The 288,358-nt window shown below is 42.0% G+C and overlaps 10 protein-coding genes and 2 long non-coding RNA genes across 24 annotated transcripts in view; 5 read left to right on the top strand and 7 right to left on the bottom strand.

Moving 5' to 3' along the window:
- Window positions 1-55,449: 55,449 nt before the first annotated feature.
- grin2cb (glutamate receptor, ionotropic, N-methyl D-aspartate 2Cb) lies at window positions 55,450-119,916 on the bottom strand. The gene is made up of 13 exons (XM_049015521.1): window positions 119,662-119,916; window positions 104,089-104,518; window positions 91,274-91,869; window positions 88,391-88,505; window positions 77,766-77,977; window positions 71,050-71,218; window positions 67,625-67,778; window positions 66,414-66,539; window positions 63,624-63,853; window positions 61,820-61,980; window positions 61,383-61,570; window positions 59,943-60,175; window positions 55,450-59,048 (listed from the first exon to the last, which is right to left on the bottom strand). Exons 2-13 carry the CDS (start codon window positions 104,500-104,502, stop codon window positions 57,471-57,473), a joined length of 4,176 nt encoding a protein of 1,391 aa, XP_048871478.1. The 5' UTR covers window positions 104,503-104,518; window positions 119,662-119,916; the 3' UTR covers window positions 55,450-57,470.
- Window positions 78,287-86,440, top strand: LOC125742988 (uncharacterized). The gene is made up of 4 exons (XR_007398253.1): window positions 78,287-78,780; window positions 81,510-81,554; window positions 84,095-84,159; window positions 84,510-86,440. It is a non-coding gene; the product is annotated as an uncharacterized LOC125742988 (long non-coding RNA).
- A 20,767-nt stretch (window positions 119,917-140,683) lies between the features above and the next one.
- Window positions 140,684-156,762, bottom strand: LOC125743094 (regulator of G-protein signaling 9-like). Of its 2 annotated transcripts, XM_049015759.1 has the most exons (19): window positions 156,533-156,762; window positions 154,778-154,874; window positions 153,331-153,381; window positions 153,009-153,115; window positions 152,805-152,856; window positions 152,280-152,338; window positions 152,110-152,186; window positions 151,809-151,890; window positions 149,333-149,404; window positions 147,269-147,298; window positions 146,902-146,963; window positions 146,600-146,713; window positions 146,152-146,267; window positions 145,940-146,027; window positions 144,969-145,107; window positions 144,803-144,885; window positions 144,325-144,448; window positions 141,932-142,395; window positions 140,684-141,487 (listed from the first exon to the last, which is right to left on the bottom strand). In XM_049015759.1, the coding sequence occupies exons 1-19, from the start codon at window positions 156,596-156,598 to the stop codon at window positions 141,331-141,333; spliced, it is 2,040 nt and encodes a 679-aa protein (XP_048871716.1). In that variant the 5' UTR covers window positions 156,599-156,762; the 3' UTR covers window positions 140,684-141,330. The 2 variants fall into 2 exon arrangements, with proteins under 2 accessions (XP_048871716.1, XP_048871717.1); XM_049015760.1 differs by lacking the exons at window positions 140,684-141,487; window positions 141,932-142,395 and having other exon boundaries at window positions 142,408-144,448.
- Window positions 156,763-158,939: 2,177 nt separating this feature from the next.
- Window positions 158,940-191,039, top strand: gna13a (guanine nucleotide binding protein (G protein), alpha 13a). The gene is made up of 4 exons (XM_049013793.1): window positions 158,940-159,268; window positions 173,301-173,527; window positions 184,064-184,114; window positions 187,225-191,039. Exons 1-4 carry the CDS (start codon window positions 158,986-158,988, stop codon window positions 187,795-187,797), a joined length of 1,134 nt encoding a protein of 377 aa, XP_048869750.1. The 5' UTR covers window positions 158,940-158,985; the 3' UTR covers window positions 187,798-191,039.
- A 1,637-nt stretch (window positions 191,040-192,676) lies between these two features.
- On the top strand, window positions 192,677-198,048 carry LOC125742228 (archaemetzincin-2). 5 transcript variants are annotated; one of them, XM_049014047.1, is made up of 7 exons: window positions 192,677-192,860; window positions 193,442-193,728; window positions 194,458-194,631; window positions 195,116-195,244; window positions 195,603-195,766; window positions 196,800-196,976; window positions 197,665-198,048. In XM_049014047.1, exons 2-7 carry the CDS (start codon window positions 193,446-193,448, stop codon window positions 197,818-197,820), a joined length of 1,083 nt encoding a protein of 360 aa, XP_048870004.1. In that variant the 5' UTR covers window positions 192,677-192,860; window positions 193,442-193,445; the 3' UTR covers window positions 197,821-198,048. The 5 variants fall into 5 exon arrangements, with proteins under 5 accessions (XP_048870004.1, XP_048870006.1, XP_048870007.1 ...); XM_049014049.1 differs by lacking the exon at window positions 197,665-198,048 and adding an exon at window positions 197,063-197,174; XM_049014050.1 differs by lacking the exon at window positions 194,458-194,631.
- A 90-nt stretch (window positions 198,049-198,138) lies between these two features.
- LOC125742227 (monocarboxylate transporter 7-like) lies at window positions 198,139-213,661 on the bottom strand. Of its 3 annotated transcripts, none has more exons than XM_049014043.1 (6): window positions 213,388-213,661; window positions 206,869-207,138; window positions 205,598-205,741; window positions 204,704-204,832; window positions 202,208-203,050; window positions 198,139-201,259 (listed from the first exon to the last, which is right to left on the bottom strand). In XM_049014043.1, exons 2-6 carry the CDS (start codon window positions 207,104-207,106, stop codon window positions 201,081-201,083), a joined length of 1,533 nt encoding a protein of 510 aa, XP_048870000.1. In that variant the 5' UTR covers window positions 207,107-207,138; window positions 213,388-213,661; the 3' UTR covers window positions 198,139-201,080. The 3 variants fall into 3 exon arrangements, with proteins under 3 accessions (XP_048870000.1, XP_048870002.1, XP_048870001.1); XM_049014045.1 differs by lacking the exon at window positions 213,388-213,661 and adding an exon at window positions 212,086-212,333; XM_049014044.1 differs by lacking the exon at window positions 213,388-213,661 and adding an exon at window positions 211,136-211,773.
- arsg (arylsulfatase G) lies at window positions 211,916-221,360 on the top strand. The gene is given in 13 exon segments (XM_049014041.1): window positions 211,916-212,017; window positions 213,980-214,237; window positions 214,314-214,501; window positions 214,961-215,008; window positions 215,101-215,212; window positions 215,728-215,862; window positions 216,393-216,586; window positions 217,528-217,608; window positions 217,952-218,060; window positions 218,241-218,361; window positions 219,048-219,138; window positions 220,893-220,942; window positions 220,944-221,360. Coding segments are annotated over 12 exon segments (1,584 nt in total). The 5' UTR covers window positions 211,916-212,017; window positions 213,980-214,004; the 3' UTR covers window positions 221,166-221,360.
- A 231-nt stretch (window positions 221,361-221,591) lies between these two features.
- wipi1 (WD repeat domain, phosphoinositide interacting 1) lies at window positions 221,592-242,318 on the bottom strand. 3 transcript variants are annotated; one of them, XM_049014909.1, is made up of 14 exons: window positions 242,216-242,318; window positions 238,537-238,689; window positions 236,131-236,213; window positions 233,449-233,618; window positions 231,763-231,859; window positions 231,569-231,666; window positions 231,387-231,479; window positions 230,505-230,575; window positions 227,901-228,008; window positions 227,342-227,506; window positions 225,454-225,561; window positions 224,975-225,108; window positions 224,570-224,670; window positions 221,592-222,169 (listed from the first exon to the last, which is right to left on the bottom strand). In XM_049014909.1, exons 2-14 carry the CDS (start codon window positions 238,611-238,613, stop codon window positions 222,119-222,121), a joined length of 1,356 nt encoding a protein of 451 aa, XP_048870866.1. In that variant the 5' UTR covers window positions 238,614-238,689; window positions 242,216-242,318; the 3' UTR covers window positions 221,592-222,118. The 3 variants fall into 3 exon arrangements, with proteins under 3 accessions (XP_048870866.1, XP_048870865.1, XP_048870867.1); XM_049014908.1 differs by lacking the exon at window positions 242,216-242,318 and adding an exon at window positions 238,781-238,927; XM_049014910.1 differs by lacking the exon at window positions 242,216-242,318 and adding an exon at window positions 238,781-238,927 and having other exon boundaries at window positions 233,449-233,615.
- A 948-nt stretch (window positions 242,319-243,266) lies between these two features.
- Window positions 243,267-254,309, top strand: prkar1ab (protein kinase, cAMP-dependent, regulatory, type I, alpha (tissue specific extinguisher 1) b). The gene is made up of 11 exons (XM_049013796.1): window positions 243,267-243,395; window positions 247,725-247,917; window positions 248,018-248,182; window positions 248,894-248,985; window positions 249,089-249,150; window positions 249,256-249,302; window positions 249,501-249,659; window positions 249,841-249,901; window positions 250,414-250,535; window positions 250,737-250,818; window positions 251,018-254,309. Exons 2-11 carry the CDS (start codon window positions 247,744-247,746, stop codon window positions 251,188-251,190), a joined length of 1,137 nt encoding a protein of 378 aa, XP_048869753.1. The 5' UTR covers window positions 243,267-243,395; window positions 247,725-247,743; the 3' UTR covers window positions 251,191-254,309.
- Window positions 254,310-254,545: 236 nt separating this feature from the next.
- fam20a (FAM20A golgi associated secretory pathway pseudokinase) lies at window positions 254,546-270,216 on the bottom strand. 2 transcript variants are annotated; one of them, XM_049013794.1, is made up of 11 exons: window positions 269,706-270,216; window positions 267,136-267,329; window positions 266,346-266,396; window positions 264,657-264,735; window positions 264,438-264,530; window positions 260,623-260,738; window positions 260,076-260,256; window positions 258,320-258,429; window positions 258,095-258,176; window positions 257,939-257,998; window positions 254,546-257,626 (listed from the first exon to the last, which is right to left on the bottom strand). In XM_049013794.1, the coding sequence occupies exons 1-11, from the start codon at window positions 270,107-270,109 to the stop codon at window positions 257,377-257,379; spliced, it is 1,620 nt and encodes a 539-aa protein (XP_048869751.1). In that variant the 5' UTR covers window positions 270,110-270,216; the 3' UTR covers window positions 254,546-257,376. The 2 variants fall into 2 exon arrangements, with proteins under 2 accessions (XP_048869751.1, XP_048869752.1); XM_049013795.1 differs by having other exon boundaries at window positions 257,489-257,626; window positions 258,087-258,176.
- A 9,000-nt stretch (window positions 270,217-279,216) lies between these two features.
- On the bottom strand, window positions 279,217-283,477 carry LOC125742340 (WD repeat-containing protein 49). The gene is given in 5 exon segments (XM_049014257.1): window positions 279,217-279,385; window positions 281,300-281,400; window positions 282,155-282,361; window positions 282,892-283,081; window positions 283,446-283,477. Coding segments are annotated over 5 exon segments (699 nt in total).
- A 4,482-nt stretch (window positions 283,478-287,959) lies between these two features.
- Window positions 287,960-288,358, bottom strand: part of LOC125742362 (uncharacterized) — a 4,280-nt gene continuing 3,881 nt past the window's right edge. For 2 of the 3 annotated variants that reach the window (XR_007398085.1, XR_007398087.1), the window contains one exon: window positions 287,960-288,358. This exon is cut by the window's right edge. This is a non-coding gene — a long non-coding RNA (uncharacterized LOC125742362). The other variant, XR_007398086.1, reaches the window with a different exon arrangement.

The following is a 288,358-nucleotide window of genomic DNA, read 5'->3' as shown; positions in this document are numbered from 1 at the left end:
CTACCTGGGGGAGCTTGAGGAGGAGGACCCCAAAGAGGCTTTGTGGGGCAACAGTGGGTTGCCCCAGCTGTGTGGAGGTCATACTGGGCTTACCTCCACAACGAAGAAGATGAAATGCTTGCGTTGATTCCTCCAGAGCCCCTTGTCTCTGGAGTGGGCTGGTTCGCCGCTTCCCCACAGCATGAAGCTGCTTTGCTTGCTTCTCTGCTGTGTGAAGCCCTGAAGCTTGCCGCAGATTCGTCCACTGACTTCCCAAAGCTTGCCGTGCATGGCCCAGTTCGGCTAGAGCCCAGCCTGGGAGAGGCCACTGCCAGTCCTCCAGCAGTCGGCCCTGGTAAGGCCTCTGGCCCTCCTCCAGCGCCCAGCCCAAGAGGGGCCACCACTCATCTTGAGCTGCTATAGTCCAGCCCATGGGGGGCTGTTCTGCCTGTCTTTGCTCCTGTTGTGTCCCCAGAGCCCATCCATGCCTCTGCTGTGTCCCTGAGCCTGCCCCTATTTCTGCTGCGTCCCCAGAGGCCGTCCGCACCTCTGCTGTGACCCTAGAGCCCATCCTTGCCTCTGTAGCACCTCCAGATCCTATTCTTGCTGCTGTAGCACCTGCCTGCCCAGTGAGGACAACTTCACTCATGCGCTAGGCTACTGGCTCAAGAAGGGCTGCCTGCACCTGACCCCGCAGCAGCCGTGCCGCCCTGTTAGCCTCTATGAGTCCTGGCTTCACCCTCTTCACCCCCACGTGTCCTGGGTTTGCCCTGCTCCCCTCCAGGTATCCCAGCTTTGCCTTGTTCACCTGCAGGTGTCTCCTCTTCTTCCTGCTCACCTTCAGGTGCCCTGGATTTGCTGCACTCACCTCCAGGTGTCTTCGCCTTGCCCTGTTTACCTCTAGGTGTTTTCATCTGGCCCAGTCTCTTGATCTCCTGCTGAATGCATCCTCGTCTTCAGATGTCCCGTCAGATCCAGCCTCATCTCCTGATGTCCCACTGGTGCCTGCTTCATCTGTGGATGTCCCACCTGCTCTGGCTCAGGCTCCTGATGTCCCGTTGGATCCAACCTTGTCTCCTAATGTCTCTCTGGTGCCTGCCTCATCTCCTGTTGTAGTCCAGGCAGCCTTCTCGTCTCCTAATGGCCACCACCATTCCGGCCGATTCCCGACTCCCCAGCCGCTGCTGACACGATGCCTAACTCCCTGGTTGCGACCAGGCTGGGTTACGTTGATCCTGGTAATGCCCAACCAGAGGACTTGGACTGGAATCCTCTGGGCCTTGCCCTGAGTCTCACTCCGTTGGCCTCTGCCTCACCCCAACATCCGCTCCAACCTGGTCCAAAGTTTTAGTGTGGTCAGTGGTGTTGGCTGGGGCTCAGAAGCAGGGCTTTCTATGTCTCCATCTCCTGGAGAGGGAGACAGGAACACACTATTTGGGCCAGTCACCTAGACCCTTGTCTGCCCGATATTGTCAACCTGGACTCCTCTCCTGCTGTGGCCCTGAGGAGAGGAACCACAGGCCCTCTGGCTCTTTCCCTGCAGTTCCCTTGATGCCCTCCAGTTCCTGTCCTGCAGTCCTCTTGGCACTCTTCTGTCATGCAGTCCCATTGATGTCATCCTGTTCCTGTCCTGCAGTCCCCTTGGTGCCCTCCTGTTCCTGTCCTGCAGTCCTCTTGGCACTCTTCTGTCATGCAGTCCCATTGATGTCATCCTGTTCCTGCCCTGCAGTCCCCTTGGTGCCCTCCAGTTCCTGTCCTGCAGTCCTCTTGGCACTCTTCTGTCATGCAGTCCCCTTGATGTCATCTTGTTCCTGCCCTGCAGTCCCCTTGGTGCCCTCCAGTTCCTGTCCTGCAGTCCTCTTGGCACTCTTCTGTCATGCAGTCCCCTTGATGTCATCTTGTTCCTGTCCTGCAGTCCCCTTGGTGCCTTTCTGTCATGCAGTTACCCCAGTGCCCTCCAGACCCCGCTAGCCTTTCCACGCCCTCTAGCCTAGCTGGCCCCTCAACACCCTCTGGTTATTAATGTTGCTTCTCCTGTCCACCCGTATCTGTCTATGTTCTACCCCTCTTGTTTTGATCCCTTGTGATCCGGTTTATTTCCAGTCGTCATGCGTTTAAGTTGAATAAAATCCCCTTTGTTTCACCAAACACGTGCCTCATGAGTCATTCGTCCGACTTGGCATGACAGTATCAGTTTTTTCAGTCTTTCAGTGATGGTGTTGAAGTCATGAAAATGTTTGTCAATAAAATGTTGCGATGTGACCTGTTAAGAAAAGACGTAACCTCTACTTATATGTATCATTCCATTTTATCCATACATAAAATGTGGAGTAAGGGATGTCCTGTTACTGTGTTAAATTTAAAATAATCAAGAGTATGAGAAAAATAACAAAATATTTCAAATTCAGGCCTTACTCTGTTGTTCTTTATATATGCCCAGAAAAGACTATAACATGCTTTGGAATAGGTTGACAGATTAATTGCAGATATTAAATAAGAGCGTACCACTGTAGAATTCACATTTTTATCTGTGCACTAACTCAAAGGAACAGAAACTACCTTTCAGCTAAAGACCCTTTGTGCTTTTACAAGTTAACTGAATTTTAGGTTTTCTGATTGCATGAAACAAGGTTTTCTGGCATATGATGGAAAATGCAGAGGTTTAAAAATATCACACAAAGTTTCATTCTCCTAAGTTAAGTCACATGCTTTGCCCCTGACCTCTTCTGGGTTAAGAAATGACTTCTTCTTTTGCAATAAATTCTACTTTGTTTCCTGTCACATTTAGAATGGTGATGAAACGTAATCCATCTATCTTTTTACCACTATCAGGGCTGGAGTCTCTCCCAAGCCACAAAGGGCACATGGCTGGGGTACAGCCTAGACAAGGCACTAGCTCATCACCAAGGCCATGCATGGACAGAGAACCCAGGGAGAACCATCACAAAATGGGGAGAACATGCAAACTCCATACAGGTTTGAACTCACAACCTTCTGAGGCAGCAGTACTAACCACAGAGCGACCAGGATACAATTTTTTGTTCTAGGGTTGTTTACGAAAAGTTTCAATTAAGGCATCGAAATGTTCACAGTGATGTTCCCAGAACTACAACTATTACTGCAACCAAGACTAACAAAACAGAACCAAGGGAAGGTCATGGTAGAGCAGCAGGTAGCACCGTCGCTTCGCACCTCAATGGTCATCGGTTTAAGGATGGATGGTGTTGGCAGTATACTTATTTATAACTCTTCTAAACTAATACTTTATTATAAAACAGTATCTTTCAACATTAATTGTATTAAAAGGATGTTCAAATAATAATGTTGTTATCTTGCTGACTTCAGAAGCTTCAGTAGAATGTAAAACATGAAAATAACGTTCCATTAATGTTTCAGTAAGAAGATTATCTGCCAGCTTTTAGAGGACCATCACATAACATTGGGTAAAGTTCCCAGAACGTTTCCCGAAGCTGTGAACCTTAATACAAAATTCCACATACAAAATTCCTCTGCTCTCAGAGATGTTCTTCCATTATAAGTAATACAGAGAACTTCTGTTCAATTCCTCCAGTTTGTCCTCCACCCACAGCCTAGGGCCATTTTTCTTAGAGCCACAAAGGTCATCTTTTGCTGGCATCAATGCCCAACTGCACAAGGCAGAGAGAGACTTGCAGCACCGTGACTAATTAGATGTGACAATGTTACTGTACAATTAATTTTCAAACGCAACAGGTAAAAAATGAAGGATCGACCTAGCACAAGGTGAAGGTAGTGAAAAGGGTGATGGAAGGGGTGGGGGGGGGGGGGTGGTACAGCCAACAGCTGGTGTGATGTCCAACGTCTTCCTCCACGAGGTAATTCACAGTTCAGTTTAAGAAAAACTGGGCACAGAGGGAATGCAAGGTGAAATCATTACAAGTACACTGATATTACTAATGTAATCAGTTAAATGTCATCTGTTTAATGTATTATAAAGTGTACAGTATATGCTATGTGCCCCTTTTGCCTGCAAGAACGAAAGTGCCCCCCCCTTTGAGGTGCTGAGCGTAGATCATTGATAACCAACGATCATACAAAGTATTCCAAGGGGAACCCTGCTGCTCCCAATCGTGAAAATTCACCACACCGACAAGCAAAAAGTAACGATCGGACCACTCCCCCTGTTCGACCACCTGCTGATATCAGATGCATTTGTTTAATAATTTATTTGTGAAATATCAAATATAAAGATTCTCCACCACCACCCCCCCCCCCTTTGCAGAGTTTCATGAAGCCTGGAGGCATTGCCCTGAAAATAAAATAAACAAGGAGAAGGCAGGGACCCCCCCTGTATGAGATGTCACATTTCTTTGAGCTGCGGGAGCACAAATGTAGAGGCAACCCAAGAACCAGATCTACCTGGAAGTGTGAGTGATACCAACAAAACTCAATTTCAGTAACAATAAGCAAAACACAGGCTTCATCAGATGTGCTACAAGAGCAAAGAGTATGGCTGCCCAAACCTTTTAAACATAAAATCTATTATAAAAATTCAAATAGTAAGATAATGCAATGCATATTTTCTCTAATAAAGATACTGACATTGGGTACGGAAGACATGTGATCCTTAATCAATGTTTGTGAAATTTTTGTTAGTAATCCTTTGTATTATTGTTATTTTAGATGGAAAATAGAAAATTAAAATAGAAACTGAAAATGGAAGACTGGTAGTTTTAATTATCATTTATATATTTACTTTTATTTAATCATCATATCAAAAAATGCCCTGCGACTTGCATGAGGGGTTTTCTGATCATTAAGTTTCAAATTTAATTCCAATTTTGTTGCGATATTCTTCTGAGAAGAAAGTATGTTGTTTTTTTTAAACAGGAGTGATCATTTAAAATACGCTATTTTTCATGATCATGCTTATTATTAATTGCATTTCACTTGTCAAATATAAAATGGCAAGTATAAAAGGCACTTTGAATCTTACTTACTTTGGATCTTAGCTGCTTGTGTTTACTTGCATCTTTTGAAGCTAGACATTCATTTATTTCACATCTATTTATTTATTTTTATTGCGCTCTCTTAGCTGTGCTCTAAAAAGTTCTGGCATTTTCTATTTTCATGGAATTGCATCTCATTCATGCTGAGTATTTTGCAGCATAGCCTATGGTGGCATAAAATGCAGTGGTAATTGAGGAAAGGTGAGAATTCCTCAACTTTCTGACAGTGAGTTATGAACGTGTTTGGGGAATTCATTAATGGTGTAAGATATGTGGTCATATACACCGGTTTGTAAGGGAAACTTGTTTTTGAATTCATGCTGAGCTTCTTTTAAGTTACCATACTTTTAAACACCATTTGAATAAAGCTGTAAAAATTCTGCTGTGCGTTGCTTCTATGGATATATTGAATTGCAGTAAAAAATAAAAAAGTCCTAGTTTCTTTGAGTGTTCAAACTGGCCATCTGCATTTCAAAATGTCTTGTGACTCATCATTGACATTTCCTATATTGCTGTGGTAATTGGATATCTGTATTTTAAATTATAGTTTGCTGCAGATGTAAGCTTCCCTAACTATCTCAGCATTCTCAAAGGGTTTTCAATAAACTGTAGCTCATCATGGAACGTGTTGGAATCATGCTGTTAGAGTATGTGAGAGGGATCGTGTACAGAACTGTTGTCCTCTTTGGTCCAAAGTTCTCTCTGCATTGGCATTCTTTTCATTTTACTCTGGGGGGGGGGGGGGGGGGGGCGGAAGTCTTACTTTTTGAGAATTGTTTTGAAATGTCTCTTAGCATTCCCTTTTCTGGCAGTGGACATGCTTGTCAGACAAATTAAATAGACAGAATTTGACTTGACAGAGGTGGGGAAAAATGTTAATTCACCTTGCTTTGAATTGTATGTGTTTGATCTTTTATTGTGGTGCTCTCATGCCCACTAAATAGAAACAAAAACTCCAGGACAGCATTGTTTACTGCCCAGTTGGCTAACAGTTTTCTATCCACTGTCTCTCAAAAGATAAGTGCGTCACTTAATTGCGAAGTTCATGACTATGTTGTGATTTTCTGTTCAAATTAACTGTAGACATTGGTGCTGAATGGTGTGTAAATGTATATACTCTAGTGGAAACGCCAAATTTTAGAGATTGCAGAACTTTCTTCAGCTGTTGTTCCAGTTAAACATTACTTGCCAATATTTGTGTAGCAATTTTTATAGCATAATTCCAAAAATGCTAGATGTTTCCATAATGTTGTCCACTAATATATAAATGCACATATTTTAACTTATTTACTTTAAAATGTAAGTGACTTGTCTACTGGTTGACCAGCAACCAGCAATCAAGACCAACATGAAGTAAGACACGTGAGAAAGGTTCGGTCCAAGAGCAGAATGAAGTCAGATATTTTGTACCTGGGAGAAGTATTGGATGGTGAAGTCCTGGAGGGAGCATTAATCCCAAGTGAAGCTGCCTGGAGGACGGGTTCATAAACAGGGACCAGGAGTAATGAGAATCCTAGAGTCAAGAATAAACACTGATACGAAAAGTGCAAAGACTAGAAATGAAATCAAGAACCATGCAACAAGCCGGAAACAGAAAGACAAAATGGATGCAGGGCTCAGAGGCTTCGGGATTGAAGTCAAGCAGTGACAATCCTCGACAAAGAGCCTGATTGCTTAAAAAGTCAATAAGGCAGGAGCAGTTCTGGGTATGTTCAGTAACAGAGGACATCCATGTTGACTGCAGCTCCCAGCATCCTCAAGTGGTATGAAATTTTAAAACTTTTGAAATTATGGTGTTGTTGGTTCAAGCCCCACAAAAAACAGACTCAATATGGCATAACTACAATTTGAGGGTGACCTCCACATCAACAGCAATTAACACCCATCTCCCAATTTGTCTTGTTTTCCACCCTCTAAACCGTAACCCGACCCCCTCAGTGGGTTATCACAATTAGGCAAGCTGACAGCTCCACACACTAGGCCTTTGCTTATTATAAACACTCTTTAGCATCCACACATTTTTTTTTTTTTTAGACAAAACAAAATATTTTTCATCTGCTGGACAAAATGGGGTCATGAGTGACTGGAAGACACCAACACTCCCAGCCTCACTGATAGGACTGCAAAATTTAAAGATGGAGAGTGGTAGGATGCAAATGATGCAATGACCTTGAAGAACTCTTCCATTTCTTCTGACAAGGTTACTAAGGACCCTGTTATAATGATCTGAAGCACATGGTCTGAAATGCATGGTCCAAGTTCATTTAGGGCGTCGCCAACTCACTTTTGCCAGTTTAATTAAGGAAAAATAGTCTCTGTGGCAGAAGCATGGTCCAAAAGGGTTTTACTGTAATAGTTATGGGTCAGTATGAGGCATAACAGTCTATAAACTAATCAGAGAAAAATGGACAAATGCACCCTATTCCCCTAATTTCCTGTTTATGATCTAGCATCATTTGACCTTACGGTGGTGCAATGAATGGGTGATATTTGGTACAGTGATAGCTAAAATCTGGCAGTTGTATTGTCTTATACTGTCACATCAGCGACACTAAAATATCTACCCAGGCAGCACACATGCATAAGCACGATGACTCTGTGATGCTTTAAAATGCAATGGTAATGTACCTCAAGGGGGTGGAATAGTGGTGCAGTGGTTAGCACCGTTGCCTCACACCTCTGGATCCCAGGTTCGAGTCTCTGCCTGGGTCACATGCGTGTCGTCGTTGGGTTTCCTCCGGGTACTCCGGTTCCCCCCCACAGTCCAAAAACATGCTGAGGCTGATTGGACTTGCTAAATTGCCCGTAGGAGTGCATGTGTGTGTGTGAATGGTGTGTGAGTGTGCCCTGCGATAGGCTGGCTCCCCATCCTGGGTTGTTCCCTGCCTCGTGCCCATTGCTTTCGGAATAGGCTCCGGACCCCCCACGACCCAGCAGGATAAGGATAAGCGGTTTGGAAAATGGATGGATGGATATACAGATGCAGTCACCTCAATTTTCATAATTCTGGCTGAATATTTGACCACTTTTCTTTGCAGAATTTCTAGTTCATTTAAACTAGTTGGGTTCCTGGCATGGACCTGGCTTTTCAGCATAACCCACAACTGCTTTGAAGCTTGGCATCCTGATCAGGAGTGACAATTTACATAAAAACATAAGAACATAAGAAATTTATAAACGAGAGGAGGCCATTCGGCCCATCAAGCTCGTTTGAGGAGAACTTAACTAATAGCTCAGCAACTAATAGCTAACTAATTTGTTGTTCTAATATTCATTTATTGTTTTGTATTATTCCTGTAATATAATGTGATTGCACATTTTAAACATCAACGTTTAATCTGTTGCATGTTATAAACTGCAAAAAGGCTAGTATTGTGTCTTTTCTTACAGTTTTTTTCAATTGCTAAGACAGAGTAGAATCTGTGGTACTATCTCTTCACATACATGATCCATCCTTGGCATTGCTCTGGAGAAATATCTTGGCATACAGCATTCATTGTTTGATCTTGTGTCAATTAACATAATTTGTTTATTTTATGTGGTTTTTACAATCTATTTTAGAAAGGGTCTTGATAGTAATTTAGCAAAATGACATATTTCAGTTTTGACTGTATTATTAGCAGTTTTACGGTCAGTTTGTACTGTGCAAAATGGCCTCTGAAAATTTTATGTTGTGAGTGAGACAGGAATCCATGATTTTTGAAGCATTTGGTTATTGATTGCATTTTGTATGAAAGCAAAGCAAAATGCTTAACAGTTTAGCCCACATAAGCTAATGTTGTGGTGACTGTATGAAGAGTTTTGAGAAAGCAACTTCAGTATTGCAGTGTCTGTCTTAGCAATTGAAAAAAACTGTAAAATTCACACAAACTGATTAGTGTGAGGAGCAGTGACAGACATTCCAGACTGATGGGCCATTGACAGTATGCAAAGGAATGTGATTTTTTTGCAGAATGTGATTTTTTACAATTTTTCAGCACCACTGAAAATAGATTTCGAAAAGTGTATGTCTGAAGTAGATTTTAACAAAAATATATAATAATCACATTTAAAATGATCTCAGATTATTGGTGCTGAGTTTGTGCTGAATAAAAGCATTTGTAGCACTTTGGGATAAATGTTGTTTAGATACAGTAAGTGAAATATTTTACAGTTTTTCTAAATTGCTGAAATATTAGAAATCATTTTGGGAACAAAACTGCATGCCAATTGCCAAAAGTCATTTATTGAATCAATCACTTGGCAAAACTTTAAACCATGCTCACCTAGTTAGACACAATTTGCAGATCTCAGTCACCCTTTTTGCAAAACTCGAAACACATTCTCATTCATCAAAACACATTTTGAGTTATGGTGTATCTCTATGACGCGCAGAGACATTGCTACCAAATATTGATTTGACATTCCCCCGATGTCTTGATGTATTTCAACAGCAACACAATGTTAATGAGATCACTATGCAACAATTAGCCTACTGTTTTTCCCGATTAGGCTACATAACCCATAAATGTGTTATATATTTATATACTATAGTGTAGGTTTGTTCTCTTTATGCTGCATGTAGGCATACTGTTTAAAACCATATACAAAACAAACAATTTGCCTGATTAAAAGTCATACGTTCTGTCATAGTCGGTGCCCGTCCAACCCTGTCCTATGTGTCTTGTCCCTTTTTGGCAGTCATCCTGCTCCCCCCCCCTCTGTCTTGTAGCCCTTCAGCCCCTAGTGTGTTTCCCTGCTCCCTGGGTCACCACATCTCAATAGGCTGAGCACGCTCAGAGGTTGTACCCATCCAGTCATGAGTTTGAGTTGTGTCATTTATAATTGGTTTTTCTTTAGTGTCTGTTATGGTTTATCTTTGTGTCCCTGTTTTGGTTTACCCTGCTTGTGCCTCGTTTTATTTTGCTCTGCTTGTACTTTTGTTCTTAGTTTTTTCCTAGTCTTTTAAGCCTCTGCGTCTGGTAATTTTTCCTAGTTCCTGTTACGTCCTGATTGTGCCGCTCCTCCTGTGTGCCACGCCCCCTCGTTAACCACACGTGGAATCCTCATGTTACCAGCTGTGTCTAGTTAATTAAGTCTGGTTTATTTAAGTGCTTCCCTGTTCATCTTTCCCTAATCCTGTCTTTGACGTTACGTTGAATAGCTATCTCCCGATCGCATCCTTCCTGATTAAACCCGTTATTACCCAAATTTTCCCATTCCTTTTCCCCCAGTTTTTGCTTCCCCGGAGTGTAACAGTTCCTTTGCTTGTTAATTGTGATGTATCCCACCTTTTTCTTGTCTTGTGTCTATGCTGATTGTTGATTTTCTTACACCTGCACCTTATCAGCCTTGTTATCCATGTTGATTTAACTGCCTGCCCTCACTCCGCTCGTCAGTCAGTCATTGTTGTTGCTACTCTGTTATCTCCCAGTCTAGATTCCAGTTTTATTCCTTGAACTAGTGTGTTGCTTTGTGGTTACTTTTTAGTTAATTTCGCAAGTACATTTGCTGTTTAAGTGATGTAGCTGCTGGATGGGAAAATGGAACCTATGCTAGCAAAGATACTTGCATTGCACCTGGAGCTGCTTTGTGTCAGGTGTGGGATAGGGCCATATGTGTTGAGCTAAAAGCCCATACGTTGAGCTAAAAGACCTCTCCTGAAGATAGTACTGTGCCAACCAGACATGTGCAGTCTTAGAACTGATCAGCACACTTGTAGGCAGCTCCTCTCTCATCAGGGTGTTCTTCCTAAAACAGCCGCTTTGAGCTGGATCCAGAAAATGGTGAATGGCCCAACACAGGGATAGCTGAGTACATGGGAATGTGCTGGTGGGGGGATATTGGTCTCAAAAAAATGCATGTCACAGAGCTCTTTATCTGGATTATTAGTACCATTGGTATTGCTAAATTCTTTTAACAGAATAATCCTAGTAGGAGTTCAGACCATTGGAGTCCAGTGTTTAAGGATTCAGGAATTTGAAATATCGTGTCAAAATTTGCAACATTACGATTTGTCTGCGATTCCATAAGGATGCACTCCAAGCTATGTTTTGAGATGCTGACATCAAATACAATGCTGATGGAAGTATGTTACCTAGTTAGTAGTACATTGTATACGTAATGTAGCATGTGCTATTTAACCCTCTACATGGCGACATATGTGACGCGGGCAGGGAGGCACTGCAGACCCTGCCGAAGGGGTCCACTTGGAGGCTTGGGGAGCATTTAGTCCCAGGTGTACCATAAGCTTGTAGTCTCCAAAGCTTTGAAGACCTAAATAAGGACAGTGCTGCAGGGAAGCAAGGACACGTAGATGACCTGGAAAGAGTCGTTTTGTGAGGCAGTCTTCCAAAGACGTGCCTTCATGTCCTAGTGGAACTGAATGTGGAAAATGACAATGACTGTTGTTTTTTCTCATAATGCTTTTGGTTTGTTTAGCTAATCTGAACATCAATTTTTTTTTTTTTTAATAATTCATGTTAAACAGCGTTTGAAGTGTTTGGAACCACAAACACAATCATGGAATCTAACAGGGCAGCAGAAGGCGTTGAATGCCATTTACCATAAAGTTCAGGAACAGCGTTATTTCAAATTAAACCAAATTAAATCTGACTTCATATCAACATTGTAGAGCACCTTAATTATGATATCTAGTTAATCAAGGGCTTGATCTCTATTCAAGGACTGCAGGGCACCTACAAATTGGTACATTGTCAGCATTTTCAGGCAGTTCAGCTCTAGGATTAGCACAATTTCAGTTTCTCTGATTGATTCAATTCAGATGCTGCAAGGCAGTTGTCAGCATGTTTGATCACTTCAGTTCAGATACTGATGCAGTTTCAGTATGTCTGATTGATTCAGCTCAGAGGTTGTAAGCCAGTAATGTGTTTGAACAGTTCACCTCAGGGACTGACACAATTGCAGTATGTCGCAAGGCAGTTTAATACAGTATACTGTAAGATCATGTAGCTGCTCACCTCCAGTTAACCAGAATAAGTAGCCATTAATCTAGAGTTATTACACTGCATTTCCCAATGTTCTTATAAGAATGCTTTAGTGTGTACTAATCCTGGACAGGGATTGTGGTAGTGCCGTTACCTTGGAATTCACTAGAGATAGCAATTTCAGACAGTCTGCAATTAATCAGCAAATATATATCTTCTGCTGTGTAGGAGTAATGCACATCACTTGCAATTCAAATTGAAGTACAGACAATTAACTTCACAACTTAACAGTCATAGTACACAAACAACAACAAACAGGAGCTCGGGCTACACAGTGACTCCTCCAGCAAAAGATACACATAGTAAGTGTGTTAATCACTGAGTCACTGTGTAGCCCGAGCTCCTGCTTGGTATCACAGTATGTGATTAACACACTTACTATGACCTGTATCGGGAACAAATGGGCAATAGCAAGGCTATATGAGCACCTGCTTTTGGGCTACTTCTCATTCAGTGTGAGTTGAGATGGATCCAGCAGATATGCCAGAGTGAGTGTGTGAACACAGTCCCCTCAGAGCTGAATTGACAGTTCCCCCCTGGGGTGAAAAACAGCAGAGACCCAAATAGGCTAAGATCACAAATTCATGTGGAACCAGTAACCTTTCATATGTTATACGCCCCATACGTTTATGTTTCTTGCAAAACCTGGTATACTTGTAACAGCACTGAAGGATTTTTATATCACGGACCAGCATCACTTACGAGCCCCGGAAATACTATCCAGAGATGAAGGCCACGTCTAGTAGGATTTCTGTGTCCTTGTCAGGCATGTGATTGAGATCCTCAGAATCAATACTTTAGATGTCAGGACAGGGAGGGATTTGGGACCAATGGGAGCCTACTGGAGATTATATCAACATGGATCCGTCAACATGACTGACAGTGGTCCCTGGGAAAATCACACCAATCCCAAATCCACAAGTTTCAAAACTATTGATTTCGATGTCATAATTGAGATGTTAAGTTAATCATGTAACCGTGGCCTACTTTTCTTGATGCTACAATGTGAAATGTCAACGAAATGAAGACGATGAAATGCAACTTGGATACTCAGACATCCTGATAGGGCAGAGAAATTCTTACATACTTATTTCTGTTTCATGATTTGGATTAAATTAAAAAAGTTTGCTATGGTGTTTAAATTTTATAATTAATTTATTTTAGATTAATTTTACATGGTAATGTCGTGTATATATTCTGACTCAGAGTGAGTAAATTTAAACTAGAAAATTCACAAAAAATGAATTTGTGATAAACTTAGACAAACTATGAAAATATTTACTATAGAAATATAAGGTGCGTCTACATGGGTAATTAGCTATATATATTTAGCCACAGGAGTCAGTGAGTCCTCTGGGGCTGTTTATTGTGTGCTTGTATTACAAGGCGTGGGAAAGTGCTGGGTCAGGCAGTGAGGAGGGAGTGTTTCTGGCCAAGAGAGACTTCCAAGGGGAACAGGCGGAGGTTTACTGCGCCAGATCCTTATGGCAGCCAGTTTACGGTCGGCAGGGCGAGGTCCGGGGTCAGGTCCAGGGCCTCATTTCCCCGAGTCTGGGAAACCAAGCTCATCAGCCTGAGTCCATCTCCTGAGACGCCCTTTATCCTGAACCAGGCTAGTCTTTACATGCGGCCTCTCTGTCTCCCTGGGAGCTGCTGGGAGAGATGGATGAGCTTCTAGCCGGCTCTCTTTGAGGTTTTTCCACATGTTTAATTGCTCTCGCTGATTGAGTATGAGCGGTCGCTGCCCAGCGGTGTTTTTCTGAACCTTTCTGGAGCGTTGACTCCCTACTACGCGCCCATCAGTCCTCCACATTTATGCCTTATTGACAGTATGCTAAACGGCACCTTACAAATATCAAAAACACTATTAACAATACTTTTATAGTGGTCAGAGGTCACTACAAGTAGAGCTCAGTGGATGGTATGAAGCAAGTGGTGCTGAGTGAGGACATGAGCAGTAGTTTAAGTATTTTAGTTAAAAGGAAACAGACTGTAGAATACTGTAGGATTATCATGCCAATGTTGTAATATTTATTTAAATAAACTTTTTCAGGTTCTCTGTTTCCTTGAAAAATAAATCATAGAAGCCTGATAGTATTTTGTCAGCTGTTGATCCATTATAGGTATTTTTAATACTAGTATTCAAACACTGGAAAACAATTAAACCAGAACAAAACATAATGACTGTTGGGGTTTAAAATACATTCAGTTTCTTTGTATTCATCCAAGTCTTCCTTTGCAATGCTTCTCATGTCTGGCCAGTTTAAAATGTCTGCCCCTGCTTTTCAGGTAATGAAGTGCTCGACTCGCTGGATACACTGAGGTATGTATTACCACGAAAGTCTGACACCGGCACAAGAAAACCAACTCTGGCAGTATGCATTTCACTGACGGACAGGTTTTGCTACTCATGCTGCAGGAAATCTTCTCTTGAAAGCCGATGTGATAAAAAGAGGAAGCGAAATACCTACTGAATTTAAGCTACATGTTTAAATTAGGTGTATCTGGCCTGGTGTGCCGAGTGGGAGGAGGTGGGAAGTTTGCCAAAGGAATAAAAATCTCAGGATCCTGTTTCAGGGCAAGACTTGGCTTATTTCAGAAACGTATTCCACAGAAGACAGGAGGATCACACAGCCTTTCGTAGTAAATTTTAGTAAGATCATGGCCTAAAATCGAGCTGTGTGGTTGTGGTTTACTCCAGGAAGACTTTGCTCATTGCTGGTGCAGCCTTTTCGGAATTTAGTCTATGATGCCGATGGCAACTTTCTAAGCTTCTTCACGGAGCATGAGCAAACTTTAGCAATGCCACAGACAAACACTGTAATTAATTTGCCAGCTTCAGAGAAATGTAATATCGACTATTTCTCAGTCATGTGCACAGCGACCCACAGACAATACATATTTTTGCTCACACCCAGCTCTCCAACACACATGTACTAGGTATTCAGTTGTTCAGTTCAGGTGTGCTGGGAGGGAACAAAAGTTCAGGGTGTCTGGGGGGGGGGGGGGGTCCCCCGAGCACAGGGTTTAGAAACACTGCTGTATAGTTAAAACAACCAATTTATGTCTAAAAGACGTGCATTGCAACTAACGAACACCATATTGACTTGACAGCGAGATAAGTGTGGAAGCCACAAGTTTAATTCCAGATTTGCAGTCCAAGAACAAGCACAGAGTCAAAGACCAGGTAGCAGTGAAGACAGGCAAAGAAATCCAAACCATAATGTAAATCCAGAGTCCAAAACAGGCAGTGGTTGATACGCAAGTGCAGGCAGAGTCAGGTCAGAATCAGAGAGTAGGGGGAGCCCTGTCAGCTACACAGTGGGGGGAGCACTGTTCATAAATTCAAATAACTAATTAACTAATGTGCAATCTTAAAGATGTTAATTTATGGGCATGTGTTGAAAGCAACATAAAATAAATTCAAAAAGTTATTTGATATGGGTATTGTACATATTGTGTGGAAAATAGTACTTGAATTTTTTGAAACATAACATGTACTGTAAAAGAAATTTTAAAATGCATCAAAATGGCTTATCACTACAAGTAATATGCTTGCTTATTCATTTGTAGTGTCCCTGTAAAAATGCATTAAAATTTCAGGGTATTTGTGGATTGCTTCTTACACACGTCTTACCTGTTACAGAGCCTTGCTAGTAAGAGAACTTTTGGCAACAGTAAGGTAAAAAAAAAAATCAAAATACAAAATCATGGGACAGAAATGAGTGTCTGTCATGCCCCGCATGCCTTTTCCCCCTTGTGTTCCCTGTGGTGTGGCACTAACAAGCCACACCTGTTCCTCGTTTAACTCTGCCTCTTGTTTCAGCCCTCGTGTGGATGATCCCAGGTGCCTCTCGTTTGCGCGCACGCTCCTGCTATCTGCTTTTGCTACCCCGAGCCCTCTGTTCCTCCCCTGTTCTCTCAGCCTAGTTTGTCCCCTCACGGTCTGTTTCCTTTTCTGCTTTGTATTGTGTTTTGTTTGGAATAAAGCCCCCCTCTTTCCCTGACGCCTGCCTTCGCCTCCTTCATCGAACATCGTGTAGCCAATATCAAGTCCACCCAAGAAATGAATGTCTGGTCTGAGCTACTAATGAAAATTAACATCAAAAATGAAGAAACAAATAAGACAAAATTGACATTTTATTAAACCGTTCACTTTGAATGTTTTGCAAATCTGGAACCTTAAGAAAACAAGATTAACATTAAAGAAGGCGGAGCTACACACCAACAAGGTGGACATGAGGAGGTGGAGCTGGGCTCTGTGGGGCACTTTATATTTAAACAGAGGCAAAAACCAGATCCAAAAAGCAAGAAATCAAAAGGGGTACACAGATCTCAGATCAGGAACCTAACACTCAGTAAAGTGGAACACTCAATATTCCACTAGGCTTAACTGAGAACCCAAATTGATTAGATTGGTTGGTTGCAGCTGGGTCTATTATCCAGAGGAGGCAGAGTGGCAACAGACTGGGTGCGGCTGTGAAGCTTAGTGCAGACGTGACATATGCAAATATACGTTTTCAGCCTAGTTACTGGGTCAGAATGCTCAATCGAGTGTCCAATCGAGGCACGTGCAGGGGATTGAGGCTGGGGGCGCCTGAGTGATTGCCCCTTTTGCCCAAACTACTGAAAGTACCCACCTTTTGAAGCTCGAAGTGCCCTTTTTGCCAACCAAATATCACCCAAAATATTGTGACAGGACTCCACCCCATCGGCCAGCCTGTTGGAGCACCTGCCCCTCGGTATGTCTGTGCATATCACTACTTCAATCCCATGAGTGACAGATTTGAGATCACCGTTAAGTGTTTATGGCAGTGTGTGTGTTTGGCATAAGCGCCAAAGCCTCTGTGACAGTTAAGTGTCAGATACAATCCTCATATCCCCACTGAGTATTTACAGGATACCGTGTGTCTCTGGGAAGACACACTGGCAGCAGCAGTGGGCCAGAGAAATGCAGAGTCTGCCATTAAGTGTAACCCAGACATCAGGGTATCTGAACAGTACATCCGTGAGGTGGGAAGACGCTGAGACCTTTCATACCATATCACATCGATTCCAATATTTTGTCTCTATGTCTATAAAACTAACCTGGGCATCAGGAGGAAGAGAAGAGGAATCTGTCAGTCAGATCTTAGCCGTTTTATCATCCACTGCGGCTCTGGCTATTTGTAGGCCGTTCAGCAGTTTTGTCATCTAAACCTCAGTCAACCCAAAGCCTCTGGGAACCATGTCCTATATCTATCTGGCAGCCCATTTACCAGCTGAAAGCAAACCGCTCTTTTCCAGCCTGGTTTGCAGAAGCACTATAAGGCGCCTAATGAAACCTAGACTTGACATTTTTACCATACAGCTTAAAGGCTCGATCTCCTGTCTTTCTCTCGATCTCCATGAATCTAATGCAAAAAGAGCCACATGCCATAAAACTTGACTGTTAGCATGCAAAAGCTACTCTGTAGAAAAAGTAAACACTGCAGTACATTCATCCACATGGCCTGTTTGTGCAGTAATTTTAAATCAAATTTGTTACCTGAGATTGTTTGAGCGGCGCCCCAATAGTACCGTTGCCTTGATCATGGAAATTAGTCAGAAGTCTGAACAAATGCAATTAATCTGGATCAGCTTAAAACAATTGCAGGTTATAAGCCTGAAGTCTTAATGGCCGGGCAGGCTTTTGTTTTAGAATTCATTGGCTGACACAAGGTGAAGCAAATTACCACCTTGTTAATGGTCTTAATTAAGCTATTCCTAAAAGAAACAACATGCGGTGTGGGTTGCGGAGGACTAAACTGGCTCCGTCCCTTATTTAGGATCAGATCCAAATTACCCATCAGCCTTTTCGTTCACCCATCCCCTTTGCTGACTGATGCATCGCTTCCCCACAAGCATCTTACTCCACCGCCTATTAGAAAGGTCGTTAGCCTTCTGGCCCAGCAGCCCTAAGACAATCACATCTGTCTCCAAACTGAAAGTGACACTAACACTGCCGTTAATTTCATTTCGCTGCCCCCTTAAACGTGGATTGTGGAGTGACTGCTCCCGTTTTAGCGTAGAGCCAGTTCTCCGTCCCATAAGGGCCTGACCCCATTTAATGAAGTGGGATTATTTAATTTACCAAAAAAATGTTCCAGCTGTCACTTTATGATTGTCTGCATCGCATTTCATGCCGCCAGATGCTTTGTGTCATGCTCCCTATTTCCTGAGTGCTGAATTTACATCAAGGAATCATACCCCGGAGACATGGACAGCACTGCATGTCGAGCGAAATTCTCCCCCCAAGAAAGATGCAATAAAACCATAGCTATTTTCTTAACACATAAATACTACAGTATGTAGCCGCACGAGGGACAGAAAGTGTTCTTTCACCTCTCCTTTCCACTCCTCTCCCTCCCTTATCGCTAGGTCTGGACTTCTGCTGTCAGGATGTCTGCAAACAGAACCCAGCAGCCAGAGGCTTTTAAATTCTAACTCCGACATAATTAAGATTAATTACAGCAACCCTGACCTTAAATGCTGCTGGAGAGCAAACCTGGGAGAGTGGAGATGGAGAGAGAGTGAGGGAGGCTTCGCTGCAAAGTTAAACGGGTGGAAAAAAATGCATAAGGAGCACCTTTTGATGGGTGTTTAGCGCAGAGGACGAAGCTCGTGGGGGTGCAGAGTGTCTTCATACCACGGTGAATTACACAGTGACACTTAACTCAGAGTGTAGGTCAGGCAAGGGGAGCACCTGGGCGACTGGAGTCTGCAATCCACAGAAAATAGGACAAAGAAGTATAAATCTTCAGGAGAAGAGCAAGAAGTATTTCAGGTAAGAATTTGGAGTTGTGATCGGACTCCCAAAAAATGTGCAATGGAGGAGTGTCTCAAGGTGCTTAATATGAATTTCTTAAGAAGGGAGTGTAACTCCAATAATGGCAAAACAATTCTGCCAATAAATAGTAATGAATCATTAATAATATGAATTTAATCAGTGACAGACATTGGATGTGGTGTGAAGTGTCTGTGAAATGCAATCCAGTAGCTGACAAATCAATTATCATATGGCAGCAAGCTAAAAATAAAAGCTAAAGGTATTTCCTCAGCTCCAGACAACATGCATAGTTTGTTTCAATAAGTATATATGCCTCTGCTTACCTGGAATAATCTTTGGCGTGATTTTCGATTGCCTTTATGTTGAAGGGTACCTCACTTTGACATGTCAGGTGTACACATCAAGGTTGTTCATGTAAAGCCGAGTGACATACAGAATATGAAAACTCATATATCTACGTTCCATAGCCATTGAGCCAATACAGTCTAAAAGGGAACCCAGCTAACACAGGTCATGAGACATGGGTCATCCTGGACAAGACTGCGAACTACCTATTTCTAAATCTGTTTTTAAATGGCACATGGAATTACTTAGACCAAATGAATGAAGAGAAAGAAAAATCCATTTACCTCTCAACAGCACTTTCCCTCCAGTTGACCTAACCACACACATACCTGTCAGACGGTCATTTTTTCATACTGCATCGCTTGCTGGGAACGCTGCATGGGGAGGCCCAGGATCACCAGACGCCACCCTCACTGCCACGGCAGTCTCAGACACTCAAACACAAAATTACCTGTGTGGACATGGGGGGGAGATCATGCAAGCACACAGAGGAGAGGCAGGAATCAAGCCCTCGGCCCTGGAGCTACAGTGCTAACTCCCAAACCGCCATGCCATCATGTGAACATCCATATACCAAATAACTGTCATATTAAATATAAGGTTAAAACATTTAAATAATGCAATGCACGCTTGCAAAACACCACAGGTGGGCCAAATCAGCCTCTGTATTATTCAGGGCTCCTGAGTTTTGTGTTGAAATCTAGCATCTGTCTGTTCTAAATTTCTGCATTTGTGAGTCCTCCTCATGTTTGTGCCAGTTTCCACTGATTGCAGAGTCTCTGAATTGCCTGCAGAGTGTGAACTGATGAGCACGCCGGCTGCACCCCACACTTCAGTCGGTACGATTTTAGCTTTGTTGGGCCCGTTCCTCATATTCGTGCCTCCTTGACTTCAGTGTGTAATACACAGCACGGCTTTTGTCAATGTTTTCCTCTGGTCTGAAAAACGCGGGCCTGTAGAAATGGCGGCGAGGTGTTTTCGGGAGACCCAGTGTCATACTATGTTGGGCTGACGCAGACTTCACTCTGACAAACACACATGTGGTGGATGCAAGTGGGCCTGAAGCGGAACAGTCCATTATAGAGTGTCTAAGGCTTGTCAGAGGTCCGGGACCGTGCAAAGCTACACACTCTATCACAGTAATGGAAAATGGGGGGAGGCTGGGATTGTTCCATGCTCTGACTGTTACATTGTTAATTTTAGGGGCACCCTGTTTGTTTTTATAACCGGAGGGTGACACTGTGGCGTAAATGCCATGGTGATAATGAATGGTTTTTGTAAAAACTCATTTTTTATTAATTACTTAATTTTTTTAAATGAAATGAGGAAAATTGTCTTTGGTACCTTCGTAATTGAAGTTTGGACTGAATGCAATATTATATTCATAATATATTAAAATTTTATTTATGTTCCCTAGATACCTTTTACGTGAATAAATAATATAATGTAAAACAGGAGCCTTAGGAGAGAATTACTGTATTAGGGAACAGAGAATTAAAAACAAAAAAAGTTTCTCATATTATGTTCTATTCTACTGAAAGTATATTGCATGAAATGTGGTTGTCTGCACAGTATATAGCATGTAATGCCTAGAAAGCAGAGAATTGGCAGTAGGTGTGTACTGTAGGTGTGTAGATATTTATCCTGTGTTTATTTAATTGCTGCACGTTCTAAAAATGAAGCCTAGATTTAGTCGAAAATATACGGCTCCTCTGGGGCCTGAGTGTTACAATCATATTAAATTTAACGACAGTAGGAATGAATCTGATTTCTTCTTAACATTATAGCCCGAAGGAAAAGACATTTGCATCTGTCAGGGGGAAGTCTATAAAGAGGAATACCTACCAAATTACTATCAAATAAATGGTAATAATTTCGAAGTACATAATATTGTGCACTGTAAATACATATAAACAGTTGAGAAATGCATTTCTGTGTCTATCTTCTAACCACACGTCCAGTATTTGGTCTTGCAAAGCATAGAACATATCGAAAGAACAGTGGGTTCAGAGCAAAGGACCTCCTGTGTGGGATGTCTGTTCATCACGGGTCACATTCATACATTTACCTGATGTTTTCAGTCATTGGGAGGAAATATATGCAACACAGGGAACATGCAAACTCATGCTAATTTGTACTTGCCTTATTTACAGTGTTTTTTTTTTACCTTTGCAGTGTTTTTTTTTTCAGAATTCTTGGCAAGCTGAAGCACCTTGAAATGCTAATTTAGTGCAGTCAATTAAAGAAGCCAGAAAAATGCAGGAATAAAACTTTTTAGACAGTTTAATGTTTCGCTAAAGTCACACTTTACAGTGCACAGACCTTCTTCCTTCTGGGGGGCAAATTCTCATTTACTCTGGGGGTTTTCAAATGGTTTTTTGTTGTGGTTCTTTTTTCACAATTCAGTGGAGCTGGACTTTGAGGACAGACAGGGGACAAAGGAGCACAGACAGAAATATTGTTGTTATGTGGCTAAAGGGTTTCTTTTTATTCAAATTTTGACAGCAGGATGCATCCCGAAAACTCAAGCAGATTGTAAATATCATCAAAGAACCAACATAAATATGCATTTCAGTCACAGGTAACGTTTAAACAGAATCATGAAATAGGAGCTTGGTGTTCCTTTGTAATGGAATGTATAAATTACTATCAAAATAAATGAAACAACACAAAGTGCCATAATTGGCCTATGAGTCACAAGCAAACTGAACAGCTTCGGTGACCAATGGCATAGATAATTCAATCGCTCATTCGGAGAGTTTGACATACAGGAAATCGTTATTATTTGGTTTGTTGATGGTGGTGAAAAACACTGTCTTAGCTGATGAAGCAGATTCTTTTATAAGCATTCAGTTTAGATAAACTGATGAGTGCGACTGTGGTGAAAGGTATCAGCCACAAGACGCAGTTCAAATACAGGTATATATTAATAACGTGCTAGGATTTAAATATACTGCAATTTCAGAAGTATATTCACCCAGAAAGGATTAATTGTTTTAAAAAGAATTAATTCTGAAAGAATTAAAAAATTTTTAGATTGTGTGGGTTATTTTACTGGGAGGGTAAAAATGAAGCTATTCCTGAATACAGAAGGACTGAGCGTCACTTAAATGAGGAGTTTTCCAAAGACTTTCAATGTCACTGAGAAAGAATGTACTTTCAGGGTGGACAAACCCAGAGGGTCTTTGGGCCTCTTACTTCCCCCTCCCTAGATAAAATGTCAATTGCTTCTTTAGATAAAACTGTCCATTTTACTGTCATGATTTCAAATGGGGGGATGGGATTCTTTCAGAATCTGAGTGAAGGCAGTGACACGATTCATCTGCGGTCAAGTAGAGCATCATATATTCTCCAGGCTGAAGCGAAGTAAGACTCTCTCTTTCTCTCCCTATGTCTCTCAGTAGATATTTAGTAATACATCCTGCATGGTCACCCTGGTCATCCCTAAAATTACACAGAAAAAGAGAGATTAAATGTGTCCAAAGATGCCTCAAATCGTTCACATAACCCCGTACCCTTATATTTCCTTTGATGTCCTTGCAGGTCGTTTATGTAGGTCGTATACATAGGAGCTCCTATGCACTTGTCAGGGTATAAAGGAATAAATGACTCAGGTATTTATCGCCAAGCCCCCAAGAGTAAAGCTAAAGCCATTTGATTTATGTCCTCTGGGATTTATGCAAAGAACATATTTGTTCCACCGGCTTTGCTGTGAAACACCTTAAAGGCATTAATATACATGTACTTATTCACGTTTTAAATATCAAAGCAATTAATATATAGTGCATTATGAGCACCATTAATCATTCCATTCTTTATTGCTTGTCTTATGCATAATACAATTCCATAAGGATGCAATACTCCTCTATATAAAGGTACATTAAAATGTTCATGATTCAATTAAGAGGAAATAAACAGCAAAAATGTTTTTCCGTCTCTCACAGTCATTCCTCTGTCATCGTGTTGGAAGAAATGGTAATTGATTAACACATACAATGTACAATCCCCTATTTTTTACATTTGAACTTAAAAGGCACCCAGTGAGAACACTCCTTTGATCTAAAAGATTCGATAGTAGGGAAGACTGAAAATCTTTTAATGTTCGTGCAGTAGTAGTGTTGGCTTCAGTCGCTCATTATTCCATTTTCTCACCTTCTGCACAGTTAACTCTCACTGCCACGAAACCACAGGACTTTATAAAATGCTTCCACTTTAATTGGATTTTCATGCGACCAGCTGAGTGGGGCCACTTTAATTTCTCCTCCTACCGCTTCCACCATTGTCCTAACTGCGGAGGAGGTTCGGATACGGCAAACTACAGCCTAGTCACACAAAAACCTGTGTTAATAAAGCACAAAACCCCATTTCCACACATCTTTAATCTAACATATATTCCCTATTCGCTGTGATGGCCTGCAATTTTTTTTTTCCATCATAATTGGGTTCGCCAAGTTTAGGTCAAGGCCTTGAATGCTGTTACAACCAGTAATGATTAGGAAAATGGTTTGGATTATAAAAGTTGCTTCTGAACAAATAGGCACAACATAAACAAGAGAAACATTTAATAAAATATATGATTTCTAAATGCTGAATGGTCCTTTTCATTTGGGCATTATGTTCTTAGTTTTGCTTCACTGTCCTTTTGTCTTTTGGTAATAGTTTATGGTGCGCTTGGTCTTCTGTTTGGTTCTATTATTGTTGCGTTTTGTGTGTCAGATGTTGTCATGGTGATGATGTGGCATATTGACTACTACTGTGTCTGTACTATGCACTGTGGGTGGGAGTGTAGAACAATAAAAAAACTTGATTGTTTCATCATAATCTCAATGTGGAACACTAGCTCACCACGGGATATATCTACGGAATATAGTATGAGAGGAGGCAGGGAACATTTTGGGGGTTGTCGTGTGGCCACGTTGTGAGGTGGGATTATTGTGTTGATTTAGTCCACCTGTTCCTTTTTTTTTGCTGATTTGTTTAATTTATATATTTCTTACCCCCCAGTAAACCACCACAAATCTTATGATATGTCTTATTCTTCATAACCACAATTCTTAATTACACCCATGTCAGTGCTAGACTTGTTTTTATTTAATCTTTTTTTGCTCTCAAAGAAATGGCCGTCTTAGTCTTTGTGTTTCCCCACTGCTCATAAAACCCCGATCCTCTGCCATCCCTGATAGAGGAGACCTATCCTCAATGAAATCAATGGAGTAGCCAAAAATGAAATTGCATGTGGGCCAGAATAAAAGGAGCCACACAGTCCAATATAGCTCAAAAGCATTTATTGTAATCAATCAATCAATCAATCAATCTTTATTTATACAGCACGGTTTTAACCACAGGGGTTACAAAGTATATTGTAATAATAATAATAATAGTAATAATAATAATAATAATAATAAAATGCGGGACTTTAACCACACACGTTCTCCATAGGGAACCTACGTCACAGTGGACTCATGCCCCAACGTCACAGGGGACTCTATCTCCTACATCACAGGGGACTCTAGCCCCTACCTCATAGGAGACTCTAGATCCTACTTCACAGAGGATTATAGCCCCTACATCACAGGGGACTCTAGCCCCTACCTCACCGTAGTAATAGTAGGCAACAAAGCCAAGCCACATTATATAATGAATCTACAATACACGGCTATGGTCCAGGGACATTGTAAAGATCTAAAAATCAAGTTTCAGTTGACACAGCACAGTGTTATTTAAATTCTTTAATGATCTTATTGAACTTTGGTGGTAGTCTGTTTGTTTCTTGGCTACTGCAGCCATCTCTGCGCTCTGATAGTCTTGAGTAGCCTCACGGTTTTTCCAAGCGTACTACAACAATGAATTCAATCAAGAGCAACTCCTCCTACATAAAATAAAACACTATCAAATTACAACACAGGAAGCATCATGTGTATTATAAGCAACATGACAGACACAACTTCAACAACATTCACAACCAACTTTGCTAACATATTATCCTTATTATGATGCAGAAACACTTAACAGGTTACACAACAGCCTGACAAAAAGACTACTGCAAAAAAAGAAATCTAATTTAATTTTAGGCCTACCTTTGATTGCCTTGCCAAAGGCCTGTTTGACAGCACTAATTTGGTGCCACCCACCTCCCCCAGTTCAGTAACATTAGTAGTGGCACCAGGCACTCTCTGAGCCAATCAGAATCATTTTCATCATTGTTGTTTAAATCAGGCATAGACGGGTTTATGGGAAATCTATTTATTTTGAGCTTCGTTTCTGCTTTATAAATATCGCAGTATTTCTTTGGGCTGGATATTGGCCCAGATACCCCAATTTGATTCGATGCCAATTCAATACCAATTTGACTAGAATGAGATATGAAATAGCAGCTTTCCATATTTGGAGAGATGTGTGCAAAAGCTCTTCATGGAACACAAAGTTACACATGCAGAGTTACTGGAGGCAAATTTTGAAAATCATGAAGGCCAAAGGCTTGTATACTAAAATCAAAATGTCTCTTTCAATGCATAAAAAAAAGACTCAAAGTCTAAAACTCACATGCCATGTTTCAGAAAGACTTTAAAGATATCTAAAAAATAAATTTGATTTTTGCATGTGTGATGCCCGGCTCGTCCGCTCCTCGTGTGTGCCACGCCCCCTGATTACCCACGTGTACTACCCTGATCGTTTCCACCTGTGTCTGATTACTTTAATCAGTCTTGTCTTATTTAAGTCCTAGTCTTGCTTGTCTCCCTTGTCCATCATTGTGGTTAGCTGTGGTCCCATGTTTCCCGCTCCCTGTTTGACTAATAAATCCTCAGTATTTCCCCGTATTTTGCCTGTCTGCCTGCTCCTTGACCGCCTGCCCGCACGATCGCCTGTCTGCTCAACCCTGATCGTGACAGCATGAAGACCAGGTCCACATGCATGCTCTGGTAGAAATGTTGGCACCAACATGTCTACGTAATGTCTTGTTAAATGGTTACGTAGGTGTGTCACGTTAAGCATATAACTTAACACCTTAAAACTAGTGTACATGGGACTTTCAGTCAAATACCCTTATTCTTTTTTTTTCCTATCACAAAGCTCTAAAGTATATTTAGTTTGGTCCCATAATTGTTAAAGGTTTCTGGGGGTAATTTTTTACAAAAAACTCGTGGAATTTTTTGATGGTTTGGCAAGATTTACGTTTGTTCCGTGGGCGGGATGGCCTACCCCTGAGGGTTCATTCAAAAAAACCAAAAACAAAATACGCTGGGCAAACATTGCAAAAACTATGTCTAGCTAGAGGGGCGGCATGGTGGTGCAGTGGTTAGCACTGTCGCCTCACACCTCTGGGACCCGGGTTCGAGTCTCCGCCTGGGTCACATATGTGCGGAGTTTGCATGTTCTCCCCGTGTCGTCGTGGGGTTTCCTCCGGGTACTCCGGTTTCCCCCCACAGTCCAAAAACATGCTGAGGCTAATTGGAGTTGCTGAATTGCCCGTAGGTGTGCATGTGTGAGTGAATGGTGTGTGAGTGTGCCCTGCGATGGGCTGGCCCCCCATCCTGGGTTGTTCCTTGCCTCGTGCCCATTGATTCCGGGATAGGCTCCGGACCCCCCGCGACCCAATAGGATAAGCGGTTTGGAAAATGGATGGATGGATGTATGTCTAGATAGATTGATGTCCCATTTACACACTGCTGTTTAGGAACAAAAAGTGGCAGTTGGTGTAATAAGAGTAAAAAAGAGGTTAATTTGAGCACACTTCTGATGTTTTTACTGGATTTCATTGAAATTCCAGGACCTTCTTTCTGGGAGACAGCAGCGCTAACCACTGCGCCACCATGCCACCCGATTTTAAGCTATTTTGCCATAAATTTGGTAGTAAATTGTCTTGAATGAAAGCAAGTGACAGGCGCTGGGAACAGCCTCTACACTGAATCATATGACCCCAGGAGAGCTGCAAACATGATGTTTGGCTTGCTAGCGAGTTGAGGTATGTACAAGAAATTTACATGATGTTCCGGAATAATTCCGAGTGAAATACAAACACAATTCAAACTGTTTTTATCGTGTTTTATGTCCCCTCATTAACCGCTGCCCCGATTGTGATCACCTGCTTCCTGTTATTTCGGCTTGTCTGTGTATTTCAGCCCGCGTTCAAGTCTGTCTCCCCAAGTCTGTCACTGATGTAGTTTTTCATGTGTCAGTGTATTCGTTAATAAACCCTGTGGTTTTCTATCTCCGTCTGCCTGATCCTGATTTCCCCGCTCCATCATCTCCCTGCTCGCTCGCCCGACACGCGATCGTTACATCTGCTGACATCAGGGCAAGTGTAACGTTATGTTTAACCATTACAGAAATGAACCTAGAAAACCAGAAATTAGCAGATTAGCCTGAAAGTTCAATCCATATTTCTTTTACACAGATCTATATAGAATCGGAGAAAATTTTAAAAACAATTAATAGAAAAAGGAGATTTTTGCACATCCCGAGTATTTATAGCAAAAAAAAGTCACATCGATAGTGATATTCGGAAATTTCCAATTTATTACAAGAATATCAGCTATTTGATCGGGTGGGCTGGCTCCCTCATAGCTATGCCCCTGAACAAAATGCTTGCGCACGTCTCCCATCTTAGTCTCTTGTTTTTCTGTATTCGATTTACCATCCAGACTGGGGTGATTCTTACTGGATATAATATTCAAGTGGCAGCTGCTACTGATACAGAAACTCTTTTCATTAAAACTAGTGAACAGCATAATGTATACTAAATGGGTGAACGTGATGAGATTCTTATCCTGCCGAGACCAAACAAAATAAATCAAACATAAATATTCAGATGATGCTTGTTAGTGTGGTGTCTGTCAGTCCTGCAATAACCCAGGGCACTGCTGATACCAGAGAATACTTATAAGCAGTTGTATAACTGAATAATATAATAATAACATAATTCCATACCATTTAAACGGATGTATCATAGCATCAATAAATTGTAAAGCTTTGCAAAAATAGGAGAATTACATTTGAGAAATGATGAGTAGCCAGTGACCCTGACCAGAGTATGCGGTTAGAAGATGGATGGATGGGAATAATGAATAGCACTTTTAAGGAATGGGGAAAAAAGACTAAAAGACAGAAATGAGGGGAAAAAAGGACTGAAAGAGCAAACCAAGATAACTGGCTGTTGGAATTCTTAAACCTGACACTTGTACCCTTCAAGCCCTTGTCAGCCACCAGGCATTGTAGTCCTCACATCAATCTGTTATTCTCTCAGTCCAGCATGCCAAGACCCTTTTCAGCCACCTATCATAAATTAAATACCTGATCTAGTTTGCTCCTTAATTAAGGCGACAGATGTGATTTGTCTGACAGGACGTAGCGCTGCCCATGGCACTGCCCTGGTTAATCAGTTCGCAGCGGCAGTAGCTTGCGGGGATAGAAATTCACAAGCTTCACGAAAGCTGCTGCGGGATAAATATGAAGAGGCATATTTTCAGACTTATTCTGTCTCATCAATCTGTGATTCTTCCACTCTTTTCTGGGTTCCTCTTGCTTTCTGTCATAGGACAAAAAGCACATTTCCGTACCCCCTCGCATGCCCCGTGTTACATCCTTCCTTTGTTTCCATCCACCCATCTCCCCACTGCACAGAAATCAGAAGCAGGGAATCAGTGGCTTGTGCTAGTCACCAACATGGAGCAACTGGGAACGAACTGGTCCCTGGCTTGGCAGTGGCACAGAAAAAAGGTTATTGTAAAAATAGACTTAACTGGATCTTTGTTAACACATGGAGATAAACCATTAACATCGTCATCATCATCTTCATACGACTTCTGCTGGTGAGGGACGTTGAGGCAACATTCCAAGCTGTACTTCCAAGGCCAAAGACTATAGCTCAGTATGGTGGACATTGTCAGGCGGCCTGGCAGACACAATCCCTGCCGCGTGTCTTGGTTTCGCCCCAAGACCTAACAAATGCTTAAAACAACCCCCTCGACCAACCAGGTGTCATCGTTATGAGATTCCCAAAACCACCACAATGGACTCCTCTCTATGCCCAGGAAGAGTGATTCTGTTTTAAGGCTCCTTCAGATCCAGACTCCATATTCCTCATCCAGTCATGGAAAGTGAGTCCAGCATCCCCACAGGGAACTCTCATTTCAGCCTCTCACTCATGACCTTGTTCTTTCAGTCATCACCCATTGCTCATGATGGTTGGTGAGATGAAGGACATGGATTGACTAGTAAACCGCAAGCCTAATATTAAGACTAACAATTTATTGTACCTTTTCACTACCCGCAAAACTGCATTCGCCAATCCAGTACACCCATCACCCAAGAACAAGGTCTCCAGGTTCTTAAACTCCTTCACTAGGGGCAGACTCCCCCCCCCCCCCACCAAATAGAAATTATCCACTATTTCCGGAGAGAGCACCATGACCTCAGATTTAGAGATGCTGTTTCTTATTCCCGCTGTTTTATGCTCAGCATCAAATCACTCGAGTGGAAGCTAGAGGGAGGTGCTGGTTAGATGAAGTCTGCAGATATCAGGGATGTCATTGATATCCTGTCAATTAAATCACAAAAAGGAGGCGACTTTGTGCCAAGGATATGGTAACAACCCATAATATGTGCCAGGGCATGCAGACATATGCCTTCTCCAAGTCTACAATCCACATGTAGACTGTTAGAATTTTCCACAAATATCACACAAGTGTGCAAGGGTTTACCCTATAGCTGAAATGCATTCTCTTGTCCATTTTTTAAAAACATTGAACTGCCAGTACACAAGTACTTTATCTGCCTTCCATGCAACAATGAAAAGTAGCGTCAAGCCTTTCACATCCAGTCCTTTCAGCATCTCTAGAAAGTTTTAATCTACCTCTACATCCTCCACTCTGGTGACCTCTGACCTCCATAACCTCCCCGAATTCCTCCAATGCATGAGCTTACAACTACTTAACCGGTCCTTCTGGTCTGCCAATACTTTACACCTGTCTCAGGAGACCACCAGCAAGTTTTCCCCTATAGGCTTGACAGCTTCCCTCACCAATGGTATCCCATGGGTTCTAGGGTTACGATCATGAAAGTGAACTACTGCCATCCAGTCTGCTCTTCGTTGTTTTCAGCATTGACCATTAAGAAGCGATATACCCAGTCTCATACTGGAGAAGTGTTTCTGGGGGTGTGAGATTCATCTGACACAGAAGTTTCAGCCAGATGTTCCCAGTAAATGCTGACTACTTGTTTGGGATGTTCTAGTCCATCTGGGCTTCTGCCCGTGCACCAAATCCAACTCACCGGTGGTTATCAATTGATGGCTCTGTCCTCTATCCGAGCATCCAAACCATCATCCCATGGCCTTACACCTAGAAGTTTGTCTGTTTGCAATCCTAAATGTGTCCTTTAGGCCTAATCAATGGTGTGTGCCTAAACCAGACGTATCGTCATTTCTGAAAGTGAACGCTCTACGCTCCCAATTTGATGTTTATATCTCGTGCTTCGCAAATGGGTAATATTTCTCATTAGTGCTGCCCATTATTTAATTAGAATGCCCATGGTGATTATTATGCCTAAGTGGTACTGGGCACACGTCCAGCATTCAGAAGACGATACCGGGGGACAAGTCTTAATATCCAAGTTTTTTTTCTTAATGTAATTTTTCTTCTATATTCAAAACACTCTACAAAAAATATGCAGACGCTCCACTCAATTTAATTTGCTTTGGCTACATCCAGAACCATAGAAATCATCAGAAAACAATCTCAAAGGTAACTGTTAGATTTTTAAGCCTATGAAGGTGACAGCACATTTTTTACAAAGGTTTGTCAAAGAACATCATAGGCTATATCAGTTTATGGACATTTTTAGATAGATAAACAATAAAAGCAGAAAATGTGGCTATAGTACAATGCGATGTTACTTGCATATACAGTGCAATGCAATTTCACCAGCATTTGGCTGTAGTGTAACCAGTACATAAGTTAGAGTTTAAGGCATATAAACTACGTTATTCATTCATTCATTCATTTATGCATTTATTTATTTATTTATTTATTTTCAGCTCACCACCACCACCACCACCACCCCCCCCCCCCCCCTTTGGAGTACGACTTTATTTTAAATTGAAGAAGTGTAGAAAATAGTACAAATAAATCTTTTTATGGGTGGGTGTGTCCAAACTTTTTACTGGTACAGCATCTCTATTATCAGGAAAATGGCAGGCATGATGTTGTTGACTCGATCTAGTTGTGAATGTTTGGTTATTATAGAGACATGAATTATTACATTTGCCTTATCACATGATTGAAGAGTTTGAACAACGATGGTGATCAATTACAGGTCACCTCATTTGTGGTTATTAATTGTACTTCTGAAACATCCAGCCAGGAGAATTCTACAGAGAATGTAAGATCTTCCATAGGAACACAAGAAGAAGAAGTCAACTGGCTGCAGGATAGGGGTTCCTAGTATACAGCCAGCAGCCAAGTAATTATATTATTTCAAATACATTCCTTTGAAAGCATGAACATACCTGTGTATCTCAGAATGGTCCGGAAAAAGACTGTCTTTTTGAAATTGCATTAAAATATATCAACTTTTCCATATAACTCAAGCCTTACAAAGGACTGTATAGACCAAAGAATAGAAATTGTGAAGAAAAAAAAATATTCAAGGAACACTCTGCCAGTTTGTTTAATGACACATGGAGCTTTGCAATGTAATTATACTGACAGATACTGGCAGGCTGACAAGGGACAAATTTGTTTACAAACAGAGGCAGGGTAATGAGTCTTCATGGCCAAAAACTCGTGGAAGAGCTCTTCATTGTTTCATGGGACGGAAATGGATTCCTGGGTTTGCTACAGATGACAGCGCTGTTCTCATTAGTGTCACCACACACACAGATAGAGATGGAGAGACAAAGACTTCTCTTTACTTTTTCTTTTTGTTTTGCACTTATAATAGCTGACTTAAATCTGCGTTTACTCACACACATTCCAAAGGGTAATATTACCTGCCCATCTCTCTAGAGATGTTCCTCTCCTCAGCTCCACAGATCTGACACACAACAGCCATGTGTCTGTATGAATGGAAAGGAAGGAAAAGACATTCGCTGATTGGGCTGTCTGAGTCACTCTGTCTTATCTCACTCTAAAACTCACTTTTGGAAAATTGGAATTGTTTCTTCGGTTTTACTTCTCCTTAGCTATCAGGTTAGAGGCAAAACCCTCCATTTTGGGGGTCAGCTGATACTGACTGGTTGAATAACTCTTTTTTTTTTCCTCACAGCTGAAGCCTGACCTTTTGTCCACTGACAAGGGTAGATGATGTTGTTATTTTTTTTTATCATTTCATAGACTCCATATCTTTAATCAGCGCAACCTTTGAAGTTAGGTACTGCGTCCGGGATGGTTGTTGTGATCGTCCTTGCACAGTGGTTGTTTGTTGGCTGTTTCACTGATGCTTTTGTTTTTTTTTTCTTCCAGATATATGACATCAATATATTTACATTACATAACATTTATTTAGCTGGCACTTTTTCCCCCAAAGTGACATAAAGTTAACGATCGGACGGAGTTCTAACATGCAGAGCCAAAGCAGCTAACAGCGAATGTTCCCAGAACTTTTAGTTCATGCGAAGGTCTTCTCAAAGAGGGCAGAAAACATTATTTACACGTTTTACATTTTAACAAAAGTTCCGTCAATGTCAGCACGATAAGATTATTAGCTGGACATCCTTTTAATGCAATTAATGTTGAAAAAACGTTATTTTATGATAAAAAATTATTTCATAGAAGTGACATCTGTGAGCACGCCATCCAGCAGTGAACCCAAAACCTTAATGGTGTAAAGCAGCAGAACTTTCTGCTGCTCTACCATGCTCGTCCTCTCTTTTTGTTTTATTAGTCATGGCTGTAGTGCAATAAGGTTCTGAGAAACATCAGAAAAACTGGACACGTCTCCATACTTTAATCGCAAAGTTCGGTAAATGTTACTAGAATGAAAAAATGTTAAGCATAAACATATCCTAATAATTCAATGATTGGAGAAAATGTGTGTTTTTCGTATATTAAGATTAGTTTATATCCCCGGAATAGGTTTAGTACCTTAATTAGTTTAATTGGGTACTTTTGCTTTAAGAGTGTGTCTTAGCGTATTTAGTGAGGTCATACAACTATTTTCTTCTAGAAAAAGTTCACTTTCGTGATGCAAGCGTGGGAGTATGTCGTCTTCTTACTGTGCAGATTTACTTTTTCTGAAACTGGTGGAATTACTGGATACTAAACGCGGTTTTAACTTGGAATTAACAAAACCATGGGACGCAAGTGAACCGTAGCTAAGGCAGAGTCACCTTGTTTCGCGTTTACTTCGGGCTACCTGGGTACATTTGCTGGAGTGATTCACCTCTTGCTGGACTTCATCTCTCCTGCTGCGTTGTCTCACCCTTGTTTCTTTCTTAATTTCCTTTTCCTCTTTTACTTAATCCTGTCTCCCTTCGGAGTTGCGGTCTGTTCAGCATTAATCCCCTCTGGTTCGTCCTTTCTTCCCATGGCTCCTCGGGGTTCTCCTACTCCTCGACCTCCTGTCTTTGCATATTCCTGCTTAATAAAACTGACAGCAAATACCCTCAGTGAACCATGATTTTGGCGACTTACTTATGAGATAATTGCGAATGCCTGGCAGTTATTATATCGTCACGTCTCAGGATTTGCGGTCTGAAAGTGAGATATTTGCTGGCACTAGATCTGGCTGATGTCCATGACTGAATGAGGTTCCTGCAATAGTTCAAATGTAGTTATTCATATTCATAATTATAAATCTCGTGCAAGTTTATCTTACACAATTGTAAACTGTTTATATTGCAAGTATAGCTCTGTTTACAGAAGAATATTTTAGTGAGAACTATCTTTTTTTCAATCAAGTATAAACATTTCTATCTTTGTGATGTGCGATATTGTGCTATGATGTACATGGAAGGGGAGTTTATCTTTACTGGTAGATTTTATCTTAACATTTATTTTTGCCAGGAAAACTATCACCGTAGTTGCGGTGTACATAAAAGATGACCTCAGTCTTGTCATTACATTCCAGTTTCTTCGCTTCTAATTGATTTAGACCTTTATGTTTAAAAAGGGACTTTAAATTAACCTGACGTTAATATCAAAAAATGGAAATGCTGTGAAATAACCCAATAAATTACTGCCCTCCAAAATTGTGTACTATCCTGAAAAGGGTATATGAATTATTTATTTTTATATGGTAAAGCACATTTTATAAATTCATTTTACACTCTTAACAATATAAAGTACAAAGTGGTATCATAGTGTATTTTGTAGGTATGTTATATTAACATTTGGTGAGCACTGTATTAAGACACACCTACATGTTAATGCAAACATTTACAATACATTAATTTTTATTTGGCATACACTTTTGTCCAAAGTGACTTGAAAGTGAGCCAAATGGCACATTACAAACGTACAGCTGCCAAGGATTCGTCTAGACATAAGCGCAGTTATGCTGAGCTTCTAATGACTGTCCGGTTACAAGCAAACAGCGCAAACAGTTAACATACCGTTCAACTAAGTACCACTATGGAGAAGAGACCATTTATAAACAATTTTGAATGTGCTGTCATTGTCGGTAAGCATCCTTGAAATGGCATTTCTGTGGCTGAAAACGCAGTTAAATAAAGAGATTGTAGGAGAATGACGCACTTGGTAAAGCTGACAGGAAGGCCGCAAGTTCAAAAATACAGTAACATGTTGGTATGAATGGGGTGCGTAAAGGCAGAACACACAAGTTATCCATCCCTGAAATGGTTCTAGAAGCAGTAATGCATATACTTAATGCATGTAAATGGGAGAGGCCTGTTTGTCTGTAAAGAAAATAGAAAATTAAATATTGGTCCAACCAGGGCAGCTTAGGGATTAAGAACCGGCACACAGCAGGTACTGAACACAGTGCTGGTTTGATTAGTGCTGTGCTGTAACTTTATATATTGTTTGACACTGTGGATTTGCAGTGTTTTTTTTTTCCCCCAAAGGATACAATTTGGAGACAAGATCCGTCCCGACAGACAGATTTTGCTCCATAGAAATTATCCAGCACAATTTCTTATACCTTTGAATCAGGCACATTCTGTCCTTAACTAGCTGGGTTATAGGAACTGAAGACACTCCAGAAGGAGTTTAGTCCCAGGACATTTGTTACTTAGTAGGGCTGAGACAGGATTTTGAATCTGATCCAAGACAATTATGTCGTGCCCATGAGTGTTAAAAAACATTACAAGAAAATGAAAAAGTAGGACTTCCAGGAAGCTGTTTTTGAAAATATGTGCTGCCAAACTCTGAAAATAAATATAAAGTTTTTTTTTTTTGCCTTTGTTTAAATTATATTTATGCACACTCTACAAATTATGCTGGAAAAAAAAGCTTGAATACATTGATTATGCAATGACAATTGTAGTTTACGCTCTGGCACACAAATGTACAATGTAAAACTGCAACATCATCTGAACTTGCGGGAAGTTTCAACAATGTGTGTGACTGCAGCAACATCATTCTCCGTGTCTCATCCATAACTAATGAGGGAACCTTTTTTTTGTTATACTTTATTTCACTGATCTGATGAATTTCAAAGAATTTCATCAGCTTCCTTACACCCTGCAAGGGTTCCTAATGCTATGATGTGATGTGATCACACATCCTTCCACCAAGCCATCTCATTCTGAGCATCTGCGAGCCGTAAACATCAGCTTCATTTATGGCCTTCCGACAGCTAATTAGTGAATTAATTTTTATCCACCAGATTGTCACATATTTCTGGACAAACTAGAAACAGGAGTAAGGAAGAAGAGCTCGAGGATGAGGTGAGGAAAACCCCTGAAATACAGGATAACGGATCATGAGAAGTGGGAAAACAGAAATAAAAGCTATTTGACTAAGCAACAAGAGACCGTCTTCGTGGAATGGTGTAAGCAAGTGGAATGGTGTAAGCTAGTGGAATGGTGTAAGCTAGTGGAATGGTGTAAGCAAAGGACTCACAGTGTTTTCAGTATTGGGGTGGCAGCAAGAGATCTATTAAGTGACCGAGTCAAATCTTTTCACATTATCCTTTATGACGTCCTATCTATACCCACGTATGGGCTACCTGTCCATTTCGATATTGACTACATACATTCATTTATGCGCATGAGGGTAAAATCGTTGCTAAAAGTTCTTGCCCCTCAGTCAGTAGGTTAGGTGAGAATCAAATTCTCCCAACAAATTTATTCATATTTTTATATTTTTAAAATATTGGGTCAGAAAACACCAATGTTTTGAATATTGTGTGGCTTGTGTCCCATCTGCCCCCGCATAAGTAACACATACAGGTGTAGGAGACGCTGATCTTGGCTGCAAAGGAGAAGTCACATTTTCAAGACAATTGGTGGAGCAGTTACTGATTAGACAACACGTGGGACAGAGAGAAAAGTAGAAATATGGAAGGTGCTGATCATTACAAATTGACATGATTAGCTGTCACAGCAATATGTGCAATCACATTTTATGCCCATTGTAGAAATACAGGGTAGATGACAGTTTTATCAACACCATTATCAATGCATCCATTGTTTCACTGCTTATGGGTGGCCTGGGTGACCTGAAGTAAATGCCAGGCAGCAGAGCTACAGGGTGCAATGGGACACTAGTCTGTCACTGTTTTAAGGCTGCAGGAAACATAAAACAATAAAAAAAAAAAAACATGTGAAATCCACGCACCAGACTCAAACCCTGCAGATGTGAGGAAACAGTGAATAACCACTGAACCTTCTGCTAGCAAACTAGCAAAAGTAGCTTTAGCCTGCGCCTCTGATTTGAAAATAGCACAAGTAATCGGAGCTTCTCAAAATAAAATGGTTGAGACACCCAAACAATTTGCACAAATATGCCCTACATGTTCCTGACAGTCACGAGATGCTAACCAAGCACAAACTGGTTTCTACGCTTTACTTACTTAGGGATAAACAAACTCAAATTGTAAACAAGCTCATGGTCACAGACATACAAACATGGGATTCCCTCAGCATGATAAGTGTTTTGGAGACTTCTGCCCTAATCAAATACATTGTATTGAAAGTTCTAGCCCTGGGAAAAATTGATCGAAATCTTGTCTTAATCAGTTCAGCGACCACTCCGTTTGATCAGCCTTTTCCTTGCCACCTCCAGTTTACCCAGTCTTGAAAACAGCAAATAAAAGTATAAAAAATGGCCTTGCCTGTGTAATTGAAGCTTTTTCTGCTTAATTCCATTACACCCCCCCCCCCCCCCCCCCCCCATATGAATGCCGCGATCAGCATATTTTGTGCAGCTAGTGTTATGTTGTTCACGTAAACAAACAGGAAGTGCACACAGTCCAACTAGCGGCCCTATTGGATTATAATTGCTAACAAATTTTATTATTATTTTTATTTTAGTGGTTTTATGTCAGGATAATCTTTTTTAATCATTAGAAACTTGTTTACTACTGTAATTAAGTTGTTTTCTGTGGGAATTTTTGTTTTTATGTTATGGATATCATGGACATTTTTTAAGTCTGGAAACTAGTAGCCATTCAGCAGACGGGTCGATCAGGGCAAGGCAGAGTAACAGGTTGGAGGGAGCAAAAACGTGGACCGTCTGGTAGGAAGCTGAGAGGGAGCAAAAACGTGAACTGTCTGGTAGGAAGCTGAGAGGGAGCAAAAACGTGGACCGTCTGGCAGGAAGCTGAGAGGGAGCAAAAACGTGAACTGTCTGGCAGGAAGCTGAGAGGGAGCAAAAATGTGGACCGTCTGGCAGGAAGCTGAGAGGGAGCAAAAACGTGCACCATCTGGCAGGAAGCTGAGAGGGAGCAAAAACGTGGACCATCTGGCAGGAAGCTGAGAGGGAGCAAAAACGTGGACCGTTTGTGGATCCCTGAGGACTGGGTTGGGAAACATTGATTGACAGCCATTTATCTTCTCAGCAGGTGTATAACTGGATGGATTTGTTTTTATTTTTTACAGAAGATGAATGATTGGTAACTGCTGATATGCACTTTTTTGTGCATTTCTTCTTATACTGCCATATACAGCAAATGTAGTTAATTAGCTCATGGCAATGGCATAAATTTGCATATGGATTGTAGGGACATGTGGCTACCAATACTGTGGAAGTACCACGTGTGTAGGGGGGGCAGGGAGTGCAGAGCTGATTCGCTCCCTGCAAATGCTGAAACCAAACCTATGCTCTTGGCTCATGGGCATAAAAAACTAGAAAAAATCTTGGAAACTTATCAGTCAGGCTTCAGACATGGACTCAGCACTGAGACAGTATTTGTTAACATTGTTAATAGCATTTCACTATCTCCTGACAGCAGTTCTCTCTCTGCTCTAGTGCTTCTTGACTTGAATGCTTCCTCTGATACAAAAGATTAACAGATCCTTCTACAAAGGGTAGACGACACGTTTGGAAATGGAAGTGCCTCCCCCTAGTTTAAATCATACTTATCACTGACAAATATCCGTCTATCCGTTTTCCAAAACCGACTATCCAGTTCTGGGCTCTGAGGAGCCTGGAGTCTATCCCAGAATGCAGAGGGCATGAAGCAGGGGCTACAAAAAAAAATAATATATAATATATATTGATATGTATATATATATATATATATATATATATATATATTATTTATTTATTTTTTTCCCAAATGAAGAATGCCTTTAAGTATTCTGCCTGACGATGTTGTAGTGCACTTTCAAGCAGGGGTCATTCTTTAACGCCTATGTTCCACTTCCATGTGGATATAAGCTGATGGTGAGAGCCACATAAAATCATATTACTCTTCCCACTATTTCTCTAGCTCTGATTTGTCAGTTGCCTGACATATTACCTCGCCTGTATTTGTTACTCCTTCAAAATCCACCAAATAGCTTCTTCGACAACATGCTGAACCCGAGTTCAGTAAAACGTACAAATTCTGGTAACTCACTAGCTACTCGGAATAGTTTGCCTGCACAGCATTAGCAAATTAATCAGCAAATTTAGATTAAATGCACAGTGCTTCATCATACTAATGAAGATGTTACCTGTCTTTAATGTGGAGGCATTGCTTGAAGGACCACAAGGAACATCAATGTTTGTCTCAGTGTGTGTACATTAGGTACAGTATACTGCATGTTGAAATAAACTGAGATGAGCACTGATACTGCAGAACTGCTTACCAGGTCTTGAGGTACAACTGCGCTCATGTGTTATACCCTTAACTTTATGGCAGCAGACATTGATATGTAAGTCTTCAACTGTAAGACAGCTCTTGTGTATGATGTTTTTTCTACTTCGCCAATCAGCCACATATATGGGCTGTATTCTCTACAGGAAAAGATCATTCTGTGGTGCCAAGAAACCATCCATCCATTTTCTGAAACTGCTGTTCCTGTTAGGCTCTGGACCCCCATCCCTTATCCCAGAGGCTACAGGTGCAAGGCAAGGAATTATCATGGAAGACAGAGGTAGGATGAATTTGTTGATGTGTTCCAGATATGGGTCTTCAGATGATTCTTGAAGGCTGTGAGGTACTCTGGTAATCAGAAACATTGCTGCAAGAATGGAACATTAACGTCGTATTGAACGTATGGGTCAGATATGACATTTATTTTACAGATAGCTTTGTTAATTTGCCTGTTTCAATTTAAAAAGGTAAACATTAATTGTTTGGTGCAGTTTTTATTGTAATACTATGACTACTACAGAACAAGTGGCAACAGCTCAGAAAAAGTTTACAAGGAATCAGTTTATCACACAGTCTCTGATAGATCTTATATTTCTGTCCACTTTGATCTTGTCAATTTGCAACTCAGCTTCATATCTGATACCTGATATTGGGTCCCCAGTACAAAATTAATATCACAAATCTAATAAACAATATGTGTAATTATAGGGAACAAATCAAATCACTCACATCCACTCATCCAAAACTGATATAATTTTATGTGTCATATACAAAATATATAGCATAAATGTTATAAATCATTAAAACATCATATGAGAATGAGGTCAGGTCAAACATTATTTGCAGGGGAAGGCATAGAATGATCTATAATTTTGTTATAAAAATAACTCTCAAATTTGTTTATTATTAAGGATGTGGTAATCAGGTTTTTCATGTTTATTAAGTCCATCTGCTATTCACTAAAGATTCACTTAAGGTGTATTAAAATTCACTTAGGGTGTTTTAGCCCCTGTAATTATTGTTTTTAAGCCAGTTTGCTACAGTATGTGTGCCTGTCATTTTACCCGCAACACTCATGCCTTTTTTATCATCTTGTCGCATCTTTAATTTCTACGTGATGCTTCACCTACCCCATCTCTATCCACATAACACCTGAAAATGAAAACCCCGCAACCTGGCATATCCATACCCAATCTCCATGTTGTGTGGGTATGTTTTATCAGTTTATTTGGGGGGGGGGGGGGGGGTTGTATTGGGGGATGTGGGCTGATTTATGATAGCATCTTCCCAGACAATGCTGTAATCATAATGTGCATTCAGTTAATTCTCATTTGTGCAGACTTTTGCTTTATATTTTAGATTCCCTAACAGAGATTTGTTATACACACATTTGCAGCACTAGCCTTGTTATCTACAATCTTACACGCACTGTTACTAAAAACATGGCAGTGGTTTTTGTGTGCTTGAATTGAAAAGAATTTTGTATGAATTGCACTTTTACACTTAATGTGAGTTTCAGTTAATTGAAATGTAACAATAAGATCAACAATGATGCCGATAAAATGTATGGCTGGGTAATAGCTTCAGTATTTTTATCAGCTTTTGACATTGTCTGAAATCGTGGATGCTGAATAGATTTTACCTGCCTGTGCATTTGTCATGTTATAATTTCCATAACTTCTTCAAATATATTGCTTATACATGCAAAGTTAGTCACAGTACTTAAAATTGCTTAAATCTGCATGCTACTTTTACAGAAAAATACTTAAGACAATTACTTTTTTCTTTCATTCAATTCAGTTTAATTGACTTTTATGAAGCGCCCTTCCCGACATAGTTATCCGAGAGAACTTTGCATAAAAATGCATAAACACTCACAGAACACAAATGAAGCCAGAAGACAACAGAGGAGAAGAACAAAACCCATTAAAAAATGACCCTCCGGGGAACAAAACAACATCAATTAATGTCCAACGTGTCATAAGTAGACGAAGTTCAGCTGGTCCTATTCTTGTCCAATGTAGAGTGGAAGTCTTTAGGATCCTACAAAGGAACAGTTCACCTGATCTGGGTTTGATCGGGGCATGTTACACTTTATACCGTGCTGGTGATTCACCCAATGTATGCATAGAGACTACCATAGTTGTATCTCATTGAATGCCCCAGTGTAGATGTATAGTAACTAGGAGGTAGTGTTGAAATGCCCTTAGTTCCATGTTCGTCCTTGCTAATTGTCTAGAGAGAATCAGACTCAGACTCAATCCTAATCGGGATGAGCAGCCTCTTATGATAAATGAATGAAGAAAAATGAGTGGCGCCAATCCTTCTCCCTAATGGTGGTGAATTAGCAGTGCACTGTCCCCTTCAAACACTACCAGTGAAATTATTACCGGATGATTACAGAATGTGATCAAAGCAAGAATACAGGCAGTCCCCAGGTTATGAAGGAGATCCGTTTGCTAAATCCGTGTTTAAAACAAATTTGTAGGTAAGTCGGAAAAATAATACAGCGCATAATAATAATTATGCAGTAATAATAAAAGTGACTACATATGTTACTGTACCGCATCTCGAGCTGAGGAACCACTGATGCCGTGCAATGTTGTCATGAGCATCATGAAGTAGTGTGTGCGTTTATGGATACAAACCATATTTTACCCAAATTCTTAATAAAATAGGCTTTATGGGAGTCCGTTTGTAAGTACATAAATTAGATGTACGTGAATCAGATGTACGTAAATCAGATGAAACGTGAATCAGATGTACGTAAATCAGATGTACGTAAATCAGATGTACATAAATCAGATGTACGTGAATCAGATGTACGTAAATCAGATGTTCTTGATCTGGGGACTGCCTGTATTTTGCAACTTCATTTCAGCTGGTCAAATGCATTATAATCCACACCTCATTAGTAGGTTAAGTTAGCGCTGGAGTAACTTTAAAATTGGTCGTATGTTGGATTAAGGTGAGTCAGATCATCACACTGTAACTTCAGCGTAGCCAGCCTTGGGGTATTGCAAGTTTGACATTTTTGTCGGAACATCATAGAGAGGTTTGTTGCTCCAGGGGGAAAGGCCTTCAGCAGAAGCTGAGAGATGATGGATTGAGCACTGAACGTAGTCAGAGCAAAGCTGCCATGCAATAGAGGATCTGGTCATGGGTTCTATGGAAATTAGCCATTAGCGACATAAAGGGGGAAGAGCCTTCATCTGACAGAATAGTCAAAGTTTTCAGTCTGCATTGAAATGCAGTGAAAAAGTCCTCCAAACAATCCTGTAGATTATTTCATAGAGAAGGCAGAAGATTATCATTTAGCAATTTAAGATATTAAAAGTTAACCTTCCCAAACTGAGTAGAGTAATCATAATGAAGAGATAACAAAAAACACAGATAAATACGTGGATAAAGCAACTGATTTGTCACCATAAGAGCTGCCAGAGAAGAAGGAATCGCCGAAGATTGTTTGCTTGTCATGTATTTTCACAGCGGCGTATTATTCAAGATTAAAAATATATACTTAATCTTTACAACCTCTATGAAGAAAAAATAGTTTCTTGTACTGTCTACTGGTGGATGAAATATTTGATCTTCCCCAAATTTCACTGTATTTGATTTATGTATTTTTTTCAGCGTGCAAAGCTCCTTCGGCTGTCTAAGTCAAAGACACTGCCACAGAGATGTTTTTGCACGTGCACGGGTCTGCATTCCTTTGTACGAGGAACTTCACTATGTTTTGGTCACGCCAACTTCCCCATTCTGTTTATTACTACTGTATGCAATTTTCTGTCACACTCATTTGAATGGCTCTTTCTGCAGAATGTAAAATACAGCCCTGTGGCTAAATCCGCACAACATCAAGGTCTAACCGCTACGATTTCCAATTATGGCCCTTACAGCTGTGATATGTAATCTTTACCTTGGATTCCTCAGATCAGCTTTTGAAAAGAAATAATGAAACAGAAGATGAGAAGCATAGGTGTAGCCAAGTTAATTAGTATGATCTTTTAGCATATAAAGTAGTTTGATTTGATTTAGAGTAGACAAGCCTACATTATATTAAATTCTTAGTGCAGCTTAGTCAAAAAACGTTCCATGACAGTGGGTACATTGCGTCGTACAGATTGTGGATTTTTCACTTATTTTTAATAGCACGAAAGAGCCAATATTATAATTATGCGTCAGAAATGCACAATATAAACATTTGTACATTTTATTTTCATAGAATCTATTTCAAAAAGCAGTATGGTGACACAGTAGCCCATATTGCTGCATCACCCCCAAGGAACTAGAGTTTTGAATCCAAAATTAGCACTATGAAGTTTAATTCTTATATCTTATACTTCACATGATAAACTCCTTATCGCCATAACCTTACCTAATTAAGCAGTTAGCAAAAACCTACTGATACATGTAATACATAATAGTGCTGCATGTAATATTAACTTTCCTACTGACAAAACATTCAAAGATATCAGAACTGCAGTAAATGTCTTCTTGCAGAAGACTAAAGGATTCTTGTCTGGCTTTACAAGCTACCCGAATGTTGTTGCACATGCTAGTGCGCCAGCATTTTTCTTCTAATTTAGCCCTTAATTAAGCCCTACTGGACTCTGTGGAGCTACTCTCTCTCTCTCTCTTCTTCCAAAATCCACTCCTCACCTTTCCTGACAGTCTTCCAAGCCCTTGTGTCAAGGTGACTCAAAGCATCTGGAAAAATTTATGAGGTGTGAAGTAATTTATTCGGTGAGTGGATGTGCAGCGAATGCTCACCATGCCTATGTACTACTATGTTGTGTTTATCATTATTATCATTATTTTTATTGCTATTATTATTATCATTATTATTATTATTCTTGTTGTTATTATTCTTGTTATTATTATTGTCATTATTATGATTGTTATTATTATCGTGATTATTATTGTTATTAACATTATCATTGTTATTATTATTATTGCTATTAATATTATTGTTGTCATTATTACATCGCTGAACTGTCACTAAACAATCCTATGCTTATGTGCTAAGAGGAAAAGTGAAACTTTTTTTTACTTCCGATATTCATGCCAATTATGGAACATATCACATGTAAATAGCACGTGTCTGTGATATTCATTAAAACCATCTTTGTGTTGATGCATGACTCTTTAGTTCAGGGGTGGGGGACCAGATCCATGGAGGGCCGGTGCGGGTTTTTGGGATGACCTTTCAAACAGCCAATAACAGGACTGGAGTTGAGAACCACTGCTTTATAATTGGATGATTGAGAGGTCATCCCAAAAACCTGCACCGGCCCTCCATGGATCAGGTTCCCTACCCCTGATTTAGTTCATTGTCTTCTCCCAGTATCAAATCACACTGTTTAGATATGTGTTATTAACATATAAAACTCATCATTTGGTTACATTACATTTTAGGGTTTAAGAGCTTCCTCCTCTTGAGCCAGAGATTTTGCACCATTATATAGGCCCAAAGCATTCCTACAGCTCTTCTACAACTCTAAAAATACTTCACGATGAGAGACATTCTACCTCTCTTCGTTTTGAAGGCTTATTTAATTCTACGCAGATCATTACTCCTTTTACAGTCACCTTGCAGACTTGCCTGAGTATCCCCCATAATAGCTGCATTCAGCAAACAATGCTGTCAGAAATGGAGATGTGTGCGGCAAAGTAATACCATACAGGCATTCATTCAGAAGTGGATGGATGGGGGGGCTGCCAACTAAAAGAGCACCCTCTGTCTGATATGTGCTACTTTTAAGCAGAGGTGGAAATTTCAGGTCCAGAAAGTATAAATCCATGATTTAGCTTCAACCAATCAGTTGAGCACAAAGAGTCACAGTTACAGAGTGCTCCACTGGTTGGTTGAAACAAAATCCTGGTCTGGATTTGTACTCTCTGGACCTGAAATTTCCACCTCTGCTTTTAAGGCATATTAGAACAAAACAGAAATAATCCTATATACATTTACACACTACAAGTCATCAAAGACTGCTTAACAAAGTTAATATTTTATTGAGGTTTTGTAATGTAAATACTGTTGGAATTCAAGGCAAACTTTAGCATTTCCCAAACAGCAGCTGTAAGTTTTGTGAATGTTATTTTATATATATATATATATATATATATATATATATATATATAATATCCTGTATTCCCAAATGTCACAGACTGCACATATGTACTCACAAATGTACAAAGTACAAACATAAATGTCAACAAAGCAACATACTGTACTGTATGATAAAATGATTTAGTCTGTTTACTACTATCAGAATAATTATTCCGACGTTGAATTTTTATGTGCTTGTATGAAAACACCTAAAATATCTCTCTTGAAAAGTATAATTTTCTGTCATATCCGACCTTTTTAGCCTCCATTATCACAGTGGACAGCTTTCCAGGTGTTCTAAGGCTTTATCATACTTTCTTCTTACATAACCAAGCATTTCCTACACTGTTGCACAAGTGGTAAAGATGTTGTAGCCTCCAGGGTTTTGTATTAGCTTCATATTGCTGCTGTTGACAGGAAAAGCTTTTAGCCTATCTTAGCTTATGACCATGTTTGGTAACTCTTTACAGTACCTTAACTGCACCTTCATAATGCATTCATAACATTCATAAGTAGCATGTAAATATACCTTAATATCCTAACATTCCTTTACAACCTTAATACACACTAATAACAAACATTATACATTTATACAATAATAATTATTGTCATTATCATGTCCTGTTTGTCATTAATGTATATTACAGTTGTTAAGGCATGTTAGGATGATAATGTACATTTATATGTTCCATGAATGCGTTATAAAGGCATTTTGAAGGTGCAGTTAATGTAAAGCGTTACTGCATATTTCGTCCACACACCAGCCCTTAACAAACGTGAAGGTGAGGAGTGAATTGGAAGTGATGTCAAAATTTCAGAGAATAAGTGAATACGTTTTCTCCTTGAGATCCCCCCAATAACAGAATAGCCCTTTTTATTCAGGAATGAGCCACTTAGTCTCCAAGAATAATTTAAACTTAATTTACGTAATTATTTAGCTAGGCCAGTCATTCATATCGCTAAGTGGGAGATATGTGGCAGTGTTAAAACATGCCCATGGAATCACCTTGGTCAGAGGATGAATATATCTGTGCTGATTGGTTCCCACTTCCATGCAGTTATGTCATTGTTTGCCGCTCAACTATAAAAACATGGGTTTTCTGAGGTCACGATATTTCCGTCAATAACCAGTTAGGTCAGTAATCTAGTACTAGAACGTGCTATTTATTCTCTGAATGGTCCTTGGAGCAGCATGTTTCTTGGGACTTACTTGGGGTTTCTGCTGGGAAACTTCTGACCCCTTATGGACCTCTTAACGACACCTACTGTACACAGCCATCTATTACTCAACACTGCTTTCCATGGATATGTCAGTCATGCTATCAGTTCTTTCAGTATATCAGTAGAACATCAAAGCAGGTCCATTGATGACTTGCTGTTCTAAATGACCTCCTTAATGAACCTTTGGGTATTTTGCAGTTCATATTACTGTGTATGACTTCTTTTAATTTATAAATAGCTTTTATATGATTGAATTTCTATATAACCATCCAGTGTAGATCCATTTCTATGCAGTTGCCTTCAAAATATAGTTTAATCGAACCACAGTAACCCAGTCTTGTAACATTTCATATCTGGATCATGATGGAAATTAATGATAGAAATAGATAGCATTTCAGTTATATTCATTTAAAAAAAAAATTCTAGTGGCATATCAGTGAGAGCCGTATGTATCAAACCATTTATAAATGTCTTTTAAATCTATAAATGTCTTGCAGTTCATTACCCATCCTCTAGGTGTAACTGTCACTTCTGCCATGGACACACAGAATATTAATGACCCGAATTTCCTGTAAAGAGCCTGGTTTGATAATGCAATAAAACCAGACTGACAGAACCGGCATTGGCAGGATTTCCTGGGCTTCGCAACATTTCCTTCTGTCATCAGAATTGATAAGACCTAAAACACTAGAGACCATGACTGCGTAAAAAAAAAATCTGAAGAGGTGTCTTGACTTTTTCAGAGAAATGGACTTTTTTTTTGCAAATGATAAACCCACACTTCTGATGATTACACAAGTAGCTGTGCCAAATCAGTACACCAATGACTGACCATGGAAGATACCACGTAAATATGGGACATGTTGGGTGCATTCGACTTCATGCAGCCGCTTAAAGCGCTGGCTTAAAGCAATGCATTCTGGACCTGACGCAATGCATCATGGTTAGATTATTTTTGTCCAGCTTCAGCCGCCACTGCAAAACATCACCACGCGTCACCATGTCACATGGTACAAAGACCTCGCGAGAGCAAGACGACTTAAGACAGATCGTGTGGCACCTCTCAGCCGGCTGCAGACACCGGAGCCGCCTCTGTGACGACACAACTTTGCCCTTATTGGCTGAAGACTTTAGTCACACGCGTGACGTTTGTATCCCAGGCAGTTCCGATCATCTATGGTTCTGATGCGCTATCTGCTATTTTTCTCGAAAAGCACGTAAAGCAGTGAGAACCAGTTTTCAGTTAATATACCGGGTAAAATACAGCTTAAATGAATTAAATAAATTCTAATAGTACACGTAAGTTAGTTGTTTATTTATTGTTAGTTACTGTAATATCGCGCTGCTTTATTTGTTTAATCATCTAGTCTGTGAAGAAGCCATTCAAGTAAGAATTACATTGTACTCTGTATATGACAATAAAAACTTTGAATCCTTGTAATAAATGTACTTGATCTTTCTCCTGGCAGCCATATTTTTACACAGGGCCACTATACACAATAGTTTTTTTTCCCAATGCTAACAGTTTGGATCGGGAGTTGGTTATTGTAAAAGAAGTAATGTGCATGCAGGTGATATTTCTATAGATTTATGTACACCTTTCTGGCAGTGCTGCCATTGCAGTCAGGTCTCGCACACTATGAGGAGCAGAAGTTGTCCGACTTGGCTGCAGTCAGATTATACTCCACCCCTGCAGCCGCTGGTAGATCTCGCTCCACGTCACGTCAGCTGCAGACAGACCTAAGTCCCAGTCGAATGCACCCAATATGTGGTATGGGAGATACCATGTAAGTATGGGACATATTATGAGGTATGGGAGATACCATGTAAGTACGGGGGAGTCATAGGTATATTCTGCAAAAATAAAACAAGTAATTTAAAACAGTAGCTGATATTGACAATTTTGCATATTATGTATCCTTAACATATATTTATGCTACATAAATGACCCTTGACTAGCATAAGTAGTTGAAAGATGGATGGGTGAATGCATAGATGAATGAAATGGATGTTTCTTTATTAAATCTATATAAAAATAACTTCATTCATTTTATATGAATTTGAATATTTTCATGCAAAAATCAAGAGCTTTTACAATGAAAAATGATTTTTTTTTCCCACAGTGTGGTCTTCTACTACATAACACTATGTGAAGCTGATGTTTGTGAATCCATCCAAAATCTCTTCTTGGATATGTGGCACCTAAACCCAGGGAAAACTGGTTCCTTGGAGTACAGCTAAAAATGAACAGGAAGCAGCTGCCGAAAGCACTCGTACATTAAACGGTTACTTTGGAGGTGGAGAATGAGAACCATTTGCAGACACATCTCTTTGACATTCAGCCTCCTGTATTTTGCACGTCGATTATTCTTAGGGAAGAACTACATTTGTAGTCATGTATACCCAAGTGTAGCACTCTCCACTCCTGGCGATCTGTTCGCTTAACTAACAGTAAGACAGTCCTTTGCTAAGTAAACACAAGTAACAGTATATAAGCTGTGATAGAAATGGCCATTTTGAAGGATGTATCATATACTCAGTGACTATATAGGATGGGGTATCCTGAGAAAGGGATTGGGAAGGTCCCAGTATCTCAGATATGGAACAATCCCTTTTATCCTTACTTGGGGGTGTCGGAGGGGCATGGATATCCGGCCAGATTCGAGGCCCCCAGCACTTGACAGAGCCCCTTGAATACATAAAATTATACGTAAAATTGAATGGGAGGGTATGTCTAGGTATGCCCTGGTTCTCACTGCTTGGATTCAGGAGATCAGGGCTGGCATTTGTCCCAAAAAGATGTGACCTTCTTGTAGCAATTATGAATGAGACATCAAATGGTAGTTAAAGAGAAAAGATGAGCTGCTGCAGTAATCGGAGCTATACTATGGCTTTACTCCATATTTGTTCTTCCAGTTCACCTCCAGATCCACCGGATTCTGAGTGGACTTTGTGTGTAGAAAGTGACAAAGCAGTGTATATTGCTTATACTTGCACCTGGACATTGACTGGAAGCACAGCCTAGCTGCACATATGCTTAGTCAAGTCCTTGACAGGAGCATGTTTGTAATATGCTATTAATCTCACATGTATGTTGTTTGGGATAAAAGTGTCTGCTGTACAGTGTAAATGTGAATAAAGCAGCCATCTTTAACTTAAGGATACCATGCAGTTTTTGAGGACCTCAAGTTTAGCCTTGAAAATCATAAAACAGCTGGCCGACGGCATCCTGGTCTGCACCATCTGGTGGCTTTACAATGGCACTTGTGAGTCAGGATATAATAAAGCCGCTTTAACCTGAACGTACCCCATATAGTGTGACTCGTGTACATGTGGTTAAAAGAAAGGTCCCTACTGCCTAAACAGCCCTCTCAGTCCCCCTAATCCTGAATGAGGTCATCGCAGATGTAGTGAATTAAACAGACTTCTCATCCCGCTGGGACAAGATTGCCCCCAAAGGAGATGCAAGAAGCCTCTGTAACCAAGGCACGAGGAGCTCCAATCCTGTAAATATCCTTCCAGCTGCGTCCGCAGGCCACCTTACGCTCAAACCAGTGGGACTTTCTGGTGCAAATGAACCACAGTTTCCAGGTGAGTGTCTGTTTCCTACCTACCGTATTACTCATATCCATATAAAGGCAGGTGTCCCAATACTTCTGGCAATTTAGCACATAGGTACATGTTGGATAGCAGATTTTGGGGTAGTTTGATATTAGCACTGTATAATTCCATCCATCTATTTTTCAAACCGCTTATCCTATTGGGTCGCGGGGGGTCTGGAGCCTATCCTGGAAGCAATGGGCACGAGGCAGAGAACCACGCAGGATGGGGGGCCAGCCCATCGCAGGGCACACTCACACACCATTCACTCACACATGCACACCTATGGGCAATTTAGCAACTCAAATTAGCCTCAGCATGTTTTTGGACTGTGGGGGGAAACCGGAGTACCCGGAGGAAACCCCACGACGACATGGGGAGAACATGCAAACTCTACACACGTGACCCAGGTGGAGACTCAAACCTGGGTACCAGAGGTGTGAGGCAACAGTGCTAAACACTGCACCACCATGCCGCCCCCCACTGTATAATTAAATGTTTATTTTGAATAATCATTTACAGAGCCACACATGATTGAAAAAGTTCAAAAGCTTTGAAATAAACCTAGTAGAATTGAAATCCACTGGTTATCTGTTCTATCCATTAAGCCAATGATTTAAAGAACATATTGCAAGAACTTATTCCATCCATCCATTGGCTTTTAATAATCACTTCAAATCCAGTGCAGAGCTGCTGTAAACCAGGAGCCCATTATAGGTAGCCCAGGGACAAGGCAGGGGATACTATGAATAGGATTCCAGTCTGTCTAAAGGCACACACTCATACAATGTGGGCTATTTAGGCTCCAATTCACCAAACCAATAGTGCTAGTTTTTACACTGTGGAAGGAAACTGAATTGAGCAGATGATTTTGCACAAAACACACACATAACAGCCCTTGAGGTATGAGGCCACAATGCTGCCCACTGACCCATCATGTTGCCTTTGTATGACATGAGAATTGCTTTTTCTGCTCATTTTTGTCACACACCCTGCTTGGTTTACACTGACATCTCACACACATGTGTATCATCCACACCGATGCCAAGAGCTTCTTAAGAGCACCTAGATGCATGCTATGCAATATATTGACAACATCATCATCTACAGTCAGTACTGGAACAGTTACACACAGAAGAGCAACTATTAGTGAATCGAATCTGTATTACATGAGACCAGAATGACAATGAAAAAAAGAGAAGTGAAAGCTTAGCATGAAGAAGCCTGGTGTGTCAGCTGACCGCTACAGACAGTGAGTAAGAAAACGTGCTGAAATACAAGACAGGAGTAAAGACAGCTCATACAGAAGTAACAGGAGGAATGAAAAACAAAGGACAGCCATTTCTGAATCAGAGCATGGGGAACATTCATGTGCACACAGAAGTAAAACAGGCAGTGGGTGAGAGGAGGACTACAGCTGGGTGTGAATTTTAGCATCACAGTCTTGGTGCATTTATAGAGAATGAGGCAAGACAAAACTCAGCCTTATACAGCGACTGAAAATAAGGAATAGATTAAATGAATGAGTGTGCTCATCGCCTGGCGTCAACTCGCCCCAGGACGTTCGCTATTTCATGTAATTTAGCTGCATCTGATCTCTTATACCAACCTCAGCCCTCTGTGACTTCAAAGAACTTTTTCTTCTGCGAACCGATGCAGCTGATGAGGGTTTAAGTACCGAGAGAAGGAGGATTTCGAAATAAATGAAGGAGCAGGAAACTTATTTTGTATGTTAGCTGCAAATTTCTCCCTTGACAGGGAAATTTATGTTGCGGTGAAGAAAAGTAAGCTTTAGCTGTTAAACAGGCTTTGAACTTGTTACAGTAATACCTTTAGGATAGTGTTTGACTCTCATTATAGATCATGTTGCTACTGAAGAAACAAACGACCCATATTATATACCAGGGTTTTTAGCCTTGCAGCCTTTTTCTAACATAGTGCAGTAGACTCTCAGGGGTTGTAAATGCCCCAATGGGAACGTGAGTTAGCATGTGAATCTTCGCGAGACAGAGCCAAGTACAAATGAGCCTATAAGATAGTGGCCCCAATAAAAAGCAGTTTAATCAAAGTAGTTACAAGTGAGACTTTAATTGACAGAGCACAGGGGAGCTGTCTGCAGCAGGGAGAGTGATTTGTTTAATCCAGTATCTTCCATTCACAGATAACAAAATACCCCCACTCAGCTTCCAGGCACTTATCATTGTCAGGGTCACATGGGCAGCGAAAAAAGCGCAGAGCTCTGCTGTATCAGGGCCAGAAAGCGAATCTCCCTGTAGATTTCACTCTGATTTTGTGATCGGTCCATATTTGGTTGCTTACTATTGTTTTTGCTCATTCTCTTTTATTACGTGCTGCCAGGTTAATGCTAACTCCTAGTGACTGCATCGACTGTGTTCATGTCCATAAGTGAGACAAGAACACGGGTTAAGCAGTAAATGATGAACCTTAACTTCTGCGTTACCATGACACTGCAGTTAATCCAATCTACCTGTCAGTATCATGTTCCCCATATTTTGCCAAAAAATCCCAAGGTAGCTCGAATAGGGAGAAACTCTCCTCCTTCATGCAAAAGGAGCTTCCTGAGAGAGCACCACGGTCTCACATTTGGAGGTGCTGTTCCTCATTCCTGCCACTTTACACTCAGAATTGAATCTCTGAAGTGTGCCCTTCACTTGCTGGTCGGATGAGAAGCAGCCAGAAGCAGAGCAGTATCTGCAAATTGCAGGCGTGTCACCTTGAGCCTCCCTTAACGTTCACCCTCTCTCTGTGAGCTACAGTATGTCAGCAAATTCCCATGAACCATCACACAGCTGCTATTTAAAAATAGGGACCACTAATCAGGTTTGCCAGTCCAGAGGTACTTTTCATCCAGTTTCCATACAATATTGACGAGGTGCATCAATCATATGACCCCAACAACATCCAGTACTTTCAACATCTTTGGATGGATTTCATCCCTGCGGCTTCTCACACCAAAAAGGCCTCTAACCACCACAGCTGCAGGGATCCACTACAGTAGATGATATATCCACCAGGCTTGAGTGCTTCAAAATCTTCTTTCCACAACATCAACTGTATATCCAGAGTTGATCAGCACTTCCTCACGCTGGACGAACACAGCCTGAGCCTGGTTCCTCCTACAAGTTTTCTGGTAGGTGGGAGTTCAGTTTTTCAGCTAGATCCTGCCAGCGAGCCCTGACTGTTTGTCTTAGTAATCCTGGCCCATCTAGCCTCCTCATATACTGAATCCAACTATCCTCCAAGTGGTGATAAATTGATAGCTCTGCCCCTCTCTTCACCAGAGTGTTCCAAACACAAGGTCTCAAGTCAGGTGAAACAACTACAAAGTCAATTATTGACCTTTGACTTACAGTGTTTTGGTACCATATACATTCATGAACATCCATATGTTCAAACATGTTTTTTGTCTTGGAAAATCCATGGGTCGCACAGGAATAGAATAACAGCTCAGCTTTGGTTTTGACCTGCAAGGCCATCCTTCCTAATCATGTCCCTCCAGGTGTCTCCATCATTCCCCATATGACGACAGAGTTGGTAAGCTACCTTTTCAGACTCTCCTCTAAATTTTATAAGACTGGCTACTCCAAATGCTTATCTGGTGCATGCACACAGACAGCGGTCAGTTATCCTCTATGCGATTTCCAGTTGCATGCTTGGAAGATCTCCAGCTGCACAACCCTGGCACTGAGAATTCCTACACCTGCCTGATGTCTTTCACCATGAGGAACTTCAAACTAGGAGTGAGTTCCCCCCTCGATCAAGAAGTCTGGTTCTAGAACCCATCCCATATAAGGAGGTAGCGCCAACTCTGTCTAGCTGATAAGAGCAATAACTCAGACTCCTTCCATGCCGGAGGAAAGTTCCACATTCCCCAAAGCAATATCCATTGCCAAGGTATAATCTGACTGGATCTTCCCAACATAACATAACAATTGCTGCCCAAGTTTCACTGCACAGAGATGTTTCATGAAAGCAAAGTCGAATGAAAGGGGACCAGTTCTTATCGTGCCTTTATGGGACTTAAATGCAAGGTAGTCTGCAGTCAGGTTCCCATAAATCCATAGGCACATAACAGGAAAAAAAAACCAAAATGAAAATTAAATTATTGCTATTGCATTTTCACCAGTAATGCTGCAGTGACAAAGCAAGACTGGTGAAGGGAAGAGGGTGTTTTCAAATGCTACTCATTCCATCGTTTGTAAAGAGGACTGTTATCTTCAGATAAGAACATGACATCAGTTCACCTTCCGTATACTATAAGCTAGTGATGAGGAGGAAGACCACTGATATTCCAATAAGAGACTTTCTGTTGGATGGATGTAAACAGCACAGGACACAATGAAAATTGCAATTTTTTCAGCAATAATTTGCTGAAGAAGCAATTGTTCTGAGGCATTATCACTGTTTCTGGCTCTGGAAATTGCTGTGTAAAGAACTTCTTGAGAAGCACTGAATCAGGTGCAGACTGGCCATCGGGAAGTTTTCCCAGTTTTGTGGGGAACTGGTTATTCTTCCCCAACCATAAAATTAAATAGCCTATATATCAGGGGTGCCCAACCTGTCTATCAATCTTGGCAGGTTTCTAGGTCGATAGCATGAGATGAATAATGGATAATCTTTTATTTTATCAAAGGTGCCCAACTGGTTGATCACGAATGGAAAAATATACCAGAATATACCCCCAAATTCTTGGGCTGATTTTTCCAGTCCACCCATGCACTGAACCAATCCCTTCAACGATTTCGGAGCTCCAGATACACCCATCTTCCCATTCCCTCTTCGGCACCTTCCCTTCCCTTCTACAGAACAGCCATATAGTAAAATAGCATATTTTGAGACATGCACCAGGTTGACACAGAAGGGGTTTTGGGGATAGAGGGCCTTTGTATGGAGGTCAGGCAGGCTCAAGTGCACCACAGTTGTCCTTGCAGACTCTTCCTCATTTTGCAACTTTCTCTGCCAATTAAAGAAAAAGGAATTGGCAGCATGACCTATTTGTTGGCTTCAGAAAGACACCCTCACGACGGAGGTTACAGATGGCATGGTTGGCTTCCAGTGAGTGTCGTACTGCTCTGTCTTTCAGTCACTGAGAAATAAAGAAGGCACATTAAATAACTTGAACGATACACAGGATAGGAGAAAAAAAGGAATTAAAAACTGCATTGATGCAATTTGTAAGTTGAGTTCTTCCCTATTTAATTGCTTAGCATACACATTTATGTGAGGTGGTTTACATAGCCAGAAATGTTCACTGCATCAAACAAATGTGAATGGTTTGCTGAAACACAGAACAGCAGAGGCCCTCCTGGGACATGAACCAACAACCAGCTGGTGGCAAGTCCAGTGTCATTACAGTACTTAACTTTTCAAAACATCTGATCTCGAGTGATGAATAGGTAAGAAGGTATATTTACACCACTGCAATATGCTTCCACTGTGGAAATGAGGGGGACTATTCACTGCTAATGAGATAATTTCATTCCTTAATATAGAGAATCTATCCATCCTTTGTCCAATCACTTACCCAGCACAGGGTCTTACTGCAGAATCCACACGCAGGGTAGGATTTAAACCCCCAACCCTGAGTGTCAATATAAACCTTTATAGGCACTGTGCTGCTGGTGTCACAGCTGAAAACCGGCAGTTTAAGCAAGGCTTGTTGTCTTTGCCTCCCAAGTATGTATGTGTGCAATGGTTATGGGATATGAAACTTGGGTGTACTAATGAGGGTATATGATCCGCAGCTGGAGCTTGCGTGTACTACTGAGGGTATATAATCCGCAGTTGGAGCTTGCGTGTACTACTGAGAGTATATGATCCGCAGCTGGAGCTTGCGTGTACTATTGAGGGTATATGATCCGCAGTTGGAGCTTGCGTGTACTACTGAGGGTATATGATCCGCAGTTGGTGATGGACGTGTGTATTACTCAGCAATCTAACTAGCCTCTGTTTTCTCAACAAGCATCTTAACTCATGACTAGCTCACGTAAGAAAATTGGAAAAAGAACTCAGTGACAATAACACAAGAGACGATATGAAGTGGACTTGTAAACATTTTCCTTAGCCCTGTGCCAAATTTCAACATTATACCTTAATCTGGATAGTTTTGAGAGTTTATTTTCATAAATGTAACAAACGCAGCAGTGATTCAAAGCCCTTATATCGTTACTCTTACTAAACTATTATTACTAATACTTCATATTTATAATACTGCTACTACAAGAATACAAGATGGAATAGCATAAAACTTTGAAATATATGTTGCAGGAGACAATAATTTTAGATAAGCAGTATCAAATTTCAAATCAGTCGCTTATTTGTATGTTTAAATAATATTTTGTTGTATATGTGTGATTCACAACATTAATTTGTATGCCTCCTCAAAAAAAAAGAAATATACACCCCCTCCCCCCCCCCTTCATGGCAAATTGTGCTTTACTAACTCACATAAGGGGGAGAAAAATGTTTGGAGTCTCTCCTGAGCCTTTTCTCAGTCACCCAAGAAAAAGACGAAACTGCAGGAGCAGTGAGGGACCTCCGGAATACCTTAGTAATTTATTAGTGAATGGAAGAGCCTCTGTAATACAGGTGTGATACTAATCATTTTAAAACCCTGTCACAAGGAGCTGCTGTTGAAGCAAAAGCTGCAGTTAACAATGTCTCCTTGCCCTGTGCTTACAAAGTTCATGGCAGATATTTCAGGAATGTGATTTTTTTAATTATTATTATTATTTTTGCCAGTTCATGTCTGAATAAGTGAAAAAAAATACTAATTATGTTTTTTTTCCAAATAAAACCAAACTTTTCTTTCTTACATTTTGACTAGGAGCCCTCCATGAAGCCATGGTGCTTTATAGATAATCGCTGCAATATACCTCATGTAATGGATCCACTCAACAGAAAGACACCATTACTGGATAAATAACAATCAATCGATCGAATACGCTGAGAACTGTTCAACATGATTTTTTTCTCTTAAAGTCAAGTTGACATGATCCAGCTTTGACTACATGACAGTGTCTTCTTCTTCCCTGCAGCCGAGACATTATTGCAGAAAGTAAACAATTTGAAGTCCTCTGTAGCTTGTACTTTTTTTTTTTTTGCTTGGACCAGTGGCTGAATGTCGATCAGAGTCACTTATTTCTTAAAGCAGCCAAATGAAAACAGTGTTATCACCTTTTCCTGGCAAGGAAAAGGAGGAATGCTCAAACCTCTGATTCCAGGCTAGACACCCTGCTCCAAGGCTTTGGCACACGAGGATTGGCACCTCTGCCCGTGACTACAACGTGCCTCCTGTCTCTGCTGTGAGGTGCTATCAGTGTGGAGTCCTCCTGACCCCTCCCGGCGTCCCTGTACACTCTGTACACATTGTCCTGGTACCCTATCTGCCCAGGTACCAGGGAGGCATCTTCCGGGCAGTGACCCATGCAAGGGAAGAGGTTGCACATCTCCATGGAGTGTTCACAGGTCGGGGTTGTTCCCTGTGCAAGGGGCCCCATATAGACTGGCATGTCTCCATATGCGTCCAGGTAGGTAGAATAGTGTCTGTGCAATACGGTGGAAGATCTCCGCAGAGCAGCTGCATTTTGGAGAATGGCCTCCCGATAAGACGGCAAGCGAGTGGACTGAGAGTGTTTCAGCCTTTGCCTCTTAAATGGGTGACTGTGGGCTGGATGGAGGTAGGCATGCTCAATTGGCACTGGGTAGCACAAGCCTTTCCCCATAGAGTTATAGTACCTTGCAGATTTGGCCGCCACCCTTCGGGGAAAGAGGTCTGGCACGTCTATGCAAGTAGACATGGGGGTGGAGGGCATCTCATCCAGCTGGTGAGCTCGGTCACTTCCCCAGGTGGCCTTGAGAAAAGACGGCCTGCGATTCACGCTCCGCCGCCCCAGTAGAGGTACATCATCCTGTTCGGGCTCCACATACGATTTAACGCAGGATTTGCAGCCGGTGCTGGTTCTTGGAAATTGACTGTTCACACAGGCTAAGGCAGCAGGAACATGGGGGTCCATGAGGTGGTTCGCTCTCAGCTCTACCAGGCTCGCAGATCGCTCTTCGTAATCCTGCTTCCTCCTCGGCCTCGAAGACTCATCCAGGTAGCTGTGGGACCTCTTCTTGCGTCTTAGGCCATTGGCGGGAGCCTTATGGATCATGGGCTCCCGGTGCTCCGCATACACATCTGGCACCGGAAACTCTCTGTATGGGACAAATGAGGATCCGCGATGTTGGGGATCCACAACCAGCCCACTGCTTTGGTGATGATTCAGCACAGGAGGGAGGGCATCCTTCATGATAACCCCAGGACTACTCAGGCTGGATACGGGCAGCATCCTGTCATAGAGGCGGCTACCCTGAATAGGAAAAGTATAGTGCACCGGATGTGCCTGCGCCAGCACCCTCGGTCTCTCTATCAATGTCTGGCTGGAGTTTTCACCATAATGCATGGGGAATGTGGGAGTCAAAGGGCATTGTGGGAAAGAGGCGTGGTTTTCCGTAATGCTGGAGACATATGGAAAGCGATTGGTCAGCATTTCTGTATGGGCCACCTGTGGAAGTCTGCCCTGGAGGCCACCCTTGATGTCACCGTGTCGGCTCCAGTTCTCTATGGTCTTAGTGGCGTTTTCTAGGGAATTCTCCACTTTAGTCGAGGAGACTATATCCTTAGCAGTCTGAAGCATCTTTAACATGTTGGCCTGGGCATAGTTGGTGGTGATGTCAGGGTTTGGGATGCTGGCAGACCGATCTGGATCCTCGACTCCACTGAAGCAACTGTAAATGCCCTGAAAACAAACAAGGAGAAAGAGTCAACCAACAAGCTTGCAGCCATTTTCCACTTTTATTCTACATGATGATATATTAGTCTGAATGTTAGGTTATGATCTATGTAACTATGTACCATCATTATTTTCCCCTGTTGATTATCAGACAGTTCTCACATGCTTAACTGCACTGTGCTGATTAATTAGGAGAAGACTACCAGTATAACAATATTCACAATTATACAGTAAACTGTTAAAATGGCATTAAATTTGGCCTTCTGTCTTCCTCAGTTGTTAATCACCCATTCTTTTGCTACTAATCTAATGAACCCGGAGGTGATTTAATCACTAATCATAGTGGATGGTAATTTGCCTAAAATTTCATGCTTTCCATTCAATAGTAAGTGCTACAGGCGGACTGACCGGCCCATTATCAAGCCATCATTCTACAGTAGCTGCCCTGTTTGAACTGTAACTTGTGTTGTCTGATTTGTAACGATGTCATCACATTCTTCCATTGTTGTCTGTACTTTATCAGATAGCTTTTATCAATACAGTGTCTTTCTAGAAAGCATACTGAAAGTAAACAGTGCATTATACCTGCATTTATGTGCACCGCACACTGTAAACTCAAAAACCTCAATGCACGCCATCACACAATGCCAACTCAAATAAAGAAAATAATTTACAAAATGTTACAAACAGACTTTATAAAAGAAACATTTTCAAACATTTACAGGTCATTGTAGAATGATTTATAATGCATGCATGCAGCTAATTATGTAAGAAATGTAAGAATTATCAGCACAAACGCGTTACCCCATATCAAGTGAGAAGTGATGCACAGAGATGTTCATGAACCTGCTGCTCCATCTGTGCTTAGAGAGGGAGAGATGCGAGGCACTGGCAACATACCCTGCTGATGGCGAGCAGGAAGTCCAGCCGGTCTGACTTGCACACGGAGTGGCGCAACTTCCAGTATAGCAGGTGTTCCCAGGCAAACACCAGCAGGCTGAGGCCCATGGCCACCAGCAGCATGTAGAAGACCCCCGCCATGTTGTCGATGTCCAGCTTGGAGCTCATCACCTCGTTTTTCTCGTTCTGACAGATCCCCGACAGCCACACCGTCTGCAGCCTCTCGGTGTCACCTGCAGAAGACAAACTACAGGTGAGAAACAGGAGGTTCATTGTGTGGCAACTGGTCGTTAAACGTGCCACTTGTTGTCGGCACTGATCAGTAACTGGTTGGACGAACTGCCCACTGCCATTTGTTTGCACTGATTTGCACCTGTCCGCTATAGAGAGGGCTGGACCGTTTTCTTTAAGTGAGATTATAATGTTACATCACTGTGTTATTTTATACTGAATTGAACTTCATCCAGCTTCCAGTCACTTACCCTAGACAGGCTTTCCAGGGACCTTTTTGGATTTAGTCTGTGCTTGCAGGTTTGTTACTGCTGCACTCTTCTCACCATTTTGAAAAAAGAAGCGTTTTTTTTTCTATTAATTAGGAACAAAACGGCATTCAGTGGAATAATTACTAGTAATAAAATAATATATTAATTCTGTGCGCAGCTCACTGAGCATACATGACTGTATATGATGAGTTCTCTTTTGTTATGGCAATAATTTCATTGGTCCCTTGAACCATACAGGCACTTCTTCATTTTATCAGGCTAAACCTCTTGCCCTCTAAGTTTCACTGGTTTTTGCTAATAAGGCTTCATTTTAGTGCTATACTGTATAATTTTTTTCTTTTTATTGTAACCCCTTAGGGTTCCATGACTTTTTTTTGTTAGTTTTTGTCTAATTTTGTGCATACTCCCACCCTTATTCACCTTCAGCAAATCATGGGGCGTGACTTGACCGTATCTAAATCATCTGAAGGGACCGATGGAGAAGGGGGGTGCAGTTAAAATATTGGGAGGAAAACAGAGATCAAGAAGGGAGTGTACTCTGGGAGAAAATGCGGAAGCTAGGTGGTGGTTTATAATACTTTCATAGGTAAGATTGACCCTGTTTTGTTTTTATCTAATAAATATTGCTTTGTCTTTACAAGACGTCCAATGAAAAATGCCTTTCGGTTATGATGTCTGCTCTTCCCCTACTGATTCAATCAATGGCTGTGAAAAAAGCTAGAACATGTTATTTTCCCTGACATATTGCGAAGGCCGTTTCAGCAGAAGTGGAGGGTAAGCAAGACGCTGGAACTGGAACACAACTGCTTTGAGGTCTATGAGACTGTCCGAGTCAAGTCACCTCAAGAGTTTGCTGGGTGTGTATTGAGAAGATCTCAGCATGTGGAGAACGAGGAATTAATTGTCAGATAACTATGGTACCCTGGTGCTGATTTACCGTCTCCTAGGAACTGGAGTAAGGCCAGGTCAATGGGGCGCTTCCAGCGGGAGTCCTTCTGCAGGGCGATGCCATAGCCTGTCGTCGCAAACACCTTTCCACTGCCAATGGTCACCAGCTTGCAGCCCTCATCTTTGCCAGCCATGTAGTTTAACACTGCTGCGTCATAGATGAAGGCATCCAGCTTGCTGCCAGAAAATGGAATACGACAGGCAATCAGTGAAAGACAGAGTAGCTAACATTTTTGCACATTTTTAGTACACTGTTATTGACGGTATGTCCTTTCTTGTCATTCTGACAATTAAAGCAAAAAGTATGGTACACAAGCTGAAGGCTCTGAGATAAAAGCCCATGTTCAGCATCCGTGTTTTCATAACATGGTACTGTTTGTAAATTTAGGCCATTAGATGGATGTCTGTGTGTTGCTGAGCCCTTACCCTGATTTCAGACTGTTAAGTGCATCCTCCACTCCTCGCTGATTGTACTTGATCATGTGAGTGTGCATGTCTGGATAGTTACTACGGATGTTCCTCTCCGTGCTACCATTGGGCACCGTGCCAAAGCGAAATGGCGGGTAATGTTCCTGGGGCTTCTGGAACTGCAGAAAAAAAAGGTCAGGGGCTCAGCTGGCTTTGAATTTATATGAATGTCAGTCAAGGGAATCTGGGAATGTCAAGTGGGGAGTTTTCTGTGTTAGGTGAGATAACAGCACAAAACATTCAAATCTGAGTTTCTCAAATCTCACCCAAGGTTTTGATCTTTATTTACCGTGAAGGATAATTCATTGGCCATATTCCTTTAACACCTTACAATTAATCAGGTATGCACACCAGAGCTGGAATTTCTATACAAATGTATAAAGAATTACCAGTTAATCTCGAATTCCCAGGGGTTAGGTTATGATATCCGTTTTAAGCTTTCAACAAATGGCAAAACTTCATCTGTCGGTTTTCGTCTGTCAGGAGGTTTGGACAGCTCTGATTTTTGGAAAGAAGTTCTTACTAGAAAGCTTTTCTTATTGGGAAAACTGTTCTTTTTCAACATTAAGACAATTTCATTTTCTACTCTCTTTGTTTCATTGTAATATATTATTCCCTGCAAAGGCTTTATTAAGGTTTGAACAACAAACCAATTCTATAATGAAGTAGGCAATAATCTCCTCTGCATTAAATACTGAATTCGATTCGCACAGATCTAGTTGTCCAAAGTGGATATTATTCTTTGAAACACAGATGGAAGTCGTCTTCTCTCTTGACAGTTAGATTCTATTAACTGGAAGTTGAAAGTGACGTTTTCAATCATTTTAATGTTTCTCAAACCCTCAATGAATCTGTGAAGAATAGGTACTACTAATTACTTTTAACCACTTTCAAATGACTTTTGTATCTCTCTGAATTACTGACTTTCATCGTATTTTTTTTTATGGATTTCCAAAAATATGACAAAAGCACTGAATATAATATTTGCACTGAGACTTATATATATAGAACTCTTTCTTGAATTTCTGCTTAAGAAGTAAAATAGAAAATGCATTAAATTCGAGCAGCATTTTCATTCAGAGAACATTACAGTACATATTGCTGATAGGTAAGAGTTTAATAAAAGGTAAATTTAAGGACCATTGAAAGTTACAGAGTAAAAAATAAATATTTCATCACAAAGAAGCCCATTTTCATTCACTAGCTGTTCCCAAACAACATAAACGATCGGTTTTGCGTCATACAAAAGTTTCACAGACTGGGGCGGGGTGTCAGTGTATCGAACCCCTAACTTAGACTTTGACTTAGCTGACCTTGAGGAAGAAGTCCTCAGTACAAATATTATATTCAGTGCTGGCACAGTACTAAACATGCTACTATCGTATGACAACACACATACTGTAAATGATAGGCAAAATATACATAACATTGATATTCATAGCATTAATTTATATCGATGTATTTGATAATTTAGGATCCCAAACACCCACAAGACTGATCAAGGGAAGTTGTTAGAAGATGGATAGATGTCAGATAATTTATCATTTTGGTCATATATGAAATATGTTACAATTACTTGTTAATCGCATTCAAATCCACTTAGTTTGATTCATGACAAAGCAAAGCCGAAATGAACAGCACAGATGAAAATACTACACTGATAAAACGACAGGAGAGACAACATTCTGCCAAAACAATACATTTCGTAAGATCTGTATGTGGCTACTTGTCAGGCAAATCTGCAGACGCGTACTATCCTTACCTTTTTGTCACTGAGCCCAGAGACTGTGTCAATGTACTGCTCCTGGATCATAAAAGCAGCCAGATTGGCTGTGTAGCTGGCCAAGAAAATGACAGCAAAGAAGGCCCAGACCAACACCATGATCTTGCTGGTGGTGCCTTTGGGATTCTCGATGGGCACAGAGTTGTTGAAGACAATGCCCCACAGCAGCCATACTGATTTCCCAATCGTGAAAGTGGGACCCCCTGGAGCTGACGCAGGAGAAATAGAACAGAGAGGTTCTTTTGGGCTCCATTGTACCACCAAGGATCTTCACCTGCATTACTTCAGCAAATGAACCATTGCAAGGTATTGGTACATCCTGGATGGGATTCCAGTTTATCTCAGAGCACATAGACACATTCACACACTAGAACCACTTTATGGACAACAATCAGCCAAACTGCATGTCTGTGGACTGCTGTAGGAACCCAGAGAACCTGGAAGAAACCTATGTGACAGGAGGAGAACAAGCCAAAAAAACGTAAATAAATAACACTAAGGCATCTTGATGGCATTAGGAGACCGTCCAAGCTGAGCTAAATTTATTAACAAAGAAAACCTATAAGGCTGCCTTTGTCATTATCAGTTATTTTCACAGCCATTATAAAATGTGGCTCTAGGTTAACTGTTAAACCCCCACTTTCTGAGACACAGGGCTTTACGCTCCCATACGACTGCATTCCGGAAAGTCCCATGAGCTGTATGTAGCTGATCCCGTTCCTTTACTCAGGGGCAGACCTACCATAAGGCAGGTATAAGCAGCTGCCCGGGACCCCTACGAACTAGGGATCCCACCAAGACAGAATGTCCAGAAGATACGTTCATGAATATAACATAGATTGATGATTTAAATGATAGCGACATGTCTATTATTTGCATTTTTAGTGACAGGGTTAAGAGTAGAGAAATTTGCCCCATCGCAGCTGCGGACTTTTCCTACTCTGAGACTTTACGCTGCCCAGATTTCCTTTGACACAGGAGTCTAGTGGTTATGGTGAACCGGCGCGAACAGAAGAAGCCTAAAAGAAGAAGAAAATGTTGCAAAGATACAAGACAAAAGTTACATCTCCTGTGTTTCTGCTATTGTCCCACTAGAGTGGTAGACAGGCATAGGCTGTCCTAGGCACTACAAGGCATCCCTCACTTTGATTAGCATATTATTGATGTTCTATCATTTTTAATTCCATCTCGTTTCTCTTAAGACTCCAAAAAGTAGCTCCAGTGGCCCACTTAGGGGGCCCCTTCCCATGTCTGCCTAGGGACCCGGAGAAGTTAGTCCACTCCTGCCTTAAGTCTGTGGATTTTAAGTTTAAGGTTGAACACTCACTGTAATTGTAGTGCGTAGTATAATTCTAAGAAATGTATTTAAATGTACTGAAATGTAAACACTCAATGCATAACAAAATGCTGGGCAGCATGGTGGCTCACTGAGTAGCACAGAAGCCTCACACCTCTTGGGTTTAAGGTTCAAATGACACCCTCACTGTATGTGTGGAGTTTTCTTGTACAGTGCTTCCCACCTTGTGAGGGCTTCCTCACACAGTGGTTTTGTGTTTGCATGCCCCCCATGACGGTTTGGCATCCCTTTCAAACTTGCCTTATGCCCTGTGCGTTCTTGGATAAGTTCCAGGATATTTAAAGCTGGATGGGTGACTAAATGAAAGCAGAATGAGGCTTGTATGGATAAGCCAATCAATTAAAATTGCTCTGAACAATTAGTGTAGCACCCAGTATTAAGATATGCCTGTGGGGTGTTCTTCAAAGCAGGATCTCTCAATTAGCTGGATAACTTAAGCCAAATGTGAAAACTGTCCAATAGGAAGAGAGGTAAGAGACTGAAAAATCTTGCTTTGTGGAATATCCCCTGCTCTCTACATAAGTGGATCATCAGTTTTTACCCCTTGTACCTGGATGTTTTATAGGTTCCGGTACCCTGCTCAAGGGCTCAACAACAGTGGTTCAGTACTGTATGCTACTGTATCTTATCAAAGTATTATCTGTGTATTGTCTTAAACTTTCTGCAAAGTCTCCTCTATATGGAAGGTCAGTTCAGTTCAGCAGTTACAAGCAGTAGCTGTAAAGTTTAACTGGTGCAGTTTAATATGCTTGTGTTAATTAAAAGAAAAGAAAAAAGGCAGGATAATAGATGTACCTTGACAATCTGAGTCAAGGTGAAAATGAGGAAAGAAAATATTTATGAAACATAAACTGAAAACTGAACCAGAAAATATTTATAGCCATGCAGAATTAAGTACATCCAAGCCAACCACACCCTCTCATGAAATATTACATTGATATTAAATGGATAAATTTATCGATTTTGCTGCTTTAATCAGTCAGAGCGAAAAAGGGAAGACCATCATCCATCCTTCCATCCATAGTTATCGATAGATATTTTTTGGGGGAAACATATGTTTATGGCCATACATTAGTGAAAGTAAAATATATATATATGTAATAATAAATACTTAGGCCGGTTTGTCTGTTAGTATATAAAAATAAATACATAAAATTAAATACAAAACAGGTCTTCGCAGTGCCAGCATTTTTACTTCTTAGCCTTTTATGGGTGGGAACAAAAAAGCAAAGTGATCAATCAAAGTCAAACTGGTGAAATGACAAGTGCTAATTAAAACCTGGGAAATGACCTTTTATTTCCGAGCAGCTCCATTTATAACGCGGCTGCTTAGCCTTGCTGATTTACAGTACTTACTCTTTTTCTTCTCTTAAAAAACCCAAATTCAGACAAACGGACGAACCGGAACTCACCTTTGGCTCTGACTAAGCTGCGGTTGTATCCGACGGGACTGAAATATTCAAAGACGAACACAGTGACGGCCACGACGGTCAGGCACATGACGAACATCATGACCCACACCGCTGGGCTGTACGGCTCTGAGGGAGTCAGAGAAACACAACCACAAGAGAGAGCAGGGGCTGCCTTATTACCGTGATTATTCGACAGTACCAGTCAGAATTTTGGACATACCTACCCACAAAAAGGTTTATTTGTACTATTTTCTACATTTTGGAATAATTATAAAGATGTCAAACCTATAAAATAACAATATCCGTTATAGTGGACTCACTTATAACGGAATATTGTCTATAACGGACGATGTGCGCTGTGCGCCTTTAAGATCATGCAGAACCCTAACCCTAACCCTAGCGGACTCGCATATAACAGAATTCCGCTTATAATGGACAAACAATTTGGTCCCCAGGGCTGCTTTTAGCTGTAGTTTTGTAGGCTCCGCCTACAAAGTGCATGGCGTGCCCGTGATATCCAGCGCAGATACATAGTCGGGATTATTAATAGTCACGCATCTGGTCAGGTAAAGTTGTATTACTACATGTACAATATAATAGTCTATACCACTAGTGTGTCTGCTGGGGTGTGGCATGAGTAAATGGTGTCCTGTGGTTGTGTTCTGGGCATACAGCAACTCTGGATATAACGGAATTTGGATATAATGGACTGCTTTGCCAGGTCCCCAGTTATAACTGGATTTTACTGTATGTAATCATGCACTGACCAAAAAAGTATTAAATAGAAAAATAATTCATTTATTGGGGGTGGCAGGCAGCTCTGTGGATTGGGACTCAGAAAGTTGCCAATTCAAATTCCTGGGTCAGAGGAGTGATGCCACCATTGGCCCCTTGAGCAAGGCCCCTAAGCCCAATCTCTCCAGGGATTGGCTGACCCTGCTGTCTCCTCTATGCCAGTGTCATCAGGTGGCCTCCTGGGATGCAGATGTCCTGAAGGAGGTTCCACATGCATGCTGAACACTCATTGGTGGCTTTTCCTTCACTCTCTTTAGGTCAGGTGATCGGGTCATGTAATGTGACACTATCACTGTCTTTTGTAGGCGGTTTGCCGTGTCCAAACTTTTGACTGGTACTGTATTTATTTCTGGATGTGCAGTAGACTTATTCAGAAGCAGCTAAGCTGACGTCTCAGAACCACTGGAATTACTCACCAAGAAAGGCCGAAGGGGAAACAGTCCCGTTGCTCCTAGCCACCATTACGCTGATCCCTGTTTCCACGAACGGCACAGAGAAGTCAATAATTTCTGACCGCTCCTCATTAATGGTGAGGGACCCAATGGCCATGTCTGCACGCTTATAAAACACCTGCAGGGGGAGCAAGAGGGCCTGAACAGAAGTGGCACATATAGCTGCTATTTAACCTGCCCAGTCCTTCTCATTCTGTCAATAAATTGACAGAACATCTGGCCACCAGATCAGAGGTGCAGCCCCCCCTGACAGAAACTGCCATCATTTCTTTATTTCAACCACTACAATGAGACACAATTTATGAAGTGCTGAAATCTGACAACCCCATCACCTGCAAAAAATAACTTTGCAGTTGCTGAGCAGATAAAAGAGAATCACACTTGTACTGCTGTTCCTTTATTAAAATCCTGTATTACTATATAAGGTCATTTACAGTATCAATGGCTGAGCATCATTTAGATACAGGGAGATTTCTTGTTCATGTTATTCTACATCTCCTTAAGGACTTGTGCATCTTAATACCTTCTTAAGCTGTATTCAAAAATGCTTAAAAACCATACAAAATAGACAAATAAATGCTTGCTTCCTCTTGTAGTGTACAGTGTGGGCTTCCAGGTTTTCTACTGCTTGATTCTTTACCAGAACCAGGTTAACTGGATGTGGAGTCTAATTCTATTTTGAACAATGTTTTCTTCCTACATGTTATAATAGGTAAAAAAATTTTGCATACAAGATTCCAGCCCCAAGTACAACTCAAATTGGAATTACATTCATATTTTTATGCAAATGATTTCTTATTTATCAAGCTCTGTGTTCTAATAATATAATGAAGACATCAGAGCTGGACTAAATCGCTAGTGACCTGGATACAAAGTTGGACTCAACACTAGTGACCTGGATACAGAAATGAACCTGAGCACTGTGGTCTAGGATTCAGACCTGAACATGAACAATGAACCTGAGCACTGGGGGTTAGGATTCAGGCATGAACATGAACAATGAACCTGAGCACTGGGGTCTAGGATTCAGGCCTGAACATGAACAATAAACCTGAGCACTGTGGGCTAGGATTCAGGCCTGAACATTAACAATGAACCTGAGCACTGGTAGTTAGGATTCAGGCCTGAACATGAACAGTGAACCTGAGCACTGGGGGTTATAATTCAGGCCTGGACATGAACAAGGAACCTGAGCACTGTGGACTAGGATTCAGGCCTGAACATGAACAATGAACCTGAGCACTGGGGGTTAGGATTCAGGTCTGAACACAAACAAGGAACCTGAGCACTGGGGGTTAGGATTCAGGACTGAACATGAACAATGAACCTGAGCACTGGGGGTAAGGATTCAGGCCTGAACATGTACAGTGAACCTGAGCACTGGAGGTAAGGATTCAGGCCTGAACATGTACAGTGAACCTGAGCATTGGGGGTTAGGATTCAGGCCTAAACATGAACAATGAACCTGAGCACTGTGGGCTAGGATTCAGGCCTGAACATGAACAAAGAACCTGAGCACTGGGGGTTAGGATTCAGGCCTAAACATAAACAATGAACCTGTGCACTGGGGCCTAGAATTCAGGCCTGAACATGAACAATGAACCTGAGCACTGTGGGCTAGGATTCAGGCCTGAACATAAACAATGTAACTGAGCACTGGGGCCTAGAATTCAGGCCTGAACATGAACAATGAACCTGAGCACTGTGGGCTAGGATTCAGGCCTGAACATGAACAATGAAACTGAGAACTGGGGGTTAGGATTCAGGCCTGAACATAAACAATGAAGCTGAGCACGGTGGTAAGCGACCTTTTGGATGCTAAACACGCAAATGAATCTCGCTATAACTGCTAGGAACGAAAAAGTACATGGCATCTTTTTTTGCTAGCATACTGTACATAAATAATATACTGTACATATATTCGTTTATGCTCTTTCAGTAGTCTGAAAATATTTCATTATTTTAGTTAAATGAACTGAGAGATAGGATCAAATTTTCTGTAGCTATTGGTTCAGTGCATTTTCATTTTTGTTTATATAATGACAATCCTGGAAAACCGAGTGAAAACATGAGATAATTAATTTGCGTGTAGATATTCATTGGAGGTAGATAAATAATTCCAGGCCTTGTATACTAGAAGCATGACCTATGAAATGGACTTACATATTTGTTTTCCAGAATGAACCCATATTAGTCTATGTTTTAAACCTATATTTCCATTTCATCCTAATTTTGAAATTGTATTTTATTGATTCATCCAGCTTTTGCTCAATATTAATTTCCCACTGTGAAAACAAAGGTATTTTTAGAGAATGGTTCACTGCATGAGCGCAATCTCGTGGTGGAATGATGAACAGGTGATGATTTAAACTGATTAAGCTGCTGGGAGCTAAAAGACGAGATGTAACGAGAAGATTAAGGGAACTGATACGCAGCGGGAGACAAACGAGATAAACTCTCTCAATCTGTGTTTTAAACGATTTCCCTTTGTGATTATTAATTAATTATGCATTAGTAATTAAGCATCATCTACAAGCCTGTCTTTCAGCTAGCTGCTAACAGTCTTCTTGGTAATTTGCAGGTAGGCTGTGAGTGGAGTACCAGCGGGAGCTTTAGGTCACTATACCTGCTCTAGCACTTTATCAAGCAAACCCAACGCTTTATTTGCTGTAACTGATCCCCTGCATTTGCGGAGGATCATGGGAAATGATGCTCCACCCTTAGCACTCCAGGAAGACGAATGTGCCTACAGTGAAGCCTGTGTAGTTATCATCAAATATTATTTAGCGGGACTTGTGCTTTTTACGACATTCTACAGGCTTGTTCAGAATACTTTCCAGGTCAATAAATTATTATTTGTAATGTTTTTTATTTTGCATTGTTTATGGACAGTGAATGTACAGCTTGTTGCCCTTAAATATTGTTTTGCACCTCTATAACAATCTGTTTTCCTTCAGCATACCTGCGTAACCAGCCCTTGGAAAACTGACCAAAAAAATAAAGAGAGACTCAGAACATTGTGAAACTTCGGCAGGGTTAACAGGTGCTTTCAATCACCAGCTGCTTCTTTTCAGCGTATTTAATTGGTTCCCATTCAGTTAAATCAGGCAGTGATTGACAGAGCACAGTAATTCCCCTCACCAGCTCATTTCTCGCAGCATGACTAGGTTGTATTCATTCTATAAAAAGACTGCATGTCTAGACAAAACTCAATGACTTATCCAGTGGTAACTCCACCAAGATATAAATGTTATCCCTGGTAAAATCTGAACAGTAAAATCTACATTTAGGTCATGCCCTGAGTAACTGGTTTTTAAAGTTGTTACGCGAGTTGCATACAGTGAATAGTATTAAGAGGGCTTGGGAAAAGTGCAGAGAGCATTTCTTACCTCTCCAATCATTCCGTTCCAAATCCCACGGACCAGCTTTCCATGCTTTCCATTGGTGACCAGGTACAGGTCATAGGAGAACTTAATGGTACGGGAGAGTTTCTTCAGGATGTCTATACAGAAGCCTTTACAGCAGAGTTTAGTGTATGGTTCTGTGTGGCCTGCAATCCTGTGACAAAAAAAAATCAGAAAGATCAAATAAAACAGTGACTCTTTGAACACATATCTCTTAAAATATCCCCATCGTACATATTTTCTACACTTTTCCATACTTATTTTATTTTGACCATGCCTATTTTTCTGTAGTGTACATTTCCTTCCATACATTCTGGCAGATGGATGTACAGGATAGTTTGAATTCTGGACAGGAGGTGCTGAGGTACGGCCATTTTGCAGGCATCATTCCTCCTGACCTTCAGACATTCAGATCGTGGGAAGAATCCCTGAGCCACAAGAATGCCCACAATGTACGGATTTCTATATGCAAATATTTGTATCACGAAGATACATCTTCCAGCCACTAATCCCAAACAGGGTTGCATGGGGGCCAGCAGCTTATCCCTGGGAGCACAAAGCACAAGGCAGGGGTACCCTGGATAGGGGGTCAACCATTGGGCACCCATACACATACGCATACATACATTGTGCAACGAAGAGACTCCTGTAGCCTAAATGTAGGTGTTTGATCTGCAGGAGGAAACCCGCACAAAAGGAGGAGACATTCAGGCTAAACACACAGGGAAAAATACCCTGGAGGGGTGAGGCGACTGAGTGAAACACTGAACCACATTGTTGTTCTATGGAAATATGTACTTCCATCCATCCATCCATCCATCCATCCATCTTCTTATCACTTAACCAGATCAGGGTCACAAGGGGTCCTGGAGCCTATCCCAAGTTGCATAGTGCACAGGGCTGTGGTACACTCTGGATGGGACACCATTCCATCACAGGGTACACACACTGCAGTATGTAAGTACATACTGGAAACACACGTAGACTAAAGTGTAGAAGTGCAAATAGCAATTCAGACACTTACAGTGGTGAGGTGTAGTTCTGGTAGGAGATCTGTTGTGTTATTGGCAACATGATTACATGAATGTTTTAATGTTCTACCACAACGACATTGTGACACAGCATGCTGGCTGATGTCATTTCTCATGCTATCAATGTCTTCCCATGATGTTTAACTTGGCTCCAACCACCAGACAATCACGTAGAACAGTCTTTACATCAACAACAGAAACCTGCTGTAAAAGATGTTTTCTAGCTGCACAAAGACGTGAAATTAAATCAAAGCCACGTTGGACGCGAATAGTATTATCATGGCATTTCTTATGCATTGTTTTTAATACCTTCCATTATTGATGGTAAAAATTCAGAATATTATTATTTTTGGTGCATTCTGTAATACTTTAATAATATTATGAATTCATGTCACTGTGCAACCTTGAACATAATCATAATGACACATTAATCTTATCCTTACCTTGGGGTTATAAAATAAAGAATCATTATATTACATTTTTTTTCACGGACATATTGCATAAATGCACATGGGATAATAATGGCATTTCATTCCAGCCATTATCATATACACCTATTTAACATTTTTCCACCACGCAGTCATTTTTATCTTCAGTTTTAAGCAAGAAATTAGAATGTAATTATACAGTACACTGTACAATGTGCATTATTAAATTGAAATTGACTGTCTGCTCCACTATGACTTATTACCCACTAGTGGTATAATTAAATTCAGTATCTGATGTATTGTGGATTCTGGAGGTATTTGTGTATTAGAGCTGAAGTTGGACAGAGCTGTTATTGTGTAGGCATTTGATCTTTCACCTCTTTGCTGTCAATGATGCTCCAGGGTACAGTATACTAGATGAAAATAGTTCATGCCTCGAATAAGCAGCAACATTAATCTCTCCTGAGATGATGCAACCCCAAGTTATTTCTTTTATATTCCATGTGAGCAAAGAACAACCAGAGCAGAAGGTCAAGTACGCGACACAATGCTGGATGTATTCACGGGGCACTGTTCTAAATAATAAATAAGGGAATATGCAGAGTTCGCTTTAAGTTAGATTCAGAAATGTGCCACTTTTGTGTCGTTGGTTTAGCTTTCATTTAGCCGATAGCAAAGTCAGGCAAGTAACACATGCTGTTTGCGAACCTGCTGTTCCTGTTCTACCCGTAACCCTAAGTGCAGCTCGCTTAATGACCTTGAACAGTATGCAACACCATCTACTTAGCTAAGTAACAGGTGCCTGAGTACTTGATTGCATTTACATAAAAGTTAAGTAACTCCCTACTTCCTTAATTAGATTCTCTAAGCAGATTTCGATGACATTAAGTGTGCTGCAGTCATTTGGAGGAAGCGGTGATACACGCTGCATTTACGCACATCCCGACTTTCTCGGTCCGGCCTAGGCAGCACGGTGTCCTTGTGGCACTGATGCTTTAACGGTGAGATGGCCGAGCAGCCCGGACAAAAAGACAGGGGCCCGTTAAGCGCCTGCGTACGAGCCGGGGTGCGCTGGAGCGAAACGCAAAGGATAATAATAATGCATCACCCCGGCAGACCTTCTGTCTAATGAAGTGTGCTGTCAGCGTGAGGCGGGGTGAGCTAACGTGCAGCAGAGGCAGCGCGCAGCGGCAGTGACGGTGCAGTGGCGGTGCAGTGGGGCCGCAACAAAGGGAAACAAATTAACTGTTTGGAGAGATGAGTGTTTCCTGGTGAAACCAGTGGAGACTTAAAGTAAACAAGAGGGTCCCCCGTCGCCTCGGCTTACCAGCTGCTGAGTCCCAGCGCAGTGGGAGGCAGGGGGGCGGAGTCTATGAATCGCAGCTAACTTATTTAATCAGTCAGCTAGCTTCTGTGCGCGACAGTGTGTATGTCAGTGTGTGAATGTGACCCAGGGTAAAACATGGTCTCGCCGGTTTTGGCCACTATTTTTGGAAAGGAAGAAAACTGCCATCCTGTCATCTGTCCATCGATTCGTCCATCCTTCCGTGTATCCATCCATGCTGGGGCAGGTTGTTATGTAACATGTTAATTTTAATCACCCCTTACAGTTAATAGGTGATTATACCAGTTTAGCTGCACAGACCTCAGTCACTCACTTCCTGACATTGCTGATCAGTTTCTCACACCATTATGAAGGGATTTAGATATTACCCTCTACACCAGGGGTAGGGGACCTGATCCATGGAGAGCCGGTGCGGGTTTTTGGGATGGCCTCTCAATCAGCCAATAACAGTGGATTTCAAGGACTGGAGTTGAGAATCGCTGCTTTATTATTGGCTGACTGAGAGGTCATCCCAAAAACCCGCACTCACACCGGCTCTCCATGGATCAGGTTCCCTACCCCTGCTCTACACAGAATAGCTTCAACTTGCCACAATTTGACATTATCATTGTGAATTTTCCAGAGGTGGAAAGTTCAGGCTCAGAAGGTACAAATCAATTCCACAGTTTTATAGCAACCAACCAGTTGAGTACTTTGTGACTGTGATTCTTTAAACTCAACTGGTTGATTGAAACAAAACCTTGGTCTGGATCTAAACATTACACCTCTGGAATTTTCAGCGTAGATTCCCCTTTTTTCAGTTTAACTCTTCAGATCTATTCTTTCAAGTAGGGTCCATATTATTGTCATACTGGCCAACTCAGTTGCATGCAGGGCAGAATTCATGACAATAAAGATGGAACCTCATCTATGTCCCAAAACCATGATTTTACCACCACCATTATTTACTATTTATATGAGGTTTTTAGTGTGGACTATAGTATTTTGTCATCAAAGTAGGGTCCCTTTGCAGCTGAAAAATATGTAATCATTATCTGTAGCATATTGTTACGAATTCTTAGACATCAAATTGGAAAACTAAAGATTCAAATTCTCTAGAGCGAGCATTTTGCCTTTAAATCTGACATTCAGTCCATTTTTGTCAACAGTTTCTCTAATGCTGGTATCATGGACAGGTACTTCAGCAGAGATAAGAGAATCCTAGACATCCCTGGGCATTTTTTGAAGGTTTTCAGGACTTCCTACTCGTGGAGAGATTCAGACTGGACCAACACTCTTGTGAACATTCCATTCGGTTTTTTGATGGCCAGTCTATGATTCCAAAAAGGCCATCCATGACTGTAGCTAATTAATACGCTTTACCAAGCCCCAATTTCACTTCCTAAAGGCTGGAGTATGTGAGCCATGGGATTAATTAAATATTTCTGTTCTTGCCGAAACCTATTAGCAGTGGGACACAGCTGCCTGAAGACAGCTGTCATTGTTGTGCGGTTGACGCATAACGGTTATCGATCAAGGTGTCTCCATGAGCCATGACTCCTACGGTTGGGTAATTTTCTCCCATTATTTCAGTTATTCACGAGGGCTTCCCGCCCCCCCATCCATATTTTAAATGTGCCGAGCTGTATGCAGTTTTGTTCCTGGTTTTATGGTAGCTGCTTTTGCTCGATGTTCCCGGAAGACCAGAGAGCAGATGTGGTGACACTTCGGATTCCCACGGGAGGAAAAAAATAGCTGCTCCTCTGCTGTAATAAACTTCCATGGTCAAAGTGCGTCATCTCGATTAGGCACAACAGGGATTTAAAGAGAAGACAGAATGTGTGCAGCGGTCAAGGACTTGCAGAAGCATCCTGTATATCGACTGTTGCTCATTTGCAACATGAAATTTGCACTTTTCAAATGAATGCGTTGCGGCATTCATTATAACACCGGAAAGCAAATTATTTCCCACCATAAAGACTTATAAGTCATAGTATGAAAAAGAAATATTAAAAACGATGCTGGTATGACAATAAGGTAATTATGTTTCTTTACACATGCACTGGATTAAAAATTGTGGCTTGGTTTAGAACATGACACAAAGGCCTACAGCATCATGTCCATCCATCCATCCATTTTCCAAACCGCTTATCCTACTGGGTCGCGGGGGGGTCCGGAGCCTATCCCGGAAGCAATGGGCACAAGGCAGGGAACAACCCAGGATGGGGGGTCAGCCCATCGCAGGGCACACTCACACACCATTCACTCACACATGCACACCAACAGGCAATTTAGTAACTCCAATTAGCCTCAGCATGTTTTTGGACTGTGGGGGGAAACCGGAGTACCTGGAGGAAACCCCATGACAACATGGGGAGAACATGCAAACTCCACACACATGTGACCCAGGCGGAGACTCGAACCCGGGTCCCAGAGGTGTGAGGCAACAGTGCTAACCACTGCACCACCACATCATGTCTTATGCATTATTATACATAATATATATTTTAAATATAGAATTTTCCTTTCAAACAATGTTGCCTCTACATCGACAGGTATATAACCTATGAACTGGGATGAACTGCCATAGTAACATTTGTTAAAATAACTATGGCCAAGCATTTAGCTACACCAAAAATGATACATTCTAATTAATTCAAAAGTAAAACCCTCTAATTGGATACATTTATCTGTATGTACCATTTCCGTCGGTTTAGCTTTGCACAAAACAACATGCAATCAGATAAATTTACTTGTATCTGCTACTTTTTCTGGTTTATTTGAGTGCATTTATTGGTTTAGTTGAGTGCACATTTAGTTTTAAATCAACAGTTAAGCAATGCATCTGTACTAAAATGTCCCCTGCCTGATGTCCAGTGCTTCCTGGGACAGGCTCTAGGCTCAGCACGACCTTGTACTGAATAAGCAGTAATGGAAGACAAATGGAAGGAAGCGAGGAGAGAAGGAATTCACTTCAGTACCTATGAAAAATCTCCTGTAAATGCCTAGAGATATAGTGTTAATTCTGTACAGGTTCAGAACTTATGCGCTATATGGTCAAGCTCCCTTCATTTTCTTCACTAATGAATCTCATTATTAGTCAAACAATTTTATGTACTGGAACAGCCTGGCTCTCCCCATGTGGGGATAATAGATATCTTATCAGGCTAGACATAAATCTTCTTAAATGGCAATCAATGTGCGATTGGACTTAACAATGCACTATACGTGTCTTGTGTAATTGATATGCCAGCATGAGAAATGTATAGGCGTTACTGCTGGTAGACATCATGGTTTCAAATTAATTTCTAATTATTCGGTTTGTTTTATTGCAGCGGATGTGATGTACTAGCCATGTGCAATGAGCAGAAAGAGGATCATGTGACACACATTGATTCCCTATAAGAATTTAATACAGCTTGTGAAGAAGACAAGAAGGCAGCCTCTAGAGCCCTCTTGTCTGTTTGGATAACTGATGTTATATTTCCATCACCACTATCAGGCAGAGTAACACATCTTACGAGACATTCAGCCGTCTTCCCTATTCTTTGTAGTGTCAAACCAATACAGCTTCTTACATAAACACAGAATATAAAGGCCTTGTATAAAGCAGCTTAACAAGGCAGGTATTTTCTCAACTGCATTAAGTTCTTGTATTGAAGGTCTAACACGGATGTACAGAGCAGCCTTACTGACGTGAATTTAATGAGATTAAATAACCATTGTGAAACCCCTGTGAACGTTGAGTAGTTGCTATAATGACAATCTTTCACCTTGCTTGTCATTGGTCCCTTTTCCACATAGTGTCTCACAACATAACTATTCAGAAAAAAAAAGAGAAAATTAGACCAACCTTCCTGTCTTCCAGTAAACAAGAGATACATGCAAAAAGGCCACAGTCGGAGATGGCAGACTCACACTTCGGTCTTGTTGGCCTGACGGCGGCACGGCACTGTGTTGCGCACGCAGGTGCCGGTGTCCGGGTCCACGTTCTCGACGATGACGAAGGGCCGCTCTTCCAAGGTGGCCACTGTCAGGTGCCGGTTGTCAGACAAGGGTTCTTGGAAGTTGCCATAGCGTGGCCAGACCGGATACCTCATCTGGAGAATGCCCCTTTCGAGGCTCCCTACCTAAAAATTATGAAAGGCAGAACAAAGGGCCTGTCATAAAACATGCATGAAGGAGAAAATAGCTAAAATTAAGCAACAAGATCCACGAAAAAAGAAGTGAGAGGTTTAGAAGTAGCAGTAGCAACTCAGATAACAGGCCATTTTCTAATGAGGCAAGGCTACAAACTTAATAATCTATTTCTACACTGTTTCACCTGTGGAGAGGCCGACACGAAGTGAAGCAGACTTTAAACCTGACCCCCTGTTGGACTTTGTAAAAGGAATGAGCAAGTAAATATGCTGTTAATGACAATGTGCCAAAGAGAAGGATTTGCTCCCGGCTGCTGAAAGACAAAACTTATATCTACTGCTGTCAACTCTGCAGCGCGTCGAGCTGAGTCACATCGCCCTGTAATCCGGAGAGCGTTCAGCTTCCTGTGCAGAAAAGCGCAAAGGCCCTTGCGGGACTGTGTTCAGGGCTTTTGCAAAAGAGAACCTAGACAGATGCTGCCCGTCAGGCCAGCGCCGCTGCCGACGAACTGTGCTTTCGGCTGCCTTAAATGGATTCCTCTTTCATGTGGGTGAAAACTGCCTCGCAAGAGGTGAGATTGAGTCGGCGAGACCACATGCAGATAGATATTCCTGGAGATTCCTCTCTTGTAAATAGTGACAGATGGTAAACAAGACAGATAAAGCACTGCAATGTATATTTCTCAGTAGCATCGTGCCATCTTACTTGAGTTCATTTAATATCCCCTGAACTGGATCATTTTCAACTTGTTTTCTTGCATTTGCCTGTAAACAGCCAAAGAGCCAACATGAAGGTAAGAACCAAGTTTTGAGCTCCTGCATCACCTCCCTCTCATCTACTGACCTCCTCATCCCAGAACAACCTTCTAGATATAGTAATATCATGCACTCTTTTGCCTGTCAAACCATATTTCAAGTTATAAAGTTGACTAGTCATGACCTTTCAAGTACCTTTCAGCTGCTGTAGGCTTATATTTTGTGTTTCTGGTTGCCATTAAACTACTATTTGATATTCAAATTTCATTTGGTTAGGTAATAGTACGTTTATTATTTGTTAATCTGCCAGTTAAAATTTATTTACTGCCTAGCGGTTTCTTCATCTGGAACTAGCCGTGTCTATTTAAAGTGTATTTGGCCAGAAAATGCATTTCATCACAGTTTGCTGTTAGAGATCTCGCCCTATTCCATACGTACTTGAGGTAAGATCAGGGCTCTCCCCAGTGACAATGAGGATAGTTGCTAAACTATGGTCAGAAACCTATAACAAACCTACACTTGGCAACCTGACCACTTGAGAGCGAGCATGAGAAGCTTTGCAGTATATGAACTTCAGCTGATGTCATAGAAATTGAGGTCAAAGCGAGGGAAAGAAATAGCTCAGCATAAGAAAGAGCACCGTAGCAATGCTAATGGTCACACTAAGCAAGCTTGACCTATTGATTTGACTGCTAATGTTTCCCTCATGCAGTTCATGATAAATTGTTTTGTTGTACTTCTGTCCACAAGTCATCCCCAGTACAGATTCCACTGTTATTTTCTCAAATTTCAATCTGATAAATGGCAAAAGCATTCCATTATCGCATTCAGCAATTATAAACGTTTCCTGTACCATGCATTATTTATGGAAAAACAATGTTTAGTTTGATTTTATTACTCATTTTACACAGAACAGGAACAAATTTCCTCATTGTACTGATAACTAAGCATTCAAGCTACTAAAATTAAGATATGCACATTTAAAAACATACCAAGCAACCTGCGAGCACAGTTTCTCAACTGAATAGTCACAGTGCTGTCAGAAGTTCTAATATTTTGATAATATGGCAGTACTGCATTACAAAAATGGTTCTGAGCTCACTTTTGATTATTCTGTTGGGCAGAAAATACAGCTCTCAACAATTGCTCTTTGCATTTGCCTCACAAATACACTTCCCATTACATCCATCCATCTTCTAACCAATGTTCCAGTACAAGGTCAGAGAATGAGGGCCTGGACTCTGTCCCAGGTAGCGCAGAGCACAAAGTGGGTGCACGCCCCAGACAGGATGACCATTCATCACAGAGTACACACCATAAGCAATTCAGAGATGCCAATTCACCAGATTGCAAGTGTTTCTCAATCTTGTCCTTTGGAAACCACAGTAGGCCACATTTTTGCTCCCTGGAGCTGGAAAGGAGCAAAAATGTGTACTGTCTGGCAGGAAGCTTGGAGGAAACAAAAACATGGACCGACTGTGGGTCCCAGAGGACTGGATTGGAAACACTGCTTTGGACTGTAGGTGGAAAAGGCAGCATCCACAGACAACCTGCACAACTCAGGGAGAACATGCACAGTCACACACGCACACAGGTGCAATTTGAACACCTACTGCTGGAGGTGTAATGCGATAGTGCTACACACTGAGAAATCTCTTCCTATTATGATTGTCCGTACATGCTAATTCACGGAACCACATTTTCAAGCCTATTCTTTACCTTCACAATACACATTTTTCTAAATGAATGGGGTAACACTTTACTTGAGGAGGTACAAATAATGTAATATTTTCTATCCATCCAAACCGGGGAAACCGGAGGAAACCCCACGATGACATGGGGAGAACATGCAAACTCCACACACATGTAACCCAGGCGGAGACTCGAACCCGGGTCCCAGAGGTGTGAGGCAACAGTGGTAACCACTGCACCACCATGCCGCGCCCCAACATTTTCTATTACTTGTGTAATAATTTACCACAAACTAAGTCTTATATAGTTACATACTGATCTCATGTTCATTCATCATCGTCTGTAAGTACAGAGTTATCCTTAAGTCAAACATCCTTCACCTAGGGACTGCCTGTACTTGTTTTCTTAATCCTTGTTACTTAAGCATTTCCTCAAACACTCTTGGATGCTGAGCTATGTACTTGGTAGCTGTCCATGCTGAACTACTGCTTTTATTATTTTTGTTTGTGAACTTTCCAGTAGTACTGCTACTTGGCTGAGATGCCGTTACGTGTTGAACGTAATCCTACCGCCTACCCTCTCTTTTTGTTGTTTGTTGTTCTTAAATATTCACAAATTTCCACACTGCGGTTTTCACACTTAAGATTTGCATCCCTCATCACTGCACGGCATGAAGCTTCATGTTTCGTACTTTTCGCTCATGTAACCTACAAAAACCTGCTGCCAAACTACTTTTACCATAAATATTAAATTTTAGTTATTTAACTGAGTTGTTTCTTATAATAGCAGCGTTCTCCTATTTTGTCAAAGAGGATAAAGTGAAACATAGACTCCAGAAGGTCAACTGATTCTCGAGACCTTGTTTTAAAAATGCAGGGGTTTAATCAGCTACAAAAAAAAAAAAAAATAATACAAAAATAAAGATATACACTTTCTTTTTAACAGGCTATATTGACATGTACGCCTTGAACAAATGATATATTTCATGACGTGACAAGAAGTATAACAAATCAGTAGGTCCAATACCATCTATCCATCCATCCATCCATTTTCTGAAACCGCTTGTCCTTTTCAGGGTCCTGGGGGGTCTGGAGCCTGTCCCAGAGGCTACAGGCACGAGGTAGGTCCAGTACCATTAGATGTCAAATCCTACTCAAGAACTGAGTGTTTGGTCCTCAAGGAACTGGTATCTCACGTAAGATGCTTTATGCACATAAAACGAAACACATAAAACTCAAGGAGGGTCATTCAAGTATGAGGCTCCTGCTTATAAAAGCCCTTTGCTGTAAGACAGAGCCACTCTGTGAATGTGTTAAAAAAAAGGAAACTTACAAAATGTAAATATACTAGTTGCACTAGTATAATACATATAAACAATCATTACATTCTGAATAAGATGATAGTATATTTCTATAAGATTAAATATATTACTGATCCTTTATGAAAGAGCTTCAAGTGTGTCTATGAAAAATCCTTTTTAATTGACATCGTTGCCTCACAAGAGAAAACAAAGGGGACTATTTGTGTTTTCAGGTGGCCGTCACGTTAAATGGAATCTGACCAAAGATCAATGCGTCTTTTCTTTCCTCCTTCTTACTAGGCTTTGTGATTGACAGCGAACACAAGCCATGGTAGAAAATCTCCAGATACTAGAAGGGTCATCAGACAGTCTGGACGATTCAGACAGTTCTGCTCTATTAACACTACATTTGCCCAGTGGACATGCCAATGCCGTCCTCTCATTTGATAAACTTTTGAGGAATGACTCCAACACATCTGAGGTGTTGAGGGAAATGTTTCCGTCAGATCGCTGCCGTTCCGTTCTGGCATTATTATAGAGAGAAATTGCAGCGTCGGAGAAGGTTGTTTCACTATGGGGAACACGGAGGCATTCGTGTGAAATGGATCAGCCTAGCTATCGCCGTACGGCATATGGCTTCTACCTATTGGATATGCGTTACAATTATAAGATTATTCTGGCAAAGCAGGGAGGCACTTTCAAGTGAGATATTTATGCTCGAAAAATGACAAGAATGATTTTTTTTAAAGGATGACTAACTCCTAGACATTTCACATTGCAGTGGGGATCTGTTTAAATAACCCTTAACATACGAGAAGTGAGAAAACACTGATATACTTAATCATGTAAAAATGCACGTTGTTATTATTTTGTGGTTTGACAGCGTAGGGCTGTCTGCCGTGGCTTATTAAAGGCTGTTAGCTTGGCCGTTTGCAGAGCTGCTGTTTACGTCCCCAGACTAGTGGACTTTGTTTCCTTATGGATTAGCTAATTATAGCACAAATAATCAGGTCAGGAAACTGAATGGGTGCCATCAGCAGATGAGTCTCACAGACATTAACTCAAATTGGCCCCTATCTCTCCGTAAGACTTTGCATTTTTATGCTGATTTGTATATGGGGGTAAAAGGTAGAGTATACATTTGAACAAAACAGCATTCAGGAAATGTCTTTGCATGCAAGCAGGGTATGTCATTTTATCACTTTCTTATTTGCACGTTAATCTCGTGCTGTCCTCTAAGGACAAAAAAAGCTTGAGGTACCTCCTTACTGGCTGGGGATCACTCCACAGGCACCGTGAAAAACAGCGTTCATCAGCTGTCAGGGGATTCATGTTTGAAAAGAGCAGGACGATGATTTATCCCACTAATAAATTAGTGACACAACATAAACGGGGGGTGGGGTGGGGTGGGGGGGGAGTGGTGACAGCTCCAGATAGCCCTTTGATTGAATGATGGCCCAGACTCAAGAATCATGTGGGTGAAAGAGAAGGATGCGCAGATGCGGTGACAGATGAGAAGAATCAGTAGAGTAGCAGTTTATAAACATATGAATATATCTTTCAAGCTTGACGTTTTATGATTATGTCTGTGACAAAATTTGAAACATATATCCATCCATAAATATATAATCTGATTCTTGTGTATTTATAATAAGTATTTGCATGGAGTCAATCAAACCAAACCAGTTTCTACAGAGGGAATTGCTGTCAGTAAATTGCCCATAGTCTGTGTACCTGTGAGTGTCGTTGCATGTGTGTGTACTGACTGGCATCCTTTCTGGTATATCACCTGGCATGTGCCCTTTGCTTCCTAGAATGGATTCTAGGCTTAGTGCAGTCCTGTTCTGTATCAAAGATGAAGGATTCATGGATGGATGGATGGACGGACGGATGATTGATGGATGAATGGATGGATGGACAGATGATTGATGGATGGATGGACAGATGATGGATGGATGGATGGATGGATGGATGGACAGATGATTGATGGATGGATGGATGGATGGATAGATGATGGATGGATGATGGACAGATGATTGATGGATGGATGGATGGATGGACATATGATGGATGGATGGATGGATGGATGGACAGATGATTGATGGATGGATGGATGGATGGATAGATGATGGATGGATGGACAGATGATTGATGGATGGATGGATGGATGATGGATGGACAGATGATGGATGGATGGACAGATGATTGATGGATGGATGGATGGATGGATGGATGATGGATGGACAGATGATGGATGGATGTGCATTAGTTAGCTACAACATTACTCTCATGTTTCTGTACTTCGTTTCCATCAGTCCATCTCTCCATTTGTGTCATGTCAGTCCCATCCCTGTCCCCAGGTGGCCCTGACAAAGAGAACATTTTAATAAACTCACCTCATCATACACACATCTATGTTCCAAGGGTAAGTAGCACAGGAACAAGAGTGTCTGTCCCAAATTATCATAAGCAATCAAAAATAATGCTTTAAACTACTTACTGCTCTTACTTTAAACTTACTGCTCTTTAACCAAAACGTGTTTTGTGTTCAGTTGTTGAAAACAGAAATAAATCAGAAGTATGTGCCCGGGTTTAAATGTCTTTTATAAGGCAGCATTTCACATAAACAGACTGTCTTCCACTCTACTCTCTTTGGATGATTAGCTAGATGTGTGATTCAGCCCTCAACAAAGGTTAATCTGTGTTTGTACAATTCCCTTCAATTTATACACCAATCAGTCATAACATTAAAATCATCTGCCTAATACTGTGTAGGTCACCCTCGCGACACCAAAACAGGCCTGACCCTTCAAGGAATGGACCCCACAAGATCTTTGAAGGAGTCCTGTGGTATCTGGCACCAAGACATTAGCAGCAGATCCTTTACGTCCAGTACGTTGTGAGGTGGGGCCTCCATGGATTGGACTCATTTGTCCAGCACATTCCACAGATGTTCGATCGGATTGTGATCTGGGGAGTTTGAAGGCCAATGCAACACCTTCAACTCCTTCTCATGTTCTTCAAACTATTCCTGAACAGTTTTTGTAATGTGGCAGGGTGCATTATCCTATTGAAAGAGACCACTGCGATCGTGGAATACCCTTGTCATGATGGGGTGCATTTGGTCAGCAACAATGTGTAGGTAGGTGGTACATGTCAAAATATCATTCACATGAATGCCAGGACCCATGACTTCCCAGCAGAACATTTCCCAGAGCATCACACTGCCCAGTGTCAGCTTGCCTTCTTCCCATCGTGCATCCTGGTACCACCTCTTCCCCAGGTAAACAATGCAGGTGCACCCAGCCGTCCACATGATGTACCAGAAAATGTAGCTCATCAGATCAGACCACCTTCTTCCACTGGTCCGAATCTTGCTTCCAAAACATCAACTTCAAGAGCTGACTGTTAACTTCCCTAATATAAAATGGCATCCTTGACATGTGCTATTGTAATGAGATAATCAATGTTATTCACTTCATCAGTCAGTGGTTTTAATGTCATGGCTGATCTGTGACAGTGAATATAAAAATTAGTTCTGGTATTTCTGAAAAGTTTTGATGATTCTGCTAGTTAAAAGTATTTGTCTGTGCTGTCCGCACATACCAAAATTCTTTGTTTTACGGCTCTCCTTTAATCTCATGATCAAAGGTCCCATTCTTTACGTGCGAGTGCATCAACAGGTGTTCTTTGACAATAAAGCCTCTGCATTTGTGCTTTGTCTACTGCTGTTCCAGCTTCAAAGCAACACAGTCTCTCTCACAGATTCTTGGCAGCACAGGCTGTGCCTGGGTTATATTTACAAAATATCTGCCAGCTATTTGCTATTCACAAACCCGGCACAGCGTGCGAGTAATCTGCTCCATTTATGGAGCAGACAAAATTGGATTTGCCATTATTAATTAATCATTTGGGGGGGGGGGGACTGTTTCTTTGTTTGTTCTTCTTGATCGAAATGCACTTTTGTACTTGTTTAGGCTTTTGAATGTGATCTTGTGAGGAAAAAAAAATTGTCATAAATGAATTTGCTAAGTCGCATAAGAGCTATGCACTGAATGTACTGTACTGTGTTTAAATGAAAGACAGCCATTCATTTTGCTATAATTTTGGATTCATATCGGAACCAGTGGCATATAATAAAAGTGTCAATCTCACCAGTAGGTGGAGTTAGAAGGTGAATAAAGTAGGCAGTTACTCAGACTTCACATATGTTTTGAATCAATCATTTATGAATTATTATTAAGATGTCAGCGAAAGCTTAAGGACTGGAAATAAGGGCAAGGGTAAATTCATGTAACATATCCATGTTTTATGAGTAAATATGGCCTCCCATTAATTCAACCTGAACATTAAAATATTAAACACAAATTTGACACTTAATCATACAGGGAGAAACATTTGTTTTCCATGCAGATCACTCGTGTTATTGAGCATAACAATAACTTGCAGGGAAAAATGAAACTGACCTATTTTCTCACATTACATCTAGAAAGGCCATTTGTTTTCTATGGCTAAGCAGGGCTGGTTGTCAAGGAAATCCCATTAGGTAAAGAAGTCAAATTGCCTTAAATGAAACTGCCACGTAATTAAGACAAATGTAAGCAGTTATTCCAAAAGGTTGAAAATGTGTGGCCATTACACTGAAATGTGTGCAATGTCACACTGTCCCCCTCCCCAAATAAAGGATACAGCAGATTGAAATTAAATGCCTATTTATGTGGGTACCAGCATAATGACAACATGTGCAATGGTTTGTCACTGAGGATGCGAAGCAATGCTTTAAAGAATGTACTGAAGATACTGTATGAATTAGGCATTTCATAGATTTCACAATGGCATGTTTGTTATTGTTCCTTCGAACCTGAAGCAGTGTCACTGACAAGACATATATGAAGGAGAGAGTGACAATTGTAGTATTTAATTTAATTGAATTAAATTTCAGAAATGACCAACTTTCTAAATTGTCACATGAGCACAAACGATAAGCAATTCTTGTTTCCCGAAACCTTCATTTCAGGTTTAACCGCTAGATACACACAGCTATATTACAGTAGTGACTTTTTAATAATTATACCAAACAATGTCCACAGAATCACCCACTTTTACAGCTTGAAATATCAGCTGTTGATTATTTTTAGATGTGTATATGAACTGCGAAAGAACATGCAGTATCAACAAACCTATCGATGCTTTTATTTCGGTAGAGGCTCACACTGGTCTAACATGTCGCACGGAGTAAATACAGAGTTGGGAAGAATTTACTGCATCACATATAAAGCTGTAACCTTGGTTGGCTCCTAAATAGATGGAGAAAATGTGCTGCCAGCAGAAGCAGAGCACAGATATTTTATAACGTTTGACAATAATATACATGTATGTTCTAATGCTGGTTTTATGTTTGGATTTGCAAGTAGAATCTAAATAGCAATGAATTCCTCCAACAAATGGGGGGCTGGGGTGGTTTAATATCATCTCTATTTGGGGGGGGGATTTGGTTTAATATTGTATCTGTTTGGGGGGTGGCATGGTGGTGCAGTGGTTAGCACTGTTGCCTCACATCTCTGGGACTCAGGTTCGAGTCTCCGCCTGGGTCACATGTGTGTAGAGTTTGCATGTTCTCCCCATGTCGTCTTGGGGTTTCCTCCGGGTTCTCCGGTTTCCCCCCACAGTCCAAAAACATGCTGAGGCTAATTGGAGTTGCTAAATTGCCCGTAGGTGTGCATGTGTGAGTGAAGGGTGTGTGAGTGTGCCCTGCGATGGGCTGGCCCCCCATCCTGGGTTGTTCCCTGCCTCGTGCCCATTGCTTCTGGGATAGGCTCCGGACCCCCCGCGACCCAGTAGGAAAAGCGGTTTGGAAAATGGATGTCTCTGTTTCGGGGGAGGGGGGGGAATAGGAGTTGGTTTAACATTGTATCTGTTTGCAAGTGTATTAAGCTCTATCACAAAGCAGAATTCTACAACATGCAACTGATTCAGTGCTAACATTGATTGATTTGAGTGGAACAGGCACAAACTTACTGTTCATTTAGTTGGTTATTCATTTGTCCATATTTTCATTTATTTTTAATGACGTCTAAAATTGTTGACTATTATGACAGAAGGGCTGTGGCACATCTATTAACTTCAGCCGGAACTACAGTTTCTACCGAGTGACAGCTAGTTTTGGAGAGGAGGTGGAACCTGAAAGCTATAAATAATTCTGCATTCATAATTTATTAAGGAATCAAATTGAAATGCAAAATATCCAAAATCCAATTTAATCAATTACCTAAACAATAATTTCGACATCCTCCCCTGATAGCTGTAATAGCATTTAGTTCAATTCAAATAAAATAAAGAGCGATATCTTTCACAATAACTCTAGCATACTATCAATTTCCGCTTGTACAATGAGATTTTCAAAAACTTATTGACCAGAAAATGAACAGCAAATAGATCTTGCCTTTATAGTTTTTAATGAACAGGCCGTTCCTTTATACTTCCGAATGTCGTCACATTTCATCTATTAACATTAAAATTTCTATGAATAAACTTACATTATAAGCTTATTATGAGCAAAATCCTGTAAGATGCTAATGTTATTCCGCCCATATTCATCAGGCCACTTAATATAACGAGGTATTACTTTAAGAAGCCATACATTTGGGCGTCCTTACCTTGTCCCACTGTCGCTCTCGGTCCAAAGTAATGATCACCATGGATGGGTTGGTGAGGTGGCCGTCCGGGTTGAAGGACAAATCGCGGTGTTCCCATGTGACATTCAACATGTGCCTGTTAGAGAGCAACAGCATTTGGCATATTTTAATTTCAGCAAAAAAAAATAAAACCAAAATTCTTCATTTCTAAGTCTTGGATTTTCTGCAAATATTACCATTATTATCATATGTAAAATGCACGGAGCCCTGCTCATGACATAAAGATAGAAATTATGTATGTATCATGGCCACGTTTTACTCATTTATTCCCTTGTTTTAGTTAAATCGTGGGCACATTTTATTCATTTGTTCCCACGATATATTAAAACGCGAGCACATGTTACTACATAGCCTGCTTATTGCTAAATGCATGCCTTTCATTTAGGCCATTAGACATAGGCTGGTATGGGCAGAGATATTTTAATTTTAAGCTGGGAATAAAGTGGTCACCCGTTCCGTATTGCACGGAATCATCCAGTATTGAAAAATAAAATGTTGTGGACCATTTTGAACCAATATGGAGCGTGATTTGCCCCTTATTTGCGGTTTGACCACTCTCACCCAAATTTTATTGTGCCCCCCCACTCGTGAGGGGAGTTCCATATTTCTTCAGACCGGAAGTGGCAAACCTGGGTTGGAAGGACCTACAATCACATTGCAGAGGCACTTACGCACTTGAGAGCCAGGGCGCTTTACCGAACTCGTTTTAGATAAATTGTGGGCATTTTTATTAATTCGCTCCCTCATTTTCGTGAAGACGTAGCCATGTTTAATGAATTCGTTCCCACGATATATTATAACGTGGCCACGTTATGTCGTTATGTCATGAGCAGGTCTCCGCAAAATCCACTTCAGTTAATTCATTTGAATTATTTAAGGATCAGCTATGCCGCACTTGCTATGTGTTGTGTGAATGGAGGACGCGCTGACACTTAAAGCATTACGCTACATGTGAAACATCACGCCACAGTGGCATGATGTACTCACTTCTCATGCTTAGACTGCAGATGGCGAAGCCTTTCATTTCCTGCCCATGAGTCTCTCGAAAGCATAATCACCCCAAAGCTTAAGGATGTGATTAAAACATTGTCTGTAATGATGGTAGAAGCCCCTTGTGAAAAGTCTATTTAACCTGTTAATCTGTGTAATCTTATTAGCAGATGGAATGGCTGGCAGAATCCAAGCCTTGTATTTAAAAAAAAAAGTGTTTTATCAACATCGTCAGTATACAGAAAGCTTCAAAGGAATTTCACTTGGATGAACAATACTCAACTTCGTAATTATCAATAGGAGGGAAAATTCTGATGTTTGTGAGAATGTGTTCTAAGTCAAGAAAGTAATATTTAATAAGTGTAACAAGGCAATTGTTTCCTAAAATGGACACCTCATTCCCAATCATAATAGCAGCAGTTCTGTTCTGGTCACTCTCAAATAAAATTACCAAGTAACTTGACATGATATACAGAGCTGGACATACTGGCCATTAGTGTGACAGTGGGCTTTTTACAGGGCATAAATGAGGAGCATCCATGACTCACCAGGTCACCTGACCTGTACCTCTTTAGGCTATAGGTAGAAAGCAAAGTACCAATGGAAACGCATATTAGCACAGGGGAACTTCGTCCTCTGAGGCGTCAGGTGACGACTGAACCACTTCACCACCCATAGCCCAGTACTTATGACTTCTTTATTCAATATCTCAGTTTATCTTCAGTCATGATAGCCTTTAACTGGATACCACCGTAAACAATCAGCGGCTCTGAAAGTAAACATAGCTGTAGTGTCGTTATCAAAATTAGGTAACAACTAACTACATTAATACTAAGGATATATTCTATTCTACACAACCCTATGATAGTTCAATAAACAAAAGGCTTATATATTACATATATTAATAAATTATTTGGTAGTGAAAATGCCTGAAAGACATAAAGGTTAATGTAATATGCTGTTTTTTCCAGACCAAATATGGTTTGAAGACAGATATCCAGCAAAAAAAAATGCTCTAAATAGTTTTTAAAAACAACATAATCCAACTATTCAGTTCCTGGAGTCCATGATCAATTATCTGACCTTCAACCAAATAATAATCAGCGACTGTTACAACCTCAAGCCCTCAGATGCAATTGAGCTTGACTAGTATTTACTGTTTCCTGGCACAGAGATAACTTTGAAATTAGGTCTCACATGAGAAGGTACCACTTTTTCCTTTTCTTGTGTATTGACAAAGGGAGGTTGAAGTGTTTCCAAGGACACCGGAACGTTGCCTTACTGACCATCAACACATGCATTGCTTTGGCTACTAAAACAGTAATTTTTTGTCAGCTATTTGTATAAACAGATTAAAATCCTTTGCAGTGACTTATCACAGTAATAGCACTGCAGTATGAGTAGACAATACTTAGGCAATACTCATAAAATAAAAATATATCATCTAAGATATCCTACTCATACAATTGTGACATAATGAAATTTTACATTTCTTTATACTGTTAGGGCACAACGTTTTTATCCTCAATTTTTACCTTTGAGGGTACAGTTACTTGGGCTGTACCCTCAAGGGTCTGACTATTGTACCCTAGCTGTAGGTAATTGTACATTTTGTCTAACTGAAGGTACAGAAATGGACCCTGAGGAACATTTTTGTACCATTGGAGGTACATTCATTTACTTTGGGGAACAAAGCTGTAGCCCTGTGAAGATTAGACTAGATAAACTTTATTGATTCCAGGGGAAAATCCTTATAATTACAGAGAAAAACTCAGAATGTACATCATTAAAGGTAAGACCGCGCTCAACACTTTTTCTTGGAAAGATGCTGTTCTCCAGCCTCCATGGTCCTACCTGAACAGGGTATTGTTGCTTGAAGGATGCATAGGACTGTGACAGTCATTGTAGCCCTCGGGGACAAACCCCTGGTGTCTGCGGAAGCTCTGTACACCGTTCACCACAATAGCCACCCCATCCCGCACGCGTTGCCGCAGACTCTTCTTCCAGCCATCCGTGGTGATGCTTATGAGTCCGACGGGAAAGCTTTCCGGGGGGACGAGGTCAGGGTTTCCCACAGCCAGGCTGGGAACAATCCATATATATCCGGGCCCCACTAGCCCCGCCTCAGTTGCCATGGCGAAGAGGTAGACCGCTTCCTCGTGGGAGCAGTAGACCAACAAGACCTGGGCGTCGACCTGCTGCAGCATCCGGCGCGTGCGGATGTCGTTGGCGGCCTCCGACATCTCGAAGCTCAGCACATCCTGCAGTTCCCACAGGAAGTAGCTGGTGTCCGTGAAGGAGCGGATGTAGTCTACGAAGGTCTCGTGCCCGGGATAGAGACTGGTGATCACTACAAAGTTGCGCCAGTCGTATTCCTCCATCACCTTGAACATCCCATTGATCTGTTGCTCTATGGATGACCCAAGCTGCAGAAACGCCGAGCCCTCACCCTGCAGGAGACAGGAGCATAACAAAACAGCATGATATCAGAGGTCAAGTGTTAGGAACCACAGGGTGAAGACAAGCACTACGCAGGACTGACAGTGGGAACATTTTCAGACTTCAAATGATGTTTGAGGAGTTACGTGCAAAACATCTAAAAATGAAATGTAATGACAACTTGGATGCAGATCAGATTTGTCTACAATAACTGAATCAGCTTAAACATCCCTAGTCCATCATCATTTAGAAATGCATACATTATAAATATATAATATAATCAGAAAAAACAGGACTAGAACTACCTGTATTTAAATGCACTAATTTGCATATTATGGCAATGCCATTAATGATTCTCACTGATTTCATCACGTTTTAGCCAATTACCACACTCCTGCTACTGCTGTCCTGTGAGCCCCACCAGCTCTAATGTGCTACTTCATTCAGAAAAGCAGTTTTAGCGGCACACTGATGTAAAGGCATCTTCCACAGTTTTGTGGTCTTCCCTTTTGCTGAAAGAAAAAAAAAGCACCTAAAAATATATGACTTAATAAAAACCTGTATATGCTGTATAATTCATGGTGCTGCATTTGTCAGCTTGGCTAAGTCTGAATGGATTCAGCTGCAACCTTGTTAAATTATGTGGGGACCATCGGCTGCCGCATGAGAAGAGAAGAGAAACCCTTCTGGCTTCCAGTTTGCTCCAAAGTACTGTAGGAGCTCCTAGGACATATATATGCATACCGTGTATCTACATCTTACACGGTCAACTGGTTCCACAAACCACTGCGATACTCCAAAGCCGCGTACGTTCAAGCCCCCATACATAAAGCTGCCTATTTACTTTGCATATACACCTACTCCCAACCGGTCATATACTTTAAATCATGCACAGATTACAGAACTGTATCTATACAATGTAAATTCTATGTAAAATCAGTACAGTAGTTGTTACAATGTATTGTACAGTATACTGCAATTCTTCAAAACCGTGTAAGAGGCGGGCTGACTGTATATACTCATATATCTTCTAACCACTTATCAGGCTGGGTCACAAGGGCAACTGCAACCTATCACAGGCAGCAGATGTGGAAAGTTCAGATCCAGACCAAGATTTTTATATTTTTAGATTCAGAAATAACTCCTAGGATGGTACGGTGGCATAGTGATTAGCACTGTTGCCTCACACCTCTGGGACCAGCGTTCAAGTGTTTGCCAGGGTTCCATGTGTGAGGACTTTGCATGTTCTCCCCGTGTCGTCGTTGGGGTTCCCCAGGGAACTCTGGTTTCCCCCTACAGTCCAAAAACGGACCCCCTGAAAATGGATGGCAGTAGCTTTTAACTACACGCAGAGTATTCAACTTCTTGGTTGAAACAAAATCTTGGCCTAGATTTTAACTTTCTGGACCTGAACTATCCAACTTTGACAGGCTGCACATCCAGGGCTCCACCTTGGATGTGATCTCTTCACTAGACACACACTTATAATGATTTACTATGGGCAATTTAAAAAATGCTAATTAGCCTAATTGCATGTCTCTGGAATCCTTGATGCAATTGGTGTACCCTGAGGAAACCTGCTACACACGGGAAGAACACGCCACACTCCACACAGAGGAGGTGGGATTCTGTTGGCCATGCTGGAGGTGTGAGGTGTCAGCTCCTACTCACTGAGCCAAGGCGCTGCATATAAATCATGGCAAACTTCATTTTCGGCATCAAATTTATGCAATATATTACAGCTACACTATTTTTGGAGTCTGCATGGCGAATGACTAATATCCTGCATTTCTCGTTGCAGAATTTCACACGCTGATGTGGCTTCGTTTGCAAATCAAGCATATAATGCGGCCCAACTCGGTCTTCCGAGGCTTTGACACACGCAGAAGCCGAGCTTCACATAAACCTCTATGTGTCATCGATCAAGCTGGATGGAAACAAGACAAATAAACTGAAAATGTTTCATCGAGTGTTAAAATATCAAACAGAAAAACCACAGCAGTGCCGACAGTAACCTTAATTAAACTATGGACCCCAAACAAATGAGCCAGATGGTCAAAAGAAATTTCGAATTGAAAACATCTATAATCACAGTCCCCTTCGCCTGCAGTATTTAACATATTTGGAAGACTTTCCAATTTGTTACTCAAAAAGTGTACACAGCTCCTGAATCTCCTTATATGTCACTCATGGCTACAGAAAAAAAAAATAATTACAATGCAACAGCTTTAAAAATGTCGAGTAATGAAGGTTAAATCTTTGCAAAAAATATTCACACTGCTTCTTTCTTTTAACCTTGATGTTTGTGAAACAGAGAGATCCGGCTCCAGTGCACAGCGACAAACCGCAGCTGATTCTATCTGTTTTATTACTTATCATCGAAGTTGTAGTTCGGATTGATCACTAAGCTCTTCCCCATTTTTCTTTGTCGTAATTCCACTGAATAGACATGAATTATATGGGGGGAAAAAATTTATAAAAACTGTTAATAATAATTCACATTTTGACAGGAAGTTGTACTACAGAGCAGTGAAAGGGAAATAATGTTTTTTTATGACTAATTTGAATATAGTTTCACTCCACATTCTATTTTTGTGATTTAAATTAGTCATCTTACATTTAGAGATGCTAAAAGAACTGGGATGCCAAGCATCTGGAGAAAAAGGCATCTGCTTTTCCACAAAGGAGACATCTGCTTTTCGCAAAACAAGTCATTCCCGTGGGCTTTGACTTTGGGCTACGGTGACCCAAAGAGAGAGGGGATGGACTGTAAGGTCCTCCTAGCCTATCTGCTAAGCTGCATGCGTCATGCCTGCTCTGGCCCCATGCTATACATCAGCTGCAATAACACCGGCACATTTAATACTGCCTCCAACAATGGAATAATTAATCATCTTTACTCCCATCCTATCACTTGCACCACTACAAATGGACTGCAGAAATGCTTTGTCCTTTCGCAAATAACAGGTGAGGCATTACCAAGTGGCCTGTGTTTTAATCAATTCTTATTTTTTTGTTTTGTCAAGTGCTTGATCTCCTCCTGACCTTGGGAGGCAGAAAGCAATGTAAACACAGAATGTCTACACCCCCTCCTTCGGAACTCAAACCTCGACTACAGTTATAACAACAGATTTTGTTTAGCGGGAGACATTCGGTGTACAGTTTTAATGTCATAATTATTCTAATTTTAAAGGACTATCAATTCTTCCAATTATCAATTTAGATCTAGGTATTTTAAAGTTAATGACTTTTTGGGCTGCATGTTTCATCATTAGCTTCTATATATCTGTGTCTCAGACATCCTCTGTTGAAGTCAGGTCATCAGAGTGATGGCATTAGTCAAAAACACACACGCACATGTATATTCATATTTTTGAAGCACAAGCAAACGAGCACTGTATCCTAGCATTTTCTTAGTTTTCCATGATCTCATAAGGGAGATTTACTAGTATATTGGTTAAAGATAGAAATGGTCATTTTAAATCCGCTAGTTCCAGGAAGAATGTGCATTTTAAGATGGTCAACTGCATACATATTAATAATCTTTTGCTCTGATTAAAATATGAGACAGCAGGACATCCAGTCCCAGACCCTGGCCAAGACACAGTAAAAAATGTTCCTTCCTGAACATCCTGAATTTAATGCAGTAAATGAAATTCAACAACGAAGTACATTTTGTCATTAGTTGCCTACCAACAACCACCTGTCATTGGGTCGTGAATCCAACAGTCATCATTAAGTCAGTGAGACTGCATATAGTATGATGGGATACTGACTGTAAACCAAGCTTAGTCATTTTCATTGTCTCGTCGTTCACATAACATTAAAGGTTCCAGCTGATTTTGGACTGTATTGTGTGTTTCAAAGTTATCTATACAAGCAAATACATAGATTCCCCCCAGCTCTGTAGGTTCAGGGTTACGCTTATTATCCATTCATCCATTTTCCAAACTGCTTATCCTACTGGGTCGCGGGGGGTCCGGAGCCTATCATGGAAGCAATAGGCACGAGGCAGGGAACAACCCAGGATGGGGGGCCAGCCCATCGCAGGGCACACTCACACACCAGTCACTCACACACGCACACCTACGGGCAATTTAGCAAGTCCAATTAGCCTCAGCATGTTTTTGGATTGTGGGGGGAAACCGGAGTACCTGGAGGAAACCCCACGCTGACATGGGGAGAACATGCAAACGCCGCACACATGTGACCCAGGCGGAGACGCGAACCCGGGTCCCAGAGGTGTGAGGCAACAGTGCTAACCACTGCACCACCATGCCGCCCCATATGCTTATTATATGAATACTTTTTCATCTGTTTTTTAAATATTATATCATTACATGATGTGTATCTAAATTTTTTAAATGACATTTTGATCTTAAAGTAAGTAGAACTAAGTGAAATGGTACAATAGCTTAACAAAGAATCTGAGGAGAGCAATTTAAATATAAACTACTGCAACAGCAGAAAGGAGATATAATGCAAATGGGGGTTTTAACTCCCATAAAATCAGGCAGAAAAGCAGACAAGGAACACAAACAGACTTAAACACAAAACAGAAATTCCTCTTTAAGGCTAACTCTGCCTCATGCAGCTCTCCTCTCTCCCAGAATCTTGCCTGACTGCTCCTATTGAAAAGCATGACCAGGCAATTGGTCCAAGCAGGGCCAGCGGAGTTTCATTAACTGGGCTTCCGAAAGGCACAGGCTGATCAATTGCGATGGCATTGTAGGTGCTTAGCAAAGCCCTTTCCACCTCATACTTCTTAGGACATAAACCTTGGCCAGAAAGTACAGGCTTAGGCAGGCCCCGGATTGTTCAGAATTTCTGAATACAAACGCACAAACGTTCCATTGCCTTTAGAATAAATAATCAGTATATCAGTATATACTCAGTATAAGGAATCGGTTGATGTATACACTGGTTGTATTATACACAAGCAGTTATTTCTCTAATTAAGTCAGTTTAGTCACTCAGATAACAGATGCCCTATATGACACCTGAATTTAGCTAAATACACAAAGAATAGCTGCATATATTAGCCTTGAAACTCATTTACATGACTGCCCAAAATGAAGCTGTAAATGCTTACTATTCTACTACCATAACTACGCAGCATACTAATCCAATGTTCTTCAGGCTGCATAAGGCGCCTCCCCTGGTTATTGAAAGTCAACGCGCTGCACGTACATTTTGTATGCGCTGCAGGTTGCAGGTACCACGTTAGCTGTTAAATGGTCCTGAAATGTCATTATTCCAAGTGCGATTAGAAGCAAGAGCCTGTTCTGTAACTGCACTGAAATGTCAATATGCATGTACTGCAGCATTTATTTCTTAAGGTTTTTTGGTCGAGAGGCCAGATCGATATTTCTCTTGAAAATTAAATAAAGGAACCCCATTCCTGGTACCCTCGTACTCAGTCATACGGAACTTCATTCTGGGCAAAAATCACAAGAGTCTCAGAAAATGTATTTTTGGATCCCCTGGTAGTTTTTTTTAATCTCTAGGTCTCGGTCTGCAATGGTGGGGGTGGGGGGGTGTTATGCAATGAAGGTTATGCAACTGGGGTGCTTGGACCAGGACAGCTGAGGTATGGCTGGAGTTTGGGTCACAAAAGACTCAAAGTCCAATAAAACTGACAAAAGCGTACTGGTTGGCAGGACACCCAGGGAATAAGGTGAGGTGGTATATATTTCTGGAAGAAGGTGATTGTTGCCTTCAGTGTGAGAGCCCTAAGTCTGGTGCCAGTGGCTTGACTGTGGCACCTTGGTGTCGAATATGTTGCCCAAGTGCTCGACAATCAGAGGTGACCTAGTGAGAGTTGTGTGGACGACCATATAGTCAAACTTCTTATTCGTCTGCATTCAGTTTGAGGTACATGTCGCTATGCTGATATGAGGTGTGAAGTGAAACAGAAAACAATCCAAATGGCCTCTGGTTCTAGCTATATGCCCTGCCTCTCTCAGAACGGATGACTGGTTTCAGATGTTTAACGAAGTTTCATGGACAAATGCTCTGTAGCTTCTTTTTCAGGGGTTTTGCTGTGCCTTAAAATAAGCCCGGTAATTGGGTGATTTGGAAGGAGAATGGAAAGGGTAAGAAACTCTATCTCTGATTAGCCCTCATCATACTCTCACAAATAGCCTGGCTTGGGGGAACCGAGTAGCTTCTGTTGCTGCTGTCTTCATCTCATTGCAATTAATTTAATCCTGTGGTCCTTCATCACTTTGCCTGTGCATGGCAAGCATTTGAAAGGATCCAAAGATCTTCAGCTAGGAAAACAGCTGTGTTCTTTAGTTCTGGATAAAAAAATATATATATATTCATTACTTCAGTTGAAAGCAAGCGGCATTGTATCCTTTCATCTCAGAGCATGTTTTTATTCTCACCTGCCCCTTTGTGTCATGTGGTTCTGACTTACGTTTGATATGAGTCGGGACAAAAGAGGACAGGAGGTGAATATGACAGATGAATGAGATCCTAGTGATGCCTGGATTTGGACCCGGATTTTAATTGCTACTTTAAGTAATTTGCTTTGCATTATGGGAATTGAGCTACATCATCACCAATCTGCTTCTCACCCCGTAATGGCTTTGCCTTACTTGCCTCTGACTACTTATCGGAAGCGAATCAGAAAAAGACAGGGTAGTACGAAAAACATGGCTCCAGGTAGAGAATAACGACAGGTGCTACCCCGTCTTTAGGCCATGCAAAGAGTGCATGGTGTTTCCTGCGCATATCCCATGGAGCAAGGCTGTCTTCTGATATTAGGCTAAACCCCATGAACCAGAATCCTAGACCCGATCCTCAATCCACTGCGTTTCCTAAACAGGCACTTTCCAAGCCAAGAAATTGAATTTCCATAATTGCCTATCCAGTGCACGGTCACTGTGGGACTGGAACTGATCCCATGATGGATGGCACACTAGTTAATCGCAAGGCACACCGTTATACCCTGGGCATGTTTGAATGTCTTTGGACTGTGTGAAGATTGCTGTCCCCAGAGGAAGCTCACAGGAGTACAGTTCATGCAAACCCAACACGCACAGACCCGAGGATGGTCATCAAACCCACGAGCTTAAAACTACAAGGCTGCATTGTTGCTAATCGAGTCACCAAACCACCATGCAGACCAGTCACAAATAATGCTGTAAGAATATGGCAATATTAATGTAGCATACAGTAGTGCAGGGTATGGCAAACAACATTCACCCAGCAGTAATTAAATCAAGTATCAGATGTAGCAGGGAATGACACTGTTATATATAAAACAACAAAAAATATACAGGCCCACTGTTGTTACATAATTTGCTACTTATGCCACATTTAGGCTAATAAGATTTATTAATGAAATTTGTTAATTACTGTGTCACATATGTGGGATACGGCAGCCAACCGCGGTGCTTCTACTCAGCGCATGTTGTTACTTGTCAGCTTTAATTAATTTTTTTATTTTTTATTTTTTTTATATGAAACATGATTTCTTCCTAGCACCTCCTGCCAGCAGAGCCTGCTTGCCCAAATGCAAAGAGAAGTGAGTGAATCGTCGGTAGCATGGTGGAAAGGCATTGAGTAATCGGTGTGAAAACGAATTAGGGTGGCTGTTTACTGCCTGACCAGAACTCCCCCAGTGGACTACGACTGTAATTTACATCCACTGACCCAGTCTACCTTTGAAGTATAATTTTCTAAGGCATGTTTGTCAGCCATTATAATTATTGATTTACGTGCTGTCTTCTCAGAAAACATTTTTCTGTGATGGGCAGCTGACAGTAAATGAACTTCGATTTTCATAGAAAGGAACATGCGATGGATATATTCCGCGCAAATACCACATATTGGGAACCGCTGTTGGATTTTTTTTAACTTTCTATTTGATTTCAGCTCAGTAAATCTATTTCTTAAACTCCCTGACAAGTCCTAGAAATCTTGAAACTTCTTTCCTCAAAGCCAAAATTTTAAATGAATCTTCACCTCCATATTAAAAGATAATGAGTTAGCAAGTTTAATTTTTGTCACCCACTTAAGGACATTGTCACACATGGACTGGCATTCTCAGGAGAGGCCCCTGAATTCGTCCCCACTAAAACACTTGCTCATCATCAGCGGGGCACCCTGACTGTGCGTCTCCACGTGCAAACTCACTGATCATTACACTCATTTCTTCTTCTGCTTCAGAGTCCGTTAACATGCTCGGAACCCATTCCTCGTTTAAGACACCTGCCATGAGTTATCACAGTGTGCTTCTCAGACATGAGGAAAGGCGAGAAGCCAGTTGTCACCCCGGCATATAGAGACCATAAATATAATTTTTGCACCGGCCGCGGGCAGATGTGTTGAAGGGATCATGATGCGTTATCCTTCCAGCTCTTTTCGGCAAGGCATGTGTCAGAGCCTGCAGAAGGAGAGTGTGGTAGCCTTAATCAGGCAGAGCGCGAGATGGGCTGTCACCCAACTCCATGGCGGTCCTCTGCCAGCCCCTAATAAGAGCCTTGAGCTGCCTGTGTCTCCATCAGCGTAAAGACCCTCCCCCACCCTGCGCCGCTCCTACCGTCTCCATGCGTGGCTGATAGACTTTGTCATACCGTGACAACAGGCTCATGCTCGCTCCTGCGTGTCCCTCTGCATGACTTTCATTTACCTTTGGGCTGAAAGAACCTGCGGGATTGCCCCGCATTCAAATCCTGAAACTCTGTTTACATAAAACTACATATTTTTCATTAGCTGTGCTTCCTAGAGATCCTGCACTTTGTATGCGTATGAGAATGTTTAAGCAGCACAACAGACAAAAAAATTCACAGCCAGGAACAAGTACGTTTTTTTTAGAATAAAGATCTGATGATATTTGCAACTTCTCCTGTGGTTGTTTGCTGAAGCGAGTTTGAACAATATTTTTTCCTTCTCTCCAGAAATCAGAAGAGCAACATGATTTTAAATCAATGTGTTCAGCTGATCACCCGGTTAAACACAAAAGACAGAAACACATTATAAACTGACAGGGCCAGATCTAACTTTTCTGTGGCCCCAGGCAAAGCCTTGCTTGGAAGATCCCCTACCAGGAAAACTGATGATCATTTCACTTCCTCTGCGACGCAGGTAATTCAAGGGCCCTAAGCAACTTCCTGTTTTGCCTATAGCTAGAGGCGGCCATGGTTCTGCCTGCACATAAACAATTTATTTTCCAGCATATTATTTGTCTAATTATTCTAATTCATAAATTATATCAATATAATTTCGTGACTTTTTTTTCATGCCCTAGGCAGCTTCCTAGTTTGCCAATAGCTGGTTCCGGCGGTGCACACTGCCCTGGTTGGTTTTTTGGATTCATTGACATTTTGATGGAGTACTCGACAATTTTCTGTCAGGACCATTAAGAAGCTTGTTTTGTAATGGAGGGCACCGTACCAAGTCAAAGAGCACTTAGCCTGTCTTCTGTAATTAGTATTTAGGCCGTCTTCACACAAGGCATAATTCTATCCAAATGCATTTCAAGACCGACGGAAATCAGGAGTAGCAGAGAGCTGCGCGTTCCGGCAGATTTCCATTTTGGCGGGAGTGAATGGCTGCGCTTATTAAACTCCGCCACTGCTAAATCGTCTCACATTAACAGTGGAGATCATCAATCTGTTTTATCACTTTTCATTATCAGGTCTTAAAATGTTCTGCTTATTGATGCAGACTGGAAAGTCAGTCCCTGTGGGTTTGCGGCTCAACTTGTAGAGAGTGATCATGATTAATATGTAACTATTAAATCTCTAAGGCACACACACCAACCTTGCTCAGTTCCTACCAGCTATAAAGTTCTACGCTAAGCTGCTCCCTGCTGTGTCTGAGCACTTAAAAGTCTTTATATGTGTACTTGCTTCATCTTGGTTTATACCCACTGCTATTCCTTTCTAATTATGGATGCTCTTCACTGCTGCCCTACAGCCCAGCTCAAGGATGCCGTGCCTGTCAGGAATTATTGTTCAGCACTGCTTTCGCTCCTCAGTGACCCTTTCAAAGATACAGCCCCGCGTATCCGAAACCTCAATTGCTCACTTCTCTTGACAGAAGGCTTTCTGGGCCCTGGACACGTTTTGGGTAAAAGGAGGGTAAACTTTGCAAAGATGGCAAGAACGTAACCGAGGCATGAATTTCCATTCATGGTGAGGCGGTTTTTACTTTGATATGAAGTTGCAGGGCTCCCTTCCCTGCCTGGAGCTTACAGGGGCTGCGTGAAAGATATCAGAAGCACTAAAATACTAGAATTCACACAGCAGAAAAATCCTCGCATTTCTAAAAATGACAGAGAACCACAGGCGCCGACAGAATTAAATAGCTGTTGAAGGGATACCTATGACACGTTGCTGGTTTAGAGTCTTGGCTTTTCTCAGTATTACCAGACAACAAAGTTTATATCCCTGGTTTAATTTGAATTTTTTTTTTTGTCCCGGAATTACAAACGTTAGAAGCTATAGTAGGAAGAACAGTAATAAAATTGACCTGTTTGCATTGTTGTATCTGGGAGAACAGTCGTAGGCAACTGGATATCAGCCATATTTTTCATTTTATGTGTTTAGAAACATGACTCAGAGAGATGACTCAGAGAGATGACTCATCTGCATACCCACATTCTATTGGATGGAAACTGAACAGGACGGGACCTATTACAGGGATACCCAGACCGAACCAACCAAATGCATTAATGGTTAAACTCAATCAAAAAAATTCAATCCAAAGTAGGTTTTAAATGAAATTAAGGTAACCATCTATATCTAATAACAATGAAGTTCAAGTTGAGGGAAGCTGAGGTGTTCTAACATTTACCCGGGCTCTCAAGTTTCATCAAAAGTTTGGGGTGAGATTATATCTGTTAGGGGCGGAGAACGTGTCTCACGGTCAATGCGTGACACTTGAGAGTCTTGCCTACTGCTTTCATCGGATCTTGCTCTGCCACTCCCACCTTGCCTGCACTCTGTATGTGCGCATCCCTGTACTAATGGGCTTGCAGCGGGATCACATGTAACAAATGCTGTTTTCTGATTGACTGATAGGTGGCTATTAACTCTGTCTAACTCCACTGGGACGACTATGAACTCGGTGGAAAACGCCATTAATTCTTTATAACGGGACACCATGGTGGGCGGTATCCCTTACTTCTCGGCGTGAGAAACCGAAGGTGTGGCAAGTGAACGTGTGAAGTGGCTGAAATGCGTGAGACTTAAGAGCCCCGCACTTTTCCTTTGGAGTTTGAACAACTGAGAATGTGATTCTCTTGTGCCTGGACATGACTAGCTGTTATGCAGCTCTGACCAATCACTAATATGAAAACACCATATATGTAAATTGTCATTTGCTGATAATCTGCTGCTGAAAACCGTTTGTGCACACATAAATAAAGCTGTGGGGCGAGGAGATTCCTTGAGTGATTGTAGCTAACCATTGTCATGCGTTCATTGTGGCACTAATGATGAGAGACTTGTAATTTCATGCTTTGGTAATTACCAGCATTTAATAAGATGAAGTCAATTCAGGGAATGTGTTCTTATTTAAAAAAAGCAGGGAATCCTATTGTTGGGCTGAACAGAATTATTGACAACCCCCTATGTCATTTTCCTGAGCATGGTTACGGGTGTCTAACTCTCTCTAAACATCAAAAGACTGAAAGTTATATATTAAATGCACATAAAACAACTCCATAAAAACTATGCTGCATTAACACATGACAGGGGATTTCAAACAGTAACTGCGTTATGGACTGGATACCTAAATTCAGTATGTGTCAAATGCATATTCTTATCAGTCTTATCAGTCATATTTATCCAGACGTAATTTTACATATAACATTTTTCCTTCATGATGATAAATTAGATGTCTTTTTGCCTGTGGTTGTAAAATGTATGCTAGAAACTACAGGAAGGTTGTATTCACAACATAATATTCCAAAGCACATTCCAAAACAAACAGGCTGCAGCAGAAACGCAGCCAAACATGTTCACAGGCGATAAAAATACTCGCGGGGGCACAGTTTTAGCTAAAACTGTTTCCAGTTGCTTCCAGCTAGGCAGTCACTTGAATGTGTATTTGACAAGCTTTATTCACCAGATAAGATCAGCCAATGACAGCAGGGCCTGACAGAAGCTTTTGACTCCCCTTAGCTCTCAGTTGTTTTCAGTACATTGTGGCTATGCAAGCCATCATGTCGCCTTTGTCTCTCCATTCCATGTCAGACGGTCCCACCTACTAACCTTGTGTGGGAGAACAACTGCTGATCCCCCGCTGATGCCCACAATGGGGACGGCTGTCTGTGTCGAGATGAAATCCAAGATCTGGGCCACAGCCTCGGTGCCGATGTTGTCCTCGAACACCACGCCATGCACGCGGTGCGCGGCCAGCGTGTCACAGATGCGGGTGAGCAGCGCACGTGGGTTTGAGTCGTTCACCAGCACCGTGATGGGGTTCACCTCCAGGGGCAGGTCCAGGAAGTTGTCCCGGCTCAGCCGCCCCTTGATCTCCGCTTGGTAGGCGGAGCCACTGAACACCACTGCCACATTGACAGTAGGCTGCTCGAAAGGGCGAGCCTGGCAGCAGGGGGCGGTATAGAGTAGAAAGAACAACAGACGCGGCAGGGAGGCTCTCAGCTGTCCTAGAGAGAGGCCCATCTCAGCCACCTATGCCCTGCAACAGAAGAAAGACTTTAATGGCACCATTATTTACTGACTTTCTTTTAATTACCCTATTGCCTGGAGGCTTTGCCTGAAAATGTATCTTTAGTTGTCATATATTGAATGGTCCCTCTGTGTTTCATATAGCGTTCTGTACTGCCATTTAATAGATTAATATTTCATTATCTGGCATAGTGCTTCCTGATCATGTGCTTCTGTTCATGTCGCTTTATTTCACTTATTACACCCAGTGACCCGAAAGCCCATAGCTGCAAATTCACACAGTGCCTCACAGTTTCTGGTGTGACGCGAGGTGCAGTGAGCAGCCATTAGCACGCTGATGAGGAATACGCGCTGACTTTGACAGCGTTTAGCTGTGACATGAGAGCGTCAACAGCATGGTCCAGCCAACAAGCCAACACAGCGAGACTGTGAAACTGGTCCCTGACTCACTGGAGCTGATGGAAATTAACGATGTAGCTGTAAATGAATGCTGCATATGTTGGCAGACCACACTACGCCACATAGTCATATGGATGTGTGTCATCTGTTTATTTTTGGCTTTGTTTGTTTTTCACACTTGTTACTGATCTGGTTTCGGTTTCTAGGTGTTCAGCTAACACTGATAAGTGTTATTCACCTAGTTTGTTTTACTCATCTACTCTGCTTGTTGAGAGGTTGGGTCAGAGACCTAGTCTTGTTCTATATATAATCTACTTTCTATATGTGGTGAATCAGTTTGTTTTGCAGTCTCTTCGTGTCTTCTTCTCCTCGTATTCAGCCGCATGTGATTGCATGTGTTGGTGTCAGATGGAGGATGCATTACGATCCATTATTATCCCTCCTACTGTACGTGGCATGAATGTCATCCTCGTTATGGACTCTGTGCGGGAATAAAACGTGCGATTTTCCATTTCTGCATCTTAGTAAATGCACCCAGGGAGTAACACTGATGTAGATGTAGATATACTTACACCTGCATGCTTTATTTTGTGTTTAAACACCTTTATGAGCTGTACAAATTGGATGCATGAAGGACAAGTGGGTGTAGATAATGGATGGATAATGGAGGACCTTCAAAAAGATGTGAGGAACTATATTAACGGAAACTGCATGGGGGTATATTTAAACTTACATTTTGGAAGAGCAGCCAGGTGATAAACATGCTTTGTAAATCTCAGCTCGGAGGTGTGAAACCTGCCACACTTGGCACAGAACCCGCATGTGCCACAGGATAAATAGGTTTACCAGGCGGGCTTGCAGGACCACCTCGGCTGTGATATTTCACAGATCATTCTCGTGCCTTGTGAACTGAAGCTGCAGTATCTGTATTGTTTCTGTCTAAACCCACTACACACAGGAATCTTAGAAAGAAAAAAAAAAACGATAGAAATTCACAGTGACCTACATTTCCACAGCCCTCTACTGGTAGGCAAGGGCGAACCGGCAAGAAGAATAAGTAATTAAACTGTTTTGTTACTATGTGAAAAAAGAATGTGAATGATATGATGTATGAATGCAGCAGCAAAACATCCTGGTGAGAAGTGAAATTTTTAGAGCAGATTTAAAGAGTGTGATCCTGACCCTCACTCACATTTATTTAATCTGAAACAAGAATGGAGGAATCCGTTTGTAGTTCGTCTGGCAGAGATGACCAGCTAGCGTAACTGTCAAAGATGGTGAGATAACCGAGTCCAAATGTCCTCTCAGTACGTCTGGTACTTTTGCATTGGTAGTTCTGCATTTCCACAGCCGCCTGACGTGCAAAAAACAAGTGTGTACAAGACAATGAGAATCTGCATCTTTACCCAGCAGAGTGAACCTTTTGGGATCCTCTCTGTCCGTGTTTATTGATGCACCCTCACATTTCTCCTTGTTGCTGTCTGGTGGCACTACATGCTTTCTAAGGTTGCATCATGGGACACCTTTCTCTCTCTCTCTCTCTTTCTCTCTCTCTATCTATTTCTCTTTCCCAGTAGATGGTTGCAAGCCGGCTGGACCGTTTCATCCCAGCTCTTGGGAATGAGCTCTGTTCTAGCAGCGCGCGACTGCTAATTGCCGGTAGCAAGACTTTGTAGTCTGTTTAAACTCAACCACAGTTTGCTGTACAGCAGCTGGCAAAGTTAAAACACGGTGAAAAGTGAGCAGCTTGTGTCCTTCATGATTGTTTAGAATAGGGCCAGGCAGGCCTGCCGCTTGTGAGCATGAACAGCAGAGCCTCAGAGAGCATTGTGACGCCCTCTAGTGGGAGCAAACCCTGCGACAGGCTGTGTGCTCAGACGCGGCTCCCCACAAGACCATCCGAGCATGTCTGCCTTGCCGCCGACACCCAACTCCGCGTACCCCCCACTGGCCGTCAGCCGCCCGCCACACTTCACGGCGCACCCGCCCCCGCTCTCCCTTTGAAGAGCAAATAGTGCCTCGCCGCGCTGGCCCGCGCCACTCTGATTTATTCGCCCGCGTTCTCGCCGGTCCCAGCATCAGCTAGTGGACGTGCTCCAGGCAAGGCGAAAAACCACGAGGAGAACATTTGCGATTGGGCCACCAGCCGAGAAAAAGAAAGGAATGGATATCCACACAAGGGATAGAAAAGCATCACCTGAGACTTCGCAAACTGTGCCGAGTGTGTGTCCATCGCCAAAATGCGCCGACAGTAGACCTACACCATCACAATACCGCACCATGACTGGACTAGGTGAAGCCCTCTTCTCATCAGAGACCTTGATACTTATGGAGGGTATGGACAACACTGGAGTATCTAAAATGTCTATGCAGTCCAGCTCTCAAGTCATCAGTGACAAGACACAAAGGACATGACAGAAGATCAAATTTCAGAAGTTAATTTAGGTGCAAAGTTGACCTGGTTTCACACAGGCCTGCTCTACACTGGCTACAGGACTTGGTTAATACTGTCAAAATATTTAGACAGTAGTTAGTGGTATATATATATATATATATATATATATATATATATATATATGCATACACACACATGCACACACACAGTGCTGTACATCATCAAAGAAAAGGCTGTTTATCTGGGCATTAAGAAACAAAAAACACAATACAACATTAGAACATATGTACATGAATAGTATCACAATAAAAAGCATCAAGAATTTCTTCTCTGCTCCAAAAGGTTACTGATATCTTGTTGGACGGCTAGATGAACACCGTTTCAGTTCCCAAACCTCTCCCCTGGGGCACCCCAGTCATTCCAGTTCACTTAATTAATTAACTTAATTAGTTAGCCTGATGAGCTATCGATTAGCCAAACAGGGTATGCTAATGGTCAAGTCCACTGACACGTGGGTGTATCGGACGGCTGCTGTAAATACTGGGGTGACTTTCAGAGAGGTTTCCAATTGGCTAAGCTGACACACTTTGACAGACATAGAATCGCAATCCCTCTACTGCTCCCAACACACATGAGTCATCTCCGCTTCGGCTCTGCCCCTCTATCTTCCAACTGCATATCCAGTACAGGGCTGGGAGGGGAGGGGAGGGGAGGGGAGGGGAGGAGAGGGGGGTTTGGGACCCTACCCCAGCAGCATTGGGTTCGCCCTAAACGGGATGCCAGCCCAACAACACATACGCTCACACACTATAGATGCCAGTTCAACAAAATGTGTTATTGTAATACATATTTTTTCACTTAGTACAGTCAATATAGTACAGTAATGTTAGTCACATTTATTGAATCACTACAGTCCTATCACTACTGTTTGTCAGTACCTATGCAGGACATCACTCATTTCTTGTTACAACATATCCAAAGTGATATGTGTATCTATTTATTTATATTTTTGTTTGTTTATTATTTAAAGGGTTCAACTGCAAAGCCCCCCCCCCCCCCCCAGACACGAACCTACTCTCCCAGTCATAAAATGGAGTAAATGAAAAAATCAGCAGATGGCCAAGTGATTGATATTTCAACAAACTTTGATTTTCTTCTTGCTAATGTACTTTCTCATTTATTTTCTCACTCATGTATGCACTTCATCCTATGAGCAGCTTGCTTCCACTTCATTGGTTATTTTTCACTAAATAACTGCTCCCTGGTTTCCTACTGATCTCGACCATCAGAAATTCTCCAGACGCCCTTATTTTCTGTATTACTCCTCATCTCTCTGCTTTACATTGTAGTGTCTCCAGACGAGGAGCTCGTTATGCACCTGTCGCACCCCTGTCACCCTCCAAGAGGCCCCCCACAAATCCCAACAGAACTATGAAGTTTGCAGGCAGGGCGAGACTTCAGGCGGTTTTATAAATCCAGCATCTGACTGCCTTTCTGAGCTCCCAAATGAAGCACGTCTTCTCTTCCCTCTCCTTCATTCTTTGGTTGTCTCCTACCTGCTGTCTGATACTACCTACCCTTATAGTCTTCCAAGCATCTCGCGCTTCAGTCCCTGAACTCCACTCTCCATTCCCCTCTGTCTACTCCAGTCTTCATTATCCTAACCCTCTTGTCTTTGCAACATGTGGTATTGCTTCTGGATTCCATTATGTATCTGAGAGCGTCTCTGCCATGCCCTGTGGTACATTCCAGCTAACCTTCTTCTGACAATTTGGAAGACTCCATTCTGGGATCGGCTCCTTTTAAAGTTGTCTTAGAATGGCATCCATAGGCAGAGTTGGCCTGACTTTTTTCATCTTGGGATATACAGCTTCTCTAAAAACCAATTAACATTATAAATTAATGTTACATAAAGGAAACCCCCTCCACCGGATACATTTTAATTATTAAAAAGTTCTGAACCTTAAACCCCCCCCCTCCTCTTTTTGCTATTTATATTGCGGTAAGGTAGGTCAGCTCACAAGTCGTCATAGAAATTCCTACCATGTACTCTAACTGATGTTTTGAATAATAAGGATTCCTTGATGTTGTGATGCATTATGGTTATTCTGCTCATTCGTAACATATCCATACCTAAACAGTTGTTCACAGGACCGTTTGCAGGTGCAGTAAAGAGAGAAAAGTGATTATTGGAGAGTGATTATCCTTTGAAAAACCAAAGCCTTATTTGTCAGGCTTATAGTACAGGGGTATTACTACATTGGGGGGGGTGTATGACATGGTGGACTAAGTCTCTGTGCTTGTGATCAGAAGGTCACCAGTTCAAGCCCGGTCTTGTCAGAAAATTCACTCGTCCAGGGATGTTGATTAAGGCCCTTAACCCCGAGCTTCCCAGGTGCCAAAAGTGACTACCCTTGACTGTGACCCCAAAGCTTATTCTCGTCTGAGTGGGTCTCTTGGAGAGCAGGATGGGGGAGGCAAAAAGAGAATTTCCCCACAGGGATCAATGAGGTATCATTCTATTCTATTCTTAAAATTTCACTGGATGAGTTACCAAATATTATTGCTATAAGCTCAGCAGTGTACCCATTCTAAATGCCGATGAGCTGGTGTGCAGCTCCCATGGCCAGCAGCAGAGCAGTGATACCGCTGTAGAGCCCTTTAGCGCGATGTGCAGCTCTCCTGGCCAGCAGCAGAGGAGTGATACCGCTGTAGAGTCCTTTAACGTGATGTGCAGCTCCCATGGCCAGCAGCAAAGCAGTGATACCGCTGTAGAGCCCTTTAGCGCGATGTGCAGCTCCCGTGGCCAGCAGCAGAGGAGTGATACCACTGAGAGCCCGTTAGCACGGCGTGCAGCTCCCGTGGCCAGCAGCAGAGTTGTGATACCGCTGTAGAGCCCTTTAGCGTGATGTGCAGCTCCCCTGGCCAGCAGTAGAGCAGTAATACTGCTGTAAGGCCCTTTAGAGCGATGTGCAGCTCCCCTGGCCAGCAGCAGAGCAGTGATACTGCTGTAGAGCCCTTTAGTGCGATGTGCAGCTCCCCTGGCCAGCAGCAGAGCAGTGATACAGCTCTAGAGCCCTTTAGTGCGATGTGCAGCTCCCGCGGCCAACAGCAGAGGAGTGATACCGCTGTAGAGCCCTTTAGCGCAGTGTGCAGGTCTCGTGGCCAGCAGCAGAGCAGTGATACCACTGTAGAGTGCTTTAGCGCGATGTGCAGCTTCCCTGGCCAGCAGCAGAGCAGTGATACCGCTGTAGAGCCCTTTAGCGCAATGTGCAGCTACCGTGGCCAGCAGCAGAGCAGTGATACCACTGTAGAGCCCTTTAGCGAGATGTGCAGCTCCCGTGGCCAGCAGCAGAGCAGTCATACCGCTGTAGACCCCTTTAGCGCAGTGCGCAGCTCCCATGGCCAGCAGCAGAGCAGTGATACCGCTGTAGGGTCCTTAGCGCGATGTGCAGCTCCCATGGCCAGCAGCAGAGCAGTGATACCGCTGTAGAGCCCTTTAGCGCAATGTGCAGCTCCCGTGGCCAGCAGCAGAGCAGTGATACCGCTGCAAAGCCCTTTAGCGCAGTGTGCAGCTCTCCTGGCCAGCAGCAGAGCTGTGATACCCCTGTAGAGCCCTTTAGCGTGGCCCCTAACCCCAACTCCCATGGATGCAGGATGCTGACTGACCTACTCTCTGACCCCTTGCTTGTATGTCACTTTGAAAAGCATCTGCTAATTTGATATCAATTAATGATCTGTCAAGGAATCTTTTCAAGGGAAACAAAGCAGTTTTGTGTGGACTCCTCAGGTGTGTCCACGTCCATAATCAACTCTGCTTGATTATGCCAAATTATGCATATCAGCTTGTCGTTATTTGTCTATCTTCCCTTAATGTCAGCAGAATTATGTAGCACATAATTAGATAGAGGGGCGACATGGTGACGCAGTGCTTAGCACTGTTGCCTCACACCTCTGGGACCCGGGTTCAAGTCTCCGCCTGGGTCACATGTGTTCGGAGTTTGCATGTTCTCCCCATGTCGTCGTGGGGTTTCCTCCGGGTACTCCGGTTTCCCCCCACAGTCCAAAAACAAGCTGAGGCTAATTGGACTAATTGCCTGTATGAATGCATGTGTGAGTGAATGGTGTGTGAGTGTGCCCTGCGATGGGCTGACCCCCCATCCTGGGTTGTTCCCTGCTTCGTGCCCGTTGCATCCGGGATAGGCTCCAGACCCCCCGTGACCCAGTAGGATAAGCGGTTTGGAAAAAGGATGGATGGATCAATTAGATAGAAGCCTTGATGTCTGTTATGATTTCCAGCTACCAGGAGTTTGGTTTACAGTGGGTCACACCACTATGAACAGGACAGCAGCCTGTTACAGTACAGTGCCACAGTCAGGGGGCAGCTTGTGCCTCATCTGTCCTCAGATAGCATGGAAAGCAAATCACCTGGAAGAAACTCATACAAACAGAACAGGGGGTGCAATGCTAAACCCACAGTCCTGCAGCTGTGAGCTTACAAAGCTATGCTTTGAATGGCTGCGCTGAAAACACAGCTGGGAAAAAAAAACAGTTTAAAGTTCACAGTGATGTTTTGACTTTGAATAACATTTCTTCTGGGAAGCAATAAAGTTTTTTAGAGATGAAGACCACCTGGGTAGTCACACAGGCTGCCTTTAAACATTTTGAGAGTGAAATTTGTATTGCATTATTGGACTCACCTCAGGCAACATGAGCTCTGCCATTGAATAATTATGCCCCAAACCCGAAGTATCTGAAATCCCAGGTATCAGCAGCAGATGTGCAGTTATGTGGTAGAACAAGGCTGTGCTGATATTTTTTGTGGGGGGGACAACATATACAGGGCCCCGAAAAGCAGGCTCCCACCCACCCCGCATATCAGTATGGTAGAAGAATTTAAACTCAAATATAAAACCTAAAATAATGCAGGAGCCCAGCCCAGCAGTAGCCCAGTCTTTACTCACACATACTTACTCACACAATGTTATATAGGTTAGCAGTGTGACCAATATAAACGGCATGAGAATTTTACATGAGAGATGGTGGTGAGTTTCTCTGTAAAAGTACAATCCCAATGAGAAATGCATTTGACCGCCATGGTGTGTAATAAAGGTAACAAACCGCCGAGCAGAGTGCTCTGATTGCTAAGAGAATGTATAAATTTTGCTTGAAGCAGAGCATCGATTTTTAAGCACCAGATACACGAGTCATTTTCACCCCACTGGTCAAATTTACCCCTCCAGATAAATGTATTAAAGGGCACCAAAACATCAGAAAAAATCTATTAAATCTGAATCTGCTGTGTTAAACACCCCAGTGTTATCTCTCCGCCATAAACTGGAGCAAATTCCCCAGGCCGCTTTGTCGTACTGCGATTCTGCATCGTCTGGCATCAAGCTGTGCTGCCTGCTTTTGCGATTAAAACGATTAAGTAAGGTCAAAATGAAAGCCTTGCAGAAGAGATGGTTCACAATCCTCTTGTACTGGAACATTTGATCTTTTACCGATCGGTACATTTTACTCAAAAGAACCACATTTTTGTGTAATTAAATTGACACCGAAATACAGATGAAAAGGAGAAGGTAACACAGTGGGCAATTTAACGTTCCCTTAGCTCGTAAGGTATAATTTTGAAGTCCCTGGGTTTTCTCTGTTCAGTAGCCCATTGCCCTGAGTGAGAGGAATGTGAATCGATGTGAAGAAGACATTGGAACAAAAAAAAAAAAGCGTCTCCCTTTTTTAAATGATTTGAGCTGAATTATGTGAACGTATCCATTCTTCGGTGACTGTGCCTGATTTGAACCCGCCACTCCCACTTGCCACACATCCGCCTGACCAAGAGGGCATCCTGAAATCTCGCTGTAAGTAAAAGCTGCAAGAAAAAGAACATTACAAATTGCAAAAAAAATTAAAAACAAAATTATGGATTCACTGCACAAGTCCGGAATATGATCTGGAGACTGGATTTCATTATGTCACTCTGAATTCAAATATGACTTATATACGCTAAAGTTTAAATCCACAATCAGAAATGTGTCCTAGTTCTCCATGGGTAACATGGATGGTTCCAGCACTTGCAAAGGTTTAACTGTCCTTTTGTGGGTAACGGCTAGCAGCGTGAACATTGTGTGGCCCATTTATATGTACATAATAAAGTAATGTTCCCATACATATAGATTCTCTTCATCCTTCAGTCTGTCACAATGCTTCCACTTTCCTGATCTTGCCGGTTGTTAAGAGAATGACTGTGTTACGTACAGCTGGCTTTGGGATTTGAACTTATGAACTGCCTCCCTTCCCCTCCATTGGTAGCATATAGTACAGGCATTTTCTATTTGCTTCTGTTAGCCTGGTCCTTACAGAGTGCAGAGCTAGCAACTATACTGCTTGTTACATGTACATTGCAACCATTTGTTTGGTCTCAGCTGGGTTCCATAAGATTTTCTCGTGGAGGCTGACCCCCGGCTGGATGATTGGCAGGGGTTGTCTGGGGTTGTTTTCACCACGCTGGGAAAGATGGGATCAGATTAAGACCCTCGGCGAGATTGACCCGCTGCGGATGTACGCCAGTGTCCTTCATCGGGGTGTCAGGGTCCTGTTTACTCAGCAGGCCGGGGCGCAGTCTCGCCGACAATCAGGAACAACCGAACAAAAGGCGACTCGCCTGTGAGGAAGTGCTGAATTTAACTGAGCAAACCTCACCTAAAAGTAACAGCGATTCTGCCATATTAAATAAGAACATAAGAACTATACAAATGAGAGGAGGCCATTCGGCCCATCAAGCTCGCTTGGGGAGAACTTAACTAATAGCTCGGAGTTGTTAAAATCTTATCTAGCTCTGATTTAAAGGAACCCAAGGATTCAGCTTTAAATAGAGCATTTAAACCATACTTTAAAATGTTGATACAATTTTTCTTTAGAATGTAGCATAAATATAAGAATTACCCACATACTAAAATATTATTCTTCATCAAAATTGTAGCATAAGCTTGGAGAATGTGGTACAGAAATACCATGTTATACTAAATGCAGGTGAAAGGACACAATCAAAGCCAAAATAGCAATGATAATTAATCAAACGATACTCTGCCCACATGAAGAGAAGTGAAGGAAAATTCATTCTAAATGCCTAACAAATTTTTTCGTTTTATATTTTACTAAATAAAAAATACATGACCAAAACTGCAAAAATGTCAGATACACGAATGCACAAGTTACACCTTCTCCATTGTACACCTTGCATCTCCTTCCACTTCACCTTTTAAAAATGGCATTTTCAGTCATGTGAATTTAGTGATCTTGTGACCCAGGAATTTTTGAAATATGGTGATATTCGGAAAAACACCCCTTTCCACTACAAAACAAAAGCTGCATTTCTACGATTCTGTATTTACAAGCTGCACATGCTTTTCAAGACGTGTCACTACACATCATCCACCACATTCCTAGACAGACAGCCAGAAACTCATGACATGCGCCGATTCTGTTATCTCTGCATTTTAAACATTTGTGTACATCTTGCATGCTTTTCCATAGTAATTCTGTGATGGTCTGGTCTCAGACGTCCTGCTTTTCCCCCAAGCAGAGCATCTGTACATGTTATCTGAAGGGTATCTGAAGGACGGCTGTGGGATCTAAATAAGCCACACCTACGCAAGACTTAGCCATTTAGCCTTTGGAACCAGAGAACAAGGCAATCTCAGGCTCTGTAAGAGGGGACGCTCTCGGCGAGCTGTGATCATGTGACTTCCATCTGCTGGGTACCGGCTGGCACTGGACAGTGCTATGATGGAACGAAGGTACGATTTATTCCTGCCTGTGCATTCACACCGACGTGGCTGTTGTAAGTCTAATCAAATGTTGACATTTGCAGGACTTCTGCGAGTCTTAGTCACATTATGAACGTAGACATTTCCATTGACACGGAAATGATATCGCCGGCAATTAATTGGGACTGAAGTGACGGCAACCTATTGGTAATGCTCCGGAGCACCAGCGTAGGTCCGTGTTTCCCAACCCAGTTCTCAGGGACCCACAGATTTTGCTCCCTTCCAGCTCCCAACATAGACTGTCTGTGGCTCTCAGAGGAAACACTGGCATCCGTTGCAGTGCCGTCGTAACATTCTGAGTGCCGCAAGACCAAGTGCAATTGGGCAGCCATTGACCAGCTTGTGAATTTACAACTTGCCCCTGATATCCTTTCATTGCTCTTTGGAAGAGCATGAAGGTTTATGCATAGGCCATAGGGGACGGGGAAAGGTGAGTGCAAAGGGATGTTGATCCCGGATCAGGCGTTGGCCATCTAGAGGACTGAGCGATGGCCTGTGAGGTGCACCCACTGCATACAGATCAGGGCCGAGCACGACACAGCACAGCAGCACAGAAACGCTCTGACAGACGGTGGGGAAACATCAGAGCTCTAGCCTCATGGTTCAGAAGTGAGCCTCGAGGCCACTCAACAGCTGCTAATTATAGGATGAAAGGGCACTGCGAATTAAACCGCTGATCATCCGCACGCTCTCTTCATCGGCACCGATCTCTTTCGCCATTTGTGTTTGCGATATTTTGTCTTATTTATCGTTCATCAGTGCTATTTACTTACTGTTCTCGCGGTCGTCATTGCTCGGAGCCGCTACTTACTGTTATTTCTTAGAGACTCCTCATTAATATTACTCTCAACTGGCAGCGTGCAGGAGGTACGCGAGTGCGTGTCGGCATGCGCTAAGTACACGTGACAAGTGCAGAAACGTGAACACCGGTTTGAATTCGTAGTTTCACCTGGGAGGAGAGCGCACCCCTGAACAAAAGCGCGCCAGCCAGCCCGTCGCGTTTCCGCCATTATTTATGAACTGCATAAATTCGCCAGGGGAGATTATGTGAATTTATACGGCCCTCCCCGGCGTGGGCGGATTTACGGACCGACGCCCGTGACCTTGCTCCGTTTACTCTGGTTGCGAGCCGTCACTCTCTAGAGCCGGTTTCCATCTCAGCGTGTGTGCGCGCGCACGTCTGTCCCGTCACAGTTTGCTCTCTTTCTCTCCCCCCCCCCCCACTCCTCCCCGTCTCTTCCGGCTGGATGCAAATGAAAGCTTGGCTCCCCAGATGCCCCGGCTCTTCATCAGGCTGACCAGGACTGATTGGCAGCGAACAGACGGAGGAGCTGACAAGGTTCACCCTGAGCTGCGGCTCTGGAGGTCATTGCACATCTTTTTTTGTTTAATATTTTTACAAAAAAAAAAAAAAAAGTCACCCAACACTATTTTTGTTGCACAAATGCTTGGGACTTAGCCGAAGACTCGCGCGCGTCCGTGTTACTGGGATGGTGAAGCGTATCTTTCTCGCCGCATACCGCGCGCCTTGAGAATAATTGGCTCGTTTTTTGCCCTGGATGTTTGTCCTCTTCTGAACACCCTCATCAGAGCTTCGTATGACTGCTCTAAGCACAGCGCCCCTCTGATCCCTTTCATCTCTGTGTATAGCATCCCTGTCAAATTTGGAGAAAATATATATTTAATCTATGTCAGTCTGATCTAGTGAAACATGCACTTAAAATAAGCTCCTACTTACACCAGAAGGGAATCGTTCAATTGTCGATTCATGACCACACATTCGGTGTCCTATTAGTTTCATTCTTCTAATTATTATTATTTAATTTTTTTTGATCGGTCCCACAGCGGTACATCAGAGCACAGTGCTGCAACCCTTTTCATTTTCAAAACCGCTGGGCACTGGGCTGCTTTTCTATCCGATTTGATGGTCGGTCGGGCCTTTGTATCTGTCAAGTGTTTATCGTGAGCCGGGCAGGAAGTGATAAAAAGGCTACAGGTTCTGTGGACCATTTTGGATGGTTTCTGTGCCGCCCCCAACCCCCGCTCCCTCTTTGTATCCCAGTGCTGTGGAAAACCTGGCAACTTTTTATGGGAATTATAGCTGTGTCCGTTTAAAAACGTCGTCGTAATTGCCAGCTTGTCTTATTTCCCCTAGCAACCCCTGCTCAGCACGCTACTGATTCATGCAACCCTACAATGTAGCTTCTGCCATGCTGCTGGTCATGGAGGCTTTCCGTCAGACAGAAACAGATGGAGAGCCGTGTGGCCGCGGCTAACAGCCACACCTGTAGTCCAGGCATAATCTAATTGGTAAAATAGCCAGAACCAAAGCAGGTTTATTTTGAGATTGGGTGGGCTTCATGTGCCCCTGCTGTGTGATGGACCAGTTCTAGGAGAGTGGAGCCAGCATACTGGGATCAGTGCATCAGCCTCTACGTCACAGAGAGCCATGGAAGCGGTGAACTGCCCCCCCCCCCCACATACACACATATACACACACACACACGCGCATGTTTATGTGTTCTGGACTGTTCATTTCTATGGGGAAAATCCTAAACATTTACCCAGCAAAATACCAAAACCGAAAATCTTGGTCCTCATAATGTCAAAATAACAGGTTTTTGTCATGTTGTGGGAAGATTTGGTCCCCACTATGTAATATATACAATACATAAAACGTACACACATTTTCATTTAACACTTTGTGGCCGTTGACTACATAGGGCTCCCAGTGTTCCCATATATCCTCATTAATTGGTTTATTAGATATACCGGCTTGCTAATGCAAACAGCAAACACAAATCATCTGGTTACAACTGAATGCATGCAGCATGCAAACAGAGTCAAGAGGTTCATTTACTGTGCAACTAAGCATTAGAACGGCTACACCACCTGGTCTAAGCTATTCTGAACGTGGTGCGATTGTTGTTATCACACATGGCGGTTACAGCTTGATCACAGCCCAGAAACAGCCACGCTCCTTGGAGTTATACACACTAGAGTTTATGGAGACTGGTGCAATAAACAAACAAAATTTAGTCAATGACATTTCTGTTAATGAGAGGTCAGAGGATAATGGCCAGACTCGTTCAGCCTAACAGGAATGCCACAAGTATTAAAGTGCAACAGTGGTGCTGAGGAAGGCTTCTCTGAATGCATAATATGCGGACCCTTGAAATGGTTCAGGAGGCTAAAGTAGGTGCAGCCCGGAACTAGCTAATGAATTGTCCACCGACTGTAGCTGTCGCCTTCGCATCTCCTGCCTATTTTAAACCGAACACAGTTTCCAGAGAAAGGAAATTTGGCAAAGTCATACCATGATATTTTTTCTTGCCTTAAAGTTTCACATAGAACAAGTGGGTATGGAAAATGGATAGATGGATGGATGGATGGATGGATGGATGGATGGATGGATGGATGGATGGATGGATGGATGGATGGATTTTTTCAAAGTTATGCAACAGACTTGTGCCATTTAAATATGAATATATTTCTGTTTCCAGTTCCTTAACCCCCATCTAAGAGAAATAGGGTAATTATAGGAAGCACATTTCAGACCACAGTTTACACATCACAATGCTGCCCCTGAATGTGAAAAAAATAGGTGCAGCTCCAAAGATTTGGATGCAGTTGAAAAAGAGGATTGAGGAGCTGTGGCGCACAGAGAGGGTCCCGGGGGGACGGCGGCTCTCCTTTCCGCCTCCCCATTGTTCGCCCGTCAGGTCGGACTGTCTGCCGTGGCTCCTGTCACACTTCAGGCAGCTGCATCACATCCTCTAAGAGCGACTCTCAGCCTCCTGCCCTTCTTTTCTGCCCCAAAACTAAACTCTTTCCTCAAAACCAAAAGGACTGTTCTCTCCAGAAAGGAAGCATCTCAGCAAATGTCACCGATTCACTTTTGATTGATCTTTTTAAACACTCTCTCAATACAACAGTAAAATAGTTTATGATTAAAAAAAAACTTCATAATAGTGACCTTACTTGTGATGAATAATTAAATTGCCATATATATTGTGCAATGAAATACTTCCTTCAGAAACTTGTTAGAATTTACCAGAATCCCCTGATCATTTCATGTCACACATCTCTGAACACTCATATTTTTTTTTTAATAAGACCATGTTGAATGTTTTTTTTCCTTAATTCTCACCAAGCAGTGGACCTGCTTACTCTACACGTGTCCTAACCCTGGCCAGTGGCCCTCGCCCTCTAAAATGCCGTTATCTCCTTCTTTCCCCCCGTTTGGCCCAGACTCACGCTGAGCGGCACACCTGCTACACAACTGTTGTCTGGAATTACAGCAGCGGCTTTGGGTCCCGAAATGCCGGCTCGGGGAGCACTCCGCGGCAAACACATGCAACAGGACTTTCTGGAGGGCGACCCGAACAAATTAGCAAAAGTGGCGATCTCCCCCCGGGGCCCGGTAAATGCAAAAAATACACAGTGACGGCCAGCGTTCTCTTAGAGGGCGCACCTGTTTGACCGCGGGGGACGGCATCAGATACAGAAAGAGTGAAGGTAATTCATTACCTGCTCTGGCAATCCGCATCCAGCCCCGGCAGCCGACAGCTCATTCTCTGCTTGTCGCTTCCACAGTGGCTTTCCTTTTTACCCTCTCTCTCTCCCCCCCTCCTCTTTCTCTTCTCTCGGCACTTGTTTGAGTCTATTTCAGTATCGACAGAGGAGCCCCCGGTGCCCGTGGCGTGCTTTCTGGCACTTTGGCAGAAGGTCACATTATCTCTTGCGGGGCGCGCTGGAGTGGGTTAAAGCACTGGTGAAAGTGTGCAGGAGACATGAAAAAATGGGGGGAGAGGAAAAAGAACCGGTGCCAGAAAACACAGGGTGGGGGGGGGAGTGAGAGAGAAGTAAAAAAAAAAAAAAAAAACAAGCGCAAAGAAGACGTCCATAAATTTCCTGTGCTTCTCGAATCTTCAGAGGCAGCTGGAGAACTGAAGTAGCGACATCCTTGGAGAGGTGCGAACACAAGTGGAAGAGTGGAGCAGAGATGTGACAAGCAGCTAGCCTGTGTGTGTTTAACAGAAAAGAGAGAGGGAGAGACGAAGAGAGAGAGAGAGAGAGAGAGAGAGAGAGAGAGAGTGAATGTATGTCGGAATGCCGCTCCACCCCAAGTCTAGACCAGCCCTTCACCTCCAATCAGCTGCTTCATCCGTAACGTTCCTCTCATGTCTATTGTTCAAACCAAGAGGAAACAGACATGAAAAAAGTCACTGGAAGTAACCAAAGTTGGATCAACTAGTTTGAAAAAAATTATACCAAGCAGACGTACAAACTCGGTTAGCTCATAGTGTTGTCCGTCTCTGGGTCTGAAAGCCATAAGGGAAAAGCAAACTCTGTTACACTTGCATTTATTCTGAGTCAGTTGTGAGCTTCTTGCCAGTGGTTTTTTTTTTGCTTCTTCTTAAGAACCACACTGTTTTTGCTCATTCAAAAAAAAGTCCGAAATCACGCCGGGTGGCCGGTTCTACAGGTCTCTCTGCTTGCAGTTGGCGTGACTGACCCAGACAGCCTCCCGTTTAATAAGGTTCGCTCCGCCAGATGCCAGATCTGCGGCTGGCAGTGCAGGCAAACAGATGGTGCGGGAGGCGGCGGACGGCAGTGGGGCGGCTCATGGCGTTGCTGGAGGCCTTGTCGCAGGGTCTACGGTGGAGCTCTGGGCTTTCTGTTGCTGCAGACCCCCCAGTCTGGATGGCACCCACCTCCTTATTTTCATTCCTCAGAATCCCCCCCCCAGCCCCTGTCACAGGAAGGGATAGTGAGCCCTAATCATTATGTTGTAAGGATTGGATTCTCTCTCTTTTTCTCCACCTACTGTGCCTCTCGCCCACCCCGCTCCTTGCTTACTCCACCCTCTAACGCTCATTCTTTTTCCCTTCCCTCGTTTCCCTCTCTGTTTAACTGCTCCAGCACAGGCCTGCGTTTCCCGCTAAAAAAGAAGCGGGACAATGCTCCCATCTCTGCGCTTTGGGTTCACTGCGCCTCCATCCGTGACTGAGCTCCTACAACAGGTTCCATCCCCTTCAACAGGTCTGCCTGGGACATCTCTGCTTGGAGCGGCATCGCCTCCCTGGCCAGGATCCCGTTCTCCTTTTCCGCGCCCCCCCATACCCCCTCCCACCTCTCATCTCTCCCTTTCCTCCTCTGTCTCTCCCTTTGCTTCACGCTGTCACTCTCCTCCTCTATCCTCTGTCTGCCTGTCAGTCGCTGTCCAAAAGACCCAAAGCAGCTTTTTACATGTTTTTCCAGCAGTATTAACAAGATGAGTGTATGTTTCTAAAAATAAAATAGTAGTGCTACATTGAAATTACACACGTTTCATTTTTCAATATGCTCCCCATCAATTACCTTTCCATCACCGATGCTGGCTGAGGCTAACCACGCAGGATAATCGCTGTTATTCACTTTCACACTCTGTTCCTGTTTTGTTCTTTGTAGTGGGGAGTTCTGACTCAGAATCGCTGGAAAACAGTATTGAGGTAAGAGCCTCATTCATATTTCAGGCCTTCGCTGATATTAGATCCTTTCTGCTTTGCTGTTTCGCTCTTCAATCACATTCTGTTTAGTGCACATTGTGCAACGAAAATGCATTTACAATGTCATTCAGCTGTATCACTGTCTTTCCAGAGTTACTTAAACAGTTCACTTAATCGAATGTCTCTTCAAAAGAACATCGATCACAGGCTGAGCCACGTTGTTCTCCATTCGTACAAGAAACCTTATCAGAAATAAAACATTTTCAAACAGATCAGTTAATGAAATGGCCTTGTGGACACACTGTGAAGTGTAGACAGGTGTTTGAGGGCTAATATTTAGATCTGACTCACCAGAAATGATTAAGCTGATTAACAAATAATGTTGGAGGAGAGCCCAGGTTGCACTGATGAACAGTAACACAGCCGACTATGGTGTAAATCCTGGCCTTTCTCCATGTTTGAAGCATCAACAGTTCAGCCCTCTGACTCACTCTTTTGCAAACTGTTTAAAGTAACTAAAATTCATTGTAACCCTTTACTAAAGGCCATGTTTCTACTAACATATATACGCACTCATAATGCATGATAATTCATTCATAAAGCAATATAAACATGGCTATAAATATTTGTAAAAAGGAAAAACACATTATAGTCATGTTAATTATGCTTTATGAATGCTTTATGAAGCTCTCAAATCTATAATGCACTACAGATACCTTTATAATGCAGTACAAAGCATCCTTAATGCTTATACTGACCAATATAATACATTGGGTGTCTATAGTGCATTATGTATCTGATCTTTATATAGGATTCATTATTCATAATAAACATGGCTATAATGTTATGCCTTTTTAAAAATATTTATAGATATGTTTATAATGCTTTATGAATGCATTATAATGTGTTATGGATGTGTTTATAAATTACTAAAAACATGGACTTAAGTGTCACCAAATTCACTGTCAGTTATATTTTAGCTATACTTCATTGAATAGCACAATTCACATATATCAGGAAAATTGTGACACTGAATATTAATTTGGTTGTATTTAGGCATGGTTCATCATGTTGGCTTCATGCAACATCAGTCATTGGTGACAAAAATCTATAGAACACCCAGGAGAAGTACATCCATGTAAATATCCCAGACAACAGCCTGACAGCTTATAAACAGAGTGCTCATGGAGACCATGCTCCATTGCTTTTACCCATTTAAGCAGAAAGCTAATTGAGAACATATGTAATGAGCTTGCTGATCTTGTTTCCTCATTATTTCTATGGCTCGATTCTGTAGATCTACTTGCCCTTTGTGCATCATGTTTTCAAATATCTGCACTGCAAATATTTACACCCCCCCCCCCTTCCATTCTCTCAAATGGTCCCACAATCAGCTATCATCACAATCACAACATCTCTCCCTCTCCCTGTACATTCCTGTCAACACTGAGGGCAGTCGTCACATGACCCTCCAATACACAGTCCCGCCGGCCAGTGCATATTTGTCAAACTGTAAAAGTCACCCTCAGGTGCAATCCATGTACAATAAATAGACACGGTCCTTTCCAGTATGTTTACTTGACGATGGGTTTCTGAAGACAAACGTTTCATAAATAACCTGTCACATTTACAGCACAGGTCTGGGATAAACGTTTGTTTCACAGTCAGGAGATTCACTGTAGATGCTACAGCTGATCTGATGAGCAGCTACAATCGCTCTGTCTCCCGTTACATATCGCCCCCAAGGCATGGAGACACACGCAGAGAGGGACCCGGCTGCATTGCGTACAAATAGCTATTGCTCTCAGTTTTGATCTATCTGCTCTGTGGCTGATGTGTTGGACCAATAAGCCCTCGTTAATGAGGAACACCAATGTTGGCTACAGCAGCCCATGAGATCATCAGCAAAAGCTCTAACTGATGGATAGGCATGTCAGATGTCTGCTACAGCTTTGCAAATATCATTCCTTATCATTCCTTAATTTGGTTGATTGATGTCTCAGATCAGACTGGGGATTTCAGGTTTGAATTGTTAGCCCACAAACAAGCTGCCTTTAAGGAAACATGTCAACAACCCATGTATTTAAGCCTGAACAAACCCGGCAAGTTCTAAATAACGCCACAAACACAAAGTGCTAATTCAACACAATCATAAAATACAGCATACTACATAGCACACTTGATAGCACACTATATAGCACACTTGATAGGTCACTAGAATCAAATCTTTGTGTTACACTAGGATTTCATAGAAGATGTTTCATAATGTGCTGCCTTCCCCAACATGATATGTCCTTTTGCCATCTTTGAAAAAATAAGACCCTCTTTGTCATATGAACTTTGACCGGTTTGGTGAATATTCCTATTAAATAACTTAAGTTTCTGGCAGGCCAAACACCTTTGTAAGCAAGGACTTGCTCAATACTCCTCTCAGTCGTTGCTATTGATTATTTCCACACCTCCTGCTAAGGATAGATGACCTGAATATGTACCTGATAGGGCAAACGATCAATGCTGAGGAGGACAAGAGGAAATAAACATCCGTTGGACCTGAATCTCACGTCGAGCACAGAGCGAAAAACCTGCAGGCGTTCTGTAATTCTTTCAAGGCAGGCTGTACTCACTCTATAAAATGTCTCAAAAGGCAATCCCTGTGAGACTGAATTGTCTGTCAGGTTACATGATTTAAAAATAGTCCTACTGTATTATTTATTTATTTATTTATTTATTTTCTCTGAATAAGATTTCTTAATAGTTTGGTGCACTACAGACTGATAAATATGTCTGTACTGGGACTAACCAGGCATTTTCAATTTTAAATTTAAAATACCTGTTAAGCCCCAGTGCAGACATACACATTGGTCTGTCGTGCAGCCTGTGAGGCAGAAGCTTAGATGAGGGCGTGGGAGCTGACTAGCAGTACCCTATGTGGTCCATGTAATAGAAAAATGTAAATACGTGTACAGCAGTTGTTAGGACACTAGAGGCAATGGTTACTGAGTTCCGAACAGCACACAGCCAAGTTAATTAGAGATGCTGTATTAGAAGCAGGGCGTGGACATACCTGCTGCTATAACTTGCAAAAGAGAATTTGGGAATGTTGGAATAAATATGTGAAAGGCCATAGAACAGAAGGGGGGGTAGGGGGTAAATACTATATGAAGAGAAGAGAAGAGAAGAGAAGAGAAGAGAAGAGAAGAGAAGAGAAGAGAAGAGGAGAGGAAATCCCTGAGATGTTACAGCAGGTGGATCCACAGATAATTATGTTTTCCATATTCCTTTATGTTTTTCCCTACCATTGGCAAGGGAGGTGACAGCTAAAGACAGCAACCAGCAGAATATGCACATGGAACTGAGTCATCGAAACCATCAGCATCTGATCACTGACTTACTGGCAGGTTTCTTTCGAAATGTCTCAACAAAACAATGGTTGCTGTATTGGATGTGATGTGATAACGTTGCACAGTGGGTGTGGGGCGACGTCATTAAAGGGGTGCAGGGAGGCATGTGTGGGTCTGCCATTCGGTGTCATGGGAAGACATTATTATTCGGGTTTCAGACCTCGCCGTGACCCAGACCAGGATCCATAGGTGCAAGACAGATGGTTCATTACCTTTTTATTTTTGGATTTTTAGGTATTTTTTTGTGTACTTTGTATTTTTTTGTAATAATACATAAACTCATATAGTAGAAGTGTCCATACATCCACCTTACACCTGGGGGTGGGGGGGTTACAGCCTATTCCAGGGAGGATAAAACACAAGGCGCTTAAATAATCACACACTATAGGCAATTCAGAGAAAGCCACCTAACTGCATGGGTACATACTTTAAGAGCAAACTGGGGAATGCTAAATAAATAAGTGTTCTAACAGTGCATACTGGATGCTTATGAAATTTTGAATCAACTTCACCTGAGTTATAATTTTAATATTCATTTTGTATTAAATAGCCATGTTTTTAGGTATTTAATGAAAATATGAAGCTTTCCTAAGATTATGTTTGCTGGCCCTAAATGTACCTTCTTCTGATTCTAAGTAGCTTCAAAGCAGAATGCAGAATTGCTTTTTGCATCTGATTACAAGGCCAGAGACCATCCCTGTCAGAACTAATTACACTGCCCTACTTTTCAGACCATAACGCAGGAAACGTGAACCTGTATTGGTCCTGATGTAAATGGCTAAACATATGGCTTCAACCTTAATGGAATTATCGATGGGGACAATTTAAGGGTCTCTACAAATCAGTAAGGGTGTACATCCCCACCTACATCCACCGACTTTTGGGCAGGACGACTTGTGTCAAAGGAGCAGTTTATTTAATTCGGCCATCATCGAGCGCTGTCCATTAGAAATTTCTTGAAATCCCAGTTTGAAGAATTACCCGTATCTATGTCATTCCTTGTGTTCCTTCATTGACTTTGCCTCTTTTTAATATTTGCTCTTCAATAATAGGAATGAAACGGTGCTGCCCATTCATAATGCAAGAACTGAACATACGTTCACAGAATGAGGGGCTTTCAAATGAGAAAAGCGAATTTTTTTTTTTTTCATACGTTGTCATAAATCTAAACAGCATGTTGCATTTGGAAAGCTTCTGCTGAAACGAATCCATTTCCAACCCTGTCGTCCTGCCGTCATTCTAACGGGATCATCACTTGAAGGCGATTCTCAAGCACAGCTGGAGCGGCACGTTATACACCTGCTAAAGTAATAGGTTCAGAAGCCATACAAAGCATAATAATCTGTGCCTACTGCGGGAGTCACATGCTCTTAAAATAGAGCAGGCTGGTTTTTCGGGCTACGTTAAATATACTCCCGAGTGCCACTGCGCCTGCCAATGACAGCCCTCCTCCCCCGGCCGTCGTCACCCGTCAGCCTGATGCGATCACAGCTGGGACTCTGCATGCTGTCACTCTACACATGACTGCCACGGGGTGGCAGGGATATTGATAGTAATTGCATCTCTCATTACAAGAGCATGTGGGCCTGGGGAGTACCCATGCCCCCCCCCCCCCCCCCAGCTCACAGGACTTAATGGCACAGGCTTTGTCCCGATGCAGACAGCTCTGCTAACAGGTGCCCAGCTAGGTTGTCTTGTCTTGCGTGGTGCGTCACTTGCACTGCCATAGCCAGGCATTCTGTGGATCTAATCCTGCAGCCTGGCTCACATTATTGCCCTCCGGGGCAAGTGCTGTTTGCTAACTGCCACCATGTCTTTTTTATTGCATCATAAAGGAGCATCATGGTCGTTTGATCCTTATTACAGAGTAAGGACTGCATCTTGCCACAGCTGATGTGACCCAGACTGTGTTTTGTACCAGCCAGTGCAGATCTATGTGTAACTTGGGACAGAATTCAACAACAATGTCTCACTGCCCCCTAGAGGCCAATACTGATATATTGCAATATACTGTATGTGGATGGTTTATAGCAGAGGCACAAGAATATATGGACAGAGGTCAACATTTGAGTTGTCAGAGGGCCCCCAATTATTTTCTACGATGGCATGGATATGAACTTGGGGGGCAGGGATGGCGACGATAAGATTTTGAAAATTGATAGGGGCGGGGGACGGTCACTTGGTCTAGATTAAATTGTATTGTGGAACCTTGGTTCCTGAACTTAATACGTTTCAGAAAGCTGTTCGAGAACTGATTTGGTCAAAAAACAAATAATTTTTTCCCATAAGAAATAATGTAAATTGAGTTAATCCATTCCAGACCCCCCCAAATGATCGCCTATTTAAACTTAACTTATAAATACATACCTAATGCTAAAGCCATAAATAAAAACTTTAAAACCCATAAATACATGAAATAAATGAAACTTTAACTGCACTTTACCTGTACTGTGGAGAGCTAATGACATACAATTATTTCCTTTTTATGTTCTATCGTGGTTCTCATAACTTACCTGTCTGGTTTGCTGCCATCACCAGGGAACCTTCTTTGGTTCCCTGGTGGCTGGTCCAGAACCGAAAAATACATTCGATAACTGAGACATTTTTTTACTAAATAAAATGGTCAAGAACTGAATTGTATGAACTGAGGTTCCACTGTATTTCAGTCCAGATGCAAAAATCCAGGAAAAATTGAGAACAGTTTTAGGTAAAAGCAAGACACAGCATTTAATTTTTCAGTACAGATTCTAACTATGTTAGCTGAGACCGTGGGCGTCATTAGGTCCGATCACTCAAGGCTGCAGCCCCAAGAATTTAAAGCCAAGCCCAAAGTATTTTTACCGTGATGCCAGTCTTCCCAGGGAAACTTGACTTGATCTTTTCAACAGCTAGAAACTCCGGAGGCTTAATCAACCAAGGTGCACAGACGCACAAATGTATCAAATAACATTAAAGAAGCAAAGTTTATCTTTACAATACTTTATTAAAACAACTAACAGTTATTTTGTTGTGAAAATGAGGGCCATGCCCAGACGATATATTGTGCAAAAATGTTTGGATTTTTTGCTGACTCCCAAAGCCCTGCAATGTACTCAACAATCTTTATACTTCACATTTCTAGTACTTCCATTCCTGCCCTCCTTAGATTAATATCACTCTTCTCACTGTAAAAGTGTTTGTCCTTAATCTACCGTGTGAAATCAGATCTTCCATGTTTTAACAAGAGCCCTTGTCTGCAGCCCCCTGGGCCATAAACTTTGACTTTTCCAATATTGTATTTCAGAAACTCAACAGATGTTCCTCTCCAAAACTTCACACTGCGCCGAGTCATTTTCAATATTTATTCTGAAGTGGTTCTGAGCGAGAACCGTTCAAGGAGTTGAACCAGCAGCCATTTAGGCAGAAGTCTAGCTCTTTGATGGCTGGACTCCCTGCTGAACACTGTGACAGGGTAAAATATATCACCCCCGACAAGGCTCTGTGTTCAGCACTCTATACACCCTTGATCTCAGACACTACAACTCTATCTTCCTCACAGCCCCACTCCTGTTCCCACCCCCTGCCCCGACTGAGGTGTTTCTCCCGCTGCTTCCTGCAGGGTCGGCTCCTTTGTCTGCCGTGTGAACCACAGCCCCTCGGGGTTAGTCTTCCTTTCAGACCTCTTTGCCGAACGCATCTATGCCTGCCCTTTCGTTCAGCTTTGGTTCTCGCTCTCCTTTTCTTACACCAAACTTCTAGCTCAAGTGCTCTTTGCACCGTGAGCCCATAGAGCAAAGCTGCCTTTGGTGCTACACCTTCTCCAAACATCTCCCACACACACAGGTAACCCCACCTCCCTCACTTCATCTGTGGAATATTTTGCTTCCCTTTTCTCCTACACATTTGCAGACCTATTATTTTTTCCCTTTTTGGTTTTTCAGCATCTGGAACAAACTGTTTAGAGACATTAGAAAGAAATACTAATTTTTTCCCTTTTCACGACTTTTACCTCCTATCTGTCTCAGTCCTCTATCCAGCCATTTATCACATGCCTGACCATTTCCATTCTATTGGACCTCTCTGTAGGGGTGGCATGGTGGTGCAGTGGTTAGCACTGTAAGGGGTGGCATGGTGGTGCAGTGGTTAGCACTGTAAGGGGCGGCATGGTGGTGCAGTGGTTAGCACTGTAAGGGGCGGCATGGTGGTGCAGTGGTTAGCTCTGTTACCTCACACCTCTGGGACCCAGGTTTGATTCTCCACCTGGGTCACATGTGTGTGGAGTTTGCATGTTCTCCCCATGTCGTCGTGGGGTTTCCTCCGGGTACTCCGGCTTCCCCCCACAGTCCAAAGACATGCTGAGGCTAATTGGAGTTACTAAATTGCCCGTAGGTGTGCATGTGTGAGTGAATGGTGTGTGAGTGTGTCCTGTGATGGGCTGGCCCCCCATCCTGGGTTGTTCCCTGCCTCGTGCCCTTTGCTTCTGGGATAGACTCCGGACCCCCCGGTGACTCTGTAAAAAATAGAAGATGATGGGAGCTTCTAAAACAAGCAAACTCACATTCCAGTGACTTAATTTACAGGAAAATCTCATAGAACCTGACAGAACCAGAGAAGAGCAAATTCAGTTTTTATGGCAAAGAAACACTTGGGGGAAAAAATGATTCCATAATGTTGCCAATATTACATTCCATTCTGGTTTCAGATAGCATGGAGATTCATGGTTAGGAGTTTGCATACAACTAGATGTGAAACAGGATGACATTTTAACATCACAAATATAGTGACCAAAATTAGTTATCAGTATTATCACAATATTGTTAAAATGTGCTGAAAAAGTACTGATACACAAACTGAAATTATTTAGCCATGTTTTATATTGAAAACCACCAATAAAATTAGTAGCACTATGTGCTTTTTTGTTTCATCGTAACTTTTTCATCTCTAAATACAACTAAGTACATTAACCTCTGAACTTCTCTGCAGGGTGTGGTCTGTGAAGGACTAGCATCCTATGCAGGTGTGGTCTGTGAAGGACTAGCATCCCATGCATGTGTGGTCTGTGAAGGACTAGCATACTAATCAGGGTGTGGTCTGTGAAGGACTAGCATCCTATGCAGGTGTGATCTGTGAAGGACTAGCATCCTATGCATGTGTGGTCTGTGAAGGACTAGCATCCTATGCAGGTGTGATCTGTGAAGGACTAGCATTCTATGCATGTGTGGTCTGTGAAGGACTAGCATACTAATCAGGGTGTGGTCTGTGAAGGACTAGCATACTAATCAGGGTGTGGTCTGTGAAGGACTAGCATCCTATGCAGGTGTGATCTGTGAAGGACTAGCATCCTATGCATGTGTGGTCTGTGAAGGACTAGCATCCTATGCAGGTGTGATCTGTGAAGGACTAGCATTCTATGCATGTGTGGTCTGTGAAGGACTAGCATACTAATCAGGGTGTGGTCTGTGAAGGACTAGCATACTAATCAGGGTGTGGTCTGTGAAGGACTAGCATCCTATGCAGGTGTGATCTGTGAAGGACTAGCATCCTATGCAGGTGTGATCTGTGAAGGACTAGCATCCTATGCATGTGTGGTCTGTGAAGGACTAGCATCCTATGCAGGTGTGATCTGTGAAGGACTAGCATCCTATGCAGGTGTGGTCTGTGAAGGACTAGCATCCTATGCAGGTGTGGTCTGTGAAGGACTAGCATCCTATGCAGGGTGTGGTCTGTGAAGGACTAGCATACTAATCAGGGTATGGTCTGTGTTTACTGGGATAGGCTCTGATATACTAATGATACACTGAATCAGTAGTTATGGAGTTGTGGAAAATGGAGATATTATTGTTTTTTTGTTATCTTAGCCAAAGATTTTATCAGTCATTTAGATCTAGCAGTTTCTCTGATACGTCTGAAGATTAGGTATGATCACGTGGCCATGCCAGCTCTGCCAGGCCTGAAGTGACACAATCGAGGATGTAAGCTCTTGTCACTCTCTTACCATCCTGCTATCCACTCCTTTGCTCAAGAAACTGAGTTTATAGAACTAAGCGTCCAGCCCATGAATGGACGGTGTGACACATTTTTCTTTCAATATAATAAACTGGATGCCTGGCCCATGTGAGCCTTTACTTGGTGACCTTGGCGTGGGTTATCTTTCTTTTCCATCAGCGAGCCTTTCTTCATTTTTTCCCCCTGAAAATTGATGAAAGACCATTTTCATGCTAAGCCTGGAAGTTCCAGTGCATGAAACTAGGAACACCTAATTACCCATCTCACCCGCTGGTGCTACTCGAAACTCGCAGTAGGATGATGACTCCGAGGGCCCTTGAATGACAGGGGTCCTAAAAAAATTGTTCTGTGCTGGGGGCCCAATATGATATGCTGTGAAGGGGCCCGAAATCTCTAGGTTCATCCCTGACGGCGACATGCTGTGGGCTGTGGTCAGGACAGCAAAGAATGAGAACATTCATTTCCAGCTTTAATTACACTGCATGAAATATCAAATGCATTTACTTGCCCAGGGAATGTATCCTAGATTTACAGTTAACATGACATGTAATCTAGAAGTTTTTAAGAAATCACGACTGTTAGACTGTTATTGTTAGTATTATGCCACTGGATTTCATTAAATGTATTAATTAAATGTCAGTTTTGCTTTTTTTCATGAAAAAGCACTGCTAAGTTAACACAGGTAAGCTTAATAACTGGCAGGGTTTACATTTTAAAAACGACATATTATATTGACTCAACAGCAGAATCTTCCGCAAAATGAGGCAGCAACTCTGTGCTGTTTCCATCACCAGGTTAATACGTGTATTACTAAGCATATCATCGCTTATATTAATCGTTTTCTGATATTATTCTTTCAGTTCACATTTACTTGCTCACATCCTATCGTGGTACGCTGACACTATAAAGCAAGACCAGTAATGAGAATTTTATAAAGTGATATTTCAGAAGCTATTCCGTGAAAATGTGTAATGTTATGTTGTGTAGTGAGTTACATGTCACTTTTTCACTGGTTTTGAGAGGATAGTATATATTGTACTCTACAAGCCTGAGAAGATGGAAAGGTTTGGTGGAAACTCAGTGCCAGCCAGTAAAATCAATACATTCAATGTTCTTTAGTGTAGCACATCATTAGCAGTGTTGCCAGAGACCTTTTGTCTTAGGTGAAATAAAAAAAATAAGCCAAAACAAGAACAAATACTAGGAGGATACTTGTAAATATTAGAAAAAAAATATTATTTAATTATTACAACAACAGAAATGCAAAATGCAAAAGTGTAACAAGAAGTTTTGTTGGGATATATTCAACAAGAATGTACATTTCTTTAAGCCTCTTGTCCAGATATACATTATGGCCATAATTTCTGTTATACATAAGAAAGTTTAATTATTTGCATTTATTGATATTATATGTCCCTGCCTCATGCCCATTGCTTCCGGGATAGGCTCCAGACCCCCCGCGACCCAGTAGGATAAGCGGTTTGGAAAATGGATGGATAGATAATATATGTCCCTGCCTCATGCCCATTGCTTCTGGGATAGGCTCCAGACCCCCCGCGACCCAGTAGGACAAGCGGTTTGGAAAATGGATGGATGGATAATATATGTCATGCCCGGCTCGTCCGATCCTTGTGTGTGCCACGCCCCCTGATTATCCTCGTGTGTGCCACGCCCCCTGATTATCCTCGTGTGTGCCACGCCCCCTGATTATCCTCGTGTGTGCCACGCCCCCTGATTATCCTCTTGTGTGCCACGCCCCCTGGTTATCCATGTGTGCTTCCCTGATCTGGCCCAGCTGTACCTTGTTGTTTCGCCATGTCTTCTGTCTATATGAATCCACGTCTTCCCCTGCCGTTTGTCCGTCATTGATGTTAGTTGATGTCCCGTTCTGCCTGTAACCGTCTTCCCCTTAATAAATCCCCAGTTTTCCCTGCTTTCTGCCTCCCTGCTTCGTCCTTCCCTGCCTCCTTCCTGCCTGCCTGCCTGTCTACACCCGACAATATATGCATCAGGTTTTTAATTATTGCAAAACTATGTATATAGAGTACAGGGAAACTTTTTTCATTTGGCAGTTTCATTTTAATTTCCTGTGATATCAAGATGCTTTAATAAACACACGAACATCTGCAACTACATTCGGAATTATAGGGCGACATGAAATATTCAGTGCTCATAATTGTAATGAGAGTAAACATTACCACTAATTTTCTGCAGCAATAAAACCACGGTAATATTACTTGTCGGTCTTAAAAATAAAAAAAAAATACAATTCTAAGATGATTCATGCTGGTCATTCAAGAGAGGAAATGAAACCTAAAGGTAGTACTGTCTGGACGGCATGGTGGTGCAGTGGGTAGCACTGTTGCCTCACACCTCTGGGACCCGGCTTCGAGTCTCCGCCTGGGTCACATGTGTGTGGAGTTTACATGTTCTCCCCATGTCGTCGTGGGGTTTCCTCCGGGTACTCTGGTTTTCCCCCCACAGTCCAAAAACGTGCTGAGGCTAATTGGAGTTGCTAAATTGCCCGTAGGTGGGCATGTGTGAGTGACTGGTGCGAGAGTGAATGGTGTGTGAGTGTGTCCTGCGATGGGCTGGCCCCCCATCCTGGGTTGTTCCCTGCCTCATGCCCATTGCATCCAGGATAGGCTCCGAACCCCCCACGACCCAGTAGGATAAGCGGTTTGGAAAATGGATGGATGGATGGTACTTGCAGAGGCATGTCTTCAGACTACTTTGAAGACAGCAAGGGACTGGGTCGTTCTTCTGGCAAGAGGAAGTTCTTTCCACCACTGAGGACCCAACATGCATGTCGCCCTCTTTTATTTGTTGGTGGTTCAAGACGAGCAGGACTTGATGCTCTTAGAGGTGTTAAGTGCCAGTCTAGGGATAGGACACCTTAAGAAAGAAAGAGCAATGGCGAAAAATCTCCAACATACGACGAACAAAATAACCAGTAAAACAAAAGGTTTATTACAAATAATACAAATAATAGCTCGTATTACAACAGATGGAAAAATAAGACCAAATAACAAGGCACAACGCCAAAGCCATTCTGTCTCTCATAGAAGCAGCAAACGGTCATGAAGACAGAACGTGGCTGGGTGGAGCATCATTAATGGAAGAGCACAGCCATCTTCAAGGGGACAGCATCCTTTTATACAGCCGCGTACCCAATCGCCGATGGGAGAAACGAGAACAATTATCCATCGCTGTCACTGGAATGTCCTGCAACACAACACAGTCACAGAACAAAACACCACAAATACACTGAGACGTAACAGAGGATGAGAAGGATTCTTGATCAGTGTTGCCAAGTAAGGAGGAGCTGTTCCAGTCTTGGCATTCAGGGATTTGAACCTGAAGCGGGCAGCCACAGGGAGCCAGTGCAGGTTCCGTAGAAGAGGTGTGATGTGCGAAAATATAAAAACATTAAAGTTGAGTCTCGCAACTGCATTCTGGATCAGCTAAGGTGACCTTGTTGCCTTCAGTGACAGACCAGCCATAACGTAACTGCAGTAGTCCAACTTGGAGATGACTAAAGATTGGATGAGTAACTGAGTAGCATCTGTCATGAGAAAGGGCAAATTCTTCTAATGTTGCAGAGAAGGTATCTGCAGGACCTGCACAGGTTGCTAATGTGTGACAAGAATGACAATTTGTCATCCAGAATGACACCGAGATTTCTTACTGTTGTTGAGGGGACAATAAGAGAGTTTTCAAAGGAAATGGCAAGGTCAAGAGTTGGTGATGTACAGCAGTGTACAGGTGATGGACCTTTGATGTACAGCAGTTCATTCTTACTGGGGTTTAACTTGAGGTGGTGGGATGTCATCCAAGAGGAGATATCAGTCAGGCAGTCTGAGATTCAAGTTGAGGACTGATGGTCATCGGGTGGAAAGGAAAGAAAGAGTTGAGTGTCATCTGCATAACAGTGGTAGGGGAGCCCATGTGCAGGTATGACTTTTCCAAAAGAACCTGTGTATAAGGAGAAGAGAAGGGTTCCTAGGACTGAGCCCTGAGGATTGGAGTATTTCCCCATTTAGATAGGTACACTGTACTATTGTAAGTCAGTTTGGTTAAGGTAAGAGCTGGTTAGGGGTTAAGGGTGTCGTAAATAGGATTAGAGTATTTCCCCATTTAGATAAGTCAGTTTGGATAAATGCAGATATCTCACTTTAAAATGAAAATTTAAAAAAATGGTATAACACAGTATAAAAAATACACATTCTCTATTGCATACGCCTGCACCTCCCCTCAGCCCCAGTCTCACTCATTAACTAAAGTCTGTGGAGGAAAGCAAGTCCCTGACATCCCTAAATAACATTTTATCAGCCAGATGGAAATTGGTAGAGTCATACTCGTGTCCCACGTAATCCTACAGGCCTCAGCTCAGTGTACAGGCTGCCTCAATAGTTAAGGCTATTTTAAACACACTCCCAATAGTACAGCCATTCATTTAGACTGACTACTTGCCAGTATGAATTGCTGGCTGGATTATCGTTTGCTTTTCATCTCGCCGAAACCTGAGGGATTAAGAGAGGAGGACGGACTTTCGTCTTTAGCTGCCGAAGAAAAACCCAAACAAAACAAGGTCATTTATAAAAACAATTACAATCGTTTGTCACTGTTTTTCTCTCAAGCAAAATATGGTCAAAATTATTCTAGTATTAAAAACAGCTCAATTATGCAAACTATACAGTTGGCTTAGAAATAGCTTAGATCTTTACAGTAAACTTCGAGAAACATTTTTCTATTTTGTTTTTGCAGTCTGGAAAGCGTATAGCAATTGATGTCCTTGCCTTGTCAAAGTGGGGGCTTTGCAGTGATCAGTTCCTAAAGCCAGGTAGCAAGGTGGCAAAATGTGATCATGATTTACTATGACAAGTGGCCCAGCAGCAGAGAGGCTGACCAATGAACAGCAAGCAGGTGGCTCATGTGTCTTTCCTTCTCGCCCATTATGGACCCATAGTCCTCTGCCTGCTAATGCTCATAGTTCAGCCTGACAGCTTTGGATAACGCTGACCTTTGAGGTGGAATTCCAGTGCTAGTGAAACTGACTAATTGCAGGTGGAGGTGGTGAGAATCGGTCTCAGTAATTGTGTTATAAATTAACTGGGCAGTCTTTCATCTCTCTTCCCAGTCATTCTAAGATACTGGTGCTACGGTGACCTTCCTCAACAGCTTTCTCAGGCTTGGTCTTTTCCGTCAAACATGCGGACACCTTGTCTTCAGGCTGCATCATGTCACTACAACCAAAGTCGCCTGTCACACTGTTAGGAAAAGGTTAAAAAATAGGCATTGTCCATAGGCACATTGACCTGCTGTACATTTCAAAGCTGGTTCCTTAACCTGGAACCCTCATGAGAGGCTCAGATAATCTCTTCAAACCTGAATGCCAACTAGCATTTGAGACACTAATCATGTTACCATCTATACTTACAGTCTCTCCACATTCTGAGATCAATGCGTGCGTGGTCTTATCTCTGAGTCAGTTTGTTGTACCTGAAAATTCTACCTTGGCACACCATGTTGTTATGTTGTTATTTTTACATTTCACATCGGTAGCAGCCCGGAAAAAGACATTTTACATTTACTGATTCTCTGCTTCGCCTTGATTGTTGCTTAATAATTGTTGCTCTTGCCCCACTGGCACCCCTCCTTCAAATAAATAAATGCAAGAGTAAATATAAGTACAGGAAGTAAGTATTCTGTAGTATGTCATGCAATAATTTAGGCTAAATCAGCACTGGGCACAGATACTTTGTAAATGTACTTATTTTGCCAAGCCAGATTTGTTTGGGAATGATTGCAGAAGCAGCTTAGAGTTTTGAAAATGATTCATATCAATTCTGTTACTTTCCCCGTCACTCACCCCATGGGATTACCAGCTTGTTCTCATCTGAATAATGATGCATATTAAGTATGAAAACCTTCTTTCCTGGTTTCACTTTGGTGTTGGGCAGCTGATAGCCCTTCTGAATGAGACAGGCCACGCTCCGCAGCAAAAATCAGAAGAATCAATGAAGATGTTTCTTTCCATCTTCTCACATTGCCAAAATGTGTTTGCCGTCCTTGTTTCATTCATGAAAATGTGCTGCCACACTCGTGCACCTTGGGTTTCATGCTAAATTATGTTCTTTGACCCGTGACCCTGAACTGAATAAACGGCTCAGAGATGGATCATGTCGAGGACTAAAATGTCATATGTTGTGACCAAATTATATTTAATCAGTGTTGTGTATAAACTATCCAATCAATTACAAGATTCTTAGCATCTTCTCATTCCATATTTGCTTTTATTTCTTTTTTCATATGTGGTCCATCAATTGCTATATGTAAAATGTAAAGCTAATAAATAATTGTAATTTACATTTCACACTCTCCTGTACTACTATTGAGAGCGGCAGAGGGGCACACAGATTTCTTCCAGTCCAAGGACATGCAGTCAGGCTGAAGGAATCTCTAAATTGCTTATAGTGTATAATTGTGTCATGGTGTGTGTGTGTGTGTGTGTGTGTGTGTGTGTGTGCGTGGATTAGGTTTATATTACATTGTGGGGAACAAATGTTCCCCACAATGTAATAAAAACCTGTGTTTTAGACATTGTAGGGACCGTTTTTCAGGTCCCCACAAAGTTCCGTGAAAGCAATCAAAATAGTAAAAATGCTAAAAGTCTCGTATTTAGTTTGGTTACTTATTTTTAAGGTTAGGGCTGGGTGGGGATTAAGGTTAGGGCTGGGTGGGGGTTAAGGTTAGGACTGGATGGGGGTTAAGGTCGTCGTGTCGTGTTTTCCCCCTAGAAATGAATGGAGATAGATATAGAAAACATATCATTACAAACGTGTGTGCCTTATGATGGACTGACATCCTGTCCAGGGAGCACCTCGGGTATTCTGCCCTATCCCACCTGGGATGACCCTGACTAGGATGAACAGTTAGAAGTTGGATGGATGGATGGATGGATATAACGCTATCGACAATAGCCACACTACTATTGTTCACGTTATATAAGCTTACACCGCATCCAGGGTCTGCTAAGCCGCAGCGATGATCAGCACCACACAGCAACCACAACATCCCCACGGGGAGCTGCCCAAGGGGACATGGCGGGCAGCCACTAATCACTCCGTAGAGGGGGAGGGAGAGCTTCCCCCGGCACGACTCAGAACCCACGTCATGGTAGGATGAGGCAGAGGGTGATCTGGGAGCAGCCTGCCTGTGGTTCTCTCTCTCTATCAAAAGACAATTCAGAGGCCAATAGCCAAGAGGGGTCAGGCACTTCCTGTCTGTACTGCTGGTGACAAAGCAGCCATTGAGAGAGGCACTAATGTCCCCACCTCAGCTGATCTCAACCTCCATGTCACCTGCCCCTTCTTAGTCTGTCATGCGATTGATTGTACAAATCAATTTAACAAGAAATAGGAGTTATATTGTTACAGACTGCAGAAAACTAAATAAGTAAGTATCAGGTGTGGATCGCTCACATATGGCCAATACACAATCCGTCTGTTAGGTCTGGATCGGTGCCTGTGTCAAATATCAGATCAGTGCATCTTTACTAAATACCTACTGTGTCTTATGGTCTGTATGAGTAGTACCCAATGGCCTCAGTTACCCATAAACTGGACGTCACTATTCTCCTATGTCAAATGTTTCAGCAAAGTTGCATGAATGAAAATCTATAGGACTTTTTTAGGATGCAGAGTAAACCCTAATCCCAACTCTAACCCTAAACTTAACAGCCACCCTAACCCAGCTGAAACAGCAACCTTACACACAGAGGAGTCGGCCAGTGGACAGGCTAATATTTCATGGAAGTTGCCCAATACTAAAACACCTTGAGTATTACATTGAGATGGCATTGCTTTGTTAGACTGTAATGAGTTCAAACTAAAGGCCTGAAGTCATTATGGAAAGTATATTAACTCTATCAATAAATTACACAGGGGGTGGACAAAATGACACAAAAAGACCTAAGTGCCTATTGATACCAGGGGCCTGACAAGGAGTAGGGCACCCTTTGCCAAGAAATTTGCCTTCACAGAATACTGTCATGCAAGCCCTGAACTGTGTATAGTAATATTGGGCCATTCTTAAAGAAGACAAGCCTTCACTTCTTTGTGAAATGAGAGAGATGGAAATCTACTTTCATACCCTGCAAAACGTTTCAAAGATGTTTAGGTCTGGTGTTTGGATAGGCCAGGCCTGTTCAAATCATGGTCCTCAAGGTCCAAGCACTGTTGGTTTTCAATCCTTCCTTTACCTGTGAACCAGGTGTGAAGCCTCTGGCCAATCAGAATAAGTAATTATTAAACTAACTACTTGGGAGAACTGAAAACAAGGCCTGGATTTGGAATCGAGATCCAGATTTGAAGAGCCCTGGCATACAGTGCATCATAAACCTATTCGATGTTCATGTCTTGGAATATGGGAATATCCTGACGGAATAGTGTTTACTTCAGGGTGCACCTGATCACACTCCCTGGCCATGCAAAGTAATCATCACACATTATGTCTACCATAAACATAGGATCACTTCACATACCAACAGAGGAATGAGAGCAACTCTCCAAATGTAAAAACATCCATATGTAGAAAATAAGAATGAATCATGACTCCTCAGATCATACTTGTTCCACCACTGATGCATCTTTGCACATTGGCCTTGGATGCAAGCAGTTTCCGAATGTCAGCCCTGCCATAAATTCTGACTTTGTGAAGCTCATGATGAATTGTTTTGTTGAGACGGGGTCCTAGTTCAGTTTTCAGCTCTGTAGTCATTTTTGAGGCCATAATTTTGTGGTACTTAACAACTGTTCTGTTAAATGATCATCCATCACTGTCAACTGGGTAAACGTCGACCTACAGCCTTTGTTTCTCCTTTCCAATGCAGTCTCTCCATGTTTCATATATGATGACATGATTTCATACTGTTCTCCTTCACATGGGAGATCATATTGCAATTTTTTATAACCCATGCACCTACAAATGGGTCACTGGCTGCTTTGAAACTAGAAACCTTCAAGAAGTGCAAATTGTCAGACATCCTTTACAGCTGACACATACTGGTGCTCCGGGACCCAGTAGGATAAGCGGTTTGGAAGATGGATGGATGGATGGATGGATGGATGGATGGATGGATGGATGGACATGATGCTACTTTGCACCCAGCCTAATATGAATCACCACTGCCACTGTGTAATAATGATTTAGTTACTGCAAACTCCATTTTCATGCAGCGTTTCATTGTCTTCTTGCCCATTCTCATAATACCGCATTCCATGTTTGCAGGTAATTTTCAGGTCACCGAAGGCCATATTTGAGTAATTTATTAATGGGAGGATAATCGAGTTTAACGACTGAAATGTTGCAGCCTGAAGCGGTTACCATAGTAGCACTAATTTCTGAAGGGAATTAAAGGACCACGTGCTGTCGGCTCCTTTGTGTAGCTGCAAACTTCCTTCCAGTGGCTAACAAAGTTATTTGCACTGTCCTCTGAATCTTTACCTACTTTTTCCTGAGCTTATTTTAAGTTGTTGAAGGCTGCTGCCCGAAGCAGAATTTCAATATAAAGTTTGATTCTAGTGGCATTGAAGGAAAGGGATTCTGATTAATAAGCTTTCCATCCTTGCAAATGTGTAGGCCAAAAGAGCAAGAGTACATCATCACACAGAATCATTTTCAATATTTATTGAGGCACTTGCACAAACCGAAGATGAAGAATGCACAATTGTTTACACAAAATTATATTCAGTTCACATTCTTCAGTCGGTTAACACTGAAACATAGTACATTTTGACAGGATCTGCTGTTTATCTCGTGGTAATGACCGTCACAGTACAATTATTAAAAATATCACTTTCGTTATCTAGTCAGACAGGGATCTACATCATTTCATCATATAAAACAGTTGGATACAAAATTCTCAGTTGCAATATATACTAGCAAGAATAACCATGTGAATTTGGGGTATTAAGTTACTCTACTGTTTGTAACATGTGATATTTAATAATACATCCAGGATAGAAACATTGAACAAACTTCAACCATATTTCTTAAATGAGTCGTTCCTTCCCCTGGTTGTGTATAACATTTCATTTGATAGGCACTACTTTGATCTATAAAGATTATAGTGTAATCATAAAGACATGATGTATCCATTATTAATAATAAAAATAATGTGGAAAGTTTGAAAAACACTTGAACAGTTTTTGTCACAATTTTATATATCATTGAAGAGGGGGAGTATTGTACTCATCACGAGGGTCTAACGCAAAGCATTTCCTTACCCTATACTGCCCTCTCCTGGCTGTTTTTGGAGCTCATCCCGCCTGGTCTTGCTTGGTGATGGACTCCCATGGACAGATGATCTCTTTCACGGTGCCTCTTACCCCGCTAGTACATTCATTTTCTTCATCCTCTGAGTCGATGGGGTAGATCCGGCACTCAGGCGGGATATCCACTTTTATCTGGAAAAAGCTGGGAAGAGCGCAGTTATCTGCGATACTTACGTGTGTAATATTTGGTTATTATTTTGCAAGGCAATCTTATATGTAGTTTTTTGTTTCTTCTATTTTTGCTTCTGTAAAGATCTGCAAATTCTTACCATCAACTGAATCGTGCTGAACAGGAGCTGTAGCTGAAAAGTTTCAGCAACAAATAAAAGCTCTGTGTGTGTGAAAAATCTCTTTTGCTCAGCTGGGTCATCTCATTGTAAACATCCAGTGTAAAACTTTTCAATTTAAATCTCTAGTTGATCATTTATATAAAAGTACTACGTAGTAAAGGAAATAGTAAATTGCCACACCACGTAATTTTAGGGCTAAAACTGAATCTATTACATTGATTTACTGATTAATTCTATTCACAGAGAGTTAAATTCTAATTGCAAATTGTAGAGTTAGGCGCAGAGCGGGCGCTCACTTGGCAATCCTCTTGGGCTGCGGCTGAGAGATCGGCTCCCGGCTCAGCGGCTGGACCCGCCCGCCCATTGCTGAGTGACACTTGGGCGAAAGGCTTGCCAACACAGAGGCATTGCCGCAGCCGCGTCTCAGGAACCGGCCGAGGGATAGCGCCACACGGGACTTCTGGCTGGCTGGCTGGGGATCATCGGGGGCCCTCGCAGACGCGCTGACTCTGGGCTCCAACGGGACCTCGGCGATGGATGGGAACTGGGCGGCGGCGGAGCCTCCCTGGCCCTCAAACTTCCTTTCGGACGCGGGCGTGCTGTCGATGGCGACGCTGATGGGCGAGGGGCAGGCGGCGCTGTTGGGAAGGGCTGGGAAGCTCGGAGACGGAGGCAGTCGCTCCCGGCCGTGAGACAGCTGAGCCTCGCAGATGCCCGTGTAGACCGCTAGGTGGGGCACCGGCGCAGTGAACTTACACAGCTGCATGGGAAGCGGAGGCACAGCACGCAAGTCAGCAGTGGGCGCTTACAGCCTTGTAATAGGGTTCTCTGAAAGGAAATTGCTTAACTTGGATTTTATGTGTATTCACATTACAGTTTCGTGCATTTGGCAATAGAATGTATTTATTATTAGTGAAGTGTGAGAAAAAGTAGTTTTGTTATTTTGGGACATTAAGCCACGTTAAGCTTGTTTCCACGTTTAAAGTTATATAGCATCCCGGTCTAACCTCTCTAACCTCTCCCGGAAGGACGTTAATCTGCGCTGAAATACACACATACTGTACTTAAGAAGCACTATTAGCCTATCTAATGTTCTGGGGCCTGAATTCATGAAGCTGGATTTAGGGTTAGCAGGATAATTTGTCGGATTTAAGGTAGTTTAGGCTAAATGGAGAAGTGGACGAAGATAACGTTTTCCCTATAGATATGAATGGAGAGTCCCTACATATAGTATATATAGATATAATTACAAAACCGTGTGTGTAGGTGTGTGTGTAAATATGTACGATTCAGACTACAAACAGGAAATACACATGGAGACACACAGGAAATGATAATGATTAATGCGTGGACTTTATTTAATTAAACGTTATGTAAACATCCGTGGGCAAAAATAATCCAGCAAGAAAGGACAATGAAGCAGTGATGACAATGAGGTGATCTCAGTTTTTCATATACAGCACACAGTTCAGCAAAAGGACAAGGATGGCTGAAATCCGGTGAAAATAACATGATATGATCAGCCGAAAATTACACAGATGTATTCCATGCCAACGAGGAATCACTATGAGACACGGAGAAAGACACAGGGAAGCTGAAATGGATGACAAATAAAAACTACCGATTACGTGGAATGAGTCAGTTATGAGGATGACTACGTTCATTGGGTTGAGCTTGATTGTAAGAGGTTGATACTTTTGTGCAAAACAATAATGTGTGGGCGTTGTAAATATATGTGAGGTGAATGTATTAAATGTTGCTCTTCTGAAGTTATGATCTTATTTACGCCTCAAATAACTCCATCACATGCCAACCAAGAATTCATTCAGCAGAGTAAACCTATCAGGCAGCACAGGGACGGTCAGCATTCGGAAAAAAACGCTAATTGGCCCTTTCCCACCGCACAACAGGAACTGTGAACTTAGCATGAAATTAGCTTGGAGACGCGAAAAGCTTGTAGCTTCAATTTAACACCAGCGATATTAGACAGAAGTATGTCAGTTACAGATCGAATTTTCCGATACAGAGATATGACAGTCACACAAGAGGAAAGTATTTTTTTAGATACAGGAAATAATTCCAATGCTCGAGTTTTGCTCTATTACTTTCCCCGCACTTCCACGTAATTTAACCAATCAGCAAAGTTTATATAAACCACACCCACTAGTTCTTGGTGAAGCGGTAACTACCTACTCCGGAGTAGGGACTGAGATTCAGGAACCACCTCCGAAGAACTACAATCGGCCGAGTTCCTGTGGTGGGAACGCGACAGATGTTCCTGTTTCCTGAAAAGGTTCCTGCGGTGGTGAAGCGCCTAATGTAATCAACAATGATTTTACGGTACTGTATAAGCAAAACACTCAAACAGCCTAGTTATTTCACAGTTAACATAAAACAACGTGATAGAGGTATAGCAAGTTTAGGCTTAGAAAATATTCCGATAAAATGCAGTGTTATAGTTTAAATAATGAATATCAAAAATATATTATAATTTTACTTTCAAAATTGATATAATAAACAAGTTTCACAGTTTATTTTATATATGCCCATAAGAGCAGGTGAAATAAATGCTGAGAAAGTAAACGGTGTTTTTCACAGCCTTCCACTTGCTATCCCCTCTCTGCTGTCATGGTTCTGCCTTTTTCTGCCCCTCCTTCAGCATGTTGCGTTTGTCCAGCTTGCTCATGACCTGCGTGATGTCCATGGGCCCGCTGGCGGCCAGCCGCGCCTTCTCCTCTTCCTCCCACTGCCGCAGCACGATGGGGCTGAGGTTGGGCTTGCGCTTTTTGGCGTTCTGCTCCAGCTGTGCATCACTGCAGCACAGAGTGCAGGACGGGAGGAGGAGGACCACACATTAATACACACTGTGGCAGGGTGGGCCAGCAGCATATAGCACTCTGCAGGACAGTGAATGCTCTGTGCACTGCACAGTGGCTGAGGACAGCACTGCACAGTGGCTGAGGACAGCACTGCATTGTAACACAGGATACCACACACAGGATAAAACACATTTTACGACAATATTATACAGTAACTCACATGACAGGACTAGTACTGTATAGTAACAAAGCAAAGCACAGCAACAAAGGACAGCATTGCACATTAACACAGGATGGTACAGGAGGGCACTGCACACCTCATGTTTTGCCACTTGCGATATTCCTCACCTGAATCTGTGTTCCTCAGGAGATATCGCCTTTTTCTGTGTCTCCTTGAAAACAGTAGACTTCATGTAGCGTCCGAAAGAGTCCTGTCATGGAAACACGACTGTAAAAACACAGCTATCACCAGTAATGATGGTGAGGTAGACAAGTGTGGCCCCCGAGGCCGGACCTTCTTCATGAGCATGTAGATGTGGGTCTGGGCGGCGTCCAGCACGTAGCGATGCGGGTGGACCAGTCCCTTCACAGTGATATCCATGGTCTTGCCATCGATGTTGATCCAGCGCGGTGCTCCGGGGGCCAGAAAAGTTCTGCATTCATACACAGCACAGATGCACGGGGTGTCACCACAGCGCATACAACAGTACTTCTGAATGAACCAGAGCCTGCTCACTGACACCACAATCTAACATGAATGTTATAAATAAAGCTTATAAATACACTGCAATGATGTGATATTCCTTTAACTTTTTATCTATCTATCTATCTATCTATCTATCTATCTATCTATCTATCTATCTATCTATCTATCTATCTATCTATCTATCTTCTGTCTGTTAGTAAACTTCATTTTTATCCTTTACACTTTACACTGTCAGGCCAAAGGCAAATTCCCAGCCTTCGATGGACAATAAAAATATATTCTATTGTATTCCATTCCATTTTATTCCTTCTAAGTAACACTGCCTGCATAAATTATTCTCGTCTGCCTGCAGCTTTATCAAAAAAAACAGCCATTTTATCTTTTTATCCTAAGCTAGCCGCAGAAAAAATTAAGAGACCACAGCACAATTGTTTGTTTCACTCATTTCTCAATGTATGGGTGTTCATCTGAATAACATAAGAACATAAGATATTTACAGACGAGAGGAGGCCATTCGCCACCAAGCTCATTTGGGAAAACTTCAAATCTTATCTAGCTCTGATTTAAAGCTTGCACTACACTAGCAAGAAGACTATTCCATACTCTAACTACACGCTGTGTAAAGATAATATATAAAATATAGAGTGGTCTCATTTTTTTCCACAGCTGTATAATTTATTGAAACAAAGCACCCTGTCTAAGGGTACAAGAGCAAGACCACCTGCAGGTTGAGTCTATATCCTCATCCATCTGGCTGCATGTAATAGACAGATGCTCACTTGTATATCTGCTGGGCTTTCTCCTTCATTGTCGCTGCGGCTCCCCACTTCAGGTCCTCACACGTTTCCCAGAATGCCAGGTTTTCACCTTGATTTCACCAAAAAAAAAGAAACACTGGCCTTAAAACTTCATTCTACAGGCTGCACCGAACGGCGGTGCCACAACACGCCACACAGGCACACGTGGGCCGCTTTCCGAATCGACGACCCACCGCTGAACTCCTTCTTCAGAAAGAGGCGGAAATCAGCCCGGCCCCGAGGGTCACTCAGCAGCTCCCGGAAGCCAAACGTCCAGCGCTCTACTCTCATCTTCGTGGGAATCTCCACGCTGCCGAGTGACAAATAAACCAATCAGAAAGTGGGGAAACAGAGCCCGTACGAACAGGTGAATGGGCAGCATCAACAAAGAAAAAAAAACAATTAGCGATGGTAGACACCTGCAAAGAATTTAAGCGATTTTTGTTTGATGCGATGTTTTTTTCTTGCCATTGAGGAAAAAAAAATGAGAGCACCTGCAAATTCCCGTAGTATAAAAATCAGCAAAAAACTTAACGCAACAAATAGCAGCTGTCATCAGTGTAGATAAGGGGTATATTGCAAATGTACTACTACGGTATTACTGCTTCTGAAGCTTGCAGCCTTTAGTAAACCAAGTCTTACTTGGGCATGTTGAGTTCCCAGTAGGTGGTGTCATCAGTTAACCACGGGTTGCTGGGGAGGCACGTCGCCAGGAAGGGGTCATGGTTTTTACATGTGGTTATGTACTTTACGATCCTGCAGGGGCACATGGACAGACACATGAGCTGAACTGCCACCCAAGGGATGGGCTTTCAAGTATATTTACAACCAGCGGTATTCTAGCATAAATAAATTCAGACAGACTGAGTATTCCTGGTTAACAATGATCACACAGTGACATTGAATGGAAAACTGAATCCCATTAGTGTTTTAAGTGGTCATACGCTCCGAGAGACACTGATGACTTGACCCTTGACCGCATGATGCATTGTTGAGTGAAGATGACCTGCAGAAAAGGAGAGAACGGTGAACTCCTTGTGTTAAAATGGACCTTAAAATGAGGGTCATTAGTATGCTAATATTTGGAGTAATGGATTTCAGGAGTCTAGCTCAACGTGAAGGAGGCTAACACTGCGTAACCTAAAACATTCACGATGCCCTGAATCTCTCTCCCAGCCCATAACAAATAGTTGTCAGTAATCTGAGCCCCCAGTTACGGACCAAACAAACAGTTTCTGTTGTCCTGAATTCCACAGCAATCCTGCCAATGTGAAAATAAAAAAAACATATTTCAAATAAAGATTTACTTACAATTCTTCTGTAGTAGTCCATTGTCTTTTTCTGTGAACCAATACAAAAAAACATTATGAACAATCCCCAAGCAAATGTCATCCTACAACAAAATAAAGGTGCTAATTATACTAAATGCAACACAACGTCTTGTATGCTCACACTAATAGTGCTGTACTAAGGAGAGTCTGGAGACTAGTTTATTTTATTAAAGAAAAACTGCTGCTATAGAAGGCTGAAGACACACACCTAATGAGTTATACAATGCAGCGTTTCAGTATAATGTAGGTAGACCCTTGTCATGAAGGCCTTTTGTTTCTTTGAGCAGGAGGCCGAATAAAACCACACAGCCCTTCTATCTGGCACCTCACATTTCTATGTCTTTCCCATCCATGGACTAATACATGCTACACAGACCGCCAAAGAAGCTCTTCTGTCTATTAATGTGTGTATTCATATTGTGTGCCTCCACAATTACTGATGAAGCACTGAAGTGCACAGAGAAAAGGAAAGAAATCTGCATGGAAAGAAAAGGAAAGAGAAAATGGCATGTGAACGAGGTGCAGATGTCCACATATGCATCTCGCGTAACAATACGAACACATCTGCCATCCTAATTCAGCAATGCTGCCTATATTCTCAGTACAGCAGCAATGCTGCCTGTATTCCCAGTACAGCAGCAGTGCTGCCTGTATTCCCAGTACAGCAGCAATGCTGCCTGTATTCCCAGTACAGCAGCAATGCTGCCTATATTCTCAGTACAGCAGCAATGCTGCCTATATTCCCAGTACAGCAGCAATGCTGCCTATATAGCAATGCAGAGGAATCACTACTTAAGTAATTTATGAGCTTTTTAATCCCTCCATCCACTCTGAGCCTTGGGAATTATAAGCAGGGTTTACCGTGCATAGGACATTAGTTCCTTGTTGGGCATTTTCTCATAGATTTACTTGTAATAAAGGCAGGACAATGGCTTGCGTGTTGAATGTTTTGCATGACAATGTCAATGATGTCTGTGTTGACACTTTGAGTCCACAAGAGCAGGCAAAATTGTATGATCGCAAGTTTATGAAAAAAAATCATGTGATATGGGACTGCAGGCAAGCATTTTTCTTCATAGATTTCTGGATGGCCAATATTTGACCATGAAAAGATATTTGCCTTTATCCAATATCCATATGCCCACTTAACCTAAAAAGTTTAATTTTAGGGTGTCTTGCTTAAGGGTGTTGAGGTCCATGAAACTCAAGGGCAATTTTCCCAATGCATTATTGGTGTTACATTGTTACACGATATAAACTTCACACTAAGCTCCCTGGAGCGGAACAGCTGGCTACCTGACTGATACTGGTAACTGTATCTATTCGTCATAGCAAAGCAGCTATTTATACTCCCCAGCATAGTACCGGGGCTGTAATTCAAGGCAGCCTATCAGGTATGAAATCCTCTTAATATGCTTAAGCAGATTGGCAGAACCAGTGCCCTGGAAAGAAAGGGTACATTCATGACCTCCAGGCAGTAATAACATGCTGACAGGCCAGTAAAACTCCCACATCTGGGTGTACAGAAAAACATGCCAAAACAGAAATGTACCCCCCACTTTCAACAGTGCTATTAAATTTAACTACAAAAACTATGATTTGGGAGTATGTCCTGTAATGTTTAATTCTTTGTTTGATTGTACTAGCACAAAAATCTCCACCCCCCACCCCCCCACACACACACATACACACACCGACAGTTAAGCTGGTAGACCAACTGAAATTTCATGTGTAAAAAAAATCCTTTAGAACTTTCTGTCACAATCAACTGATTCAGCCTACAGCCTGAGCCTGTACTGTCAATCAGAAAGATTCCGTAAGATGAACTTGTACACGTATGGTATATTTCGACTATTCATAATTGCAAAAGCAAGAATCCACTGTGTGTATTAATACTGCTAAGTGAGCTGCCATGCCAGCCAGGTACACAAGACAGCACTGGCAAGGCTCACTTCCAGTTCCTGAACCTCCTGATTGCATAATGGACGATGTCTCCTGCTCACACCTGTAAGGAGTGAGGCCAAAGTGCCTCAGAGGGACTCACCTTCTTTACCTCATCAGCACTGGGGTCAGTGAGACGATCTAGGCCATAGTCTATCGCGCTGATGGTGCCAGGCTGCAAATAAGCATGAGTCAGCATTAGCCTGACAGGGATTTTCATGCCTGGGCCTGTGCCGTTTGTCAGGGAAGTTTACCTCATTCTCACTTCTGGTGTCATATTATAAATTATAAAATAAACATTCTCCAGTACTCATCCAGTGGTCTGAATCTCCAAAGTATATCAGGTCCTGACATTCAAAATCAGACAGGGTTGTAACAGGGTTACACTTTTTCTTCATCCGAACAAATTGCCCGAGTCAAACTAAAATGGCCGTCAGAGCCTGGTTTCTCTGTCTGCTGGCTGACATTTAGAAACTAAACAAACCGGCTCCCTAGAGATCAATAGCACAAAAGGATACAGGAAAAATAACATTTTGAGGTACAATTATAAACATAACAAAAAGGATTATTGTGAGAAGCAGAGCAAACGCACCGAGTTGTTCAATAAAAACTGTAAATAGTGAACTGGTTTTTGAATTATTGTATTTCACACTGAAAATTGTATACATTTTTACCTGATTCATTAATCAATTCTACCCCGCCAAGCCACGGCAACTACTGAAATATTTAAAAGGTTAAATCCATACTTTCTTTCAGAAGTGACAGTAATTAGGCTCTGTGGAAATTCACTTGGGGATTTCACATCAGACAACTATAAATTTACACATACCGTCTGAAAATTAAGATATCAAATTACTTATTGTAAACAGCACTTTCCAAGCCAATTAATCATATGCAACAGTTATGCACCCCCATTTTAATCTAAAATTCAAACTAATTTAGTCAGTCTGATTTATTTAAAGGATAATTGTACACAATAAACCACCATTAACTGAAATCATATTTTAAAAATTAAAAAATCAAACACTGTATTTATCCTAGGTTCCGAGATGAGCATTGATCTGTCTTTCTGTATTTGAATTCCCTGTTTCCAGGTCAATGTTTAATTTAATGAAAATGGTATTTTTGGCACCGCAGACTCAAAGAGTGTATGAGACACACTTCCTGCTTGTCAGGTTCAAAAAACTTGGAAAAAAAACACAATAACTTGTTTTTACTGGAATGACACTATTCATTTGTCATGTGTCCATATAACTTCAGTAAAGAGCCTCTTTCACTTACACAGTCAGCTCACCGTTCATGAAGGCAAAACTGTCATTTAAATGCCGTATTAATAATAGTTTGCACTCTAAGAAACATTTCAGAATGTTTTCAGCTTAAGCAATATCACTGAATTTATCCCAATTGGATGGTGTCGATCAAGATTCCCCAGTTGAGCAGGAACATCTGAAAACTGTGCTGCAGACTGGCCATCCAGGACCGGAATTGGGGGACCCTGGTGTAGAAGCTTTGGGAGAGGAGTGAAGCTGAAGGACCCATGGATATATAGAGAGTTTACTGTAGGCATGTTTGGAAGGGTCCAGAAGCAATGACCCGGTTGACATAGATTGGTTAAGTGTAAGATAATCCATGCAGGGAACAGAAATATAAAGCACAAGTGTTTTATGGGTTCCATTGAAGTAAAGGTATCTGATTATGAGAAGGACCTCGGTGTGTATGTTGATGCTTCCATGTCCCACTCTCACCAGTTTGGGGAAGCAATAAAAAAGGCCAATAGGATGTTGGGTTACATCTCTAGGTGTGTGGAGTTTAAGTCAAGGGAGGTGATGCTACGATTATATAATTCTTTGGTAAGACACCACCTAGAATATTGTATGCAGGTTTGGTCACCATACATTAACAAGGATATTACTGCCTTGGAAAGGGTGCAACGTAGGGCGACGAGAATGATTCCTGGTCTTAGAGGAATGTCTTATAAAGAGAGGTTAGCTCAACTGAATCTGTTCTATAAGACTAAGACTAAGGGGGTATATAAGGTATATAAGATTCTAACAGGTCTGTATGCTGTTCAACCAAATAGTTACTTCAGTATTAGCTTAAGGACAAGAACTCTTGGCCACAGGTGAATCAACCCAGCACTCCGACCACAAGCTTCCCTCATGCGTACATCACCGTGGACACGCCAAAAGATCACCTCATCCATCCTCCTTGGCTTGTGCCTCCCTGTTAAGGTTTATACTATGGTTGCATTTCTTCCATGAACTATGTTTAACCCAATCAATTCCCCAACAGATTTCCTTACCACATTAAATAAATAAAACAATAAACCAAACCAAACCAACCACCCCACCCCAGTGTTATCATGGCGTCTACGAGCACTAAACAGCTAAACAGCCGGTGTCCATAGACCCTCAGAAAATAGGACCATGTCTTTTGACTGAACCCTTCAAGCCTGTCATGTTCCTGTCATGTTCCGGCAGAGACCTTTTACATGCTGATAAGTCTGCCATAGATACATCGACTCCTGTACAGAGTTCGCTTACGGACCACAGCGATCAACCAATCAGATAACGACTTACTGGTGGTCGGTGCACCACCCAGTAGGCCCTCTCCTGACAGTCGAACACCACACGGTCTGGCTTCTTCCTTTCCTTCCCTGCCCTGTCCATGCAAGGAAGAGTTAATAAAAACACACACATTGTTATTTATGTAAATACACCCACCCACCAAAGCACAAAATTTTGCATACTGAGCCTCAGGGAGATAAGACCCCCCCCCCCCCACCTTAGTCCATTCCTAGGTGCCAGGCCCACCTGTGCATGCACTTCACCTTGGGCAGAGACAGCAAGGCAAAATAACATAAACAATAAAACACCTGACCTGTACTGCTCCTTTGCCTGCATCACAATGAAATCCCACTTGTGGTTCATCCATTTGTGAAGGTTGTTATAGTGTTCCTGACGGAAAACGGACAGCTTTAGCTCGAAAAACAGCCAAGGAGAAGACAATGCCTTTCGGAGCCAGCTGGCAGCTAAAAATCATACCCTTACCTGCTCATGTAATTCCAGTACGCCTTTCTTGCGAATGTTTCTCTTTGCTAAGTAGATTGCTTCAGGAAGGTTATTAAAAAAAAAATAAAAAAAAAAAACGTGTTTCAGATGGTTAGGTGGCAATATGTCTTGAAGAACAGGACAAAAAAAATCACACAGTGCTAAAGGTGCGCTCTAAGCCATAAAAAATAACAATTATCTAAGAGTCTTTGCGTAGGTGTGAGCGATAATTTAAGGTAATCAAATGAGCTGCATGCTGTGGCTTTTGATTCGAAAAAACATTATCTTCAGTTACAGGACATTGCTTAGTTTCAGAAATATGATTAATGTATGATGAGTGTATTTTTAAAATAGCCATTTACAATTTACATAGAGAGGAAGGACAGTAAAACAAAAAAATCCAAATTCAGGTGTCCAACTGCATCAAAAATATATAATGAGCATATAGGGATGTCGCTCGTCATGTCATGCGGATGTGTTCTCAGCCTGAGATACACAAGGACCACGAGAGCAAAGCAAACCCACCATAGTCTGTGTCTTCTGCTGGCCACTGCTGGGCAGGCCAAAAATACGGCGTCTACAGTGGGAGCATGAGTTAGTGTCACCAGACTCCCAAAATATCATTACATTCAATGATAATTCCATGTTAACAATGAAAGAGAAAAAGGTATACGGAGTATCTGCTACGTGCTATCGGCTATAGCGATAGGACGATGCTCCGGCAGTTACCTGAAAGCGATAAAGCGAGGTGTCAGCTTTAATGATGAGTCTCTTGTGATCCTGCAGGGGGTATACGTAGCCAAATGCCACCATCAGTGTTCCTATAGACTGAGCCTCTGGGAAAGGAAATAGGCAAAAAACAGAGATGTGCTTTTCACATTACTGAGCGAGCGGCCTCATTTACCAAAACTGTAATCATTATATCGACCCCCTGTGCTGCTATAAATATTATTTGTGATAGTAACAGAGTAATATCATCAATGGACATACTTTACTTGTAATGAAGATTAGTGTAGCAACAGTATCTTGTAAAAACGAAGAGATTTCATACCTCGCGCATCGATGTTAAACCGGTTGGCTACCCATGCCACAATGTCTTCCCCTGATCAATAAAAACAAGGTCCAGTTAAACGAGGACAATAAAGCAGCACTTGCCAGGCAGGACAAAGTTGGCAAGAACATGGCTGAGAAGGAGAGTCTATTGAGAGCTGTGCTCCCAGGACAAGGGCCCCGGCTGAGCTCAACAAAAATCAGCGACATCTCTGAGAAGAAATTTCCGAGACAGAAATTGTTAAGGCCTCCATTACTTAAGAAAGGTCAGGATAAAGCAATGGTTAGGATGAAACACATTGCAGGATCATTACCAAGCCTTGAGAGGATGCTGGTGACAGCTTCTGAAATGTACCCATTTACGTGTGTCTTTACGCTGATGATAGCAGTCTTCTTGTAAATTATGACTAACATACAATAAAACACAAATGACCCACTTTCTTAATTGTATGTCAAAAAAAATCGCTTCGCCAACTAGTCTAACCACACATACTGTGTGTGTGTGTGTGTGTTTATGAGTGTACATATGTGAATATATGTACACACACACAGATTTGCATTCTTGTCATTATGAATAATAAAATGTTGAATGAACCTTATTGGGCATGAAATTTTGATGACAACATAGTCACTAATTGGAAGAGGGAACCTTTAAAATATCTTTTTTAAGATATCTGAATAACAAATATATGGATATTAGCAATCACTTCTAGCTTTTCATTTCTATTTTCTGGTTGTGACTGACAGATTGTTTACTTCCAAAGAAAATGCCGCAGAAGAGAAGCCAGGGCATCATTTCTTCTGGCCATGAAACGTGAAAAGACACGTAGATCCATGTCAGAGTCTTAACTGCGCGTCTCCCTCTTTGTGCGACAGCTGGCATGCATCACAGATCGAGTGACATATCTAGAAAGAAATCTGTAATGCAACAATTCATTGAGAAACCAAACTCCTTTTATAGCTCTATGTTGTTATATATGTGTCCATATTCATATTCTGTTTCACTATCTGCTGATGCTAACGCTCCCGAGCTTTTCTCAGTGACCACTCCAGGCGAGAGGAGCCAGTTGCTGCGGCCAGCTGCATGGGGGTTGTCATGGCGATGAATTCTTGCACACATCAACACATGTATAAGACAAACCACTGCACACTGGCATGTACTCTAAGCTGTGCCTGGATTCCCATCAATCAAATCTAAATCTCCAATTACCGGGAATATGTCTGCTGGCCTGGGGCTTCTTCGACATAATCTACCACAAGCAGAAATTAAAAATTAACTAACAGAAGGGAATACAATGCATTATCCTCAGATCTAAAAAAAAAAAACAAACAGATTAATCATTTAATTTTCTTCCTAAACTATTTTGTCTTTCCTCTTGATTTCTTGAGTAACGTTACATCATTACATACAGCACATACATAGGGAATATATGCTGTCAGAGGCTCACCAGTGATGGCATGTGGGATGGTAGTAATGACCAGCCTCTGAGTCTGGGACTTAACCCCACTTTTGGGATCCTGCATCTCCACCACCAGAGCCTCCATCTGCAAGAAGAAATGAGAATATGGACCGGCTGGTGGCACACGGAACTGAAATCAACAAGTCAGAGGCTGGCATTCAGGTGTTCAATTTTTCTGCAGAATAAATAGTGCCTGGCAATTTTCAGATTAATCTGAGTGTTTGATGTACAATGGAAACAGCTATTGAGTCTATATGATACATGACTGAGTCTATATTCCTACAGAATCCCAGATTCAATACTCCAGCCAGAAATACACCCCAATCTCATGATAAGACATAAACAAAGTTCACATTTAATCTTGTTTACAGACAGATATGTTGTATGACAAATAGCACTACATGTGGATTGGGAATAATGCGTTAGATGCCTGTCATCTTTAGAATGGAGGAAGGGAGAAACTTCATAACTATTGTACGTGTCTATGATCTCGGTGTCTTGGCTATATAATTACAGATGGGACATTAAAGCAGCCTCCTAGGTACTTACAGTGGCGATAAGGTTAACCTGTCTTCAATTCACTGCTAAGACTTATTTAGGGACTTGTAATCGAACTGTGGCTCTATTGTTCTGTGGTCACTTGTATAAAGCCAAATTCTGCATTCCAAAATGAATATTAGCTCTCACCTTTTTGGCCAGACTTCACCTTTCATTTCACGGAAGGTAAATACGGCATCCGTGTACATCACTGACGCATGGCACCATGCCCCACAGTTACAGAAGTGGGCACTCAACCAAATCAAATAGGAACATCAGAGTTTTATTTTTGCCTGTTACTATATAGTCTGCAACGTGAATTCTATCCTCTTTGAAATGTGCAAACGATTGATTTACAATTCCCCCAGAGTCTCTCTGAAGTGGGGCTCATGCCAAGCCACTGCAATGTGGCTTTGAAGACAGATTGCAGAATTACTGATAAGCACAACTTACATCTGAAAAAAGCTCAGAGTTTCCTCTGTGTTGGCTTTAATTAATAACTGCTCAATCGCCATAAGAAAATTTGACCAACGAAAGCAAAAATGTGTTTCCATACCATGAAATCTCCTCATACTAATGACAATCTGTGGTGTTGTTGTTTTTTCAGGAAATTATGATTTATTATTATTAAAAAGTGCCGTTTTAATGTAATTTATATTGATATTTCTTCAATGGCAAAAGAGATCATTTTTCCCATTCCAAGTTTTTTTCCACAAATTTTTTTCTCAGTAAGTGACACCAGATAAGAAACTGGTCAGATTATTAATTAAAGCATTTTAATATATTTCATTACACATGGTCTACATAACATTGCAATGGTTAAATATCATTTGCTGGCTCTTTCTCGATATCCTAATTTGTATTGCACCGTATGGCAAATCATATTTCCCTGATGCTGTAACCACCTGCACAAGTGAAATAGAATTTTAGTTATCTTCATATTTAAATGTAAATAATAACTTAAAGTGATCGATTCTGGTCTACGGGAGACTATATAAAACAATTAACAATAAACGTTTACTCGGGCATGGAATATTTCAGTTTTGCAGTAATTTTATGTGACATATTACTGAAATAACATAGAGATTAATAAAAAATTACGCCGAAAAACAAGCGACATAAGAAAGAGCATGGAGCAGGATGCTTACAATTCACGTTATATGTGGGATATTGTACATAAATATGAGCATCTTTTTAGTAACCTACCTTTTTTAGACAAGCCATCCGTGGTCGATAACGTTGACCGTGATCTCGTACGTTTCTGATTGTCATGCTTGCCGCCTGTTATGCAGGTGTCCCTTTAATAAAAAGCTGGTTAAAAACGCTGAAAATGATTTCGCAGGAGGTTTTGACAACGATGCCCGCTTATGGTGCACGCGCCTTATCCTAACGCGCCACCTGAAATTATCGGGAGAAGCTTGAGATATGAAGACAACACGGACATCTCCGCCAATCACGACTCAGCGATATTCAGCCAATGCAAACGCTCACATTCTGAAAAAACCGCAGCGTAAAACAGCACCGCACTTTGCTCGGCAGGAGGCGATGTAGAACCGGGAATACGAACAAGACGTTACGGCTGTGCTTTAAAAGGGCCAGATTGCATCCTGAATTCCTAATCAGGCCTGTGATTCATTCTGACTTTCATTAATGGCATGAAACTCCAACAACCCAGTCTTCTTTGTAATGTATATCAACTAAAAACTAAACGAAAAAAATCTTACAAGACTCACCCGTGATCGCCTCAACACATGATGCATGAAAATATCAATCTTTCAGTTGTATTATAACTATAACCCGGGCAAAAAAAAAAAAAAAAAAAAACACTGACGTAGTAATTCTTCTTTTGTCTTGAGAAAAAAAAATTCTACAAGCAAAATTAAAATAATTAAATCGATGGGTGTTTTCATTTTTTATTATATGAACAGAATATTTTATACTAAGCAATTTGAATACGATTTAATATGAAGGGATTTTCTCCACTGATATGGGCAAAACACCGTCCTGATTAGTCATTTACTCTTTATTAATTAATTCATTAGTTTGTTTGTTTGTTTACTTGGTTATCTGCTTGTTTATTTGTATACTAAGGAACTGTGGTGCTGAAAGTGTTTTATGTGGAAGAATACTCCATGTTTTTAAAGTGTTGTGCGTACGAATGTGAAGCAAGCCGCTTTGACATCCACACAGATAAGTTCTTCATTTTGCAAAGGAGCCACATTGTATCAATTACAAACAGGCACAGACTTAGCTTAGTAGCTAATTGTTCTCTGTGAATAGATCTCTATGTAACTTTCAAAAAGACCATTGTGAGATGGCACTAGAACTTTGCTGGGACAAATATCCTGTTTCGGCTTAAATACTGTTTCAGCATCAGTTTCAATGTGTTCAAACTAATGTAACATGAAATGCTACCGGCTAATCGTCTTCATCAGAGATGCAAGAAAAATGAACACACGTGCAACGGATGTAATCGTGTTTATTTATTTGTATAGCACATTGGTTGTCTGTACACAAAGGAAAATGTATGCAATGAAACAGACATTTGACAACGTTCATTAAACTCTACAAGAAATTTGATCATAGACAGTCGAAACTTGAATAGAGTGGGTTAAACCATTTGAAATAAAGAATAAAACTCTGTAAACTGATGGTTCAATATGTTTTATCCTGGATTATTTTTCTGCCAATTATCCAAAATTACTGCAGGTTCACAGAAGTGAACGAGCAGTGCTTAAAGACTGAATCTCTTAATGATTCCTTAAGATATCAGTCTCACAGCTTATGCATTAGCGGACAAATCATACACGATCTCTTACTGGCAGTTTACTTATTGGGTAAATGGAGACATCTCAAGCCTGGTCTTTAACACATGATAGGGAATACATTTTAGCTGCGAAATATTTTAATTCAAGCCTGACTAGTAGCTGAAAAGGGTGCTGTTGCTTATTATTCAAAATATTAAAATACTATATAAACAAAACAACTTAGAACTAATTAGGTAAAGACCGTTCTGTTAGCCTTTATAGATTGCATGTACTGTTGCTCCCTAAAGTTTTTTAACCATTAAAAACAAGTAAGCAGGGTATATCTTGAGTTTAGTGTTTTCATCCAGCTTAGTCTCTTTGAACATATATGAATAGTGTACTTTTGGGAGATAATTCTGTGTCAAATTATCTTTATTTACTAATGAGTCGGGAAACACGATCCATGCGTCCGTTTTCCACATATAGCAGTGATTCCATAGCAAACCAAGGGGAAAAAAATCTACGAACGCGTCCAAATTCCAACAGACATTATATTTATACCATTAAAATTGAAGACAACAGACTAATAGAATGTATTAATGTGTTGTTACACACACAATTATGCATTTCGAATTTAGATTATAGATGTTTACCAAATCTGCTCGAGTACCTCAGGCCTGTTATACTTCTTAATATCATTTTAATGGTTCTGTTACATTCGTTTTGATTCTGTCTGATTGTATGTACTAGGGATCGTATACTCCGACTAGAGCAGAAAAATACGGCGCGTTGCACGTCCCCGACGTCGTGCTCGCGCCTGGCAGCCCCACCCCTAGTGCACTCCCCGCCCTTCACTTGGTTGCGGGAGCGCGCTGAATCGCTCCCTTCTGTATCGATGAAGTTGCTACAAAGATGGCGGATTTCCTGCCGTCCCAGTCCTTTCTACATGTATGTTTCCCGAACTGCCTGCTCAGCAGCAACGAGGCAGAACAACTGAGGAAATCTAAGGAGATCGACAAGTGCCTAAATCGGGATAAAACGTACGTGAAGCGGCTCGTTAAGATCTTGCTGCTGGGCGCCGGGGAGAGCGGCAAGTCCACTTTCCTCAAACAAATGCGCATTATACACGGGGAGGACTTCGATCAGCGGGCCAAAGAGGAGTTCCGGGCTACGATATACAGCAATGTAATCAAAGGTAGGTGAGCAGGAACAACAGAAACTAGCCGCTTCGGCCCCCTGCTTGAAAGTGGCTCCTTATTTTGAGCTAATAAAGCATTTCAAACGCAAAGGGATAGAAAGTTGCGTGGCTGCCTTCGGCAGCATCCCCCACTTATCCCGAGTAAGAAACGCCCATGTTATCTGGTAGCGCTGCGTGGTTCGCCACATAGAGTAAGGTTTAAATCTCTAAGTAAAGTGATGTTTACCCTCAGAAAAGCCATGTCAGTCTATTGTATATCCGCGAACTCAAAACGTTACGTAAAACCGAATTAATTCTTCAGTTAACTTCTCTAGATAGCATGCTGGCTGATGTTTAGCTAGTGCTGGCATTGGGGAAATAATCGCCCCGTTAAGTCAACTTCATTAACTAGGTAGGTGACCCGACAATGTAATAGTTTAGTACTTGTTAAATGGTCGAAGGTGTGGGTGGACGTACTGTAGCGGCGACTACCGCGTTACTGTAGCTAGCCGCGAAGCTAGCAGGAGCCCTCAGTGTATAAACGTATTACGGCCGACGAAGGCGATGTGGCTTATCCCAATTCGCGATAAAAGCGATCAATTTTATCTCTGGCTGTGGCATGTATACTTAAATATTTCATGGATATGACTGGAGTTTATGTATCGTTGTTAAATGCTCGCAGGCGGTCAGCAGTAAATGCTTTCTAACGAGGTGTGTACAGTTGAATTTGTGAAGCAGTTAACACGCCCACTAAAATATGTCTGGGGAAAATGCGAATAAATTTTGCGGAGACTTTGTAGACGTTTCAAAAATGAAAAATATAAGTAAAGTGTTTTGTACAGTCATGCAAAATTTTATAGGGAAAAACTGGTTCCACAAGTGGAAAATGATTACTAATTGTTAACGGTCTGGTTTGAACTGCTTGCTTGGTACTTTTAGCCTGGATCGGATCACCTTTTCTTTTTAATCTTCTGCTGTCATAATGCTGACGGATCATTGTCACAAAGTTGCATATATTTCATCTTATTACATTTACTAGATGCCCTGGTTCGTTTTCTGCTAGATAGACTAGCATGATTTCCTGATGTAAAACTTAAGTCTCAAACCTGCAAACATGCAAAAAAAGGCTTCAAAGATGCAATCAGTCACAATCCGTTACATTTTATTAGGAAGTCTTACGCCATAATTTCTGCTTCGCGCAAAAATTTCAGATCAGCAAAAAAAGTAAATCGCCCCAAAAAAGGACATGCGTACTGGCAGAGGTACAGTACGGTGACTGCAGGTTTTTTGGGTCCCCATCATTGTCTTTATGCTAATGATTATAATTTAATGTAATGTACACTGCCTACAGCTGCAAGATTCAGGTGATGATACAGTCCCGTCATTGGATTTCAGTGGCTAATTAGCGGGGTCTAATTGCAAAGGCAAATAAAGATGAACACACTTGAAACAGCCCTGTTTTTAGGCAAAGCAATTCCTTCTGCAAGTGAAAATGTCAGTGAACAGCACACACACACACACACATACACATACACATATATATATATATAGCGCTGTGATACACAAACACTGAAAGTAGTGCATCATTCTTTTGATTTTTAACAAGACCACAGTGTTATCGCTTTCTGTCTTGCCTATGAACACTGAGCACCTGTTTGCTTTTGACAGATGTAACTGTGTATTGAAATTTTCATGCGAGTATTTATCTTGTAGCATTACTTGTAATACTACAGTTAGGTAGCTGTTACTAGGAATAGTATTCAGAGTACGCCATGTAGAATTTTTGGGTGTTAAAAAATAAAACAGGTAGGCTTATGGGTATCACCATCCACATCCAATTAAGACCCTTTTAATCTATTTAGTCCATTGTAGATTTTAGGATGCTCTTGCACGTTAGTTTCCTCAAACACTAAAATCTTATGAATAACACAAACTTGCGTACTCAATGAGTTTAAATTGTTCCATGTGACACCTTGTGAATATATGCTTTCTGGGTGAGACTGTAACTCCCTGAGCATGTTTGAAAGGTATTTACAGCCTACAGCAAGATGTCTATTTTTTTTCCTCCAAAATTCTGCTGAGACAGTAGGTTATTGACATGGTTTATTCACATTGCAGCCAGTTTTACTCTTGGCATTCAAGAGTCTGTACAATGCAAACTTGTCACAGGATGGTGAAGGGGAGCTTTAAGGCAAAATAAACCCTAATGATAGTGAACAAACAATGCTGTGAGGCTTCAGTAGGCTTATGAATTGTGACCTTTTACACTCTGAGGGACAGACCCGTCTTGTGCTTGGCTAGATGATCCAGTGTAATTAAAAACATGCATTCTCTCTCTAAGTACTGATCAGCGTATTCTCAAGTTTCCTGTATTTACTTACCACTTTTCTCACTTTTGCAGTGGTGTTAGCATTGAGTAATGTTTTGCTCTCCTTTAAGAATAAATAGTCATTACTTTATGACTGGCTGGAAGTGCTTTTAATGTCATAAGACTTTAAGGAAAGTGCCTTTTAACATAGCCTTTGTTTTCCCTGATCATTCAGTCTTTTGAATGTTTGTGTATTAATGCACTAGCATGGCTGCCTGCTGCCCGGATATCTGCATAGGGAAGCCCTTGTAAAGCAGCGTGGACAGATATTGTTCATATAAACCAGTCGTGATTTTAGAACAGAAGATAGAATAGTTTACAATAGAGTTGTGTTCTTCCTAACTATATCGGTGAATGATATTTGAAGTATTTTTCTTTGCTCGCCATTGAACAGTGAAGTGGAGGCAGATGTATTCTTAGGGTACATGCGCAAGAATCCCCAGGACTTTAGATGTTGGACATAACCATTTGTCTGGATGCTGGCTCGGTCCTAAACAGACGTCTACTCACACCCACAATTTGCAGATGAGTAGTGCTCCTAAAATATTAATGACAGGCGTATTGTGATGCCCAGAAGTTAGTAATCTGTATGAATTTGGTTGTATAATTATGTTCAATAATTATAATAATAAACTGCAAATAAGTACCAGGACACCACTGACATCTTTTTACCTTAAACATGTATGGGCTGAATTTATACAGATTAATAACTTTTTGTGATTACAATATGCATTTCATTAATATTGTAGGCTCACTACTATTCTGCTCACCAAATTGTGGGTGTGAGAAAATGTCCATATAGTACCAAAAAGCCTGCATCTGGACAAGTGTTTACACCCGTCATCTAAACTCCTGGTGATTATTGCACATGCTTCATATAATCGTGATTACATTGCGATGTGATATCATGCAGACTTTCCCTGAGCCATTGGTGGTAAATACAAGCTTGTGTACGTGCAGCAGCTGTTTAAAAATTGCAGATTCTCTTTTGCTTTTGGTATATCAGCATGCAGACATACCGCATCTCTAGTTGATGCACAGTCAGCCCGAGCAGTTCACAGCAGTGTCATGTGCAGAGAGTTTTGCTTTGGTTTTTTAAGTAACCTAAGAGACTGGCCTACAAAGAAAAAAAGGGCCCTGTGATATGATCTGTCACAGCCTGTGCAGTGACATGCATTCTTGATTTTATTTAGTGGAGTGTGTCCCTTGGGGTGATTGCTTTTTTCTGGGTCCCTCCGAACAATGACTAATGAAGTATAAACAGTGGCAGCCGAAGTGTGGCGTGAAAAGTGAGTTGCATGGTAGCGCTCTAAATATGCAAACGTGTGTTAATTGAAGTGGAGGAGAGTTTGACGCAATTCATGAATCAAGTGAAAACTGACACTTGAAGATATTTTACTGCAGTGAACATAGCAATTCCCAATAGCTTTTCAACATGATTCATGGCCTCATCTAATTACGGAAATATTATCTAGAATTTAATATAACGATGGCAGTTGCTAATGTTACATACAGTTTGTCTCCTGGATTGTTCTAGTGAAGAACTGCCTGATTTCCCAGGACAAGGCCTGCCTAGAATAAATGTTGCTGCCTTTGTTTGCATGGTTTTCTTGTAGTATTAAGTATTGTTGTTTTTATGCGATGCGTTTTGGTTTTAACTATATCACGTTAGGTCTGGGTGATATGCCTTAAAAATTATGTCGTGATATTTTCAGAGATTTTGATATCACAGTAGTTATTCTGCTTATGATGACCAAATTGTCATGCTAATAGTTATGCGAGAGCTGTGACTGGTGCTCTGTATGGACAAAAGTATTGGGACACCCATGGGAACTCATTTGACACCCTATTTAAAATCCATAGGCATTAATATGGCGTTGGTCCATACCTAAAATGTGCACCTGATCAGAACCAAAACTAACAACAGAGAGCAGCAAAACCGGAACTAATAGAGGGCACCCAAGAGCGAAAATGGAGCTTGCTGCCTCCATCTTGTAAACACACATTTTCTGTGACTCGTTTAAGCAGATATTGTGTGGACCTTTGTAGCGGTAAGTAATTTTAAAACTGTGCCGTGTGCTAAGATTTTATGAATTTTGTGTAATAAAGGTAATTGATTGTTCGTTAGCGCCTTCTGGCTCAGAAAATTTTATCCATGGCTGTGATGGGTGGGCTTATGCATGTATTACATTTTGGGGAACAAATGTCCCTACAGTGTGATAAAGACCTGTTTTTTGTTTACATTGTGGGGACCCTTTTTTCAGTTCCCTGAAAAGGAAACTCAATTATAAAAAATCTGGCTGCAATCAAAAAACTAAAAATATCAAAAGTCTACTACAAGTTGTCCCCAACTTAGGACCATGACAGGTTCCGATTGAGTGGTTGTAAGTTGATTTGGTCGTAAGTCAGCCCTTTATTTTATATGCAAAAATAATTATGTGTATAGTATACTGTAACCGTGAAACATAATACAACCACTGCCTTGAAAACAGTTTGCAATCGCAGAAAATGATAAGCAAGGCAAAAATAATAAAAACAATAATTATAAATAATTATAAACTCAGCAAAAAAAGAAACGTCCTCTGACTTTCAACTGTTTTTACTTTCAGTAAACTTAATGTGTAAATACATTTATTTGTATGAACACTAAGAGTCAACACCATAAGACATAAACTAAAAATGTTTCACAATGTGTCCCTGAATGAAGGGAGGCTCAAAATCTAAAGTACCAGTCAGTATCTGGTGTGGCCACCAGCTGCTTGAAGTACTGCAGTGCATGGACCAGATTTGTCAGTTCTTGCTGTGAGATGTTACCCCACTCTTCCACCAAGGCACCTGCAAGTTCCTGGACATTTCTGGGGGGAATGGCCCTAGCCCTCACCCTGCGATCCAACAGGTCCCAGACGTGCTCAATGGGATTGAGATCCGGGCTCTTCGCTGGCCATGGCAGAACACTGACATTGCTGTCATGCAGAAACTCACGCACAGAACGAGCAGTATGGCTGGTGGCATTGTCCTGCTGGAGGATCATGTCCGGATGAGCATGCATAAAGGGTGCCACATGAGGGAGGAGGATGTCTTCTCTGTACCGCAAGGCATTGAGATTGCCTGCAATGACAACAAGCTCAGTCCGATGGCGATGTGATATACCGCCCCGACCATGACGGACCCCCCACCTCCAAATCGATCCCGCTCCAGGGTACAGGCCTCGGTGTAACGCTCATTCCTTCGACGATAAACACGAATCCGTCCATCACTCCTGGTGAGACAAAACCGTGACTCATCAGTGAAGAGCACTTTTTGCCACTCCTGTCTGGTCCAGCGAAGGTGGGTTTGTGCCCATAGGCGGCGTTGTTGCTGGTGATGTCTGGTAAGGACCTGCCTTACAACAGGCCTACAAGCCCTCAGTCCAGCCTCTCTCAGCCTATTGCGGACAGTCTGAGCACTGATGGAGGGATTGTATGTTCCTGGTGTGACTCGGGCAGTTGTTGTGGCTATCCTGTACCTGTCACGCAGGTGTGATATTCGGATGTACCGATCCTGTGCAGGTGTTGTTACACGTGGTCTTCCACTGCGAGGATGATCAGCTGTCCTTCCTGTCTCCCTGTAGCGCTGTCTTAGGCGTCTCACAGTGCGGACATGGCCCTTATTGCCCTAGCCACATCAGCAGTCCTCATGCCTCCCTGCAGCATGCCTAATGCACGTTCACGCAGATGAGCAGGGACCCTGGGCATCTTTCTTTGGGTGTTTTTCACAGTCGGTAGACAAGTCTCTTTAGTGTCCTGCGTTTTTAGAACTGTGACCTTAAATGCCTACTTTCTGTAAGCTGTTAAGGTCTTAACGATCATTCCACAGGTGCATGTTAATTAATTGATTATGGTTAATTGAACATGCATGGAAAACATTGTTTAAACCCTTTACAATGAAGATCTGTAAAGTTATTTGGATTTTTACAACATTATTGTTGAAATACACAGTCCTGAAAAAGGGACGTTTCTTTTTTTGCTGAGTATATAAAATAAATGTATAAAAATAATAAGGGATGCATGGACAAATTAAGTGACCCAAGTTTTAGCGTGGTATTTATAAAACAAAAAAGCTTCAACATAAATTTTTCAGAAACCCATCTAGGAATGATTTAAACAAGGATGAAAATGATTGTCTCGGGAAACTTGTGCACTGTTCATGCAAAAGCAACAGAGGTAAATTTAGTACTAAATTTAGTATTTAAATAGTACTGAAGTAGGAATAATTAAAATAGCAAAACCTGATCACTTTTTTCCTATGACAGAGTAAAAATATTTTAGCAAAACTTTAACTCCCTGTACTAATGCCTGTATACAGAATTAAAAGTAAAAAAAGCCTGATCTTAATCTAGCTGACTGTCGAAGTAAGAATTCCACATGCACAACATGCAATGTCGGCATTAATATCTGTTCTAATAGTTCTGTATGTAGTCAGAATTAATGTGATAATTGATTAAAAAACGATCCCTGTCAGGTTGCTTGGAGATAAGTATGCTTGTTTTAATGTAATCTGACAATATTCATTTTAAGGCAGCTTGTGAAATAATGTACCAGCTCGCAATTGGCTGCACTGTAATGTGAAGTTACCTGTTTCACAGAGGTGGTTTTGCTTAACTTTTGGCTCAGTATGTTATGAATGTTCAAAATTTAGACCATGGTTACTTAACATGGTTACGCTGGGGGCAGCGTGTGGCTCTGTGGGCTAAGCCTGTGTGCCTGTAATAAGAAGGTCGCAGGTTCAAACCCAGCCTCAGCCGGTGGGTCCTTGAGCAAGGCCCTTAACCCCCAGCTCCCTGGGCGCCGCTACGGGTGGCAGCCCTTCGCAGACAACTTCCTCTATGAAAAAAGAGCAAGTTGTGGTAGGCGTAAAGACAATTTCAGTCAAGTATCTATTATTATTATTATTATTATTATTAAGACAGTCTCCTTTGGTTTTGGCATGCAGAAACACCTGTCAAGATATAGAGCTAATGTGAGGTTGAGGTTTTTTGGTTTGTGTTGTGGAGTAGGGTTGTGTGATTTGACACACAATGTTATCGATAACTGAAATTTACCGGAACTGTCATGATTACTTGATTTAAAGAAATTTATCGAATTTTTAAATTTGTCTTCTCAGATACTTTATAGTATGGCAGAAGGTGGATGAGGGCCTAAATAAAGAGTGAGTTGTGTGCAATCATTTCTCAATAAAAGTCAAAAGACAAATTGTGATATTTATAAATCAGAAAAAGATTAACCAAAATTTACCAAAAATAACTTCTTTTTGGCTATAATCAACTAACAGAGTCTGTCAAATAAATTGACGCTGTTGGCGCAAGTTGTGCCAACAGACACAAAGCAGTGCTGACGCATCACTTGCTGTTGCTGAATATCATCTCTATAGAATCTAAAATACAGTAAAACCTCGGATTGCAAGCATAATTCAATAAGCAAATAAGAGAGGAGAGGAGGAGGGTTATTTTGTTATACGACTATAACTAATCACTGCTATCTGGCTCACTGAAATCTTTCTTTTTGTGCAACTTTAACAAGGAACCTATCCAATGACAGCTGCTTTTGCCTTTTTGATTTCGCGGAAATTTGGACATTGCATTGTCGTTAAACAGATTCATCACTCGAGCTGCTACGCCCTTATTCGAGTAGTGCTTTTCTACTAAAATTTGAGTATACGAGTGAGGCACGCCGACTGAGACTGAGCATGGGAAACGATTACCCACAATCCCGCAGCGAGACAGAGAGAGAACCATTGGCTCAGTTGTGATTGCGTGACACTAGGCAGACAAAGTGTATACATAATATTCATATTGCAATACCTTGCTCGTTTATCAAGTTGAAATTTAATTTCAAATTTTTTCTCATCTTGCAAAACACTCGCAAACCAAGTTACTCGTAATCCAAAGTTTTACTGTACTTCCTTACAGCTTACCTTCCTTACCTCCTTACCAGGAACATGGGTACGTATGCAGGAATATATATTAGTGAATATGGTTCGAAAACGGATATAAACATAGATTAAACTGTAATATTAAGAGTGTTATAAAATTCACACATAAATGGAATGCAATATGTCTCAATACAAATTAATAATCTTATACACTATTATGGACTCATTTCGCCGACATACATCGGCACCAATAACACAATGGAGACAGCTTGCATCCGGTTAAACAATGCACTTGCGAGTTGTATTTATACATGCTGATATAAATGGAAATAACTTACAGTGTTATCATAAACTAAATCTAGGTAATAAAATTAAATGACACTATCACAACGTGGTTATTGGTAAGTGCAGGTGACTAATATGAGAGAAATAATGCTGCACATGTGCTTATGCTCACACTCTCAAACGGAACAAAACGGGAAGTTTCAGCTATTAATAACTGTAACTTATTTAGCTAAACTACATGCTGTGTACAACGTAGTGGCTGCCTGCATCCTCGCTGTGCAATCGCCTGTACGTCTTTTGAACACACGCATATTTTAATTACTTTTGAAAAATTCTGGTATTCCACACACTGTCGTATAACAGTCAGCAGTGGTGTGTGGATGGTCAACAGGAAAATGTTGGTGCTGGATTTTAGCATTTTTCTTTTTGGGAAGCGTTCATCCCTAATAATAGACGAGTAACGCTGTGTTAGCATCTGACAGTGACTGACCGGTGATTATCATCTTGTTGGGGAAGTAGGCTTAAGTTACGCACAAAGAAAGATAACAAAGATTTACGATGTGGTTTTCTATTCAGCCTCGTAACCATTTCTGACAGTTAAATTTTTTTTGACTCTTTGTAGACTTCTAACAGAATCTTGATAATTTAGTTTAATTTTGATCAGTGGTTCTTAAAATATGGTATGCATCTCTAATGGTACACAGTTATCAGTGTAGGTAAACTTTGATCATAATGGTGGTACACAGCAACGACCAGTAAAAAAAAAAAAAAAGATGCTTAGCACTGCCAGCACCTCCCCCGAGGTCAGCAAGTTTTAAGAGCAACTGTTTAGCGGATCATCCATGCATCGTGTTTTCACACTTTTACGTCTTTCTTTTGGCTAAAAATAATTTGAGCACCTGTTTTTATATTGAAATATCGCACATTTTTTGGACATCACCCAGCCCTATTTTTGATGCATGTGTATCATGTAATTACAAACCTTTGCATAGAAACATGCATAAATATCTGCTTCACTTCGTAGGTAATTAATAAGCTGTATGTATGTAGTGTGCTGACTATATGTGTACACTTTTGTAGAGTCTGACAGTTTGTTGTAGTACTTTGGTTATTGGAGACTTTTTAAAAGCCAATTCAAACATTTTATTTATTCAGACATTTTGAAGAAACTGTTCAAATTCTTAACCAGCAGTGGAGAAATACCCTTAAGCTCACAATCTCAAGTGCAGGAACTTGTTTTCCATGGGTGTGTTTGGCTTTGGGGGAAACAAATATGTATGAACAGTACACCTTTTTGGCTGTTCATTATAACACTATTTGTGGTCACAGAAACAATTTAATATTTGTGTAATTTGGTATTTTTACTGCGGAAACTCCCCAGATTTAAGTTTCATATGTTGTTTCTCACTTGCTGTTGAATGAATCTAATAATATTTGTTAGGGATGGTAAAATTCACCGATTGGCATTGGTTCACCGGAGTAAAAGTTTACCACGCGATTGTGTCAAATTGGGAGGGGGGTGGGGGGGCGGGGAGAGAGAATCAGAAGCCTGCACCGGATACAATTTGGGATGGACTTTGAGATGCATCGTTTTTTTTACATGTTTATGCCATGTGCATGTGACCAATCTGGACAAATCTGACCAATACTTTTTGACCAGTAATTTTATGTTTAGGCCTAGATTGATTCTCCCCCTCTAAACTGTTCCTGTTTTTGTACCATATTGAATTGCGTACCATCATATTCTTTTGCATTGCATTGTATCGCATTATGGTGAATCAAATCGTATTGTGTTTTTAGTTGCGTATGTGTTTTAAATGTATTGGATCATTGGCCATGCATTGAGGAGTATCGCATCGACCTCACATTGATGCAGATGCGCATGCATGATATTTATGCAAATTAAACTCAATGTATTGTTGCATTTATATGGTAGTTTGATACCGAAGGCTAGGAATTCTATTCATGTGTAATTATTGCTGAATAGATTGTGTTCTGACAGTTATTACAATGTGCAGTAGCTATTAATGGCCTAAGTAGTCTTTAAATTAAATGAAAGGAATGGTTTTCTTTTTAATTTAATTTTTATTGCATTTGATGTCTGATTGGTTGCATGGAATTCCCTGTTTTTATGAAGTGTTGCATAATTGCCAAGTAATCGTTATGCTCCCTCTGATCTCAGGAGATATTTGATTTGATCGACAATGGAGTCGCCTCATTGACCTTTTTTTCTTTGAAACTCAAATTAGTCTAAATCACCTGGGGAAGACTGTAAACAGGTTTGACAAGTTCCTTTAAACACTGAGATGGTAAAACAAGTGCTCCTGTGTGTTATACACCATTGACATGTGGATTAACAAACGATCATAGTGTTATCTATGAGATTTATCTTTAACAAGTTAAAACACTAACTTAAAGAATTACTCCTACAATGATCTTAAGTTCATCTTAAACATGTATTTGTGTAGTAATTAAAGTAGTAATTCGGTTTGCCTTGATTTGATGTTTCAAACACATTTACATTGATATATCAGCCTGAAATATTCTGATGTCATCTTGTTAGTTTTTATCTACACTGACACAATAGGCAGCTTTTAAAATGCTGTGTAGGATGATGTCACTCTAGGAATGAGACTTGAGGAGACAAAGGCTGCACTCACACTAGCTGATCCGTATTGTGCCCGAGCATGTTTGATCCCCAAAGTCCAGTTTATTAGACTAGTGAGATTGCTCTTTATTGTGCCCAGGTACTGTATGCTTACCTGTGCCGTGGTCTGCTTGAAGAGGTGGGCCAGAGCATGATTAGTCAATTTTAGAATTTACACTACAGCACAGAACAACGAATTGTGCTCTCTGCATTTAACCCATATGTGACAATGTGACATAGCAGGGGGCAGCCAGTTCAGCGCCCGGGGAGCAGTGCTTGGGGGCGGTACCTTGCTTAGGGTACCTCAGTGGTGCCTTGCTTCAAACCTGCAATCTTTCAATTACAAGTGCACTTCTCTAACCATTAAGCCACCACTGCCCCCATCCAGTACAAAATTCAGGTATGATGTCAATGATGCGACTGACACACGCATGCATACATGTACACTATAAATGACGCAAACCCGAAAGAAATGGATTGGTAGGCTGTGCAATCCTTTTCTTTCTTTCTTTCTTTTTTTTTTTAGATGACTTCCCACACAGCGCATTATGCTTATCTAACTGCTTTTAAACACAGTGTAGCGTTATAACCTGTAGGTACAGAAGCTAGTTTTGATGTCAACGTAAACGTATTTCCTGCCAAAAAGGAGATGAAAATAATGATAAAAATACAATCTCCACTTTGCCATTTAGTTTAGGCAGTCTATGCTGAACAGTCCTGCCAAAATTAAAAATAAAATGAAATAACACCATTTGTATTTTTATTTTCCACTCATGCTTAAGTCATTTGTGAAAAATTTTGATAAAATTAAAAACTTTTGTCTTTTCGTATTCCAGTTGAACTTTTAATTTCCTACTTTGCGCTGTCATTTTGTTCACAAGTTCACAACATGCAAAAATATGTTAATTGGAACAGGTCAGTGGGCAGGGTTATGGATATGGAAGAGTTTCTACCAAACTTTTTACATCATCATATGATGATTATCATCATCATATAGTTTGGCGCAGACACTGTTCCTAGATGATGTCTCACACTCTTCATCTGCATAAAATGTACTACAAATTTAAGGCAAAATAGCTTAAGTGTTTTATGGTCATTTATTTGCCAAGAAAGCGCTGGGTCACTAGCGACTGGAACATGGTAAAGTGATTGTATGACATACGCATCTCCAAACAGCACTCAACTGTTTTTATCCTTAGAAATGTTTCCTGAAAGACCCATGTGCACACAAATTTAATCAGCGGAGAACAATCAAACATAAAACACTTAACATGGTTGCAGCTTATGTGGTAAGTTGAATAAAGTGATAATAAAAACAAAACAATTCCAGTAAGGAAAAACAATAGGGATCCTGCAGCTGCACGGACTCAAGTCTCAGATTTGCAGCTTCACATTTCACATGTTCAGAAGCCAGGTTACAAGTACGATTGAGATTACAGGTTGCACAAACTCTATATATGTGCACTCAGAATGCTGGAATTTCTGGCAGCTTTGGGTCCATGACAACTATGGGTCCATGACAACTATGGGTCCATGACAACTATGGGTCCATGACAACTATGGGTCCATGAAATATTGCCAGACACCAAGCAATAAATGGGCGAGATCTGTGTGCCTCAAATGATGACAGCCAGTCATTTCTTTTGGGTATTATTGGCTAGACTTGTTTGACTATCAAAATGCTGTGCCAATCACATGCGTTCAGGACATGACAAAATCTAAATATAGGGTTTTCTTCCCTATTTGTGCAATTGTAATGCTGATGTGACACGGCTTGCAAATGTGAAGTTTGCAAGTGTGCAAAATTTTTTGTAAACCCTTAGCTGCAAGGATTTTCAAAACTAAAATACGAGTGTGGAAATCTCTGCACATATGTACAAAGCTAGAATATTAGTACGCAAATGCAAGGTTGCCAACTCTCATGCATCTGGCTCATCAGCTCATGCTCGCGCAAGAAATCTGCCAAATCTGTATTCCATTATTAACCTAAAATTTGCTACATCAAAAGCACTGGGGCAGTTTGCAAACTCTACAGACTATTTACAAGGTAATAAAACACTTGTAATGCGTGTAAATGTGTGTATACATGTAAATGTGTGTGCAGACTTGTATCAAATGGAAAATCTCATGCCAGCCAGAAGAAAAAAGTTGTCAACCCCACAAATCTGTTTCACACAGCCATGGAATTGGACAATGTATAGACCTGTTTTATAGGAAAGGTACCTTAAATGACTTCTGTTGTGATCTCGCGCTATTTAGAAAATAAAATTAAATAAAATCAACTTGACCTTCAAGGGGGCGGGGCAGCCCCTAATATAATGGTAGGGGAAACACTGATTTAAGTTTATTACTTTATGGGCACTGCTATGAAAAATATAGCCCACAAGAGCTGACTGATACAGGCACTGTGCCAGTCAAATATTCCTTAGATGAATCAGAGGTGATGGTCTATTCTTGTCATGTCTTTAAAATGACATCTTCATAGGTAGTGATTCTACAGTACATGGCTTCCCCCCCCAGTGCTGTTTTAGGCTTAGTTACAGGTGACAAGAGAAACTGAAATACAGCTGAGTTAATGTGCAATCCATGCATGCATGTGGTTATTTAAAATCTATGGTATGGCCATTTCCACAGGAAGGGGTGAGTATTCAGACAGCTCTCAGAAGATATCCAGCATTTTGGAGATGCTCACAAAATTTAGCCACTAAATTTACAGTACAAAAGTTGTAGTGCAGAAGTGTGAAACATGCTGCTAATATCCAGTATACTGTTTGCGCAAGGGGTGTAAGAATATGACATCTGACAGTATTTGACATTAGTGACTTTTTGGTTTTTTGCAGGAATCCGGGTTCTGGTTGATGCCAGAGAGAAACTGCACATCCCTTGGGGAGATCCCGCCAACCAGCTTCACGGGGAGTCCATGATGTCCTTCGATACACGCTCCGTCCAGATGGCCCAGGGCATGGTGGAGACGAAAGTCTTCTTGCAGTTCCTGCCCTCCATACGCTCGCTGTGGAGCGACAGCGGCATCCAGAATGCCTATGACAGACGACGAGAGTTTCAGCTGGTGAGTTGCAGGCCATTGCACCTGACCTATAGTAAATCATCAGTAGCAAATTGCCGTGGAACATTTAGCATTATCAGAAAGATCAGCTGAAAACTAGCTTAAGATCACTTACACACATGATGATGACATTCTGATTGTTTTATACCTTCAGTCGTCTAGTTTCAGCATAGATTGATAAACATTAATATTCTGCCATTTCCTTGTCATTTCAGGGATTCTGCCCCAGGTTGTACATAGCTAAATTGGTCTCTTTCTTAATTATGCTGATTTTAATAACAGATCTGTTATTTTATTTTGTTTTTTAATTTAATCAAGTGTAATTTTAAGGGTGGTATTTTCTCTTGGATATCTGGCACACAATCATTGTTACAATTTGTGACAGATACACAACAAATACAGTTAGAATTACAACTGAACTTTTAAGAAATGTACCCATGTACACATTTCTGAATATTACTTGAGTTTCACATATAAATAGTTCAGTGACATGGGTTTAATTGCTAAGTAAGTAAGGCCTTCCCATAACCTCTGCTTTTCTTGGCATTAAAAAAGTGTATAACTGCATAATTTTTAATTTTGGCTGGCAATCTGATGAGAAATCGGGATCATGTGCAATAAATTGACTTCCCTAAATGCTTTCAGTTCCATTATGCAGAATGTGCATGAAGGATGTCTGCTCCTTCCTTGAAATAGAATGACTGGCTGATTTTTCTCATTATTTTCTCCTGTTAAACTGACTTCATTCACCATCGTTGAGGAGACCATTTAAAGTAGGCAGCCAGGGATTAGTGTATAAAAGTATATACAATGACATGGTAAAATAGTTTGCCTCTGAATGCAGTATGATAGTAGGTACCAAATGTGCGTTTTGAATGTGGTTTGAACTGCAGCACTGGGTGTTGTCATTTTTAGCGATTTTGTGTGTATATGAAACAGTTTCCCACCCACATGGAAAGCTTTTGAGTCAGCATGGGCCAGCATCCTTGGGGAATGCCTTCAATGCCTTATTGAGATTCAGTAAGCAAATTGAAACTATTAATGTTCTGTATACTCTGCATATTTAAGCAGTAATATACGAGGATTGAGGTTACATTTCAATATATCACGGTTGTGATTCGCAGGCTAAGGTAACAGTAATAAGACATGGCATATTTTGTTTGTTTGTTTATTTAAACATTTACAGGCCTCCGCAGAAAAAGTTTCCGTGACATCAGCAAAAGTAGGATGGGCTATCACTCCAAACCTTTCGCATACCCGAAAACTTCCATCTATAATCGGTATATTTTTGTCTAATATCCCCAGTGTCAGCAGTTGAACTAACTAGCCAGCTTATGAGTGGAATAAGATCAGCAAAGAGATCATGAGGCGGACAGCAAAGTTCAGTTATTTGCAGACTGTTTTATTGTGCGACCCTTAGAAGCACAACAGTAAAACAATGAGCGAGAATGAAGAATACTCACTTACATACACAGATGGGGAGCCTTTACAGAAACAAAAGTGGATACAGGCAGTAGATGGAGTGCAACGAGTCATACGCTGAACTTTTTTTTCCATTTCGCAGCTTATAAAAACTTAAAATCTGAACACGTGAACGTTTACTTTGCGCTCACTTCCATCTATGTTCATTTTTTAAAGCTGTGGAAATTCAAAAGGAGGTTCTCTAAAGGCACCGTGCAAGAACCAGCCCAGCACTGGCTCAGTGTTGATGGTAATGAGGTATACGTGACGGTTTTTAGATGCTTCCGTAAAGTGGAGTGATTCAGCTGATGTGAATCGTCTGATTGTGGTTATACTCTGATAAAGATACTCATAGAACACCTCTTGTCCAATCAGATTTCTTGCTCGGAACTAATTGTTGTATTATCGGGTATAATGTAGTAAAAGCTGTTTGATAATTCACTCTAGCCCAGCTGTGTACCTCCTTTAGATTTTGTTATTCTTTTATACATGCTAATGAATTACAGACCTGTATGGTCTGTAGTGGTTTGTGATGTGATATGTAGATGGACAGCTTGGTAATCGAGCAAAACAAGTGTTCTATGGGTCAGTCCGTGCCAAATCAACCAATGTCCAGAAAAGTTCCATGGGCATCATTCCTGATTTTGATGAAAACTTGGTATTTTGATCCTTATAGAGATATTACTGAAAATTCTTCTGATTAAGTTTTATTGAAAAATTCCAGTGCAGACCAAAGTTATGGCCCTTTCAAATTTTGGTGCCACGCCCTTTTTTACACTCGCAAATCTCGCATATATTTTGTAAGGGTTTTCAGGAGACCATATCTTCATTTCTAAGCATGCTAGAGAGCTGAAAATTGCTCTCCTGGCCTACTTTTCCCTTTCAGAATCTGGCATTAAAATTAAGCTCAGGGGAAGCACTTCAAAGTTATGGACCTGCAAAAAAAGTTTTTGGTTCAACCCCAGACACTTTTTTCGGATTCTGACCCCAAGCTGTGAGGTCACCACCACACCTACATCTTCTATATTTTTGTTATGGGAGGAAGATAGTGTAAGCAGATGCAAATTCATTCTAAATAACCATTTATTCTTTGATATATTGCCATCTGAAAATGGTCACAGGTGAGAAACCCCCCCATCGGACCCCCTACTTCGGGGGCATGGTTGACTGTGTAGATAGTTAGTGATGGGAATGAATCTTATACAGTTGAAAGAAGCATATCTGAACTATAAATGCTGAAAATATAACTATCTCAACTCAACTCCTTCAATATAAACTCCCAGTTAAAATATGACATTTTCAAGTCTTTCCGTTCAGTTGCCAAGAGGTCATTTTTGAGAGTACACCTCTTGAAATGTGAATCTAATGAGGAGCACTGTGAGACAGAGATACTTAAATCAGATTTTAAATTTGATGCCAGATTCTGAATGAGAAGGGAAAAGTAGGCGAGGAGAGCAATTTTCAGCTCTCTAGCATGCTTAGAAATGAAGATATGGTCTCCTGAAAACCTTACAAATTATATGTGCGATTTGCAAGTGCAAAAAAAATGCGTGGCACCCAAATTTGAAAGTACCATAACTTTGGTCTGCATCAGAATTTTTCAATAAAACTTGGGGAATTTTCAGTGTTCTCTATAAGGATCAAAATACCAAGTTTTCATCAAAATCAGGAATGATGCCCATGGAGCCCCTGGTTGATTTGGCATGGACTGATTTGGCCCCTATGCTTTGTTGTGCTCTGAGTCTACACCAAACAATGTTCACCTCCGTTCCCTCAGTCTCCCTTAATTTGCAGTTCAGACTGATAAGGTCTGATGGTGTTCTAAAAATCGTAGTTACAATTCTTAGTGTTATACAAATTCAAACGCCGCACCTGATAATGGTGCCGTTAATCAGTTCAGTGTAAGATATTAACATGTATGCAATTTAAACATTTTAACATGACAGAAGGAAATATAAATGGAAAAACAGTGCAATTCCACCCACTCCTGTCATTGCTGTCCTTGGTTACCCACCCCAATATGAACACATGCAAGAGCAGTCTTAGCATTTCACAACCATTCAAAGGTGCGATATGGCTGTATGTAAATTATAGTTCCTGACCCTGCAACCGAGGACTAGCGTGTACAGTTTTGTTTGCCTCCATACAGAGGCCTTATTGTTCAGGTTTATTAAAACGGGCTGTACGCTGCCTGTGTTTCGGTCCCCAGGACTGTGAGCATGTGACGTAAACCCTCTACTTTTTATAATCCTTCTTAAGAAATACTTGTCCCGAGTCCATGCTTCCTTTGCGTCATCATAGCAGCACCCTGCAGGCCCTGCAGAACTGCGCTGTGATTCAGCGAGGCTGCAGCGAGCCCAAGCAGAGCGCAGTGTGGTGTCCCTGAAGCAGGCGCATTAAATGTCAGGAGTGCCACGGTCAGGGTGCCTTCAGCACGGGTGGCGCTGCCCCCGCATTTTCTCACGTTCACCTCCGCAAATCGTCCGTCGGTGAAAAGTTTGCTGCTAGCTTCCTGTTTCTGCGGAACCCCATCCGTTCAAGTTCCTGTCTTGTGCTCGTGTGTACAGCTGGCACCAAGAGACATGCCGACCCCCCACCCCCGCCCCATACCGTTTGAGTGTCGCTAAGACCAAACAAGGTATGATCCTGACAGGAATGTTGAGCCACTGCTGAACCTTTTTCCTGAGTCACCTTCCTCCCGCATGGTTCGACAGTCACTTTATTGGGCTTGTTGCATTGCGCTCCATCATGAGCACCTGAATCCCACAATAGATCAATGAAAACTGTGCTCATTTAGGAAAGTACATGCCATGTTTTTTTGTTTATTTCTGTTGTTTTTGATACTGTTGCATGTGCGATACGCCAGTTGCACTGTTACTTTGCAAACATGTCAGCCGAAAAAGCAAACTTGACAGGCTGTGCGATATGACTGAAATGTCATATTCCAATACAAGTCATCTGTTATCCTAATAATGAGATGTATCACGGCTGTACCTCGTATTTATAGATTTTTTTCTGCAGATCAGCTGTGGTAGGAATTGAACAAAAATCTGCGAATAGAGGAGCGAGGTCATAAATGTTATGTAATCCACAAATAGATGGGAAGTGATTCAGAAATATGATAAACCTTTTAATGTGTACAAATAACTAAATTTTTGTGGATATGATTTTACACAACACAAAAATACATATTTTTGGACAGTGATACGTTTGTGATTTTTTTTTTCTCTACTGATCAGCTCCGTAGCGGTACAAACTGGTCAAAAATCCTCAAATCAATAGGAGGGAAGTCACAAGTGTAATGAGATCTAAAAATAGACAGGAGTGGATCCACAAATGTTCAAAAACTTGTTTCGCGTGTACAAATCGCTCTGTTTTTGTGGATATGATTTTACACAATACAAATAAAAAATGCATATCTGTTGTTGGTTACATATTTGTGGATCTTGGTACATATTTCTGGATTTGGTTCTGTGGGTTACAAATAATACCAAGTCCAATAAGAACTTCCATACAAGTGGCACATCCCATGTGATGGCGTGTAACGTAACAAAACTGTCATCCAAATGATGGAAAATGTTGCTGTAAACGGTGTATTATGCGACACCTCGACATAAACAGTAGGGTATAATATGAAACGATAATTGTTTTTATATCGCCATATTGTACAGCCCTACTGACCAGTTAACTGGTTCATCTGGTATACCCCTTTTAAGTTCCCATATGGCATGGATTTTTCATATACCACCTTACTGTAGCATAGCTGAGACGGAAACCCTTATGCTTCAGTAGGTAGCGAATTAAATAGTTTGTTTGCTCCTAGAACTGCTAAGGATCGCTGTGCAGAGTGTATCGAGAGGGAACCACTATTAACTGTGTATACCCTCCTTAGTAACAGTTATAACTTAATGCAGCAAATTTCCATATAGTTGTTCAGCATTATGGTTTGTATAACCGCTACTTCATTCTTTCTCTGAATATTTATGTTATAATGTAATATAATTAGGTCGGCAATTAAAAATGCATGTCAGTAAAGTTAAATCCCTGATATGGATTTATCGATATTGATGATAATTAAGATCATTCCAGTTACAGGGGCAGTTCACCCCAACAATGAAAATCCAACATATGTTGTATGCTGGATTTTGTGTAGTTTTGGAGAAATCAGTCATAGAAATGTCAGTTTTCTCTGTAATATAATGGGAGTGAATGCCATTCTTTCTGTGGTGTTTAAATCGCCAAAAAAATACATTTGAAAAATTCAACAGCAACATCTCTTACCAGAAATCATGACCTGGTGACTTTGTCGTGAGCTGTTTTAATGGACTATTTTTTTCCTACCAAGCTCCATACACCGGTCGTTTCACTGCTCAGAAGATACAAGCACCAATCAATAAAACATGTTGCCATGGAGCTAACCATATGGTTATCATCAATAAAACATTACTATCTAGCTAAATGTACATCATTAATTTAATAAAGCATGTCAAGTTAAATATATGTCTTATAAATAAACACTTTAATAAATAAATATAATAAATATGTATATTTAAATAAATGGTCTTAATATTTAACAAAAACACACTTTAAAAAAAACATTCAAACATATTTTATTAATGTATACATTTGCTGCTGCAGTAAGGGCAAACTAGGAAAATAATACTGTGATACCGCCAGAATCTTAAATACCTTGATGCAAATTTTTCGTCATGCCGTCCAATACTACCCCAAACTTTACCACACGGCCCGCCTACCTCTCCATTGGCATGGCAGTAAACTTGTACAGTAAAGTTTAGTCTGTGGCTACCTGAGGCTACCCTGGTGTGCACAGGACAAAGAAATGGTACACAGGAAATGTTATATTATGCAGAGTGGGACTTTCAGGGGAAGTGAAAGTACAGTGCCATGACTCATTATGACACGGACAGCTATGGTGGGAATTGATTCTGTTTCCATTTAAAGAGAAGCTTTAGTTCAGTTTCGTTAAGTTACATGGTTTATCGTTGGTCCTCCTCTATTTGGCAGACGCTTTTGTCCAGAGTGGTGTACAAGTGAGACAAATAGCGTATTACAGACACAGCTGTGGAAGAGTTGACTAGGTATAAGTGTGCCTAGGCTGAGCTTGTAATGTATGTCCAGTTACAAGTGTAAGTGCTATAGGATCAAGAGCAACATAACAATTTTCAACAAAGCACGAACCTAATAGGACAATTCAATGACTTGCATATTGAACTCAGAACGGTGTTTTAAGATTCTTTCCAGTTTAGGGCAACCCCTGCACAGCATTCACTTTAAGCTGGCACTGAAACTTTTCAATGGCACCAGATTCTGAGTTTGATTTCTCAGCTTCCCCATGGAACTCGAGGCACCTTGGAGGAGCATGCCCAGTGTGCCTTAGCACGCTTGCTGTCACAGCACCTTTCTGAGTGAGCGTTGTGGATTCCTGCGCCTGTAATGGCATGCCCGTGACCTCGTGGCCTAAACGTCTGCATCATGCTTACAGCTGCTTGCTAAACAGGAAATCACCCATGAGAAACTGAGCGACAAGGTGCAAATCTGTTCATTTAATGGCTGAAGCTCCGTTGACATTTGCTGCTGTGACAATCAGTGCGTGTAGGTGGTGGCACACAGATTATTCTCTGTGTGGGTTTTTAGAAGAATTTCCTTTTGAAATATGGCACCTCTCGTGTTTTCTGTAACTTTTTTTCACTATTACAACCACTTGACTTGGCTGTAGCTCATTGGAAACTAAATGTGTTTCTTTTTTCAAGGTCAAAGTTTTTCTTGTGAACTGTGTTTTTAATACTTTGAGCTATTAAATAGTTACGGGCACCAGTAACATGTCAGCTTTTCCTTTTATAATGAAATATGTATGTAGACTACTTGTCTTTTGTCTTAATCATTTTCTGAGAAGAGCACAAGAAAAATATTAGAAATAAAAGATAAGAAAAAACACAGTTCATAAGAAATCAATTAATATGCACACAGTTTGTTTGCTTGTCTGTTTATTGCTGCCCATGGTGTAGGGGCAGAAATGTTTTGGGTTGTTTTCTAAACAGAAAAGGATGCCTGATGGGAAAATGAGCATGTGCATGCTGCTAATTGAACACATCATGATCTTTGTGCATTAAGGGAGTGAAGGTACACAATTCACATTCGAGACAAACTTCATGGTTCATGGTTCAAGGAAGTTATTAAAGCTACAAACACGTTTAGGTTGTGAGCTAAAGGGAATGAAAATCGTAATGCGGCTCAGTACCAAAATCAAAGAGAGACTTATTTGCACATTGTAAAAATAAATATTTAAGGCTGTCGAAAGTATAACATCACACCAATCAAAATTAACTAGATGGTGTCTAAATCTCAAGTTCTGTACTACCAAGTATGGTCGCAGATCGGTAACGATAAATACCCCTGTAGCTGTAATGTGTTCTTTTATTTAAAAAAAAAAATTAAAATCTGCATTTCCTTGCAAAAAGCACCTTAAATGCCATAGGGAGACTAGCATGTAGTGGCTGTTTTTGCCTTGCTCCTTGTCTCAAATGACTTAGCATGTTGGGCGTGTTTCCAGCAACATATCTGAGTTCAGTATAATGAAGCCGTCAGACAGTCGTGATCTTATCTATTGCCTTCTCTCCAGTGCTGATGTCATTTACTGAGAAACCAAAATATTCTCAAACCGCTGCTCGACAGACTGTAAGCAGAATTAGCTGTAACCATCTCACAGCCACAATTAGTATAAGGTTCTCCATGTTCACCATATACTGGTGAATTTATTGTCCACCCATGTCGAGAATTGTTCTCATTGGTTTCCTTATGCATACTGAACCGAAACTGATGTACTGATCTGTACATGATGAATAAGAATTAAGATGTGTTTTCAAACACTTTCCATGTGGAAAGAGATGCAATATTTGCTGCAAGTTAAGGTTCCAGAGTCCTTGTGCTTCTCTGTGATTTATCTTATTACAAGGAAATTGCCTTTTCTTTTGTTACATTACTGCAGCATTATGTAAATGTTTGCTTATTTATATAATAAGCATGTATGCTGTAAGCATAATGCTGTATGGATCTTTTCCATCCATCCGTCCATTTTCCCAACCGTCCTATCCTACTGGGTCGCGGGGGGTCCGGAGCATCACGGAAGCAATGGACACGAGGCAGGGAACAACCCAAGATGGAGAGCCAGCCCATCGCAGGGCACACTCATACACCAGTCACTCAGAGGCACTCCTACGGGCAACTTAGCAAGTCCAATTAGCCTCAGCATGTTTTTGGACTGTGGGGGGAAACCGGAGTACCCGGAGGAAACCCCACGGCGACATGGGGAGGAAACTCCACACACATGTGACTCAGGCGGAGACTCAAACCCGGGTCCCGGGGGTGTGAGGCAACAATGCTAACCACTGCACCACCATGCCACCCCTATGGATCTTATGTGGAAGACATATCAAGACATATTTTCAAAAAAAAAAAAAAAAAAAAAAAGAGAACCAGCAGTGGACCAGTGTTATTCAATTATGTTTGATTATGGTAGCAGCCTTTATCAGAAACCTCATCTTTACAGGATGTGCTCGGTTTTACGTCTGGTGCATGAAAAATATTTCAGGGTGACAAAGGGATCTACTTATTTGCATTTGGCATTGTGCAATTCAACATTGTAATCCTGCATAATCTGGAGCTTAACTGGAACTTAATCCCGAATGGTCCTTGAGACAAACACTGGAGTTGCTGACCTGTCACATATTGCAGCCAGCACTTTGAATGGATTAATCATTAACAGAGGTTTTAGTGTTTAGAATCTGAAAGGTTGCAGGACACGTTAAAATGTATTTGCTTCTTTATGTTTTTGTTTCGGAACTCAAAATCGGGCTCCTTGTGTATGGTGGCTTGGTGAACAGCAGTCACCTTACACCTTCAGGGTTTGGGCTTCAAATCCCACTTCAGCTCTGCTTGTGGAATTTGCATGTTTTCCTTAGGGCTCCTCCAGGAACTCCTCTTTCCTTCCGCAGTCCTAAGACTTGCAGTTTAGGCTAATTGGAATCTTTAAACTCTTCTTTGTGTTTGTTTAGTTGGTTGTGCTTGTGTTACGCCCTGCAATAGCATCCAAACACCCTGTGACCCAGACCACGATAAGTGGTTAGAAGATGGATGGATGGACTCTTGGTATTTAAAAAAAAAAAAAATTGCAGTTTATTATAATTTCCATTTTTTCACATTCAGTCCATAGTTCATAGCCCCTAGTTTTCTTTTATTTAGTAGACACTATTGTTTGGAGTGATTTGGTGAGAATCAGAGAGCAGGATCAGACAGACGGAATCCCTGGAGCAATTGTGGATAATGGCCTTACTCAAAGACCCAACAGTGAGCTTCCGATCACAGACATAGAGTCCTCTCCAAACCTTCTGAGGTAGCTGTCTGCCTTAGTGCTGGATGCGTGGCCAGCTCTGCCGCCGTGTGCATTCTGGCTGTCAGCCAGTTCTTCCCAATTTCTGCAATTCAGATTGACAGCATCAGATGACATATTTCGCTTGTGTAGTCATTCTGCAGAGGTAACAACGTCACAAGCTCCTGTGAGTCCTGCTGCTCGGCTGTGTGAATTGAAACCTGCTTTGAAACCATTTAGCTCTCAGAATAATTGTCTCTAAAAACCTCCAAGATATGTCGACTTTTCACTGGAACAAGATATAAAGGCCAGTTTTAAGGGAGCTAGTGTTAAAACTGGACACACCAGCAGGATGGAGTGGTTTTTTGGGAGGTGTGCACGAAGAATTCATTTTGGAAAACATAAAATGCCATTGCATTAGATATAAGGGCAGAGTAAAGCATTCATAGTAATTTGGAGGTTTGTTTTGAGATGACAGCACTGTTTCTCAATTGTAATATAAAGGTTTTCCATAATTCATTCCAGGGCATTTACTGCGGTGTATGAGATTCTATTCACTTTGAATGAATTATCATTGCAACACAGTAAAACTTTCACTGTACTTTCGAGTGAATTTGCATAATATACATTTTGCCTTGTTTTCAGTAAAACATTTTTATGTGGTGACGTTACTTTTTTGTTTTAATTTGCAGGGTGAATCTGTGAAATACTTCTTGGACAATGTTGGCAAACTAGGACAGACGGTAAGTCTCACTCTCCTCTCAGCTCGTACAGAGACCCAAGGAATGGACACTGTTTCTCTGATTTGGCTTAATGCAGAATACATTATCTACATCACCCTTTAATATCTGACTCCACCCTCCTGCAGCCTAATACTGTACCACGATTGGTTATATGGTGCTTTGAGGTAGCTGGAGACAACAGGTGCAAGTTCTGCTGACAGATATGGAAGGTATTATTTATTACCCGCCCATCCAAATTCTTTTATTTAGAGAGGTTCCAGGATGTAACTATGCCCTGGATGCGTGTAGCTTGGAAAATGTGCCCTTTTCCAGGGAGGAAATCATTCTAACTTTCAGTGATTAAATGCAAACAAAATCAGTGCCGGAGTATTTGGTGGATCTCCGATGTGTTTCCGCCAGAGTGACTGCTGTGTTTGTCTGACAGGCCTCAAGTTCTTGTAGAACAATAACCACCTTGTTGTACTACAAAATGCAGCTCTCAAGCTCTTTTATGTTTTGTTCATTTTGAATCATACTTGCGGTACTATGGTCACTTTTTACAGGCCTTTTCTAGGTGTTACACCGGGACATTTTTAAACAGCTGGCCTAACAGATAAAAATTCCAAAACAGTTAGTTTAATGGAAAGAAATTGCTTTACAAATTTTCACTTATTTTCTTCAGATTTTCATGTTTGCTTTTGAAAGAGCTAAAATAGTCACTGTGTTTTGAAGTCCAGAAGACCTTTGGAGCAACTTTATTTTGTCTGTTAGCCAGCGAATTACAACTCTCATGGATTTTCCTTCTTTGTGACTGGGTGGATATGGAACCATATGAGATGGATAACGGACTAATGTCGACCTGGCCACTGTTAGGATGACGATTCGCAGTCAGACAGTGGGAGCACAAGAATAGGGTGAGGGAGGAAACTACACCCTCACTCATCCAGCTTCTCCGTGGCTCTGCAAGGCCCAGAAGAATCATGCAATCTGATGAGGCTTGTGTTGAGAAAGAGGAAGTGGGTTGCGTGCCTGCCAGGAGACTCTCTAGGGAGGCTCCTGGAGGAAGCTAGACCTCCTGCTGGCTGCAGTTCCTCCAGGCCATACAGTGGGCGCCCTCCAGTGAACCCCTTTACAGTCCCAAGTGTTTTGTAACTTTGCTGTCGATAAACAGGAAGAGGAAGTGCCACAAACCTAGAGTGAAGGCAGAAGTGTCCACTCTTTCATACTGGTAAATCCCTGTGAGGTTTTCTGTTATACTTGCATAAAAATTGAATGATGGGCACAAATAAAGAAATGGCTTTAAGACACTGAGAGAAGGAAAGTTGTAGAGGTCTCATTGTGAGAAGCATTTTTCAGGCATTCATGTTTCTTGAACTGATATGTCTTCCACATAAGACATTGAAAATGCAGACATTTCAGGATTCTTTCATACTTACACAACTGCTTTATTGGACTTTATTGGTTAAATGACAAGATTTCACAGTTTACTGTGGATCTGTAGTAGCCAGTCGCTACTACTAATTCCTCCCCCCTCAGCTTCTGGTGGGCTTGCAATATGTATTATTATTATAGTAGGAGCGCTTGTTTTGAGCCAGCTGATGTAATACAATGCAGAAGAACTGTTGTCATTTAGGAATGAGATCACATAGAGGTGTGAATCATTTTACGATTAATTGTGCAGCCCTACTTCTGACCAGTATTGTACTTCACTTGAAAGAGGTAGTACAGATACTCTTCACTTAACGATCTACCTGTTTAACGACCACCTGGACTTAAGACCAGTGCTCCAACCAGTTGGTATTGTACGCTGTACAAGAACTTTGACCGTGGAAATGGTAGCGCAACGTCTCAGCATAGATAATATGATTTCTTCTATTCTTTTGTTTATCACAATATGCAGTACTGTATAAACATTTATAAACGGATATACATAAGTGGTACACAACTACACATTCACCTTTAAAAGCGATATGTGTGGCAATACTGTAGATTGTTGTAACAGCACATACTTTACGTTCATTTGCACTGCAATGACAAGAAAAATGACATTTCATTTAAATGTCATTTAAACCTTTATACCGCAAATTAAGTATGAATAGCATTTAAAGGTTAAAAGTACAAGTAGCCTGCAGTATGCTTGAAATATCAATAAGAGGTGGCTCCTTGTCGTAGGAACGGAACTTGGTCATTAAGTGAAGTGTGTCTGTACAACATTTCACACTAATCTCTGCATTGTATGCTGAATTCCTCCATTGTTTCTATATAGGGATCAGTCTCTGTCTTTCTGCACTGTCCCCTCACATTTCATATTCTTATTAATAGTACTTGTGTTATTATTATTGCTAATATTTTATTATTAGTAATAGTAGCAGTAGTAGTGGGAGTGGTGGTGGCGGCAGCCTGCAGGTTTCTAAAACTTTTCTTGGAAGTCCTGCTATTGTTGCTAAACTTTGCAGCACCGATATGTGCCGTCCTCCGAATTGTGTTGAAATGTAGCTGGACTGCGTGTTCAGTCATGTCTTCTGAAGTCAGGCAATTTTCCTTGTTCATGGGACGCTTTGCAAAATGGATTCTGTGGAGGCTTCTGTTTGCCAGCATATTTTTAAAAAACACCCAGTGATATGTGCTTGTTTGCTTTTCCCAGATGAAGGTGTCTCATAGTCCGATGCACTGATGCAGTTAGCCATGATTAAAGTCCAGAGTAGGGTCGATGAGCTGCATCTGGGTATTTAGCACAGGTCATTTGTCAAGAGAATATGCATTTAATTCTTAAGAGATTTCCAGACATAACATGATTTTATAAGAAAGCTTGAAGCTTTGTGTTTCTGGCATATGTTAGCATTTTTTTAATTAAGAAAAAATTGCGCAATTAACATTTTGTCAGAAAACAGTGTTAGAGCTGGGATCAGTTCATATATTTCTGGAGGGCAGGTATGTGATTTCTGAACATCAAGGAAAGCATACATTCCTCCTTACAGATGGAAACAAACATGGCTTCTTTTGGCTTGTACACGAGCTTCTATTGAATCTGTCTCATTAAAATATTACGTAAATGACTCTACTTCCTTTGTGTAGTGGTGCGATTTGCTATGCAATGGGTTAATTTCATTGTCAATCTCCTCTTGCCTCAGGACTATTTGCCTTCACAACAAGACATCCTCTTAGCTCGCAAGCCTACCAAGGGTATCCACGAGTACGACTTTGAAATCAAGAATGTGCCTTTCAAGATCGTTGATGTGGGAGGGCAGCGGTCGGAACGTCGACGATGGTTTGAGTGCTTTGACAGCGTCACATCCATCCTCTTCCTTGTCTCGTCCAGTGAGTTTGACCAGGTGCTGATGGAGGACCGGCAAACCAACCGGCTCAAGGAATCCCTCAATATCTTTGAGACTATAGTCAACAATCGCGTCTTCAGCAATGTCTCCATCATCTTGTTCCTCAACAAGACGGACCTCTTAGAAGAGAAAGTCAAAATTGTAGCCATCAAAGACTATTTCCCTGAGTATACTGGGGAGCCCCATAGTCTGCCTGATGTGCAGAAGTTCCTGGTGGAGTGCTTTCGCAGCAAGCGCCGAGACCAGCAGCAGAAGCCCCTCTACTACCACTTCACCACAGCCATTAACACAGAGAACATTCGACTGGTTTTCCGTGATGTCAAGGACACCATCTTGCACGACAACCTAAAGCAGCTTATGTTACAGTGATGCTTATTATCAGAGACTTTTGTTTTTACTCCATTTAATTAACTATAGGGAGGGAATGTCTGGGGTGAGTGAATTGAGGAAAGCAGATGGTCGTCAGCAGTAGTGTTCGAAAATTTATAGCGGTGACCAAGATCATGAACATAAGATGCTATTTAAAGTTGCCTTCAATACTGTAATTCTTTAGGATACTGTTGAGCTTCCCTCCTCTCTCTAACACCACTGATGCCATTTTAAAGTCTGTTTAACTAATGGAACAGAAAGAGTATAATGATATCAGAACAGTCCTTGTTTGTCTTACTGAGCCTCTGTTACGGTTTAACTTGAGCTGAACCAGTGCTTTAAGATCTATGTTCTGAGCCACTCTGTCCATACCTGGTTTTATTTTAGTTTTCTAATTGCTTGTCCTTGAATATTTTTATTGATTTCATTATACATACATGCCTAAATTATATTTCATTGGTTTACAGTTCATTGCCTCCAGGATTTAGTACTTCTGGTGGGTACGCATCCCACTGAATGGAGCTCCTGATGACATGGGTACCCACTTACAAGCAGACGTGCATGGAGACCACTTGATTTCTCATACTGTAGTTGACTTTACAAGAACTACAGTATTTGTTTTAATCTCAGGGCTGAATGTAGACCACTTTATTTTTGCTAAAATGTACATTTGTGTTTAACAAAAGGTATTTCCAAAGTGACAAATTAAGTGTATTTGTTGATCAGTGGCCATTTTAATAAATCCTAAGTTTGTGTGGTGCCAACAGAGGCAATTGGCATTTTCAAGTTTTGCTATATTTGTCTGGAAGGAGTGAATATGTCTTTCCCCTTAGCTAAATCGTTCTTTTAAATCCCAGAACAACACGTTTGTGTACTTGGTTAAAAAGACCTGCCCAAAGTGACACTTTTTTTGTGCCATTTACTAATCATTTACGCTTCTCTGTGTCAGATGTGTTCAAAAGGGATAGAAATTGTAAAGACTGATTTTTTTTTTTATAGTTGTATAAAGTGTCTTATGTAAATGTGCCTACTCAACTCGATCTTTTTTTTTTTTAACTAAAAGTTGCATAACCCATGCTGATTATGTAACCTGTTAATATATTCCTTTTTTCCCCAAAAATTGATGTTGTCTTATTGCTGTATTTAGTCATTAATTAGTTTATCTCAGTGTCATTCAGAGTCTGATGTGACCTGATATATATCGCAGTCCTTTAAAAAGTTGCATTACATTTTGCAGACTTGAGATGCATACGGTTTTTTTCCCACTTCGGAAATGTGTGTTATCATTGGACTTGCCTGCATGCTTTGAAGAGTTGCAGCTTAGGTATTGACTCTGCATTGATGTTTTTCCCCGTCCCTTTCAATGTGAGAGCTGTGAAGAGGGATGAGTGATCCTCTTGATTTTACAGCAATGCATATACACATATATTGAGGGCTGAAATGTATGTGCTCATTGGCTTGGTATTTGAGTCAATGACGTGAATGTTGATATGGTTTTTGAAACCTTGATTTACCTTGTGAAGTTCACCTGACATTACAAACAAACAAAAATTTCTGACAGCACCTCTAAAATATATAATGCTTATGTGTGTGTACTGACAAGCCTGTTCAGCCTTCCACTACTGGGATTTATAGGCGTTTATAAACACACACAACTAATATGAGGCCTGTATTTTCTTTAATTTTTTGTGTTAGGGGGATATCATTTGAAGCTTGCATGTTTATTATGAATACTTTCTCTATATGTAGAGGCAAGCATTCTTTTTGTTTATTAAAAAAAAACAAGCAGGAAAGTTTGTTTAGGAGCTGTCAGAGAACCTGTGTTAGGGGAAATGTGGAACTGAAATTTTGATCCATCTTTTTGCTAAAATGGTTGCTTTTGAACTCCTGATCACGGAGTGATACAGAGATCTGTCCCCTTTTCACTGTTACGGTTGCATCGTAGCCTTACGGAGTCTGCACAGACGATTCGATGAGTACACCTTCATTTGCTCTCAGCTACAGACAGTTCCTACTCTAACAACCCCTCCCCCGGATCTGTACTGTGTAAGATATTGCCTGTGATGATTCGAGTTGCCTTTTTTCCCCCCTTTTTAAAATGCTGTAGACCCCAAACAGCTGTGTCTGCCATAAGAGTGACCTGACCTTTTCTGTACAGCAACACTTTTGATAAAGTGTAGATTGGGATGCATTAGACTATGGAACCAGGGTAAAAACCAAAATCAGCTGTACTTCAGATGGACGCTTCCAATACACCCTGTGCCTCTGGAATGACTTTTTGTATTTACTCAAGATTCACTTTCTATGACTCTTAACACTGTAATAAGCAAACAAAAACCTTTTGTTGTGAAGTGTGTGATTACTAATTACTGATGTCAGTCTGATGGGGGAACTAGGATGAAACTTAAGTTAACCTGCAGATATTTTCGATATGTCTCTCTCTCATGGACTAAAATATTGTCATAAAAGGATACTGGATTTCAGTGTAATGGATTCCAGTTAATCTTATCCAGTTAAAATGACTCACTGTATCAAAGGGCTTCTGCTTTACCATGCTCACTCTCTCTCCACTCCACCTTCCAGCCTTTCAGAGCCGCTACCTGCAGGCCATTTCTGTGAGCAGCCTATGCAGTTAGTGCATGAATTGAAGTATTTTTTACAAATGTTTCTAAAGTTAAATTTTTTAACCATTGTCATTAAGTGCAAAACAGTGACTTTTCTGAGCTGTAATTTTGCCACGTCTCCTGCTCCAGCTGTAGTAAAACATCTGTCCAGTTTGTAGTTTCATATCTGGTCCTTCGCCTTATATGATTATTTTTTATGGTCTTTGGTAAAGGTTTATTTTTAAATCTTAGTGTGCCAATACGTTCTTGGAAGTCTTAACCTTTTTATGTCAGATTCAAGGTTGAATCGAATGTGTTCAATTAATATATTCACCTGTACAAAATACAAGTATTTTCACCTTTATAGGGGTTAGTGTTTTTTGCCGTATACTGTGCCCTGACAAGGCAAGGTGTAATATTGCATATACAGGGGATATTGTAAACATTTCATTGATTCAGCCTTGAATGTGGACTTTTGGGGGGAGAGAAGCTGCTCACAATGTACAAGTTACCTTGCTTGAAGAGCCAATGTTTGAAATCCTGAAGCCCTCTGTAATAATACTTCCTGTACAGTTGCTGAACTACTCTGCTGTTATGCTCCTTTCATTCTTTCAATAAAAATAAAACACTCTGAAGTTGGATGCGTGAAGAGCTTGTCATTTGTTGATTCTGGGTCCTGGGATGGTTTGCTGTTTTGTGGCCTAGCAGCTGTGGGGAACCTGTTGGTGGAGCCCTGACTTTGCAGCGCGATGTGTGACTGGCAGCCTCTCCTGCTGGGCTCCCAGCCTACTTGTTACACATAAACTAAAGCCATTCGATATAAATCCAACTCTTGCCTTTGCCACTTATGGGAAATCTGTGTGTTATGGTTGTGAGAATAATGGATTTCACTCCCAGGACTGTTAAAAAAAATAAATAAAAATAATGTTACTAAGCGTGAGTTGCTGATTAGTCTTAAATCAGTATAGTAGAACTCAGTATATAAAGTGATATGTTCACCATTAACTACATTTATAAATATTCATATGCCCCCACTGGGGTGACGTGGGGGTGCACACTTCTGGAACCAGAGTTTGAATCTCTGCCATGACTCCATGTGCGTGGAGTATGCATGCTCCCCTCTTGTCGTCATGGGGTTTCCTCTGGGTACTCCAGTGTCCCCCCCCTCCCCCATTCAGTCCCAAAGCATGTTGAGGTTAATTGGAATTTCCAAATTGCTTGTATGTGTAAATGTGTGCGTGTGTGTGCGTGTGCATGCATGCCTTGTGATGGTTTGGTACCCCATCCTGGATTGTCTCCTGCCTTGTGCTTGCCAGCTCTGGACATCCTGTGATACTGAGTAGGACGCGTGGTTACAGAAGATAGATGGATGGGCATACCACCACTGCTCCTCCAAAGGACGTTTGCGTTGTCTTTTGCTAAGATGCCGTAAGTATTTTTTTGAGTTGAATATCTATGCGTTCGTCTACCTGATATAAATTATTCGTTTTAAATTGGAAAAAGTTGAAAAGTAAAATGTTGGGCACAAAAGAATTTTGACAGTGCACCAATGAACTTGGCAGCAGTTTAATTTGTATCTGAAATAAAACCAAGACAATACACTTAATCATTAGAGTTATTTTTAAAATTAGCACGTTTCCGTTGATTAAAAGTTTCGCGAAATCTTCCAGTGAGACACAAATTTTTTTCTTTCAAATTCATGCCTTTTTTTATTATATATGGTTATCATTCCGCCCTAATAATCCAAACAAAAAAATCATTACCCCAATCTGAGTTTACTCATATGAATTATATTTACTCTTTCGTGCCTCAAGTACAGCTACTTGTACAGCTACTGGACTCTCATTTAGTAATATGGGATATTACCATTGGCGCTGTTACCGTCATTCACTTTCGTATTGCGGCCGACACCGACTGAGATTAAATCTGGGTTAAAGAGAATGAAACTACAGTCGCATCACGCCATGTTACGTAGATTTTAAACAGATAAATTACTTCCTATTAACCAGGCTTCACATTACTCAGGGTACATTTTCAATCGCCAAACAGTGGTGAAAAGCGATGACTGAAATCGTGAAATCCGTGGTTTGTCTATATTTGGTATGTAGCCTGGGTAAAGTGACACGTAATAATTTAAGTATTCGTCAGTTCAAACATCAGCAATAGGAAAGTACCACTGACAAATTTTCTTCTTATAGTTCGGCTACAATCAGTAATTTAGAGATGAACCCTACGTAATTTTCGTTACGTCTTGTTTACGACGTGTGGATATCCTGAATTTCCGACTTCATTACGGTTCGTTTTGGTTTTCGGCGATGACGCACGGGCCAAGAAGATCCTGAAATCTCTCGAAAATGTCTTGTGTGTGACGATCACGTTTTTGATATGTATGAATATTGCCAGGTGCCCGTATCGGACTTGCGTGGGCTGCTTGTGTGCTACGACTAAGTAATATTACTGGTATGTTGTAAGCAGTATGCTTTATATTATTGTGCACGGTATTATTAATATTAAATGGGAAAAAATATACAGCTTCAACATTGTTGCACAGTTCTTGTCAGATGCACTTAATAATTCATATGACATTCGAGCAGCTTTATCAGCGTATTCCTTAAATGAAATCATCAGGTAATCCAAAGATATACTGTAGAGGAAATAAATCCTGTGTATTTTCTAATTTTGTATAATCTGGGCATGGACTGTAATCTATTTTGCATTACTCTCCAGCGTAGTCAGGTACCGCTAGTTCTCTTAACCCAAATCACCGCACAATGTAACTTAGTCATTTTCATGTCATACCTGGTCACACTGAACATTCTTTTAACAATTTGTATTTTCATTACCATTCATTCAGAGCCAAAACAAAATATTCTTGTTAGTCAGAATTTCAGCTGTTCGAATTCTATTTGGAAATTCCCATTAATACTGGACTTCAAGCTAATGTATGACTTATAGACAAAGTTCTTCATATGCAGTGTCTAATATATTCTAGGCTGATGTAGAGTGACTGCAGGACCACATGTGACTCTTTGTCTGTCCAGTAAGATGCAGGTGATTCAGCACCCAGCGGAGAAACTGCGAAATGCTCTGGTGTCCAGTCGCAGAGACCTGATGGAATGCTTCCAGAAATACAGCCATGACGAAAGACGGCTGATGGAAGACGGTCTGCATCCTGACAGTCCTCTCTTCGGTCCCATCACCATACACTCTGACTCCGACTGGATCTCCTCCCACCCGGAGACACCCCAGGACTTCCAGAGCTTCTACAGTGACCCTTATCGCAGCACTCCCATCAAAAGCCGAAACACCATTTATATACAGACCATCGGTAGGTCCTTTCATTATAATGACATCGTTCTGCTGGTCTCAGTAAGATAGTAAGTAAGACAATAAGACAATCATAAAATCACTGCCTGTAAGCTTAACATATTGTGTTGTGTTAATGCAGAAAGTGTAGGCAGACATACAGCTCTGGAAAAAAATGAAGAGACCACCATTAAAAAAAAAAAAAAAACAGCATTTTAAATTCTTGGTTTAATCCTGTTTCTGCTGCCAGGTGCTTACAGTGCCAGGCAGGCTGCTTCTAAGCCAAGTTTCTAAGACAGCAGGGAGCCAGAGCTAGGTGAAGCAGGAGACACTGGGAATAACTAAAAACCAGCCAGGCAGAGGGCAGAAGCGACTTTCTAAGCTGTCGGTCATCTCTGGCATTAGAAAGTAGCTTCTGCCCTCTAACTGGCTCCTAGAAGCAGGACTGAAGTCCCATAAAACAAGGAAGAAGCCATTCATTAGTGAGAGGCTGTGAAGAACCAGGCTGGAGTTTGTAAAAAAAATTGTATTTTACCCAGATGCATACCGATAAATTAAGAAATGAGCGAAACTGAAAATTTTGCTGTGGTCCCAATTATTTTTCCAGAGCTGTATATGATACACTATAAAATGAAATGTTATAATGTTAAAATCATCAAGTAGAAACTAGGTTAAATCCTTCAGAAATAATTAGAACATTGTATAAGCTGGAAGATCCTTAGTGACACGGGGCACATACTTTTATCGATAGGCTCGTTTGGGGAGTCTGAGGGCCTCACAGTGCAGTATGTGCAGTGGCTGTGTGAATACTGCCAGGCTTTCTACCTCGGCCTGACAGTGAAGCTCCTGGACCCTGTGAGCGTGTCTGACACAGACTGCGCCTTCAGGATCAACAGCAGCACACACAATCTGCAAATACATGCCGGTGAGAAGCACCGCCACCCCTGTGATAGGATTTAGCTCTGCGCTCTTCCTGGATCGTATCTTCGTCTGAATCCCGCAGGTTTTAGAGTGTGTCTTCAGAAAGACTCAGAATTTATGAAGGTGACTTTCACAGAAACCGAGTAGTACTGGTGTGTCTAATACAAAAACACTGGACCCCTCAACGTAAGTGAGATTAATTGTTACATGTGAGTATGCAGATAAAACCATAAATATTCCTGCTCGCATAGAGGTTGCTATGGGTCGTTCAGTCATGGAGTTTCATAGTTTTGACTAATTCAGATTTTCCTGGAAAATTTTGACTCGCAGCGTATCGCACAAAGACTATAAAAGTACAGGCTGTGAATGCAACAGTCAGAAAATGGAGGATCAAGTAGAATGGGATCCTTAAGTCTTTCAGCTAATGTATCACGGATTTCCACTTTGAAGCTACATCTCATTCTACCATACCCCTGTTTTTGTCTCAGGTGATTTGTTGAATTTTCTGAAAAAGAAAAAGCCTAAGGACGCCTTTTGCATTGTGGGGATCACGATGATTGACCTGTATCCCAAAGACTCATGGAACTTCGTGTTTGGCCAGGCGTCTCTCACTGGAGGTAATATAGGATAGCGTGACAGGGGAAAGAAAGTGGGTCGCTCGTCTGTCAGGCTCAAGATCTCCAAGATGTGGAGCAACTGCAATTTTACATTGATTAACACTGGATGATGTTTGTGGTGCGGTTTACTAAACCACAGTTAGCATGTGGCTTAAGGAAGCCTAACTGTCAAGGCAATCTTGAACTTCATTCAGTGATTTACCATATACTGTAACGTTTCTTCCACAAGGGGGAGTAAATAATAGAGCCGCATGAGTATGGGTACTTGACAATTTGACAGAATCACTAAGTAAACAGCAGATGGTCTTAGCTCAAACGTGCCAGTTTGGTTTCTCGTTTCTTGCTCTCGTATTTGTAGGCATGGGAGTTTTCAGTTTCGCTCGGTATGACGATAACTTCTACAGCATCGGCTACAAAGGCCGGCTGCAAAAAGGAAAGAGGCTGCGGCAAGGAGATTATACCGTGTTTGCAGGATATTACACCCCTCCTATCACCAGCACATTGCTACTCAGGTCCTGCAAGGTCAGCCTCCTCGTCATAAATCAGTGAAGTAAGAAACTCATGCAGAACCAATGTGTGGAATAACTGGTAGGATATATTTATTAAAATATTTTGTAACACTTTACTTGTGGGGGCACAAGTAACTTAGTAACTCAGTTACTACTCAAGTACAAATAATGAACAAATGTAGTTGTGGGAGCCGTTCGTTATTTTGTTGTGTGGTGGTGGTGGTTGACAGTAGGTGGCAGTGTGGACTGAGTAAGCTACGGGTAGCAGTGGCACTGGGGCGGTAGCAAAACCTTATAAAGCCATGGGGGCTGGAGGAGAGATGGCGGGGAGATCATACGGTTTTTTACTGCTAACATGCCATAGCTATATTAACCCTCACATTGTTAAATGTTGTAACCTTTCATAGTATCGCTATTAAAGGGGAACATCACTGAAACACTGATTCATTGTGGACCTCAGGTTACTATGTATAGTGGATTGGCATAGTGAGTAACAGGATCTAGCCGCCCTTCAGTGAAGTGGCTGATGTTGGACAGTCACTACAGTAGTAACTGCATGAAATACATGAACCATTATGACTGATGAATAAACATGGGATCAGTATGTAACTAGCACTTAGTTTATGGTTAATACATTAAGCAAGAGTGTACAACTATGTTATTTGTGTCCCTTCAAGTTGTTACCATATATTTATATCTTGGTTTTTTTTCTCTTAGACGAAGTACCTAGCCACTGTACCGCTTGTAATTATAATATTTAGAATTCATAATTGTGTAAATTGCAATAATGTCAGTAGTGTTCATTTAAGTCAATTTTATACATGAGGCAACAGAAATGTTCCATATTAAAGTTCAAGATTTATGACCTTGATGTTGCCAGCTTAAAAGACAAGTTTTTGCAATCGACACCATTTAGGTAGCAGGTCTTTATGAAGAGCTAAGGACAGTGCTGAGTAAGCCAAAACTCTTCTAGTGGGTGACTGGTGACTGAGCTGTATGATGTTTGAAATGAGCCCCATTCATTTGCTTTTCTGTTTCCCTGGCAGACTCTAACGCATGAGATCGGCCACATCTTTAGCATTACGCACTGCCAGTGGCTGCAGTGTGTGATGCAGGGCTCCAACCACCTGGAGGAGTCCGACCGCAGGCCTCCAGAACTCTGCCCAATATGTCTGCGGAAGCTGCAGTCCGTTCTCGGCTTCAAAATCGCCGACAGGTACAAGGTGAGCCAACCTGTCTGTCCTCTTCTGAGCTACATGAGAAAGATGATCTGCATCAAGGAACCATTATTCCTTCACTGTATTTGCAGTGATTTCCAGGTAGTGTGGGAATATCACTGCACTGGCAGCAGAGAGACGAATGACAGGGTTGCATCAAAGATTGTGTGCTGCATAGTTCCTGCTTATAGTCCACAGACTGTTTGTAATTCTGACCTGTATGTTTTGCAGAACAGCTGTTGAAATTAGCTCAGGGGGCATTTTGTATGTCAATGATGTCATTTTAGATTAGCTAAATGGCCAAAAGCTGTCCAGATAAGTGGAATTTGTTCTTCTGATATGCGCAAACTAAAAGCAGACATGACAAAATCTAATCTTGCCTGGAGTATGATAGATGTTGCGTTTATAATTAAATGTTTTTCAAATGTATTGCTCCATATCTGTCAATCTGGTACAAGCAATTACCTGGACAGATATTCAAAATGTCCCAGAATATACGCAGGTCACCCCTTTTCCTCATCTCAGTGCATTGGTACCCAGCCAGATTATGCATAACTGATGTCACTGACTGATCTACACAAGCAAAGAGCACATTTACTCTAACATTAAACTACAGAAAAATGGAGGCGATGTGGCGATTGAGGCGCAATCAGACGTTCTTCAGGGCTGAACTGACACATGCCAATTTCCATAGGCTTTGCTGCAGTGGATAGAGCAGGACTTAGCCAGCGGTGAACAGCACACAGCACCCAGCCCCTCGGGGAATATGGCCAGACCAATGCAGGCTTTCGAGGACCACAGACTGTGGCTGCAGAGGTGCCTGAGTGTGCTGCAGGATGAAATATTTTAGCTCTGTGTCCAAAATCACTTAGGATCAACAGTTATTTTTGTCTTGAAAGAATGATTGTTTGTTTATGAACAGGAGACCGTTGAAAGCATGACGTAAGAAAGTATGACGTAAGAAAGTATGACGTGCATATACATCAATCCAGAGTCATGCTGACAGCTTAACATAAAGTCTTAGACAGATTTATAAAAGAGCCTCCTCATTATCAATAAAGACTAAATGGCCCACTTACCTTCCTTTTGATGTAAGCAAAATAACATAGAAACACGTGCAAACACTTTTTTCAACCCCGCAGCCCAATACAGCATATGCACTTGAAGATCAATGGATATTTTTTTTAATATTAAATTTGTGATACTGCAGCATTTTCCAGGTGTAATGAGCAGCATAATAATAATTAAAAAAAACAATACAACTGTCCATTGACATAGGAAAAATAGGAATACATTTTTAAAAAATCATTCTTATGACACACACCAAAAAATTGAACCACGGAAAAATTTTCAAGTAATTAATGTTTCAGTTACATTTCTGATAGACAGCATGAGTGATTCTAATGCTTAGAGATTAAGGAAGTAAAAGGGCAGGCCTGGTGTGGGGAAGTTCTCACTGTACAATGCAGGGTTGTGCTTAAGCCGGTTTGCTGTCCGTTTTTGCCAGCCGTGCGAGAGTAAAAGCTAGAGCCGAACGACTGCCAAGCGAAAGTGTGAGCCAGAGAGGCGGAGTTAGCAAGACAATGGGGCGACCCGCTCAGCACTATGAGTTCCTATGCATACAGCAAGCTTTACAATATTAATCAGTTGAAACACATCTACATGTATAAACCTGAACTAAAAAATGTTATTTTCTGTTGATTGTAGTGTATCTAGTGTATCCTAGGCTGCAACACATTGGGCTCAATTTTGCCAATCTAACGCAAAGCATAAAGCGCAAGAGGCAACTAACATTCATGGGCCTGTTCAAACACATTTTGCTATTTTAACAGCGGAAAAAAACAGACTTTGCGCCAGCGCAAGGCGGACAACGGTCGTTCTAACTTTTAATTATTCGGAGGCGTGTTTTGGGCGCAATGAACCAATTGTAAAGGCGCGTCACCTCACCTTTTAATGGCAGCGGCGCATAATCTATGGAGGATTACTATTAAAATGGCGTGTGTACCCGTTAAACCAGATCAGTTTTCACTCGAGGAAATGGACGTATTTGTGTGCAAGGCGAAAAGACGGGAGTTACGTCTACATCTACGTGAGCAGCACTGTTCCACCTAAGGCTTTCGAGGTGAAGCAAGCATGGGATGATACAGCAGCGAGCATGTCCTCCTTTTCAGGCATCAGCAGATCATCTGCTCAGTGCCAAAAGCAGTATAATGATGTCAGAAGACAGGGAAAACAGAAGATCACTGCTAAGTCTAAATACCCATTTGTGTGGATTGGTCACATAGCCTGTCAATACATAATTCTGCTAATAAATTTGAATGATTTTTGAATGATACAGTTTATTCTATATACATATACGTGTATAAAAATTTCTTTGGTGTTTCATTGATCAGTATGACTACGTGAAAGAACCAGATGTACTCTATAATAAAACGTATATAAATAAAATGAAATACCAAAATACCACTAGTGCACTAGCATGTAGCCGTGTCCATAATGAGCGTCGTGCACCCGTACGTTTCTGAAAACGGCACTTAAATTTAATTATGCGCCACTGACTATAGATGCGGTTTCCGTTGGTCAAAAGCGCCATGTTGTTTCGCTTCCTTAGAATAGCAACGTGCCGGCCATGCGCCCAGCTACAACTCTCCTGTGAGCAGGAAACAAGCGCTAAATTATTTGCTATTTTGATGATGTGCGTGCTTGGCCTGAAAATGCGTACTGCGTTTGTTTGAATCTAGCAAAATCACTTTGCATCGCATTTTCCGTCGCTGCAAAATAGGGCCCATAGACTGCTAATAGGTAACTCATAAAAAAATAAAGTATGTATTTGGTTTCAGATATGCTCACATTCTGATTCGTAGCATTGCATTGTAGGCTCAGGTGTGAGAGTCTCTTGAGACTTTGGCAAGATTGAGATTGCCGTGCATAGCTGTCACCTGTAAAATTAAAAGCAGTGCTGCTGTTTGACTACCACAAAATGCCACATGTCATTGATCAGTCCACATCCGGGATACCTTAAACTGAATGATGTCGGTTTTAAAGTGGCACTTCAGTACCCTTCAGAAGCCTGGACAATTAGTGCAGACCTCAGGCCGGGCCTTCACATAAAAGGACGGGCTGCTTGTGGTTATGGACACAGACGGGGAAGACACCATATTAAAGGTAAGTGCCCACAAGCCTTACAACAAATCTGACACTGTCCTGTAATATGGTACTAGTGTGGCACATCAGTAGCTCAAGTAGTAGTAAAAAATATAATGAGTCCAGAAAGGCAAAGATGAGGGAAAAACATTCAAGCTCTCACAGGATCGCAACCCTGTTCTGTCTGTCTTAAAAAATACCCGTTAGGTACCTGTCTGCTTCTTCGTGAAAAATGTTGGCTTTAATTCCAGCTTGTCTTTGGCCTCAAATGTTCTTTCTTTCCATTTCAATATGATGACTTTAAAAAGAAAATTAATACCAGCTTCGTCCTGCATTTACAGAATTAAAGTAAGAATCATGTAACATTTTTACAAAACCTATTTTCTCCCCTTTCCCAATTTTGGTACACGCCTTTTGCTTTGGACCGCACTTCAAAGGCGCAGTCAACATGTCAGTAAAGTAAACAGGGCAGAAGAAAATCATGTGACTCACAGCTACACCAATCTGCTTAGACTTCAAGGCACGAGACTCTGCCTAGGACAAGGAGTAGTGACCATCGGTGACCAGCTGGGGGCACTCTCACCAACATAAATCCCCCTGCTGGAATAGCGCTCATTCCATTCTGCTTTTGAATTCCTAGCTAGAAACATGTAATGGCACAAAACAGAATGATTAGCTCTCATGCGTATGGGGTAAAGTTTGCAGAATGACCACTTTTTCGTTGCAAATCACATATGAGGCAAATAGCTGGAATTTAGCTGTGCATCTGAGACAGGGTTTACTGATAATTTAAAATCCCATGTATACACTTTGTGCAAAGAGTTTCTTTAACTGATTTGCTTACTTCAAGTCTTGTTTTTGTCCTTTATGCCACGTTGTGGCAGTACTGCCCTCTGGTTGCTGTTTGAGAGAACTGATCTCCAAAGTAAAATCAACTTCCAGGAGCTCTTCGAGAATTTCTTTATCCTAAAAAGTGTTTTCAGGGTATCTCTCTGCTGGACCGTCTTCCAGGCTTCTTGCCTTTCTGCACCATTGACCTTTCTTGGCTGGACGCACCAACCCTAGAAACAAGGCCCCCAACCCCATGCCGATAGCACAAGAGTAAAATGCAGATCCGTAATCCTGGGTGATGTCGACTAAGAAACCTGCAGAACATCAAAGTTGACCGTCCGTCATAAAAAGGATCATTATCAAGCAGCTACCCTGATTCTGTGAATATCCAGTTGCTACGTACCAGGGTTTGGGCCATTCATGAATTGAATCAGGAATGCTGGAGCTGGAAATTAAATTGTAATTGCTCTAGGGAATCGAAATTGAAATTACAATTGAATTGGAATTACAAAAAATTGAATTGAATTCCACAAAAAAAAAAAAAACTTCTAAGAGGTCTTGATTTTCAAAATATTATATATGCTATATGAATTATTTCATAAAAAGATAATCATTACAAATATATCTGATTACAATTGATGTATTAGAAGTTATGCTTAAAAATGATCTTGTAGTTCAACTGCCTTTGCTTTTTCTCCATTGTAAAAATGGGAATCTGGGCATTGTCAAACTGCACAATTATTGTCCAAAATAATTATATCATTTTCAAATGGCTCATAAGGTTTTCCTTTAAAAAAAAATTGAAAAGTTGAAATTATGTGACTGGTGGTTTGGTTGATTTTTATATAGAATGAATTTAACTACTTGCAATCTGAGATATATGCAAAACCCACAAAACCTGGAATTACACAGATTTTCACAAAAATTTCACAAAATTCAGTTCAATTTCCCGAAATTCCATTTTGATTCCAATTCTACTTCCTGTACGTTTCCTGATCTGAATTGGAACTGATGAGTTAATTCATGAATGGCCCCAACCCTGTGACACCTTAAAGTACCTGAACTGAGTCTCTGAGGTTACAATCCCTACAGAACATACCAAATGACATGGCATAATATCTATAAAATTCATACATTTGTTAAAGAAAAAAAAAAGTTTATATTTATTTATTTATTTTTCAAGAGACATCATGTCATACTATGTTATAGGTCAAAAATAGTGATGTTACTTGTCTTAAAAAAACATTTCAGTAGGTACTTACCTCCTAAGGGAGGTCCAGCAAGCCCTGCAAAGGACTGGATGAAGACATAGACTCCTGCAGCACTGGACATCCTCTCTAAACCCACCACGTCTTCCTCAGCCAGCATGGGGACGTGCGTGGAGGCCACGGTGCCAAACAGGAACCCGTAAAGCACGCAGCAGGCGGTCAGGCCCCAGATGTGGGTGACGAAGGTGAAGACAACCAGCACCACACAGAGCAGCAGCACGCAGATCAGCATGATGTAGATTTTGCTAATGGGTTTCTTGTTGAGGATCCAGCCAATAGACATCCGGCCGAAGATTTCCGAGATGGCTATGGCGGACAGCATGAAGGCGGCCTTGTCCCTCTCGATGCCGCGGCTCACGCTCAGCTCGATCACGTAAAGCTGCGGGGCAAAGAAGCCCAGTGTGGCGAAAAGGCCAAACAGCGAGTAACATATGAAGCTGCAGTCCCTCAGCACTGAGAAGTCCAGGAGCTTCGTCTGGCACGAGGGGGATGCCAGCTTCTCTTCTGGCCCAGTCGCCGGTTGGGTCTGAAGGGGCAGCACCTCCTCCTGCTGCATCAGAGCCTTCCGCTCAGTGGCTGTCAGCTGGCCTGGATTGTGCTCCTTGCTCGGACTGCCCCCTGTGGATGACGTGGGCTGCGCCTCCTCGCAGGTGACAGCACTGCAAGTTCGCTTATTATCCGGGATGGCTGGCAATGGAGGCTGGGCAGAGGGCACGGGCGTAGGTATGATGACGATGGGCCGAAGCAGAGCTCCACAGATGATGATGGTAACTTGAAGGACCCCAATTACAATCAGGCAGTTTTGCCATCCAATGTGCTCCTTCAGTGCAGTGAAGGCTGTGGAATCACAGATGAAGCCATTTTAAATTCATATAGAACTACAGTATATTGTTGCCAAAAATTGTAGGTGTCTTACCTTTAAACTCCTGACATTCCTAATTAATAACGTATGCAGTAAATTGCCTAATCATGCACAGGAATATCTACATGCTGAATGAAACAGCAGCAGTACATAATACACACATCAATGAGGCAAAACATAATGACCAATCCCATGTGAACTAAAAAATGTTGACTAACTCGTAAAAACAGTGTGTGTCAAGGTCTGGGATATATTAGACGTTCAGCTAACATTCAGTATTGATAGTCGCAGAGTTGGTTATTCAGGTCCAGAGAGTAAAAGTCCAGACCAGGATTTTGTTTCAACCATCTAGTATAGTACTCTGTGACTGTGACTCTTTATGCTCAACTGGTTGGTTGAAACAAAATCTTGGTCTGGACTTTTACTCTTGGACCTGAATTACCCAACTTTGTGTAGTCGACATGTTGAATGCAGAAGAAATGGACAGGAATAAATATCTGAGTGACTCTGACAAAGGCCAAAATATTATAGCCAGACAATTGGGTTAGAGCATCTCTGACATGGCAAGCCTTGTGGCGTGCTCGAGGCCAGCCGTGTTGAGTGCCTACTGAGAGCCGTCCAAGGAGGAAAAATGATAAACACCCAAGGGTGTTGGGTGGCCAGGACATGATGCAGGAAGTCCATTATGTCTGGTGCAAGGCAACAGAAGGACTGCCCTCACACAAATGGCGGATAATTTTGAAGATGATTACAGGAGTAATGTTTCGTGACTAACAGGGCATTGAGTCTTTTTGCACATGGAGCTACACAGCCGTGGCCAGTCAGAGTACACGTGCTGACCCCTGTCCACTGCTGAAAGCGTACAAGCATTGGACCTGGGGATGATCAGCCTAGAACAGCAGTGGGTCTGTGGACCTTGGAGCAAAGAAAGGTCATCTGGTCCAGAGTATTCCGTTTTCTGTTGCATGATGTGGATGGCTGAGTACACGTTGAAGATCTGTAGGGTACATTAGACCAACAAGTCCAATCCATGGCTCCATAGCCCCATATGTAGCACGGCTCCATGCACTGTCTTTATGACACATTAGTCTCACGATCATCATCGACATTATCTGCCATTTGTGCCACAGTAGCCCTTCTATCGGTTTGTACCACACAGGAGAGCCTTTATTCATATGTCACATCGATGACGCTTAGCTGTCAGCAGTGTGTGATTTTTCCCTCATCAGAGGGTACTCACCACGGCTGGCCATGAGCATCCCACAAGACTTTCTGTTTCGGAGATGCTCTGACCCAGTCATCTGACCATAATGATTTGGCCCTTATCAAAGTCACTCAGATCTTTATTCCTGCCGATTTCTTCTACATTCAACATGTTTAGTATGAGTGCCGAATGTTAGCTTAGCATCTAATACATCCCAGACCTTGACAAGTACTATTCTTTACGAGACAGTCAACATTATTCGGTTCACATGGGGGTGGTCGTTCAGCAGATTGGTGTATATACAATATATAGTCATGGCAACCACCCCCTCTATAGAAAATGGCTGGCATCTTCTGTGTGGGGGGGGGGGGGCACATGTGTTTCTTTCCACTGTTACATTAATTCGGGGAGGCAATAGTATCACCTGGGGCAAAGGCAAACACGGAGAGGGCCTCTCCCGTGGAGGCAAGCGCCGTAACCAGCGAGCGACGCCGGCTGAAGTAGTGTGAGAGGATGGTGACGGTTGGGAGGAAGGTGAGGCAGTAACCCAGACCTGGGAGCAGACAGGAGAGAGAGAGCTGACTTTTATACTGCCACTGACAAAGACAAAGGATAATCATAGTGCATTTGCTGCACTCAAGCATAGACTGATTAAATCAATGAGCACAGGTGGGATTCCCAAATGGCCCGTTTATTTAAAGATACATGGTTTCAAAATCCATCAGGGAATAACATTACACTAGAGCGACATCAACACGCCACACAGTAGGTATTGGATCACTTTGGATAAAGATGGAGTTAACGATGGAGTGGTTGCCATGATTAGTGTTTTTTTATTCTCCATCTATCCACTGTCCACATGTGCTTGTATAGAGTGTACTGCACGTATGGAATAATCAAAATAATATGGCATCCATCCATCCTTTTTCCACCACTCATGCAGTTCTTGGTGCCATAGGAGCAGGCCCGGCACCCCATACTCCCAAAGCACCCCCCATAAGACCCCCCAAGGGACACAGTCATATGCCTCTTGGAGGCTGAAGAGCGTGATCCCCCTGAAGTTGGAAGACATCCTCCGGTCCCCTTTCTTAAACATTGGGACCAATTTGTAATCTAATATTTTAATGATAAATGATAATGACATTTGCTAGGACATTCATCCATCTAAAAAAAGTCTATCTATAGTAAGTCTATTAATACATTATCAGGAAGGTTAGGAATATGCCAGCTTTTTGGTGTACAAAACTCAGTTTCTGCTACTAGTCAGTGTTTGGCTCATTGAAAAAACAGCTCTTACAAATTGTCTTATAGTGCTCACCTGAGACGATTCCGATGGTAACGTACATCTCATTTATCGAGTTGGTGAAGGCAGTGGTGATAGTGCCCAGACAGACCAGGAAACCCCCCAGCATGACAACAGGCTGATAACCAAAGCGGTTACACAGCACAGATGACAGGGGGGCTGTAGACAGAACCAACATCAGTCACGTGGATTATACAATGTCTCTGGGGCTGTGGGGAACCCAGGTCACAAAGAGCAGCGTGACAAGATTTTACTGACTCCTCTACTGTACTAAATGCGAAACAGCCTGCAGAAATGAAGTCTAAATGCGATGGATGTAATGCGACAATGATGGCAGGACCACAATGTTAGTCACAAAACAAAGGAATGCAAAATAAAAACAAGTCAAAGCAAGTACAAAGCATGATGTTAGAATTCTTACTTCAGGAATAAATGGTGTTCAGTGGTCGCAGCTTATGACATGGTCGCCTATGATTTGTTTAGCGTTAACAAAAAAATTAATGCACATGTGTTATCACAGCACAGAATAGCTGAATTCAGAACCCGGAATAATGTTCCAGCACAAATAGAGTCTCACCTCGATGCATAACGTGTGGACTAGGACAGGAGTAAGTGGGAATCTTACACCTAAATATAACAAGAAACCCAGCTATTTCACCAGTCAGTGGTGGCAAACGAACAACTCAGCTACTAAATTAAAATGATGTGCATGTACTAATATGACCAAATTAATTACAAAGTTAAATCAACTGAACTGCATCTTCACCATCAAAATACGCATGAATAATAGCAAGTTGTGATCATGGCACTTTTAAGCACTATCTGCAAGTTTCTGCAGAGATACACTTCCTTGATATAAAGAGAGAAAGTAAATAAACTGAATGAGATCGTTTGACCGTTGGAACAACAGCGATGCCACAAGTGCTGAAAAACAGAGAAGGAAGTGTTTCGAATTCTCAGCTGCTCACAGCCAGAAGCCACTTCATGCCGAGTCAGCAGACCCACTGCTATTCAAGGCCGTTCACCCCCAGCCAGAGTCACTAGAACTGACTAACCAATTGTAAACCTACAGTATGTCTTAATTACATACACTGACCTTCCCGCTAATAGAAGGAGGACATAACGCTTCAAGTGACAATTACCAGTGACCAGTAGACATCATCTGCCAAAGGTTACTATGCACTGGATTCCAATTACATAACAATGCTCGGCTCAAAATGACCCCATATTTTTACATTTGTGGGTATTGAACAAGGGGCGGATGTGGTATTAAACCCATTCCTCACCTGTGAAGGTCATAACAAAGACGCAGATGGAGACGATCCAGGACACACGGCTGTTGGTCTCCCCAAAGTAGCTCATGAGGTCCTGGAGGAAGATACCGAAGCTCTTGATGATTCCATAAGTGTAAGCCTCCACGAGGAAGAAGGATACTGCCACCACCCAGCCCCATCCTCCGTCAGGAACCTCGGGGTACACGTTGGGGCCCATGAACCCCTGCATTTTGGACACCCATCCAATCATCGCTGACCTGGATGCTGAGTAGGGATACTGAGCTGAGAAAAACAAGGAGTTAAAGTGTTAATGCTTCAGTTACTTAATGATTTTCTTTAACTACCTTCTAACAAAAATGGATACAGTTGCAGCACCTCTGCAGTTTTTTTCCCAGATAATGCACCATATTCTTTCACAGAAATACAGACACAACAAATGTTTTGGTGTTAACATCTGTATTTCCTGTATTTGCATTGCGACAAAAACGAATGGCAAAAAAAATCTAGTCTCATTTCACACAAATTCCACAGAAATGACATTGACAAAATTATTGGCACCTTTAATAAGTTCTAATAAATAACTGCATTTCAGGTAGGTTTTTTTTTTTTATCTCACATGTGACAAGTTACTAGTTCTTGCAATTTAAAAATGATACATTAAACCAGTTTAAATACTGGTGAAAAGGTGATCTGGCCTGTGTTTTGTGCCGGTGTCCACTGAACGCAACATTATCAAGAAGTTGGCACTGTAGCTAGCCTCCCTGGATGCGGGTGGAACTGAAAAGCTGATGAAAGATTGCAGTGAAGGATTGACCAAATGGTGGGTAAAGAACCTCAATCATCTGCCAGAAAGATGATTCAAGCTGATCTTCAGGTACAGGATACAACAATTTCAACTAGCATTATCAGTCACCACCTCAGTTAAATGGGGCTGTATGGTAGGAGACCCAAGAAGAACACTTTACTGCTGACACAGAGACAATACAAGCCAGATTGAAGTTCACCAAAACAACCTGAACGAGCCCAAATCTTTCTAGGAGAATATACTTTGGACAGCTGAGCCCAAACTATAGTTTTTTGGTAAAGCACATCATGTTCAAGTTTACAGAAAAAAAGGGAAAGTCTTCAAAGAGAATCACAGTGTCCATACAGTCGAACACGAAGGAGGTTCACAGATGTTTTGGGGTTCCTTTGCTGCATCTGGCACTGGGTCCCTTGAAACTGTATAGCATCTTGAAACCTGAATATTTCCAAGTCATTTTGGAGTACAAAGTAGGACCCAGTGTCAGAAAGATTGGTCTCTCTGGAATTTCATGGATCTTTCAGAAGAACAATGACTCAAACCACACTTCAAAAAGCCAAACACAAAATGGTTTGAAACCTGACTGTTTGCAAGTGGTCCTGAACTAAATCCTATTGGACACCTGAGGGGAGATCTGAAAAGAACAGCTGGAAGGTGGCAGCCATCAAATCTGGGAAACCAGTAGCAGTTTGCAACAGTAGCCCAGACCTATTCCAGAAGACAGGTGCAAGGAGCTCATTCATGGCTACGGGAAACACTTGCTTTACCATTTTTCTTTCCAAAGGCTGTGCTATGAGATACAAAGCCTCTGGTGCCAATAATTTACGTCCTTAATGGTTAGGGAAGTGCACTTATAATTGAAAGGTTGCTGGTTCGAATCCCTGACCAGCAAGGACACATTTCGTTGTAGTGCTGTGGTGTGTCAACACTGATCACCTAATTCTAATTTTGCAATTTTTGGAGTTTTTTTTTGTGAAATAAGAATTTTTTTACCATATTTTTATGGATTGTTCTACTGCAAACAAAGGAAATACGTCATTTAACACGAAAATATTTGTAATGTCCAGATTTTGTGGGGAAATTCATGCACTATTAAAAACAAAAAAGTACTGCAGAGGTAAAAATATTTTTGGCCAATGTTGTATGTTGCACTGGTACAACGAAGAAGGTTTTGGTTCATTTTTGTAAAATATATTACTTGAGTTTAAATAAAATCAAAATATATCTAAGACACACAACCTAAATTGTTAATTTAATTGAGAGCCGCAGTGCAGTTATCTGAAATAACTGTCATTTTATTCAGTGGACATAATGTGTGTGTTTCATTTAGATAAAGGGCATACAAATGATTTTACTGGCCTTCACAGCTCCTATATTTAAGAATTAAAGATGCATCTAAATCATGTGAGTGACCTGGGACTCCCAGGGGCTGTGCAGCCAACTCCACGTCCATGTCTATGTGCATTTGCTGTGTTCTCCCCATGCTGGCTGGATGTTTGTGCTTCCATTCAGATCTTAAAGACTCGATGCTCACATTAGATAAGTTGTAAGAGGATTCTAAATGAATCCTATATGTGGGCAGTTGTTTCTCCAGAATATTCTCACAACCTACATGTTCAAATTGACATTTATAATACAATCTTCATTCCTACTTGTAAATCATGCATCCAGAAAATATAAACATATATTTATATAAAAAAAGAAATAACAAGATATACCACTCATGTTGTATTTTCCTGGACAACTTCTAAATGCCTTTTTACATCAGTGTGGAAGGAACTAATTTACATGCAGTTGGTGGGATTTTACCAGTTCGGAACAATTCAGTGCCATTGCATACAGGAGTAAGAAAAACAAGGGTAATTCAAGAAGAGAGAGAAATCCTTTTGGTTGATCGGGAACATTTCAGCAATGTCTAATTATGCAATCTGCCTGGCTGTCCTTTACTCCTTGGGCAATATTTCATATTTTTTATATTTTTATTGTCTGAGCACAGCGCTTTGGTTGAGTGTTCCTTATTTAAAACATTATGTTACTTTACTATGCTTGTATTTAATGCTTTTTCCCCATACAATGACCACATATCGTGTCAGCAAATTAAATAACTCTAACATAATTTGAAAAGAATGTCAAATATACCTTGAGAAAAAAAGTACTTTTGCAGCCTAAGTGATGATATTGGTTTCCACTTTGTCTAAATTCTTAAATCTGGATTATATTTGTTTCTTACATTTAAGTTATATTTTTCGCCAGTATCATTTTATGTTAGAGAATTAAAACTGTCAAGTGTAACACATTTTTAAAGCGTATCATCTGAACTGGTATGGCATTTTTCAATTGCTTAAAAACACATGTAAAAGCGATAAGTTGATGTCGATGAACTTTGACATGATAGTCATACCAACAGAGCTGTAATTTAAAAATATCACTCGAAACTGGAATCTTCCAGTTACTGAAACTACAGTAATAGACAGCATTATAACAATTGTTGGCTACTTTGTGGTATATATAATGTCCCCTGCAGTTTATTCATAAGTAACACGTCACTTTACTCAGATTGGCCGTACTGTATTTTCCACGTAAACCATGGGTTCCCCGCTAAATACTCACGCTATGCATAGTTACTTTTTCTGTATTTATACATAAAGCACAGCCGGACGTAAACCTGCCAATTCAATTAACTATTCAGTGTGCGGGTTTTGAAAAAAAAATTATTTAATAGTTAGTACTATTACTCGTAATTACGTAATAGACTTATGAAGACAAACCAGCCTCCCCGGTGAAGAGTCCCTATTCCGTTACAACGTGACAATAACGGGACATTTCTCGGGATGCCTGGAACGGTGCTTTACCGTCGGATGCGCACATTAAACGGCGTGTATGTCTGCATGCCCCGGTGAAGCCAGTGCAGCTTCGGTGCGTCAGTGTCCCTTTCCGTTGCATCAGACATTCCGCCCTGACTTCTTTATCCACGATCTTAATAGGCTTTCAAATAACTCTAACAGTGAACAAATAATTAATTATCAAACACTGACGGCAATTACGAGCAGAAAACGTGAGGGTTTGCGAAGCCCTGTTGGTGCAATGCAGCAGCAAATTCAATGATTTTCCCCCCCTGTTACGTCCCGGTGAACGGAATAGGCGTACTGTCCCGGTGCAGCTGCGGTATTATTTAAACAATACTAACAATGCATGTAGTTCAGACACGACAGCATAAATAAATAAAATAAAATAAATCCACTCAGGATAATTCAACTATTACAAATAGTAAGAATATAAAACATATTCCCGATTGATCTGATATTTTGTATACATCTTATACAAATTCAACTAGCAGGTAAATTATATTTGATATACATCTATGTAAATGCCTATTTATGTAATATCTGATTGACAAGTAAAGTCTAACAAGTATAGTGGCAGCTCCCACATACACAGATTGGAAAAGCTAGCTGTACTGCATGCTAGGTAACTTACCAATCGGTTGGCCAATCCAGGCTCAAGTGGATAGTGTAAATGGAAAGATCAAGCCCTCCTTATTTATTTAGCTAGTTAGGTATTAAAGTCCACGAGACCGGCTTACGTTAACGTAGCTAAGTAGCTAACCAGCTAATTGCATATTTAACTATTTCGGTACTACTACCTCATAAAATACATAGACTAAAAATGCAGTACTCATTATTATAGTTTGCGTTAACGGCCATGTTCTTATTTGTCTAATTAGCTAGCTATTTTGTCCATTGTGTTTGCTGTCTGAGCTGTAATGTTTTCAACACCCGGCTTCATTCATAACTTAATACCGGCTCAAGCCGGTATTGAAACACGGGAGCGTGCGTGTAGCTAAAGCACTGTGCCCGTAAGACAGCACAGCTCGGCTCGGCACGGTACTGTCATTACAGTCAATCTAACTTCATATTTTATAAAGCAAAGGCAATCAACTTTTATTAGTAAAAGCTTAAGAAACCCCCCACAATATAATACACACAATGTATATAGAAGTATTTATGCGAGTATATGTAAACTTAATTATAATTCGTAAATGCCGAAGAAGGGGCTCGAAGTGTGATTAAGTATAATTCTATTACATTTTATATCACACAGGCGACAAAAAATAGACTGCCTACGAATCATTCATTTCCATATTTCCGTCGGTTATAATCCCAAATAAACATTCACAGCAATACGTTTTAAGATCCAAAGTTAAGAAGTTACTCGAGCCGCTGCAGGTTTCCGCTACCATGCAGCCAGACACGCTTTCAGCGGTGCGACGCGCATTCGTGAACGCGCACGTTAGGAGGACGAGAAGGGAAGTCCCGTGAAACTGGTTAACTCTCTTCTTGGGGGAGAACAGGAAGTCAGGTTGTAGATAAAAATAAAAATGTTGTTGTTGAAATGTATTATTAATGTGTATTCGGTGTGTGTCATACTGAGGTCTGCAGTCAGGGAAACTTCGTGTCAGCCGTAGCGTGGGAGCCGCTAAACGCGGCGCGACGGAAAGCGGTGCTCCGGGCGATCGTGGCCATGACTGCGGAGACGTTTAATCACAGCTGTGTGCCTCCGCGGCCGGAAGAGCTTCTGCCTGCGGATCCTAAATTACTTTGTAGATACACGGCGCTGATAATCTAAACCCACAAGAGCAGCGGCGGAGGGATAGTTCGCGCGCCCCCTGCTTAGGGACACGGGAGTCTTTGATAAGGTCACGGCGGGAACTATGCTCAGCCCGAAATAGAGCCCCCCTAGAGGCTGCTTCTGGTGAAGACACCACTTCAAATCGCATTTTCATTCGCTTAGATTTATCGGCACGTATAAGTCAGTTTAACTAGACAACGTATAAACCAAACGCTCGGTATAATTTAAGTGCAGTTATAAATCCCCGTTCCGCCTTTCTAGCAGCGTTTAAGGAAATTTTCGCTTATTTCCTCTAATTAAAACCTTATTTGTCGACATTGTCAGAACCCGCAGATTATCCTTTAGAAAGTAACCTGTAAAATTTTGCACTGTATCCCGTACGTCGCATTCTTTGTATACGTAGAGCGTCGCTTATTCACTGAATCGGACAGCCAGTGTAAAATGGGGACACCACTTATGGGTAGTATGGGGGGGGGGGGGGGGGGGGTCCTTGGTAAAAGGCGTCTCGACCTCGTATCTATACCGAATATTCTGAGAGTTCTTTTCTCCCAGAGAGCATTAAGCACGAGTCTTATGCCGGAGTTATGGCTTTCTAGTAATTATTATACTCGATAAATGCTTATTTGCATTATAATACCTAAATTCATGTTAATTATTCACAACTCTCCTATAGGTTTTCCTGCCAGATTATGTTGTAAGGCCTCTTATAGTCCAGTATTTTTTTCTTATTAACATATTTTAATCACATAATATTATCTACAACCGACATTGCTTTGTAACGTTTGCTTATTTTTTCATATCGTTTTGTTTGTACGGAAGCAAAGATTGTATCAAATGTTCTCAAATTGCACTAATAATAGTAAAAGGTCTGTCATGTACGGAAAAGTACATAACCGCATCCAGCCGTAATCAGGATTATTTTATGATTCAGAAATGTTCTTACAAGATCATGGAGTGTCAGAACTCAGGCTGTACAGTTAAATTAAACTAAATCGCTGGTTAGCTACTACTGATTTATGCAGTACACGTCATTGAAAGAAACTTAAATAAAATAGTGCACTGGCAAATATTTACTTATCCATAATGTATGTGAATCCTACCTTGATGAAATACTGAAGATTTCCTCCTTATGTCCTACGTGAAAGCTCTAGGTGTGTGGCACCTGTGTACGAGGTAATTTAACTGAGGCAAATCAGTGTCTCCCCTCTAAGTTTAGTGTGAGGGGAAACATTAGTGCATTTCTGGGTATCGAATTATGTTTTGTGAGGTATAAAGTGCTATTGCAGAAATTAGCCTCACTGCTTGGTGATTCAGTAGTAGACTGCACAGGAGTACGCAAGCACATGCATGCATGAGGGGTGTATGACTGATTAGTTACCTGAGATTGGCGAACGTGTTATGCAAATAAACGTGTGATACTGAGGACTCAGGGGGGCAAGGCTCAAAGGATCCAGCTGTCTGAAGTCCAGTGAAACCAACAAATCACAATGAACAGCAGACTTTATCCCCCCCCCACTCAATAGAGGAGGTTATCCATCATTATTTTCCTGTAAAATGGAGTCTTCCGGGTTAGGAATAAGTAAATATAGCATATTTAGGAATCTTCAGGTATGTCTTATGGAATCTTATGGTATGGTAGTGTCATTCTTAATCCTGCTTTCTTTTTTTTTCTTTTTTTTTTAATAATCACAGACAATCTGGCTGATTCTGAGAAGTCATGGGGAAAATGGCAGTGGGATTCACACTGGTGTTGCTCTCTGTCACTCTGCTCTCGGGACTGATGCATTATGTTGCTGATCACGATGGCAGTGGAGACAAGGGAAAACAGAGCAGGCCAAACTTCATCATTATTTTGGCTGATGATATTGGCTGGGGTGATCTGGGGATTAACCAGCCAGGCGTGGCTAGTCAAACACCTTATCTCGACCTGATGGCCCAGCAAGGAATGAGGTAGGTGCGGGAAGTAGAGCACGCAGTGGTTTGTTTATTTGTTTGCTTTTACCCCGAATGCCATTATGTCTTCCAGGTTTACAGACTTTCACTCCCCCGCGTCCACCTGCTCGCCCTCCCGCGCTGCCATCCTCACGGGGCGGCATGGTCTGCGTAATGGGGTGATACACAACTTTGTCGTGGATTCCATCGGAGGGCTTCCTCTCAACGAGACCACTCTGGCCGAGGTCCTCCACGAAGCAGGATACTACACGGCCATGGTTGGTGAGCAGAAGCCCCATGCAGCTGTAACAACATTGCTGCTAAACACCGCTTTGTAGTTCATTTTCAGTAGAATATCAGGGGGACTTGGTGGTCAAGCATTGCATTCCTCTGGGGATGCTTTAGTCTCTTGCCTATTTTCATGTTTATTTCATGGTGCGTTTCCTCTGGTTCCCAGTCTTCCTCCCACAATCTGAAGGCGTCAACTGGCCACTTTAATACTCCCTTTAGTGTAGAGAGTAAATGGTTCTGCAGTACACTAGTTACCAACTTTGAATAGTGTCCAGTGATTCACTTGTCTTTAAATTACCGCATTGTAAAATGTCTTGTTTGTTTTGATAATATAAACAATTATACATTGTAAAGGACAAATATGCCTAAGGTTGGTCAAGTAAAATGTAGATAAATGCTTTTATTTATACTTGCTTTGTTCATTTTGTATTGTGCTTTTTTTCTTCCAAGGAAAATGGCATCTTGGACATCATGGGCAACATCATCCGATTCACAGAGGTATATCTGTTTCTCTTATTCTGTTGCTGGAATAATGATTATTTTCTCTGTTGACTGAAATTCCCTTCTTGGGTGCTGTCTTCGCTCTTCAGGATTCGATTATTACCTTGGAATCCCCTACAGCAATGACATGGGCTGCACAGACATACCTGGTTATGACCTCCCAGCTTGTTCGCCATGTGATCGAGATGGACCTGCTGACAGGTGTGGCCTCAGGCCAGAATCTTATTAGGTTCTTGCTATGCTTGCTATGCAGTATCACTCTTTTTCCTATTATACTGCTTATACGTGTTACTCGCCATTTCATTGGAAGCTCGGCCCAGCTGCACTTATGCCTAATTGGCTCCTTGACCGCTCTGTGTCTGTGATGCCTCCATTGTAAGGCACTTTGGACAAAAGCATCTGCTAAGTAAATGAATTTAAGTGTCTGCAGGACATTTGCCTAGATTAAAGCTCCCGTATTTAAAGTGTCTTTTTGTGACAGTCATGATTATTTATTTTCCTTGCCAGTATATACTGGTATATTTAACTGATGTACAATTTAATATCGGTAATAGTGTATACAATGGGACATTGGCTAAAGTACTTCTTGCTGTTTAAGGCTACAGCTAGTGTTAGACTCTTGGAATATTAATCATAAATAGTCGTAACATTCCCATATCCCTGTTGTGGATGGATGGTTAATCATAACGAGACATATGTGTTCTTTGCTAATATAGTGAGAAGAATGACTGTTATTCTAAGGTGGCACTGCCTCTGTTCGAGAACCTGACCATCATTAAGCAGCCTCTGAATCTCTGGACCCTGGCCGACACTTACACGCAGCCAGCTGTGCGCATCCTCCGCACCTCAAGGTATTATGTGAGAAGGAATGCGTTAACTTTGGGAAAATGCTGTATAGAGAGCAGAGCTTTGGTGTCACGTTTGTCGCTTTAGGCATGACCTAGAGCTGTTATTGCGTGTTTTTCTGTCGGCATTCATATGTTTTAAAATTTTTATGCTGATTGTCATGCTTTTTGAAAGGTTACATTTGAAAGGTTAACGTACTGGGGTCTGACGTTACGTCGCAGGCCTGCTGGCGATGGCCCCTGTATAGGACACAGTGAAAGCACTTTGTTCTGTCAACAGTTTTGATCATCTTCAGTAAACATTTCAGAATACATCTGAATCCAGGCGTGGAGCCATGACCTATGTATCGCAAATAGGAAAAGGATTACGTAACTGTTTGAAAACCTTCGTGCTTATGGGCCAGTTGGCAGCAGTTGGCTTTGAGCATAGCCAGTCCTCTTCCTGCGGTATCTTTTGTTAGCAGTTTGTGGCCGCTGCAGTAATGTTTAATTAGCAGCATCCCCTGAAAGGTTTCTGGCTCTCACGTTTGTCTCAGGCAGAGAGGGCAGCCCTTTCTGCTGTATGTGGCACTCTCCCACATGCACGTTCCACTCTCCCCTGCTCCGCGCCTGGACGGAAGTGCCAAGGACGTATACAAAAGCGCTCTGAGGGAGATGGACGGCCTGGTGGGGGCGATAAAGAGAGCGTCCGACGAGAATGATAAGGGAAACACGCTAATCTGGTTCACCGGTGAGATTTACACATCCGCTATTGTAAAGGGGCACGTGGCCAGCTTGTGCTACACATAGTTACTGATGTCTCTTTGCTTACTTGACATTTTAAACCAATGTTTCTCAAACCAGTCTTTGGGGACCCCTAGATGATCCATGTTTTTGCTCCCAGGAAATTGGGAGGGAGCAAAAACATGGACCGTCTGGGGGTCCCCAAAGACTGGTTTGAGAACGCTGCTTTAAACTATAGTGACTTACAGTCTTACCCATTTAATGCTGTTTATGGCTTAATTTAACTTAGTGTTAAGTGTTAAGAGTGAGGCAGACGCTGGCATTTGATCTGTCATACCTTTTGGGCACCTGTACCTGGCGGGGAACTTGAATTCTGTTCTTCCTGTTTCTCAGGTACTCAGGTTTCCTCCCATATTCCAAAAACATGCATTTAGATGAACTGATATCTCTAATTCGTCCATGGGGTGTGATTGTTAGTGTTTGTGTCTGTCTGACCTGTCGTTTATCAAATCCATCTTTCTTGTGTCCTGTGTTTAATGGGATTCACTCCAGCCTCCCTGTAACCCGGTACTGGACAAGGGGATGGATGGTACCTGTGTTTTTATAACCACCAAGTTGTCTGCTCCTTGAATTTTAATTTTATATACTGTCTGATTACTAAATCTATTTACAAGCCTAAGCCAAATAATTAATTTCCGCTGTGATGTAAATCTCTGTAAATCCTTAGAAATGTAAATTAAAATAGATTTCAAGCCAAGTTGTGATCAGCCTTCATAAGAAGGCTTTCCATAAACCAGGTTCAAAGGTAGTCAACAACACATTTGTTCTGGCCATGAGCACATTCCACATCTCTGTGGGGGCTTTGGGGCGGGGGGGGAGGGGGGGTGGACTCAAGAAGAATAAAATGTACGAGGTGAACTTTGAGCTGGTCATGCTTCTTCCCCTCAGGCGACAATGGCCCCTGGAACCAAAAATGCCAGTTTGCTGGAGACGTGGGTCCCTTTCTAGGGACGTGGCAGACAGACAGGGGTAAACATTTCACTACTGCTCACTGACATGGTTACTTTTCATAAATTTCTCAAGAACCTTAAAATTTGAGAATTTACGCTGTGACCCATTTATGCTATTTATGTGGTGACGCCAGCGTAGACTGTTTTTGTGTGAAGGACTACAGTATGCATTGCACAAAGCACTGAACACTGGCACTGAGCTCCACGCAGAAGCTGCACTGGATTGTAGAGACACATCTCACTGTCTCATTGCCGGCCGTCCCACAGTTAATGTGGATCCTGTAAATAGTTGTGGAGAAATGCAAACGTTTTCTGCCCTGTTGTAAGATGGTCCACAGTTCTCCTGTCAAATGTTTCATCAGGTGGGGGCTCAGCTAAAACAACCACATGGGAAGGGGGCCACCGGGTGCCCACTGTGGCATACTGGCCTGGGAGGATCCCAGCCAACTTTACCAGCAACGCCCTGCTTAGGTACTGAAATGCCTGTTCAGCATTATGGCCAGCTTTGGTTGTTTTAAATGTGCTACTGAAATAAACGTTGACCTTGACATAAACATTGAAATACTATGATCATAGTGACAAGCATTTGGAAAAGGTCGACTCTGCTATCGACAAGCAGAAGCTGATCCTGGTTTCTTCTCTCCCCATCAGTGGTTTAGACATTTTCCCGACCATCCTCTCCCTGGCAGGTGTGCAGGCACCATCTAACAGACACTATGACGGCATCGATGCCTCTGATGTTCTCCTCCGTGGCTCAGAGACTGGGCGTGAGGTACGACCCAGGTTAAGGTTCAGGTTCTGACATGTACAGACTCTCAACAGGACCCGTTCCGCATCCCGGAAAAACATGCTGGGAAAGACTCTGACCTCCTTTATTCCCTTTTGGTGTACTCTCATCCAAAGTGAATGAGTTATGGTGCAAGAGTACAATGCAGTAGCTGCACTCATAAAAAAGGGTAAAAGTTTATTCCCTAGTAATTGTACCTTTTAAGGTACAGAAATGGAACAAATAACATTAATGTATCATCAATGGTACAAAGTGTTGCCCAAAGTCCATTTCTGTACCTTAAAAAGTAGAGTTACCTCCAGCTAAGGGTACAATTGGCAGACCCTTGAGGGTACAGCCCCAGTGACAAGCAAAGGTACAATGTTTTACCCCTTTTTCTGAAAGTTTGGGGAAATTCATCACAGACATTTGTTGCAGGGGAAGCAGGTTGAAGGTGTTAAAGGTTTCTCAAAAGGTCAATTCTCACTTGGTGTGTCTCTGCCCACCCCAAAACCATGAAGTGTCATCCCTGATGTTTTATCAAGTCTTAGACTGCCCCAGTATGTGTAGTTAGTGTTGGAAACAGTTGTCTGTGACTTTATAAATGAGCTGTAAATTTGATCCATGGTTTCTGGCTTGTCTATACGTCAGATACACTAAGATATCTGGTTTTGTGTTTCCTCGCAATGCAGAGCATTATGCATCCTAACAGCGGGGCAGCCGGACACTTTGGGGACCTGCAGGCCGTCAGGCTGGGCCAGTACAAGGCTTTCTACATGACTGGTATGGATTGTCCTAGAAGCTCTGTCACGGCATGGGTTAGACTCGTCAAAACCGCTTATACGTCCTGCTTAATATTGCTAAAAAATAATCTGCAGTTCTTAATCGCTAACCCTTCACCGTAAATGATTACTTTACCCCTTTCGGCTCCTAGACAACTTGTGCTTTTATTGGGGGCCTTCAGCAGGGAGATCTGTGGAATAGTTAAATTATCAGACAACTCTAATTTCCAGGCTGCCTTGGATTAAACATCTGCCAAGCCACAGCCATAGTAATGCTGAGAAATATTAGCTTAGCCTGAATGCTACATGTATGAACCCATTTCTCTGAAAATGACATATTTAGCTGATACTTGTACTTCTCTCATAGGTAAAAGAGTAACGTGACATCTTGGATTAAAACCAATGTAGTGGTTATTGAACCACTGTAGCAAGCTAATGCTTAATGCTTTACCGATGGGATTTCAGTGTCTCTTTAAGTTTTTATTTAAGTACTAGTCAAAAGTCTGCACACGCATATCACACATATATATACTAAATGTGGCAATGGCCAAGAGAAATGTCCAACATCTCAAATTTTAGACTTCTCAAAATAGCCCCCTTTGGCTGTGATAACAACGTTGAACACTCCTGGCATTCTTTCAACCAGCTTCCACATGTAGCCACCTGGAATGCTTCTCCAGCAGTCCTGAAGGTGTTTCCACAAGTTCTGGGCCCTAGTTGACTACCTTGGTGCTACACACCAGCTCTGTCAGCTTTAGGTCGGGGAATTGGGGGGTGGTTATGTCAAATGTTGCAGCATGATGCTTCCGAGATAACCTTGAGGTGTGCTTCGAGTCATTTATCGCGTTAAAAACCCAAATGATTTTCAGTAAGTGTGTCCTCACTTTTAACATATATTGTATGTTATTCCATTTCGTCCAGAAAGGAAGGAGGGCAGGGGGTGATATATGTGTGATATATATGATATATACACTCAGTGACAAAGCACCCAGAAGTAATGGTCCGATTTGGATGTAATCTGGTAAATGTGCAGACCAGCGATGGGTATCTAAATGATTCATTTTGCAAGGAGCTGGCAAGTCTAGTCACCGGACACAAAGAATTCCTCGTAGACGCATTAGACAGCATTACCGGCACTTGACGGAGTTTGATAGGGGTCGCATTGTGGGTTTGCATGAGGCTGGGTGGTCATATTGTACAATTGCCCAGCATGTGGGGCATGCAGGTGTCACAGTCGTCTGACTGTCTGAACTAATGGTCATGTAAGGGCACCCACATGTCGTGAAGGTTCCGGTTGCCCAAGACAGACCATACCAAGAGTGGATCGTCGTATTGTGTGCCAAACATTACAGAACCACATGGCATCTGTGCGTCCCTTCTAGACATAGGTATTAGACTCTCTAATCATCCGGCACCATGTCTCAATGACTGGCATCAGCCAGACTACGGGTTCACCATCCCATGCATAGACTGCGGTTAACACCATCACAGAGATGGCTGCGTTTGGAGTGGAGCCGTAAGGGGGAGGCATGGACTGATGAGTGATAAATCTCGGTTCTGCATTACCACGTATGACCGTCGTGTGCGAGAATGGCGGCACCGAGGGGAGAGGACCGGTCCTGCCGACGTGGAGAGTCAGACCGGCGTTACTCCTCACATCATGCTGATGTGCAGATTCATTTAATTTCCACCACTCTGTCACAGTGCTTCACCTTTTTTTATATCACTGAGTGTATATGACTGTATCTTTCGCAGGGGCTGCAGAAGCCTGTGGTGGAGGAACGGGACAAGTAGAGGTCCACAGCCCCCCCTCTGATTTTTGACTTGTCAAGAGACACGGCGGAGAGCAGGCCCCTGGACAGCAGCACGGCCGAATATGCGGCCGTCTCGGAGCAGGTGCGGGAGGAGAGGCAGGGGGTGCTGCGGGACATCGCTGCAGACCGCGTATCACGCGCTGACTACTCAAGGGACCCTGCTGCAGCCCCCTGCTGCAACCCGGCTCATGTGACCTGCCGCTGTCAGGGCTAAGACTTCATGGTGTCTGCAGGATATATTTAGCGGAAAGGGTTGGTACATCGGAAAGGGTTGGAAACATTTTCTGTGCCGGCTTGTACTCCATTTCTTCTTCATTTTATTCTTTTTAATGATGTGAATCTGTACAGCACTTTGGTCAACTTTGGTTGTTTTATAAATGCTTTATAAATAATCTTTGATTTGATTTGATTTGATTTATGTACATTTTCATTTTGCATTAACTTTAGTTCCCCCTCCTCCCCCCCCCCCCACACACAAACACACACACACACACACCGTCTTAATTAATGCTGTAGGTAATTACACAAACTGCCTGGCCATATTATGAGGATTACTCTCCAGGTGGCAAAAACCCTTTACAATCCATGTTCTTATCCTTGCATCAGTCTGAGATGGAAAAAAATGAGCACCGGGCAAAGGACAAGTTGCATAAGTTTATTTCTATTGTAATTCCACTCTTTTCTGCCTTTTGGTTTTAGTGCACCTGGCAAAAACTCTTTCCATGGTTACAAATTACATTGATAGGCACATACAAAACAGCATGGTACATGGAGGGAGACACAAACATGTATCCAAAATAAAACAATCTAAAAAACAGATTAAACATGATAAAAACGGTTACACTCTTAGTCACGATTAAATACAATAATAACAATTAATATATTTCGTTAATCTTAATTGTCAAGTAAACTGATTTTTCCTTATATTTGAGTTCAGTCATGTACCCTTCCATATCACCCACCCCTGAGGCTTTGCTAATGTAGTCCAGTTCTAGTCCTGAGGAGGACGCTAGCTTCCATTTTTGCTCCGCCCCCCTTGCCATTTTTCCCGCCTTTGGGTTAGTCATACGAAACGTAGTGCCCTGCTATGACTTTGTTTCTGCTGCTCACGCTTAACCGATGTTCCGGCTGCAGGTCACCACGGGCTGCCACCTGCGAGCTCTAACCTCACGGCCGTCTCCCTTTGCCACTCCGAGTCTCGTCACGGCATCGATTTATCTACCAAAACCAAAACACAGCTTCATTGTTCCCGATGCCGCAGCATAGAAAGATTAGAGCACAGTTCATCACATGCACACTTCCCAGGTCCCTGCCTTCACTGCCAAGGTGGATATGCAGGCCCAGAGTCGTCCTGCTTCCCTTGAGAAGCCATGCTGCATGACCTCACACCCGGTCTCCTTCAAATGCCCAGATGCTTTTACAAAGTGACACACAATTGAGAAACGGGGTGAGCCAGTCCCTGGAGGAACTGTAGCTATGGGCCTTTCTGTCAAGAGCCCAACAGGGACATTACTCTGAGGACCACAGGATTCGAACCAGCAACCTTCCGATCACAGGCACCGAAGCCTAACCCTCAGAGCCATACAAGGCCACATGTTGCTTAGGTCAATCATGGTTTCCATTAAATATGTCGCGGTTTCCAAGTTGAAAACGTCTAGTTGCTGACAACCTTGGCAAGAGCAGCAGAGGAGCTGAAGTCCACAAGTTCCCACTGGTTTTGCCAGTAATAAAAAACAATTACTTATACCATTTTCAGTAAAATGTTTTTAAGGCGATAGCTCAATGATATTTTCTTAACGTTCCACAAACTGACAAAATGATTATTATATTTGTGGTCAGTGGAAAATCTTCAGGCCTTTGTAACCTGATTTGGTTGTACAATACCTTTACCAGCCTCATGAGGAATAATACCTGGAAGATCATTCTTCTGAGTCTACAGTGATACGGTCCAAATCCAGTCCCACCTCACTGCAAACCATATATTGCTCTTTACGAGTTTACTATGCTGGCAGATGGTTGTATGCTGTCATAGCAAGCATTCACGCATGTCAATAATTTCTGATCAATCCTCACTAAACATTGATCGTGCTTAAAAAAAAAAAAACACACAGACACCTTCAGTGATAAAAGTCCATGAAAGACCATATTATGAAGAAATCTTCATCTACTTCTAAAAGCTTCACATGGTAAATGCTTACTAAGAATTTACTCATTAATACAGACAAAACCCAGTTACAAGGAACTCAGGTATTCAATGAATCAACAAAGACAAAAACAAGTACACAGGACAGCTCCATCTGGTGGGGTGAAAAATACTGTAGTGAGGGTCACAATAATGCCAGAGTAACAGCCTGACCTACAGTCCCAAATTTATTTGATGGAGATCAGATTAAATGTTTGCCCGCGCATGTACTTAAATGTAAAACGCCACTCCCACAGCCGCCGTATCTGAATCAGGATGAAAATACGATCTAGGCTCTCTAGTTACAGCATCTGGCAAATTTCTAGGTCTGTTTAATGAAATTAACTGCACCCCAGGAGTGGCCATTTTGCTGTGCATGTGCAGGCCTCCTTAGGATACTAACACTTAATTAACAGGGTAAATATTTCACAAAGTAAAAATGTCAATGTTTTATTCAACACGCCTTTACTGGGAAAATGGATTACGTTTCACTAGTAACAAAAATTATCCATACCATCACTTCCTCTAAAATTATATTCATTACAGCATTAGCTAAATATAATATAATTGATTTATGATTAAAATCTAGACCCTTTTTGCAGTTTGTGCTTAAAAAGGGAGCCGGAACCCTGCCATCTCTGGACCCTGCTGCAGGAATCCACCAGTACGGACCCAGAAAGTGCTGGAAACACATTATAGAACAAAAGCTCTGTGAAAAGGAGCATCTACCCTGATTTTCTTTCCTTTAAAAAAATCAAGATGTCCATTGAAATTTAACCCTTCAATCCATACATTTGCATAAAACAGAATAAAGTTCAAAATGATTGATTCATACATCAGTTTTCTTATTCTTCCTGGGAATGTTGTCTCCAGACACCGGATAGTTAGTTACATCTCTTCATACAAAATCTAGATTTAAAACAGTTTATTAAAATAAGTGCTATGCTGTTTTGGTAAATATGAAGGAAAAAATATATTAGTAAATTAAGAAAGATAAATTGTAACGTTCAGTCAAGCTAGTGTGCAGCCTGATCTCCCTTTGCCTGTAAAGCACTTAAATTTGTTAACACACTAAAACCAGATAAAATATGTCTCTCTGTTTTCCTTTCCTCTCTTGGCACACTGGACACTTATGATTGGCCTGACATCGGCCATTGGATTTGTGCAATATGGAAAAGCATCTTCTCCACACTGAAACATACATGGACAATCGCAGGCAAACAAAAATAAATACTTTTAATTGTAAATTCTAGCTCTCTGTGTAAATTGTAGCCAGGTATCTAGGTGCAGCTAGATGTCTGGTCATGTTTTACACTGGGGTGATGCTTCAGCCCACGGCCAGACCCCCCTCCCAAGCCTCCGGCCATCAGCAGCCTTGCGAGGGGATGTGGACCTGCCAGCACACACGGAGGGTTTTAATTATTCTGAATGCTCACAGGGGGAAACTCCTTCTCATCATCGAGACACACGGGTCCTGCCGCGAACTCGTGTTCCGGGATCACTTCACCCTTCCTCATTCCTCCATCTTCGGAGTACCCTAGTGGGGAGGGAGGGAGAGAGAGGGAGAGAGAGAGAGAGAGAGAGAGAGAGAGAGAGAGAGAGAGAGAGAGAGAGAGAGAGATCACTCTTCTCACAAACACCAAGCTCCGCCAGGCCCAGAGAGGAGAATCAAGCGCTCGCTAAAAGAGGCATGATTGTAACACAAGCCACATTAACATACTATGCCATATTCAACAAACCATTTGGTTCCAGCCATGAATGACTGCTGCAGTTTGGCATGGGGTCTGGTATTATACTGCCAGGACGTGCCTTCTCTACTTGACGTTGCCCCCAACACGTACCGGTAAGAGCTGTAGTGGAAGGCGTGGCAGTGGGGATAGCGACAGTGGCGGCATAAGACTGGCTCGTAGGTTGGGCCGCTCTGCTCTCCGACACGTCAGCAGATTCCCTCTGACCGTCCTCAGACTCAATCAGCCTGCAGGTAGGGAGGATGATGGCAAATGGAGGTGGTGGGCAGGTGGACATTAAGGAAAAGATAATGGGGACGGACTGGGTTGCAGCAAAGGCACTATGGGAAATGGCGCGTCAGATGGACTAGAACAGTGTTTCCGCATCAGGTTCTCAGGGACCCCCAGACGGTCCACGTTTTTGCTCCCTCCCTGCTTCCCTACTAGACAGTCCACAAAAATATGGTCTGGGGGTCCCCAAGGATTGGGTTGGGAAACAGTGAGCTAGAGAGATGGTCTAGGAAAGGATGCAGAAATGTTGCCGTGAGGCTTGGAGACAGCAGAATAAGGAGCGCAGGCGCTGTCCACCTCACCTGTGGTTCTTAACTAGTACGCATTCGCCACCATCCTGAGGATCCACGTTGTAAATATAGAGACTTCCATCAGACGAGGCCACCAGCAGCCGAGGCAGCTTCTGAATCCTGGTGGAGGAAGAGTGTAGAGGCGCAATCAGCCGGGCAGGACGGGCACGAGAGAGATCGCCCTCCTACTGTGTGCGTACACTCAGAAGTGTGCGGCGATGCGTCAGCACTTGTTCTGCATGACGAATATGATCATTAAAAAAAATCCACTAAGGAAATAACAGTTCGGAAATTTCCGGCCTCAGCATCTGATTCTGCTGCATCACAGCACATCGCCTGACTGTTTGTGGTCACAGTGTTTTTCATTTTAATGTTTTTGTTTAGTTTTTTTTGTTTTTGTTTACAGCAATTAAGTGTTAGGATGGTGAGAAGCATCAGTTTAAAGCCCTAACTGTCCTCTTTAAGGAACAATAGGACGTAACAGAATAACATGTATGGTATGAGAGATACGAGCAAAAACAGGACGTCCTTTACAGAGGACGGAAATGAATCTCAGGAGGATATGCCTACCTGGTCGATGGGACTGCCACTCTAGCTACACGATCGGAACGGATAATATGCCTGAATGTTCCATATGATAGATTCAAAGGTCACACTTTTATTGTGTTACACACAACCAGATTATGTTAGTGATTTCAGAAGCTGATCGAATCATCAATACAAAGTAAACATTATACAAATAGCAGGCTGCAGTTTTTTTGGGGAAAAGGCCAACATGCCAACGTAAACTCTGAGTCAAATAACATCAGCTGAACACCGTTTTACCCCCCCTGTGTTAAGCAGGACAGGTGTAACATAAGAGCTGATTTGCCTGACGTGACTTGGCATTGCTGAAGAGAATAAAGAGATTACTGTAACGTCCTGTGTGATTCTGTATTAATTAAGGAGCGACTTCATTTTTGCTCAGATTGATGTCCTGATGGCTCAGTGGGTAACACCGCGGCATCACAGTTCTGCCCGCCCCCTCTCTGAGTGTGTCGCTTTCACACATCTTCCTTCAGTTGTCTGGATCCCCTCTGGGTATTCCAGCTTCCTCCCACAGTACAGAGTACAGACAGTTAAGCTAATTGGCATCCCTAAATTGTCTGAAGTGTGTGTATATATGAGCCCGGCGATGAGCTGGGATCCCATCCAGGGTGTCCCCCAACCCCCCCCCCCCCGCCACCCACGCTCAGGCTCGACAACTGGAAGATGTGTGGATGCATGACTTGCTGCTGATTACAGCGGCTCAAAGTAGGTTATTTCCCAGATGGCTGATTTAAAGCCCACAGGCTAAAGCAAAAAACAATTTTAAAAAAGGTGTGAAAAATGTACATTTCCTGCTGCAGAATTAGCTGCTTCGTACATTATATCATGAGATTCGCCTGCTGCAGAATTTCTGTATATTTCAATGAACATCAAATGACAGATTTATATACCCATGTTAAGGGTAGAAAATAAAGCCTTAATACACAAACAGGTGGCAGCAGGAAATTTTTTTATAAGTGGATATTTCGAGTAGTGGGTGTGCTAATTAGTATTCAGATATTTAATAATAAAAAAAAAAGTGAAATATAACCGGGTGATTTATAAGCAGTTTTTTGCATTTCCATACTGCAGGTTTGGGTTAATAACTGCGACTAGGCTATGGCTGGCGGCATCTACACGAGGGGGGTGTAAAGCTAAAGCTTATGCCACTGCGGCCCCCTCACTGCGGCCCCCTCACTGAGGAGCAAGAGGGTCTTCTTGCGTGGCAGTTTTACTGCGCAGCCCTGCAGCCATGCACACATTGCACAAGGACATTTTCTCCTGATTCCGGTTGACAGCGATTGGTCGGGGGGGGGGGGGGGGGGGGGCTTACGTGGCCAGAGCGCATACGTTCTTCAGGCCAAAGATGTTGAGGCGCACTGTGGCAAAGGCGCGGTCCTGGTTCATCATGTCGGACACCTGTGCTGGGAGGTAGTTGCTGGCTGCCGAGAACATCTTCCCCACGTAGGCAGACCAAGTGGGGGACTCCTCCTCTCGACTGGGGAGGGAGACACAGAGACTGAGCTGACAGCATGTACAGCTTCTTATTCTAAGGGTCTGCCTGTCACTGTCAACACATTCGCCGCATTCTGGAAGCTCATCACTCCGACAAAAACCTGTATCTGGATGCAACTAAGTAATCGATGCTGCCCCCATGTGGTAGTAATACGTACTGCCATTCTATCTTGCTACGGCGTACGCTGCTTGCTGTAGTGCTTATGTGCTGCCAGCCTGCTGTCACTATATAATAGAAGTATGATCCATTTAACAGATTAAATAGACATCGAGAGATAGAGAGAGAGAGAGAGAGAGAGAGAGAGAACAAGCTTGTGTGTGTCGGTCATTACAGAAGCAGAGTTTGGGAGTAGTTGCATGTCTGGGTCGCCGCGTACCTTGGGCTGTGCTGCTCCAGCTTAAAGATGTGCACAGTCTCTGTGTTACTGGAAGCGCACAGGAACTGGGCGTCAGCGCTGAAGGACAGGGAGCTGATGCTGACATACCTGCAGGAAGTCAGAGAATATGTTCCTCTTTGTTCTTCTAAGTTCTCCCCATAAAGCAGATTTTGGGGTGAAATCATCTTAACACAGAATTCAAACCTACAGTAATGGCGCTAAACCCGGGACAGAGACCTGTTTGCTTTTTGAGATATACTGAACGCTACAGGGGTGGGTGATCTTATCCGCAAAGGGCCGGTGTGTGTGCAGGTTTTGGGGTGACCGTTAGGTCAGCTGTTCAAATCCAGGTGTGAGGACTCTTTAGCCAATCAGTCCTCTAATTAATAATCTAGTTAGGGAGTTGCAACGAAAACCTGCACACACAGCAGACCTTTCTGGGTAAGACTGGTATTTTATCCTATAATGTCTCCACTAGATGAAATGATTTTCATAGCTATACAACCTGATCCAATTTATCCAGTATCTCTGGATAAATACGTGTATGTGATCTTAAAAATTTAGTTCCTTGAAACCTACTTGTAATCTTTGAGGAAAGCATGAAAATAAACCAAACAGATGGTGGCACCAGGTGAATGCGGTTGGAAAGAGCGCCATGCCAGCAGCGCGAGACCGTGTCAGTCTGACGTCATTGCTGCACGTGCTGCCGCCCCCTGACCTCTCCTCTCACCCGCCGCCCGCTGACCTCTCCTCTCACCCGCCGCCCGCTGACCTCTCCTCTCACCCGCCGCCCGCTGACCTCTCCTCTCACCCGCCGCCCGCTGACCTCTCCTCTCACCCGCCGCCCCCTGACCTCTCCTCTCACCCGCCGCCCGTTGACCTCTCCTCTCACCCTCCGCCCGCTGACCTCTCCTCTCACCCTCCGCCCGCTGACCTCTCCTCTCACCCGCCGCCCGCTGACCTCTCCTCTCACCCGCCGCCCCCTGACCTCTCCTCTCACCCGCCGCCCCCTGACCTCTCCTCTCACCCGCCGCCCGCTGACCTCTCCTCTCACCCGCCGCCCGCTGACCTCTCCTCTCACCCGCCGCCCCCTGACCTCTCCTCTCATCCGCCGCCCCCTGACCTCTCCTCTCACCCGCCGCCCGCTGACTTCTCCTCTCACCCGCCGCCCCCTGACCTCTCCTCTCACCCGCCGCCCCCTGACCTCTCCTCTCATCCGCCGCCCGCTGACCTCTCCTCTCACCCGCCGCCCGCTGACCTCTCCTCTCACCCGCCGCCCGCTGACCTCTCCTCTCACCCGCCGCCCGCTGACCTCTCCTCTCATCCTTCACCCCCTGACCTCTCCTCTCATCCGCCGCCCCCTGACCTCTCCTCTCATCCGCCGCCCCCTGACCTCTCCTCTCATCCGCCGCCCCCTGACCTCTCCTCTCATCCGCCGCCCCCTGACCTCTCCTCTCATCCGCCGCCCCCTGACCTCTCCTCTCATCCTTCACCCCCTGACCTCTCCTCTCACCCGCCGCCCCCTGACCTCTCCTCTCACCCGCCGCCCCCTGACCTCTCCTCTCACCCGCCGCCCCCTGACCTCTCCTCTCACCCGCCGCCCCCTGACCTCTCCTCTCACCCGCCGGCCCCTGACCTCTCCTCTCACCCGTCGGCCCCTGACCTCTCCTCTCACCCGCCGCCCCCTGACCTCTCCTCTCACCCGCCGCCCCCTGACCTCTCCTCTCACCCGTCGGCCCCTGACCTCTCCTCTCACCCGTCGGCCCCTGACCTCTCCTCTCACCCGTCGGCCCCTGACCTCTCCTCTCACCCGCCGCCCGCTGACCTCTCCTCTCACCCGCCGCCCGCTGACTTCTCCTCTCATCTGCCGCCCCCTGACCTCTCCTCTCATCCTCCACCCCCTGACCTCTCCTCTCATCCTCCACCCCATGACCTCTCCTCTCACCCGCCGCCCGCTGACTTCTCCTCTCACCCGCCGCCCCCTGACTTCTCCTCTCACCCGCCGCCCCCTGACCTCTCCTCTCACCCGCCGCCCCCTGACCTCTCCTCTCATCTGCCGCCCCCTGACCTCTCCTCTCATCCTCCACCCCCTGACCTCTCCTCTCATCCGCCGCCCCCTGTCCTCTCCTCTCACCCGCCGCCCCCTGTCCTCTCCTCTCACCCGCCGCCCCCTGTCCTCTCCTCTCACCCGCCGCCCCCTGACCTCTCCTCTCACCCGCCGCCCCCTGACCTCTCCTCTCACCCGCCGCCCCCTGACCTCTCCTCTCACCCGTCGGCCCCTGACCTCTCCTCTCACCCGCCGCCCCCTGACCTCTCCTCTCACCCGCCGCCCCCTGACCTCTCCTCTCACCCGCCGCCCCCTGACCTCTCCTCTCACCCGTCGGCCCCTGACCTCTCCTCTCACCCGCCGCCCGCTGACCTCTGTTCTCACCTGCCGCCCGCTGACCTCTCCTCTCACCCGTCGGCCCCTGACCACTCCTCTCATCCTCTGCCCGCTGACCTCTCCTCTTACCCGCCGGCCCCTGACCTCTCCTCTCATCCGCCGCTCCCTGACCTCTCCTCTCATCCGCCGCCCCGTCATGTCCTGCGTGGAGGCCGTCCTACCTTTTCATTCCCCGGCGGAACTCGAACAAGCGCGCTCCGTCGGGAATGCCGAAAACCCTGATGACGGTGCCCTAGGGGTGGGGGGGATATTTAGATCAACGTCACCTGAAATGGCCATAATGTGAATGTGATGGACCACAGAACACCATGGGAGGGGCTATAAAGTCACATCCACTACTTTTTAGTTTTACAAAACTCAGATATGATCTTCTGCTTCTTCATTTTTACTAAATATCCGTAGCTTGCTCACCTCATGATACATTTCTATTCTTGCCTCGCAATGCGTGTTGAGATAATGCCATCCAGGCTTATAGCCAGAAATAAATTTCACATGGGTACCTGATCATTAACAAAAAATCTATGGGATAGGTTCATCACTGCAATCTTACCGATATTCCCGAAGTTAATTGTTCCACTGTCCAAGTCTAAGAGGACGACTAGTAACGACATCCAATATAAACACAAAATGACGCTAATACAGATTTATACTTGTTAGCACTGTGGAAGCCATTAAGTGATCTTAGACACCCATTAGCTGATGAAAATGAAGATTCATTGTTATCTTCTACTAAATTTGATATAATCAATTCTCGCTCATCTGAGCTTTGTGTAAGTCCAGAAAGTGGCCACATGCTCAAAACCTCCATTAGCACTGCAGTAGGACTTCCTATACCATGTCACAACCCACTAAGAGAAGTGTGGCAGCAGGTACCTCAACCTTGGCATCTTAAGAAGCCTAGAGATTTATCTGCAGGCAGTGCGGTTTTTGTGCCGATTCATTTGGGGGGGGGGGGGGGATTTGGACGCAGGGCACAATGCGACACGGTTGCGGACACGGCATTGTGGGGTGTGCCGCAGCATGCACGCGAAGGGGTCTCTCACCCTCTCGGAGGCGCTGGCCAGTTTGGTGCCCGACGCATTGAAGGTGACGGCTGCCAGGGGGCTGTCGTGCGCAGCGATCGTGGTCACGGTGCTCTGTGTGGGCGCAGCGAAAACAAGAGGCGCGGTTACCGATGAGCGGTCAGACAGGCAGAGTCAGGCCCCGCCCGCCCTCGCGGCCTCACCAGGTTGTTGGCGTCATACACAGTTATCTCCCCGATGGTGGTACTGCCCGGGTAAACCAGGTATGAGTTGGAATGGTTGTTGGAGAGAGCGCAGAGCCCTGGGAGGACATGTGCACAGCTGTCAGTGGTGGCGGGAGCAGTGAAGGGGGCAGGCGGCAGGCGGAGCACCCAGCGGAGCTCGCGTTGCACCATACCTGCTGGGTTGGACGGCGTGTTGAGCAGGGTCTTCAGCAGCTTCATGTCTTTGATGTTGTGGATGTAGATCGACTCCTCCAGGCAAACGATCAGCCTCTGTACAGACGATGAAGCAATGTCAGAGCAGTAGCCCTCCACCCCAGTGTCCCGACATTAAGGGATCTTTTTCCACTGCACAGGGAAGACAGCGTCCGGGGCAGATAATCAGTGAGCACTTTGTTTATTCGTCAGTGCACCCATGTTCTATACCCAGCTGTTCTATGCAGGGTAGCTGGGGTCTGGAGCCTTTCCTGGAAGCTACGGGTGGAGGCGGCAACCCATGGCAGGCCACCTTCACGAACCATTCACACCTATGGATAATCTGGTAACTCCAATTCGCCTTTGCATGTTTATTCGTTTATTTGAAAAACCCCCAAAAAAATACAGTAGCTATTGCTGGACAATGAGGTCTGGCCTCCGTCTCTGTCCCTCCCTACCTCCACTCCTGCATTCCACAGCCTGCCAGGACTCATTCGCTGCTGTCCATTACCTCTGTAAGCCTCAATAAACTGCCCTTAGGGAGGCTATGCCGCAGAGATAAACTGTGTCAGGCAAACACCAGCCAGCAATATGACACATGATGCTTCGGAAGAACCTAACAATTATACAGCTGTCATCTGTGTCATTATTTTACAGTGCTGCAAACATCTGGATACTATACATTATAAATTATTAATTGCACATCTCAATGATGACTTTTTAAGTTGCTATAAAACATATTTCACCCTGTGACAGACTGGTACCCCATTCATCAGCCTTGTGTGTTATGCTGCTTGGCACAGACTCCAGGTCCCCCATGACTGGATGGATGGATGGATGGATGGATGGATGGTTGGATGGATGGAACAAACCCCCAGAAATGCTCCACGGATGGATAAATGATCTTAAAATCCATTTGGAATCCAAGCTTCACTCTCAACTGTATATATGTGTGCATGTCTCAAAGGAGAGCAAGATGGGATAAGTGAAAAGAAGCACTCCAGTGTACCTGTACTATTATCAAAGCAGAGCCTTCTGGAGACCTGCAGGCTAAACACATGCTGAATCCCACACAGATATGGCCTTCTCAGTGAGCCCCCGTAAAGCAGAGGTTGGCAGAAATCCACGACAGGCATGGAGAGTGAAAGCTTCAATGCTGAATGAGATGTTGCTCCTCACAAAAAATTTTAAGTAAACAGCATGAGGCTCTATTTTCCACTCTCATTTAAAGATAAACAAACTTCATTCCACTGTAAGGAAACGTCTCTGTCCAGCAGGGACTACTTGTGGGTGCCTGTAAATAACTGGAGACTCAGGGCCTCGTTTAACTGAATCAGGTTAGCAAAAGAAGCAATAAAGAACGATTCAAGATTTTAGGACCACAATCACTTAGAACCATAACATTAATTTCAGTAACATTGTAAGGTTGAAATTCAGTGGCTATAACTAAAAAATGCAATGGAGTAATGATTGTTCTGGCCTCGCATGCCGTCATTCAGCACCAGTGATTCCCAATCCGGTCCTCAGGGACCCACAGTCGGTCCATGTTTTTGCCATCTCCAAGTTCCCTGTCAAACAGTCCCCATTTTTTTTGGACTGTCTGTGGGTCCCTGAGGACCGGATTGGGAATCACTGCTCCAGGCAGAAGCTTCGTGGGGGATGCCTACCTGCCGGTTGAGTCGGACGGCCAGGATGTTGTTGGAGTAGCTGTAGTTGCAGATCTCTGTGCCTTTCTTGAAATGATAGACATTCATGCGACACGGCACAGCGAGGCTGACCACCACCACCAAGCTGCTGGAGAACAAGCGCTCCACGATGTAGACATCAGGGGTGTCTGCTGACCAGGGTGGAGATCAACATGCCGTCAGCCCACACCACACACAGATTCCACACAAGCTGTCCCACCAACATTCATGCGGCATTATTCATTATTCTCCTTATTTCGGGATATTATAAGGTTGTTAGTATAATCATGATTTAATCCCCAGTTCATTACATAATTGCAGGTTTTCTGCCAATTTTCTAGATGATATACGGTGCTACACTCAAGTCTACCTTCAAGATGTTAGAAAGCTTCACTATGCAAGATGGGCTGTCTGGCTGTAACCTGCAGTTCATCTGCGGTTGCAGTTCTGTGCTACTAACACCATAATATTTGCAAAGTTTGAGCATTTTGTCGAGGCACGCCCATCAAGCGGAAAACCGTGACTGCTGGCAGGAGAGTGTAAACGCAGATTACATCACACACAGACACACACACACACACACACACAGATCTCTCCGATCCTCCGTCATACAAGGCCAGAAAGTTTCTCTTGAGATTGATTAATGTTCATTAATGGTCAGTAAATCAGACAGTTCTACTGGCAGTTTAAAGACGAAAAAATATGGCAGAACATCTAAAATCCATCAAGACTTTAAAAATAGATTAAGATGAAAATGTCCCAGGAACTAATGAATTCTTAAGGCAGTGTCAGTATAGAATAAACTGTATTTTGTATGCATACTTTGTGTCTCAATTCACTCGGATTTATCCGTAATTGTTTGTAATGGCTTGTTGAACATCCAGACTTAGTTGCCTCTCTTATGTCCTTCCATTCATTATTGTTCCAATGATTGCCAACTAGTGCTGAACATGCATCCGGTACTGAAAAAGTACCGTAGTACCGCATTTTTGAAAGCTGTTCCCTTTTTTCATTTCTTTAGTATTTGTACTAATACTCTATTATCAGGGTTGCCAGCTCTTACGCATTTGGCATGACACTCATACTTTCAGACACTCAGGCTCCCACAAGAAATTTGAAGGTGATGATACACAGGGCAATTTTTTAAGCAATGTTGCTGGACAACTGCCACCCGGGTGAAAGAAAGAACAAAGGACAACTCCTCTGGATATGGCTGATCGCAAAACGTTGCCCACTGCCAATCAAAGTTTTCAAATAGAAATTCGTTGCCCAATATCAATGGGAATGTGCCTGAGCAACATAGATCAGCAACACTGCTCAAAATGATGCCCTGTGTATCATCACCCTAACAGCAAATCTATATTATTCCAAAATTAGCTACTTAAAAGGTTCTGGGCTAGTCTGCAAACCTTACAGACTATTTACAAGGTGATAAAACTGTTACATACATGTAACTGCATGTGAATGTGTGTGAAGACTTGTATGAAATTGAAAAATCTCATTCCAACCCGCTGACCAAAACTGGCAACCCTGCTACTACAGATATCGCTAACGCTATATTCCCAAAGAAATCCAAGTACGTTACGTTAACATCACCAAACCAGCATCTGTACCTACAGGTTATTATGCTACGCTGTGTATTAAGCAGTTAAATAATCAAGCATAATGCCCCATGCAGGGAGCTTTTTATACATTTATTGAGCAGATGAAAGGAAAAAAGCAGAACAAACTGCTGTAACCTTCATGGGCGCATTTTTTTTTTACAGTAGAAAGTAACGGTAATGAGATTGATTGGGACATAAATACTGTTCACAGTTTTGTGTGCTCACCTGTTTTTCATTCCCATCTGTCATTGCAGCGCCCTTTCAAAATCCATAACCAATTTTATTCATACTGATCCCCCTCTCGCCCCCCAGCCCCAATACTCCTTTGTATGTTACAGTCAGCTCTTGCATATTGTCTGTTTATTTAATGTGTCAGTCTTACGGTTATGATCTTGTGTTTTCTATGCATAGTCTGTTCCATGATCATTAGAAGAGCTTATGGTTTCCAGTGTGTTATAATTTTAGTGATATGATTCAGTGACATGAGTGCATAGTTTACCAAGAACAATACTTAGCGGGTTTTTCTGCACTGGTATTGTTGCAGTACTGGCACTGTGATGCTTAATGTAGCATCATTATCAAGGTCATAATTTTGGTATTGTGACAACACTATTCTGCACTTCCTTCCCTTCATCAGCAATCATTAGCAGATGTGCTTTAGCCCCCCCAAAATAAATTTCTATTTATTGGCTCAAGTCATGAATAGCTTTTTATATTATATACGTTTACCATCACCCCCCCCCCCCCCCAATCCATTCATCTCATGCCCCTAATCATTAGCACTCCACACAGCCCACGGTTCTCAAGCTGCTCTCCTGACATTCAACTACAAAAACTTGTTTCTCAGATCTCTACATTTATATCTTCTTTCCAATCCTCTCTTTATTATGAAGGAACCTTCTGTCAGCATTACAGTCCCATCACTATTCCTGCATATCTGGGCAAGCTGAAAACACATTTTAAATGACACAGATCGTCCTTTGATCGCATGTATTTTGTGCAATTCTCCCACGCAGCAGACAAATGCAGGACTGTGATCGTGACATGAGGGGGTACCCACCACTTTCATGAATGAGGTCCAGCCGATCGATTGAGGTCACGGAAAATAGCTTGTACCCCTTCTTGGTCCCAACAGCCAATGACCTGAGACAGGAGATTTGCACTGAATATGAACACAAGTCTCATATTCCCATCACACGACTGACACAACTCTTTAATAGTCACGAAACATGTGGTAGGACTTCAGATTTCAGGTGACAGGAAATTGCTTCCGTGTGATGTACTCTGGCATGGGCATAGTGGCTCAGTGAGTCACACTGAAGCTGCACAGTTACAGGTTTGGGGTTTTAAATCTCTCTTCTGTACTGTGAATTTGCGCGTTGGGTCCCAGAGTTCAAAGGTTAATTTGTGTATATTTCACCCTGCGAGAGACTGGCATCCCATCAAGGGCGTGCCCCAGCCTTGTGCCCTGTGCTACCTGAGATAAGCTCTAGGTGACCCTGGATACTCCTGACCCTAGACTTGCTGATACTCCTTACGTAACAATGCTTTGGTTGGAATAATCAATGGAATCATACATATAATTTCTTAACTAAAAGAAAATTCCACAGAAATGTTTTGCCACTGGGAAAGATAATTGACATGATCACAATGCTGTTAAAGGAACAAACTTGTTTGGTCTCAGGAATAGTTTATAATTCACGCAGAAGCTGATACACACACCCTGTCTGCTATCATAATAAGCCACATCCTGGCATCCCATCCAAAGTGTATACCAGCCTTGGGCCCAGTGCTGCAGTGGACAGGCTCCGCCCACCATGACCAGATAAGAAGTTTGAAGATGAGTAAATGAACGAATGAAGTTGCAAATAACACGTCGTATATAACAACAATGTGAAGTGTAATCAGATATCATGAACACCTTACAGATACAACAATACAAATGCTGTGTGCATAATTAGGGTGTGATTTATGTCAATGACGCTATCTTAGCCAACTGCTGATAAACCCCTGTTATCAATGCCGGACACAACAACAGGCTACCTGTTACCAGCTGGGCTGGAGTGGGATAAAACATGGGATGTTGGGTTCCCCTATGGTAAGTTCTGCTTTCGGAGGGGATTCTGCTGGCTGAAAAAATGCCCAGTATACCAGACGGCCAATCCATTCCTGGTTGCCAGTGATAGATTCTTGTTCTTCCACATGCCTTTAGCTCACCTGCATAGTACCATGTGACTATTATGTACATAAGGAACCAGCCAATCAGTAGGCATCATAGAGAAAATCCACTATTTATTTACTGCTGACTTGAGCCTAGCAACTCAGCAAGGGAAATGACTCAAATGAATAACAGCATATGCTATTCTAGGGTGAGAAAGGAATCCACTGCAAACTCAGCAGTAAAACTGGCAAGTTGCTATCTTTCTGGCCAAGATAAAACTAACTGTATAATCTTTTTAAACCTGTGAAAATGCAAAATCTTTAAAACTGATTTTCATTAAACAAGTCTCGACAAATTAGCCACTATTAAAAGTGATTCACATTTTAGTTATATATGTAAGGTTTATTAAAACTTAATTGAGTGCATGACTGCAAGACTAAATGTGTCTTGTTGTCATGAGCTAGATGGGAGTGTGCAGGCACTCCACATTACAATATTACCTATTACCCTTAGATCCACTTGAACCATTTTCTGACATGGCGACTTCCAAAGAAAACGTTGTTTTTTTAAGAATCAGCAAGTTTTCCTGGAACATAGTGTGTTGTTAAAAGAAAAGGAGGTGTCACCACGAAAAACAGAAGCCTGAATATAACTAATTGGGCAGATCAATCTTAAGGTGCAATGAGTTTCTGAGATAAGTTCCACTATCGGAATGTGTGTGTTGTAGATTCTTCTACTAGAGCACTTGAGGTTGAGAAACTATTTTTAAATAACTTTGCCAGTAGGAAACGAGGCCCTTCAGTGACATTTTCCAAATGAGGTCACCACTAAACCGTAATTCATAGGTTAGCTATTATATACACAAGTTACGTCGCACCTCCCACTAATTACACCAATAATAAAATTCAACATTTAACATACGATTCAAAGAATCATACTCAGCAGCATTATGCACATTATGGTTTTCAGACGAAAGAATTATATAGGGATGGATCATTTTATTGATGGACAAAATATTTTCAGCGATCACTAACATCGTAAAAAATCTATAACGTTTGCAAAAACGTGCAAACAGAGCGAAGTCTCCGTAAAATCAAGCTGTGAAGTACAGTGCTGTTAATGTCAACCGGTGAAGATCAACAGCGCGAAGTGTAACAATATTTAACATTATGTAAAATGTTACGGGATGCCAGTTAATGTTGTCATTTAATTATACTTAACATATGGGACATTATTATGCAATGTAAATGGGTTTTACTGAAAAAATCCGATATTGCTGTCTGCTAGTTTTGACAGGGCGCTTACGTGGTATCTTGGTTGAAGGAAGCGCAGATCAACCCTTCCGCTCGGCCAGGACCATCCGTCCCTTCCCTGGTCTCCATTCCAGTCCCCAGCTACCTCCGCTCCTCCGTACCGGATCGGAGGACCGGGATCGGCAGGCAATTCCTGGGAACGTTCCTTAGCAAACACCCGCAAGTGAATAGCAAAATAAATGTATTTCACTACCTACTTAAACATCAATGTAAGTGCATTACTTTAGATTCAGTACCTTGCAGTTCCAGAGTGTGCCTGCTATTTTTGCTGATTTATTACCGAAAATAACAATGACTGTTACATAGCTAGCCAGCCGGAGAACTTGAGCAGTAAAGAAAAAGATGAAGCAAAACAAAAACAGCTGACTTGATGTTGCGTCATTCCGACGCCGAACCCCAGTTGGCTGTAAAGAGATGCAATTGCTGATGTCCATTGCGATTTCTATTGGTCAAGCCCTACATCAATAGTATGTGATTGGTTAATATGAACGGAGCTCAGTGGGCACTGCCTCTTCCAACAGGGCTGTTTTCTATTGGTTCAAAACATGCAGCACGTCAACAAACAACGCCTTGAAACAAATGTCTCATAATTTCGGATGATCACCGCTAATTTAAATTTAGTAATAGACTTCGTTTCTTTTATAATGCCTATTTTATAATGTTGGCTCCTATAATGCTTTTCCTTTTAACTGAGCGTGACGAGTATAAGACTGTTCAATACGTTTCTACAGGGTTGTTGTGCTCCACATGTTGCAGTAGAGATACCCCTTTATTGAATTGCGGCGGATTGCGCAGCCGAAATTCAGTCCTATTCTAGTCAAAACGCATTGCAAAAAATGTACTACCTTTCCATCAGATTGTTTGTACCTTATGCTGGTGCTTGTATTGACCTCAGTCAAATTAGTTAATAACAGATAGAAGTAAAAGTGACGTGATGCAGGTAGTACAAGCATTGTACCGCAGATATACATTTACTATACAAAATGTCTTGCCGAAAACTGGCTCAATATAAAAAGTCTACAGATAGTTTTGTTATGACCTTTTTGAGCCAACAAGACAAAAACAACAATGAAGGATTTTTCTTGAACTTCAACTGAATATCGTAGGTCACAAAACAATTGCTCAAGTTTTTTTTTGTCAACAAATGATGAATAAGAAGAGTTTATGCATGGTGTAAGTACTATATTCCTTCACTATTTTTAAGGAGATATTTTGCAAATGCCCCCCCCCCCCCCCAGAACTGTATTGTGAGTGGCTCAGTGGGTGTCACTGTTGCCTACAGGCTTGAGGGTTTAAATCCAGGCTTGCTGTTAGGTCAGCTGTACATCACTCTATGACCCTTGTGTTTTTTAGCCACATTTTTGTTACTTTGGCAATGCTGAACTTCTTTTCCAGTTTGGCAGAGTTCTGCAGGTCTTCCTGTATTTGGCAACTCCCAGCTTTCTTTCAACTACTCCAATGGCCGATGAGCAGAAACAGCTCTGAAAAGGCCCCTGCCCCCCCACCACATTTTATGGTACCGATGGTGATACATCATTTCTGGTCATGTCTCATTGAGGCCGAAAAGTTCTTCCATGAGACCGCAAAACCTTTTTTTCCACGTGGCGCCCAGAAAATCCCCTAAGTGCTGCGTACCTTATTTGAGCCTTGATGCAGGCATTTTTCCAGTTTGTTTCATCAACCCTTTCCAAAGAGCCTTCGTCTGCACAGATATTTCTGTGTAACATGCAGAAATTGAGGGCGGCATGGTGGCATGATTTGCCTCACACCTCAGTCTCCACCATGGCTCTGTGTGTGTGTGGAGTTTGCATGTTCTCCCCGTGTCGTGGTGCGGTTTTCTCTGGCTGCTCTGGTTTCTCCCCGAAGTACAAAAACATGGTGAACTGGTGCCCATGGATGTGCATTTGTGAGTGAACGGTGTGAGTGTTCCCTGCCTTGTGCGCGTATCCTCTGGGATAGGTTCCAGACATCCCGTAACCGAATAGGACAACTGGTTACAGAAAATGGATGGATGGGTGCACAAATTGACTGCATTTTGACAAAAGGCCTATACGGTACTTCCTTATGAGTGGCCGTTGAATTCTTCTTTGGTACTCTGATCAGTCTCCTCCTGGCTCTTTTGTCCGGTTAAGTGGGATGGACAAATTTAGGCAAGGTCTTACTAGTTTCATATGCCTTCCATTTCTTACTGATGGTCTTGAAAATATGTACAGGAATAGGTGAAACCATCTGAAACCTATTGCCTAATTTGTGCCTTTTCACAATTGTATTCAAATTTTCTTATACCTTTGCTAGCATGAACTAAGTTTTAACAATGGAAAAATTCATCCATCCATCCATTTTCCAAACCGCTTATCCTACTGGGTCACGGGGGGTCCGGAGCCCATCCAGGAAGCAATGGGCACGAGGCAGGGAACAACCCAGGATGGGGGGCCAGCCCATCGCAGGGCACACTCACACACCAGTCACTTGCACACCTATGGGCAATGTAGCAACTCCAATTAGCCTCAGCATGTTTTTGGACTGTGGAGGGAAACTGGAGTACCTGGAGGAAACCCCATGACGACATGGGGAGAACATGCAAACTCCACACACATGGGACCCAGGCGGAGACTCAAACCTGGGTCCCAGAGGTGTGAGGCAGCAGTGCTAACCACTGCACCACCATGCCGCCCCCGCTTAATATAATATCAACTATCTAATCCCTGCCCATTGGTTTTGTATACATAATAATTTATTTCCACCTGCTGTTCTGGTCACAGTGCATCTTAAATAGTGACATTGTGTCGTTTACATTAAATTATGGCCTTACATTCTGCTTTTCCGTTTTGTGGTATTCTTTTGTGTACGAGCTGGTAATGCGCAGGCAATTACATTTTTGATTTCCAGCCTGGCCATCTGTGTGTACAGTATCGACGTTCACCATGCATCTGTGTTGGTTTACTCTTTTGCACAACCCATGTAGTAAAATTGCACTTTACACTTAGCCTGTCTTACACATGATTATCTTTTCTATTTCCTCTATTCCACTTTTTGCACACTTGCACTTCAGGTAGTCCTGTGTTGATGTCATGTTATATGTAGCACCATGGTCCTGGAGGCAGGTTGTCTCATTTCACTATGTACTGTATCACTGTGTATGGTTGAAATGACAATAAAAACCACTTGACTTGACTTACCTGGCGGGAGAATTTACTTTGGATACTTCAGTTTCCCCAACAGTTTCAGAAACATGTGGGATGATGAACTGATGTCCCTAAATTGCCTTCAGCCTGTGAGTGTCTGTCCATTGTTTCACTGTAAACCTGGACTCAATGAGACATTATGGAAAATGGATGGATGAACAATACGGAGTATTTTGTGCATGTTATATAGCAATATAGGTGCCAAGAGACCTTAGGTACAGAAATCGGTGCAGGATCCTCTCAAATTTTCTGTTATCACATCCCATTCTATACCCACTCTTACTCTACCAGGACCATCCATCCCTTCCCTGGTCTCCATTCCAGTCCCCAGCTACCTCCGTTCCTCCATACCGGATCGGAGGACCGGAATCGGCAGGCAATTCCTGGGAACGTTCCTTAGCAAACACCCGCAAGTGAATAGCAAAATAAATGTATTTCACTACCTACTTAAACATCAATGTAAGGGCATTACTTTAGATTCAGTACCTTGCAGTTCCAGAGTGTGCCTGCTATTTTTGCTGATTTATTACCGAAAATAACAATGAATGTTACATAGCTAGCCAGCCGGAGAACTTGAGCAGCAAAGAAAAAGATGAAGCAAAACAAAAACACTCTTCTAAACCCACTCTTACTAATGTTATGAAACGAACATTTCATTCTGCTCCTACTGCTATAAGTATATGCAGTTTCCAAAGAAACCCCGCTAACTTTCAAACAGAACTTCGTGAAATCCTACATTACATAAATGCCATTTTTGTATTGCCTGTATTGTCAGATAGTGTAATTACTGTGCAAATAAAAGCCAGAATCCTTTAAGTATTTACTCCTCAGTGAGTTGAGTTTTGCCCTGGGAAAACTATCTGAAATCCATTTTGTAAATAACAATTTAACCAAGAAACACTTGAGGCTTCTGGTTTGCATGCCCTGTAACCTAATTATTTGTGTGTGTATTTGTCGCAAGTTTGTATAAATTTTTTGCTGAGTCTTTATCAAAAACCTCTATCACATACAATTAACGTAATTTTTAATCAAATAAATGAAGTTTTACTGTAAAATAAAATCGTCCAAATTTGTAAAATAATATGTTCAGAATTAAAAATATAAACTATGAATGATGGAAAGTTTTGCGATAAATTTTCCGTGTTTAGTATTTGTGCCATAACCCTGACTTAAATTCCGTTACTGCTGATAGCCAGTTTATGCTTACACATGCAGAAACAGAAAATATAGAAAATTTAGTTTTTAATCGTAAAGGAGTAAAAATAAATTACACAAAACAATTGGAACAGATGTTTGACCCAAAATTATGAAAGCTATTTCACTGCAATATCAAGATCCAAGTTTATTGAGAGTGCGCTAAACAATGGTTAATGTAGCTTATTGCTTTATATTCGTAGCAGTTCGAGTCGGCGGGCTGAAAACAACGGCTTTCCTTGTGACGTCAGGACTTCCCTCGACTTGTCCTTTAAGGTTGTCAAGGGTTGCGGTTCTCGTGTCAGAACGAGGCAGCTTGACGTCAGCGGTTGCCTCTGATTGGTCCTAGTTTATTTCCGGTGGGGCAGCCATCCAAGGGCTGGAAAAAGAGAATCGCAGAGTTTTGACGGCTGTCTATAAGAAAAATTGTAAGCTAGGAACGAAAAATATAGACAGCCTTTAAACATCTAAGGTAAGCAGGTTTTTTTGTTATGTATTATTATTCTTCACTAAAGGGATAAGGCTTTACGCGAGATAAGTGTAGTGTACAGTGTACACCTCCCGTTTGTTATGATACATTTTCAAGATGGCCTCACTAGGAAGAGGACTCTGCGGCCCCCAATATGTTTATTTCTCTCTCAAAGTTGCGAACGGTTCATTTAATGATAAGGGCGCATGTTTTTGTGTTGTACAGATAAAGTTGCATTACATTTGTTTCTGTTGTTTATGTCATGAAATACTGAATTTTATATCTAATTAATAAAAAATAAATAAAACAGTCGTCATTTAGCGCTTTGCTAGTTCTGTTGTCGAGAACTGTCAGTTTGGAGGCAGGGTGCCGACAGATATAGCGCCGGCAGCAGTGGTCTTAGAGTTTGTAATGCTGAAATATAATTAACAATAGTGTCTAAGTTAAAATTAGCTTTGCATATTAGCTAAGCTTGCCAAAGATTCTTTTCAATTTGTTCATTTCGAAATAATAGCCGTTCACCTGATTAAATACGTCTAATAACCATAGCGCATAAATTCAACGTATATTAATTTTATCTTATCAACTTGTACTGATTAACATCAACCTGAAACCATACAGCGACTGATGATGCCACAGCAGTCTTGATTTCGTAGTGTATGGGAAGATAAATACCTTCATTAACTGTTAGTTGACTTTAAACAGTTGTGCGGGATTTAGGGTAGACTAAATTATTGGAACTGATGACTTAGTTAATTTTTCTTTATTCTGTTAAACGTTTCACAGTAAGAGTTATATTACAGTCTTAAAAGCAAACCATGTTTCCCGTGCACTTTGTTTTGTAGTCTGACAGAAAACTTGTCAGTTTCACATGCCTAATACTCATATGAACACACTGAAGAAGTAAAAGAAATATGTAATTTTTTAGTATGTACAAGTGCAGTAACAGTCATTATGTAAGCATGTATGGCAATTATACTTATGTATTTTTTGTGCATATTCTCTATCTATATTGTACAAAGGTTTTCTTCACACTGGGATTTTGAACTACAGAATAATTAAAATGTCAGAGCCAGTTTACATGAATGTGAGTAAAACCAAATAGCAAAACAAGTGCAGGTAGCGTAAGTGACTGATATTTGCTTGGCAAATAAAATGCTGTCAATTTCAGGGTTTGTTGTCAGTTGCCCATATCTTGCTTGCAGTTATTATTATGACCAATTCATTTTACACTCATTCCTCCGTTTAACCTGTCTCTCTTAACGTTTTGTGGCTCATACCTACATTGGTGGTATTACTAATTTAAAATCAGAATTCTTTATTTTTTATTTTGACTTAAAAAACATGAAAAAAGTGCCCTCAGAATCTTTCCTGGTCTGTTTGGCATTGCACCTTGGGTTGTTATGTAACATGTTCATTTTGCCACTGCTGTCAATGCGTATTTCTGTCTGAAATTATTTAATAATTTTAATTATACTGTGTGAATAGCTGTTCATGGCGTCCATAAAAATGGAAATATTAAGCAAAATTCTTAAAAATTAAAACTAAACATTGGATTAAGTCCAAATATCCTAAGGTTAAGGCAGTCAGTCCAGTTCCCCTAGTTTTTACATTCAGATTTTTGTTTTAATAATGGGCAATTGAGCAGGGATGCTCTTACAACAATGGTCAGTGGAGTTTGACGTTTAGCTGAGGCAAGATGACGTGACCAGAGAAATGTCAGTGCAGTACTGCACAACGCTTGTCTTGGTGACACAAAGAAAGCAGTGTACAGTAAACCTTACACACACACACACACACACACACACACACACACACACACACACACACATATATATATATATATATATATATATATATATATATATATATATATATATATATATATATATATATGTATGTATGTATGTATGTATGTATATGTATATATATGTATGTATGTATGTATGTATATGTATATATATGTATGTATGTATGTATGTATGTATATGTATATATATGTATGTATATATGTATGTATGTATATGTATATATATGTATGTATATATGTATGTATGTGTGTAATAAAAATGTATATAAATTAATGTATTTTATAAATGCATAAACATATTGCATAGAAATTGCATGTTTGTTAGAACAGTAAATAAGAGGCTACTAAGCCATTTATCTGTAAGTATAAGTGTTAAGCAGAGCAACAACACAACTTATGCAGTAGAGAAATCATTGGCACAATCCACTGAAAGTAAGATTGCTTAATATGGTTAGCCCAAATAAAATAAGACTTGTAATTAGTCTAATTAAACTAGACAGCTGATTTAAATACTAACTAAACACTAATAATAGTATAATACTAATACTTATTGCCATATTTATTCAAGTGTGATGTTAATGAGCTTTGTCAAGTTACACAGCACAACCTGCTTTTTTTACACAGATGTTGAGTCTCCTTTATACTGCGTGTATGATTTGTTAAAATGCAGCTGTTTTTGCCTGGATTTACCCCATTATTACATGTCCAACCTGAAAGAAATGTAAAAATCAGCTGTTGCATTTCAGCTTCCTTTCACTAACCTGACGCAATACATCATGAAATTGTCCTCAAAAAACTGGAAGATCATTAGTAACCAGAAGTTCAGTATATTTTAATGGAAATGTTAACCTCACATTATGAATCCTGGTCTGTCACTAAAGTGAAATGAGCATGAATGATGGGCAGTTACATGAAATTATAATAATTACAGTTTTTAATCTGTGTATTTTGTATTCTTACATGTCCTTTTGCGCAATATAGAAATAATCTTTGTTTGGAAGTGTCATTTTATTATTGGATTATGATCGAAGAACATGTAATGTTTCATGTCTTACAAGGAGTATAGCTGTTAATTATAATTATAATTAAGATAAATCACTTTTTGCTGCTTAGTTAATGCCTCTGACTGCAATGAACTCCTGCTACCCATTTATGTTGATTTTAGCCGTTCAAGCACATTGCTCAAGGATGCAACAGCATGGCTGTCCCAGGGATTCGAACCATTACACAACACTCAGAAATATAACCAACAATCTTTATGACTGTGAAATGTGTTCATAATTATGCCTCTTGTCTGTCTTTTAATTAGATTAGTTTTGTTAATGATTTTGTTGTTATGACTTGGCAGCTCAAGTGTCACCCACAGAGGATCCCTAACTATGACGTTTGGCTTAGTGGTGCCTGCATTATTGGAACTTTTGCATGCAACGAAAGCATAAAATGACACACAGGAGAGAATTAGAGCTCTAATGAATTAAATCCAAGCCAGGGAGTCAGATGTGCTGCCTGTTATTCGCTAACAGCTGCAGACATCTGGTGAATTTCAAGTCCCTCATGGATACACTGTAAATTCTGCTCACATGGGCTCAGTACTGATGCACTAATTGATAGTTATTACAAGAAGCCAATGCATACACTCCGGTAATATATGGTTCTGCGTTTTATATGGTGAGAAGATCGGAAATAACGCAACATGCTCTACGCCCATTATGTGCATGTATCAATGTAGCAACAATAAGGTGAAATTAATAATTCAAACTTAATTTCTTTTAGCTAGAAAGTATAATATGAAAACAGTGTCCTTTACAAATGCTCGCATTCACACTCTATCATAAATACGAGCTAATTTGAGGTTTTGCATACTAAATAAATGTAGTTCACCAGTTATACTGAGTTTTGGGTAAAGCTGGGTCAGTTCAACCTAACATAATATTTTTATATGATTGTGGAAATATGAAAGAGAAACTGAAAAGGAAGTGACCTATTTCATTTAAATATTTCAAAGAAGCAGTATTATGGATTCACTTGTAGTATAAACTTTGCGCACAGTGCTGATAATACTATCATCAGTATTGGTTACACATTATGGGGTAGTTATTTTTTTCAAGATCAATCCCTGTGGGGGGGAAAAACTTTCTTGTGATCGATCTGTCTTCATGATTATTTAATCAATATACATTTTTTCCCTAATTTTGCAATGTATTCCCGGGACCTAGTGCACCCTGCAGTTGAAAATAAATAAATAAATAGCATTTCACCAATTAGAGATAAATTTACACTTCATTTCATAAAAGTAAAAAACTTGATTTCAAAAGACTGTCAAGAAACCCTTTTAGGTTTATTAAGACAAACTCTGTTTGATATTCCTTTGATTTAAATTTGCAGGGATTTTTGGACTCCCCTTTAAAATATGCAACAGGCTGTGAACCAGTTGCTTTTTTGAATTTGACTTTTGTGTGTTTGGTTTGGAGAAACCTCACATCACACCTCATGCCTCGGCAACGCTCCCTCCCGTACTCCAGGTCTCCTCAGCAGGTCAGCATGGCGTCCGGCAGCTCGAGCAGCGAGGAAGAGAGGAGTCTGCGTGAGTGTGAGCTCTACGTGCAGAAACACAGCATCCAGCAGCTCCTGAAGGACTGCATCGTGCAGCTGTGCACCTCGCGGCCCGACCGGCCCATGGCCTTTCTTAGGGAGTACTTCGAAAGGCTGGAGAAGGTCTCAATCTTGTTTTCGCTGTTTAAGTGCGGCTGTCAGATATAAGCTTACTTGTATTAGCAGTCCTGCTAAATTCCACGGTGCTCCGTTCCTCCACCAGGAGGAGGCCAAGCTTCTCAGCCAGCAGAAGTCAAGCTCTCGCTCCGACTCTCGCGAGGAGGAGGTCTCTCCGCCCATGAATCCAGTGGTGAAGGGCAGGAGGCGACGCGGAGCTATCAGTGCCGAGGTCTACACCGAGGAGGACGCTGCCTCCTACGTCAGAAAGGTGACCGCAGATCAGGCCTCTCCTGCTACTGCCCGCATCCTCCCATGCCATCTCCATCTTTACATCTCTTCATATGAAGCAGTCTAAGAATGTATCTGTCTGTAGAGTTAGATTCCCTTAAACCAAAATGATTCATATTTGCCCTGGTTTCAAGGGTTTATCTCACATAAAAAAACAACTCTTAGGCTCGTGGGTGAACTATCAAAATGCCGTGATTTGTCTATACATTCTAAGAATGCAAATTCCTGATTTGGTTTTGATTTTAAGGACTAATACATTATATATCTTACTGGTGTCACACTCTACAAAACAATTCAACCAGTATTCAGTGAGAAATCTAGAATTCTCGTTTATTCCTGGTTACCGGGCATATTGAGCTACTGAGAAATGATGCCCAAAAATGGGAAAGATCTCAAAGCGTTTGGCCCCTTATAAGTTTCTGCTGCAGAATTTCTGCTGTCTTCAAAGAAATTTAATTACATGAATTGCTTTGCATAGAAACACACACACATTTGGCTGTTTACTGGGTGTCTGGTTTGGGAACTTCTAAAAGTAGAAGACGAGATTGGGGGACAAGTCAGGTACAAAATAATCAGTAACGTGAAACCCAAACTCATGATTAAACAAATAACACAGGTAATTGATAATACAGGTCTGTTGAGCCACTATAATTTCATATATTAATAACTCCTGATATTTTTTCGCTCATAGGTTATACCTAAAGATTACAAAACAATGGCAGCCCTGGCTAAAGCAATTGAAAAGAATGTGCTCTTTTCCCATTTGGATGATAACGAGAGAAGGTATTTCAGTGCTTTTTGTTCTGACCAGTTGTGTGCAATTAGTGTTGGATCTAAACTTCAGTGATAATTCAGACAATTAATGTATGGCACCCCTGTATTCTAGCGATATCTTTGATGCCATGTTCCCTGTCACCTATATCGCTGGAGAGACTGTCATTCAGCAAGGTTGGTTTACTGTTTCTATTAGCTTGTATAACAGTGGGAGACCCCCAGCAGAATTGAACCCGATATCACTTTCATAAAAAATAACATATGTTATGTTTTGCACAGGTGATGAGGGTGATAACTTCTATGTTATCGACCAAGGTGAAATGGATGTGAGTTATCTATTTTTAATAGATGTTTATTTATTTATTTGCTTGTTTACTTAAGCCTATTATTTATGTTTATAGTGAAATTAATAACTCGTAGAGTTTTTGATGCAGCAGTAGCTTCGTTGCCTTTCCAGAGACTTTCTGGTAATTGAGGCCCCTCAGTCACTGCCAGCTGAAGCAGATTCTCTTGGCTCTTGGCAGGTCTATGTGAACAATGAGTGGGCCACCAGCATTGGCGAGGGAGGCAGCTTTGGGGAACTCGCCCTCATCTACGGGACCCCTAGAGCAGCCACTGTGAGAGCAAAGACCAATGTCAAGCTTTGGGGAATCGACAGGGACAGCTACCGGAGGATACTGATGGTGATTGTTTCTCCCTAAAGTATAAATCTGCAACCGATGAAATTTGGTCAGGGCCTAAAAGGGTGAAGTATGGCTTCTCATGACCACACATACAAATGATCGCGGGTGCCAGGCTGCCAACATACAAGCCCAGTGCAAACATCAGTCTTTTAATAACCGTCTTTCTTTTCTCTGTTTTCAGGGAAGTACTCTGAGAAAAAGAAAGATGTATGAAGAATTCCTCAGCAAAGTATCAATTTTAGGTTTGTTTCACCTATTTACGTGCCTGCCTATTTTCTTTCTAAAAGCCTGTCTGGGAAAGCCTCTCCTTTTCTTTGGTCAACCTCATGTCTCTTGGGTTTAGCTTCTGGCTTGACATTTCTTTACATTTTAATTGAAAATACCTCGCAGTCTCTTGCAGCTGGATGACATTTTGTCAGCTGGATATTTTACTTGTCAGGAAGGTGTCAGGATTCCTGAGGACTTGGTCTGGGCTTGTCGTTACTGTTTTGTCACTCGGTTTATTCAGTCTCTAGAAAATTCCAGTCCTTGACTTTTACGAGGCACGTTTATTGCATCAAGAATTTTGAAAGTGCTTGACTCGTATTGCAGTGATTGGATTTGATTGGTTCGTGTGTTACATCTTAGGATGGTCTAATGCAGATTGTTAATGTCAGGTCATGCTGTCCCATATGCAAATGTACAAGTGTGCACAAGTGACCCTTGTAATCAACGTGTTTCTGGATGTGGGTGTGACTAAACGATCTGTCTGCAGAGTCCTTGGACAAATGGGAGCGTTTGACGGTGGCTGACGCCTTGGAGCCTGTGCAGTTTGAGGATGGGCAGAAGATTGTGGTCCAAGGAGAGCCCGGAGACGAGTTCTTCATCATCCTTGAGGTTTTGTCATGAATCCCTTTAATATAGGTTTATGCCACCGCTTGGGTTATGATTGTGTCTGTTAATCACTGGAGTTCTCGCAGTGACACGCACTGTCATTCTGCAGTGAGTGATGTACCTACGTCAGTAATGTATATTGGAATGAGCTTCGGAAGGTGCCGTAATGGGAATGTTAAGGCCTCGTTTTAATGTTTTCTGCAGGGTTCTGCAGCCGTATTGCAGCGCAGGTCAGAGAACGAGGAGTTTGTGGAGGTCGGACGACTTGGGCCCTCCGACTACTTTGGTGAGAATACTCTCACGCTTTTTGTCTTTTAGTTATTTTTTTGTTTCTTCGTTGTAGCCATACACAATGACCGTGTGAAAGTATCATCCATAACTGCAGCTTAACACCAGCACCGAGCTTAAAATGGATCGGATCTGTCTGTGATACAACCTACATGTAGATTTTTTTTTTTCTTTTCCTTTATCTCCTGAACCTGCAGGTGAAATAGCGCTGTTAATGAACCGGCCTCGGGCGGCCACGGTGGTGGCCCGTGGCCCACTGAAGTGCGTCAAGCTTGACCGGCCTCGCTTTGAACGCGTCCTGGGTCCATGTTCAGATATTTTGAAACGAAACATCCAGCAGTACAACAGCTTTGTATCACTGTCTGTCTGAGCGCTACCAGCTCCTTCCCTACCTGCAGGGTCCACCAATGCAATCCAGTCTGCTTTTATGTTACCATTTATTTGTTGAATGCATTTTACATATAGTGAAATAATTTCATATGTTCACTATGCCTCTGCTACCCACCAGCATACCTGCTTTATCTGTCTGTTTATATGTACCTAGTGCAAAATTTGAAGACTTTTACAAGCGTTTGATCCATAAGCTTTCTACATGGCAGAATATCTAGCGTTTTTTTTTTTTTTAATATATTTTATTTTTTTTTATAATCCAAAAAGGAACAAAGTGAAGTCTCCCCACAGTTGCTTCTCTGAATAGTGATAAGGTGTTTTAAAGGTTGTCCTTACTGTACGAAGCTACTCTATAACAGTTAGAATTAGGAGAACAGCAGATGTTTTAAAATCTGTTCAGTGTTTCTAGACTACAAAAAAAAATTGGGTTTGTATTGCTGTTAAGTATTTTGAGGTCTGGCATATGTTACATTGGCTACTGTAGCTTTGTTTGAAGTAGTTTATTTCAGGGTTACTGTACATGAAGTGTGCTCTCACAAATATGGTGACCTGCTCAGGTCCCCTAATTTGCACATTGGTTAGTGTTTTGATTACCCCAATTTCTTTTTCGTTATACATACAAACAACACGTTATAGTAAGCGCTTACTTTTCCTCCACTGCATACTCCCTATAATTTGTAATTATTATTTAGATGTATGTTTCGCTAATGAAAAGAGAATGCATGCTAAAACATCCCCTTCCTACTCCTCATTTGTGGATATTTTCTGTTCTGTTCGCCTCAGCATGTCACTTGGTTTGTCTGCCAACTCCCCAAAGCAGAAATAATGAATTTGTAGATGTATATTTGCTAACTTTATGTTTCGGGAGCTTCAGAGAACCGTTACCGTGGATGAGTTCAGCGCTTTTTGTGCAGCTGCCATTTTGTAAAAGAGAGAATCTGCTTTACATGTGCAAAATGTACGGCTGGTAAATGTATATGAAATTTAATTTGCCTCTGGAGAGGAATGAAAAGCATGACTAGTTTTTTTTTTTGTTTTGTTTTTTAACAAAATGGTGGATATTAGTGCATGCATATGAGTTCAACTATGCTAAATTTCTAACTGAACATCTGATTTATTTTTATAAGTATAAATATAAAAAATTATAAAATCTATGTTTTGGGGAGTTGCGTATCCCATGGATGAATACAGAATATTATGGTCATAATTACAAAGCTTACAAGGCTAGTGCCAAATACCACAAATACCGAACAGAGATTCAATGCAGAGCCTGAAAATAACTGAAAAGGCATAAAATATAAACTTGTACTTTTGACAGGGTCACTAAGATATGTTTTTATTTTATTTTATTTTAACTGATTTTGGCCTACAGAATAGGATCTTTAACTGCTATACATCTGCGAGATTTACCAGTGTAAAATCTCAGAAAGGTTAGGACGTTCAGATTAAATGGTAAATGCGCAGAGACTGTTTGGTGTAAACTAGAATCGCGACACAAAATAACTAGCTAATATTTTGCCTTCAGTTTAACTATTTGTTTTATTGGTTGTTTGGGTTTTGTCGGAAAAGAGTGAATCACCCTTGGGATGCATCACACGTTGATTGAGTTTATCCTGTTGACCCCTAAAAGACAAATTCTTGCTCAGTCTTAAGTGTGTTTCAGTATTTGCCAGTTTTTGTTACATTTCTCAGTATGCACCAAATGATTAGCAGTTTAAACATATTCCACTGTTCTATAACGTATATAATCGCATATCTTTTTATCGTTATAATTGTTACTCTTAATACTATGTATAGCGTGAACTAGTATAGGACTGTAGTTGGGAGTGACCACAAGCTCTGAGCAAGTAGTGTAAAGTTCAGACTTTTTGTAAATGCTTATTTTTCCATGAAGTCTATTATAGATGCCCAGTGCCATGACTTAAATATACCATGTTTGTTCTGTTTCCAACAAACAAAATAACAGTATGTTAGTTGTCTCCTGTAAAAGTGTCATGGATCAATATTTTCTATTTATTCATGATTGAATGATTTTATTAAATTTATTAAACCGGAAGTGTTCAGAATATTTTTCTCTCAAGCAGCATCACAGCATGCGTCTTTATTCAAACAAATTCAAAATGATGCTCAAAAGGGAACCTCTCTAAAGGCACATCAGTTTTATCTCTGTTGAATTGATACAAACATTTTGCATTCTTGTTCTATCAAATCTGGCACAATTACCTTGTGTTATCCTGACATTTGATTTTTAAATTGATGTTCACTGCCTTTAGTACTTACATTTAAAAAAAAAAAAAAAAACTTGTGAAAGTAAGATTGAACGGGCTGATAGGTGGTATTTAAGTATGAATGCCCTACTCATCGCTGTCAACAGCAACACCTGAATCTGAAATATTCAAGTGAAGACCTGGGTGTGAGTTTAACCTCGTGTCTGCATACGTGTGACTTATGGTCGACCTCATGCCTCATAGTTACAAAAAATATTAAACTTAAAGTGTCCTGGGTATATGTAATGAGAGCACCTGCTGTTGTGCTCATAAAGTAATGTCAGCATCAGCCCAGCAAATGGTGGGTAATTAAAATAAACTTTTGTCCATTTGGCCCTGGACACTGGCTTTTTCACCTCTTACTTAAGCTGTATTTTGCTTTTTCTGACACCCCCCCCCCACCCCATTTTTGGACTCTTGTATACCCCGTTCTTTCTGCGTAGCTGTTATTTTCTTTTAATTCGTCAAGATTTATTTAACTAAAGTTCTCTGTCACATGCTCACTTAATGGCTTTATCAGTCCAGTCAGTCTGTGGAGAGTATGTATGGATGCATGTGTGTATGTCCATGTATGTTTGTACAAAAAAACAACAACATAGTCCGCCTTAGCTTGTGTAACCAGGGTGACGGTGTCCCTGTTAGCCCAATCTTAAGCAGGCCCATAATGCCTGCAGTGATGATGAGCTGTCAGCCACCAGAGCACCATTTTGTTTCTCTTGTTATTCATGACTGTGTACCATTTGATTTACTCTGTGTGCTTTTCCCTGTTCCTTTTGGTATAGATTGTCCTAACGGCAGGTCAAGCAATAAAGACATTTAATTCTTAAATCTATCCATTGTGCTTTCCTGTTTTGTTTCAACAGAGTCTGAAATTAAGTAAAATATTAGTTATTGTATGAATGCGAAGTGACTGATTGGCTCATTAGTTTGGCGTCTGTCCAGATACTGCGTAATTTAAAAAGTCAGTCATTGCATTGCTTGTTCTGCAAGGTTGTTGAAGTAAACATTTTTGGGTTTACCTGTATTCAGTCTTCGGTAGTCATTTTTAAAAACTCCATCCTGCACATACACAGTTTATATATTTATTTAAAATAAATTACATGTTAATTTACCATACTTAAATACATTAACGTTTTGTAAGCTATTAAGTATTCAAAACTTTTTATTATTTGGACACTATAGAACTAAGTGCATTTTTCACTTCACACACTAGATGTCAGTGTAGAACAGCTTATAACTCTTCAGAACAAGGATGTTTGGTGTTTTGGTGGGAAAATGTTTCCTCAGATTTCAGATTGGTAGCTTTATGCAAATCAGCTTCAAGTGGAATAATATGATTTTTTTTTTTTTTGCCCTCAATATGAAACTGAACACAGCGCTGCTAACTTTCCGAGCTGTCCAGGGCTATTTAATAATCACAAAAAAACGGAAACGGCATGAGATTAGATTTCGTGAGCAATGTGGCCTGCACCAAACGGCTAGACTGCATTTGCCAGAGCAGCTGTTTTAGTCTAGATGTTTGAGCTTTGATTTACAAATGCTGTGTTCAAAGCAGCAGTTCTGCTTATTTTCTTTCACTAAAGTATCTACAATACTTCAGCCTAGATATTCAAGCTACATTGTACGTGTTCTGATCATTTCCTTCACTCCTGTGCATTCTGTTGCCTTCAGAGTAATAATTAGTTTCCTTGCGCTTGTTTTCAGTGCTTTCGAGCAGTTGAGTTTGAGAATAGGCAGGGTTTATTAAAACTGCTGTGTTCATAGGGAGAAGGTTTTGTTTCGCAAAGGAAACAGAGTTCTGTCCTGATGAGACAGGGTATCTGGGGTATTGCAACCTGTCTCGAAAATAAGGCTGTAAACCTTTCAGGCTGCAGATTGTTTTATTGGTGACACTGTCCTACAGATGGAATATCATTTATATCGCCTCAGACATATCTTACTAAGTTATGTGAACCAATAAGAGGCTCAGAAGAGTTTTGTGTGTGTGCGTATGTATGTATATATACACACACTTAGAAATGTCGTTCTGAGGTTTAATTGCACACACTAATGGCAATTTTCTCTCTGACAGTGCTTTTCCACCAATAGAGAACCGGTTCCACTCCAGTTCGCCAACCTATTTTTGAATGGCTCTGCACATTGCCCCCAAAATAAAACCAGCTTTGCGTTGAGAACCAAGAAATAGATCCTAAACAGGAACCTTGATGACATCACGAGTGGGCGTGTACCATTTGATCTACAGGAGCATCACATAGAGGCAGTGGTGGAAAATTTTACCCAGCTTTCTTACTTTAGTAAAAGTACAAATACCACACCAAACTCAAGTAAATGATTAGAGTAATAACCTTAACCCTAATAACGGATTATAAACATGTCACAGGCTGGTCCTTTGAGGCCTCTTACTAACCCGATAAAATCCCTCGTCGTCCGCTGTGGAAAGTGGCTGATCGCCCCCAGTGTAATCATCTCCATTATTCCAATGGTTGTGTCTTTAGTTCTGGTGCTGCCAACTTTGAATACTGATAGACTTTAGGTCTAAATATCAGCCGGCAATATCTGTATGTTAGCGAAAATACTGTGCATGTCGAAATATCTCAATAAAGACAATACATAATGCTAAATAATAATAATAATAATAATAATAATAATGAAGAGAGAAATATATTGTTGAAAGAAAATAGCAATTTCTATTCTGAATGAAAAAAAAAAACTTGATTCACATTTTACTCTGAATTTTACAGCCCTATACTCAAGTAAAGTCAGTTTTTGGCTCAGAAATGTAGTGAAGTGAAAGTTGCAACAACTTAAAATACTCAAGTGATACACAAATTCTAAAAAAAACCTACTTAAGTATAGAAACGAAGTATGAATACATGAACTTTACACCTCTGCACAGAGGTCAATGTAAACTCAATGTAAATTGGTGGAAATGCCATCTGGGTCCTGGTTAGGCATCTGGTTCCGAACTGAACTGGTTTGCCAACCAGAACGGAACCGGTTCTTTGATGGAGGAAAACCACTATGAATTTGCTCTCTGTCATCCATCCATTGATTGATTTTCTACAATTGTTTATCCAATGCTGGGCTGCAGTAAGCCCAGAACAAACAGGGCAGGGTACACCCAGAACCGGATACCAGAAGGTCACATACAAAGACATAATCGCACACCATGAGTAATGTCAATTAAACTAAATTACGTTTTAAGGTTCCAGACATTTTAGAAAATAACATTTCTTAGCATGTATGCTTTTATAATAAATGCAGCTTTTGTGTCATTTTTAGTAATTTCCCATCAGCCACGTCCCTCAGCAGCCTACCTTCCCTAGAATGCCGACACATTTGAGCGGTGGGAGGGAAACATACGTGTTAATGTCCGAGATTAATACACGTGTAAAGACTGTAAATGACAATTCCTTTAAGAACCAAAAGTGAAACAGCACTGTTGACTCAAACCCTGTAGGATTTTCACTATACATTGCAAAATGGAAAAGGAGGCTCATTTCCAGGTCTTCAGGAGCCCCGGATCAATTCTCTCTCTCAGATAAAATATAAGTTACTACTGACAAAAGCTTGCTGCAAAAAATTTTTAAAAAATATGTTCTATTTTTCTCTTGACATTCTGGGAAAAATAATTTACTTTTTCATAAATTCGGTACATTTTTACACAGCTTCATATACAAATGATAGGGATGCAACCCCAGGCAACCACAGACTTAAAGATATGTCCAGTAAATAAAATGCATGTTTATTTCCTTATCGAGTGAATTAGTACGAGGAGCATTAGCATATCAGCTTGTGGGGAAAAAGTGTGTGTAAGAGTCAATGTCTTAAGTTATCCAGTGCTTTATACACCTTTTCTCTGCCAGGGATCACGTCACCTCTTCTGATGGATCCCTGTGCTACCTCATACCACTGGGGGTGACGGACTCCACAAAGTCGACGGCCACCACCTGCGTCTCGCCCAGCTTCCTGACGCAGGTCCGTACGGCTTGGAGGATGCGTTGCAGCCGGCGGTCCAGGGCCTGCAGGTGCGGCTCTGTGAGGATGGGCCGCAGGGCGTCCCGACCCAAGGACTCCCTCATGACATCACTGAGCCGGTAGTCGTCCTCAGACAGCAGCTTCAGACGCAGCAGGGTCGACTTCTTGATTCTGCCACGGCACAGAAATCGGCATTCACTGTGAAACCGACCTTTCAGGCAACATTGTAGGAATTGGCTTAATCACGTCACGATTTGGAACTGCAAGTGTGAGAAACATTTCTACGTGGATTGTTTTCAGTCGGCAAATGATTTGCATGCCGGGCTAATTTCAGTTTATATTAATGATGTTAAGTCAAATTTTCACAGTGTCATGTAGGCGCGCGTTCTGCATCGAGCAGCAGATCTGGAAATCTAGGTCAGCTGCTAAACAGCAGCTGTTTGGTCCCAAATCAGCAAGCTGACCCACACCTTGCATACTCACATGCAGCACTGCGTCAGTGGGGCCAGTATTGACATTTCGTCATGGGAATGTTTCCCAAACCTGCGGAAAGAGGCGAGGTAGAGGTGTATTTGGACAGAGCGCTAAGGAAACGCCCTACACCGCACTGTGCAACAACCACTGCTGTTACCTACGCACCCCCTGGCATTGTCAATGTGGAGAAGTAAGCTGTCATCTCCAAACTTGGTGAAGATTTCATAGTGGTGTCGATCCATATTTCCTGAGGAAAAAATATGTAAAAATTATATGATGTGTGTCATATATTCTATATTATATATTTCCAAGGCACCTGGGCATCCATTTAGTGGAAAAGAAACAGCAGTACTGACAAAGTATAATATTTACTATGTAATCTCATATTACCTATGAGGAAGTCAAATATAGCCATATCTATGATATTAAGTAGTCTGTTCCCAGAGTTGTATGGATAGAGCTGCTTAATAGAGTCACAGTAGAATGGATTTACTTCCCATCTGTAAGAGCAGAGAGTCATACATTACTTTATAGGTAAAAAAAAATGCTTTTTTCATAGATCTATATGCACAGTTTCACAAATACACATAGATAACAGAACACGTCCAGCAGTTACTTCAGGAGATAGGTGTAATGGCTGTGTGTTAGTATGTAGCAGTTAGCGGGCGGCTGTATGATATTGTGTGGCACTTAGCGGGCGGCTGTGTGATAGGGTGTGGCACTTAGCGGGCGGCTGTGTGATAGGGTGTGGCACTTAGCGGGCGGCTGTGTGATAGGGTGTGGCACTTAGCGGGCGGCTGTGTGATAGGGTGTGGCACTTAGCGGGCGGCTGTGTGATAGGGTGTGGCACTTAGCGGGCGGCTGTGTGATAGGGTGTGGCACTTAGCGGGCGGCTGTGTGATAGGGTGTGGCACTTAGCGGGCGGCTGTGTGATAGGGTGTGGCACTTAGCGGGTGGATGTGTGATAGTGTGTGGCATTTAGCGGGCGGCTGTGTGATAGGGTGTGGCACTTAGCGGGCGGCTGTGTGATAGGGTGTGGCACTTAGCGGGCGGCTGTGTGATAGGGTGTGGCACTTAGCGGGCGGCTGTGTGATAGGGTGTGGCACTTAGCGGGCGGCTGTGTGATAGGGTGTGGCACTTAGCGGGCGGCTGTGTGATAGGGTGTGGCATTTAGCGGGCGGCTGTGTGATAGTGTGTGGCATTTAGCGGGCGGATGTGTGATAGTGTGTGGCACTTAGCGGGCGGCTGTGTGATAGTGTGTGGCACTTAGCGGGCGGCTGTGTGATAGTGTGTGGCACTTAGCGGGCGGCTGTGTGATAGTGTGTGGCACTTAGCGGGCGGCTGTGTGATAGTGTGTGGCACTTAGCGGGCGGCTGTGTGATAGTGTGTGGCACTTAGCGGGTGGATGTGTGATAGTGTGTGGCATTTAGCGGGCGGCTGTGTGATAGTGTGTGGCACTTAGCGGGTGGATGTGTGATAGTGTGTGGCATTTAGCGGGCGGCTGTGTGATAGGGTGTGGCACTTAGCGGGTGGATGTGTGATAGTGTGTGGCATTTAGCGGGCGGCTGTGTGATAGGGTGTGGCATTTAGCGGGCGGCTGTGTGATAGTGTGTGGCATTTAGCGGGTGGATGTGTGATAGTGTGTGGCACTTAGCGGGCGGCTGTGTGATAGTGTGTGGCACTTAGCGGGCGGCTGTGTGATAGTGTGTGGCACTTAGCGGGTGGATGTGTGATAGTGTGTGGCATTTAGTGGGCGGCTGTGTGATAGTGTGTGGCATTTAGTGGGCGGCTGTGTGATAGTGTGTGGCATTTAGTGGGCGGCTGTGTGATAGTGTGTGGCATTTAGCGGGCGGCTGTGTGATAGTGTGTGGCATTTAGTGGGCGGCTGTGTGATAGTTTGTGGCATTTAGCGGGTGGCTGTGTGATAGGGTGTGGCACTTAGCGGGCGGCTGTGTGATAGTGTGTGGCGCTTAGCGGGCGACTGTGTGATAGTGTGTGGCATTTAGCGGGCGGCTGTGTGATAGTGTGTGGCATTTAGCGGGCGGCTGTGTGATAGTGTGTGGCATTTAGCGGGCGGCTGTGTGATAGTGTGTGGCATTTAGCGGGCGGCTGTGTGATAGTGTGTGGCATTTAGCGGGCAGCTTACTCTTCTTTTCCTGTGAAAGTATAGGAGCGAGTCCAAGGGTTGGGGATGGCGAGGCGCGGGGCGATGCTTAGGCTAGGCAGGTAGGCCGACATGGAGCCCTCCAGAGCATCGGGGCTCCCACACACGGCATATTCGGTCTTGCACATGTACAAACACTTGGCAAAAAAACACGTGTTGTTCGCTGCAGGAAGGTAGGCAATGGAAAGTCAAGGTCAAACCCTCATGCTATGGCTTTTACAAAGGATTCTCTGAAACTGCGACACGTTAGTCATGTCACCGTCTGCGTTTACAGCAGCTACAGCAGCTGGTAAGGCCTCTAACCCCAAAAGCTTGTGATTTTCAGCCTGCTGCGATGATGAGCCAACTATGCCTGCATTTCCAGAGCAGCCTTAGTGGAGTCCAGTTTTTATAGAGTTCTGACAGGAAGTACTGCTCTACCAGCAAGCATGCCTGTATGAAGTGTTGTAATGTGTCTGTTAGGTTGAGCTATCAGTGTCAGGCTTAAATTGACTGACATCACTGCTCAGCTGAACATCTGGACTCTCACCTGGAGAGGTGAAGAAGACACTTCTCAGTTCTTCATTGTGTGTAGTGTACAGGATTTCCTTGGTGATGTTGATGGATCTCCCAGCCACAGGGGGCACTCTCCGGAAATCTAATATTCTGTCAGAAAGATTTTGCGTTATCTTCCAAAGATAAGGTACGATGGAATGCATAATAAACCATATGATGAAAGCCTATTTTTTTACCTCTCCTTGCATTTTGTTATTAGTGTGTGTGTGTGTGTGTGCGAGTGGGTATACCTATCCTTATGGGGACACAATATCCCCATAACGTGAAAAATATTCATTTTTTTCCCTTATGGGGACTGGTTTCCTGGTCACCATAAGGGAAAACTCTATTTTATAAAAATTGGTAACTGCTATGAAAAAACTAAAAATACTTAAGCAAAAATGTATTTTGCTTGGTTCCTTGTTAGGACTGGGTGGGCATTAAGGTTGTCATAGTTAGCGTTATAATTTATCCCATAGAATGAGCGGGCCCCATAAGGATAGGTATACCCGATACGTGCGTGTGTGTGTGTGTGTGTGTGTGTGTGTGTGTGTGTGTGTGTGTGTGTGTGTTTTGTGTTGCGTATTTTGTCTTACTTTTCTCTATAAAATTTTATGTTTTATAAAGAAGAAGCCTTATACATGATTATGAGATGCTTCTCTTTGGCAATGTTAATTACATGCTCAATAACAAGATGACACTCATCTCTGCTGTCAAATGTAATTATTCCAACCACAAATGTCATTGTGGAAACCTTCTGGCTTTCCCTGGCTGCCTCACGATTATTCTGTCATGGAAAGATGAAAGACCACAGCAGCCTGCTGTCTCTGGCTGTGAACTGTGAACTATGAATCATGAACCATGTCAAGACAAATTTCTGACATTAACTGATTTTCTGAAGTGATTAATTGCGACCTCTAGTCCTGTCGCTACCACCCTGAAATGTTTTGCGGAAAAGCCGCCATGAAGCAAGCCGCAGAGGGTGAGTTCATCATTAGATCACCAACCACACTATTTCGCATCAGGATTTGCACTAGGATTTAGAGTCTATCGTATTCATTACACTTTGCGTTTTGGTCTTTTATTTTTTTTTTTGCTTAATTTTATTTAAAGTATGGCTGTTAAGGACACAGCACAGGCGTATAAGCTGAAGTTTGCCGCTCTGAGTCATGGCGGATCCCCCACTGTTGCACCCCAGAGCATTATGCTGAGCCTGAATTGCTCAAGTTAAAAACAGCCAGCTGTGTAAATAAGCGCAGTCGTCTCTCTGTCTGAAAACATGGGCCGTGCAACAAATGAAACCCCATTACATATTAATAAATATGACTCCCCCTTCCGTCTTCTAACCACACCTCCCGGTTAGGGCTGTCTGTAGCATATCCCATAATTCACTGGGCAGAGGACTGGGGACAGGATAGCAGTCTAGCACAGGGCACATACACTACACACAACTGAGAGACACCAATTAGCCTAACTGCTTGTCTTTGAAATGCAGGAGGAAAAGCGTACAATACAAGATGGACACACAGCAAACTGCACACCCAGAGGTGGGATTTGAGTGACTCAGCAGTGCTGCCTTCCCATTGAGCCCCAGTGCCACACTGAACAAGATCATTTGATGGCTAAATAAACTAAACTTCTGAGGCACCACATCTGACTTTGGAAGAGTAACTTGTATATTTAGGGTGATGTTTGTCTTACTCTATTTGCTTAAAAAACTAAAAACTTCATTGTCTCACTTTAGCACATGCTAACTTATACCTTTCCCCCCCTCCCTTAAAACCCAATTTTCTCGAGCTAACAGGCACCGCCAATGCTGCAATAGCTACAGGCGTATCAACTCTGTCTTAATAACAATAATCACACTGAGCTTTCATGAATGTTGCTGAAATCTTGGCGTGGCTCACCTGCAATTAAACTTGATTTCACCAAACACTGGAATTAGACACCTTCCACTGAAAAAGGTCTACTCACCACAGCTAATCCCCTTTACCAACCCAGTTAACATACTTGCTGTTTGAAAATAAAATTCGATCATTTTAAAGTCGTCTCACTGTTGGTGAATAGATTTCACATTCAAACGCACTTTATTCTTGTGTGTTGGGATTGTTTGCTGTTGTTTCACTGCAATCACCCTCTGCCACGTGGCTAATTTGCAACACATAAGAGCAAGCAAAGGGAATGGTGTATAAATCCTAGATGATGAAGCAATGAAAGGCTTGTTAGCTGAGCAAGGCTAATGTGTCGAAACACGTGTGGCTTTTCCGGGAAAATTACCCAAGTGTGATGTTTCTGAGAAGCCTTGCTAAAGCTTTGCTACTGTAGGTTACTAACGAAATGTAATGAAATGGATAGTTAGATCACTGAAAGGAATCACTGTATGCGCACGGCATCTCCTTTCAAGAAATACCATGAAAAAAGTTTATGATTATAACTGAACCATTAATGGTTATAGAGTCGTCTTATTTTGAGATGACAGTCCATAAAGCACGTGAGGCACTAGTGTGAACTCCCATATAAGCTTTTATAAGGAAAAAGTAGATGTACTGTGAATGATTACTTTCAATGGAAAGAGCTGAACACAGTAACCCCTCAACATTCACAGATATAGCATGAACTTACACTAACAAATATTATGTAGTACTAATATTTATATTCGATTTTATGTGATCCGGATCATTTCAGTGTTGTTTTTGGCTCACGCGTCACCTGCGAGTTTCTGCAATCCTCGGAAATATTCCTGTTTAATTGTTCATGGCCAATGTGGGGATGCCAAAAAGGCCGAATGTCAAATGTGTGAATGTGAAGGGGCTGCTGCATAGCCAACCTTTTCTAGTGGGTCCTACTACTGTATGTACAAAATCACTACTGCTGAAGGGGGCAGCACGTTTCCTGACATCCCCAAAGATTGTGGTGTTTGCATGTTCTTTCCATATTGTGTAGGCTTGCCAACGGACCCCTGTTTCCCTCCCTCAATCCTAACGCAATCAGTCTGAATAACTGGTATCTCTCAATTGCACAGTGTGTGTGTGTGTGTGCGCCATGTGATGAGTAGGCGTCGCCCAGCATTGTAGACTTTGCTGACTGGAATTGGCTCCAGGACCCCCTGTGCCAGGATCCTGAACTAGATAAGCATTTGGAAATGCATATGAGGGTTTCTAAAGAAGATATTACTCACTTAAGGACTGGGGCAGGGCTTATGACAGCAATAATTAATAACAGGATCACATCATGGAAAACTCACAGCTGCACACAGTTAATTTTAAGCTCCGAAAGAACAGTTGGCAACCCTTTTCTTCAGGGGACACTAATAATGTAGTAATACACTCTTACTTAATGTATTAGTTAACCAGAAACAAAGTGTTAGTTATCTACTGATACCATGTTTGTTCGTCATTTATTAATCCTAATGGTTCATGTATTTCATCATATTTGTTTATGATTTTAGGATCAGAATTCACTATACTGGCCAGGTACAATTGCCTGTACTAGGAATTTCTATCAGCAGTATTGGAACATACATTCACAGACATCATTGACCATAAATCAAGAAAAATAGAGTAAGTAGATATAAAATAAAATTGTGCGAAGATTGCAAATCTGTACAATACACTATTGGCAAATATAAACTTAAAGGGAAAGGAGATATACCGAATATTGAAATATAAAAAGTAGAGGATATGATACGAAGTATAATGCAAAATTATTGTACTTGAATTGTGACTGCGTTACTAAGTTACTTGTGCCCCCTCAGGTAAAGTCAGACCAGACAGTCACTAACTACAGGATCTGTGTCTCTGCCACGCTCACCTGTCCAGGTGGAAGGCGGCTATTTCAGCATTGTGTCTCTGCAAGTCAACGAAATAGAAGAAATCCGCGGGTGTTTCCTGGTCCCTCGCTTGCCTGAAGTGAAAAAGGGTCAGAAAAAGCCCCACCATAGCAATGCTGCCAGTGCTGATGTCTCTACCCACCAAGACGCCTCCCCAGGAATGAGCTTCGCAGGCCTCGCGCTCCAGCGATAACTCTCACCTCATTGGCTTAAACATGGCCTTGCCAAAGTCTTGCAGTTTCAAGGCCAGCTTCAGATGGTGACCACTTGGCTTCACCACTAGAGATTGTTAAGATAAAACGTATCTAAAAATCACATTGCCATTTACAATAGGTAGAATGAACAGTCAAACTGGACAAACCTATGTCTTATTTGCTCAGTATTTAAATATACAACTGAGATTATCAATACCTCAGATCCCTGCATTTTTTGGGATTCTAGGATAAATAAATCAGCCAGAACACATTCAGTTTAAGCTTGCAGTTTGCATTTTGGATGATAATTTGAATGCAGTTATTTTTACGTAACTGCTTGTGTTAAAGAAGTGTCTCTTAATTTGTCTGGTATTGTCGTATAGAATATCTTCTGTACAGCCCTCGCCTCTAGGCTGGTTTATTTTTGACTTCTCTTGGTTCATCATATCAATTCTTTATAGACTTAGTGGCATTTTAAAAGAAAATTATACACCAAGTAGACACAAAGAGCCTGCGAAACATGAAGCACGTTGTTGCTGAATTTTCCTGAGGGGAAATTCTGCATTTGTATGAAATTCACAAAAACTGAGAAGAACTGGGAGGGAACAAAGTTTAGTTTTTTTTTTCTTGTTTTTTTTTTTGCACTTGGCAGCATTGAAGGTAACTGTGGTTTGGAACAGACTTTGTTTGAGTGAATGTGGTGTTGAGGCTACAAATCCTGGAATGCACTCATGGACACTCGGTTATGTGTGACGGACGCTCGCGTGTTGCTTTCTGTACACGATGAGGTTATTGTCTCCTGGGGGACAGGAGCGGGCTGTGTTCGCGGGGCTGATGACCCGCCTTCCAGCCCATGGAGAAAAGAGTTACAAAATACAGCATGTTGTTACACGGTTATCAGGCAGAAATATTTCTGCCCTTTAAAGTCAACGAGTGATTTGTTACTGCCTCTAGGATATGGGCTACGGTGAGTCCAGAAAACCTCAAAAGAATTCAGAATTATATCCATTTATGGGCCTCAAAGCATTTGAGAAAGAAGGTGTTTTTTCCATAAGCCTGACATCTGATTTCATGCACTGATCTGTATTTTCAACATATCTTGGGAAAGTCATGGTGAACATCTATGCCTGGTCTCCAGTGCCAGTGACCAATGTGTCACCAAGAGGTGAAGGTCCGTGTAGTAAGGTTGGTAGACTGAACAGTGTTCCTCCCCCTCTGGAGGCAGAGTTACGGCGTATTCTAGAAAACAGATGCCAATCTTGTTCTCCCACACTAAAGGCAGCAATCGTAACCACATCAGCAAGAGGCTCAAGCCTCATATAGTGGGATGCTGTGATTGCTAAGCAGAGTGAGTTAGAAAAATTTATGGGGTTATTTGTGTATCCTAAATTGGCGTACTGTGTCTTTATTGGCGTACTGTGTCTTTATTGGCGTGCTTCACTTGGTACATCGTAATGTGTCTGTTTTTTACTACCATGCGAAGGATAACATTTCCGTAGTTCACATACAAAGAAATGTTGCACAAGACCTAGTGCCATTATTGATTTTGTATCTGTTTTCATGCTTTTGTTACTTGTACCAATAGGTCCCTGTGGTAGATCTGGATAGATGTTGCTTTTGTCTGCAAAATAAATTAACCGAAAGAACTAAACGAAATGCAAATTCATGAAGTTGAAATTGTGATAAGTAACTCACCTTGCGAGCAGTCGCATACTCCTCTGAGAGCTTTCTCATCCTGTGTGTAATCTGTAAATCAAATTGACGTGTTTATTGCGTATTTTTAAATACAGAATAGTCACTCTACATCATTTATGCAAATGTTTATCTGAAAGGCTAGACAAATTGCAACCACAAAGTCTCGGTTTAGTGCACCTCCTCCCGGGCTTTGCCATCTGCTAACTCTCCTACCATTTTCGGCTAACAAAATACTTTCTTTTCACTGCTAGTTCTCTTCTCATTCACATGATATCTATCATTGACTGGTACCTTTTGACTTTCCTACATGTTCTACATGAAAGTGTCTCTGATTAGGGTCCCTCTTGGTGCTTGTAAACTATCAGTCTTTTTCATTTTTATTATTCCCATTTAATCTCTTCAATCAAATGCTGTGCAATCTAAGATTATGTGATTATTTACTCCACACCAGCCCTTTGTACTTATGGAATTACAGCACTATTTCTTAACTTCATGTCGTTAAACCTATGAGACAGTTTGCTGCTCAGTCGCGTATCCCAGTGATGATGTTAAAGAGTCTTTGTACGGCTGTTTTACCAGTGTCTTTATGTAATTAGGCTTGCCTAAGAATACTACATCTGTATTAAGGTTCTCCAAGGCTCCCTTTAGAGTCCACCCCTGTTTTTCGCATATTTATACTTCAAGTTTTGTAGTTTTGCATACTCAAACAAATGGTAAATCTGGTTCGTCTCCTCTGACACAATTCACCCCTCATTGATGCCTTTGGCTCCTAATAACCATGCTGACATACCTGCACCAATTATAGCAGCATTGTGCATGTCCTGGAGCAGCTGGCCAATGCTGGGGTCATCGCGGGCATACAGGGCGTAACGGTTAATCCCCAAATGGAACTTGAGCCAGCTAGCTTCTGGGTCAAATGTAACCTCGTGTCTGGGTACAGAGATGTTGGAAGCTGCCGCAGCTTCATTGTAGTATCTCTGATGTCTGAATAGGGGAGGAGAATATCAAACAATGCATGCTCACAGTTTTCTTAAGGTTCTCGGTGTTAAACTTTTACCTCTACAGTTCCTCTGCTATGTACGTTTGCTATTTGCTACTTGAAGTTTGTTGAGTAACAGCCCACTCCGAGGCAGCTTGCTAAATTGGTGAACAGCCACCCTCGGTGCCACCGGTGAAAATGGCGTCTTAATTATATGTCACCTGTAGTTATCACCGGAGGCATGTCGAAGAGCCGCAGACCGGCACTTACAACCAGCTCATTAAAGACGGCCAGTGATATTTAAAAGAGAGGTGAGTCACCAAATAGTGGGGTACTCTGGCACAAATGGACCATCGCATGCAAGAGTTGCGGACGTGAATGCGACGCAAATTCAGCAAGACGTCGCCCCCCCCCCCCCCTTCCCCGCCCACTGACCTGCTGCTTGTGACAAATGCTATATCTCAGCAAAGGAACCGAGAAAATTAAAAAAACTGGAACAGTCGATCATCGATTATTTTTCGAGGAAAGGCATTTTTAAGATGGCAATGCTCCAGGCCGGAGCCCACGCATGAGTGTAAACAGGATGCCCTCATCGAGCTTGTTTTTCCCTGTAAATGCTACCCCTCTCTGCCAGCACTGCACTGCACTGCACGGGTGTTACGGTGTGTTACATAAACACTGAAATCAGCAGTCCAAGAGCCACATGCACCAGAGTTTTTTTTCATAGCAGAGTTTGTTGATCTACCGGCTGGCCATGGCTATCATTTCTCCATCCCTGCTGGTGGTTTTGGAGAGGAAGGACACGTGAGGTGCTCTTGTGCTCCTTACCACAGCCCCTCATCACCGCTCAGGCCAGGCAATCAGGGCTTCTCACCGCAGGCCACAGACCAGAGGGAGGGCTGTGCGGTGTGGCATACTTTAGGTGTCTCCTCGGTGAAGCCGAGCGGACAGGCAGAGTGCCTAAATGATACGGTGGGCTGGCCAGCGGAGGGATCTGCCGCATGTCCGAGGGGCCCACCTGCTCGCTATTTGGCCCCACGTGGCTCTATAACGCGAGTGATTCTTCTGCATGAATGTGACAACAGCTGAGTTGCAGGACTTTTTAGCCAGTTCAGCCCGATGTTCTCGTCATTTTAATAAGCTGTTGCGACAGGTGGCAGCGTTCCTCCCTAGGGGCACCGGCTGTGTGCGTGAATTTAACCATGAGAGTATAATTTTTTAATTCCTCTTCATTATCATTACAGTAAAACCTATGTTTCCAGTAGATTATGTGCTACTTTATACTACTGTAAGATGATTTAAATTTCAGGTGCATATCCAGCCTAATTATAAGTTTACTGATAACTGGATTATATTAACTCTTTGCTATTCTTTAACTCTCACACAATAATCTACCTGACCTTGTTGCCATGTTTAATTATATAAATTTGAGTTAGTTGAAAGGGAAATTATTATAGCATGTAACCCTTATTTAAATCTGTAACAAGGTAACGGCTGATATGAAACATGACATGTGATCGTGACATACTGGAGTGGAAATTAGCAGAACATTTTAACATGAATTTGAGGAAGCACTTCTTTACACAGCGTGTAGTCAGAGTATGGAATAGTCTTCCTGCTAGTGTAGCACAAGCTAAAACCCTGGGTTCCTTTAAATCTGAGCTAGATAAGATTTTAACAACTCTGAGCTATTAGGTAAGTTATTCCCAAACGAGCTTGATGGACTGAATGGCCTCCTCTCGTTTGTAAATTTCTTATGTTCTTATGAAGGCCAGCTTATGTTAAACTGTTTCTGAGAGAATCCTCTGGATATCCACATGGGACAGGACACTGATCTACACGGAAGCCGGTCAGCTCTGAAGGGCCCTGTCCTGTGTGCTGATCTCCCTGCTGTCTATCGAAAAAGGATACAACAGAGTGGTGGTGAAATAAGAGATAAGCTCCACCAGCACTCACTGACCTTCACAAACAGTTACAGCTCTACAAAGTCCAGACCTCACAAACAAATGATCTTGCGTGCAACTTATTGGAAGATATTCTAGCCTTGTTACAATGTTATAAAACTGGTCCTCACCTTCACATTCTTGAAAATGATTGCAATAGACCTCAAAGTTACTTCAATGTATATTTCGAACACTGTTAAATTTAACTTCTATATTTTCAAATTATTCTCTTGAAGTCTTGAAATTCTTTTTTTGCCAAGATATCTAGCCAAAATTGCCACATGATATCCAAGCAAAAGCGAAAATAAAGAAAGAGAACTGTGTATTTTCAGCGTATATTAGGACATAGTCATTATTTAATTAGGTTATCATGTCACAGCAACTCCTGATCGATGGCTTGGATGTTGGAGAGGTGTGGGAGGAACCTGCTGCTCCTACCTCTCCCAGCGAGACATCTTCCTCCTGTAGTGGATCATCAGCTCCTCTGACTGCAGCAGGACTCCTTCATCTCCAAGATTAGGGCTTTGAAAGTTGTAGAGAGGATGGGCGAAAAGCTTCTCCAACTTGGGCACCCGTTCCTTGCCTCGGGTCGCCGTGGAGATGGAGGTGACCCCCAGTGCTTCCGGCATGTTGGCCAGCGGCATAGAGGAGTTGGACGGCCATGAGGTGGCGGGAACGTCGGCACGGCTGCTGTTGTCTCCAGTGACGTCCAGGCACGGGCATCCCTGCTCGTCCACGGCGTACCTCTCCCGCAGCCTGGGCAGGAGCACAAAGTAGACATCGGCCGCGAAGATGGTAGCCAGGGTGACAGCCACCAGCTGCCTGTCTCTTCTCATCCACATGGTCGGTGCCGAGAGTCGTCTGGCTGCGTCTCCCCCGATCGCATTCCTCCCGATCTGGCGTAGAGCACTGCTGCTGCGGTGCTGCCAGACTGAACTGACAGAGGCAGTCCCCCCCCCCCCCCCCCCCACACCCCCGGCACTACTCCAGATGCACCTTCCCACTTCCCCATAGACACAGCCCCCAGACGCGCTACGAGCCAGCCGCAAGAGAGGGACGGCCCACAAACTCTTTGACACTCCTTAGTCTTCATTTTTTTTCTTCTGTAAATATCACACTTCACATTTCCTGGTATAGATTACAGCTTCATCTTTCGCGGGTTTGAGAAACTATCCCATGCTCAGTGGGTTGTCAGTGTTTCTAGACAGAAGATGAGAAATAGGCATGCCGTTTCCTAGCCTCCATTTGTGGTGTTACTATGGTATTTTGGAACATTCACTGCTGTATTTGGGCGTGTTGAGCAAAAGCATGTGTTGGAGCAAAGTGTTGTTTTTAGAGCTTTTAGCTGGACTTGTGTGGGATAGACGGTAACAAGGTGCGTTAAATACAGGCTAACTCAGTATTCCAAAAATGCCTAACTAGATCATGACTATTTTTAGCAAGTCTCACAGTTGTACAAAAACCAGCCCTAAGATTTCTTAACATTAAAATTTGTTAGCATATTAAGTTAATATGCAATTAATGATTGGATGTGCATGGACATCTGCAACCACAAACTGTTTTCACCAACCATGATCTTTTTGATGTACAGGCATTGGGATTGTAGATTATTTTAAATAAACTGACATAGCTTTGGAGCAGGTAGAGACCAATTCTGAATAACAAGTTGGAAGCAACCTAAACAGCGAATGTTTTCTGTAAGGAATGCAGTTTTGCCTTTAACGAGGAATCATTTTTCAGTAATAACTGTTTTTTTTTTTTTTTTTTTTTACGTAGAGCCTTTTGAATTTACCCTTAATAGGCATATTATGAAATATAATTCAGTTGGACATCCTCTTCCAATAAATCTCATTGAAGTCCTTGCTAACAAAGAATAAGAAAATCCTTTCTGCATAGCAGTGTCTTAGACATAAAAGTACACTATCTGTATTTACTAACATTTTCTGAGCGAACACATTTGCTATCTATGTGACAGGTCATTTTTACCTTAAGGTTATCATGACATCCGCCCGTAAACATTGTACCAGAACGAATGTGTGCTTTGTTGTTGCAACACTTTCCGATAAGGAATTCAGGTTGTTGTCCTTGTAATCCCTTCATTTTATTTTCCACCTTTTAAATGCTGTTTCTGTTCCGTGGTAAAAGCCTACTGGAACTAAAGAGACAGAATATCAACAGTAAAAAGTCATATTGATTCTTACATATCCTTTATATGGGGTTCTAAGCTTTTAAAATGCTTTAACTGCCTTGAACACGGTTTGAGAATAACAGCTATGTAATTATGCCTGATTGGAATGAGCATAAATGCATAAATGCTTTTTGCAGACGGCTCCGAGACGGAGATTTTCAGGGTGTGGGCTTTGAGATCCTGCTCTTTTTTCCGTCACATAACGTCATGAGAAAGAGGACTGGAGGGAAGCACAGTGCAAGAAAAAAGGTCTATCTGGCAGCTGTCTACAATAGAATGCCTTTGGTGTCATTGTATATCAACTACAATGTAATTCAATCCATGCGTATCCCATCTCCTATGAGATATAGATATGTAGGTAAAGTTAGGCTTGGGGTCAGAGTGTAGGGTGAGCCATTTATTCAGCACTGACAGAGCAGCTGGGGTTAAAAGCCTTGCTCAGGTACCCAACGGTGATATGTATACTCTCTGGGGCACAGGATTCAAACCAACAACCTTCCAAGATTCCTATTGCACCACAGCACCACACATGTGTGAGGAGGACTGCCAAAAGGGAAAAGTGAGGTACCTTCATCACTGTAGGTGCCCCATTGTGTCTGTCAAAGCCAGATCCAGAAAAGCACAGTCAATTCCTGTCAGATTAGGGTTATCATGTGATCAAGCATCCCTGGGAAGGTGGATGGATGGATGGATGCATATGGTCAAATAAAGTAAGGTGGCAAAAATTTATCTGAACCTAGCAATTTCTAAATACATATTTTGTAATGGACATTTCATAAGAACAGCATATAAATATGAACATCACTGACGAGTATCGTCTTTCATTTGAAGGTACAATTTAAGAGTTTATCATATGAAAAGATAAACTTTTGACCAGTTGTTTTCCCTGTTCCAGCGTGTGGTTTGGCTGCATGATTCCTTCAGCCAGGCGGCGGCAAATAGCATATTTGGTTTTAAATCGGGAACGGCCACTGAAATCAGACGCTCCTAATTGGCGTGTGTCAGTGTGGAAGCCACATGAAGCTGTGCATGTGGACAAGGCCCCTGGTGCAGCATGGGTAGAAAGCGGCTGGTAGCAGAACATGTGCTGGCGGCTGAGCTTCACAAAGCGCTCGGCACAGATGCCCGCGATCCTCACTGCACACTTGTGGGTAAGGCAGTGGTGAGGGGTCAAATACTAGTGAAAACGTGAAACGGCAATACTGTAATTGTGTCTTCTGCAATGTCCTCAAACTCTTTATGGTATGTCTGTACACAAAAGAGAACTTTGTATCTCACTAAACAGAATATCTTCTAACAGCTTTAATGCTAATTTGAATGATTTGCTCATTTTATTCCAGTTTTTTTTTTCACAGCAGTAGAAATAATTTAAGAAAAAACTGTAATATAGCTTTTGTCAGGGTGCTCTTGCTTACACAGTTGATTTGTATACAGTAGTTGGACTGATCAATAAAAGAAAGATTTTGCTTTACTAACTAAATTACCATTTTTTCTTGTTTTTCCTGATGTGCTGCTACTTAGGTCAATTAAGTGCACAGAATTGCAGAGGTTCCTATTCCATGCTATGGTTAAACGTTCCAACTGCTATGGTTAAAGCAAAATAAACCTGTAGGTCTTTTACTAGCATATGGACACAACCACAGTCTGCTTTAATATGTCCTTTTCTGGAGGTGAGATCAGGCTAGTGTGGCTCCTGTTTTTGCAGTCACTCCAGCCACAGGCTGAGGACCTCACTGTCGTCTGCCTGGGTCGGATCGGAACCCTGGCCAGACAGCAGTAAGGATATCAGGTCTTGGTCTTTTATGCCTTGTCTTGGCATCTGAGGGGTCATGGGTAAAATGCAGGAAAGCTGTAAGTCCTGGCATTCCTCCTGCTGAGTGGTCGAGGGAAAGAAGGACTATTTCGTTGTTTTTTGTTATTGTTTTTTTTTTATTGCTTTTGTCTCAAAGTCTAGAATAAATGAGTCCCTGCGTTTTGTTCCCCGTGCCTCGCAGTGCCCTCTGACTCGGTGTGGGAGGCTCTTGCTTTTGTGTTGTTTACGCAATGCCAGCATGCTTTGAGATGCAGACCACAATGAGTCACTTCATGTCCCCTGGCTGTATCCTCACATGTACAGGTCGTTCCTGGCAAAAGCAGACATTTAAAAAAAGACTATTTAAAAAAAGACTATCGGCTGCTGTTCTGTTTGTACGTTTGGGCTATGTGGTGCCCATATTTATACACATATTTATAAAACAATAACAATCTTTGCATTTGATTACTCTATAAGATCAAAGGAAAACAAACTTTGGTTTGGTAATGGCATGGTAGATGCCTCCTAAATCTCTAAGATTCACTCCGTTAAAATCCCCCTTCCTCCCCATTTTCAGCTATCCCAGGCTATCGACACCCCTCGCTGTTCCAGACGCATGCCTATTGTAGGTGGCTGACTGGCGCAAATAGCCTGTACATCTCAAGCAGGCCTAGTAAGACACAGCACACCACGTACACCATGTCTATGAGGTCCTACGAGAACCGGCTTTATCTCCAGGTCCAAAATAAAACAGCTCAAGTATGACGTCAAGGAGCAGCACATAATAGTATGGATTTCTGCATCTGCCTTTAAATGTTCAGTAATTCATCAGTCTGTTTAAATCTCAATTAATCCCGCAAAATGGCAGTCCACTGATAAATAGCCTTTATCAGCACATAAATTGTGTAAAAATAATGAAGATTTTTAAGCTAATATTATGGATGCCAATGCATTACAAGGCACATTTTGCAGAAATAGGATTTAAATCTTCAATCTTGAAGCTGTATGCCAATACTGCTAATCATTGAGCATCTTAAGTAAATAATGTGCAAGATCTTAAGAAAATAATGCATGGTATTGGCAATAAGCAGAATATGTTGGGTACTGATGATCTAAATGAGGTTTTTCTAGTAACTGGAAAAGATAGGAGTTCTTCCTTTATAAGTTCGATATAGTTCAAGACTGATCTACCTTTGGGATGAAATAGACGACCCACAGTGTGAGAGTTTGAACGCTGGCATGTTCAGTAGAGTGAGTTACCAGGACCTGGAATAGAGTGCAGATCCCACCATTGCGGGACAGCTTGCTGGTGTCTATATCCCCAAAAGTCAGGTGTCGCTCCTGCCTACCAGTTAACCTCCTTTGCAGGCCCTCTGCCACCTGCAGCCCTAGGGCTACCTGGGTGACCCAACATCCATGCAGCACAAGAGAAACATTGTATGCTTGCAAAGGGAACATAAAGCTAAGATCTTAAAGTGAGCTGTCCAAAGATGCACATCAGTAAAATACCTGAGTAGTGTAAATGTCAAGTACACCAACAATCTAGAGTAATAAGATTTACATTTAGGATGAGAGCCTGACCATTGCGTTTCGCTCTCGGATGAGGCTGTCTGAAGGGATTCTGGGTTCTGGAGGCTTTTCCATGTGGTTCCTGGGCTGGGCACCAACTGAGCTGGAGTCTCGGTTCAGTCCCATGGAAAGGTGACATTCTGGATGTGACCTATGAACTGCAACACTCATTGATGGACTTTGTCCTTAATCACAGCTTCTGCCTATCTTTTAGCAAGCAAGTCCACTCTTTTATGTTTTCAGTAATGTTAGTATGCGCAGGCGGGGTGGCCAGCCAGTTGACTTTGGTCCCCCAGGAGGTTTCTTTAACCTCCGGTAGCTAAAATATTTACATTTTTGAATCAAACACGTCTAATAAACTCATTTTGGAAGATGCCTTCTGTTGAAATAAATTAAGAGAGTGGACTGCATTACCTACCTGTCAGACACTGTCATCTGGAGACAGGAGACATCAGTCTCCCTCCATGCAGCGTCTAGACTGCGTGAGCATCCCAGTGCCTGCACTGCTCCCATAGAATGGCAGCTGACAGCTTGTTTTGGTCTGAACAGGGAATCAAGCATCCATTGGATGAGGGGAGTCTTCAACTGTACAGCTCAACTTACAATAAACATTCTTTCATCAAGATGTTTTCTACAAAAGAACTGGAGAACTGGAGTTTTTATCTCTGGTTTCCAAAATATACACTTGCTTGTAAACTCTCATATGGTTAGTGTTGTTTTATGGTGAAATATCAAAGGAGGGAAAATCTGATACAGAAGCAAACAAGGGATTTAGTCACTGTCTCCGTCGCTTTCTGTCTCTCATTGGTGGGTTTTGCCACAAGGATGCGACAGACTGGGCTTTAATTCTCCGTGACATCGTTCATTTTTCTCAATGCTCCCAGCAGCTGTGCAAATGGATGCAAAGACACCAAACGTGTCAACAAACAAATTGCGACAGCAGGTCCAGACTGCATGCAAACAGCCTGTTGGCACAGTTAATGGGAAGTGCGTGTGTGTGTGCGTGTGTGTGTGTGTGTGTGTGCGTGCGTGTGTGTGTGTGCGTGCGCGTGACAGCGTGCTGTCGGCATTTCCTGTGTGGCCGGGTGTGTACCGAAGCAGGCTGGCCTATGCAGGGGTAAGCTAGGTGGTTTGGATGGCAAGTGAGGGGGTTCCCGGCTCAGCCCCCCCCTTCATCCCTCACATCTCCAGCTGTCAGGCACATTGCATCGGCGCTGACACGGCCCTCTGATCGCTGCCATTTCTCACAGCACTTTTCGGTTCTGTCTATATTGCATGCAGATGTCGAGTCGTGCGAAACATAAGACAGAAAATGTTGAACCACCTAATGGATCAAGCCAAAGCATTTCAAAAGCAGCATTCCCCTTTTTTTCAGATGAGTCCTTAACGGTTTTATTAATGATGTGTTTAGGACCGGCCCGTCCTTCCACCTAGTAATCAGTCTCATGGCAGAGGTTTGTCAGCTTGCTTACTCATTCTGACACTCGCTGCAGCTTAAAATTCATCCTCAGTGTCTCTTTGTTCCAACTTTGTTTTCATTTAAGAGAGAACTCATTAAAGTATAATGTTATAATAAAGTTTCCAGAACTTTCTCCAGGATGAGAATAGTATGGCTTTGTTGTAAATAAAAAAGAGCCGTGAATGAATGAGTCTTTCACCCTTGGGACACTGAGATGTAATGGAGTGTGTCCCGTTACGGGTGGCTGAGGTAGAAACGCGGAGCGACTCGATGTCGCGCTTTGTATCGTGACGTGTTCATCGCGTGCCTGTACCTGAGTCCCACAGAGTCGCTTCCTCCCTGTGGCCGGCCCTCGTCTGGCCTCCCTTTCCAGGCCCCTGACCCAAGCCTGCAGGCTTTGCTGCAGCCCCGCCACCCTGTAATCGGCCAACTCCAGTTCCCTCCTCTGCCACGCCTCCCTCGCTGCCCCAGGGGTCTCAGTGGGGTGCGGCAGTGATTAGGGAAAGGAGTCTCTACCCCATCCCCCGATGGTCTGCGTCATTGTCCTCTGTGATCTCGAGGTTTCGAGTGGCAGAGCTACAAGGCAGTGCTTTACTGAAGACAGTACCTCTGTTATTACTGCTGCCATTTTCATTACATTAGGAGCACTGGAGAGGAACTGGCAACACCCCTATTAAGCCCTCTTAGTTTGCCAAACCACAGGTCATGAGTTAAATGCTTAAATAGCTTTAACAATAAACAAGGAACATTCTTATACTCTAAACAGAGAGCGCTGGTGATGCTGTACCGTGCTAAAAATGGGTACAATACCACTATCCAACTTGGGAGTTAATTTTGCCCAGTGCCGAGGGCTGAGGCCTGCTTTACCAGCTGACACAGTCAGCGTCTGGAGAGAACACCGGTGGCACATTAAATTCTCCCGAGAGGATGGTATTCTCCCAATCCATATCGATTATTTTCCCATGGGCGGAATGACACAGGGGAGAACAGAGGCAAGGGTGGGAATTTCCATGTAATCCGGGAGGAGCGGCGACCGCGACGGGGGTGGACCGGCGGCTGGTCACCGAGGGTAACCTTCCTGACATCCTCTCACATCTGGATCCGCTTAACCACAATTATTGTGGGCCGGGAAGCCACAGCTGCGCCTCCGACGTCTTTGATTTAGCTTCCCGGGAAGTGGTACCGAGAGTGTTGGCTGCCATTCGCCGAGAAGCCCGAGATGTCCGTCACTCCTACGGAGGTCAAGTCCAGTGCCGCCGTGTCCTTTCTTAGTCCCACTCTAGCTCATGCTGTGGAAAAGCATCAATTTTTACAGCAAACTACTGTCTGGCAAAGCACTAGGTTATTATACAGGGTATAATCCACACACATGTACACATGTAAATACATATTTAATCCTGGTCTCCTCCTGCTACCTCCACTTACTGCCATTTTTCACAACGTGTATATTTACTATTACTATTTAATGTCTAGTTTTTGCTAATAAGTTATGTCTTGTTCCTTAAGCTTGTTCCTTTTCACAGTCTTGTGCTGAGTGTAATTATGTGACAGATAAAACTTCTAACTGCAAAGCTGGTACACTGTCAGAAAACATTTGTACCTTTGCTTGTCACTGGGGCTGGACCTTCAAGGGTCTGCCAATTGTATCCTTAGCTGTAGGTAATTGTACCTTTTGAAGTATAGAAATGGACTATTTTTGTGTCATTGATGGTACTTTAATATTGTTTGTACCTTGGGGATATTTCTCAGAGTTCATTTCTGTATCTTAAATTATAGTAAAAGGTACATTTACCTATAGCCAAGGTACAACTGGCAGACCCTTGAGGGTACAGCCCCAATGACAAGCAAAGGTACAAATTGCTACTCCTTTTGCCAACAGTGTACTATACACTGAATGCTCCGGCCAAGAAGCTTTCAGCTTAAGACCATATGAGAGAGTTCGACATTTGAGAGGATACAACTTAAATTTAAATGCATGGGTCTATTTATTAGGGGGGGGGAAATTAAACATTGGGGGGAGGGGTACATATCTTCCTCGTTCTTCAGTTCCTGTACCCCTGCTTCAGCTAAGTTAAGAGTAAATCTTAACATTTTTACCGGAGACTATAAGCTGACAGGTGCTGTTACGCGGCACTGGTTCACGGCAGAAGATCATAACCCCACAGGAGAAGGAAAATCGATTCCTTGGGTGCTGATAAGACCCGGACTCCCGCAGATCCCACCCGTATTCCTGTCCAAAGGCATCCATGTAGCAGCCATCTGCACGCCACAACTGCACGGTCTGGTCCATGGAGGTGTTGGTGAGAAACGGCCATGTGCCGATGGTGAGGAGCTTGGCGGTTACTATCGACCCAGCAGGGGGGCGCTCGTCAGCCAGCTACGGAGGACCAGACATGCCTACGCATCAACAGTGCGTTAAGGAACAGCCACACTCATACTGAGCCCATGTTATCATTTTTCAGCACAGACTGGCAGGTTTAAGCATTTGCTGGGAGGTCTGACCTTCTCACTGTATGAATAAGGTAGTAAAAATGCGTTTAGGTGTCACGCTACATCAACGGAGGAGCTGTCTCTGCGACCTCCCCCCTCCCCAGCCACAAACTTTGCTTTCTCACCCAGTCCATGATTCCCAAAGCAAAGCATGAGACGTCCCACACCTGGATAGAATCAGTGGTATCTCCAGATGGCAGAAGCCTCTAGGCCATAGAAGTGCCCTATCAACAGATACTTAGGCATTAGCAGTCAGCCGACATCTCCTACCCCCCATGACAGATATGCATTTGGTGCAACAGATGACATCACTCAATGAATTCGGCTGTGATTCAAAACATGTGCACTAAACGTTTGCGCAGATGATGAACGGCAATGCTTTCCCATGCGCATCCAGTCACAACGCCACACTGCTCGCGGTTTGTTCAGCTGCGCTGGGCCGGCTGCTTTGTCACAGCTCGGCCTGCCACCACAGATTACTGTGTTTGCGTCCCGGCCCGACGAAGCTCCACAAACGAAGATGGCCTCCGTCTGAACTGACAAGGACCGCCCGGCTCTGCCAGCGTTGGCTGAGTGCCTGCCGCTGCGGGAACAGCAGCTTGTTCACATGGGAAGGTACCCTGGAAGCACACCTCGGCCATTATATTTAAAGGCCTGCATCATGGCTAATTTTACAAGGGGTGCAGTGTGTGTAATTGCACCCCCTACTGGTCAGATGAAGATGCGAATTGAAAATGTTCAAATTCAATAAAATGTTACTATATTGTAAAGTTATATTTGAAAATATGTAATAATAACATATTGTAAATGTATTTACTACTTTGTTACAAATGTATTTTTTTATTAGAATAAGTGGTTGGGCTCTCTCATCTTGCACGCAATGGGAGAAAAGCCTAGCGTCGTGTATGATCCCTACACCTGCCCCCTTACTCTTCTTTCCAAGGGTGCGTGATTCGGTGTTGAGAGCCGATCAAAGAGCAATCCTGCTTAGCGTCCCGACCTTCTGCAGTACCAGCATGTGACCTGTAGGTGGGACACCCAGTGCCGTTTAAGTAGAGGGAACTCGATCAGCTTCATGAAATGCAGACATATATTAATAGAAGTGGGGATCACGCTCAGTTTACCTCCGCATTTTCATGTCCATAACATTAATGGGCAGCAGTGTTCCTTGTGCTAATGTATTTACAGTTTTTAAAATGATTTGTCTGGCTTGCAGGCATACATCTTAAATATTTTATGTAATGCAGGCTTGGCTGGAAATGGTGCTGTGAGCAGTTTCAGCAAACCAGACCTCGACATAAACACTCGACACGGCTCTGGGTGTGTTCCAGCCCCAGACCTCTTATGCTATTTAATTAGCCCGTGCAAGCTATGCTAATTTACCCAAACAGATATTGACTGCAAGCAATTATATGCTGTGAGCTGCTGTTTTAATGTGTGTTTTAATGAAGTGGCAGAAAACAATGGCTGTCTGGTACTTTATTAATAGTTTCCATCCACTCATTTTCAACAGCCATGTATTCAAGCCAGAGTCATGGTTTTCCTGGGCCTGTCCTACGGAGGGTAGGTTGCTCACACATACAAAGGGCAAATTAAAGTCACAGTTTTATCAGAGCCACATGTTGTTGAGTTCAGGGAGAAAATGCCCTTTAACACAGAGAAAGCCAACACATATAGCTAGAGTCAGCCATGAATGTTTGAGGCAATAACTGTATCCACTGAGCCAAGGGTGTCGTTAGAGATTTTGGGCCCCATGAAAGCATATCATATTGGGCCCCCAATGCAGAACAATTAGGGGCCCCTTGGAACCACCCTAACTGTCCTCCCCCCTTTATGGCACCTCTGCACTTAGCCACCATACCATCCCCATTCGTGACTAGTTATTTAACTGTATAGTATGCATCCACATTGAAACACTACAAGTCAAAACTTTCAATCAACAATCGATTTTCAATATGAGGTTACCTAGAAGGGGACCGTATGTGGACGAAAGGTTTCTGAGTGTCCATGCGTTAGAAGATGACCTCACCGTGAAAACTAGCAGCGGCCAGTCAGACGCAGGCTGGACCATGTTCCACAGCCAGGGCACCTTCTCTGTGCTGCTGGCCAGACTTCCAGGATGTATCTGCATGCACGTAGATGTCCTGCACAGCCGCTACATGGTTAGACTCTCCTCATCGTGTCTTATGTTCTGCGCAGTTTGAAATTCGTAAGAATCTACTGTATTGTGGAATAATATTGTTGTACATGCAGCCACAAGACCAAAATCCAGACCACAATAGAGAATGAAATATAGCTTCATGAAGTAATGCACAGTGGAGTCATTGTCATCTTGTAGCCTGATCTTTCACTTACTGCTTCTTTTTCGCATTAAAAAAGGAACAAACTCATTATGTGTGGTTTCACTAAATAATAAAGACAAAAAACTATGAAATTTCAAATGTACTGTTCTGCAGATGTCATAAAAAATATCAAATGGCTCGCACATTAGAGTCAGCGATGCTGTACTGCGTTATATTCCAACTCCAGCTGACTGCCAGAGCAACTGCTTGTTGCTCTGGAGACACACAACAGCCGTGACCTCAGCTTCATCCGTGGCTTCAAGCTTGTGGATTTTATGGCCGTTTAGCATATTCTACACCTGCAGAAATGAAGCCCAAGACCACCGCAGCTCTAACAGATTACTGAACGATCACTGGAAAAAAACTGTTGCAGTTACAGATATTAAGTACTTTTGAGTTATTTTGCTTGTCCTCCTAAACCAAATCTGGATCTCGATTCCAAATCCAGGCCTTGTTTTCAGTTCAGCTTCCAGGTAGCTAGTTTAATAATTACTGATTCTCATTCCCAGAGAGGCTTCACACCTGGTTCACAGGCGAAACAGTGCTCAGACCTTCAGGATCGTGATTTGAATAGCCCAGTCCTAAACTATACATCGAAACCAATTAATTATGTAGATGTTACATCATGTAAATGTATTTTTGGTTTGATGGTGCCATTGCACGAATCAGTAACAAGTCAGGGAAGTGAGGGGTCAAAGGTCGTGCAGGTGATATCTTCATGCCTGTGGACATTGCACATCTGCAGATGCTTTGCATCCCACACATAGATATTGGAGGTCCTATACCATGTCACCACCTGAGAAGAACAGATATATTGGTCTCTTATACCAGTGTTTCTCAACTCAGTCCCTGGAGGCCCCCAGACAGCCCACATTTTGGGAGAGAGCAAAATTGTGGACTGTATGGCAGGGAGCTGGGAGGGAGCAAAAATGTGGACTGGCTGGACATTCCCGAGGACTGGATTGGGAAACATTGTTTTATACAAATGACAGAGCAGGCCAGCTTCTGTCACGTCCATTAGAAGATACTGGAACATATGGAGCTGACCTGCTTCAGGAAAGGGTTGTAAAGGGCACAGGAGATGGGGGCACCATGGGTGAGGAGACACACCCCCTTAGAGCTCAGGTGCTCCTGGTTAGGGTTAGGGTTAAGGTTAGGCAGCAGGTCCAAGGAAGCAAAGAGCCCCACACAGGGGAACTTCAGTGACAGGGTCCTGAAGCAGCTCTGCAACTGGATATCCCAGAGTTTCAGCACCTTCGTCCACGAGAAGGACAACTCTCAACACAGTCAATGTTCAGTGTTTCTGCTCACTACTCACAAACAATACTTCATTCCAGGACACAGACACAGTTCATCACTTACACATGCACACAAGCTCATGAAAATATATATACAGAAGGCTGCGACAACAACACAAAGTTGGTTCTCTGTGTAACTTAACTGCTGTGAGTCTGCATTTGCTGTTGAACTGCTGTGCCAAACAGTTTGCTTTAGCTCAATTGGACATGAAGTAAAGAGCTACTTGTAGGCAATTTAACAGAGTTTCAGCCAGAAAAATACTTTTTAAGAGCTAGGCACTAATTAATTAGGTTGTACAGTATTTTAGGCCATTTAGACTGAGTGAGTCAAATACTCTAGAAAGAAGAAAGTCGTTGACCCTGATTACACACACTGATTTGGCAAGAACAAGTAGAAGTGGATAGCAATCAGTGTCTCTTTAATTATTGTTTTTTTTTCCCGTAACAAGAAACCAACACTTTCAACCAGTCTAGGCAGCAGCTTACAGCGTCCTTGGACTAGCTGAAGATCTGGCCCAGCTGTCCGTAGGTGGCTAGGTACAGCACTGTGGTGCTGTGGCCATGCAGGTCGGCCACTGGACGACTAGTCACATATTAGTCCGACGGCCTCGCAGAAGGGTCTGCGCCCCCAGTTACCATCAGATTGGGCGGCTTGCAGAAGTCGAAGCATGTGACTCTATGTAGGGAAATGAAGGGTAAAGAAACTATTGATTAACACAAAGTCTAATTAGCAAAACTGGTCATTTTCTTACTTGATGCCTGTTAGTCAAGCACCTTTGGTTGGTGCTTCTGTTCAGACTTTCTACTGCTTCTGTTTATGCTTTCTGAAATGAAATCTAGGTATTAAATCTTAATAGCCAATTTCCTTTGATCACATACTTTGTTCACATACTTTCCAACGTAGCGAAGCCAAGAAGATGTTCCTTTCGAGAAACTGCAAATCTGAGTGGTTTCAGACCCAAACAGTGATTCTTCCAAACCTCGACAGGACATCACTTCTCCGGCTGACGCAGACAGACTCCCTAAGGATTGACCCTTACGTCAACAGACCCAGAAGCTCATAGTGCCGCATGGTTCAGTGGCAGGATCAGCACAGTGATGGATGGGATCTCGGCACCCTCCACCCTTTTACAAAAGTCTCAATCACTGGTGCAAGAACAGTCATTATGCCTAGAGCCAATCTCTTAACAGCAAGCAAAGACTAAACACCACTAAGGAAGACAGAGGTCGCATGTGCTTCTCCTACCTAGAGGTACAAGATGGTAGGTACAGCTTTTTGCCGTCTGTCAGTCTGATTATTTTAACCACATGTGCTGCCTTTGCTGGTTTTCCACAGACTTGAGGAAAGAGCATCAGACTCTATTATCAGATATGAGTGCAGCACTGTCCAACAGGCCCAGGCTTGGGTTCCCTCTCCGAGTGCACAGACGGGCGTTGTCTGTTGGGCCCCAATGGTGTAACCTGAGCACTGCAATCAGACTCATGATTCAGACGTCTGTGCTGAGGTAGCTTTCTAGGCTTCCTGGTCTGGTGAGCAGTGAGTCAGTGGCATCTCCCTTTGTTCTCCATTACCCGCAGTTGTCCCTATGGCACAGGGCCTATGCCTAGTTTACCAGGCGCAGCCAATCATACCAGCAGGCATCATTTTATAATGAGGATTCTCATGTCTTGTGAAATTTGCAATAGATGACTAGTTAGTTTTTTGATGTTCATTCTTTTGTACAGTAAATGGCCTGCCTTCTGAAAACTTTTCTTTCTTCTTCAGAGGCTCATTTTGCGTGTTGGTAAGGAAGTAGCAGTTGTTTTTGGAATTATTTATGGGACTTGAACATAAATCCTTACCAGTTATTATGTATTAAGTTTTTTTCTTGTACTTTAATGATTGCACGGCCCAGTAACAAAGAGCTGGTTTTTGTCCAGTTTTACTGTAGAACTTTGTGCAAATTAACTGAAACAAGTTGTCACACAGACATACATGTAGTGGCCTGGGACCTGTTGCTTTGCACATCCAACTGTGCAGAGAGTAGGCTGAATGGATGGAGAGAGGCAATACTGTACCCACAGACTGGCAGGCCTGCTCGGGTGGGGTTAGAGCTGAGTGGATGGAGAGAGGCAATACTGTACCCACAGACTGGCAGGCCTGCTCAGGTGGGGTTAGAGCTGAGTGGATGGAGAGAGGCAGTACTGTGCCCACAGATTGGCAGGCCTGCTCGGGTGGGGTTAGAGCTGAGTTGATGGACGGAGGAGGCACTGTGCCCACAGACTGGCAGGCCTGTTTGGGTGGGGTTAGAGCTGGGAGGTATGACTGAGTGAATGGATAGAGGTGGCACTGTGCCCACAGACTGGCAGGCCTGCTCGGGTGGGGTTAGAGCTGGGTATTATGACTATACTTCAGCCATCCATGTATTTGTGACAGGGGTTGGAGCACTGCACCGTGTTGACGTGGAGTTTCCTCCGGGTTCTCTGGTTTCCCCCCACGGTACAAAAGCATGCTGAACATGCCAGTTTCCAAACTCCCCATAGTCACAAATGTAGTGTGTGCCCTGTGATGGACTGGCACCCTGTCCGGGGTTATTGCCATGCAATATTTATCAATCCACCAGGTCCTAAATCCGGACACAAGACAATAAGCATGAATTAATGTGACTGTGATGTCCATCTTAACTGTGGTCAGTCTGTCTGCATATAGATGCGACAACTTGTTTCAATTAATTAGCACAAGGATGTAGTTCAGAGTAGCTTACAGTGGCTCTCTTCCAGCAGACATGCCTGTTAAATCTGTCAGTGCCATACTAATCACCATATCAGGGTGGCAACTGCAGGAACCCTGTAGGGCTGGTTATTTCACCCATATGTCGTGCCGTGATGCCAGGCTCTGCTTGCTGCTTTCATTTGTGCTGCTGCCAGACAGGTGTCACCACACACTTCCTTTTCACGGTTTGATGCTGTAGGTTCCTCTCTGATTTGGTGTGTCCTGCAGACCTTCAGCCAATAAAGTCTGACAGTCTGACAGTTAGCGCTCAGTTATTGCAATAGGAGCCAAGGGCGTGAAGGACTATCCTAATGTTTGGACAAAATGTCAGGCAGTAGTTGTGTTCCAGAGCTCAAGCAGGCAGAGTGTGCCGTCACATAGCTATGGTCGATGAACACTGCGGTTACATTACTGTTGCCCACAGTTAGTCAATTTTTGTGCTCTTCAATGGACCAATGTGGTGTTGACATCTTTGTAATAAATTTGTGAAATCTGGACTTGTTTGTCATTCGCACCATTATGGTAGCAATCCATGAGTTTTCGACATTCAGGTTTTGCTTTGCAGGCAGAATATAAATGCAAGCCCTTAACACAGTCAGGAAGTGCTGTCGGCTCACTGTATTAGTTTCTGAGATGTTTGCTGTTTTTCTGGCAGAATCTGAACCATCCTTCTTTCAATATTATCGCTCAGGCGCAGATTATTTCGGGCTCAGACTGCTGAACACAGAAACGCTTTCGCTCCCGCGATGGGGAATCACAGGCCTGGTTTATTCTCACTGGAAATATTTCCTGCCAAAAAAACTGATCTGCCAGAGACATTTCTGTCTGGAAAACAAAGTGATGTTGTTGTAGGTTTTTATGCAAATACAGAAATGTTGTGAAATGGATCGAGGTGGTCATTGTAGCAAGTTACTGACCAGTGGAGTCAGTGACCAATTCCTCAAAGACGTCCCAAACCTGATCTACTTCCCCCTTTCCTGTGTTTCAACAATAAATAATATTTTTAGCTCATGCTTATTATTTAAAATTGTTTGTTTGGCCATAGCACAGCTGCAGTAGGCAATTCTCAATGTTATATAACTTTATAAGTAAACTGTTATTTCAGTTATGGTTGCTTACCTGAAATTATTTGATGGAGGCAGGAAAAATGCATTTAAAAACCACAAAGGCAAAACCAAAACGAGCTTAAAAAGCATGACTGACTCTGCTTAATCTGTATGTTTCCTGCTCTGTTATTTATTACACAGTCTTGCCATTGTCTACAACATTCTTTCACATCTAACCACATATTTCTTGCTTTTTGCATATGCTGAGGAAATTGAAATCCATAATAATCCTCAGTATATTTTGTGAGTCACAGTGTCCTTGTAAAACAGTATTTCACGGTCGTATATTTTCTGTTGTTTCTCCATTTACTAGCCCATTGACATAATCATGTTTTGCAAGCCTGTCGGACTCCATGGATGTAGTATACTCACAAATTCTCAAAATTTGTGGACTGGGGGTTGCCGTTTATCGTGGGGATACTCAGGACCTCAAAAGGGAGGCACATTCAATCATTTGGACCAAAGAAGCAGGTGCTCAGGCACCCCTGCCAATCCCCCCACCCCCCCATACCATCTGGAGGTCACTAACAAAAGTACACGTTCAGGTATAATAAAGGTTTGTGTCTTGTTACTTGGCCATACTACCCTTTTTGGTCAGATGCCTAAATGACTAACTGCGTTGAGGAACTGCGTCGCCATTTTCAGTCAACTGAGACACAATTGCACAACATTGTTTGCCTGTATCTTGAACCAATGGGGAAACAGCAAAAGTGAGAAGTATGCATTTTTAACCAGACATACTGCTTTCCCTCAGGCCCCCACACCAGTACCACCTTAGCCACTGTTCCTCGTGAAAGAAAAAATACCAGCGAGTCAAACAGACTTTGTTACCTGGAGCAATGGTCAACGTGATCTCCTCAAACCATTGTAGCCAAAATGATGGGAAACTGTCAGCTGACAGAGTTGACTGAATGTTAGTAAAGCATCTTGGAGCCTACGTATGTGCAAATATATATGTACCCCGTATATAGACAACTGATTCCTTTATTTTAGTCAATACCCAAAATAATTTCTATTAACAATCTTTTTTGGCCTTTGGAGGGGTCAAAGAGAAAAAGAAATTACTTCCAACATCATGTTAGGTTCCTTATCTATTTCAATTGACCTGTATGAAGATTTTCTGCAGGTCATTTTTATTGCTGAAAGTGGTCTCAAACATTCCTGTATGGGGTTTAAGGAAGCACAGCACACTCACACTCCCACTGTAATCCCCCCCCCCCCCCGAGTGTAATGCTGAATGCTCTTCTGGAGACTCCAAGTAAACAGAAATGTCTCAGTATAAAATTTCCATTGTTTTTAACAGATATCAGTGACATTCGGTAATGTAAGGCAGTGTTTCCAAACCAGGTCCTCGGGGACCCACAGACGGTCCAATTTCTTGCTCCTTCCCAGCACCCAACCAGACAGTCCATATTTTTGCTCTATTCTTGCTGGGAGCAAAAATGTGTATTGTCTGTAGGTCCCCGAGGACTGGATTGGGAAACACTGTTATAGAGACAAAACTACCACGTGAAAATTTTTTTAATTTTTTTTTTTACCTTAGTGTCATATCAGTGGCCAGAGGAGTTTCTAGCTATAAAAAAGATCAGCAGCTAAGTTAAGTTACCTGGGGCTTGACGTTTTTGGTTTTCGAAGGACGAGTGGCATCAGAACTAAAATGCTCGGGGACCTAATAACGCCCATGCCAGAAGTAAAGTGCAGTTGGAACATTTTTTATTCCTGCGATATAACCATGAACAAAATAAAAGACACGTGTCATTTTTGAAGTAAAGCAATATTTGTTTGGAAATCTGGCCCTTGGGCATGCGCCAAATGGAGGCATCAAAGAAGTGGATGTCCCTGCTGGTGGTGACAACAGCAATCCTGTGGACATTAGGCATGTAGGAAGCATCAGTCGCCCACTTCCTGAACTTCCTTTTGTTCCTGTCTCCTTCACTGGTGTTCCCTAGGAGTTTTTGTAAATCAACACACAGATCATAGGGATTTCAGGGTAAAGAATTGATACTTCATTGATACATAAATTGACAGAAAAGTCATTAGTGGCCAAATTAGAAGTCAAGCACTATTATCAGTAGGGGGTGGGTGAGTGGACGAA

Source organism: Brienomyrus brachyistius, chromosome 5, assembly GCF_023856365.1.
Source record: "Brienomyrus brachyistius isolate T26 chromosome 5, BBRACH_0.4, whole genome shotgun sequence".
NCBI lineage: Eukaryota > Metazoa > Chordata > Actinopteri > Osteoglossiformes > Mormyridae > Brienomyrus > Brienomyrus brachyistius.
The sequence above is the reverse complement of the archived record's forward strand: the minus strand, read 5'-3'. Positions and strand labels throughout refer to the sequence as shown.

Excerpts from the sequence above, each read along its gene's own strand:
- LOC125742227 (XM_049014043.1), bottom strand. The coding sequence starts at position 207,106 with ATGATTGGATGGGTGTCCAAAATGCAGGGGTTCATGGGCCCCAACGTG. Across the intron at positions 204,833-205,597 it reads TACCATCGGAATCGTCTCAG|GTCTGGGTTACTGCCTCACC; the intron begins GTGAGCACTATA and ends GTCTGCTCCCAG. Across the intron at positions 203,051-204,703 it reads CGTGTTTGCCTTTGCCCCAG|CCTTCACTGCACTGAAGGAG; the intron begins GTGATACTATTG and ends GTGATTCCACAG.
- fam20a (XM_049013794.1), bottom strand. The coding sequence starts at position 270,109 with ATGTGGATGAGAAGAGACAGGCAGCTGGTGGCTGTCACCCTGGCTACC. Across the intron at positions 266,397-267,135 it reads TGCTGCTATAATTGGTGCAG|ATTACACACAGGATGAGAAA; the intron begins GTATGTCAGCAT and ends TTTGATTTACAG. Across the intron at positions 258,430-260,075 it reads ACTTTCACAGGAAAAGAAGA|ATGGGAAGTAAATCCATTCT; the intron begins GTAAGCTGCCCG and ends CTGCTCTTACAG.
- LOC125742228 (XM_049014046.1), top strand. The coding sequence starts at position 193,446 with ATGCAGGTGATTCAGCACCCAGCGGAGAAACTGCGAAATGCTCTGGTG. Across the intron at positions 194,632-195,115 it reads CAATCTGCAAATACATGCCG|GTGATTTGTTGAATTTTCTG; the intron begins GTGAGAAGCACC and ends TTTTTGTCTCAG. Across the intron at positions 195,245-195,602 it reads CCAGGCGTCTCTCACTGGAG|GCATGGGAGTTTTCAGTTTC; the intron begins GTAATATAGGAT and ends TCGTATTTGTAG.
- grin2cb (XM_049015521.1), bottom strand. The coding sequence starts at position 104,502 with ATGGGCCTCTCTCTAGGACAGCTGAGAGCCTCCCTGCCGCGTCTGTTG. Across the intron at positions 67,779-71,049 it reads GGAACGGAATGATTGGAGAG|GTGTTTTATAAGCGTGCAGA; the intron begins GTAAGAAATGCT and ends CTCCCCCTGCAG. Across the intron at positions 59,049-59,942 it reads TCCTGCTCGCCATCAGCAGG|GGCATTTACAGTTGCTTCAG; the intron begins GTATGTTGCCAG and ends GTTTGTTTTCAG.
- wipi1 (XM_049014909.1), bottom strand. The coding sequence starts at position 238,613 with ATGGAGACCAGGGAAGGGACGGATGGTCCTGGCCGAGCGGAAGGGTTG. Across the intron at positions 236,214-238,536 it reads TCCTTCAACCAAGATACCAC|GTCATTGGCTGTTGGGACCA; the intron begins GTAAGCGCCCTG and ends CTCCTGTCTCAG. Across the intron at positions 225,562-227,341 it reads AACGTATGCGCTCTGGCCAC|GATTCAGAAGCTGCCTCGGC; the intron begins GTAAGCCCCCCC and ends TTCCTCCACCAG.
- LOC125743094 (XM_049015759.1), bottom strand. The coding sequence starts at position 156,598 with ATGACAATCAGAAACGTACGAGATCACGGTCAACGTTATCGACCACGG. Across the intron at positions 153,116-153,330 it reads GTTTAACATCGATGCGCGAG|AGGCTCAGTCTATAGGAACA; the intron begins GTATGAAATCTC and ends TTCCTTTCCCAG. Across the intron at positions 151,891-152,109 it reads CAGGCAAAGGAGCAGTACAG|GGCAGGGAAGGAAAGGAAGA; the intron begins GTCAGGTGTTTT and ends TTGCATGGACAG.
- prkar1ab (XM_049013796.1), top strand. The coding sequence starts at position 247,744 with ATGGCGTCCGGCAGCTCGAGCAGCGAGGAAGAGAGGAGTCTGCGTGAG. Across the intron at positions 248,183-248,893 it reads CTGCCTCCTACGTCAGAAAG|GTTATACCTAAAGATTACAA; the intron begins GTGACCGCAGAT and ends TTTCGCTCATAG. Across the intron at positions 248,986-249,088 it reads TTGGATGATAACGAGAGAAG|CGATATCTTTGATGCCATGT; the intron begins GTATTTCAGTGC and ends CCTGTATTCTAG.
- gna13a (XM_049013793.1), top strand. The coding sequence starts at position 158,986 with ATGGCGGATTTCCTGCCGTCCCAGTCCTTTCTACATGTATGTTTCCCG. Across the intron at positions 159,269-173,300 it reads ATACAGCAATGTAATCAAAG|GAATCCGGGTTCTGGTTGAT; the intron begins GTAGGTGAGCAG and ends GGTTTTTTGCAG. Across the intron at positions 184,115-187,224 it reads TTGGCAAACTAGGACAGACG|GACTATTTGCCTTCACAACA; the intron begins GTAAGTCTCACT and ends CTCTTGCCTCAG.